Source organism: Syngnathus floridae, chromosome 2, assembly GCF_059516105.1.
Source record: "Syngnathus floridae isolate MCC-2025c chromosome 2, RoL_Sflo_1.0, whole genome shotgun sequence".
NCBI lineage: Eukaryota > Metazoa > Chordata > Actinopteri > Syngnathiformes > Syngnathidae > Syngnathus > Syngnathus floridae.
Window position 1 is genome coordinate 12,353,858 of NC_142414.1, and position 277,553 is coordinate 12,631,410.

General features: G+C 41.1%; 19 protein-coding genes and 1 long non-coding RNA gene across 47 annotated transcripts; 11 read left to right on the forward strand and 9 right to left on the reverse strand.

The window, feature by feature from the left end:
- The first annotated feature begins 2,105 nt into the window (after positions 1–2,105).
- pcbp4 (poly(rC) binding protein 4) lies at positions 2,106–43,274 on the forward strand. Of its 3 annotated transcripts, XM_088363713.1 has the most exons (15): positions 2,106–2,297; positions 4,880–5,093; positions 18,259–18,448; positions 19,752–19,775; positions 21,043–21,075; positions 23,102–23,218; positions 27,677–27,808; positions 29,152–29,280; positions 30,632–30,706; positions 32,535–32,606; positions 34,817–34,858; positions 34,929–35,004; positions 35,641–35,690; positions 40,326–40,495; positions 42,328–43,274. In XM_088363713.1, the coding sequence occupies exons 3-15, from the start codon at positions 18,341–18,343 to the stop codon at positions 42,671–42,673; spliced, it is 1,374 nt and encodes a 457-aa protein (XP_088219839.1). In that variant the 5' UTR covers positions 2,106–2,297; positions 4,880–5,093; positions 18,259–18,340; the 3' UTR covers positions 42,674–43,274. The 3 variants fall into 3 exon arrangements, with proteins under 3 accessions (XP_088219839.1, XP_088219828.1, XP_088219845.1); XM_088363702.1 differs by lacking the exon at positions 4,880–5,093; XM_088363719.1 differs by lacking the exon at positions 4,880–5,093 and having other exon boundaries at positions 18,264–18,448.
- Positions 4,589–43,959, reverse strand: LOC148401796 (uncharacterized). Its single transcript, XR_015854664.1, has 3 exons — positions 43,817–43,959; positions 8,381–8,542; positions 4,589–5,825 (listed from the first exon to the last, which is right to left on the reverse strand). It is a non-coding gene; the product is annotated as an uncharacterized LOC148401796 (long non-coding RNA).
- A 282-nt stretch (positions 43,960–44,241) lies between these two features.
- Positions 44,242–87,606, reverse strand: dock3 (dedicator of cytokinesis 3). 4 transcript variants are annotated; one of them, XM_088363694.1, is made up of 54 exons: positions 86,965–87,605; positions 77,309–77,392; positions 76,808–76,848; positions 74,996–75,051; positions 73,386–73,482; positions 70,309–70,457; positions 68,424–68,508; positions 66,929–66,970; positions 65,918–66,072; positions 65,753–65,834; positions 65,599–65,659; positions 65,162–65,309; positions 64,190–64,278; positions 62,840–62,965; positions 62,183–62,307; positions 61,903–62,065; positions 61,681–61,787; positions 61,361–61,532; positions 61,174–61,271; positions 60,215–60,298; positions 60,011–60,111; positions 59,859–59,940; positions 58,813–58,983; positions 58,095–58,287; positions 57,844–57,971; positions 56,934–57,080; positions 56,743–56,841; positions 56,577–56,671; positions 56,304–56,379; positions 56,127–56,227; positions 55,903–55,961; positions 55,672–55,820; positions 55,509–55,594; positions 55,128–55,154; positions 54,955–55,050; positions 54,510–54,570; positions 54,336–54,429; positions 53,721–53,869; positions 52,992–53,078; positions 52,787–52,891; positions 51,975–52,116; positions 51,550–51,716; positions 50,484–50,570; positions 50,192–50,371; positions 50,043–50,126; positions 49,529–49,645; positions 48,813–48,955; positions 48,078–48,219; positions 47,900–47,981; positions 47,615–47,730; positions 47,434–47,518; positions 47,245–47,367; positions 47,075–47,157; positions 44,242–46,705 (listed from the first exon to the last, which is right to left on the reverse strand). In XM_088363694.1, the coding sequence occupies exons 1-54, from the start codon at positions 86,999–87,001 to the stop codon at positions 46,103–46,105; spliced, it is 6,261 nt and encodes a 2,086-aa protein (XP_088219820.1). In that variant the 5' UTR covers positions 87,002–87,605; the 3' UTR covers positions 44,242–46,102. The 4 variants fall into 4 exon arrangements, with proteins under 4 accessions (XP_088219820.1, XP_088219813.1, XP_088219806.1 ...); XM_088363687.1 differs by lacking the exon at positions 86,965–87,605 and adding an exon at positions 84,472–84,661 and having other exon boundaries at positions 48,813–48,937; XM_088363680.1 differs by having other exon boundaries at positions 47,900–48,219; positions 48,813–48,934; positions 86,965–87,606.
- A 977-nt stretch (positions 87,607–88,583) lies between these two features.
- On the reverse strand, positions 88,584–93,200 carry adrm1 (ADRM1 26S proteasome ubiquitin receptor). 2 transcript variants are annotated; one of them, XM_088368196.1, is made up of 10 exons: positions 93,068–93,200; positions 92,495–92,741; positions 92,188–92,304; positions 92,000–92,123; positions 91,712–91,798; positions 91,531–91,630; positions 91,178–91,437; positions 90,419–90,576; positions 89,002–89,104; positions 88,584–88,779 (listed from the first exon to the last, which is right to left on the reverse strand). In XM_088368196.1, the coding sequence occupies exons 2-10, from the start codon at positions 92,702–92,704 to the stop codon at positions 88,676–88,678; spliced, it is 1,263 nt and encodes a 420-aa protein (XP_088224322.1). In that variant the 5' UTR covers positions 92,705–92,741; positions 93,068–93,200; the 3' UTR covers positions 88,584–88,675. The 2 variants fall into 2 exon arrangements, with proteins under 2 accessions (XP_088224322.1, XP_088224327.1); XM_088368201.1 differs by lacking the exon at positions 93,068–93,200 and adding an exon at positions 92,843–93,022.
- A 308-nt stretch (positions 93,201–93,508) lies between these two features.
- LOC148401799 (oxysterol-binding protein-related protein 2-like) lies at positions 93,509–100,546 on the reverse strand. The gene is made up of 14 exons (XM_088368186.1): positions 100,419–100,546; positions 100,043–100,185; positions 99,352–99,466; positions 99,133–99,208; positions 98,562–98,696; positions 98,023–98,120; positions 97,756–97,938; positions 97,444–97,551; positions 97,270–97,359; positions 97,055–97,181; positions 96,103–96,207; positions 95,910–96,033; positions 95,747–95,837; positions 93,509–95,398 (listed from the first exon to the last, which is right to left on the reverse strand). The coding sequence occupies exons 2-14, from the start codon at positions 100,077–100,079 to the stop codon at positions 95,296–95,298; spliced, it is 1,392 nt and encodes a 463-aa protein (XP_088224312.1). The 5' UTR covers positions 100,080–100,185; positions 100,419–100,546; the 3' UTR covers positions 93,509–95,295.
- On the forward strand, positions 100,062–108,962 carry LOC148401800 (uncharacterized). Of its 2 annotated transcripts, none has more exons than XM_088368177.1 (9): positions 100,062–101,929; positions 102,098–102,322; positions 102,475–102,633; positions 103,949–104,020; positions 104,224–105,309; positions 105,668–105,760; positions 106,439–106,488; positions 106,994–108,137; positions 108,207–108,962. In XM_088368177.1, the coding sequence occupies exons 1-9, from the start codon at positions 101,306–101,308 to the stop codon at positions 108,336–108,338; spliced, it is 3,585 nt and encodes a 1,194-aa protein (XP_088224303.1). In that variant the 5' UTR covers positions 100,062–101,305; the 3' UTR covers positions 108,339–108,962. The 2 variants fall into 2 exon arrangements, with proteins under 2 accessions (XP_088224303.1, XP_088224305.1); XM_088368179.1 differs by having other exon boundaries at positions 102,098–102,295.
- A 394-nt stretch (positions 108,963–109,356) lies between these two features.
- Positions 109,357–111,171, forward strand: gtsf1 (gametocyte specific factor 1). Of its 2 annotated transcripts, XM_088368807.1 has the most exons (7): positions 109,357–109,513; positions 109,837–109,933; positions 110,009–110,115; positions 110,337–110,463; positions 110,524–110,598; positions 110,818–110,881; positions 110,955–111,171. In XM_088368807.1, the coding sequence occupies exons 2-7, from the start codon at positions 109,852–109,854 to the stop codon at positions 111,013–111,015; spliced, it is 516 nt and encodes a 171-aa protein (XP_088224933.1). In that variant the 5' UTR covers positions 109,357–109,513; positions 109,837–109,851; the 3' UTR covers positions 111,016–111,171. The 2 variants fall into 2 exon arrangements, with proteins under 2 accessions (XP_088224933.1, XP_088224932.1); XM_088368806.1 differs by having other exon boundaries at positions 110,337–110,598.
- Positions 111,172–111,901: 730 nt separating this feature from the next.
- Positions 111,902–115,688, reverse strand: LOC148401802 (protein phosphatase 1 regulatory subunit 3A). The gene is made up of 3 exons (XM_088368805.1): positions 114,605–115,688; positions 113,116–113,150; positions 111,902–113,029 (listed from the first exon to the last, which is right to left on the reverse strand). Exons 1-3 carry the CDS (start codon positions 115,456–115,458, stop codon positions 112,887–112,889), a joined length of 1,032 nt encoding a protein of 343 aa, XP_088224931.1. The 5' UTR covers positions 115,459–115,688; the 3' UTR covers positions 111,902–112,886.
- A 1,011-nt stretch (positions 115,689–116,699) lies between these two features.
- Positions 116,700–123,677, forward strand: tspy (testis specific protein Y-linked). Its single transcript, XM_088368803.1, has 8 exons — positions 116,700–118,091; positions 118,199–118,276; positions 118,736–118,847; positions 119,185–119,339; positions 119,729–119,805; positions 120,144–120,364; positions 121,252–121,296; positions 121,385–123,677. Exons 1-8 carry the CDS (start codon positions 117,162–117,164, stop codon positions 121,420–121,422), a joined length of 1,656 nt encoding a protein of 551 aa, XP_088224929.1. The 5' UTR covers positions 116,700–117,161; the 3' UTR covers positions 121,423–123,677.
- Positions 123,678–129,403: 5,726 nt separating this feature from the next.
- On the forward strand, positions 129,404–143,236 carry sema3ga (sema domain, immunoglobulin domain (Ig), short basic domain, secreted, (semaphorin) 3Ga). Its single transcript, XM_088360314.1, has 19 exons — positions 129,404–129,884; positions 132,143–132,245; positions 132,318–132,454; positions 136,879–137,039; positions 138,045–138,107; positions 138,187–138,306; positions 138,485–138,578; positions 138,654–138,773; positions 138,909–139,054; positions 139,307–139,421; positions 139,496–139,565; positions 139,674–139,818; positions 139,889–140,111; positions 140,248–140,336; positions 140,415–140,456; positions 140,539–140,696; positions 140,763–140,830; positions 140,988–141,115; positions 141,400–143,236. The coding sequence occupies exons 3-19, from the start codon at positions 132,343–132,345 to the stop codon at positions 141,775–141,777; spliced, it is 2,232 nt and encodes a 743-aa protein (XP_088216440.1). The 5' UTR covers positions 129,404–129,884; positions 132,143–132,245; positions 132,318–132,342; the 3' UTR covers positions 141,778–143,236.
- A 56-nt stretch (positions 143,237–143,292) lies between these two features.
- Positions 143,293–148,747, reverse strand: wasb (WASP actin nucleation promoting factor b). Its single transcript, XM_088360323.1, has 10 exons — positions 148,534–148,747; positions 147,150–147,290; positions 145,440–145,529; positions 145,209–145,305; positions 145,028–145,063; positions 144,760–144,943; positions 144,429–144,607; positions 143,788–144,314; positions 143,541–143,652; positions 143,293–143,469 (listed from the first exon to the last, which is right to left on the reverse strand). Exons 1-10 carry the CDS (start codon positions 148,633–148,635, stop codon positions 143,408–143,410), a joined length of 1,530 nt encoding a protein of 509 aa, XP_088216449.1. The 5' UTR covers positions 148,636–148,747; the 3' UTR covers positions 143,293–143,407.
- Positions 148,748–148,887: 140 nt separating this feature from the next.
- LOC148401806 (sodium-coupled neutral amino acid transporter 3-like) lies at positions 148,888–159,392 on the reverse strand. Its single transcript, XM_088360331.1, has 16 exons — positions 159,218–159,392; positions 156,076–156,157; positions 154,681–154,765; positions 154,468–154,583; positions 153,442–153,515; positions 152,848–152,940; positions 152,688–152,769; positions 152,526–152,608; positions 152,335–152,393; positions 152,123–152,260; positions 151,928–152,007; positions 151,513–151,613; positions 151,262–151,386; positions 150,818–150,962; positions 150,640–150,743; positions 148,888–150,571 (listed from the first exon to the last, which is right to left on the reverse strand). Exons 2-16 carry the CDS (start codon positions 156,114–156,116, stop codon positions 150,467–150,469), a joined length of 1,431 nt encoding a protein of 476 aa, XP_088216457.1. The 5' UTR covers positions 156,117–156,157; positions 159,218–159,392; the 3' UTR covers positions 148,888–150,466.
- Positions 159,393–161,534: 2,142 nt separating this feature from the next.
- apex2 (apurinic/apyrimidinic endodeoxyribonuclease 2) lies at positions 161,535–164,415 on the reverse strand. Its single transcript, XM_088369873.1, has 6 exons — positions 164,206–164,415; positions 164,042–164,125; positions 163,674–163,854; positions 163,438–163,581; positions 163,289–163,358; positions 161,535–162,573 (listed from the first exon to the last, which is right to left on the reverse strand). Exons 1-6 carry the CDS (start codon positions 164,318–164,320, stop codon positions 161,620–161,622), a joined length of 1,548 nt encoding a protein of 515 aa, XP_088225999.1. The 5' UTR covers positions 164,321–164,415; the 3' UTR covers positions 161,535–161,619.
- A 966-nt stretch (positions 164,416–165,381) lies between these two features.
- Positions 165,382–179,631, forward strand: LOC148401808 (protein bicaudal D homolog 2). Its single transcript, XM_088364232.1, has 10 exons — positions 165,382–165,601; positions 166,785–167,114; positions 168,996–169,208; positions 169,293–169,445; positions 170,210–170,707; positions 171,936–172,805; positions 173,676–173,855; positions 173,938–174,089; positions 175,426–175,786; positions 177,232–179,631. Exons 2-10 carry the CDS (start codon positions 166,857–166,859, stop codon positions 177,235–177,237), a joined length of 2,691 nt encoding a protein of 896 aa, XP_088220358.1. The 5' UTR covers positions 165,382–165,601; positions 166,785–166,856; the 3' UTR covers positions 177,238–179,631.
- Positions 179,632–180,201: 570 nt separating this feature from the next.
- Positions 180,202–190,586, forward strand: nt5dc2 (5'-nucleotidase domain containing 2). The gene is made up of 14 exons (XM_088364237.1): positions 180,202–180,668; positions 182,996–183,180; positions 183,266–183,340; positions 183,403–183,458; positions 183,776–183,869; positions 185,062–185,190; positions 186,853–186,913; positions 186,975–187,077; positions 187,141–187,242; positions 187,670–187,751; positions 187,854–187,940; positions 188,315–188,455; positions 188,540–188,604; positions 189,018–190,586. Exons 1-14 carry the CDS (start codon positions 180,302–180,304, stop codon positions 189,277–189,279), a joined length of 1,809 nt encoding a protein of 602 aa, XP_088220363.1. The 5' UTR covers positions 180,202–180,301; the 3' UTR covers positions 189,280–190,586.
- Positions 190,587–190,920: 334 nt separating this feature from the next.
- Positions 190,921–232,463, forward strand: LOC148401810 (rap1 GTPase-activating protein 1-like). Of its 13 annotated transcripts, none has more exons than XM_088366013.1 (28): positions 190,922–191,069; positions 191,328–191,410; positions 203,681–203,713; positions 213,751–213,844; positions 218,328–218,363; positions 219,942–219,989; positions 220,259–220,297; positions 220,575–220,769; positions 221,749–221,852; positions 222,177–222,255; positions 222,509–222,562; positions 223,056–223,139; positions 223,634–223,734; positions 223,956–224,085; positions 224,416–224,571; positions 224,743–224,814; positions 224,892–224,978; positions 225,068–225,208; positions 227,647–227,781; positions 228,635–228,712; positions 229,335–229,444; positions 229,520–229,639; positions 229,936–230,047; positions 230,444–230,555; positions 230,853–230,932; positions 231,981–232,022; positions 232,135–232,182; positions 232,260–232,463. In XM_088366013.1, exons 5-26 carry the CDS (start codon positions 218,346–218,348, stop codon positions 231,987–231,989), a joined length of 2,064 nt encoding a protein of 687 aa, XP_088222139.1. In that variant the 5' UTR covers positions 190,922–191,069; positions 191,328–191,410; positions 203,681–203,713; positions 213,751–213,844; positions 218,328–218,345; the 3' UTR covers positions 231,990–232,022; positions 232,135–232,182; positions 232,260–232,463. The 13 variants fall into 13 exon arrangements, with proteins under 13 accessions (XP_088222174.1, XP_088222139.1, XP_088222149.1 ...); XM_088366023.1 differs by having other exon boundaries at positions 190,942–191,069; positions 191,336–191,410; XM_088366048.1 differs by lacking the exon at positions 218,328–218,363 and having other exon boundaries at positions 190,921–191,069.
- A 2,534-nt stretch (positions 232,464–234,997) lies between these two features.
- On the forward strand, positions 234,998–238,245 carry fitm2 (fat storage inducing transmembrane protein 2). The gene is made up of 2 exons (XM_088369086.1): positions 234,998–235,213; positions 236,094–238,245. Exons 1-2 carry the CDS (start codon positions 235,041–235,043, stop codon positions 236,701–236,703), a joined length of 783 nt encoding a protein of 260 aa, XP_088225212.1. The 5' UTR covers positions 234,998–235,040; the 3' UTR covers positions 236,704–238,245.
- Positions 238,246–238,615: 370 nt separating this feature from the next.
- gdap1l1 (ganglioside induced differentiation associated protein 1-like 1) lies at positions 238,616–247,341 on the reverse strand. Its single transcript, XM_088369085.1, has 6 exons — positions 247,101–247,341; positions 244,947–245,139; positions 243,393–243,566; positions 242,950–243,044; positions 242,057–242,171; positions 238,616–241,981 (listed from the first exon to the last, which is right to left on the reverse strand). The coding sequence occupies exons 1-6, from the start codon at positions 247,281–247,283 to the stop codon at positions 241,638–241,640; spliced, it is 1,104 nt and encodes a 367-aa protein (XP_088225211.1). The 5' UTR covers positions 247,284–247,341; the 3' UTR covers positions 238,616–241,637.
- Positions 247,342–247,871: 530 nt separating this feature from the next.
- jph2 (junctophilin 2) lies at positions 247,872–260,086 on the forward strand. Its single transcript, XM_088368816.1, has 6 exons — positions 247,872–248,636; positions 250,716–251,532; positions 255,927–256,045; positions 257,041–257,879; positions 258,005–258,105; positions 258,180–260,086. Exons 1-5 carry the CDS (start codon positions 248,258–248,260, stop codon positions 258,083–258,085), a joined length of 2,235 nt encoding a protein of 744 aa, XP_088224942.1. The 5' UTR covers positions 247,872–248,257; the 3' UTR covers positions 258,086–258,105; positions 258,180–260,086.
- A 752-nt stretch (positions 260,087–260,838) lies between these two features.
- Positions 260,839–269,660, forward strand: LOC148401814 (putative nuclear hormone receptor HR38). Of its 8 annotated transcripts, XM_088368824.1 has the most exons (9): positions 261,743–261,818; positions 264,712–264,883; positions 264,959–265,061; positions 265,167–265,420; positions 266,116–266,245; positions 266,737–266,900; positions 266,978–267,180; positions 268,062–268,240; positions 269,111–269,660. In XM_088368824.1, exons 1-9 carry the CDS (start codon positions 261,763–261,765, stop codon positions 269,359–269,361), a joined length of 1,512 nt encoding a protein of 503 aa, XP_088224950.1. In that variant the 5' UTR covers positions 261,743–261,762; the 3' UTR covers positions 269,362–269,660. The 8 variants fall into 8 exon arrangements, with proteins under 8 accessions (XP_088224944.1, XP_088224946.1, XP_088224951.1 ...); XM_088368825.1 differs by lacking the exon at positions 264,959–265,061 and having other exon boundaries at positions 261,742–261,810; XM_088368822.1 differs by having other exon boundaries at positions 264,712–265,061.
- Positions 269,661–277,553: the final 7,893 nt, after the last annotated feature.

Here is a 277,553-nt window from a genome sequence, read left to right on the forward strand (position 1 = left end):
TTGTAATTTCACCGGTTCACTTTTTGTGTTAATGGAGAAAGCTTGACAGTAAATGCGTGCAGCCTCTCTTCATTTAAGGTAGCATTAAAAATACCTTTAATTGCTTGTAGTAAAGTGGTGCCTTGAGATATGAGTTTAATTTATTCCATTACTTGTAATTCAAAGCACTTGTATCTGAAATGCTATGCAAATGCCATTAATCTGTTCCAGGACTTCACAGGGGAATAAAAGGTTGTACTGTGTAATTTAATAAAAAAAAAAATATATATATATATTAGACTTTATCTATATCTTTGATATATTATTTTGCTATTTTAAATATATACACATACAAGTTTGCTTTCATAGAGGACTACAAAAATCGAATCTTATTTACTGGTAATAGGTTGAAATGTTTATAAAATTTCCAAATAAAAGGCAAAAATTATTTTTTTGTTTTTCTTTCTATGTCATTCAATATTATTCCACTCAAGACTTCAAATCATTCGACTAAGTTTTTCAGTTAGTCACCCTTCACATCAATTTCTCTTGAATTTCGGGTTTGTTATGTTTTGGGTAGCTTTTCCATGCTTGAATATTTATGCTAAGTACGTTGCTAGAATCAAACACAATTAACATCCATCAATTCGCTCCTCTGCATGCCTTTGCCTTAGATGTCCCTGCAGAAAGGCTATGAAAGCACACAGCGCCCTCTGCTGATTATAAACAACAACTACAGTGTATCTCTCAAAGGAACATTTGGTAGGTATTGCAGGAAATATACATGTATAGTAGGAGATGTATTGCCCTTTTCATCCAGATGATGCAAATTGTACATCATCTTCATGTAGCTTTAAACTGTTACGGTAACTTCATCTGTAGATGTGGAATATGGGTGGATTGCTGAGAGAAAACACACATGCAAACTCCACACAGGAAGCCCGGATTCAAAGAGTATATACTTGAGAATAAATCAATACAGTATCGTGGAAAGTGTACTTGCACTTTGGATATGAGTGAGTTATATGAGTTGCTTTTTTTTTTTTTGCTTTATCTTAAAGCAAAAACTTGGAGTACAAATGCAATATGGTCCCAAGTGACTCAAATCAATTTAGAATAAGTTGCAGTTTTGCAGATATTATTGGTCAATATGCCTAAATGAGGCTTCAAGCATTTTATTGCAGATTGTGTATGCCAAGCACCCACGTAACCACCGTGACCTGAATGCTTGCTAAAAGTGACAGCTATGAAGCCGAGAAGGGAGCTGACCCCACAGTATAGTGTATACATGTCTCTAATAGACATCTGTAAAGATGGCCAAGGCGCGAGCACCAAAATGAGCAATACAATTGAAGGAGAAGTGTGACAAAAGCTGTTTAAAAGACATACTTTGCAATAATATATTTCATCTTTTTATTCTAGACAGGACAGAGGGCAATGTTGAATAAAATGGCTGTGCCCTGAGATGATTGAAAACAGATGGATTAATTTTATTCCATTATTCGCAATATCCTATTTAGACTAGTGGGGGCAGTGGGCACTCAGAATATATTCAATGAAACGTTTTGCCTTTAGTTCCTCTTTAAAAATGTAACTGCAACAATAGCACATCACACTATAATATACAGTAGATTGCTGTTTTTCTCATTAAAAAAACCCATTACAATATTCTGTTGGGAATGTTTTTGCAATGTAGCACAGCAGTTGCGATGCTAAAAAAATCCAACAGATGGCACAAGTTCACCTGTTTCCGAATTGTCAAAACTTCAAAGGTGCTCGTGGTCCATATTTCTTTGTACTGTATAAAGAATCCATCCATCCATGAAATATATATTTGTGATTATTATTATTATCATTATTATTATTTTATAAATATGCAAGTTTATTTAATGTAAGCTGTCCTATAGCCTCTGAGCAATCAATCAATGTGTCACAACACCAACCGATCTTGAAAGTTAATAGGAATATGGACCCCGGAAAAAAATGTTTATAATGGTTGCAATATTATCAAGATAGCTGGTGCTCCAGCAGAGGTCCTGTGAGGATAGGAGGAGCAGTGTGCAAGCCAGCGTGGTGGGGGTGGGTGGGAAGGGCATGGTGCGCCCCCCAGCCCCCCCTCACCCGCGGACCGCCTGCCTCAGTCTCTCTCCATCACTGTGAACGGACTGGTCGCGTCCTCGCTGCTCCTTCTGTGCACTCCTCGTCCACACAGTCGTACAGCTCCGCGGTCGTGGAATCTAATGTGGATACAAACACCGAGGAATTCCAACCAATGGCGATTCTTTAACTGGAGCCCTCGGCCGATTGCATCCGAACAGGTACAACGGAGATGACGCGTTTTGTGTTGTACAACTTGACACCTTGCGATGCATTTCACGCGGCAATCGGGGATTTTCAACTGGAGTATTCCAACGCGCATTATTATGCATGCTTGCTGAATTCATGCAGACGTGAAGTCTCAGAGCACACATGCACCGCGCAAAATAGTCTTCTCGTGAGTGAGTGAGTGAGTGAGTGAGTGAGTGAGTGAGTGAGTGAGTGAGTGAGTGAGTGAGTGAGTGAGTGAGTGAGTGAGTGAGTGAGTGAGTGAGTGAGTGAGTGAGTGAGTGACGGACACACACAGGCCGGACACAATCGGTGTGTTGTGCGAGGACAATTTGATGATAATGAAAGCGGGGGGGGGGCTACCGGTTCCAAACACAAAGATCTTTCTGCTCAAGTCTGCTCGTGTGGGCGCCCGCCCGCCCGCCTGGTGCTGAGGCAGCGACTTGTGTGACAGCACCATTATTCACCAAGATGCCCAATTGCATTAGTGCTGCATCTGGTTGGGAAAGCTGCCTTGATCAGAAGAAAAACACTAAAGCATACCAAAAGTCACTTTAGATGACAATCCTGTAGTTGTAGTTTTAAAGAGGGCTGCATGGTGTTGTATTAAGTGCTTTTAAATATTTTTGGCTTCCATTTCCTCTTGTGTATATGATGTCAAGTGAAAAATTCTCTGACGGGTATAATTTAGTGTAAGTAAAGTGAGAATTTTGCTTTTGATTGTTTAAAGTAAGGGTGTAAACTCAGTTCTCAGGCCACATTCACCCTAATTTGTTCTCAAGTCGCCAATCATTAAAATGCTGTTAAAATTAATTGATTAACTGACAGGTAATTGATTATCAAATTAATCAACTATTTTAATAATCAAGTACTTTTTTAGAGCCTTTTTTTACATCAGAATTGTCCAAACCCTGTATTGTCAGCTTCTCAACAGTAATTCATTAATTTCCAATAATTCATGAAAAGAGACAGATCAGAAATAAATCCAATGCATTATTACTATTATTATTATTATTATTACTATTATTATTATTATTACTACAATACACTTTATGCAACATAAAATGTTCAAACGATGTACTAATCAATAGAATAAATCGATTCTAAAAATATTACATGGTAACAGCGATAACCATTATATGTGTGACTTTATAGTATAAGCTATAATAAACGACAATTGAAAAAAATTGTTTTGGTAATAATACACACATCAAGAAAATATTCACATTATTGATTGTCTTGTTGCAAATCATGAGCAATTTAAAATTTCAACCTTGTGTATGCAATTGCTATTTATAAATGAACTTGCCAGGAGCTAGAAATGATTTCACAAATTGACACATCCATCTGCAAATCTTAACATTCTCAACTAATTAACAGTGCCATACAAACTAAAGAGGGAACTATTAAGAAAGAGGCTGCAATTGTCCCCTTCCTTGGAAATGTATTCATAAAAATACATACGAGTTATTGAAAAATAGAGGGGTTCCATCCGAGCAACCTCTTGTGAACTGAAGTTGTCGACAGACATTTTGCAATTTTCAGTCTCTTAAAATATTTCGTCAAGAGATTTTCACAGAATTGCATTCTTCACAGGACAAATGTGGCTCAGCATTTTGTATGAAGTAAGCTTGAGACTTGGCATCTCTGAGCCTTCACAAATGCATCAATATCATGTGTCAAGTGCTGAGTAGCAGTCAATTTCATTTAAGTAGCTATCAATGTGCCCTCTGGTGGACAGAATTAGAAATATTAGTTACTTTTATTGAAAAATAGCAATTACTATAATGTGTTATTTATCTTGTTTATCTAATTGGCAGCATTCTGCATTAACCGATACCCAAGAAGTTCTCAGTTCCAAAAAGGCCGGTGACCCCTGGTCTACATGTATATTGTAGCATTTTTTTAAAGGGAGACTATTCCCAAAATGTTAAACCTTGCTTATATTTTAAATATTATATTGTTTTGTTTTTCTAGTGCTTTGCTACATAGCATTTAGTCCCCCAAAAAACAACAACATTTAAAACAGCATGTCTATGCACTTATGCGAGTAGCCATTTTTAGGACCAAATAATCCATGAGGCTCACTGCATTGTTACGCTCCAATTTTGAAGATGGGCTTCGCAGCACATCGGCAGCATGTTGCTGTTATTCATTGTTTGAACAATTGTTGTGGTAGATGGCTTGACTTTGACTTTTCATCAAGAGGCTGGCCTGACCAAAATTCATATACTGTTGCCATATAGTTAGCACTTTGGTTTAACCGTTCAAATCCAGGCTCAGGCCTTCCTGTAGAGTTTGCATGTTCTCCTTGTGCATGGGTAGGTTTTCTCCTGGTGGTCCAGTTTAAAAAACATGCATGATAGATTAGTTAAAGACTCTAAATTGGCCAGAACTGTGAGTGCGAATGGTTATTTTTCAATTTTTGCCCTGTGATTGGCTGGCGATCAATTTAGGGTGTAACCCTGCGCCTGCCCAAAGTCAACAGGAACAGCCAAAATATACTGTACACTATTATTTTCACTCGCTAAAATCTGACGTTGCATACTAAGTTGATACTTTGTGTTTTTTTTAGATTAAGCGCAGCACTGCTCTTGAGTCTGTAATACAGAATCAATAAACAGCTGGGAGTGCACCATTTGATTAATGCAGAGAATCATCGTCCTCACAGCCTGGAGATGCTTCATGAATCTTGCACATGCCCCACCAGCCTGCAGCAAGTGCACTCAAACAAAAGTGGAAAGAAGTAGGACACAACTGAAGAATTGTGCATCACTTAGTCTGGCACTGTAAGCATTTTATGGCTTTAACATTTGGGTTGAGTATGATTTTTTTTAACACACATCTTCACATCCACACTTGGTAAATATATGTTTGATTTTAAATACACACATATGTTTGCCTGAAAACATTTTTTTTTTTTAAAGTCTGTTGGCTTATGGTGCGCACACGTCATTAGGATCCATTCCAGGGCTACAAAGACAGACCCCGGTGCAATGCCCACTCTCCGTCCAAATGTAATTCCGTAATGCACTCTGAGAGAGGGAGATCTAATAAGAAGTGGAAGAGCATCTTCAATAATGAAACCCCACCTGCATCTGTGCCGCAGAGTGAGGGCAGGGACTGACAGGCTTCATAAATAACACAAGCCAGATCTGTCACGTGACGCTCCAGCAGCTGGAAGCTGCCTATAATCCCCCTCATCTTCCAAAAACGGTGATTCTCTAATCTCTTCCCCGGGTGCCGTGAGAGATCATTAGGAGTGCTGCGAGAAACTGTGCAATTTGACTTCTTTAGTCTGAAAATTATTGTTGGTTCAAATCAAATACAGTGGTGCCTTGAGTGACCCGGTTTAAACGTTTTTCGAGGTACAGGCTGTCGTTTGACATATCACAGACTTGAAATACGAGCACTGTGTGGGGGAAGATGGAAGTGATTTCAAGTTCTGCCAAAAAGAGCCTTCAAGCTGTTTAATTTCATCATATTTTTCTGGTACTGCAGCGCTTTTCCATTAAGGAATTCTGCAGAGAGAAAGAGAGAGAGAAAGAGAGAGAGAGAGAGAGAGAGAGAGAGAGAGAGAGAGAGAGATTGCACTTCACTGATGAGTGTGCAGGCAAACATTATTTAGTCCTAAATACATAGACTGTAGCTTCAGTCATACAATTGGCGTCTTAGATTTAATCAATATCAACTGATTGCTAAATTGCTTGAGCCATATGGTCACATCCATAAATAATAGAGCATGGGTACGATCCCAATTGTTTGGACTCTTAACATCACCACAATGGATTTGAAAAGATACAAAGATGATGTCATTTTCATTTCATTTCAGCTTTTCATTTGAGGCTATTTACATCCAAATCAGGTGGACATTGTTGGAAGTATTTACTTGTGCCTCCCACTTTTTAAAGGAGCAAAAGTAATATTGGCTGCTGAGCTGTTCCAAGGGAAGGTGGGCATGTACTGTTGCCAATGAAACTGGTTGTCTTCTGGTTAGGAATGTTGCGACAAACACAGCAGGATAATTATTTGAAGCCATTTGGCCAATCTGATCAGAAATCAGAAATTATTGGATGGTGCTTCACAGCCCAAATGCAAAATGACCTGAAGCATACTGTAAAAGCAACTAAAGAGTTTTTGATGGCAAAAAGTGGCGTGTTTTGCATTGGCCAAGTTAATCACCGGACCTGACTCCAATTGAGCATGCATTTCACTTGCTGAAAAAAAAGAAGGGAAAACGCCCCACAAGCAACAAACGAGCGGAAATGGAAGACAAATTCAATAGAGGCCTTGGCTAAGCATCATGAGAGATGAATTTCAGCATCTGCTATTGTCATTGATACGTTGCAGACTTTTAGGCTTTGAATGACTGTGAATGATTTGCAACTCAGGCCCTCACTATCGAATATATTTAGAATCGTTTGCTCTATTGATCTTCACATCGATAAATCGAATAATTGGATACAATTTCATTTCATATAAGAGTGTATTACAAAACCATCTTCCCAACTCCTATTTATTAAGCAACTGATGTTTTGGTATTGTTTGGTGCTCAAAAAAAAAAAAAAAACAACTAAATAATAATTAAGGCATATGACACGAAAGGGATTGATGTGGTCACCAACTGCTTTGAAATCGATTCAGTGACACGTTTGCTCATTGTTTTCCAAATAAAAGCAGATGTTTTCAAAGGTCTTATTTTGTTAAAAGACAAAAAAAAAAAGATCCATTCTACTGAAGCACTATGGAATTCAATCAAATTATAATTACTGTTGAAAGGCTGAAATCACATTAAAATGGTTGTGGATTAATTTAATGATCACACTAATTGTGAATTCATCTATTATTCCTGACACCTTTATCTCCAACTAAGCATTCAAAAGTGAAAGTTTGATTTATAATTTTTTTGTTAGTCCCATTTATTTTGGTCCCTTAAAAATCCGGTGGCCAATCTATCAACTGTTGTCATTCCTACATTGATCAGTTGACCTGATTTGGACGTACGTACCCTCAAAATAGTGCTGAAAAGCGTTTGTCTATGAAATGTGATTGGGAGGGTTTAATGAAAATCTTTGGAGCTTTGTAACCGTACAAATTAATTTCCTCTAATATCGCTGTGATAAATCGCATGTAGCAATTAACCTGCCTTGCAGCAATTAACCTGTGCTTGTTGCTATCTAATAACGTTTGACTCTAGATGCTCCAGGTCCGCTTGAAACTGATCTTTCTCCTGCGCTCCTTATCTCTATGTCACAGCATGAAATGGGCTTTGTTGTACAAGAAGGGCGTGCACGGAATTTGGTCACATGAACGCTGGTTTGTCATCTGGCAGCGCTGGCGAACAGTGCGGATCATTTTGTGACGGTGCGAGTTGTTTAGCAATGAAGGGAGTCTTTATTTGAAAGGCATCGTGACCCCTCGCTGCTGTTCTTAAGCCTGACCCGGTGGCTGACAGCGCTGCGAGCCAACCTCACCATCAAAGGATGATGCTGTTTTAAGAGCTACTGTTTTGACCCAGCAGCCCGCATGACACTCCTTGTCTCTTTTTTTTTTTTTGCCTCACGAGATTCACGATTTGATTTCCTCCCCTCGAGGAGTTACTTTTATGGAGTCGGTAGTATACAGAAAGTGGATAAAATAAAGCGTCAAGCCAAAAGATGACCTTTATGACAGTATTTCCCGTTTGCCTTCATTACAAAGCCTCTATTCTAGCGGCCATCTGCATCAGTGGCTCTTTGTGTAAGGGGCCAATGACGATAGAAGCTTTTTATCACCCCCTTCAGCTGCTGAGTGCTTGAAATATTTAGCGGGGACCACACTATTTTTGGGTTTGTGCTCAGTTTGTTTTGGAGCTTATGCAATACCAAAGTGCACGCTACTGCTCAAGTCCAGATGATACGCCGACAACCTGCGATGCTGTAAACATGATAATTAAGCGCCTTTGTAGAAAGAATGTCTTCACCTATGATTTATGGTGCAGTCAGAGCAATGACTGGGAGCACCATTTGAGCGTGGATTCATTTAATTGCCATTTTTATACAGCGCTGCAGGAAGAAGCAGCAATGTCTCAGGTTACCTCTCAGTGACATATTGATCCACTCCTCGCTCCCTGCTTGCAGCCGTCCCGATTGCCCGTCTATCGTTCTCAATTTGCTTCCCTTCTCCCTTCGCGACCTCCTCCCATCTCCTCTCTCCTCCTGTGCCCTGCGAGGTGTCAGATTCTCTGACTCATGTTCTGCTGTGGAGGATGGGAGGGAAGCAGGGATGAAAGCGAGCTATAGCGAGGAAAGTCATTTTGCAGATACGGTGTGACCTTCATCTAGTGAAAGCCATGGGCTAAAAGCCCCTAAGTCAATATCCTGATAAAGTGTATTCTACTCTTGCCAAATTACTACAACCATTCAGAAGGATATACAGTATAAGAGAAGCCTTCAAATAAGAAGGATCATGCTGTATTTAGTCAAAGAAAAGCCAAATGACCAGCAAAGGCTCTATCTATCTATCTATCTATCTATCTATCTATCTATCTATCTATCTATCTATCTATCTATCTATCTATCTATCTATCTATCTATCTATCTATCTATCTATCTATCTATCTATCTATCTATCTATCTATCTATCTATCTATCTATCTATCTATCTATCTATCCATCGATAAATATATATATTGGCTACATGCACAGTTCACGGAGTCAATTGAATCCACTGCAGTTGGTTTTCCCCACACGTGAAGATTTTTGGTTGTAAATATTGAACATCTTTAATCGGGATATTTACAGTCTTGACACACCTCAGACAGAAGGATAACCTCTGAGGACAATCACTGGAGTCGGGCATTTGATGTCCTTGGTTGGAAAGGGACAAAAACAATCTGTCTTTATGTGTGTACCAGGTCTAAGGCTCAGAGCATGCCACCGACTGTGGGTCTGGAAATACTCAAGAGATAACGAATGACATCCCAGAATAACCCATAAGGTTTGTTATCTGCACATTTGTGTCATTTCACCAGGACAGGCGAAGGAAGAAACAGATTTAACTAATGAGAAGACATTTGAAAGTGACTGCATGAACTCTTGATGAATGAGGGATTCATGCAGAGTGGCCACTCAAGGATATTCACATCAAAATATTGCTGCAGCCTGACAGGGGCAGAAACCGATGGCTCAGGATTGACTGCCATTTAGCGTGTCCATTATCGTGCTGTTCATTAGCCATATTGGATCCACTCACTCCTAAATATGCAGATTGAGCCCAAGTAGAGGTCGGGCCGCGTCGAAGACAGCCTGACGCGACTACGAGGTGTAATGACAGGAAGGAAGTATTGATCCGCCCAACGTGGAGATAAAGCAGTCTTTGCAAATTCAGTCATTTGCAGATTCTGTAGCTTCTGGGCTGTCAACACGCTGCTAAAAAAAGGAACGACAGTCGCAACAACGGTGAGAAATCTTTTCTTGTCTAGATAAGAGAGTTGAGGGCATGAAGGCGAAATTGAGGAGCTTATCTAACTTGACAGTGCTCTATATTTATAAGATCCAGCACAGTTTTACTATAGGGGATGTGATCAGATGCATAAATTCACACCATCTGAAAGAACATTGTTTTAAATAGATGGTCAATGTGGGATACGAGTACCACTATTGGTACGTGGGTTCCCTCTAGTGGTACACAAATGAATCACTGAATTAAAAACTCAAACGGTGCACAGTCATACTATGTTCTAAATGTTTTTTTTTTTTTTTTTAATCAAATAGATTTGCTGAATGTAGTTTTCTTGAAGTTAATTAAAGTACAATACATTAGTTGAGTTTTTATTATTTTAGTCTTTTTAAATATTTGGTGATTTGTCAAGTGGAAGATAAAATAAAGGTCACCAATTGTTGCGTAATTAATTAAGCTGCAATTCTCAAAGAACTGTTTGACCTTCCTTCTTTTGTACGGACATACAGTAATACCAAAATAAATACCGTACATTGAAAATAAACCCTGAAAGTGACAACAAAGGACATTTTTGCCATACTCTTTCCTCTTGTTTTTATTTCATTTTGTCAATGAAACTGTCTCAATTTTAGATTTAGCTAGTGTGTTTGTGTTTGTTCATTATAATAACCTCGCTTGTACAAATTGGCCTTTTCATTCATTCAAACATAAGGAGCTCATTTAGTTGAATAAGATCAAATCAGCGACAAGATTTTATATATCAAGATCCCCTGCTGTTGCTGCAGGTAATATTACACAGAGTGTGTTTCAAAAGGCATCAGGCGCAGGGAGCAGCAAGCAGTCACAGGGTCTCCGGAGGGCCTTGTGGCTGACAAGCCGTTGGCTGTGACATGGTTATGCTTCAACTCTAAATGAAGCCAAGGTCTGATCGGGAGGACGGGGCCCTGCTCGCCAAGGACTGACCCCTCCCATTACATGTGACACAGCTAAGACAGACACGCTGAGAGATGAAGCACTGCTCATTTCATTTCAAGCGTCTCTCGTTTCACAGCTCCACTCTTTGCCTCCCGGCGCGTTGGAGAGATTATAGAACTTATCCCTTTAGAAAACTGGCAAGATTTGACATATAATGATTGCACATGTATTATTAGGATAGATATGTGAACATTTTACAAATTAATAGTGTGCATATGGCTATGAGACCAAATATATACTATTTTAAAATGTTCTCCACCATCGTGCTCTATAAACTTGACATTGATTCATTGTACAGTAACATGGTTTTCCAAATATGTTGAGGAGGTTTTTGCAGTTTCTGCACCAGACCTACAATAAAGCATTGTGGTGGCAACATCATGTTTTCCTTTAGTGGAACTGGCTCCTTACGCAATGAACAATTATGAACAATTGCAAATAGCACTAAGGGTTAGCAGAAAACCTTCAGGATTCGATAGAAAGAAAAAAGAAGCCAGCCAAAGCTTAATAGAATTTCTGAACTTTGTTTAGAAATGAAAGGCACTTCAAATGCGATTGGTTAAATCTGAACACAGAAAAAATCCCCAGTTACAAGAGGGTGTGCACACTTTTGCAACGTCACTATATCAGTGGTTTAGTTTTATTTCCACACTTTAAAAAAAAAAAAAACGATTGTATGTGACATACGTAAGAAAAAAAGGAAATTATTTATTTTGGTCTCATTTTTCAAATCACAAAAAGTTAGCATTCAATATGTGTGTGTAGACTATGTATTTAGGATCGCACTTGTTGATGGAGAACCCATCTTAAGTAATAGAGAAGCAGTAGATAGGAGAGAAGTTCTTCACATCGCTTTTCCGACCCACGGTACATGATTGTGATTCAGAATGGGATATTCATATTGCAGATTTTTCATTTCTTTTCTGTTTTGTATTGCATGTTCAAATTGAGTTCAGTCACGTATATAGTATGCATGTATGAATCTTGGGAGATTTAGCATATAACGGCTATACATTGATATTCCTTTTCTGTTTTGAATTGCAAGTTCCAAATAAAATTAATGAATATACTGAAGTTCAATCTAAAGCCAAATATATATGTTCATGTTTTTTCTATAAGTATATTAAATTTCAACGAGAGACATATCCTGCAGGCCATTTAATACCAGGCAGGTATAAAATAAGAGTTTTGAGATACATCTCATAAAAATGCTGCACGCTCATCTTCAACCTTGTGGATGAATCGAAGCTCACTTTGTAGCCGCCACGTGATTCCAGCATTTCCAAGAATGTTCATCAAAAGAAGATCTTGCTCATTTAATCAAGTAGCGTCTGTATGAAGTCGGACCTGTCAGCATTTCAGACAAGTCTGCCATGAGCGGCATGTGGGACTTGCAAATGCCAGTCAAGTTTGTTTACGTGTGTGTATCTTTGTGTGTTGAGGGGTGTGTGTGCGTGTTTGCACCCGGAGGATCTCATTTAAATTTGAGCAAGACAACAGCGAATAACTGTCCGCCAGTGAATATGAGCATAAAGTACTAATGGGATACTCATTTTTGTCCCCCTTTTGTGGTTGTTTGTGTCTTCATCACTGTTGATGTCTCAGGGGAAGATGCTCTCATTGTGTCATTTTACGTACACAAATATAGTTTTAGACTGCAGCAACACAAAAGTTTTCAGAAAACTTTATCATGGCAAAACGTAGGCATAATTCTGAAGTCTGTGTGTCAAACCAGCAGAAAATTTGTTCATCTCAAATGCACCCAAAAAATCTATTTACACAACTTTTTTTCAAGTGGCCCTTTTTATGTTATTTCCCTCGCATGTTTGTATTAACATCAAAACCCCTTAAACGGAAAAAAATTAAAAATTACCACTGATTTACATCTTACCATCATGATGGAAGTACGTTTCATTTTCATTTTGTGTTTGTCACACACACAAAATAGGTCCTAACTTTCAAACAAAATAAATAAACCAAAGTAAATTATCTATTTATTTCAACCATTATCATATAGCATGTGTTAACTAAATTAAATGCCCGCTGCACTCAACAGCAAGTAATTACATGACAAGGGGGTTAAAAATAACATAAAATAAAAAAAAAAAAAATGGTACAAGCAAAGTAACATCTGCACGACAACTGCAAATTAGCTCAACACCCAAAAAGTTTCTTCATTTGCAAGATGTCACCTTAAAGGTGAAACGGATTGCAGTTTGGCCTCAAAACAATTAACAAAACCTTTTATCAGCACAAAACGAACAGGAAACCAACACTTAATTATCAGCTGTTCTGACCCGTCAAAGAAACACACTGCGTGCGGAGGGGCGTGAGCGACGGGGCTTGTAAAACTCAGATCGGTGTTTGAGAAGTTCACCGCCCTTTTTGCAGAGCATAATTTGCAGGTGCCTTAAAGCACGTATAAAGTGTCGGAGAATATTTTTGAGCTCCGATACCGATACCGACACAATACCTCTGTTGTACAGTGTTGGCGTCAGACATTTGTTATTTTATCTTTAACTCCAGAGTACAAACTTGAGATATGGGCGGCATATGGTATGGTGGCAGTGAACTCAAATCAACTTACTTCACAGCCAATAGCAGTTTGTAGAATGATCATTTGTGTATTTAAAACAATCACATAGCTTCAGAAAGTCTCCTTACCTTAATGCTAACAAGCAATGCAAATTTTCATATTTAAAGACAAATATTGGAAGAACACATGCAGACAGATAATACTCCACGACATTTATTTTTTATCCTCGAGGGGAAAGAATACTTATCGTGCTACGTAGATATGAAACTATTCTTCATTTGAGTCTGCGTGAATTATACTATCAGCCAAAAGAGAGGCACCATAAGGAGCAGCAAATTCAACTGAATTGTTTAATTCCTTACATTCAGTTTAATTACATTTTTATTCGATTACTTTACAACGTAGTTCAGCAATTTTAACTCGTACATATTGGACATGTAGCACTTGAAAGCAGAAGTAAAAAGACAGTAATCAGATACCCGATTTTAGATGAGATAGATACAGCAAGTCTCAATGAAACAACAGCTTGACCATGAAAATATCTCAAAAATACAGATTGTCAGCGCAGAGAGAATAAACATAGCCTGCTGTCTGCTATGGTGACTGCGTGTCCTATTTTTACATGACTATTTGGGTAATAGACATGTGCTAAGTTTGGTCCACCGGTTTTTTGCTTACCAGTGGACTAATAAAAGCGTTGCAGCTAGCCACATCAAAAGAAATCAATAAAAAAAGAATTTATGCCATCGTACACAATCGGAGGTATCTGAAATGATATTGACCCACGCTGCTAGGGAATACATCTCTGAAGGTTTGTGTTTTGATTACAAAAAAGAGAGATAAATAATGTCAAAATTTAGGCCAGTGGTGTCCAGCTCCGGACGTCGAGGGCCGCTGTGTTCACACGTGGCCAACGCACTTGATTCAAATAATCAGGGCTCCTTTAGAGCTTACTGATGAGTCGATCATTTGAATCAGGCGTGGTGGACGAGGGAGGAATGTAAAATAGGCAAGACAGAGGCGCTCCAGGACCAGAGCTGGTCATGCCCGCTATAAACAAAATACAGCCGACAAGCACGACTTTCTAAAGGATCAAAGGTTCTCCCCTTTTGTATTTCAACTAGCCGCTTCCTGTGTGCGTCGTAGTGTGTGAATTGTTGGCTTCTTTCATCTCAACAGCTGAACGTGTGCACTTTGTTTGTGTGTGCGAGGTTTCGGGATTTATGCGGGGCATGTGTGCGAACGGTGTCCCACCTCGTGCCGTCGCCATTGCACGTGTATTCAGCTTGACACCCTGTCACGTAATGCTCTTTATGGGCCCACACCCTTGGGACACCCCGTTTGTTTAGCGAGCAAACACTGTATACCCAAGCTCCTTTATGTTCTATATGCAGAGGGAAACCCTAAGCGCGTCTTTCACAATACGTGTCAGGAGTGCACAAGTGGTATAAGCCTGCCCGCTCGGTCGCCTCTGTGACGCCAGGGACGTGTTTATCTCGGAACAGGTGTGGGCTGTGGACTCCCCAGACAAGCCAGTTGTAAAAGTTCCTTTTTATCTCGTCAGTTTCTCTGGTGTTGATGTTTTGGAAAGAAAATGTAATGGTTGGGGCGGCGAGCGGGGGAAACATCTTTCCTCCGGTCTTAGAGATGCGTGCTCTAGATGCTTTGAGCCGGGATAACTTTGATGTGGCCGATTGTCTGTGTTTACTCCTTAAGCGAAATCAAATTCTGCACTTTTTGGAGTATAAATGCTTTAGCATCACTAGCAATCCGAGTTATTTCTCATGTTAATTCTAACAAACAAACAACATGCCTCAGGTAACACGCGCCGAGTGATGAAAGCTAGTATGAATAAAAGACGTGTTAAAATCAAATCCATAACACACACTGTAGCTAGTTCTTTTTTTATGTAAATATGTGTTTTCAGTCTTCAGACCAGTCCAAAAAACGTACACAGTTTTGTCTTTTCCCCCAAAAGAGCAATGTTGATGTTTTAAGAAATTATTTATTAGACACAAAATCTCTTTATGGGTTTATTATTAACACTTATTCCTACTACACTATTGTTTTTTTAATTGGGCTATTTGGACCGCGACTGTGCCACTTGGTGAGAAAATATTCTGAGTCACTGTCCTAAAATTATTGTTAAACATAGGACGCTTATTCATAATTCAAATTCAAATCTTTGCTGTTATGCTGCCCTAAAAGTAACTCACATGACATGCACAACAAATGGAGGCCGACAGGCTATGCGTCATCTTCATTGCTGATATGAAGAGATGTTATTTTCCGGAAGCTGCATTTGGTTTCTCCTCAGGTCTGGAATATGTCAGGGCGCATTGGTAGTGACTTGTGACAGTCGCGCTACAGTCTCGGTTTTGCTAATTCTCTTTTCTAATTGAGAAGAAAAAGGCTCTGTTCATCCTGGAATGCTGCTGCCACTGCTGCTTCTGCTGCTTGAGATTCTGTAAATGAGGAGTTCAGATGCTCGCCGCCCTCGCCCGGACACAAAGCACATGCCTTGTTATCAACCCCCGGAATTGTGCATTCTGATTCCTGCAACCATTAGTCTTAGTGTCAGTTATGCATTCGCCTTTTGGTGCCTCGGCATCATGAAGTTTCAGCACGTATTGCAAAAAATACGCTTGGTGGTAACACGTGTGTTGAACACATATAACCCAAAATTAAATTCATGCTCTCCGACTTTCCTATTTGTAGCTGACAGCCGGCAAATATTCCCATCAAACTCTTGACCTTAGTTTGAAATAAATTGAAATTACACGGGGATGGACAAGTCCGAGCATCTCCCTCAAAAGAAAAAGCACAGCGCGATTGATTTGCTGCAATTTAATCCGTCCAAACGACTCTTTGCTGCATTTACTGCTTACTGATAAATTAGGATGCCACGCTGTCCCGTGAAGGAATAAACACACAGAGGCAGAGGAGCTTTATGACATCTTAAGAGGGATGTGCGCGGGCATCTGAGCATGTCTTCGCAAGCTTCTAGTGCATAAATAAACCAACGAAGCAGTAATGGCCTTGTGCACTAAGCAAAAGCAATAAAGCGGCCTACAACACATCTCCCGGGAGTTGGATCTCATCTAAAATAATACCCATTTATTAAACATGATCTCCTCACATAGCTCACTGCCTCTACTGACGGCAATGCAGATTTATGAAAAGCACACACAGATGAGCATGTCCAGCAAAGTCAGCAGAGAAGCATTTCGTTAGGCGAACAAGTGACCTTGATTAGTCCAAGAAGACAGCTTACTGTTACAGAGTGTCATTAAATCGCCAATAAAATCCAGTGCTTCTCATTTTAGTGCTATTGAATGGATTGCCTTGAAATGGAGTACAGACATACTATATTCCCAAAGGACAAAACCTTCTTTAAATTTCTTCCCGCGAGCTACCAGTGGCCGTTAGAATACGGCTGAACTGACAGAATAAAGAAACAATGTCACCGACAGTTGTTACAAACAAGTCTGTATTGTGCACATTTTGTATGCTTTTTATTAAAGGGGCAGTTTTCACTGACGTGTTGACCTTAGCAAAGAACCGTATTCAAGGCACAAGATGAGGCCAGACAGTTTTAACAAACGTGCTCTTTAACAACTTTTCAGGTTCATGAAAAAATCTTCAAATGCATAATTAATGTAGCTGATAAATTTTACGTGTTGAAAAAATGTTCGAGATAAAAGGGAAAATTAAAATTAAGAAAATAGTAAAAAGTCAATTGTATAAAAATGTCCTCTTGATCCTCTTAAATAAAGTTATGGAAAAAGCAGTAGACAGCCTTCATATCAAGTGGCGTCTTTAAAAATATTAGCCACATTTTTTAAAGAGTTACTACTGGGTAGTGATTAAAGCGAACAGACACACATCTCTAAAATGAACTAGCTCAAATTCCCTTAAATTATGTGGTGCAATTATCTTTTTCTTCTAATTCAGTGGATAACGATTAAGGCACTTGTGTAATTTTATTCTCTCTTGTTGGACTTATTTTGTCACCTTATGTTTATATGTGTGAATGTTTCCCATGTTAAAAAGGCCTTGCCAAAAGTCCTATTGAAAAATTAATGAATGTTTTTGAATTTCAGGTCTTAAAAATAAAGACAAATAAGAGATGAATACACTATTTCATCTAAACAACAATATTCTATATGGAAATCATGTGTGAATAAACAATCTACAATATGGAACACTATTTCGAAAATTCTGTTCTAGGGTTTCCATGTCCAAATCCTACAATGTTCCTAGGAAATCACAATGTCCCATCACTGGTGAGCTATTCCCAGAACAAGCCTGTGTACATATATGTATGATTGCAATGAAAAGACAAATGCTGATTGCATGTGTGTTAAAATAGTCCATTGGTGGTTTCTTAGCCTCAAACAACACACGCAACATTCTGAACACTACCAATCCTGCAGCTCAATATCCTGTACACACCAGAGTCTTCATTATGACTCTGTTACGGATCACCATCTGTATCGGTCAAACTAATGAACGGGGATAGGAAGGAAGACAGATTTTGAGACCCACGATGCCGGTGTGCGTGTGCCGGTGTGCGTGTGTCTGTGTGTGTGTGAGCAATGCAGCTATATTGTGCAACTTACATGGTTACGATGGAGCTAAGGGTATATGTTTAACGTTACACTTCGCCAGAACTGTTTTTGATACACCACCATTTTATATTGTATTGAAAAGCTATTTTTTTCCATATATATATGAAACCGTACTTTTCAGAAGACATTGGACTGTCTCAAAATCACTGTACTATCTCTCAGTTGTCTATTTTGGTCTAAAATTTAAATCATCACTACCTGTCGAATTCGATTCTCTTTTTAAACAAATGTCAAAATAATGAATTAATTCATTGATACATGAAAAATAGATTTTCTATCTTTTCAAATGAAGTGGATACATGCGAATATTTTTTGCGTGCTTGCCAGCATTCTGATTGGACGAATGTTGAATGAATTTTCCTTCTCTTTCAGAGCAGCACCGAAGGACCTCGGAGAGCCAGCGAACCAACGCCGGCCTTGGTTTGAGTGCGTGACCAGCGGATGAGCCTTGTTCATGCGTCTCCCTGCGTGCCACTCCCACATCACTATGAACTGTGAGCAGGACTTTGGAGACGGGGGCTTGGGAGTGACCCTCACATTACGACTGCTCATGCATGGAAAGGTAAAAAGGCCTTCGCTGCACAATTTGCATCTGCCTCATGAATTATTCACACCGGTGCAAGAAATGATGTGTAACTAAATTGTTGTACTGTCTTGAGTCTTTATGAGGGAAATCAGGCCACAGAGCACCCAAAGATGCTCAAAATCATTTCACAGTCGTTACAAAACATCAAAAGCGGAGTTATGATATTTTGGGATTTCTCATTATAGTTTCATTTTCTTTTTCAATTTCCGTGAGTCTCAATTTTCTACTAGAGCAGGTGTGCTCGTTTTTATTAGTTTATATCTTTTCAAAAATGCTCTGTTTTAGATTAGTTATTAATTTTAGGGGATTTATGGTGTATATACAGTTTGTCAAATGCAAGATGAAAAAATTGTCACAGTGCTACGCACTAAAGTAAACTATTAATTCGCAAATGACTATTCAACCGTCCTTCTTCCTTACAGACGTATAGTAATACTGAAATAAATACATTTCGAATCAACTCTAATACCTCATGTATAAAATTATTTGACAAAGGCGAAAAGAACATGTTCACTATAAGTTTTTTTAAACTTAAAAGATATACAATAGTTTCAGTTACTAAAAAAACAACAACAACAAAAACTCATTTTTACTGAACTCTGTTTACAAAATTATGTTTCAATTTTTGTTTGTATTCATTAACTTTAATTATTTTGCTCCCAAATGGGATAGAATTGCAGCTGCAGGGCATATCCAGTAGTGCACAACAACATGCTTGTTGGATTATATCCATTTTGCATGGTGCTTGAGTTGCTAGGCAGAGTTCATCTGCTTCAGTCATAACTGATTCATAGACCAATGAAAAATAGATGCCACACCCACTCGGCTGTTTGAAACGTGCCTTGTGCCCGAGTACAGCCAATGTGACAAGTACGGAAACCGTTAACAAGTAAAGTACACGTGACATTGCATCTGATTTACTGATATGTACTGAATGTACGTACACTGCCATTCAAAATTTTGGGGTCATTTGGAAATGCCCTCATTTTTAAAATAAAATTGGTATTTTTAAACAATGACTTTTTAATGCAATATCTACATATAAAGGCCCATTTCCAGCAACCACCCCTCCAGTGTTCATTCTGTTTGATAATTGTGTTAGAAGGCTAATAGATGATTAGAAAAGCCTTGTGTGTTTTCATGGAACACACTAAATTGTCTGGGTGACCACAAACTTTTACTTGGTAGTGTCAATGACAATGCACGCAACTGCCACATACAGCAGGGATGTTTTTGCTTTGCTTGATGTGCTGAATTTATATTTATGTTTGTATTACAGGAGGTTGGCAGCATCATAGGAAAGGTGAGCTTCCGTTTTGTCTTTTTTTAAAAAAAAAAAAAAAAAAAGCATGAGTTTAATTTCGTAGCATTCATTTCAGTTTTGGGCAATTTGCGTTTTGATATGCGGCTATTAATCTCAGTCATATCCCGCATTGATACATTTTATGATTCACAAACCTTTCTAGCAGCGTACCGCATTCCCTTCTTGCCTACTTTTATTGGAAGTCAGCAGAAAGCTTGATGGTTGGAATCCCCTCAGCCTAAATGTAATTGCCTCAAACCATCCCCATTACCCCTAATGCAACACAGCAATCAATCAAAACACAGAGAGAGAGAAAAAAAACATTAGTGTATTGACTGCAAGACTACGATTGAAACTAAACTCCACAGATGCTTTCCCGTTGGCCCCTGGTGGGCACTCGTGGTGTCAGTTTGCTGGGGCACAGCTGCCTTGTAATAAAACACCTGCATCAATAGAAGGTGGAGGGACAAAAAATAGATTTGCACCAATATTAAGGGTGCCCGAAGGAATGACAAATGCTGCAATATGCTACAAGTTCGCTTAAAAACGTGTTCAGTGTTGCATTGAGATACGAATGATGTGACTTAAGACAACAATCAACATTTTTGCCCATTTTCTGTCATGTTACAAGCAAAACTAAAGTGTCATTCAATTTGAAATATTGTCCTTAATTTGTATACAAGGGTGAAATGAAAAAATGATTTGATCTTATTCATATTGCGGGGAAGGGAAGAGGAATTAAGAGACGGATTTAGCGTGAAGAGGCACTTGCTCTCCGCCACTTGAACTCAAACCAGCTCTCCACGAGACAAGCCTTCTCGCTCTTCTCCATCAATAGCAAGCATGATGGCAGCATCACAAAGAACCGCGTGTCATTCCAAGAAATGAGAGCCCATCATTTTTAAGATGTAAGAAGGAGATGCTTAGGTGGTGCACAAAAATACAAACAGACACGAGTGAGAAGAAAATGGAGGCTTGTATGACTCGACCGATGAACAATTTTGAACTTGTAGAAGGTCCTCAGTCCCCACTTTCATTAGACAGACATCAATTACTGCAATTAAACATCCTCCTCTCGCACAAATGTGTCTGATACAGCTCTGTGTGACACACTATTGCATCAGAACAGTGCAATACGACATCATGCTGAATTCCAATAAGACTTGATTTTAATTGCTTCTGAATAGTGAGACTGAATAGTTGTTGCTTTTTGAAACACGTATAAAACTGCTTTAAAGCTGTCCTTCGTTTTTTTTTTTCCTTCCAGAAAGGAGAGACTGTGAAACGAATACGTGAGGAGGTACGGTATGCACCACTTACAGCTGCAATCACCACATTTCATCAGCGGCGCCAATGACGACAGATTAACTCTATCCTTAACTCAGTATCTGTTGTCATGTTTCTCATGTGTGCAATCAATGATTTTTATAACGACATCAATTAAATTGAAACTTTGTTACTTTAGCTAAATACAATGCATGAACAGGCATGGTTGAAAAGAGAATTTTTTCACAATTGTCATATCTTTTTAGTAAAAAATCCCTGTTTATCACAACAAAATGTCTAAAGTAGCTACTCATCAGTGCCTGTTCATAGTTTCTTACATGCATGGTTCAACAAATAAGACAAAGGGCTTTATCTGTCACTCACAGTTAAATTCAGGATAAAACTGGCAGGTACTGTAACACAACTTAAAAGTGGTGGCCCGCCTATGTGTACATGTGTCCACAAAGTAATGAGCCCAGTGGAATTTTCAAAATGTTCAAAATATTTCCCCGTTTCTATCATAAATACGTATTAAAAGGATAATTTAAAAAAATAATAGTAATAATAATAAATCCTGTTCTATCCTTTTGGCCATTTTGAAAATGTCATCATTGTTGGATTCCGCTCGGAAGTACAAAGCTGTGACTAAATCTCTTGCTTCTTCTTCCAGCCCTTTGACCAGATTTTGCTGAAGATATGAACATTGAAAATATTATGGAACGTTGGGGTATATTGGGTTCTATTCCCCTTTAATTACCCTGCATCGCTTTCAGTGGAGCTGGCATGTTATGACACAATGCGATACTATACGCTAATGCAACTCTGAATTCAGAATTGCCTGTATTCTGTGAAAGTCCATTAAAAAAAAAAAAATGAAAATTGTCATATAGGGACAAAGAACCACGATAAAGTGAGGGAACACTTGCAGTATTCAGGAATAATCCCTCCCCAGGATTTGTTTCAATGTCTCTCAGTTTGCCTCTCAGGTCAGGAAATGGCCTATAAATTATGAAATAGATTGACATACAGCAACTACAAACACCAATCTCAGTACTTATGTGCTTTTCACTTCAAACTATCTTTATGCGTCTCTCATCAATGTGCTCACTCACCATATCACCAATCAGTCGTTTCATGTTTAACAACAGCATCTTTCCATTTGAATCGCTTTTCACCAATCTCAAGGGCGCAAGTTTATCGAATGTGCTGTATCGACTCGTATTACAACGTAATTAGTCCGACGCTGCAGAGGTACATTTGATTTTCTCTTTAGTTGCAAAGGTTTTATGTTGTCTTCTTAACAAGGCGCATGAATAAACCGGAGAACTGCTTGTGAGGTCATGCGATAAAGCCGCTGGACTGAACAGTCGCCCGAGGTCGTCATCCAACTATGCCATCATCCAGCCAGCCAGCCATCCACTTTCGGCTTGCGTTACTAACTGTATGAATATCATGCCGTCATCCTCCTCCCCGCCCCCAAGTGGGTCGCACTGTCACAGTGGAATCATGACTCACTGGAGTGACTGGAAAAAATGGCCCAGAGGATACAGCACTGTGCTGTCACTGCTCATGTGACTGAAACCTTGAAATCAAGGACGCTGAATGGGAGCAGATGAAGGCAGAAGATTTATAATGCAGTAACCATTCCCAGAGCAGAGGCCACGTTAGATGGCCTGTCTTTCAGTCGTCTCTTTGGTTCTTTATCAACCGTTATGCTTCACTAGGATAATGAGGAAGATAGCATTGCAAAATGTGAAATTGAACCCCTTTATGGTAGCTAATCGTATACAGAATACTCTATATGGCAATACAAACAGAAGTGTAAAAACTGAAAATTAAAACTCAGCTCTCTGAACTACAAGCTTTTCATGCTGAGGCAGATATAATGACGTCATCTTTCCATGGTCAATTCCACATTCTCCCACTATATCTTTTGAGTTACACCACGAACCAAACCAACTCCAAACAATGCATTTATAAACACGATTTTCCTCATCATACAAAGTCACCATTCAAAGGCAAATTTTAAGCATCATATCTGTTGACTTCTGTCCTTACAGAGCAGCGCTCGAGTTAACATCTCAGAAGGTTCCTGTCCAGAGAGGATCATCACCATCACTGGATCCACAGAAAGCGTCTTCAGAGCCTTCACCATGATCACATACAAACTAGAAGAGGTAGCGCAACATTTTGCTGAAAATCTAATGAGTCTCCTCAATTGATTAACTGAGATGAATAATCATCTAGCCATCATATATGTATTGAGACTCACATCTTAATATGTTTATTTGAATTATTAGTCAATCAGGGTTAAGATGTCTTCTTAGTTTCCTTTACTTTTTTTGTTGTATTTACCACTTTGCAATGCCGATTATTGCTTGCGGTCAATTAATGGCTAATCACGGGTTTGGCAACAACTTGCCTGCCCGAAAAAAACAGATGGTGTTTTGCAGCGGTGCCTCATGAGACTGGTAGCACGGTCACTACGCCAAAATATTAAAGTCTATCCTCAAAAAATACCAAAGCACAAGGCACTATGCACAGCCAACTGAAAAGGCAATCGCGAACGCTAACTGCCGAGCAGGGTGAAATCATATCAGCCACCTTCCTGTAAGACACACAATAATGTATGTCCTCCCAGAAAAAGAAAATGAAGGCATGTCTTCAGTCATTAACCTCTTTTATGTAATGTCGCCAGAGAAAATATCAAGGTTGCATTTTTTTTTTTTTTCTCCAACAGATACACTCATAGTCCTTGTCCTTTTCCTACACCCTCTGACTCACTCATCCATGTACGAATCACAAACACCTTCAGGGTGTCACAGATAATCAGATCTTTTAAAACTCTCGCAACAATCCACATAACATAACTGCAGGTTTTCTATGTAACATTTCAAAGCATTTCCACTTTTCTGTATTTTTGTAGGTCGACTTGCGCGTTGTCCAAACCAAAATAATTTAAAAAGTGTATTATATTGTTTGTTTTTACCATTTCTTCTGGATGCAAGTGTTAAAACGGGCTTGTAAAGTTGTCAAGCAACGGGCTGGATCAAATGAAATCATTTGCCTGTAATGGATGGAGGGGGGGGAAAACAGAACTGAAAGCTGTTTCTCCGCATGATACAAAAATCATTTCCCAAGCATCATCTCAACAGCGTCACTAATGTGCTCTCAGCATGTTCGATTAGCCTCCCAACACAAGTAATACAGGGTGAATATTATTTTCTCCACAATTGAATGTGCTTTCAAATAGGTGAAACGCACTCGTTGAATAGATGTAAAGAAGCGACTCAAGACGAGGATACGTTTTTAAATCACATTAGTGACATGAAATATCATTTAATGTTATTTGCAAGAGTTTGCCCTTTAAAAGTAATAAGTCAATTAATTGATGTGTTTTGCGTACATGGCCAATGTAGCAATACGGTGAATTCAAAGAACGTCCAGACTTTTTTTAACCACTTTGCTGTGATGAATTTACCAGCGCCTCTGCTGCTTGTATTCAAATTGTGCAATCCATCTAGCCACAATTACTTCGAGATGTATCGACACTCAGTTTCCATATAAATTCTTAAAGTTGGCTAAATCAATCAGTCCTAACAAGCCGTGTATACAACCTAATGCATCTTGTTGTTTATCAATGACTAATAGAATGGGAATTGTCTCCATGGTGATCAAGCACCGGCCTCCACCTCTAATTAAAACGATGTCACAGTAGAAAATGATGACAAAACAGGAGCGGTAGTCTACTCAAAGATTTTTCCTCTCCTCTATTCAAAGTTGTGTTCCGGAGATATACTTCAGTTTCCATGGCAACATATGAACTGACACACTGTGCGCCACCACGCTCGACCTTAACACAAATAAAACAAAGGGAATAATGTGTTTGCTGGTCACCAAGCGTTCCAATCGTCTGGAGTCTCATCTGCACACTTTCATTAAGCAAAGGAGCACAGCTGCCTCTTTTGTGCATTGTAAAAATACACAAGAGGGCTTGTATGGCGTGCTCATGCAATCTCAAACTACAATTGCACTAATAACGCCAGAGTAGCACATGTTTGTTTTTTCTCAGGTGTCATGGAAGCAATTGAATCTTTTGTTATCGGAGCTACTTAGCTGCCCGCAAGCCAACACATTGCAGGGATTAAACCCCGCAACAGTTGTGTGTGAGTGCGCGTTGTTTGTTGTTGTGTGAAAAGTAATGAAGAGGTGGCAAATATACTCACACACTACTTGGGTACAAGTAAAGATACTTGTGGAAGAGACAGTTGGAAGAAATAGAAGTAATAATTCATTGTCTTTATTTCGACTTGTGTTCTTTCTTTAAACCTGCCTAAACAGTGAGCTTGCTGGCAAGACACTATGAGCTCTAGTTTGAAATGCTGTGCGGCAAAAATACTTGATGTTGGCCAATTTGTAGATGAGTGCAGGCCAGCAGATCTGGATTTTGAGGGAAGGCTGCGCCGCTGTGGGGGTGGTCAAATCAATCATGGCCAATAAGAGTGTTGCATTAGATTTTCGACATGGTGAAAGTGCTGTCCTGCCTAGCTTGGTGGAATCTGGTTTGCCAAATTGAAAAACAAAAACAGCAAGCATTGCTTTACCAAATAAATCCAAATTATGAATCGTCTCAGCTTCCCATGGCCTCTCCCACCGCTTCATCTGATCCAATTCTGTCTTTTTAACTTTTGTTGCCAACTGGAGAAATCTCCCAAGGCCCAACAAAACAAGTCGTGGCAGTAGGTTTCACAGAAAATAAATGACACCTCGTCAGTCACGTCTTTTATCTGTTACTGGTTGTTTTTCCCCGATGCGTGTTCCTGAAGACTGTAATGACAGGTACATGTTCTCCACAGATTAATTTAATGTCCTTCAGTCAGGTTCACTAGCAATTCATACAAATATGGAAAATCTATTTTATTTTTCAAACATTGCGACCTCCCTCTTTAGGTTTGAGGTTTAATGAAATTGGAAAATACTCATAGTGAGAAGAAAATAGATGTTTTACTCAAGTAAAGCTCTGCTACCAGAAAAAAAACGACATAAGTACAGAAAGAAAATATTTGTACTTGGTTACGTTCTCCGCAGGAGTGAAGGGAAATTGTTGAATGTTCAAAGTTATTATGTGCCTCCTATTTTTAGAACAAATCAAGAAAGTGTTTTGACTCCACAGACAAGCCGAGTGCTCTTCTTCTAACGAGAGTCGACGTCAGAACGCCCTGTCGGAGAGGCTGCAAATAGATGCAAAGAAACACATCATGAAGTGCTACTTTAAAGTTCAGTGGTTGGGAAATGATTTTCAAGTTGCTTTTAGGAGATGTGAATACACACGTCGCAAGACACACTAGTTTTATTGCCAGATGGTCCTCGCACATTTAGCGTTGTCGCACATTAGCTAGGCGTTGATGAGCGGAAGTGAAACAGCAGAAAATGTTGACATTTTAAATTCTTCTATTAAAAGCTGCCTTTCCTCCCACTTACAATGTTTGCTGGTTTTGCTGAAAAAAAAAAATCTACCAAATCGAATGCATTGTTTCATGAATGATTCAATGTGAATAGGGATATCGGCTCTCAAAATTATACAGTCATTAGGAATCCCTGAAAATATATTCTCTGAGAAATACAAACTATATGCATATGCAGATAGGCTTTATTTAGGAAGATGATGTTTGGGGATTTGATTTTGACTGGTTGTGTTCCTTTTGCATCGCTGTAGTATAAAAATCGCAGTTGAGAGCTTGATTGCTCTCGACCGGCATCAGATGGAGTGTGACATCACAAATGAAGGCACGCTCATTAAACACTGATTTTTCATTCAAATTTCCAAAGATAATTTCAACTTGGATGCTGATGAAGTGGTAAAACTCCCTTCGCGTTGACACTTTTTGGATGATGTGGCATTTTGTCACTTGGGGTTCTGTGGGAAAGGTTTTGTTTGAAAGATCATTTATGGAACTGCTTTTTGCTTGAATGACAAGTTGGCAATCTGATAAATGTCACAGTCATATTTCTTTCCTTAGAGACTCTAGCCAATTTTTAAGATATCCTTTATGTTTGGATTAATATAAAGTAGAGAAGATGTTCACAAGTGCAAATGTTGACTCATGAGTTCTTTTTTGAACTCTCTTATAGAAAGGGTCTCAAATGACTTTCCGACCTGACTTAAAGTTTTTCGAAAGAGAGTGGCCATTGGGCTGATTGTTTTTTTTTTTTTTTTTTAATTCGCCTTGTGAGCTCTACATTTGACTGCTGCTCTAAGTTGAAGATTACTGTCGAACTAAAACTCAACACGAGTTTACCTTAATGCAAGCATATTTGCTATATACATTTGTGGCTAACATGCCAAATTTAGCATTGCTACTTTATAAACCTTTTAGTAAGTTATAGTTGAACATAAACGGTGGGGCAACACACGACACATCTAACATAAAATAAAATGCTCAACAAGCAAAGCCCAACATAACCAATAAAAAAAGTCCCGTTCAAGTTCAAAGTCCCGTATTAACCTTGAGTGGTTTCATCCCTCCCCCTGCATGCTCCTCCTTGGATGGCCAAGTGTCTTTTATTTTTCCCCTGGGCTGTCTCTCTTGTGCGTTCTCTTTATCCTGTTGACAGTTACTGTGTGTCTCTGACAGGACCTGACAGCGCTGGTGGCCAATGGCACCATCAGCTCCAAGCCACCAGTCACCCTGCGGCTGGTCATCCCTGCCAGCCAGTGTGGCTCTCTTATCGGGAAAGGAGGGGCAAAGATAAAGGAGATCAGAGAGGTAAGCATCCTCCCAGTCGATGGAATGATTAAGCCAAGGAATACAAATGGAGATCCTATCCAAGTCCCAAATCCACTGCGTTACAGTAAGGAGAACTAATTCAATACAAGAGAGGTAAAAAAAAAATTGTCAAAGATGTATTATTGAACACTGTTTATCATTGTGGTTTTAGCGACTCTAAATTTAAGCTCAACACTACTGTGTCCAAAAAGGCAGACATTTTAAAACAGCTCTCATTCGACTGTGCAATGCGACACAATGTTGTGGTTGGTCGGTGTGTTGCTGTAATGAGATTGCACCAAACCTGCAGTGTGAGATGATCAAGATAAATTACTCTACATTGATATGGAATTACTATTCATATTTCATTTTAAGCAAATGTAGCAAATGACGATGATGCATGTGGGTCATGGTCAATATAGTAAATATGACCTCATTCATGAAAATGTAGCACACTGAGATCTTCATTCACGTTCTTGCTTAGTGTGTTTTTTCTGCGGGAATTCCAGCACTTCAAAAAGTTTCTGAGGTTAACTAAAGCACTCATAATGTCATGATCCAAATACCCGCTCTCCTGTGCCTGCTTGGCAGGTATCGCCGTGTTCACAATAGCATTCTAACATTCTTTAATTAAGTACAACTGTGCCTGATGGGAAGCTCATTAGTTTTCAAGGTATTAATCAACAGAACATTTTGAACTGCCGATGACACTGGATGAGTCAAGTTTTTATCCTCGGGTGGGTATGGAATGTTTCAAGGTTTGCCCGTCCAACTGTGAAACAAGCCAGCACGGTTGGGGACCAAGTCATGGGAGTTTATAAATAGCACAGCAAAAAAATCAAAAGGCTAGATTGTCGATAAAGTACAAGCAAATGTAACCATCATGGAAGAATTAGCCTTTGAGCTCGTCTTTGGAGAGCGCCTCATTAGAGCCTCTGATAATTACAACCAGAATCTCTATTCAATGAAGCGCATTAGGCGGCAGGAGGTTAAACATGACAACATTTTCGGCCCGTATAAAACTTTTGAATCGAATTAACATCTATTGTCAAGGATAATTAAGATCGTGGCAGCGCCTTGCAAAATTTTCTGCAGTTCTCTGCAGTGTCTTCATTGTGCCTTTTAAATAACCCACAGTAAGATCGTGACATCAGCTGCATGATAAATTTATATTTTTTGCCTCAGTCATTGAGAGCAATGCGCTTCATTTCCCCAAACATTCTGCAACCTGGTCCCTTTATCAGCAATGTGGAAGGTCATCTGGCATAGAGAAGCTGGCCTTGTGTAATTACAACTTGTCTCATCAGCCTAATCTTTCTTTGAAACACCCCTATCGTTTGCAGACCACCGGAGCGCAGATACAAGTGGCGGGGGATTTGCTGCCCAACTCCACTGAGCGAGGAGTGACGATATCTGGTAATCAGGACTCTGTAATCCAGTGCGTCAAACTCATCTGTGCAGTGATCCTGGAGGTAGGAAACACCTCTTATCTCATATGCTTTACTCGTCTGATGAGAAGGGGGTGCATCTATCAATCAAACTGAATTTATAAAGCGCTCTTTATATAAAAATATGGAGGCACGGGGAAGGAACATGGCGTAACCGTGACCATGACCTATCACAGTGAAGACGACTGTCTGAGAAAACTCAGTTAAAAACAAAAAAAATCCTTAAAAAATGTATCAAACCCGTGGTATGACGTCAGTGAGAGAAAGGCCTTCTAGCACGATCCAAAGCGCTGACCTCCATTTCCAATTTACATGAAATTGTGTTCATTTATTTTTAACAGTTCATTTCCTAATGTGTCTCTTGGCTGCCCAGTTTCCAGTTGTAATGTAGATTAGATTCACATTTGGGGATTTTATTTTATTTTTTTCTCTATCAATCTTGATTTGCTCTCCGACTTATCGATCTCTTTCAAAGGCCACGGACACTGTTGTTCAAGTATGCTATATCACACGACTGAATCCTTTGCACATTAGGGAAATGTGGTGAGTCACAAGGAGTCAAAAGGTTTTTGTCTCGTGTCCGAGCTGGGAGTTGTGACTCTGCAGAAGACAACAAAGAAAGTGGCCCACAGCAAAGTCTGTCCACCTTTAGACGCCAGCTCAACAGCTCTCTTGAGGAAGCGGCAGAGGAGATAAGGAAAAAAAAAAAAAAAAACAACCCCGAGCACAATTTCCCTCCTGTGCCTTCATGGGAGCGCACAAGTCCTTTTTGTTCCGGTGTTACAGCTGGACCCGACTGACTAATTGCTAGTTTGATCCAGTTTGCAGTGGCTTTCTTCAAAGCAAGCTGCATTGGGATTCAGTACTAGAGACTCCCTGCTTTGGGCTCCGAGATTTAAATTATGCAAAAATTATACAAAGAATTGGCTGTGGTTGCTCCAGCAGAAAAGACGCTCCAAATTTTGAAGGCCCCTCCCCCTCTAAAACAGCACCATCAACACTGTGGTTAACTCGATAAGATATCTAAATTAAACCGTGTCTCACACAATGTATAAACTCCTTTTCTCGCCGGCCTTTGAAGAGTTTTATCTCAAAACGTCTCCCCGTGAGGGGATGCTAGATTTCCCCACAAAGACGAAGGAAAGCTCCAAGCTATCATCCTCTGCAGAGCTCCTGTTATTCAATGAATGACCAATTTGAACAGAATAAAAACAAGAACCCGGGAAAAAGCTCATTAGCAGTTTAGAACATCATTAATTGTTATTGTGCTTTAATGTGGCGCAGCACGTAACTTCGGCTCTCGAAGCCTCTTTGCTCGGCAGCATGTAGCTTCGCCTTAAAGGTTTACACTTTGCCCTCTCTTTTGGCTCCTCAGTCCCCCCCGAAGGGCGCCACCATCCCCTATCGGCCGAGCCCGTCGCCGGCCGCCCTTCTCATCGCAGGCAACCAGGTAAGTAGGAACATTGACATTGACCTGCAGTCACACTTGAGCAGATTTATTTCAGCAGCCAACCCGAATGTTAATGAACACAATGACGGGATGTGATGCTCAATAGGGAAGCTATGAGATATTCCTCTTGAATTTTGCCTGAATACTGAGGGCAAGAATGAATTGAAGACACTGCTAGATATGGCTCATATAATCCCATTCAGGCATTTTACATTGAAATTTGAGTCAGGCTGTAAATCATGGAACAGTTTTCTTAAAACTTGTGAATATTTTAAGTTATTTTTTTAAGTACCCTTTAAATATGGCCTTACGTGTTGCTGAAGAAGTCAAAAAATGACTCCCATACCAGCAAATAAAAGCAAATGATTAAAGATCAATCCCCACCACTGTAATTGTTGTGGTAGAGGGGGCCCTGCATTAAAAAATATATATATATATATGTATAATACTGGTAAATGTCGGCGGTAACACCTAAATGTTGGGGTTGTTCCATCCAGAGTTTTGTCTGGCCTGAGGGTGTGTAGAAATGACAGATTTGAGTAGACAAGAGAATGCGCACAGGCAGAAAAGTGCGCAGCAGGATGCTTTTTCTGATTTACGCCCACGAGAGATTATAACCCAAACTGACTGGCTGCTTAGTAAGTGTGATGAGAACTGAGGTGATGTCATAGCATTGTTGCTTTACACCTTCCAGATTTGCATTTTATCTTTGGTTAATTGATTAGAACGAATAAATAAAATGAGTTGGGTATCCAAGTGAGGATAAGCAGGGCAGAAAAGGAATACATGGACTGAATGACAATAGAAATATTTTTTTAAACATTAAGGCAATGAAATCTAAACGGCTTGCCTTCCTGCTATTGTTCCTCATGCGGTCTAAATACTGTTTTTGATCCAAGACTTATCTTCTGTTCTGAAATGTTGAATTCGTGAGAAAGACACTATAATTTATTTCAACAATAATAGACACTTGGCAGGCTACACGATTCTTAATCAACTGTGTAGACTGTTGTCTTACCCTCAAAATTCCTACAACATGAAAATGAATATGCCTTTTGTGCAATTACAAGAAAATTCAGTTTGATTCAATTCAATTTGATTCGATTGAGTTGTGTTCGGTTTTGTTATGTTCTGATTTGTTCTGTTATATTCTGTTCTAATAACAGTTTTTATACTTTTGATATAATCAAGCACTAATGGTTTTACATTTTGAACAATTTACAAGAGTTTCATTGTGTTTTCAGTAGAAATACAACACACACATAGCCTAAGTGCGTGCGTCCATGCGTGTGTGTGTGTGTACATGCTCAAATGCAGCTCTTGCAGAAGGCTGATACAACCACCCTGCCATTACATAGGGTGAGTCACAAGATTAGCAAGGGAGACCGGAGACCTGCCATCTCCTTGGGCCGCAGCGGAGTCCAGATACTCGGCATAGCTGTCAGCAATTCTGACACGGTTCTTCGCTTTCCGGAATGGTGTTATGTTTGCGCTATCCCGCATAATGGGCTTTCAAATTAAACCCGGGAGGTCAGTGAGAGATGGCTTTAATAACAGCCGCACAGTGATAATTGATGTTTGTATTACTTGTCGGGGGGAGAATGGAGAGGAGATGGGAAGGAAGGCTCCGTGGATGAGTCATTTCTTATAAGCCTGTTAGGTGTGTTAAAAACTCAGAACTGTAGCTTCAGGAGCCCACCAAATTTGATACACGCATTGCACCCGGCCAGCAGGTATCTATTTGGAGTAACACTTTTTGGTAATGCACAATCAGAAGAATTATTATTAGTGGTAATGAATTTTCTTGCTTTCCTTCATGTATTTCAAGGTGTTTGAAGCATCCGATTTCACACCCCACCCTCTGTACTCAGTCGCCCAGGGTGGGCTTGACCTGCAGCAGGTACGTCAAGTCTAAGAATAATTCTTGTTGTTTCAGTATCAAACAATCTCGCCACAAGCAAGCCCGCGTCTCCTAAAGTTGGGGGGCTGCGGAGGAGCTCGGGTGGCGGGTCCAAATTTAAACGGTCCATCCTCTGGCATGTGGCATTAAAAACAACAGCTGAGTGGAAGCTGCAGCTATTGTTCCAGCCTGTCATAAGAGCTATAAAGCCTCCTGAAACGTGATGCCGCCACTTTTATTTTAGTCCAGCCTTCCTGCTCATGCAGCTTACTGAGAAATATGCCTCTTCTATGACAGTAGGAAACCGCGGGTGTCCTTGTACCTCCACAATCATCACTTTGCATAAGGACCCTAAAATAGCATGTTTGGTTAACCATTAACACTTTGAAATGGGCAATAATTGGGAAAATTAAGACATGTGGACGACTGGACTGACCATTTTATAGAGTTGTGAAAAAATACAAAATTGACCATATTTGGACATGGGAGGTTTTGTGAAATAAAGATCTGATGCAGATGCTGAAAAAAATAAGTTCTGAATAAAAATAAAAATGTCAAAAGATTTGAGTTTAGTGATAGAGTTGGATAGAGTAGCAAAAAATATACTCAAGAAAGAGTCTTGTTTTGAGAACAATGATTGAAAATGCGGTACTATCACTAGTGGTACTCAGGCTCTCTCTAGTGGTACACCAAAGAATCACTCAATGAAATGTTCAAACTGTGCATAACGGTTGAGCGTTTTTTAACCAGTCCAGTGCACATCACTTTGTCAGCCGTAATTCCATCATTGTCTTAGACCAGCCCAGTCAGTCCAAGTCATTGGCAACAACCAATCGGCGCTAAAAACCTAACCGGTACTAACCGGTGCTACAGCCACTTGACGTGGTAAGTACATTCTAGTAGCCAATTGGCTATCGTTGACAACCCTAACCCACCAAAAGTTACAAAAGTTTTGGGAGTAGATATAGCGCGTTAAAGAGCAAGATTATTGCGGTACTTATTGTTTCGTACTTGAGAGTTTAAAGGCGGTATGAATGATGCATTTGAAGGGCAAGCTCTTATCTCCACTTTATGGCCATGGATGGACTCTTGATAGCAAGCAGACTGCTGGCGTCAGGCAGAATTGAGTTAAGCTGAGTGCTGTCTGCTCTGACCAGAAATATATTGATGCAGGCCTGCATAGACACCAACCTCACTAATTACACGGCGAGGTAGGGAGGGGCCGGCATGGGGGCTGATGGATGGACTGGGACAACATGGGGTTCTCTTTTGTGGCTTTACATTTCATGGCTTATCATGGCATGCATTCAAGTCAGCTTTGCTCATCAAAATGAATGGAAATGCCAAAAATCCATTCTAGGCTTCCCCAAAAACAGTTTGAAAGGTTTTTGGACACACACACGCACATAATATAGTTGTTCTTTCCCTTTGAGAAGTTGGAATGGATTCAGAGAGTAATTTCCATTCATTTCAATGGGAAAGATGATTTCAGATTCTGGTTTTGGGAGTTCTGAAAATGGTCCAGGAACAAATGAAATGCAATGCTATAATTAAAGGACCGTCAACAGTGTCAATCAAAAGGAACCATTCCCTTTGCAAATCCTGTACAGGATATTTGAAGCATCTCGGATTTCTTCGTTTCTAAACTCTTGCGAAAGGCATGCAAACTCCTTTCATGTTTTTCTGATTGATTGATCGATTGAGTGATTAATGAATAAATACGAATTGCTTCATTATGACCATCCTTTTTCTGACCGTCAATGTATCCCAACGGTAGAATTTTACCACACAATGAGCTAAAAAGGTTCTATCATTTTGACTTTCCTTTCATCCAACAACAAAATAAATCATGCAAGGAAAATACCAACATTCCACATGACTGCACCTTTTCATATGTACAGCTTTGACTAACTGGCAAGAGACCTCTGGCACCACAAGCAAAATCTTTCAAAGACAAGTGTGCTAAATAAAGCTAGACTCAAATGTGTGAAGCGCAGTACGCCGGTGGATGAGATAATAAATATATTTTGTGGTTTGAAATGTCTCACAGTAATGTAATGAAAAGATTGCAAAATCTCAGGAAGGAATAAAGACAAGTTTGGTGTGTTTTGAGCAGCGAGGCTCTTCCAGTAAGAGAGTGCGCAGTCATTGCCCGCCTGCTGCCTTTTATTGCTGCAATCTATTTAATGCAGGATGATGCTCTCTTGCAGGCCTACACTTTGCAAAACCAATACGGCATTCCACACTCGGAGGTGAGTGGATGCAAAACGCTGAGTAGAAACTAGTGCGCACGTGACAATGCTCTTTGTGTTCAATTTGCAGTTGGCCAAACTCCATCAACTCTCCATGCAGCAAAGTCTCAATCAGGTGGCCCAGCCCGCTTCGACTATCATCCCTGGTATGGACTACAGCATCGCTTAGCAATTGGAGCTTTAAGTTTTCAAAACTGCCTTCAAATGGCTGAATTTAAGCTTTTCATATTAGATATTTTTATGATTAAGTTTAGCCTATACAAGCTTGGGCAATACAGATTTTACTATGATACAATTTTTCCACATGATTATTATTATTATTATTATTATTTTGTTGTTTTTATCAGCTTTAGTCTATAAATTGTCAGGGAAAAGACATGTTGAGCATCGTTTTTCAAGGTAAAAGCAGTTTGTAAACGTTTTATTTTGATTCGACAAATATAAATCAGTTTGCTTTCACGAAGGTCTACAGAAATCAGAATATTTACTGTTGAGAGGCTAAAATCAGTTTGAGGCTGAACAATGACTCTGGACAACTCATCAATTATTGAAACAGCTTGAATTGTACAATCGATCTATGAATTGTTGCGCAGAAGCTGGACAGAGGATTTAGACAATTTTAAGATGAACAATAGCCCTAAGTGATTAATTGAATATCAGAATGTTGCCGATGAATTTGAGGATTGAGTAATTGTCTAATTTTGGCACCTCTAATATGAAAGGAATAATTATTTAATTTCTGCATTTATTGTTGAGTTAATTCTTGTGCATTCTCTCATCAGGGATGGAAGCAAGCGCTCAGACATCTCAGGAGCTGCTTATTCCCAATGATGTAAGCAACCTTTTTTTTTTTCTTATTCTTCTTATTATGATTCTTTCACATTTGACCGTAAAAAACTACTTCCACTCCCTGCTGACTGGTGCGACTTTAAAACACACGCAAGGCTCCTTGCTAATTATGATCATTATTTTAACCTCAGCCTAACCCAAGGTTAAAGGGATTAGAGTTGATACGGATCCTTTTGCGTGATTGTCTGGGCTGCATTGCAGTGTCTTCCAGTGGCTCCTGCGAGTGCCGTGTAAATCCTCTCATGTTCCCTGACCTACTTAGAAACTGTCTGCTATCAAAACAGCCAATAAGAAAGCAGACAAACATCCTTTCCCTCTTTAGTTAGCCAATCTGAGCGCACAAATTACAGACCTTTGATTCACATCATAATTTATTCAGAATAATAAATGTTGAAAAAAAGATCTCAGTTTGTAAATTTAATCCTAACCTGCCTCATTATCCCACGTGAGAAGAAGACTATGATCTTGGTCACAATTTTTGGGGATTAAAGATTAAAGAAGGAGTCTTCTTGGTTTCTTTACATTTACAATCCCATGAAAGGATCAAACCTAACATTGTGCTGCCGCATCACTCGTTCTCCGACTATCCTCTGCTGCAAGCTCCCTCCATCTCATCTGAGGAAATAAATCTTTGGAAATTGGGTCACAAATAAGTAGCTTCAAAGGGTAAGAGTTTACTTTTTGGCAGATGCAAACTGGGAGGTCACTGGGGATATTTTTAAGTGAAGAATTAGGGATTATTTGCACTTGGATCTAAATTACAGCTCACCTGTATATATATATATATATATATATATATATATATATATATATATATATATATATATATATATATATATATATATATATATATATATATATATATATATGCTGACACATACCTAAAACAAATGTTTAAAACCCACTAACAGAAACAATGTAGCATCTATGTTGTCGTGCTTTAACCCTTCAAGCGACAGACTGAACACAAACGGTAAAGCAAGAACACATAGACAGACAATAACAGTAATCTCCTTTATGCAGTGTACTCTTTACGCTTGTGTAGAAGCGTGACTATGAAAGGCACTCTCCGCTGCAATATGATTGGTTGCCACATCCAGGCAGGATTGCTTGGAACTCAAATTGGATTTATACCGTAAATGTCTCAGTGGAGGTCATGTACATCCGTCTGTCTTATACTGCCCCCAGATGGCCAAGGCAAGCACACCAGATGTAGCCCCATTCAACTGATGCGGTGTGACAAAAACTGTTTCATGCTTTTTGATACTATTTAAAAGTGCTGTTTGGCCTCATTACAATTTGGTTTTTTTTGGAAAGGGTGAGGCCTGCAAAGAATGAATGTTATTTTCATCCATTTCAAAAGGGAAATCTCATTTGAGATAGAGTTTTAAATAATTCAATTTGTATCTCAATGCGTCTCTGTTTAGCTACCCAAAGTTTCCCCTTGAAAAGCTCTGTAAATTCTAGCCTGCATCAATTTAACCTTCCATGTGTTTCTAGGAAAAAAAAAGATCATTTTGCTCACTGTCCAAAGCAGAAGAGGAAAAACAATCGCAAGATTGATGACTCCTGGTTGCACTGTTTTGCAGAGTACAGTTGCAAACCTTTAGACCTTCAGCGACATTTCTAAAATAGTCTGAAGGTTTTTTTTTGTTTTAGTTTTTTGGAGTAAATCCCCACAGTGAGCGAAACAATGCATCGGTGGAATGAGGGATACTAGTTCTCTATGTGACAGGGACAGCTGTAAGCTCCCATTGTTCCAGAAGAGAGGACTTATAGGGAGGATGGCGCCCCCGTGCACCCCCGCCCCCATCACGCACAATTTGCTCCGTGCAATGAACACTGATGCACTGAGAAAGTGCTTACACATGGTGAACAGGATAGCGTACTTAAGCACTACAAAGAGTTTGCCAGAAGAGAAACGGCTGCGCACACCACCATTGCATCCTTCTTCCTGCATCCTCTCCGATGACTAGCTCAGCAGGAAGTGGATGACACACTGTATACGACAGCAATACGCTTACGGCAAGCATATTGTACACTCTCGAGCATGACTGGGAAAGTTAAATGCCCGAATGGGCCACAGTTTTTCCATCAGTGCCTGTGGTGGGGATTACAACGGACTCCACACTTCCAAACCAGATGTGTGAGAAAAATTAAATAGGGACAAAATACTGCATGTCAGTTTATTTTTATGCATATTTACACATAAAATCAAGTCAAAGATCTTAACAGAATTTAATATCATACTGAATGTCCTTCATGTCATCCTGGAATTAATAAACCGGCTGTATGAACACGTTGCAGTATAGGGCAGTAAAGTTTGTCCCCAAAGCGTCCTTCTACATGGTGAGTCAGTCGGCCATCTGTCACAACAGCCGCATCTCCAACCCATCATGTGCGTTTGCAACACTGTCAAGCGTTGAATAATATATCCGGGTTTCTGGAGGATACAAATTTATTAAATTGTCCTCATGTACTTCTAACAAGTTCTCAATGGTTATTGGGTGGGGGCTGTTGTTTGTGCTTTGTTCTTGCCAGATTTGGGTTGGAGGGGCTGGTGTGCGATGCCTGCCATCTAGTTGTGAACACTGGTATTACAACTTAAACTACTCTGCTACAGTAAAAAAAAGTATATATTTTCAAAAATTAATCTAGAACCACTCGGAGTGTGGGTTGCCAGTTGCCCATCGCTGCTCTTGAGCTTTTCCAAAGAATGCCACCGTCATTTGCACCAAACCTGATGACAGCTGGCGTCTATTGACAGCTGTAGTGAAAGGCCAGAGAAGATTGCGAGTCTCAGTGGGTGGAGGTGTTAGCTGTGATTTGGACTTTGTGCTGGCCATTGTCTCCAGAGTGACTCTTTTTAGGCAGCCTATGGTCTGTGTGCCCCCCCAACCACCCCAGAGCCCAAAATAGCCAGATAGACAGAGCAAGCTGGCCTCTATGTGACAAATCAGACTTTGCCCGACAGGCCGCTTACCTCTCTCGAAAGGAATGCCAAACGCAGGAACAAGAGCGGCATGGGCGGCGCGTGTGTTTGTGTATTTCAGCCCCTGCGTCAGCCGCCGCTAAGCTGCCAACACACACACATACTACAAGTACTCCATCACTGTCTATCCCATAGCCAGCCGCACACACACACTCTATGCTCCCCCCACCCGGCTGTATATCTGCCACTGAGCTCTGAGACCCTGCACTTGAGCTGATACACACCCTCTGTTGAATTTCTATTGTTAGTCGTAAGCCGGGCCCCGCTTTGGGTGAAACGCAGCACATGCGTACTTGTATTTTGGAGGTCACCGCAATTTCAGTCTCCAGTTGCCTTCTCCGGCTGAGGGGAAACATCTAATAGATATTTGAGTTGTTTTTCCATCATGTTTTCCATTAGTGTGGAGATGCGTCTCTCTGGCATTTGTTTGGGAAGTCGCCGCCACTCGGAGAAATCAATAACCTTTTAGCTACTCAGATTAATGAGAGGCAAATGTGCCTTCTGTCTTCTCTTTCGCCCATGCACACTCAGAGGCAATTAAGCCAAGTCCCGGAAGAGTAAAAAAAATGCTTTTGACATGAATGATTGATGGATGGATGAGCAACTCACTTGAGGAAAAACAATGTTATTGCAATACTTGAAGTGGTTTTTCTTTTGTCTGCCAATTTGATTTATCATCATAGGTTTCAATTGGGATTTGTTGGATTTACAATCTTTGTCCACCTGATCATTGTGGACCTAGAATCAGTAGAGTGGCGCCTTCATATGACCCAATTTACATTTCTAACAATACGAGCCGTTGTTCTGTAGATTTGAGACACAAGCGCTGTATGGTGGCAGTGAGCTCGACTCCATAGACTTCACAACGAGCAGCAGTCTGGCAGATATAAAAAAATAATAATAATAATAATAAATTGACTTCAAGATCTTTAATCCTACTTCTGGTTGAAGTCTACTGTCAAACTAAACATCAAACAAAAAGAAGTACATGTGCATTTAAAGCAACCTAACCAATTAAATGGACTATTTGGGAAAAAATTACAATGAATAAAATAACTTCTTTCTGGTCCCTGATCGCTTACAACTATAAAGTTACAAATTACAGGCATAGTATTTGACTATTATAGCAAAGATTAACATCTTATTTCAACTTAGCTCCAACATCAAAATAGTAAATCAATTAAAATGGCTGGCCGATTAATCGGTCAAGTAGTTATAACCCTTTGATCAATGCAAATAGTTGAACAAGCAATTTATCAATACACACATTCTTCCCCCTTTGTGAAAGGAACTAATATTACTTTTTACAGGGTCACATTAAAGCAATTGTAAAACTCTGGGTTTGTGTTTGCATGACTTTATTGTACTGCACCCTGGTGGCCAAGTAGAAGAAGCTGCAATGAAATAATCATGCTGCACCAACTGTTTAATTCTTTACTTTCTATTTTATTCTTATTACTAGATGTTTTTATAAAGTACAACATTAGAGAGTGACATTTTACTCCTATTTATTCTTTTTCTACACTTGTTGCCATCCTTGTCATTAGGCCAATGAACAAAGAATTAATTTATGATTGTACTAATGTCCTCCATGTCAATCTTCCCTTTTTTTTTCTTCTCTCTTAGCTGATCGGCTCCATCATCGGCCGTCAGGGCACTAAGATCAACGAGATCAGGCAGGTGTCAGGGGCCCAGATCAAGATCGGCAGCCAACTGGACGGGACAAGTGACCGCCATGTCACTATCACAGGAACCCCAGTCAGCATCAACTTGGCCCAGTACCTCATAACGTCCTGGTAAGGGCTAGCACGTAATTGAATGAATCGCAGGGAAAGCCTGGGGGGAAATGCATCCCTTTAAAAGGGTCAAAGGTCATTCTGTAGTCATAAGTGATAATGAGCTACGTCCTGGTTTGGCCGGTAATTAACCCCCAGGGGAAGAGCAAACGTATTGCGGTTTTTGATGGAAAGAAATTTTAGAATGTAGCTCACATCTTGTATGACTCAGTCAACCATGACTTGAGATCACGAAGCCCTGTAAGATGTGAGACTAAAAAAAAAAGAAATGAAAAAACAGAACTTTACAAAAAGGTATGGATTCGTATTGTTGCCACATCATAAAAAAAGTTCGATATCATATTTTACTAGGGAAGGTTGGCTAGTAAAGTAACTATGTACATAACGTAACTGTGCTGTTCTGTAAAAAATGAAAAATGAAAAGGTCAAACGTTTAAAAAGATTGTAAAAATACCTAGATAGTAGCTGTGACCTGAACCAAAAGATACTGCTTTGTTTTGTTTGGCCAAATGCAGAAATCAAACTTATTATTAATCATATTAACACATTAAAATGTGAAGGTATTATGTGAAAAGTAACACTTATCACAAACATGACATTCATCATGTCACAATAATGTGAAGATTTTTTGTGGGTGTAATAGAAATGCGCTTCTGCACAGAACAATACCTATTTGATCAAATACCGTAATAATAATGATATTGTTTCCCCTGATAAAACATGTGCGACTCCAGACTACTGTACTAAAAATATGTTGCTTTGTATCTGGTAGGAAATGAAAAAAAAAATGTTTGGCACTTTAATGAAAGCCTTGAAGACAAGGCATGGTGTGTGTGTGCGTGTAGCAGGATTATAAATGCATTTTCTCGCAATTTCCTGACTAATGAACACTGATGGGGAGATGCTGGCACTCTCGCGTGCCTCTCTACCACTTTGATAGGGCGAGCGAAAAAATCTAGAGCATTCCCTCAGCTTGAGATGCACGCAGCATGTGAAATCTGCCAAGATCATCAGCCTGCCCACCCATATGTCTGGTGATAATTCAAAGCCTAAAAAAAAATTGGATAAATCATCTCTGATCTTGCTTTGTCTTTTGTTTTTCCAGTACAAATTTTCTTGTTAGGACTCAAATAATTTTCTCTTCCATTTCAAGTACCCACCTAGCAACATACAATGGGAAACTCCATAGGCACATGGGCTATCAGTTAGCATCTATTTGGGGGCCATGCTGTTTAAGCAACACAGTGCTGAAACATGTTGACACACCATGTAACAATATCAACAGGCATATATTCTTTATCCTCTGAGAAGAACAACCAATTTTACTGCCATACTGAGAAGCAGAGACAGGAGATTGTTAGTACAATCAGTCTGTCTGTCTTATACTGCCCGCAAGTGGCCAAGGCTCGAACACCAGAATGAGCAGCAGAACTAAACAAGAGAGTATGACTGACTTTTTATTTGTATTCAATTATGCAAGCTTTTAAAAAGGAGTTTCTGTGAAAAACCACATTAACATCACACTATTTTTAGTTTTTAGAGAGGCCGGAACAGATTCGAGGGATTTCATTGCAATGAGAAAACAATGGGGAAGAATTTGAGTGTGGTGAAAGACCAAATTATACACTCAAGGCGCCACTTTTTCAGTTTTACTTTTGGAGCCTTCACATATTTTTCCATTCGATCAACTAGGGCTGCAGAATGAATCAATTTCTTCTCATGATGGCAATGGGGTCCGCCATGATTAACTTAACACGATCGTCAATGATGTATACATTCCAAATGCAGACTCTGCCGCATGTCTTCATTTTTCCTCCCGTCTGCCCTCGCAGTTTAGAAACGGCCAAATCCACAGCCCAGGCTTCCACCATGTCGTCTCCCGTCGACCTCAACATGGCCTTCACTCAGCCAGCGTCCCCGGCCGCCTCACCCGCGCCCACCCTGGCCACCGTGGGCGCCTTGACCCCGGCTCACATGATGGGCGCCCCTTACGGCGCCGTGCCCCTCTCGGGCCTGCTGGGGATGAAGTCCATCCCTTTTCTGACTCTGTCCGGCCCCGCCCCGGCCGTGGCGGTTACGGCGGCGCCGTCCCACACCACTCTGGCGGCCTACACGGCCAAAATCTCCTCAGCCAACTGCATCAAAAAGCCAGAGAGACAGAAGTTTGCACCCTACTGATGACGCCTCTGCGCCTCCGCAACCGTGGGGCCGACGGAAGGACGGAAGTTGAGTGTTCTTTCCGCAAACGCCTGATGTAGCCATATCCTTGGGCAGACACGCCCTTGACTTTGATTCTGCGATGCACCAACAGAGAAGAGACCAACAGAGTAAAGCTTTTCAAAATCATTTACAGATATATAAGTCAAATGTGAGTTTCACGTCAATTGGTGGGCCGCCGTCATCGTCACTTCACTGTTATCGATCTTTTCAAACGTGTACAAGGGCTTGAAGCTCATCTGAGAGACACATGTGGAAACACCTTTTCACATGTGCGTCTCATGTTGGAGGTCAGCCATAAGTATTTATCCTTCAATAATTTGTAAAGTACTATAATCAAATGACAAAATGCTCTACTGTAAGATGCTTTTATACAATGTCTATGTTTGCCTCTGGAAGTTTTTAAGAAAATTTGTAAATGTCTGGGGGGATTTTCTTTTTGAGGTACCGTACTTGACCGTTCAGTATTTTGTTCATTTGGTTGGATTTTATTTTGATTGTGCACTCGTTTAATCTTTATTTATTAGCATTGTTACATGTATTAAAAGTCTCTTTTTCCTGATGTGTTTTTTGTCCTTTTTTTTGTCCTTGATGCATAGGATGCATTCAACAGTGGAATACATTTTCTTCATCTCTTAGGTTGACAGCATCACAAAGACTGTGAAATGAACAGTTCTGAAACTTTCTGAAATTCACCTCCCAGAAATGCCACTTGTTTGGGAAACAAGTTGATGAAAGTAGCAATGCACAACATAAAACCTTTTTGGTCTGTCAAGCCATTGATGTAAATATCTACATAAGTAATTTTACTCACTATGTTGACAGTTCATTCATTGGCTTCACCATCCTGACCAAATCCATTTTGGATGGCAAGCATTGAGGCGACCAGGAAAATATGAAGCATAAGTAAAAGTAAATAAGCAACTTACCTGAGGGTTTAAACATAAGCATACATATGCCAAACATAAACATCCACTTTGCCTTAGTGAATACTTCAAATTGATTGAGCCACTCAAAGTTCAGATAAACACAGCTTGTAACTCAAACCAAACATTTCAAACAAACAAACTAAGCATCAACCAAACTTAAAACAATATTTCCTACCAGTTGCGTGTGACCAGGAACTGAGGAGTCTCTTTGGGTTGTTTGTCTTTGCTTTTGCTGTGGACCTTTTTCTTTCTTTCACTAGCAGGCTTTCCCTGGTTTGTTCCCCCAGCTCACATGCTGGTCTGTAGGCAATATGGCCGTCCCTGGCATCTGACAAGAAGTTTGGTGGTTAGTGATGTGCCTCTTTTATCTCTGCCCCCTGCAGCTCTGGAGAGGGACTAGTGGATATTTTGACTGAATGATCTCTACCTGTTAGTTGATGTGACAATGAGTGGATTCTAGACTTTCAGATTTAATTATTCGAACGGATAGAAATTACAGCCCATTTTCAGGAACTCAAAAGTATTTGAACAGTACCCCCCCTACTCGTGAGGCCAGGCTACTTCTCTTAGCCATGCAAAGACAAAGTGGGTGCCAGTTGGTGATGCTGATAAAAGATTGTCTTTATTGTTTGGTATTGTGAATGAATTCCATACCACAGCAGTTATGGGAGTAGGAAAACCACTTTTACAACCAAACACTGTCCGATCATGCTAACACCATATGTACAGGAAAGCACATTGAAAAGTGTATAAATTATTTATATGAGACTCATAGTCAAGAACGGTGGAGACACCCACAGTCTAATGGATTCTTCCTTTTTCAAACACTGATTATAGATATTTATCAATTACATTGATCTCTGGAGTACATGTATATACACGGAAACAACAATAAATCTTTTTCGGGGGTGTCTGCAATAATTCTCAAAAATATCTCACAATACCGCTGTATGTACAGTAACAGAATTTACATTGGAAAATCGGAATTGTTCCTATGGTTTGAGTATCGACTCATTCCGTAGTTCTCCTCCTCCGTCGATACTCGCACGGTGTCTATATCTAACCTCAGGCTCATTTCCATACAAAGTACAGCAAGGCGAGCAGTACGAGGGCCCTTTGTAAAGAAGCTCACACCACTGATGATCTCACATACAAAAATAGATGTTGTCTAGTCAGCTGGAGATGCAATGTACAGTAACACGAAGCCTCCACCTGCCCAATAAAACACCAAGGGAAAAAAAAGGAAAAAGTTCAACATCACTTTCCTTAGCCATTGCATTGAAACAAATGCTTGTTCTCTGTCTGATACGCTATTGGTTTGTACGTAACAGGCCGTGACCGAGAAGAGCAGAACCGCAGGTAGGATAAGAAATATCAGCACTACGAACAAAACCACAACGCAAAACCAAAGCAAAAAAAAAAAAACCATCACTAAGCGGATTTATTTTTTTCCGTCAAAGGAGTGAACACAGAGAAGAGCTTAGAGTCCAGATGAAAGGTCAAACTGTATGTGACTGCGCTTAAGGCAAGTAGGCGATTGCAACACTTTCTGAGTGGATCAGGGGCTTGACAGTGTCATCATCCAGGTTTAGCCCTCACTGTTTAACAGGATCTGATAGAGGAAAGGAGAGGGGAGCAGAAAGCGTGACAGACAAGAGGTGTGAAGTGGAGAGTCCTTCCAGCCTTCATTCACTGAGAACAAGTCACATTGACAGTTTTGGGAGTGATTCATTCCAGGCAGCCTGTCAGCCTATAGCCGTTCCTCGCCACGTATTATTTTAGGTCCACAACAAAGATTCAAATCAAAGCACTTCGACAAAAAAGAAAAATCTGAATCATCAGGTCTGCAACTTGTACAAGTTGATCATCGGGAATTACATTCACGTGGGTTTCCATACGCACGGTACGGATGGAGAGTAGTCAGTCCCTTGAGATGGCGGTCCGATCTTCGCAACCTGCTCGACGTCTTATCGGAAAAGAGAGCGTCATTCCAGTCATGAGTCACTATTAAGGAGCACTTAACAGTGTAATGGATGTACAATATGAAGCCTTTGAAAACACTATCATGTAGCAAATTTATCAAAATAAGAATTCCTGGATGTGAAGCATTAAAAGCAGAAGTCACTTCACTGTGAATAGCCAACCACCTAACGCTGCGTTGTGAGTTCGTCCTGCACTTGCATGATCATGGTCGCTAGACTTCACAAAACGCTTGTCGAATTATTCTCAGATGGAAAACATGCTCACAGACAAGTTGTACAACTGTGTACAATCAAGATGTTTTCGCTGGCTCGTTAGTCAGCGGCTCCTGTTCTTTTTTTTTTTTTTTTTTTTTAAACGAGCCACTCGGCCCCGCCCTCGCCCCCATGCGCACTGAATTAAAAACACAGCGAGGAACATGCTTTCATGTCGGACGTTTCCCCACTACTTTCACGCAATGCGCACGAAGGGAAGATGGGGATCACTGCGCCTCCTCGTGCTCCTCACTGATGCATTGCTCCCAGGGATGCTTTCCCTGCTCGTCCCTGTGCCCGTGGGGGGAGTGGAAGATCCTGCGGGGCAGCGGAATGGGCTGAGGCTGCAGATCCTCTTCCGGGATGCAGCCCTCCCGCAGGTAGGGTTTGGGCGGGATGGCAGGGGGCTGGGGCCTGCGATAGGGGATGTGATGGGGCCCGTGGACGGGTGGGTGATGATGAGGCGCCGGCCCGTGGGAGTGGCCGTCAAGCCCCGAGTGAGCGTGCGTGTGAGGATGGGAGTGAGGGTGCGAGGCGGGGCTGCGGTAGTGGAAAGGGCGGACCGGGTCCACCGACTCCATTTCTGGGGTGCCGTAGTGAATGTGCAGGTAGGAAGAGGCCAGGTACTCATCAGGGGGTGACCACAGGTGGCTGGGGAGGGGCTCCAAGGCGTCATTCCTGATGGGGCCCGGATCAGGATACTGGCCGCTGAAGTTACTCTCGCTCAGGGAGGAAACGCCGCTGCTAGCGCTGCCAGACAGGGTGGAGTTACTGCCCCCCAAAGCTGACTGAGGGCTGGTGGGGGAACCGGGAATTGGGTGGAGGGGCGACTGGAGGGAGAGAGACAAACAGGCACGTGTTAAGAACAACTCAACCCTGGAGCGCCACCACGACTTCATTATTGTGACTGACGTCAAAGGTGTATTGATTAGGATGAAGATAGCATTTTGTGATCCAAATATGACACCAAGGTAAATCATGTCAGAACTTTTACCTTGTTTAATGTAAAAAAAACCAACTAAATAATATGTACATCATAAAAATCAGAATGTAGTGTTCAGAATTAATTCATTCCAAAAATGCTAAAACCAATCATATGAAATAACTTAAATCCAAATAACGTGTTCAAGACACACAGAAATATTTTTATAATTTTGTAGAGAATGAATATATGCATAATGCCCATCCCGGGTTTGTACCTTTCGAAGTGAACGCACAGGCAGGGCAGGGGGAGGGTCGCTGTTTTGGGGGTTAAATGTGTCACATTGCATCAGGAAGTGTCCTAGAAGAAGAAAAAAAAAAAAATCCGACATGACGAAGCATCTTTTTCAAGATTGAGCATGATCGCTGCTGTAAATGGGACACGTACCTGGTGGGAAAGATCTTGGAGGGATGGGCGGCATAATTACACCTCCAGTCGAAGTTGGCATGTAGGACACCTGGTCCCTGTTCTCCCCATCCAGGTTCCAGCTGCCGGGAGCATTGGGAAACACTGTAGGCAGTAGAAAGGCGTCATCTTGCTTGCAAATAACACATTGTACAAATGTTTCGCAAGCACCTTTCTCCGGCAGAGTCATGTGAGGATCTGTACACGGCTTGCAGGGGCTGACTTGTTGCAGTAAGGCACGCTGCATGTGGTTATTCTATCCAAGATGACAAATATTGTGTCAGAGGCTGTGCTATTTTCTCAAATAGTCTGCTGTTTGTCCCTCATGTGATCTGGACTCATTGCATCCTACCTGTCCATTTTCCGCCAAGTTGTAGTACAGAGAGTTGTTGACCCGCTCACGATGAGATGGCAGCAGGATCATCACTTCCCGGTTGTGTTTGGCCTTGTCAGGCAAGGACGGCGAGCCTGCAAAATAGAAAAATCCGTACATGTGAAATGTAAAGGCTACCAAAGCAGCCAGACCAGAAAAGTTCCGCTTTTAAGTTTATTTGCTCCCATTGTGAAATGTCATACAATAGACTCCTATATCATGCAAAGCTATCATGAAGCCACAATCGGTTACAACCATACATACCTCTGGCACTCGAGGGAGCAGAGTTTATAATTTGGGAGGAGTTAGAACGTATCGAGCTCAGGCTTGAGGACGAAGGGCTCGGCTGTGAAGCATGGATGAGAATAACGCAGGATAATTTTTTCAAAATTAAATTGTAGAAAGTGCAGTCAGAGTCATTTTGTTGCATTTCAAGCATTACCTGCATGTGTATGGACTCCTCGGGGTGCTCCCCCATGAGACCCTCTGTCATTATGGCGAGGTTTACCGGTCCTGTCTCGCTCGAAGTGTGAGAGGACAGAGAGGAGGACGAGTGACGAATCAAACCCTGCAGGTTCAGAGGGCTGCAGGAGACAGATGGATAAAGAGCAAATCTGGGACTTAAATTCTGTTCTATAGACAGCTGTCCTGTAAATACATTGGATTTTATTGATGGTTAATTGAATTGATTTTGTCTTAATTAGTATATTTGCAAAATATAATTAAAACTAAACAAAATGCATTACATTACTTGAATATTATGGTACTTGGATTACATTGCGTTCTGACAATATTTAATAGTGACTGTATCCAAATTCAAAAATGTTTAAAGTAAGCTGCCCAACCGTGAAATTAAGCCACTTTTCCTTTGCAAAAGTTACATTGCACTTGAGCTTCTTTTATCAAGTGTGAAATGATCCTAAACTTTGGACGTTCTCTGCCTTTTACACACTCTTTCCCCCTTGCTTGCACTTATTGCTTACATGATTCAGCGGCAACAGCGCGTGTGGAAAAAATAATCACAGCAAAATCCCACGATGCACGAAATCAGAAAAACGTGAACCGTGATATAGCAAGGGACGACTGTATTCCATTTTAAGGGTCAATGAAATTTTCTGAAACCCTTCATCCGAATACCAGGAGAGACTTGATTGTGAATGTGTGTTAGGTAACTGACCTGTGTCTGTGTATGAGCCGCAGACTCTCGGGGCTCATGTGGCTGTGGGAGGACAGGACGCCTCTGGGAGAATTGACCCCGGAGCAGACAGCAGGGCCAAATCGATCCACGCCGGGCACACCCTGCTGTGTCCCAAAAATATACTACTCTGAATATTTACACTGCTCACGTGCTAATGTCAACATGCTAATTAGAGAGTTTTTCTTTTTTAATTCGTTAATCCACTTCACAATTATGGCCAAAATGATAGCCGTAATAAGTTTTTTTTGTTTAATATTGTAATCAAGATTATTATTCAAAATTATCCATGTTAAGGAAAACATCCACAGTTTTACTGAACAATTTTTCAAAAATAAAACGAATACAGTTTTCAGGTAAAATTTAACTTTAAAATAAACGGGTTATCATATTAGAATAAACACTATAAAAAAAAGGGCTAATTGAACAAATATGCAGTTATCGTATGTAATGTCATTTCTGAATCTGAAACAAGTCCAGACAATGGATAATGATCCTTTTTGAAACACTAACTCCTGTCCTTTATGATCGTGAGCTCCAATTTTTTTGCAGTTATTTTCTTCTTTTGACATGACTGGCTTGGCAGCTAAAATCGTGATTACGATTTAAAACAAATCAATTGCACAGCCCTATGGGAAGCCAATATTGTATGACCGCAAGAAAAGGCAAGGTGTCAATTTGTCCCAGCTGTAACTCACATGGTGCAATCCAGTCCTCATCATGTGGAACTGGTCCACCAGCTTTTTGTGCAGTGGACGCATCTCCGGGTGGACCAGCTTCTCATGAACAGCCAGACCCACTCCAAGAATGTGCACCTGCAGTAAGAAAGGTATTTAAAGGGATACTTCATGATTGCTGATTGGTCGCTACCTGAGCTTTGGGCAACAGTGATGTCATTTTCAGTCGACAGCAAGTAACAAAATGCGTGTTTAAAGTTATTAATTGTACATGAAAATAACAATTATCAAATTCATTTTAGACAAAAGATTAGCATTCTATGATTGAAAATTCTGTTAAATGTTTGGCACTTGAAAAACTATATATATTTTTTTCTGCACCTGTTATTGAAGCAGAATTTGGAAAAAAATGACCCTGTAACAAAAGTGACTCTCCTACATCACTCATTTTCTTGCAGGCTGATCAATAAAAAAGAAGACATTTCGAAAACTAGGAAATTTAGATTGGGCATTATTTGACATTAGAAATTCTGACCTGCTCCTGCATCAGGTCCTTGAGGTGGGTGATCCTCTCCGTGTCCTCAGGGTGACTGCTGATGTAGTCCTTGTCGAAGAATGCCTGTTGAAGAGGCAGGTGTCGCTGGTCAGGACAATTCCACGCATGAGCCAGTGCTTCGTGTCTACCTCTTGGTATCTGGCGATGCCTCCGTTCACCGCGGCGTCTATGACCCCGTTGAGGCACATGCTGAGTGGGTTGATGTTGCCGTGATGCTGTCTGTGCTGATACTGGCTGATCAGAGTGCGCAACTCCTGGGTTTTATTTTCCACCACGTAGATGGCATTCTCCAAAGGGCTCACCTCCACCTGCAAGTACAGGTATAGTTTTTTTTTTCCATTTATATGAGTTGAGGAGCAGAAGAATAATGATTATTGATCCTCAAGAAAAGTTCAAGTAAACACGACACGTGTTGCTCACCACTTCTCTCCTTTCCACCTCGGCCCAGCGAGAGATGCCCGGGAGAGGGCGGGAGAGGATTAGAGTTGTTCTCTCAATCCACAGGCTCTGTTGGAATAAGCAGACACCATGCATTAAAATAGTAAAAATTTTAATAGTGGAGAAATGGGCTAGCAGTCCTGTTGAGCACCCCACATTAGTTGGCCAGCATGCGCTCTTGGATTCATATTTAGGTCACTGTGCCATGTGTTCTCCAAAAAACATGCCGTTTCTGAACTTCAAGGTAGGAAGCACGAGCAACCCAAAGTAAAAAAATAAAATGAAATTATTGTAAATTCTTATCCAAATTGAATAAAGTCTGAATGATCATTTATCAATTGTGCTTTCTTTTCTTGAAAATGAATGCTGATAAAAATGCTATTTACATTATAGCCTACTGACTGTAGTTCTTTTTTTGTATTTTAAATTTTGTCCAAAACTACAGCTGTCTTAATTTCCCAGCTAAAACAATTTTCTTGCTACATTGCATCACTGCAGTTGATGCCAAAAGTGACCGCATCTGCACTCAACATGGTTAAAATAAATATTAATATTGGTCATAATTGACTTTAATTTTGTAATTTCATCACTAATCTCAAATATACACTATTTAAATATGTATTTTGCTTTATTTTAGATCCGCATTGCGAATGAAAATGTGTTCTCACAATCTGTTGTCTCTCTCAAATCAAAATAGATAAAATCGATATGTTATCTAATTCGTAGCCGTGCTGTTGTGGCTCACATTCTTCTTTTATGTGAGTTTAATCATCATCAAAATTTCCAAATCGATTGTGTTTGTCTTCTCTGACAAATGGATTTAAGCCTTCTTGCATATCAAAGGAGATGATGTACTGTGCGGTAGTCATTTTTGCTGAGCACAGCACTTCTTCACGGTCAGGCACTGCCGCTGCAGTTTGCATTGCTGACCACAGAGAGGTGTCACTTCCTCCTTTTGAAGCAACTGGGCCTCACTCAAAAGAGCGAGAGCATTCTCTGTTTCAAGTAGTGCTACATCTAAATTCTGAGCACGACAACCTCACCGTACCCTGAACTCATTTTCGCGGTCCTTGGGGCCCTTGTGGAAAGGCCTGTCATAGTGGAAACGGCTGACATTGTTTATGCGGTAAAAGCTCTTGATCCTCTCGGGCACACGTTCCAGTTGAGGCACATCTGAGATATCTGACACTGGTGTCACCGCATAGATCTGCAAATCTACAAGCTGAGTGTCAAGGAACACGCTGACAGGCAGGAAGTACATTACACTATTACTTGTATTGATATACTTTCCTCTTTAGACAGTCAGATCCATAAATGTTGCAACATGGAAACCGTTCTCATCATTCAACTTCCAGTTTTAGAAGAAATAGCAAAGGGGTTATATCATCTTATATATTGGAATTCTTATTATGACATTACTTCTATGAGTCACTGTCTGACAAACACAAGGCCACAGTACAGTGAGTGGGATACACTGTGCATCGCTCTGCAGAATGGTGTCGTCGGGTTGGTTGGGATGCTGCATGGCGATGGCTTGCGGAAATTCTCCCAGCATCCTTTGCTGGAAGTCCTCCAGCCGTTCGTAGTCATAGCCACGACAGACAAACTCTTTGTTCTGTAAAGAGGGAAACCAATTGTCGCATTTGCAAGAGTGACACACGGCTCAACTTGAGGAAGAAGAGGAACATCTTTAACAGCACCCATGAGCTCATAAATATTAAACAAAATATTTTAAAATACAAATGCAAAATGTTCTTTTCGTTTCAAGCGGGGAAGAGGGGCCATGTCACTTGGTGCTATAAATATTTGAATAGGGTGCACGTCAACATGTGGGAAGCAGGTAAACATATTTTATTTAAAAAAAATACTTAGTGTCAGAGTCATATCTAATTGTGTTAAATGAAAGAAATCATGAAAATAATATAAAAATCATTAAAAAATTGCATTTAAAAATGGTATAATTAATATTTTATCTAATCATAAAAATGTTATACTGTAACTTGTACCATTCAACTACAAATCTTTTTTACATTAATTTAATCATAAATATAAATAAAAAAACAATCTGATGATTTTTATTAAACTGTTTTTCTACATTTAAAAACAAAAAGGGTAATATTTTGACACATTCTACTTGACTGTTTTAGTTCTAATTTCTGTACAAGAAGATGACACACACACACACATATAAAAAAATTGTGAGAAAATATTTCATTAAAGCTGTCGCTATATGTCTTCCCTTCCTTCACCTTTTGTGACATTCTCTCGTCGTCAGAAAGACTTACCCTGAGGAAGAAGGGAAACTTCCTGCCATAGAATCCCATTCGGAAAAACTCTGGTTCAATGCGTTGCTGCTCAATAATGTTGTCATAGTAGGCCGCCTCCATTTTCTGACACGGGATGAAAATGGCAAGTCACATGTGGTCATCAGAGGCCAAATGCTTCTTTGGCAATGAGAGCACAAGCAGGAAGCACACAGACTTGACTTACCCGTATCCAGCTGAGGCTCTGGTAATCATACAACGTCTCATATTGGAAAGCCAGCTCCCGACACAGAGAGATGCCGTATTCCCAACACTGCGGGACCACAAACAAGGAAATTCCAATACTTCTACAAATGGTATCGCTGAGCACAAAAAGCTGTAAAAGCTATGAAGGCAATTTCTTCGAAACCATATAACTAACTTAGCCTACTGATAGTAGGAAATGGACTTGATCTAGTTTATCCAGATGGCAGCACAGTGGTTGGTTAGGTCTTGCCATAATTTTCTTCTAAGTTGCTCCTGAGAGATTTAGTTTAGTGCAGAGCCCTTGAAAATAATTATATTTTGTGGATGAATACTGGCTAGGAAGGAGAGATTGAAGGGAACAACAGCTCCATCATGATGGTGATGTTTCAGATGTTATTAGATTTTACAATATGTTAGCAGTCAGCATGGCTTCTCCGTGTTTTCCTGTTTATTACTCCTCGTCATTCACCTCATGATGAGATAGATACTTGGCAGAAACTTTTCTTATTCACGTAAGTAGCACCGAGCTCTCACCCAAACAGCGGAAAGCAATGATGATGGATGACTGTTGTACTTGAGGGCCACCATGTTTTGTTTGTTGTCGAATTTTCTTCAGATTCAGATTCAGATTAATCTCTTAAGGTCGATACATGTCAGAAAGGAATTCCAAGTTCCATTGTCTGCGTGCTAAAGCTCAAGGTTGCCTTACCTTGCCCTTGTTGAAGTAGTGAAGAATTTTTCGACTCAGGTTCTCCTTGCGTTGCCACTCGCTCTGGCAAGGGTAGTGGAGAAAATCCCTCAGAGGCCGGTCCTCCCAATGGAGCAGCTCCCAGTAGAGTAACAGCGTGAACGCGGCCTCTGTCAGCAATGATACGCAGTTCAGGGTGAGAAAATGGGCACTGTTGTCACATCTGTTGGGCCGCAATACCAACACATGTCAGAGAGTTTGCACAGACTGGCCACCAGAGCGTGTCGGAACCTGGTAGACATACTGGCCCATATTTTTGTGAACAGATGTCAGAAGCCGCCTGGAACGTAGCAACTGTCTTTGGCTGAATTAATAACCAGAGGAGCAAAGTTCAGCTTCACAAATGAAATTATATCTATCCGCTCGATAGCCAACAGCTTCTGTACTTTGTCACACGTAGTACACTGCACTTTTTTAAATGAACTGCATTTAACATTATGGTCAAGTTAGGATTTGTGTTTCACTTTTTCAAATTTAGATTCCTAGTAAAATATGTTTCTCAGAGGTTTTCTATGGCAATAAATTCAAACTAGAATTCCACAAATGTGACATGAATTAAGGAAGTATTTCCGATACCTGTGAAGTCTTCTGCTTGGAGGTGCAGGTCACACAGCTTATGGATGTAACGGATGTACATGTCCTCCTTGTTGACTTCCGATTTGTAGAAATTCTTAATTCGAGTTCAGAAAGTTCCTTTGAAAACGTCCATTGACACGGAGGCACTGTAACGCTATTAAAATGATGTCTTACCGTAAAGTTGACGGAGCCGGCCATTTTTTTGTTCTCTGCTTCATCTCCTTTCATGCAGTCCCTAAAGAAACAAAACGAATAGTGTTATTAATTAATTACAGTATTCGAAGCAGACTGAAACCATCAAACACAGCTAAGCTTCCCAATTGAAATAAACGATCTTCTGGATTAATGAACAAAAGGTCCCAAAGACACCCACCATTTTTTGCGAGCTGATTTAAAAACCCTCAAGTGGGAATTCAGTTAACAAAGTGCTGTGTAGGTTTCTATTGCACACTGCACACATTCAGGCACGCAAGGGGAGATAGATGTCTAACCCGTTCAAACAAAAGTGAAAACTCCTAAAAACGCAACACTGTTGTTTCATCTATTGTTACTGCTGTTTTTTCCAACCATGTGTCCCAATACTTTTGCCCATGTAGTCACCGTGACTCTTTTAGTTTACCTGTAGTCCAGCAGTCGTTCTACAAGTCTTGTGACCGATGTGACAAATGAGATGCCCGTCTCTCTCCAGGTCTCCTGCTCTATCTTCTCCAGTAGACTGAACACAAACGAAGGTCACATGGTCTTAGTGAGGATGCAAGCAGATCTTTTAATTGTGGTAGTTGTGTAACTTACCTTGGGTAAGGTCCGAAAAGCTGGGTCCTAGGGTAAAAGAAAAAAGACAAATTTTATTCAGCTGAGCAGATCAAAAAGCACAGTCTTCGCTAATTAAAAGACCAACTGAACCCCACATGAGAAAGCGCTAGGTGACAGAAGTAAAATAAAACTTTTTGATATGCACTTGTGTTGGCAGTGCATAGGAGGTAACGTTCACATCATCAACTCTCCAGCTTTTCAACTAGGAACCAAGCTGAGGTGGAAGGCAACCAACTAATCAGCCAGGGCAAATATAGACGGTAGACAAAACGTAAAAGGAAAAAAAAACATGGATGGTTTTTGGATGACCTTTTAAACATCACAACATCTTGAATGTCATCAAGCAATTTTGACACTCACAAAAGGCTGAAGAGCTCCCTGTGGTTATCGTCACCTTTGCCATCTGACACCATACTGTCCAGCTTATCCATCAGTTCTGCTTCCACCTACCAACAACACAGCCACAATCAGGCGAATTGTTTCTTTGCTATGAGTAGACAACTGCAACAAATGTCAAGGTGACCTGTTTGAAGTTTCCATTTTTCCTCTGCTCCCAATCCATCATGTCATGGAAAATTGGAATCATTATGTTTCGAACTTCAATCTGAGGGACCAGGGTGACTCCCAGAAAGGGGCCCATCATTCCAGGGATGAAGTGGGGTTTGTTGTCACCTAAATGAAAAACACAAAGCCATCATATAGTATCATATGCTGTGATTTTGAGCTTCGTCATGTTATACAGTATGAGTCCAACCTAATTTTTGCCACATGCTGAAGAGCTCATACGCCATCAGTACTCTCATATCTCCATACCTACAGAAAGAGACAAATAGAACATTGTTAACCTATGTGTGCCATCAGCAAATATCATCAAAAGGTCGATTGGCTTTGATTCTGATGAGGACATCAAAATTATTTAATAGTTATAGTCATCCATACGCAATAGGAAATGCCGCAAACTACATGCGAGTTGCTTACTTGTCCAGAACTTTCTTTCTCTTGGTGAGCCCAAGCGCCTCGAGCTGCAGACTGGGTTGATTGATGTAGAGCACGGTCAGGCTAAAAAAGGAGTTCCACACCTAACAAAAGAAAACAAAGACCATGCGAGTCATGGACATGTATTGTCAGAGGTTTCGCGCAGTTACACAGACACACCTTGAAATCGAAATCGGCCTCGGAAAAGTTCTTGTGCAGCGCCGGGGAAAGAAGTTGCGTTGTCACGACGATGATGCTGCGGAAAATAAAACGTGTGTCACTGTCATCACCGAAACAAAGGTAGCAACCAAAAATAGATGACGAGGATCGTAGCATAAGTGTAATCTTCAGAGCAAAGTCATTTGAAGAAAGTCTTGATCAAATGGCAGCTCATGTTTCTGAACTATCAATGGCACAAGGACTGCACATCACGAAGAAAGACGTTTGACTCACTGACTGGTTAGAAGTCTCATGACACTCCAATCTCGAGGGAAGATTGTCAGTTTCATCAGGTTGCGGAATACACAGAAGATCTTTAACAGGAACTCCTTGAGACGATACATAATGTCATTTAGGGATGAAGCAAGCAAATTTCAAATTGTTCGTCAGGTTTTCCCACTTTGAGTTCTTCCTTGCTATGGAAGTTGTTAAGTAGATGGTGAAAGTGGATCTCTGTCATCTGTCGGAGCAGAGAAAGAAGACAGGACACGTACTCCCCCTAGAGGAGACCAAATTACACGTCTAAGTTTGCTAACGCAATTCACAAATAAATGGTTTTGTTCACGCATGAGAAGGGTTGATTTGACCTACCGTGATCTCAGCGGTACACTGGGGGCAGCGTTGTCCTCTGGACGTCTCCACAGAGTGAGACTTGCTCATGATTGACAAGAGAGTCTGGAGCAACACGTCCAAGAGGCTCTCCACCATCATCTCTACTTCCTCCTGAACAGACGACTCCTGAGGGTAGGTGAGTTAAAGCGTCACTTTAATGCATTTTGAATATAGACCGCTAACATCCGAGACAAAGTGATTCTCAAAGTGTGTTACGAGTACCACCGGAGATATGAGGGCTCCCTCTAGTGGTACAGGAAGAAGTTACTTAATTAAATGACAGACTGTCTTCCACATTGATTTAAAATCTAGTCCAGTTATATTTAATGTTGAAGTAGAATACATTTGCAGTTCATCACTTCGAATTGTTTGCGTTCAAACATTTATTCAGGCATAACCTGTATCTGTAATTTGTATACATTTTGAATAAGTATTTAAATACAGTTGTTATTTTGTTATATTTAAATGTATTTTGTAAACTTAATTTTCTAGTATTTTGTAGAGTTGAGAGTACTTTGAATATATTTGGATACACTGAACCCGCTCCCAAATTAATCCTGATCCTGTGTCATCTGTGTCATCAAGTTGATTGTGCAATATTTAGATGAGTTTTAGAAATGTTTCGATACATTTAAGAGTATTTGTGTAATTTTTCAGGAGTATTCGAATATATCCAGCATTGTTTAGATCACATTGTGCATGAGCTCTTGGGCCTACTACACATCTGTATTTTAATTTTCGTCATTATGATGATACTTGGAGATAAGGTATTGTTTGAGTTTGTACTTGGCACAGAGAACAACCGTCTAGACAACTCAATTGGAGGACAACTGCCTGCTCAATTTGATTAAAAGAGTAGCCCTATTGTTTGCGTGACAATGCACCATACCATAGAACTGCTTTTGATGATGGAAAAAATGCTGCTAAGGATCCCAGAACAGATAAGCAGCTCTCTCTGCTGGCGCAAGTGCAAGTGAATGTGGTGCAGAACAACTGGAAGTAAAATGCTTCGAGACTCTGAGGGAAACACAAGAAAATGGGGAGGAATGCACTTTAAATGCTCTGTACAGTACAAATCTCAAATACACGGATATTGTACATTAATCTCATCATCTGTAATTTTCACAGAAAAGTTCTCACCGGGAAAGAAGAACAGACGGCTTTCAACGGTGCGTGCAATTGACTGCAGTTTGACAACATCCATTGACTGGCCAATGTCAACGGTGCTGGGCATACTTCCGAGGGTGCCGCGGACATATTCGGCCACCTCCTGAACCGTGAACATCTGCAGCAGCTCATCAAAGATATCAGGGAAGCTGTTCAACAGAGCCGCCTGTGAAGTGAACAAAAAAAGGAGAATGTTTAAACACAATACAGAAAATTCAGCAATGGCAAACATTGTGGTGTTAGAAAATAGCTAGTTATTCGAATTCCGGTTGACAAAGTTGCGAAAGCAAGCCGTCACTTTAGGTTTACAGTAGTCCGGTCAGTGTCAAAACAGGAGAAAGGGTGTTGAGGATAAACCTCAACGTCAGTTCATGTCTAACAGTTGTGGGACCAGCGCATAATGTTGTGACTTACTGAGAGTGACGACAGACCTGGAGCGTTACCACAGAGACATGCAGCCGATCACACCCCTCCAAGATCAAGCCAAGAAAGGTGCAAAATAGGACGATGGACAAAATGAAACAGAAAACAATTTTTTTTTTTTTTTTAAAAAAAGAAACAACAGAAAAATGAATACATGAAACAAATGTAAACTGTGAGTGAGTGAACAAATGTAAACAATGAGAAATAAAACTTCCAAAGAAAAGGTAACGTGTGCACACAGACAGCGAATGGCGGTCTCTATTCAAACCTGCGTGAAGACCAGATTTTCTGAGCTGCGACTGTCCAGGCTCAGCACAAAGCGGATGGACTGAAAGAGCTCCTGGATGCTTGCTCGAAACTGCTCTTCCTCCATCCCGCAAGTGGCCCGCGCATACAGAATTCTGGACTGGACGATGAACTTGAACAGGTACTCCAGAGCCTGAGGGAAGAAGTGAACAAAAGAATTTTAACAAACATCATGACATAATCTGAAAGCCTGAGGAGGCGTCAATTATTTGGTATTCACTCGCTACGAGAGTTTTGCGAGCTAGTATGGTGGAATATGCACCTCTGGAAAATTTAAAAAAAGATGCCAGCCGTTTATCATCAAAAGACAAGCAAACAGAAACAGAGAAACAACAACATAGAATTGATTTTACAGGTGGAGTCACATAAGGCAACTGAGAGCATTCAGAAGCAAGAATTACTGTTCAATATTTCATCTTATCACCTTGTTTTGTCATTTTGATTTGTAAATAAATACATATTCTAATATTCTCATAAATGCCCTCTTGAATTAAAAATAGCAAGCCTATGGAAATGCTGTACTGGGCCCAAGACAATATTTTGCAAACTCACTTCCTGAGGCATCATATTGCATCTTATAAAGCCATTACTTTTGACCATTTCCTGCTTCCATACTAATCAATTGATTAATTGATTGAATCATGAAAAACTCTCTGGGCTCTTATTTTCATGGCTTGCTTAGAGTGCAGTCTAAATCTTCGCGGAGGCAGGTTAAAATAGGTGTTGGTAAGTGCAGATGCATGAAAGCTACATTTGCGCCGTTGTGGGTGTGAGCACATCCCACTCCATTTGCTTCCAATCAAAGCAGCTCCTCTCATTCCCTTTAAATGTGGCACACAAGTCAAGATGATTTTTTGGCACCAAATTGTCAGAAGTGCCAGATGCATGTCAAAGGTACATTCACGCAAATCAGAACACATCAGCCTTTCTGCGAGCTACCAAAATCGAGCCCTCGTTCTTTCTTGAAAATGAACCACATCGAGTAGTGGAGGATACAGTAATCTTTACCCTCATGGCCTCTTGGATGTGGTCTTGTCGGACGACCTCAGCCGAACGGTCCATGTACCACTTCAGGCATCGAATAAGCTCCCTGCAAGCATTTTGTTATAAATCATGTTTATGAAGACTTAGCAAAGAGAAGGAATCAAATGTTTCCGTACTTGTATGCCAAAGCTCCAGCAAAGTGGTTTTGGATGTAAGAATCCATGACAGGGCGGAAGTGGTAGAAACGACTGTCCCTGAGCAAGTTGATAATAAATACCTGAAACATACATGGCAGAAGATGAGGGATTTGTCTTTTATCTATCATTCATATGCTAAATATGAACAATTGTAAAATGATAACATTGTTGTAATTGTCCTACCAGAGACTGGAAAACCAGAGGTCCATATTTATCAGTGTTGTCATCTAAAAGACAGAAGAGGGTGTCCAGGACATCTCGTAGGAACTGTGGGAATGAAAAGGATAAAAGAAATTTTTAATTTTCCAGAAATTAACATTTTTCTTCACTTTTAACCAAAGCTGTCAACGTCGACAACTATTTTATTAATCACATAATCGCTGAGAAACATTTTTTACCTTAGAATTACATTTTTGTAGTAATTCATGAAAAAACAGATTAATTCTGTATTTAATCAAAATAACACATTCTAATATCTACAATATCTGCTTTTACTTCGGAAAACAATAACCGCACAACTAAATGAATCAGTTTTAAACAGTTTGGTGAGTACAACATTTATCTTTCTTCTGTGATATTTGTCATTTAGTTGCTTTTATTTCCAAACAATACCAAACAATGGAGTAAATGTTTTTTTTTTATTTTGATGCATGAATGAAGTGGGCTGTGTTACAATTTGGCCTTCCACCAAAGTTATTTTGTAATGTTTGTCAAATCAATACAATTGTCAGCATATTGCGCAACTCACATATTGCAAGGTCACTGATTGGATATATGCTGTAGGAGACAAATCTATTAAAGAAGGCCACTTGAGAATCAAGCTTTGACTTTATTCATCTTAAGGCATATCTCCTTTAATATCAAAAACACTCCTGCTTTGACAAAAAAAAAAAAAAAAAAAATTAATAATGCAGCCGAGGCCAATTGGTCAACTGTGTCTAATTCTCTCGCTGTTTAATCATAAGGTGTACAATTAGTGAAGTCATACTTTAATATTGGCCGAATAAGATGAAATGCCACATCTGCTGAAGGTTAATATCTCAGAAAATGTGTGTCAGACGCAATTAATACACCCTGCAGCTTTACATGGGCCAAATTACTTATGACTTTAGTAGGTAATGAATATATTTGACAGCACTGACCTTGACAATCTCTTCCCCACTGATCTGACGCAATCGACCAAGGATGTCCAGAACCCTGTCTGGGTGGGTCTTCCAATTCAGAAGGGCCAATAGGTCCACTAAAAGCAGTACGCAACCAAATCAAACTGTCAAACGTATGAAATACCAGGTCATAAATTATATTCTAATAAAACCAAGCAATCTTTACCATTCTGTGTGAGTTTGGTGGAGCAGAGTATGGTGGAGACCCAAAAGGTCTCTTTTGGGCTTCTCTGGAACGGCAGATTAGCCGGCAGGTTGGGACAACTGTTGAAGTCCTCCTTGCAGCAGGGCAGGCTGAGGTACAGGCCCTGGTTACTGAAGGTGGCGCTCTCGTCACACTGCAGACAAACAGACAGACGGACTTTCAAAAAGTGTCAAAGAGAAGCCTAGGTTTCTTTAACGTGACGGGAAAACAGGACAGCTGAAATGATGCACAACTGTCTACGACCCTTTCTTATGGCTGCTTTTCATGGAACTGGATCTCACCTTGTAGACGTACAGCTCATGGCTCTCGTCCGACAGCGTGGTCCCATCCTCTCTCATCAGGGGAGTGAAAGCAAAGCCGAAAAGTTTTTTCTCCCCTTTGTCTTTAGCTGAAATGACATAGATGTCAGCGACATGCTTCATAAACCACTCTGACCTAATCAGACTCATGAAATGAGAGACTGGCCAGGCCGGGCCGCCTCTGGCCTACAGAGACTGACTCACTGGAGCAGTGTCTGAACTCGAAGCGGAGGTGAGACCCTCGGAAGCGATCTATGGGAATGGGAAGTTTGACCATCTCACTCCAGCGAGGGCTGTTGTTGTGGTAGAGGACGAAGGAGCGATAGTCAGTCATGTTTGGTTCCCCGCTGCCCAAACTGATGCAGTCCTGCAAAGGAAAGAGGCAGAGCAACCAATGAGCGGAAGCAGAGGGAGAACTAATGCACTTATCATGACTAATGAAATGGAAATCTGCTGAATGAATCACATTTAACACGTGTCATACTTTGAGAGTATCCCCGTCGGCGTAAAGGACATAGAGCGTCACTTCGATGTTCTTCTGGACGCTCTTGCCACCCCGCTCAAACTCGCCTCGTTCCAGGGTCAAGTACAAGTCGTTGCGAATGTCACCTATGAGAATCCAAACAGAGAGAGAAAAATTATACATTGAGCTAAAGGTGCATTGCATTACAGGTGATTTTTGAAGAGCCGGGCGGACAGCAAAGCTCACTTGAATAGTTATTCATTTATATTTAAGTGGCTTCTATTGGAGCATGAGTTACAAAAAGTGTGGGTAGTGTTTCGGGTCTCCTTCCACAATCCCAAGACATCCATGGTTGGCCAATTGACCACTCTAAATTGTCCGTCGGTGTCATTATGAGTGTGAGTTGTTTGCGTGCCCTGCAACTGACTTCTCTGCCTACTGCACGAAAGTAAGCTCTAGCGTGCTCACGACCATCGATAATGGGCGGATGTTCATATTGACATCATGCTGTATGCTCCTCTCCTATTTCCACTTCCTGCCCCCTCTTCATCCTTTCCACATCCTTCTCCTCTATCATCAGCATCCTGTGTAAACTGATCGCTGACCTTCCACTGCCCTCCTCTTCTGGTCCCAAGCCCGCTCGATGCCCAATACAGCCACTGCTCTTTGCCTCCTTACCTGGCATGATAACATCTGGAAAACCCAGTTTGCGTGTGAGTGCCAGGGCTCGGTTGAACACAGCCTGGTTCTCCCGTCTGATCTGCTCCAACTCGCCCCTCAACAGCTGCAGAGAAATGATGAGGCCTGAAAGCAAAGTGGGTTGCGAGAAGAAGTGGAAGGAGGGAGGGAGGCAGAGGGATACGAGATAAAGGGAGGGGGGGGTAGAGGAAGGGAGGACAGAGGGTTATTTAAAGGACATTAGTCAGAGTGTGAGGGAGGACATGACAGACAGAAGGGCGGTATAGACAAATGAGATGTGAACAACCAGATGAGATGAAGCGGGCTGAGAAATATCTTGCAATAAGGCAAGGGGAAAATGTTGGCAGTGCCACACAATTGTTTGAGTGAATCGGACGTTACGGTGAGAACTAGGCAAGTTAGCTATGGAGGGCACTGATGAGCTTATCTGTTTGTTGCAGCCTTATTATCAAATGGGCATTGCGAGCACAGTAAGAGATCTGTGTGACTAAATTATTCTATTAATAACTAGAACACAACTTCATTTTGTCTGATTAAGGATCTCTTCTCGATGCCTGGGGGCAGAGCTAAGTAGCGTAGCCATTAATTGTACTCAACTAAAAGTGCTGTTATACTTTAGAATTATAGAAGTCAATTAAAAATAAAAAGAGGCATCCAAACAATTACTTCAGTATTCAGTGGGAAAAATATTCAAGTACTGAGTAAATTATGAGTAACTTCTGAATTAATATTCTATCAAATTGACAAGACAAAAATATAAAATGGGACCATGAAAATTCAGCAATAATAATAGTTCAATAATATCACTGACAGAAACAAAACATTTAATCTTTATGAAATAAAATGAAGTCCAATCTGGCCACATGATGTGAAAAAGAGTCTCAAGGCAGAAGTCTCTTTGACAAACCAAAAAGTTTAGATTGTGAAAGAAGTAATAGATGAGAAGATAAAACTAGCAAGTGGAATGTAGCTCAATGAAATGTGTAAAACAACAATATTTTTGTAAAAAAATTCCTCAAGACAAAGTCAAACATTTGCTGCACTGAAACTAAACTAATTTTAAAAAATGACCTAATTAAAGTAGAATTTCCCAATGTGGCACAAAAAAAGGAATCACTGATATTATCTTAAACATAGCACGTTCATTTGAGCCACAGTTGCAAAACTTTGTGGGTATTGTCATGTATCTGTACCACTACTAAATTGTATGTGAAAAGACTCATGATTGTGGTTTAAAATAAAACATGACGACAATTTAACCATATGATGCAAAAACAGAGTGATGACATCCCCTCCTCTGTAAGCGAGACTGACATTAAATCCGTTTACCATAATTGGTGCTGGGAGCGGAGTATTTGGTGTTGGACTTGCGGATGATGTTTTCGTGGACCTGGTACCACTCGTTCTCGTTGTTACATCTGGAGAGAAAAACAGGCAGGTAGGGCGGTCGGCAGCGAAGCCATTAGCGGAACAGATGGGCGAGGAGGAATCGTACACATGGGGACTGCGCGAACAGCATGTGTCCCTAAACTGATTTCCTCCTGGAGAAAAGGTAGCAGCATGGGGGAGTTGCTATCAAGTAGCACGTCAGCACCGGCGCTCTGTGCGCTAAACAAAGCTGACAGCCGGCTCTCGACCAGTCTTTTTCATTACTGTGGGTCTGTAGGCCCCTGGGAAAGGCATGGGGGAAACACATAGCCTTATAGGAGCCGACAGTTTGGAGGCAGCACAGCATTGAATCACGGCTTGCCTCTTTCCAAGCGAGGACTCTTTGCCTTAACGGAAGGGCCCATAAAAGCGCTCTTTGTTCTGGAGCGAGCAAAATCCCTGAAAACGCAACCACGTCCCTGATGCCTCTGTGACCTCTGCCTGAAAGAGGCCAACACTGTCACAGTTGATGAACTAGAAAAAAAATGCTGAGCTGTTTTTATCATGTTTGATTGGCACTCTAGCTTTGTACAGCAATCTGTATAAGGTGCCTCGCCTTAGTCTTTCTTGCCTCTGTCAAGGAGGACTTTCCATCACACTGCTCAATACATTTTTACTTTTTTTTTAAATGAAACCTTCAAGCAGATTTCTTTTGTTTGTTTTGGGTTCATTCCAAAGTTGCCCTCCTTGCTTTTTTCCTCTAGTGCATCAAGTTTTCATAATAATAATAATAATCAAATAAGAATAAGAAGTAATATGTAACATAATATATTTAGTAATATTTAGGAATCAAGGGTCAAATTCAGCAACAGGTGGACATTATATCAGTGTGTTTGTGTGTGTGCGTGCGTGTGCGTGTGCTGTAAGACTCACGTATAAACTTTGAGCACAAAGTCCTTCTCCTCTTTGAGATCAGTGATGGTATGGAAAACATCACTCATTGCAAGAACGGCGCAGCCATACGGTCGTCGATACATCACGTGAGGTGGGCCTTTCTTTGAGTCATTCAGAAGCATGCGTCCTGGACAGACAAACAAAAGAGACAAGTTCACTGAAAGGACACTAATATTTGCACGCACATCACGGCATGAGCATGATCACGGTCAAAATGAAAATAATTGACAAATGTTCACAATTATTTTGCTCAATACTGGTATCAGGATTATTAATCAATATTATTCATCATGTAAGTCAAAACAACTTTTAACAAATAATATGTTGCCAGGTTTATTTTATTGTGGCAGTCAAAAATATGATTATGATTAAAATTGGTTTATTCGTGCAGCCCTAACACACAGTGAGTACCGTACCAGTTCTCATGACATGTGCAACAATGTACAGGTCTCTCTTCAAGTCTTTACTGCTTAGGTCCTGCAGAGCAACATGGAAAAGTTAGAAAGAAAAAAAAAAAAACATGTCTCCTTCTAAACCTCTCAATTTAATTAAACGGGTGGAATGTGTTACCGTGAAGAGAGCACAAAGACGATCAACCTTCTCCGGATTCTTTGGTCCTCCATTTTTGTTGAGTTTCACCATGAACTTTTCACTGCAAAGCAAGCACGTTTATCGATACGTATGCGCTGCACGAGCGCTTGGTCTCGGCTGGTAACACGCGAGATGTTTGTGTACCTGATCTGCTTGGCCTCTCGAGTGTCATACAGGGAGAAGAAGACGTCAGCGTCCTCGCTGATGCTGTTGTAAGTGAAGCTCTTCAGATTGATGAAGAGGTGGTGTGACACTGGGACACGGCAACTGTCGCCATGGCGTGGTCTCACGTTGTCAGCCTAACACCCAAGGGATAAATTGAGGGAACCACAATTGCCGGCAAATTCAAACTCACTATTCAGCGCTGCAGTCGATCGATAGAGGGGCCCATTAAATTTTGATGCAGAGGTGAATGAAGTGGCAGAAGTGGGTTTTTCTGTTTTGGTTTTGTTTGTTTGAGTATTACAAGGTCATTTTGGGAAACATCACTGAATTTGATCAATGACAAATTCATCTGTCAAAAAAAGGAGAGTTGACTTGTTGTTGCTGTCCACTTCATTCCACACTCCACTGCACTGTCCTTTGTGTAGCTGTTTGGACAACTAGTGATCCCAATCTAGTATGTAAATGAGATATACATGAAGCTGGGGGCTCCAAGAAAAAAATGGAACGATGCCAGGGCTGCTTTGACACTTTTCAACATTCATTTACTAAAAAAAACTAAAGAAGCAACGTGACAAGAATGTCCAAAAATGACGATAGTCTGTCAAAAGGGTAAGTCTGGTTGCCATTGGTTTTGAGAATCACATGAGGGGTTCCGGAGAGATTTATATTTTGTGGAAGAAAAATGCACTGTTGAGGCAATGCTTTTGTGTGGCTATTGTCTTTTTAATCTGGTTAAAAACACCTTCAAATTAGAGTAAAACGATGATTAACTTGATTATTAGAATTAAAATTACTGAAATATTGTGGCGTGGTTTGCTTGAATAAGGGGACCTGAATATTGCAAATGGGCCCGAGGCCTTAGTTTGACCACCCCTGACAGAAAGACTAAATCAAAATCACAACAACATCCATATATTATGCAATCAGCTATATTTTACATCTATCTGAATCCTGGACAACAAATTAAAAAAAAAGTTGAGTCGAGTGTACCTGGGTTGTGCTTTGCTGACCACAGTGTCTGCTGGAAACATGCTAAAAGAAAAGAAAAAAACATGAAGGTCACAAGCGAGACCAGTCAAGTCATTGCTGCCTCCTCCCACAAAAGCTTTGAACCTATTTACCTCCGCGTAGCTTCAGACAAGCACTAGCCCATGCCTTTGCCTATACTTGAAGTGGGACAAGGTTTCACTTTCACCTACGTATGGTGCAGAGCGGCTGCAAGCACTAAAAGGAGCGACGCGTGGGAAGGACGAGGACAAAGCCGCTACCGCCCACACGCATCACAGCAGCCCAAAAGAGCGCCTCTCCTCAACCTACCTGAAAAGGTGCCAGAGCCGGAGCCCTGCCAAAAACAAGCTTGTGCTCATGAAGTACATTTTTTACAGGGACAAACCGCAAACCTCCTTGACGACGCACGCGATTCATAAATAGTTTGTGAGGTGGAAAAAAATCTAAGCAACATCATGGAGGTTTTTTTGTTACATTATTATTCCATTGTTTAATCTGATACTGTAAATCTAACATAATGTACACAATCGAGGATAAACCCATGCACTTTGATCCTTTTGGTTAGTGTGTAATTTTTATTTGCGTATACAGTATATGTATATTTCAAGTATTTATTTCTATAGTGTCAAGATAAATTGAGTGCTTAAGTAGTGCAGTCCACAGGATTACATATAAAGCCACAGATTTACGAGCATTATTGTTGTAATCCGATTTATGCCTTATTGACTTGTGTTTATGCCATCCTTGTTTGATGGAAATTTGTGACGTTGTCATAGTGAATGTAAGAAGTGTTTAGTTAGCAACTCAAATTAAAGTAGATAACTAAACTATCTCCGATATTAATTTCTAAAACCACAACATTTTTGCATAGTAAATCTGCTATTGTTTATCCTTGAATGTATTGTATATGTTTGTTAAAGAAACAATATAGGAAAAGGACCTTGGGGGGGAAAAAAAGGCTTATTAAATAGCAATGGCAATAATGGATGTTGGGGCGGTATGACAAATGTTCGCATTTCCAAATGGTTCAGCTCTAGTCTTTTCCCATCACCTGTCAGTTTACATTACATCTGCATTGCTGGCTTGCAAGGGACACGTGCCTGCAAGTGAAAGGACACGCTCAATATGGCGGTGGAAGGAGCATGCAGGACAGATCACAGCAGGCTGATCCAACAGCAGAATGTGCTCCGTCTCGCGAGTCACCTTCTTACGGATGATTTGATAATTGGTACACCTATTTACACAGCCAACAACACATACAGTAAAATCTGGCTTCGCATACACAGAGTTCCAAGTGTGCCAAAAATCCCTTTTATTGCTGCAGATGTAGTACTACATACATTCCACAGACAAGGCACACAGCATACTTTATAATTTAGAGACCACTAATTCACATATTTAATTTATTGCATTGACTAATTCATGGGGTGGGTTTGTGGAGAATGCAATGGCTCAAGAATAATTGCAGGCAACATACCAATTTGTAAAGCTCAGATATGCTGATCTGGTCCGGGTCCACCATTTCAAACTCTTTCCTGGGTACAAGGTCTATGCCAAGGTGCCTGGTGAGAGAAAAATGATTGAAGTTAAGCTGTGCTGTACAAGAAACCACCACGTCTGACAAACGTTTTGAAGTTTTATTCTTTGTAAGCCAGTGTGTGTGTGTGTGTGTATGTGTGTGGGTCTGCCCACGAGTATGCAACAAATGATGACACCTTGCAAGCCTTCTGTCACTGATTGCTTGGTTTTCTGGTCACTGCATATAAATATAATCAAATTAGACGACTGTTTTTGTATTTTTACAAAAATGCACTATGGTAAAGTGTTCAACCTTCCTTCTACAGTACGTCCTAGCAGTAACACCAAAAGAAATGCATTTAAAATAAATCACAAATGCTTTTGTAATAAATTAAATTACAAAGATGAAAACAAAAGACATTTTTGCTATAATTGTAGTTAGGTTTAGTTTGATTTATTAACATAAATTGTATTTTCTGTTATTTCGTTTTTATTTTATTTCATTACCTTTTCTTCAATTTTAGTTTGACTTATTTAGTTAGTTTTTGCTATTTCCAACATTTGACAAAAAGTGATGATTTATTTCAATTGCAAACTGCCGCCTTTAAATGCTACACACCAGTGGCGCATGCAGCATTATTGACTAACACAACCCTTTTCTGTACATAATGTACAGCCTCAAAGAACAGCTGTGATATGTTGACCATGAAATGCTAAGTGTGCCCTGCAGTGCACTGACCTCAACAACCAGTTTGCTCATTTTATTACCGAGTTTATGTTTCCAAATCCATACTAACAATTCAAATTGTCGCTATTTTACGACGTGGCGAATCGTAATGCCACCATTGCCAAATCAAGCTCCGCCTCAATCGAGCTGCACTTTGTCTTTATCTACGCTACGGATGTCTGTCACTGCTCTGTTAGATTTGAGAAGTGGCAGCAGAGGGAATATGGCCTTACAGTTCCTCCAGGGAGGAGTACAGTGACTTGAATCCGCTTGACACACACTCATCAACAAGCACAACTTGAAAACATGCTTGGACAGACAGTAAGGAAAATGCTAAATCAGTGTAAACGCACTCTGACTAATGCTTCATCACAGAGTGTGAGAATAACTTCTTTGTCAGTTTTAAGATAATGAATATAATTACAGTGGAGAAGAAATCATCTATGATGCATATATATCATCTCCACTTTTTCATATTTTTGGTTCCCTAAATAACCTAAAACTTAATATAGATCTGTAAAAGATTGGGACAACAACAAATTGTCAGTTAAGGCTGGGCAACAATATAAGAAAATAATAATCATGATTATTTTTTATTGATACTGAAACCACAATTAGTAATTTTTTAAAAAACCTTAGTACTTATGCAAATACCGAAACTCAAATCTAACTTGAAAGAACCACCCGAAAATAAATTAGTAACAAGTAAAATAATATATTAAAACAATAGCAAAGAAAAAAACCCAATAAATAAATACTTGCTGTAGCTGCCATGCTATAAACTGTAAAATATATATAAATTGTGTGTAAATCTTTTTGTTTTTGTGTTTAGGTGTAAAGTCAGCTCTAATTGAGTTGATAAACAATTTAAAGCAGACTCGCAGAGGGCATACACATTTGTGATTTTTCTTTGATTATAATGTTTTATGAATGTGATTTAGGATTCCAGCCCTACGGTCAGCCTGCTGTGGTATGTTTTTTTTCTCCCTCTCGCTTCTATGATGGCTGCTTTTATAATTGGTCTAATTGTGGCTATTGCTGCTTTGACAATTTCATTTCTCTTACGAGATGATTAAAGTATCCATTGATTTAAGCCATATGATAATGAGAAACTCACTCATTGCCCCAGTCAAGGCGTACAGTGATGTGCCGCTTGATCTCACGGGTCTGGTCCTGAGCGAGGTGACCTTGGATGAGCTGCCGACGTAAGTCGATGAGCTCGTTCATCACATGACGCAGCTTGTGGAACAGATCCACCTTATGCTTCTGTAAAATCAGCCACAAATCCTTGATTAGCACACATTACAAGAATCGTTGACATGTTGCCTGTAGATATTAAATGTTCAAAAGCCAGGTTTTGTCTTGAAAAAAAAACAAGTCATGATAAATCATTTAGACATTTTTGCACCATGTGGCCTATAACTTCAACTTTTTTCCCATCTTTTCAAGTGGGAAAGTAAAAATATCCAACCAAGACAACATTGTTGCACACATTTAGCCAATCACATTCAAAGCTATGGTTGCTTTTCCTGCTTTTTTTACTTTCCAGCAGAAAACTAAAACGTTAAATGGCGGACTGCTATTTCAAACAGTTCTTAATTCTCTCCAGAGTGCCTTAGGCACCAGTTCCAAGTGAAGAAAAACAACCCCAATGCATGATGCATGCATTCATTATCCATTGGGGAACCATGTCCTAAAGTAGGTCACAAACCAAAACAAGTTTTCATTAGCAGAATTTGGACCGCTTATCGATTCAGCATAAAACTTCACATGTGAGGCACAATTGATAGCAACAAACTTGCCCAACTTCTTTTTCCAGCTTGCTTGGCCACTTGTTGCTAAGCAGAATTCAAAAGCCAAAGAAATAAAAATAAAAAAAGTCTACTGGGAAAATGTGAGGCAGAGGGCTCCCCTGCTCCCACAAGAACTTCAGAACGAAATTAAAAAGAGAAAATTAATGATTTGCAACATTATTTATTTATACTCTCTATAATAAAATTCCAATACATAGCATAAGTGGAAAAATGCTGATGTTTTTTTACTACAGAACTATCTGCTGCATCTTTTAAATAAATGCAATAAATAATTGCCAATACAATTAATCAAAAGGATTTGGCAGGCATGTGTCAAGTTTACCCTCCTTTTTGACTCAAATGGTTTATGAGGGGGCCATCTAACATTTTTACACTGTTCATTGTACACAGTTCGATTCCCCATCATCATCCTATGAATGATCTGATTACCGTACTTTCCCCTTCCATGTAAGCATCATACCTAATCCTCATCATGTGAAGAGGAAGTGCAAATGGTTTGAGAAGCCTGAATGTAGAAAAGCACCACATTAACGCTCTTGCCATGTGTTCCCATTAAGATTCCAGCCTGGAGGTGTAAACACAAATACTTCTCTACTCCTTGTGGTAATTTCTTGCAGACCAAGGACAACACAAAAAATAAAAGCAGTCACTGTTGTCCCTAATGATTTGAAACAGCCGCAGTACTTCTTTGGTTTGTTTACATAAATGCAAAGATTAAGTCGAGCCACAATACCCCTGCAGGGTTCTACGTTAACAATGTCCCGGACTATGTGATTGTGTCAGGCACACCCGAAGTCACGGCCAGTCAATAAATACAATGAAATCAACACATTCTTGTTTTTTTATGGATATGTTATTCAATATTTTATACCCTTCAATTGATCAATCATTAGTGACTTTTTTACCATGCTGTGCAGAATAAGTTGAACAAGATATAAAGCCAAGAAAGCCAGGAAAATGTTCAATGTTATATAAATATTGAGTTACATTTTATACTGCAAAAAAGCACACAAAAAAAGTGATTACACAAAAGTAATATTTTCTTATAGGCGCAAATGATACACTCCTTGTTCTCCAAGGATCGAGGATTTCGTTCGGGCTTGATGAGCCTTTGCAGGCATTTATTCTGCAGATCTAATTATGTCCATTCTCCAAAGTTATCTTTAGCCCATTGCTGAAGCTAATGTAGCGAATTCAAACTTGCAACAGTGGGATAAAGTCTATCAACATTCAGTCTGTGCTACGTCCTATTCTTATCTCGGCAAGTTATTGCCTCACGGGAGGTGAGCGCCCAAACAAGCGCCTTTAAACCACTGCTTTACATTAGTCGAGCATCACGGGAAGTTAGGTCACTGCAGTGATGCCTTAAATTGGGCCCCTTAGTTGTTCAGTGTATGAGAAGTCCTCGGTGAAAGGTTATGTAAAAATAAATAAATAAATAAATACATAAATAAATAAGAACGTAAGTAAGTAAATAACAAGAATCAACGACAGCCCAGCAACATATCCACTCATCCTCAACCCATTTTGCCTGCCCTGGAGCTGGATTAAGAATGCTTTTGGCTTTCCAGTAATCACTTTTGCCCAGCAAGTGAAGATGATACAGAAAGAGAGGCAGGTCAAAATCAATCAAGGGCTGAAAGACAGAGCATGAAATTGGCTGTGACAGGTCTGTGGGCCATTATCTGTGTCCAGCACCCATTTCTGCTCCCACATAGATAGCCTAAGAAAAAAGTAGGGCAACAGTCATGACTGATCTAAATGAGGTTTACTGTACTTTCAGGCTATATCTCTTTAACAGGAGTTTGGATAATGTGTGTTGAATTTAGTGCACGGGGAAAACCGTGTTGGGAAAGCGTTAAATCATTCGGGAGGATGTGAATGAAACATACGTTTTGCTTTCAAGTCACCTCAGAAAAGCTCAGCAATGTTAGAGTCGCTCTGGTGATTATCGCTAAGACCACACGTAAAGATTTTTCAGAATTTAAAAGATTATCTGTGATAGATCCTACACATAAAGATAATAAATCAAGCATCTGACAGTTATGTGTGGTCTGCTCCGATTACTTTAAGGGAGAGCACCACACACTTTAAGATTGTTTTGCACCACCCATGTCGAAAAAGGTCCTCTGAGGCAGACATTGGGTTTTATTTTGTTTTTTTTACCGCCGCTTCTCTGATTGGCTACATCCCAGTCCACAGAGTCGAACAAATTGAGACGAGTCGGCTTTTTGGTCCTAACCGCTGAAAACGTTTAATATTTCAGATTGTCGGCCTGACCAGTTTTGGATTGTATTTCTGGGACAAATTCACCCTGACACACTTCAGACAGAAGGATATTTGTTGTCCTATTTGTGACAATGTGTAGAGAGTTACTCACCACATAAAGCTGCTTCCACAAGACACCCCACTCCTGTAGTGTCGAGGTGGTCTCGGTGATGATGGGGTCCTCAAGGGGCACCACCGTCTCGCACAGCCTGACACAAAGATTTGCATGAACACGAGGGTGCAGTGCACATCACCGGAAAACACATTTATGAATGAGTGTGATTTAAAATCAAATACAGGAGTATTGGGATTCTTCCACTCTCACAAAATCTTCCTTTTGTTTTCTATTTCACTTGTGCTGTTTGGGGTCATAAGAAGTTGTGTTGGGAATTTTGGTTGTTGTTTTTTGTGCTCGACTTGCTGACTAATTGCCTGTCTATAAAGTGTTGCGCCACCTTTGCAATGTAAAGAATACTTTTCTGTTAAGATGAGTTTCTAGTGCATAAAATATTACCTAACATATATGTTATTGTAATTCTGGAGTAACTCAGAGTCTCGACTACAACAAGAAAGCAAGGCTTGAGATTTGGACTTGAAACTTTTTTGCAGTGCTCCCCTGTAACAGTACCAAAAGCAAAATGTATGGAGCTTGCCAGTGCATCAACTACTGTCATGACAAGGAGGAATTGTGCCACTCGCTCCATGAATCTAAGTTGTTGTCAATGCAAGGAACACTTTGGGAAAATGCAATAGATGCATCACATCATTAACTCCACAAGAGAGCAAAAGAGAGTGCCCAGATTGCAGCTCCTGGAGCGAGGAAGTAGAATCATGTTGATTTCAAAGTTAGAACTTTTTAATTGTTTGAGTGGAAACATGAGGAAACTCAGCTGGTGGGTGAAGTCCTGGTAAGTTCCACGAGTTTTTGCAGCTAAAGCCTTCCACTGCTCATTATTCTCGTGTCACAGTGATTTTCATATTATGTGAAAGAATCTGTACAGTACAGTTCAGCTGTACACTAAGTCCTCAATCACAGGATTATGTTTCACCCATGCAATAAGTGAAATTCATGATACAGAAACACCATATTTAAATACTCTCTCTTTTTTAAAGCGCACACACGGCATTTTGAAGATCTTTACACAGTACACATTTTATAAATAATCCAAATACATTTAAACTAAGAATGACCAGTTTTTTCAGACCGATATCAGTGCGAGTATAGAAATCTTGAGTAGTCACCGATACCAAGCGCCAATACCACTACAATTTCCTTAAAAATCATCATGTTTTGGCATTTTCATATTTTAAATTGAAATAATTCAATTACTAAATATAAGTTTTATATTTTAAACTCAGTGACATGTTAACGTCCTATTCAATTTATTTTGTAGAAATACATATAGCATGTAACTTGAAAATGGAGGGGGGAGCAAAATCTTCCCTGGGGCAGCACAGTGGGTCGGGCCAGTTCTCATCATAACTTGCATGCCAGCAGCTGTGTCCTGCTTGTTTTGCTGTTGTTGTTTTGAGTTCCTGTCCAGTTGTTGATGTAATAATATATTTTGGGCAGATTTCATTATCACCAAATTCAAGCACGGCACAGGTCAGCTAAATTTATGAACCTGAGCAAAACTTCAACTAATTCTCAACTAGGTACCGCGTGTGTGTAGAATTTTGCTGCTCGTGTTAAAAAAATATATAATAATATATACAGCTTACCCTCTGTTGGTCACTGTAGATTTCTTCAAGTGAACGTAGCTGACTGGGAAAATACCCTGAGGACAGACACAGGTACAGAGATGTTACACACTGACAGGATTGGGTTAATGACCTCTCCCATATGCTTTAAACGCATTAAAATTTACAATATATTATACAGTATGATATAAGTTTCCAAGCATAAAATCTATAGGGAACGTATAGTGACAATCAGGATCGGACTAAAAAAAAAAGATAAGAAGTTAAATAACTTTTTTTTTGGTCTCTTAACGTTTGCACCAATAAAGACATGATTACATGGAGAACATTTGACCTTTGGTATTTGTTTGACCTTACAAGAGGAAAAAAATCTGCTGCTTTTTATCGCTGGGGGGGAGTGAGGGGGGTTAAGAATGTTTAAATGTCAGAATTTTGGACTTTGTTAAGTTGCGTTTGAAAAAATTAAGAATTAAACAATCTGCCAAAACTCCCCGATTTTTTTTGTTAATGTTAATAGCGCTAATATCAACCGGTTAAATTGTACGGCTGATTAATCGGTCTGGCCCTAATAATTGTGAATACTATACAGAGTACACTGCAATCACATCAAAACTTAAACACACTTTCTTTCCATACAGAAAAAAGTGATATGTTTAACATAAAAATCTAGCGGGGATTTTTTAATTTATCAAAACCATATAGCTACTCATCAAATTGCTTTTAAACAAAAGTAAACTCTTATAAATTACACAACAGTTTAAAAGAGAGTGGTATTCTTGTTAAATCTCAGTTCCTATGATCGCTATAAATTTATAATAGAGAAAGGAAGAATTACTGTTAAATGTAAAACATGTCATTATTTATTAAATAGGTAAAAGTACAAATAATAGCATGCAACACAGCTACATGTCAATCAGGGGATCCCTCTCGCTCTTATGTCATGCGTTGTAGCAGTTTATTACGTCACAGCAAACTGTTAATCAACCATTTAGAAACCTTTCATAAGGCTCCCTGTCAATTTCAAGTGGTAATAAAGCAGAAGATAAACATGCAGAAGCATAGCACAGAGAGCTTGGGACGGTAAAAGCCGGTGCCAAATGTCACTTGTGCAGCTCGTCTTTCCAATCTGCCAGATGTGAACAATTAGCCACCACGAGTGAAATTAAGTCTGTGAGCACTCAGAGAGTATATGGGGGCGAACCAGTGTGGGCAGCGGAGCGCAAAACAAAATGGTGGGTTGTTGTTAAGAACTGTAAATAGCTGATGGGACTGACTGGAGAAGGGACAACATGCAGTCACGAACACCTACAGCACAGGAAATGGATAGCTCTTGTGCTGGCTTTCAAAAAAAAGCTCAGTTGCATCCCATAATACTTTAGACCATGTTAAAAGCAGTGTGGATATGCCTGAGAAGCACCCAACTCTCTTTTCCAAGACAACCGTCAACTTGTTATTCATGTTTCCATTCTATTGTGCTGTATTATATTTGTCGAAAACACTGTCGTATAGTTTGGGCATTTTCTGCAGTGCAGTATAGTGATTTCGGTCCACTCTATTGGTCCGCTTCATTGGTTCTCAGTTTTAATAATGATGTTCCATAAAAAGGAGCTTCTATGGGGAAATAAAATATGATGTCGGAATTGAGTTCCCTGTATAAAATCTTTCGGATTTGGCTGTGATCAAAGCTAAGACATTGCACAAAAGTCACTGCAGAAAATGATGAATTCAGCAAAATTTGGGCTTCATAATTTAGGTTTAAATGGCTATGAAATGGCTTATATATAAAGAGGTTTTTGCAAGAAGACTAACTGCACCATCAAAACACTACATTACCTTGATTGAAGGCTTCTTGGTCGAAAAGCCTCTGTACCAACCTAAAGGACATCAAAAGCAATAATTGTATCTTTCACATGTTATTAAATCACAGCAAATGTTTATCCAATTACTTGATTAATTGATGGAATAATTGATTCTAAAGATATAGGATAGCAATACCCCTAAAAACACTCCAGCCATCATCATTTGATGTGATATTGATTAAGTTTAGCTGTTCAAATAGGACTTGGTGAGAAGAAAAGCAGGGAAAGAGGCTGTGAAGATGACAACAGCAACAATACAGCTGCAGGAATTCCTGGCGACTACTGCTTGTGCCCTTTATGTAAAGAATCTACCATACCCGCACTTGTCTAGACTACAGGGTGACAAAAGGTACACAAAGTCTTTGTGTGTTGATTTTTTTTTCAGTATCTTAGGATACACACTATGATTAAATTCATTACTATTTACAGTATAATCAAAAACAATAGTTTAGCCATTGTTTGGGAAAGACCATACCTTCACTCTTCTCCAGAATCTGGACCGTCTCCCCAATCTCCAGGACCAGGGCCTGACATATCGGTGACCGGAAGTTGCAGATAACTGTACACAAATAAAGAAAACAAAACAACAGTTGAGACAAGAGGAATGAGCCCGCAACGCTGCGTTCAGGTCAGGTGACAGAGCTCAGTACGAGGGTGCTTGAGCTGATCTGAGAAGGGGGATTGAAAAAGACATAATGAACCATTAGAGGAGCATCGAGTCCCACCTGACCTGTCCTCCACTCAGTGGCGATGACTGGTTTGCCTAAGCAATAAAAACCTTTCGAAGTTATTGATTGTGAATTGTGACATTTGTTTTTTTTTTTTTAGACTCAGGTTTCATAATCGAAAGGGGACACCCAAAAAATAAATAAAATTGAGCAAAATTAAAATAGTGTTTTACGTTTCACCACAACTGAGTACAACCGAGTGTCATCTTTTCAGCATTTATCTTCAAACATGTTTAGTGTATTTAGAAATAAATCTTTGATTTGACTTTACAGGGTCTAAATAAATAAATACTTTTAAGAGTTTAGGCAAGCATTACCCCCCACTCCACACACACACCTCACCTCCTATGTGGGTTGTCATTTTAATAACTAATTAATCTTTAAGCAGCCTGTAATGTGAGCAATATTTAGCTAATTCGAGCTGGCGGATTGGAGCCCACACAGGGAGGGTTGCCAAACGGCTTTATCCACTTTTTTCTGAGGGCTCTGATGCAGAAACAGTTGGGCCCAAATTCCTGAAAAATACCGAAAGTAGCAGCTAGCTGTTTGTTACAACGGCTTTCGTTTCCTACAGATGTTTCATTTGTTGAGTTGATATTTATTCCCATAAAAGAAACTCCCGGTTAACAACACTGAAAGTCACACCCATAATTCACGCAATGGCTCATGGGACTGAAGAAAAAGGTGAATGGACCGATTATGTCTGAGCCGATTATCTGGGCCGATATTTGGCATTTTGCTGATTATCGGAATCAGCCTTTTTTACTAATCCAACGGCCGATAAGTGATCAATTTAAAACTGGGTCAGGGATTACATTAATAGTTTCCCCTATGGCTTTTGTGCTTTTTTCAACTGTAGTTATATTAAGTATATAAGTAATGCTGCATGTTAGTTTTGAATGACAGAATCCTTGCTATCACAAGTTGTTAAAATATAGTATGTAAATATATATTTACATTCAGATACTTTCACTTTCAGTTAACTTTGTAAGCGATGCCAGACTTAGTTTTCAAACTTTAAGCAAGGGCAGTTTTTTTGTAGTTTGGCCCGCCAAGACAAATCCTGATTTTTTTATATTATAGGATGTTATATCTTATTTATTTTTTATAAATATGTCATTTGTTTTGGTTTTGTTTTTTTTAAACAAAAGAAGAAAGAAAGAAAGAAAAAAATTAGATTTGAAAAACTTTTGTTTAATAAACATACGCCTCTTTGGCATTTAAATGAATTCAAATTTAAAAAATGGTGCCAAAATGTTCTTTTTTACTGCAAACGAATATTGGCTTAAAATATTGGCCTACTCAACCACTAATAATCGGTACAGGTATCGGCCTTGAAAAAATATCGGTCTATCGCTAATAGGCATTTGCATAAGTCTTCTGTGTCACCTGATTGTAATGTGGAACATTATACAGTATTTGACCGTACACACAATTTACTCAAGCCGAATTAAGGACATGTTTTTTCTTTAGGGAACGAGTGTCAGATTAAAGAAGCAAAACGCACGCTAAATACAGAAGCCAGGCTTCAGTGAAAACAAACTTGTTTAATAATGACAGCACTCCGTTGACAATGTTAAAAACCCACAAATGGTGGCCCTTGAAGGTCCGCTTGCTGTGAATCATTATGCTAATGAACTAGCCATGGGACCCAGTGAGGGGGAGGAAAATAAGGAGGGGCTCTGGCTCGGATCTGCTGCTTGTTTCAGAGTAACGGGTGCTCAGTTCCTCTGTGAGGGTTACTATGGCAACAGACCAGCGACAAACTGCAGCACTCTTTTCACTGTAACTGCTTCGAGGATGAGGGCACTGTATTTTAAAATGGCAAGCAAACAGCTGCTTTGCACCACTATGGAGCCGAAATCAACATACCAGTACAGCATGTGATGTTTTCAAAGAAATAAGAATAAAACCTTAAGAATGCCCAAATTATAGGTTTGTTTGATTTAAAAAGATGAAAATCAATGGGGGCAAAGTTGTCATGTTAGAGAAGGATAAAAAAATCATGTTTTCTGAGTCCTACCTCAGAAAACTCACACGCTGTGCAAACACGCTTTCACTGTGTCTAAGGCTCCGGTGCATTAGCATATCCTCTAAACATGACCACTAAAGGTCCCATGCAAAACATGCTGAATAAAGGATGCCGGGAGTGTAGAATGTTAGCAAATCCACATTGCTTTTAATACATGACACAATGTTAGTGCAGGCTGTGTTGGGTTGAGTTGCATGGTCACTTGTATGTGAGTAGCATTGAAATATTTAGTTCAGACCATCCTGTTGCATTTAACCAGCATTCAATCACTAAACCAGAAATTTGGTCCAATAATAGGAATTCTATTGCATTATGTTTAAATGTTGATTATCAGATACAGTAATTAGTAATTCTCTATGTATTTCAGGGGTTACGTTCCAGTGTTATATCGACCCCTCTGTTCACAGTAGACAAATCCAGTTTTTTTCCAATCTAACATGGGCAATCATAGGCAAACATCATAAGATTTCTTTTGCCTGAAAAAGCAGGATTGAACAAGATATGACATTCTATCTATCACCCTCAGCACAAAACATGTTGCGTTTGAAATACTTTCTGTATTAGGTATAGGTATTAGCTATTAAGGTATTAAACCCTCGAAAAATATTTACAATTATATGCTGTATATGCCCACACTAGGCTTGATATTCCATTTGTGGAATGTGAGTTAAGCAGCCGTTTTTATCCACCTCAAGGCGGCTGCCATTTTCCCACTTGCTGTCAACGGAATATGACATCACAGCTGCCAGGTCTCAGGTCACAACCAGTCACGGCTCAGCTTCAGAAAACTGGCCACCAGTCTACCAAAATAGGTCCCAATCGATTGAACCTTCATGATTTGAAACCTCGTATACAGTACCTGCAGATATTTTTCTCTGTGGTTTGTCAAATGTAGAAGACATTCATTTTCATTTTACAGGGATGTGTATCCAAGTAAATGTAGTATTCTTGACCTGCTCAATGTGTAGAGCAGGGGTCACCAACACGTTGCCCGCGGGCACCAGGTCGCCCGTGAGGACCGCACGAGTCGCCCGCAGGACTGTTCTAAAATTAGCTCAAATAGCGGCACTTGTCACTGAGCTGCATCTATTTATTTTGCAGTCAAACCTCGGTTTTTGAACGTCCCTGTTCTCGAAATAATCGGAATTCGAACAAAAAATTCGAGATTTTTTTGCTTCGGTTGTAGAACAAAATTCGGAGGTCGAACCTCGCGAGATGAGCCGGGAGGACCCGAGAAAACCCGACCGCGCGGCCCGGATGCCGACTGACTCCGTTGTTATTGTATTTTCGTTACTTTGAGGATTGTATTAACCCCTAATCATGCCTCCAAAGACAGCAAGTGGGAGCAGTAAAGAAATTCTGAAACACAAAGACGCTCTTAAAGCAATGTGACAGTGAGCGCCCGGCGCGCTGCGGATGCGTGATCGGACAAAATTAAGATTCCTGCGCACTGAGGTCCACTTAAATTTTGGAAAGTACATCAAATTTTTTAAAATATTTTCCAAATTTTAGCGACGGCTCTGTCACAGTAACGCGCCCAGCGCGGTGTAGTTGCGGGGTGGGCGACGTTGCGCGTTCGGCGGTGCGCTGCGGTTAAGCGATCGGACCAAATTAAGCTCCCTGCGCACTGAGGTCCACTTAGATTTTTTAAAGTACATCAGGACTTTAAAAATATTTTCTAAATTTTAGCGACCGCTCTGTCACAATAATGCGACCAGCACGGTGCAGTTGCGCGGTCGGCGACGCGCTACGGTTGCGTGTTCGGCGGTGCGCTGCTGTTGCGCGATCGGACAAAATTAAGCTCCCTGCGCACTTAGGTCCACTTAAATTTTGGAAAGTACCTCAGGACTTTAGAAATATTTTCTAAATTTCAGCGACGGCTCTGTGACAATAATGCGACCGGCGCGGTGCAGTTGCGCGGTGGGCGACGCGCTACGGTTTACGCGTTCGGCGGTGCGCTGATGTTGCGCGATCGGACAAATATGCGCAAATGAAAAAATGCTTAAGAAAGGCGGGGTTTTTTGTCTTGAAACGGATTATATTTTTTCCCATTATTTGTAAAAATAGATTCGGAATTCGACCGATTTGCTTCTCGAACCGCCTTCTGGAACGGATTGTGGTCAAAAACCAAGGTTTGACTGTATTTTTGCTATTCTTGTTAAAATCACACTTACATGTGAACTGGAAATGACAATAATAACACATAGTGAAAGCCAAATTGAGCAAATTGACTATTTCAGAAGTATGTGTCAAACTGGTAGCCCTTGGCTTTAATCAGTACCCAGGAAGTAGCTCTCCGTTTAAGAAAGGTTGGTGACCCCTGGTGTAGAGGGATGTAGAGTTATGAATTGGTCCGATGGAAATTAAATTGGTTTCACTGTCTCAATTGCCAAGAGACGAAAAAGTGTAATTTGAACGCCAGTCTTTGACATTGCATTGATACATTGATTCAAAGTCTGATTCTATTGCTATTTCCTCTTTTAGCAGCAAGAAAATGGTGCATAATAAAATAGAGCCCTCTCAGTAGGTGATGACATTCAGCTAATCAGAGACTAAATCAGGTATGCAATTCCTGTCAGGCAAATAAATAAGAAAGATACATTTGAAAGATACAAGTGAATGTTATTCAGGATTTTGCAGGGAGACGATCACTGTCAAGTCTCCGAGGTCCCAAAATATGGCTGATAACAGCACGGTATGATAATCGAGGGCACCTCCTGCAGCTCTTCGCTTTGAATTGGACATCCACTTTTTGTTTGATTATTTTTTTTTTACATTGTGTTTTATGTGCCCTCTCTGCATCCATTACAGCCTGGTGATCCTGAAAGGGGGATCCTCCCATCTGTGGTCCCTTCTCAAGGTTTCTCATTTTTCGCCTAGTAGGTTTTTTTTTGAGTTTTTCCTTGCCCTCTTGGGAGCTTAAGATTAGGGGATGCTTTGAGAACAATTGTCAATTTGTTTTGTATATGTGAAGCCCTTTGAGACTGCTTGTGATTTAGGGCTATATAAATAAACTTGACTTGGCTTGATAAAGAATGAGACACGCATCCCCGGCCACCCCTCACTGAGGTGTTGTGTCACATTGGCCACCCCAAGAAAACAATTCTGGCTACTGTTAGAGTGGTGCTCACTCTAACTTATTTTTGCAAGAACCACACGGGAGACAGTATGACCTTTTTAAGCACTTGCAAATGGAGAGTCATTCGTCGCTGTGCGTATAGCGATGATCGAATGAGGTCTGACTCAGGCCTCTTGCAAGAGCATTTTTATTGAGAGAAACAGGGTGGGGGTGAGAGTGGGGGTGAGAGTGGACAGGATGGGGTTGAAGCCCCTGGCCTGCTGATCAAAGCATAGCAGGGGGTCTTTTACGACGTTGTGTAAACAAAACAACTTTGATTGCTTCCTCTGCAGCTGGTCAGTTCAAAAGATCTTAGCACTTTGTTCTACTACTTTTGTTCAGACAGGACAAGCTAGATTGATTATTACAGGTTACATTCCAACACAAGCATAGGATCGAACTAATCTATCAACCCTAACAGCTACATCCCTGCTAAATGTTTCAATTTTAGCCATTGAATGTCGAGCAACAAGAAAAAAACTGTAAAAATAAAGTCTTACGAAAATGAACGACGTGTAATTCTGAAACTTGCTTGGATGCAAGAAAGAGGCTTAATTCAATAGAATCACAGTAGTGTGTACGCAAGCGTGTGTTTAGTTTGCTTTTGGGTATACAAATCCATTAGTGACGAAAACACCCCAGTGTTGTAGTGGGCCTTTTATGAGATGATTGCAGGTAATTGAGGCGAATATTGCACCAGGTGCGTCATAGTTTTAAGCAAGCGTGCAACTGAGACGCATTAGCAAACAACAACATTAATGGAAGTTTGAAATCTCTTCGTGTCACATTTAGTATGCATTCGAACTCACGGGACCCGAATGGGTGCATGTTGGCCTTCTCTGAGAACACATTTCAGTTTTGTGCTCCACAGTACTGCCTAAAGAAACCATGCGCTGTATTGATACACTAAATATTGTTTTACTTCTAAATACTCTTAAATATTTATCCATAGCCTGTAAATGAACAGACAAATCAGTCAATTAACAAAAACAACAGATAACTAATTTCCTGTTGATCTTCATCCCCTCTTGTAAATTAATGTTAATGCTTGAGTAAGAAAAATAATGAAATGTTATTTTCTGTCAAGCAGTGAAGCTAGGCATCACATTTCCATCTTCACTGCTTAACAGTAAATACATACAAATACCCTTTCTTAATAAATCGCCTTGCATTAAAATTAACCACAGGGATCATGAGTGCGCTGTTTTGGCGAGACAGTCTAAACCTAAAGATGGAAAAAACAGATCAATCCCTATCAATACCTCAAAAAGGGCCATTTTAACCAAACATTTATTTACAGTTTGACAGGCACGTTGTGGATGGGCTTGTAAAAAAGTGTGTGCTGTTCGAATCCCGGCATGTCCGAGTCGTGAATGTGCAGCTACTTGAATATCGAAATGGCGTCTCCGCTGCCATTAATTTACTGTTATTTTACGCCTAAATTCTTTACAGTGTATGTATGCCACTTCATCCATGAATCGAGCAAGTTTACCATTTGTTTTCTATTGCGTATATCAGAGGCGAGAGCCATGAAACTGCTTTCCAGCTCTTACTCGAGAAAATATAACACGTGTGGCTGAACGACCTTGTTTGAGGGACCGATGAGGCACATTCCTACCTGAATGTACAAAAGCCCTCGAGGGAGGAATACAGAGAAAGGTGAGATATCATCAAAAAGTTACACGAACAACATTGAACACTTTTCGAGCTTAGAAATGGGACGTTGTGGTTTGAGAACATTTGATTTGACAAGACATTACCTACAACGTTTTCATCCAAAGTGCAGTTTTGAAACCAGCTGATTTCTTTCTTGGTTCCTTTCATTCCACTGTCCTCGTCTGCTCCGTTTGTATTCAAGCAATGCCAGAAATGTGAAAGTCTGTTTAACTTAAGAATGACTTTACATACAGTTCAAATTTTCAGATTGGACTAAACCAGGGGTAGGCAAGTCCGGTCCAAGGGAGCTGGGTCCTAGGACCTGATTCAAATGATCAGGGTCATTAGCAAGTTTCTACAGAGCTGTTCATTTGAATCAGGTGTGTTGAGGCGGGATACTTTTAAAACAGGCAGGACAGCAGCTCCCAAGGACCGGACTTGCCTACCCCTGCAATTGCACTAAACGAATTATTTACATCAATCAAAGCGGAAAATTTTAGTCGTGAGTAGTGTTGGCGAGATGAAGCTTCTTAACACACTTGAAGCATTTCAGCCAAATGTGTTGAGGAGTGATTCATTTCTCAAGGCATCATATGCTCGTGCACCTACAGGTCAAGGCAAAAAAAGTAAAAATCACAATCGTTCGGTCTGAACAAAAGAAACAAGTCAGTCTCGGCTGTGTCACCCAAACATTTGCTATCTTCGCATACGTGGGTATTTCGTGATCGTCAGCAATATTTTGCCCACACATTCGGATGTTTTGTATTTCAGAAATGCAAAACAAAGCGCAAGACCCAGTTGTTAAATTTCAGGGGTGACAGCTTGCCACTTTTAGAAGTGTGTAGTGGAAATATGGTCGTGCAAATATGGAATAAAATTGACAGTTTATGAACCACCCTGAATAAATACAAGTTTCTAACATCACAACGAGCGAATCCTCGAACCCACGTTTAGCGACGCATCACTCTACCAACTGAAGCAACTGCACTCTTAACAAATAGATAATAAATAAAATAGAAGAAAGTATTCTTTTCTAACTTGCCAACTAACTTTAAGATTGCTACGAACGCCGACAACACCTGCAAAGTGGCGCGAGGTTTCCAGTGTTATGCGGCATCATGGATTGAACCAATGACATATTCCACAAAAACCGTGGCCTCATTTGTCATCGGTCACGTGATGTTTTGAGTTTCCCCTCAATTGAATCAACATCAGCTGACATTGGATCACATCAGATCCTAGAAATGTCCATTACGAATAGTGGTGACCTAGCACCATTAGTCGACTTGATTACTTAATGTGCAATGACATAACCGGGCACGTGAACCACGTGCAAAGAGCCACGAACTGTATGCAAGCCATCTGATTCACGACCTTGTTTCGGTGAAAAAAGTTCAACGTAAAAAGTCTGTGCGGGCGCAATTCAAGGCTGTTATGTTAAGTTTAGGTTTGAAAGATTTTGAAAAATAATCAAATTGCTATTTTTTTTCCCTCAATATTGCAATTTAGATTTAATGTGCAAATGGTTTTTAAAGGTCCCCTTTCCATGCATTTTTTTTTTAAAAACACAAGCAATATGTTTATCTCTTTTACAATAATAAAATCGGATTTATTATGCATAAGTGTTTTGGTCTTTGCAGGTGAGGGTTCCACTAAAATAAAAGGAAATGAAGCACGAAAAAATATGAAAGACGATTTATTTATGTACTTCAACTGTAGTTATAATTGAGCTCAAACAAAGTGAGCATGCGTTGGTGGGTGTGGGTGGAGGTATATCCATCCATCCATCCGTCCATCCATCCATCCATCCATCCATCCATCCATCCATCCATCCATCCATCCATCCATCCATCCATCCATCCATCTATCCATCCATCCATCCATCCATCCATCTATCTATCTATCTATCTATCTATCTATCTATCTATCTATCTATCTATCTATCTATCTATCTATCTATCTATCTATCTATCTATCTATCTATCTATCTATCTCTCGCTATATACGTGTGCGTGTGTGTGTGTGTGTGTGTGTGTGTGTGTGTGTGTGTGTGCGTGCGTGCGTGCGTGCGTGTGCACGTGCGTGTAGCAGTCCTTATTTTCTCTCACACACGTGTATGTGCGCCAAGCCCCCCCATGCAGACAAGTCCACAGGTGGACCCCGCTTACACCTGTTGGGGTCAGAGTGCCCCCTGGTGGTTGTTGCAACGCCAATCCACCCCCCCACCCCCCTAGCTCCATCACCCTCCACTTAGAACACTGTAGAAAATGCCAAATTGACGCATTTCCAACAAACCACGCGGCGGGTATAGGTGTGATTCATTCCATCAACACCTGAGCACACTGAGATCCCATCTCTGAGGTGGTGGTTCGGGCTGGAGGCTGCATCAGCCCACGCAATCTCATCAACCCGGCCGCCCTCCCCTCCTCCCTGCTATGCAGCCATTAGAAGTGGATGTTGTTTTTCATTGGGTGTAATGTGTTTCTTGATCAGAATAGATTAAAATGGACTGAGTGACTTGGGTTTACCTTATTCCGACGCTAATAGAGAACAACAAACGTTGCTATAATGAACAATAAAAGATGCAGTTGACTCACCAACTCCGATTTTTTCCTCTTCGGTAGGGATCCACATATTTGGTTATTTGTGCCACATTGTTTCGATGAAATCAGATGATGTCGGCTTGAAAAAAAAATGAGATGAAGTAGACGAGAGGGATGTTGTTCGTACTACATGACTCCACTGGAATTCTGACGTTGGTGTGCGCAGTAATGGTGGCCGGGAGGAAGGAGCATCAAAAATCACTGCTTTTGGTCTTTAAATATTATTATTATTATTATTTCCCGGCATGTATCGCCAATCTGATGCAGTCTCCGTGACCAGCTGGGGGACGCGCACACGTGCACGCGCTTCGCAGTCTCCACAAAGGTGTTATTCCAGCCGCATTTCAAGTCAAGCGCAGGTATCTTTCAAAATCTACTCATCCGGTAGCCTTTTTCTAAAAGAAAGAAAAGCAGTCTTATGCAGTCCACGGATGAGACGAGAAGGGATAAAAATGAGATGTTAATTTGCGTCGAGGTCGCAGCGTAGATAGGTCCGATTTGGCGCAAGAGGAATCGAGAGGAGGCTGCAATGTAGCGTAAGATGCGCCATCTTCGTGCGCGTCACGTGACTCGTTTTGTCAACACCGATGTGTCAAGCGGAGGCGAATGTGCTGTCTCTCCCTCCTTCCTCTCTCACAAACTGCAGTTCCTCCTCCCGCTTGCCTGCCCTGCCTCCCCGCTGCCAGTGTGCGTAGGCCAAGATGCACCGCCCATTCCACGGCCCCCTGGGGTGCTACATGCCAGGCTCATGTGTGTATGGGGGGTGGGGGGGGGTTACCTCCCAGTTGAGTCATTGCAACGTGCCATCATCAGTACAATGCTTTGTCATGCTGTAATGTGATTTGGACATTGGTGCAAGCCACCTCCACTCCTATCTCTGAATAGCATATACATGCGCAAAGAGAGAGACAGATAAAGGGAGTGATATATATGTAAATATATGGCAGAACCGCACACTAGGCACCCCCCCAGGCATCCTGATGAAATTGCCTGAGCCACCTCATATGGCTCCTCTTGATGCAGAGGAACAGTGACCAAGCTTCAGTGCCCTACGACAGAAACTCATTTAAATTGTGACGGAATCTTGTTTTGGTCACTACCATAGCTGTTGTAGTTTTTTTGAGTAAACGAGCATTGAACAAACATTACAGAATAAACAATGTAATATTTATGGATAGGATAATCATTTCTAAAAATATTTGTGACAGCCCTAGTGGGAATATACTGTAGATTAACTGGTAAATTCACAAGGATATAGGAACTTTTTTTTTTTTTTTGTTGCAGACTATGACTAAACCATCACATTGGTCACAGGTAATAGGAAAGTGCCAACTTACAGGAAAATTCTGCCTGTATCCATTACATCTGTTCATTAATCACACTAGCACACAAAGCACTTGAGGAAACAGCGAGGCTTCATAAGTCATTACAGACACCATTGGGTTACAGCAAATAACACTTCAATAAAGGCTTCATAAAATACTTTGTGGATGTCTTAGCACATGCCACCAAAAGAATTTGTAGGTTGATTCGTTCACTACCTCCAACACCGCCCCCCTGTGCTGCTGGTCAGGTTTTTATGCTTTGTGGGTAGGATACAAGTAGAACGCTGATTGTAGTCCTTGTAAGTATCTTTATTGAATGTATTGAAGAAGCTCATACTCTAATACCATCAGCTAAATAAATACATAGGTATCATTTTTTTTTAATCCAAGCTCATGTCCTCGTCGTCATCCTTTTTGTCTTTGGAGTCTCCGTCCTGCTCGGACTTTGTTTCTGTCTCCATTGCTTTTGCAAATGCTTCCAGATCTGCAGACAAGGTAGAAGACAACATTTTTATAAAAAATGCTGTTTAAATTGCTATAGTTCCTTTTGGTTGACACTGTCAAGGCCGTATTATTTTAAAGTCAGGACAAAAAAAGAAATCTTTCTTCAAGTTGCCTAACTACACTCTGTTAATACTGCTGACGGAAGCGTGTTACTACTATTCCCTAGCAGTGATCAAGTGTGATGTGTGTGAAAGTCACTGACCTCCATTGTTGGCAGCATCCACAGCCTCTGTGGGTAACCCAAACTGGTTCATCAGTGGCCCCAACTGCCCTGATGCCAGAGCACTGCTAAACATGCTCATGGCCTGAAGGGAACAAATACATAGAGGACATGATCATTTAACTTGGTTTTCATTCTGATATTTCATATTTTTATTATTTTCTTAAAAGTATTTCTTTATTAATAAAGGAGGGGGGGGGACACTACATTCAGACTGAATGTGAAGGTCAACCCGGGCGTGGATGTGAATAGTAAATTAGGCAGCTAGTTCGCTTTAAATGTTTATCATTATGAATTATGAAAACTCTGCCGTTAGCCTCTCATTCATGACGCGGCAAGAAAATGAAAGAAGTTTTCCCCAGAGAGAACGTCTGCTCATCTTTAGGATGCCCCCAGACAATTATCGTATTTTCCACACCATAAGGTGCACTTAGAAGTCTTTTGTTTTATCAAAAACCGAAGGTGCGGCTTTTAATAAAGGTACATCTTTCGTGTGGACCGAACACCAAAAACTGTAAACGTTGTCGTGTGGCTGCCTCCACAGGACAAGGACGCAATATGTTGACCCAACGAACCAATCAGAGGACATTAAAATACGTAGACCGGGGCGGTACACCAATCACAGAATTGTACGTAATACGTAGAGTACGTACCTCTGCTACCATTGATAAATACCACCAGTTTAGGAAAAGCAAACAGCATTAGGACCCTCTAAAACGGCATTTCCAAAGAGTCATGCTTATGAGGCACAATTCAAGCTTTCCGGACAGCCAGAATCATTGCTGACAAGCGTAACAAACTGAAGCACCTTATGATGCGGAAAATACGGTACTATTTTGTACTAGAACTGCAATAACCAACTGATCAATAGTTGGGCTGCACAGAAAATGTTTACGTTGACTTCCTCTTTAGGCCAAATTTGTCAGGGATATAACTGGACTGTAAACATTTCAGTTTGGAAAGTTTCAACATAATGCCATAGTATGTGACAGTTTGCAAACAAGAACCTCAGAGTATTCCCAGCAAATGTAGGTCTTTTTGGGACACTGAGTCGACCAACTGAAAAGTGATACACTGCCCTCTGCTGTCAATTTTGTGCAAATTAATCTGGGACTTTTCTGTTTTCAAGTTTTGTGATTGCACAAGCCAAGTTGGTGGGCCTTAAAATGTGAAACCCCCCACCCCCCTTCCACCAACCACCATCTACAACCAACCTGTTCAATTATAGTTATATTTCTTTAGTTACAATTTGAAAGACACATTATCAATAAAAGTTTGATTGCAAGTTGTTACACTGGATGCTTGCATTATCCCCAAATTAAAAAGATTAAAATTACTCAGCTGTAAGTTAAAAAGCCTATAAGAGGGTCTGAACTGCTTAAATATAAAGTGAACTTGCCTGCTGAAACTGCGGTGAGCTGAGCGTGTTGTGGAGCTCATCTGTACTCTGGAGCAGTGACTCCCCACTGGGGAGGAAAGGAAGAAGCCTCTGCTGCACCTCAGGGTTGGCCAGGATAGGAGCCATCACCTCTGGAGTCAGGGCAGTAGCTAGGTCCACTGTGGGAAACAAACTGGGCTTACGATCGCATTGGCTTTTCTTTCCCACCACCTGCATTTCTTCTATCTTAGTTGAATGCTTGTATGATTGCCAATGTTTTATGAGATGTGTTTTGTTGTATTGTTACTTTACATATTCTGTAGAGCGCTTTGTTACGGCGACAGCTGTTGTGAAAGCACGATCTAAATAACATTGTATTGTCTCTGCTTGTTTGCTAAGCAACTGCTGTTTTTGCTGAAACCAATTCATGTTCTACAGCAGATTACAAAAGAGAAGAAAATACTTGTAACAATATTTCAAGTGAAAGAAGAGAGTCTTCTTTCTTTTGGTAGGTTGTGCTTATATTGTCACAGAAGAAAAAATATTGACTCTCTAAAAACCTGTCAAAACAATGTAAAACAACAAGGGGACCTCTGCTCTGAAAAGGGATGCCAGTCAAAGAGTTAAACAATCAAACATATATAATTGTTGTCCCAACTGGGGCAATAAAGTTTATCTCTTATTTCATAAAAAAAAATTTGGGTTTGATTAGTGGGGGTTGCAGCATACGCACACGCCCTTTGCCGTGATGCAATTCAGGTACTACGTTGACCTTCTTACCTCCTGTGCCACCGGCAGGCACATTCATGGTCGCCAGGATGCTCTGCAGGTCTCTCAGCTGGATGGGCTGCGTGGGGTTACTTGCTGCAGCCCCCGCTGCTGCAGCCAAGGACGACGCAGCAGGTGTGGGCGTGGGCGGGGTGCTCGCAGGCGGGGAGGCTGCAGTGGCGGCGGATGGGTTGACAGGCACGGTAGATGTCTGAGAGGAGCTGAGGCGACTGGCGGCGGAGGTCGAGGTGGGCGTGACCACAGTAGATTGGCTGCCAGATGATGGAGGACAAAAAGGTCTTTCAGCATCCTTTTATCCACATAATCCCATTCTAAAAAAATATTTGGATATGAAGTTTGGACACCTCGTGGAGGAGTTGCTGGCAGCTGGAACGCTACTGCTGCTGCTGCTACTGCTGCCCAAGAGGTTGGCTAACCCTGGGCCGGCAAGTGCGCCAAGACCGCCTGCGATTGGGACCGACAGCGCTGTTTGTCAATCAACATCACAAAATACTCCCGGGATCACTCAAGCGCCATCATACGTACCGATGCCGCCGAGTCCGGCTGGTCCGATCAGTTGCATGAGCTGGTTGTGGCTCATATTACCCAGAAGGCTCTGCAGACCACCCTCGCCTTTACACAAGAGCAGAGAATGTCACAAATGTTTTTAAACTGCCAAAGTAGATGAGGACCAGACGATATTAAATGCATTTTTTTCCCCCCTTTTTTGCCATAACACCCACTGCTAACTTTATATGAGTATTGTTTAATTGGACATTGCGCAACAATAAAGATGACGTTAACTTTGCGCATGTGCTAATGCATGTGTGCTACCTCCAAGAGCGGACAGATCATGTCCTCCACTGCTGCCGCTACCCAGTGCGCCAGGCATGGGCGGGTTGTTGAGATACTCGTTCACTTTGCGACAGTACTCCTCATCCTTGTCAGTCTTAGCCTCCTGAAATCCAAACAGAATTGTATGTAATGCGTTTGGGGGGGTTTCAAACCACCAGGCAGTATACCTGCATCCAGAAGAAAAGTCTCTTGGAGCCAGCTTTGAACTTAAGCACATAGACACGTCCGGTGGTGCACTGGCTGACCCGTTTGAATTCGCAGTCATCGGGGAAGATGATCAGGTCCTGCATTTGAACACCAAAATGAAAATCTTTTCGTGCATTAGCTACAACCGAAGACAGATGTTCAAAAGCGGTGTTTGGTATACGTGAGTCTTTCCGTTGGTCACTACAGTGGATGATCAGGTACCAGTAAAAATAAATGTCTATCAAAAGATACATCTTGAAAACATGTTCCCAAAGAGCACCCACGTACATCGTCCACATTGCCGGTGGTGCGATCCTTCCAGCAGAAATGGATGAGGGAGTCGTCCGTCTGCTGGATGTAGACTTGACCTTTGCGCTTGTCGGGCGTCACCGTGCTGCCCTTCATGGTCATCTTACCAGCTCGAAACTCCACCAGGTACTTGCTGGAGGAGCCACGAGTGCCAGACACCATGCTGGGGAACAAAGCTCCAGAAGCCATAATGATGATGGTGATGTTGAAGACAAGACGACGACTTCTGCGGGGTACAGAAGACGGAAAAACGCTCTTACGTGTTTACCAGAAAAGACATTTAAAATAATTGATAATAAAAATGAATGTAATTTTCCCTTTCTTTACCCCGTATTGTACTGATAGCCCGTTTGCTTTCCAATATTCTGGCTAATTGTCGTCTACTCTCACAGGATGACGATGCATCTTTGAAGCCAGACGACTGTTCTCGGCTCAGTGTTTACAACGTAAAGTATCATATTCGTGTCACATTCTAAAAAGTGTAACAAACGACATTGTGGTGTTGTGGGAAAATGACAAAAGAATGTTAAAAAGTAAGAGACTTGTACTTACGGTTCTTGTGCGTTATCAAAATCGGAAGTGTGGCAGTTGTGAACAAGCTCGATTATGATTGGTTTTAGACGGTCACTTGCTTCAGTGTGAATGGTGGAGACGCCAGTTGAGTAAGAAAGATTGCGATTGGAGAATATGGTCACGTGCCTAACTGTGATTGGCTTTGCTCATCTCATTTCATGTTAGGCGGACAGTTTGGTGTTTTTCAGTGGTCGCCACAATCAATGCACCTTAATCAAAATTATAATGGTTTTATTGTAAGGTATTCCACAAATACAATAATACACCACTGAGATAAACAAAGTGCAGATATATAATGTCTTATATATGCCAAGTCAAATTATGTGGACCTGAAAACATTAAGTGGTTCATAAAAGTATCTCATTTTCATCTAAGGATTTTCTATGGTACTAGAGTAATCAAATAACGTGACAAGACCAGTAGGTTCTCATAGTCCATATTTTAATGTATACTAGGTTCGTGTGTGGATGTGTCTCATGTCACAGGGATGATCACTGAACAGACTATCACGACTCAACTAGACCGACATCATAAACAGAAAGCATAATGAATCCTGCAACTTTAATGCCTGCAAGGTTGAAGATGCTTGGAACTCAAGTAAGCATTGTTCACCCAACCAACAGTATGTGCACAGGACAGTGAGCCTACTGTGCAGTTTGATGCAATGTTAGTGCTCAGAATTAAAAAAAAAGCCGTATCACATTCCATACACATTCACTCAGTTGGGTGCAAAGCTCAAGAGGAAATAAATGTTTAAATTTTTCACATTTCAGAAGGGTTGACTGTATGGATCAGCTTGCATAGGTTCAGGCCCTGTTCTGACACAGGACTTTGGTTGCTGGAAGAAAATGATAAAGTCTTCACGCTCAAATCGGAATTAACAGCGCTTGTGTGTACATAAGTTTAGAATATCGTCACAGCTTTCGGTTAAATGGAAAATGCTCAGAATCCTTTGCTTTGAATGTCAATCTGAATACATATACAGTATTTCCCCTCAGCGCAGAAGACAATTTATGGCTTTAATGCGTGTAAAAGAGCAGCTTTGAATGCCTGCCAAAAATTGTGCCCATTCGCAACTACATCAGGGCCCAACAATAGCATTTTATTGTGCAAGTAAATTTGTTGGCGAGCAGCTCTTTTTTTTTTTTTGCATGTTTGCTGCTCGTAGGAGAAAACACAATGCCTTCAGAGCGGATTAGTCGGCTTATATGCATTAGAAAAAAAGCATTTAAATAAACCCTGATATTTGAACACAATTTGGCAGGGTTCTAAATTTCTACCCACAAAAACACCAAAATGGGTTGAAATTCATTTTGACAGGTGCGGACAATAAAAAACTGACTAGCCAGTTTGGCCAGTGATACATGTAGCAATTCGCAATTTTGTTGGCGTTTCCCCCTGATGAATGTTGTTGTGAACGTGCATCATTCTGGCATCTGTGAAGGGTTTTTGAAAGGCAGTTCATTTTTGTTCAAGAGGGTGCCAGGTTTTGTTAGACTTCGAGGAGAAAACCCAGCTAAACACACTGGAAATTAGCTTTTATATGTAGGAGGATAATGACCTTGCGCCGCCCAATACGCTCGCGTCAGAGATTGTCAGGGTTCAAGCAAGGTCCTATGATCGCAAAACGTTCACCAACACTTTTAGGGATGTTTCTTTTGTCAAGGAAATTTTGAACATGTTGGCCACTCAGTGGAATAGGGGCTTAAAGCGAATTGCGAATACGTTCGAAGGCAGCAAATGTTGCGTTCTCATCAGGATTCAATCAAGGTCGCAAATATTCGCTTAAGTCTAAAAAGAGCTAAAGTTTTCTAAAAAAATGGCTAGTGGAAATTATTTCTTTAGAAAGTAGCTTGTGGTTGGTGATCAAACTAAGGTAGTTTAGAATCCTGTCTACGTGTAACATTGGAGGTTAGCACCTGAACTTAAACAGAGCCCAGACTGTGCTCTCATGGGTGATCTAAATCGTTTTCCAGCTTTGTAACATTGACCATATGTGTAGACTGTGAATATTAGTAAAGCACATCAAAGGTGAGGATAGGGCATATTAGGATCAACATCTAGAGTAAGTAAACGGAGTAGAACCTTTCCCATGGGCAGCATTTATCATTTGACATGATCAGTTCAAACGCTACTACAGACGTGTTCAATACGTCACACTATTCTTTAAGATACCGCGAGGAATCAAGAGCGAACCTCTTTTATTGTCAATAAATGTCGGGACAGTCAGTAAATTTCCTGTCAAAGTATCCACCCTTGTACAGCCAATCCTCTGCACCAGTGTGAGGGTTGGCTCCGAGCTGGAACCACCTGACGGGGCATGAGCAAAAAGTTTTGGAATTATTTTTGTTGAGGGGCTAGTGACACAATTTACTGCTATTTGGGAGGAGACATTTACAGGTAACGGCATGATGACAATGGAGGAAGTCTTGATAAAGCTGGCGCATTTATCAATAATGAAAGGTACATCTTGTCTTCTCCCTTTTCTTAAAATAAGCAAAGCCAGCGTTTCGAAGGATATGATTAAGAAAAACTGTTGTGCAGTGGCGGCCCTCCAAGTTTGTTCCCAAAATAGCAGGGACAAGTGCAAAATTAGCATATTTTAAATGAACGCCAAATAATTAATCGATTGTCAACAATCTGCACACGGTTTTATACCTGGTGGACCATTCCTCCTCATCCTTGGATCGCTCTCTGCGTGCGGTCCTCTGTTTCTCCTCGAGGCGCTCTTTCTCTGCACTTGCCATGTCTGTGTAAGTAGACCACATCAGGAGAGTAGAAGAAAAGTCGCAACCGTGCCAACGTTGTAGACCGTCGCTACCTATGTCTCCTCTCTCCATGGCTCGGATGTCGGGCCTCTGTCGGCAGTCGGTCGGCGCCAATAGTCGCTCCATGCCGGGCTCCAGCTCGTTCAGCGTCACGGCAAAGTTGGTAAAGTTGTACATCTGAACAAGATGATGAGGTTAGCACGAGCCACGAACTCTACGCAGTGTAGGCAAGTGCGTGACACCAACCTGTGCCGAGTGAGCAGGCCGTGGCGATATCCTCCAGAGTAAGGCACTTCCTGGTATCACAGTCACAGTCTCTTGAACTGCATTCTTATCTTCACTACTATGTTCCTACACAAACACACACACATCACTATCGTACGTGGGAGGACTGAATTTGCTGCAAACAGGAGAGTCACAGACTTGCCACAAATTATACACATCTCTCAAGCAACAATGCATGTCACTGCAAGGCATTGTAGATTAGTGCTGGCAATGAGCACAATACACTTTGGACATAACAGCTGGAGCAGCACACTACAGATACCAAATACAAATGTTTAACCTTACCTGCTACGCATGCCACTGCATGTTATTGTGAAAGAAAAGAAAAATGAACAAGTCATAGTAGAAAGACTGAAAAACATGTCAAAGAAGGGAACAGTTTTGGTAATGCTATCACTTGAAGGGCAAAGCGACAGCCATTGGCTCCCAAAGTTCTACACCACACGAGTGATACGGCCAGTCACTGTAGCTATAGTATAATAATACAAAAAGAGGAAGCTGGTGAGAAAAACAGGAAAGGTGTGGTTATTTGCGATGCACACCGCTGGCACATTTTGACCTAAAAATGTATTTTTTCAACATTTATTTTATTTTACTTTGATTTAACTGACAAGTTTGTTTCTGGTGTGGCGATGAAACAGGTGTCAATGTGCAAGATTCTTGCTCAAGATGAAGGAGTTCAGTGAGGACCTGCGACTCCGCATTGTGTCTTCTCACAACTCAGGATGGTCACAAGGCCTGATGTAAATCTTTTCTAGTCCCAGTGACAGTGTAAAGTATTATTTAAAAATACAAGTCTGGAAAATCTCACAAGAAAATCCTGTGCTGGCCAGAAGGATGATGAAAGAGGTCCTCAAATATTAGAGTTGGCGTTCATCGCGAAAGATGAATGTATAAAACATCATGATCTCACCTGCTTCAGCTTTTTTGAGTCTGCTCCCGCCTTTTTATCAGACTTCTTGTATGCCTCATAAACCTTGGGCTCCACGCTGTACATACACTCGGTCCATTTGCCATAAATCACGCGGCGTTTCTTCTTCCTGGTTCAACAGCAGAGACGCAAGCTTGTTTCCGTAAAAGATTTACCCCTTCTATGGATTTCTGATGATCACGTTGCACTGCTCTTACCTGCTGTCTTGTATATGTCCCTCCACTTTGTGCAGCTCTTTCCCAAACATTCCACCTGGTTTGAAGTTCAACACACACTTTTCTCCTGTGCTGAATTATCACCGTGAGCACAATGTCAGACGTCTGTCATTTAAAATGCTTCCACTCCGACAAGAAAAACATCTGTCACGGTACCTGTGGTTTACAATCTCCACTGTTCCATACTGCTCGATCCAAATCTTTCCTATGATAACGTTATGCACGCAGCACATTGGATTGGTCCATGTGTATGCTTCTTTATGTCTGAAAGAAGATTACTTTGTTAGTTTGACTAACCAGTCTAAGACAAACACTATATGTAGTATTTTATAAAAATGTCCATCATGTTGTATAACCCTCTAATTTTCAGATTATTTTAATGTGTTGTGCTGATTAAAATCTTAATGGTGACCATCCTTACATCTAACATTCTGAAAGCAGTATGACCAAATATTAACAAGGGCTCACTTCAATAACTCCAGCGTCATGGTGCCTTTTGGTACGGCCTCCACACTTTTACCCCAAAACGTGAGTTTGGGGTAGACTGATCCATGGAATGCAAATTCTTGCTTCAGGGACTCTGCATGGAAGGCACTGACGGGAGGGTGGTGGCTCACCTGCTCTGAGATCAATCGGTAGCCATCTTCCTCTCTTTAAAAAAAAAGAAAGAAAAATGATTTCAAAAATCAAATTAACACAAATTTGTTTTTGGACTTCACCAACATTCTTCAATACCTTGTGAGTTCAAAAGTCTCCCCCAGTAACGGATTAAATGGCTTTCCAGTCCGTTCCCATTGAGATGCTACAGCTGAAACAGCAAAAGCAGCAACAACCTGTTAAGAAAAAAGCAAAGATCATTTTCAGTTCATTTTAAAGAATAACTCATCCCTACCAGACATCCCTCACTAGAATGTGAAATTTACAGCCAGTGGCACAATGGACTTCCAAGGGCCTCTGTTTACATATTTGTGCCTAACACCAGAAATCCCAAGTGAAAGCAGCATATTTTTTATTGCCTCACTCGGGCGATTTGTCAATCTAAAAAAAGAGCAAATCAACAACAATAATAAAATGTCTGTCCATCAAGATTAATGTCACAACTGTCCTCGGGCTTGCATTGTCACCAAACGCAGACGCCTCACCTCAACGACGCCCATCACAAAAAAGTCGTGGCACTCGTATTTGAAGGCATATTTAATAATTCAGGTGGGGTTTGTTTTTTTCCTACCACTGTTGACATACGAAAAGTCCCAAGAGTCATTAGTTGATCATACCTGCATGCGCTCTATGGAGTCAGGCAATGTGCAGGCTCTGTGGATAAGATGAGTATGTTCCATGTACTCCGAGAGTCTCTGGAGGAAGCTCAGTGGCTCATTAAACACAATTGGCATGGCTATTTTGGACAGCTCCTATAGAAACACAACATTGACATTACAGTGTTTTGAAATGATGCCTACATTATTGCGTGTACAATGAAAAAGAAAAAAAAAAAACACAAACAAGAAAAGAGCAGTTGGATCCAGAGAAATTATACTCGAGTTATTTTGGGCCTTGTGATGATCCAAAAATGTAATAGCCAAACCAAATATAGCTAAGTGAGCAGAGAAGAGGACCAAGAGCATTTGCAACAATACAAACAAGAGCAAAGAAATCAGAAAAAGTTGCAGGGTCACTGGAGGACATAAAATTTAATTATGTATCAACAATGTGTTTGGACATGTTGGGTTGTGAGACAGCTTTTCGCGAAATGAATGAACTGCTTGTCAAATCGTGATACCCTAAACATACATGTTCCGTTCTACTGTAGGTCTTGTTGAAAATTCAAAACATGACGTTATGACTCACCATCCCGATGCATTTCTTCAGTATGCTTGTCACACTGAAATTGCTTCTGGTGATCATTTCAGCAGGCAGGGTTTTTCTGGTAAAAAGAACAACAGAAAAAAGGTTTAGCTTTGTTTTCTTTTAATTGGAAATCACATATATAACAAATGGCTCCATCACATCTGCCAAATGACCTCTTACATTTTAGGAATATAAGGAAGCGGATGTGAGATTCCTCACCTACGCTGCCACACTCCATTGTACTCTGCAGCGGAGCCATCTGTGACCTGGTTGCTGCTTTCGAACACCAGAGCGTCCTGGAAACTAACTTCCAAGGAATCATCCGACTCGAGCCCTGAGTCAAAAGAATCCTTTTCATTTGAGCACATCAAGAAACATCGTGTACACTCACAAGATTTGATTCAGGAAGATTGCACAAAAACAAATTAGCTGGCACGTTGGGAGAAATATTAAGTAAAATGATGCCAGTGGAGGAGATGCCAGTATTAATACAGTATACAGTAATATATACATACATAATGCAGTATTTTTTTTCTATAATTTTAGATTTGAAAATAATTTAAATTTCTTAAATTCCAGTGCTCATCCCACAATTTAGTTTCTTTTAATGAAATACAGTAAAAGAATAGTTGTTGTTTTTTTATTTGAAGGCATTGCTGATTATCTGGCATTTCATCGTTTTAAAAAATCTATTTAAAAAGATCTTTTCAGTTTCACAACATGTAGAAAATTTAAAAGTCTCAAGTTATTAAATGAGGATTCTCCTACAAATATTCCGATTGCCTTCTTTTGAACTGTAATTATTTTGTGCAAACTGACATGAAATGTGCCACCTCAAATTTACGAACATTACAACGTGCAGAATGCAGACGTCCCGACACTTGACAGCTGTCCGTTCAGCCTCCCTCACCTGTCTCGGCGTCGTAAAACTCCTCCTCGCTGTTCATCGTGAGTCGTGTGGACAGTCAGTCAAGAGTCATGTTGAAAGCAGCGAGCGAGCGAACCCCCAAGTCTGGATCCCCTCCAACCATCGCAAGGAGCCAAAACACGGCACTGTAAACACACGCAAGGATGAGGACACTTTTGTTACCGACTGCTTGCGGGCGACAGCTGGCTGCCACTTGCATGTTGCGCGGACTGGCTAGCGAACATTACTTAGCGAAGCTAGCTGGTGAGTTAAAACGAACTCAGGAGACATAAACTAACGTTAGCAGCGCACTACCAAACAGGTAAAGGGCAATCGAGATGCTGTCATCTGATTGTAAAACGAGTTTACTGAAATGTACCTGTGAAGCCAATCAGTGTGCGCCGAACGTAAACAATCGAGGACAGTTCAATTCAGCGTTTACTGACAGGAGGAAGTGGGTGGCAAGGGCACCATGATTGACGTGTGCAATGGCCAATCACAGCGCAGTGTGCAGATTGAGCGCTCGTAAACGTGAGTTATTTTTATACAGGTAAATGTACGTCCCAATAAATTTGGTGACATCAATTATTTGATTCGAAAGTCAAAATTTATATATTACATTCTCTACACAGTGTCGAAATTCCATGATATCATTAATAATTACAGTTAAGAAAAACCCTAAATATATTGATAATAGATGGAGCAATTATCTACAAATTGACCTCCGTTTTATATTTTTATTCAATCACTCTGTGTCATATTTGAGTTGCACCAGAATATGAAACTGTATGAAACTATTTGTACTTGAGTAATTGTAGCGCCATCAAGTTTGTAGTCGAAATCAGTGTAAGACAAAACCGGAAACAAAACGATAAAACAAATGACTCTCCTTGCCAGGGCGCTAAACACACATTGTCATGGGGGCAAAGGTCAGTCGTCAATCGATATAAAGTTATATCATACATTATGTTAAAAGCTGTAATTATGTTTCACAAATCTCCCTAGTCTTCGCTAAAATTCGTTGGGGTTTTATTTTGAAGCAATAACCGGAAACGAATCTGACCAATACTGTTCACGTGCAATGGCATGTCTTATGGGTTCCAATTTTGGGTGTTAAAAATCCAGTGCTATCTGTTTGCAGAACAGTAGTAAAAGATTTTGGCCAACTGATGTTTATAAACAAGTCATGGTCAGCCTGGAGTGAAGAAGCCAAATTGTTTGCTCTTGTTGATATAAAACAAAACAAAAAAGGAAAACGGTCGCACAATGAACAGAGAAGGAGACAGATGCGTAAAGAGTGCGCCTCGGAGCCAGAAGCCACCCATGGTGTCCCAACAGGGTACTGTTCAGAGGAGGAAAAAGGAGTCTACATCTAAAGAGAGCCAAAACGGCAGCCAGGCAAGAGGAACATCGGCAGGTCATCGTGGCTCCGGGAAAGAGGCGAAAACAACGGGGAAACGCACGATGAGCGCCGTGACAGAATGCCAGAGGCGACCCGATGCCCAGAGGAAACTCTCCGACGCCAGCAACACGTCCGAGGACCTGAGCAAAGACTCCGGCTGCTTTTCAGGGAAACCCTCCTCTGACAGCAGCTCAGAAATATCCGATTGTACGTGGGAGGGCAACAAGCGCGACTCTCCCATTAGCGACAATGAATTAAGATGGACAGACGGGAGAGCTTACAAGGGACCCGTCGGTGGAGGCAAAGACGACGGCAAAGAGCGCGTGAAAGCAGCGCACACCGCTTGCTCTCCCCCCCTGGATGCTGTTGAACGAGCCATCACTTTGGTCAACTCCTCCGGGACATTTATGGATCTCATGATGGCAGAGACTACTGATGACCTGGTCAGGGAGGTTGAAGATTTGAGGTCGGAGAATGAGTATTTGAGGGTAAGGCTCTTCAGTTGCGCTTAATTGAATGACAGCCAATTGACTTGAATCAACTTCAGTATTTTCAAGGGCTCCAAGTTACTTGTTGATATTTTTTATTATTGATTGATGAGTCAAATAATACCACTTTTTTTTTTAAATGTCTGTCTTTATTCAAAAACATCCCAGGATGAGGTAGAGGAGCTGCGCTGTGAGATGTTGGAGATGCGTGACATGTTCCAGGAGGAGGAGATGCGTCAGCTGCAGGATCTACGGCAGCAGCTGGAGCAGGCCAACAAGACCTGCCGCATCCTTCAGTATCGTCTCCGCAAGGCCGAGCGACGTAGCATCAGAGTGGCCCAGACCGGGCAGGTGGACGGGGAGCTGGTCAGGACACTTGAGCATGATATTAAGGTTATTTTTGTGTGTGTGCTGGGGGGGAATCACTCAACAAGCAGTGGTGCCCCGGGGTACCTGAGACCCCGATCTACCTGCGCTTCATTTTTTCCTTATACTGTATCTATTTGATGGAGCACCAAATCTTTCTTCATTGGTTTTCCACACAGGTTGCAAAGAGTGTGTCTCTGCGATTGTACAATGAGCTGGAGGTGGTGCAGAAGAAGAACAGCCAGTTGGACTGGGAGAATGAGATGCTTCGTGAGAAGACACAAGAGCTGGAGGTGGCCAAGCACGTCTTGCAGGCTGAGTTGGAGAAAGCCCGAGAGGTGAGAGCTTTTTGCCTTTCTCACAACAAAACCAATGCGTTGGATGGACGTGTGCAGTCCAAGTCCAAAAGTGTCACCACCACAAACCCATGGTGACCCCTCACAGCTGCACCCATCCCAGCCAGCTGCACCCCTCCCCATTCAAAGCACATGAAACGACACCCTGATATGAGCTCAAGGGCCGGGCCGGCAGCTGCCTGGGTGCCGCCTCCCGGTATGCCGGAGTCTGACCTCCCTGGGCAGCTGACATCCTCAAACCAGAAGACAGAGAAAAACGAGCAGAGGGTGCGAGCAAGTGAGAGATTACTAAAATAGACCCAAGCTTTTCTGATTCTATTAAGCCTGGCTAAATCGGGATCAGCATGTATTATGGCATCCAGCAAGGCGGGAGTTGGCATGCCGTGCCGACACAGTGACCTACAGCCATCAAAGAATGTTCCAAAACTGATGGGGTACACCCTTAAAGTGTCACACTTTTGACTCTGACGTTATCCTTGAGACTAGCAGACATGATTCACTTGTGCCACATGTCTTCTTTAATCCAGGATTCTGTACTTTAGCCTGAGCTCAGTCTGGGGCAGATGCTTACAGGGAGAATCCACTTAGATTAGCTCACCCAGAAACCTAAAACACGGTTTGAGCATTGGCAACCTTCGCATTTCACCTGGATGGATGGTGTGTGACCATTTTTGTCACATCATAATGAGCATCAAAATGAAAAGTCTTGAAAGAGACAAATGTGTTAAAAATTCAGGTTTTTTTTTTTTTGTAAATTGAAATATACACCAACATTCATCTCATCAGTTAATTGTAGATACAAAAGTAGCACAGGCATAATGAGACAATTCAGCTGTTGTCTAACAATAAACATTTATATCTATTTTTATGCAAACGCCGTTAATAGAATACAGTTATTGATGATTTGTTCATTTCTCGTGTCTGATTTTGTGGCTGATTTCCGATCTGGGGGGAGAGAAATCGCTCGCAAATAATTTAACGTGCGCAGTTGCTCTTCCGCCATGTAATAGATAGGACCAGGGTGGGGAGTTTCATTCCAGCAACCGGAGCTGGCTAACTTGTCAACCCACGACAGTTGGATGTGACGTAAACTGTCATTGATAAGTCAAACTTTGGTAGTTGAGACCTCTGGAAAGAACAAGACATTAAGTATATGGGTGTGACAGGAATTAGGCCACTGAGAAGGTTTTGCATCACCTGGAATGCAGAATTAAAAGTGTGAATTAATGCCTTATTTTCATGTTATCAATCAAATAATCACATTAAAAACACATCCCTGTCTTTTTTTATATCTTAGAGCTTTTTAAAGAAGCGAAGTGCCAGATCAACATCCAGTAAAACTGAGCGGAGGCTGTCTCAACAGCTTGAGGTTGGTTTTTGTTATTCTGATGTTTAAATACATACAGGAAATACAATTACACTTTAGGCCACATCTCAATGTCTTTTTATGTTATTTTATCCTCTTCCTCACATCTACAGTATATTATTATTTTAAAAATGTTGCCCACTTATAGTATGTACTGACCCACAGTAGATTTCGCTAACCCTCCATCATGGTCTTTGCCTTTACAGCAGGATGACAGCGATCTCAAGTGCCAACTCCACTTTGCCAAAGAAGAGTTGGCCCTCATGTGCAAGAAGCTCGCCAAGATGGTGTCCGAGAGTGAAGTCATGCACGAGCAGCTGGCCGGGTACCATTCGGCTTACGGCGACCTCGACGCCTCCCAATTGCCTGATCGTAAACAAAAGTCCGCCTTCGCCAGAGAGGCGGAGGTCAAAGTTCACTTGAAACTGGTGGAAGAGGAGGCCATGCTCCTGAGCCGCCGCATCGTGGAGCTGGAGGTGGAGAATCGCGGGCTGCGAACGGAAATGAACGACTTGAAAGAGAGAGATGGTGGACGGGGAAACGAGGAGGAGGAGGAGAATCGGAATGTTCTGGACGAGCGCTTGTCGCCTTCCACTGTGAGGAAGAACAGAAAGGAAAGAGGTTTCAAAATGTCAAGCGCCTCGCATGACGAAAAGGCGGCAGTGGATACCGAAGGGCAGCTTCCCTCTTGTCACATCACTAGAGAAGGTCCCATAGGGGGTGAGTGGGACCCATCAGAGAGCCTTGGCAAGAGCTCACCTGACAGCAGCCCGAAACAAATGACTCAGACGGATTATGCAAGTCTCGCCGCCCTCCGAGATCATTCCTGCATTTTGAGTTCTGCCATCCAGCTTGTGAAAACTCCACCCAAAAACGGCCATTGCTCTTCTCCTTCCAGTGGTGTGCTCACCTCGCCAACAGATGGCATAACAAAGTCATTCTTCTTGCCGGGGCCTTTGAACGAGACACTGGAGCTTCTACAGGCCATGCTGCAGGCTTTTATCATGAGGATAGAGGTCCTTCTCAGTGGCAACAATTCCCCTCACCAGGAAGGTCATGTGTTTTCCTCTCTCAGTGGGGAATATGTCGATCAAGATACTATCAGTCAAGGTTTCATAGAATCGGCAAAAAAGCAGGAATGCATTCAAGCTCTCGACGTCGATGTGGATGAGAGAACAAAACAAACAACACAAGGGCTTTTGTCCAAATGGGACCTGAGAGTGCAGCTGTCCATGCAAATTCTGTGGATCCTTCATTTGTGGTGTCAAGAATCTGTACAGGACGCAAAAGAGGTTGGTTCTTTGCATGCTTTTTCAATATGGCGTTCACCATCAAAATGTTCACACTTTTAGATTACCCGCCGTTGACATGAATCTACCAAGTCCATCCATCAATCAATTCTCGGAATCGAATATCCTCACCAAGGTCGCGAGCATGCTGACATTGGGCGAGAGCCGGTGCACACCCAAATAATTTCACCCAGCATCATGTCCCCTTTTAATTAAAGATTCTATTGAATTCTTATTCTACAAACGCAATATTAATTAGAGGATTATGTTTTGATTCGTGCTAGCACATACCTTGTAGTCTTGCTTTATCCCTTTTTAAACATGTCCAGCATAAGCTAAAGCTCTGCTACATTTGATTCAGGCCAAGGACAAATACATGACCATGTTGCGAGGTTTGCTGCAAAGCATGGATGGCGAAATCCAGGAGGAAACACCCGATAGCCAAGCAAGTGAGGTGAGAACGTGTCCTCCGTTTATGGGATGCAGCGGGAAACCCTGGTGATGATCCATGGCTCTGGCTGCACGCCCCCTTGACAGACAGTACAGCAGGAACCATGAGCAAACTGGTGCCAGAGTATTGGGGCTAAGCTGCCGTGGCTGAAGCCAAAAAGGCCAGCAGAGTTCGAACACAATTTGCTCTGTGGAAAAACACTCCTGAGGTTGTAACCTACATTTTGACATATCCTGTCATTCTGGTTGTGCACTTGTAATCCAAACCTTTGAGTTTCAACAGTATGCAGCATGCACAAAAAACACAGCAAATCTCCCCTTCTTGGTGCCAATAAAGCTGATCTTTCATCAACTTTAAAAAAAAAAAAAAATTAAGGTCATATCGCAAGGCCGCATGGTTGTTAGAATAAAGAAAAATGAACAAAGAAGATACCTCATTGTTCTGTCAATCAAGGCATTGATACAAATGCTTAATTTTGCCATTTTTTCAGGTATTGCATATTATGACCCCTTTTGGTGTCCTCTACTGCTTGAATGCTACATGCAATGAAAAATGAGAACAAAATGATTTGTAATCTGACAGTATGTGGCAAGACTGTCATCTGTGGAAATCAAATTGTCTTAGATAAAAACATTGTGTCAATGTTCATTCATGTGGATGTATTTTTCTCTTCAACGTCAGTGTGCTGTCAGTGGTGTCGCCGCTGATGAGGGACGTGCTGACGCTGACAGGTTGGTGATGTTTGATTTGTACATTTACATCAGGGGCGTCCAAACCTTTTTTTCCTCTACGTGTGGCGAACAGAAAAAGGGCCATTTGGCATTTGTGTTTTCAATTACTGTTAATAAAACAAAACCAGCACATCAGTGTTAGTTAAGATATACAAAGGAATTGTAATATGTATTGATTTTTGTTTTTACTGTATTTTACAGCATCACTTTCTGTGAAACTCAGTGTGAAGAGAAAATAAAAATGTTTTATAAATTTGACACACCACAGAGAAGACACATTATGAACCTGGAAAAAATCCTCGACACATAAAGCCACATAATAAGAGATATTTACGACAAAGTATGCTGCGTGCATATCGATAACAGCAGATGTAAATAAAGCCGCTTAAGTTCTTCCATATAAGCGGAAGGGTGACTCCGAATGCCAGAACGAGGCTGGGCCCCGTTTTATCCACGGCCCAAAAACAGTTGAACAGTTCTTCATATCTGCCGACTGTATTTGCAGAATACGCAGCTCCATAAGGCAGAAACTTCAGCACCAACTTTCTCCACACGCCTACAAGAGGAAGAACTGGTGTTATCTGAGCCAGCAGGCTGCCCTACTGGACCAGGAGCCACTGATTAAGACATGGGACCATCAAATCATGCCATTTAGCTTCCCCGAACTTGACTTTGAGCAGATGTTCATGGAGAGAAGCCACACCGCTCCAGAGAAGTCATCTCTGCGCATTTACTACAGCCCCCCGTCCAAGCGCAGAGTCCGACTGGCTCAGCTGAAGCAAAGTCCCGAAAGTGACAGAGAATCTGTGGACACGCAGTCTCCGTGGTGGACGCCGCCGACCTCCTTTTCAATGCTCTGCGTCGGCTCTTCGGCCAACCTGAGCGATGATATGAAGGAGATGGCCGCCGGCTGGAGGCAGGCGGGTCACGGTGGCTCGCAGGCGAACAGAAGAAGATTAGCGGGCTGCGGAGTGGATGTGGCCTGCTCTGGTACGCAGACTCATATCAGGCCACTGATGGTGAGTGTTGGCGTGCAGACAGAAGGCCCTCAAGGCCTCGTGGCAGTGAAGAACAGCCCCTCTCGGGCAGTCAACTCCTGTCTGGTCTCTTCCCGCTCTCGCTGCATCTCCACCTCACTAGACAGACTAACAACTAGAACAGAGAGGTCCAGACTCACAGCCTCCTCCCCGAAACTTTATAGAAGTCAATCTGCATCTGCTGCATCATCCAATTTGAGCTCCTCATCTACAGCCAACACTCGCGATCGAACGACGTGGACTCACCAAAGCCCCTCTCGCCAAATGACTCACAGATCTGCTGCAAGACATAATCTCAGCCCTCATCGAGAGCCTCCGGGTCCGAATCTCAAGCCCCCAAACAAATCTGCAGGTGGTTTGGTCACTGAGTTTCTACGCCGAGTGAGCGGTCGGGCAGAAAGACCGGGATCGGCCCAGAAGCCGAAAAGCGGTCTGGAGCGCCTTCCCGTGAGGACTCCTGCGGCCTCGTTGCCGAGGAACGACAGCGTGACCGGGATCGTCAACCACAGGTTCATGAGGCAGAGAGAGGAGCTCAGCCGAGCCGAAAGGGAGGAGAAACGGAAGAACGGGAGTAATGGTGCGACATACAGCCTGAGAACTCCCATAGCAGAGGTGAGTTGAGCACAATAGTCTCAAAAATGATTGCATTCCTTCAATGCTTTCATTCGTGTCTCGAACCAGGATGGAAATTACGACTGCAGCTCCAGCGGCACCCTGACCTTCTGCTTTGCTCGTTCGTTTCGATCCAACCAGAAGGAAACGTCCAGCCGGAAAGTCACAAGATGCCAAACTACGGAGCCCAATTGTGAGTGAAGAACAATTAGCTGCTGCTGGTTTTACCGCACAACTAAGAGGACAGAATAGTGAAGTGGTGGAATTGATGTGAGTGTGTGTAGGTGGATTTGGTTTGTGGTTCAAATCTTTCTACTGTGTCCTTTGATTCACAATGATCCTCATTCACGACTAAATGCGTAAAGCCAATGAGGTCCAAAATGGAGATGGCTACCATCAGACACCATTTCGCTTCCATCAAACATGGCGAAAACTAAATACAAATGAAGACAATATCAGTGAGCGAGACAAATTACTGTTTTCTTAAATAAGCGGAAAGAAAGCTCATCCTACTTTCTGAGAGCTTTGTTTCTTTTTTCTGTAGCAAGGAGTGTACATGAATCATTTACAAATATATTTGTTTTTGTCGCAATGCAGCCACCACACTTGCAATGATTTCTTACTTTTTTTTTCTACCTCTGGCAGTTTTCTGCTGAACTCATTCAAGCACGCTATTAAATACCAATTCAAATGAGTCAATCGCTTTTGAAAACTTATATTTGGATTCACAAAAACTGTAATGTACATACACACTGTGATTTTTGTTATGTTTTTTTTGTAGAGATGAAACAACTTGTTCTATTTAATAAACACAAGAGAAAATGTGTCTGTGCTTCACAATCATCAGCCCACGGGAATCTCCAATTTGTTGTGTCATGTTAAAAAAAGAAAAAGTAAATGCTAAGTAGTTAATGAGATATGACCTGCTTAACACTAAATCGCTTTAACCTCTTATGGCTGCCTGACAACTTCATCTGTCACATAAACATGCAGCACAAGGTTTTTTAATGATCAAATAGACTGAAATACCTGAAAATAATTGAGTCCATAAGATCCTATATACAATGCAATAAAGATGATTGTTTATTTTACAGTACACTGGGAACATATTCAATTTCACTGAATTGTCTGAAAAATTATCCTGCAATTTTCATCTCTCTATCGATGCAAGTGGTGACGTGTAGTGAGAGACAGAACTCAGGCGTTGATCTCAAATGACGTCACGTTTGCTCATAAATATTCAGCAGATGCGTCCGTCGAACCTTCTTCCCTGTTCAAAGAATAGTTGCTTAGAGGTCATTGTGACAATCTCTTATTAGACCACGTTGCTTTTGTTCAAATAACTTTTTCAAGGATAAACGAAGGACGTTCGTTGGGTAAGGCCTCTTTGTCCTCCGGCTGCATTTACCTGTCTTCAGCCAAATTGCCCGTAAACGACTTCAGGAGTTTAAAATGGTTAGCTTCGGAAAAGTAGCTACGCCATGTGCCGTGTTCGTACGATATAGCGGTCTTCATAATCTGGTGAAACTTTGCTCACTAATTAATTGCGTGAATGACGAAATAAATTAAATGATGAGCCTAAAAGTATTAAGATACATTTAACACTTTATTCGAAGTAATTGATTTCATTAGTAACGATTTTGTTGTACTACCTCGGTTGTTCAAATACTTGACATGCACGAGGTTTTACAATTCCAAGGTCATCTGAAAAAAAATGACAACCATCAAGTTTGGGAGCAGCATCAACTCATCTCCGCGTGCCCGCTCTGCAATCAAAACTTTGGACATAGACAATGGTAAATAACACAACACATCTTCGACTACGCCATTCACAGCGAACGGTGACTTTATGTTGTCATCTTGTTTTAAAGATGAGAAAAGCGACATTGATCCTGATAAACTTTGCCAGTGCCCATTTGATATAAGTCACCTGATCCGAGCTTGTCGGCTCTCGTATCACCTTTTGAAATGCAAAAAGGTGAGTGTTGCTTAATTTTTATTTTTAATACTGAAGCTCAACTAATTTTCATCGATAAATCAACATTGAAAAGTTGGCCGCATCACTCGATCTGTGTTGAGCCTAAGAAAATAACTTTACAATTGAAAGGAGCTTTGTAAATCCAGTTTCAACAAACTAGAAAATTTTACCCCATCAACCTGAATGCATCGATAAGTACAAGTCATCTTTTACTGATGCAGAACCATCCGCAACTGGCCAAGACGCTTAAAACCTGCCCCTTCAACGCCTGCCACCTGGTCCCGAGAGATGAACTGGCCAGGCACACTGAAACGTGTCCCAACAGGGTTTCAGTGGGTGTAAAGGATGGTAAGATGACAAGTGTGTCTTTTGAGCTGTGGCTTGAGTTGATGTCCTTTCTGCTTGCAGCTGGATCTGAAGAGAAATTGAAGGTTCCCGTCAGGCCCCAGTTCACCACTGCTACGACTGAAGACTGGGAAGAGGGTGAGATTGAAACCAGTTCCAATAACCTTTGTAAACTAGTTGTACTGTGACTGGCATACAGAGAGCTCCGAGTGGTGCCTCGAGGTAAGAGTGACCAGACTTGGAATTATTTTTCTCAAGTAATTGGCTTTTACAACAAGGATAAATGCCCGTCTTTGCTTTTCTGCATATGCTCTGCGACTCAACTCAGACTTTCACTTTATCCTGTTTGTTATGCAGAGGTGGATGAAGCACCCATTCCATTTGTTTGGGGTGTGACTCCAATGGCCAGTTACCTCAAGGAGTAAGTCATTTGCACGACTGGTTGTGGGAAAATTGTGCTTTCTATTTGTCAGTCATTCGTCTCTCTCCAACAGATCCCAAGCCTTCAATGCTATTGGAGCCCAGTTCCGTGGACCCAGTTCCCTTCCGTGGTAGTTTGAAATGTTTTATCGGTTTCTGTTGAGACCAGTTGGTGGACTTTTCACCTTGAAGTGTTTGCTTTTAAAGTTTTGTTTTGTTGTTCTCATGCACAAGTGCTGTGCCTTTGTTTTTCTAAGTTCGGTTTCCACAAAATAAATATCTTGCATGGCATTTGTTGCTCAATGCTCAATGACTACATGAGATGTTTATGTACAGAATAAAGGAAAATGTGTTTTTGGGAGTTTGCAAACATATTTTTTAAGGTTGTGTTAAACTTATAATCATATTAATATCTAGTATTGAAGTGCTCGTGTGGATTGGTGGGGGCCGAGGAATGTGCAGGCAAACTGCATGAACTTGTTTTCTTGGAAGTGTTGTGTATAGGCCCAGACAGGGAGTACCGGACGAGATAATCTCAAGGTCGGTGAGAAACGAGAACAACAGCACATCTATGGGACTGGGCATCGAGGGGAAAACCCAACCGCCTGACCTCAGCGACACCTGGACGGGGAGGAGATGGCCATCCACCAATCATCTCACAATATTTTGCATGCTTTAATATTCATATTGTGTTTCTTTAAAACTGGGCAACCCGGAAGAATGTGTCGTCTTTTGGTGGTCACAAAAACGCACGAGTTTTAGTGTGAGGGACCCGGGACCCAGGCCTGTATTAGTGCGCTTTGTCAGGAATAAATAATTGGTAAATTTGGTCTAATTGATCTACTGGTCTTCTCTTTGACAGAACGAACTCGCAAAATTGTTAGGTGCGCCAGTGTGTGGATTAGGACATAGCAATTTATGAGTTAAGTGTTGATCACAATTTGGAGTCAGATCAATAACTAGAATCCGTAACCTAACAAGATGATAATTGCTGCCATAACAGGAGGGCCAAAACAATAAATACTGTAAGGCAAGGCAAGTTTATTTGTATAGCACATTTCAACAACAAGGTAGTTCAAAGTGCTTTAAACAAAACATGAAATGCATCAAAGAAAAAGAAAACATTAAAAGCATCAGAGTTACAGTGCAGTGTAAAATAAAATCAGCAATAGGCAGCAGCAAACAGAAAAGTCTTCAGCTCTGACTTAAAAACATTGAGGCTTGCAGCAGACCTGCATGTCTCTGGGAGTTTGTTCCAGATATTTGGAGCGTACTAGAAGCTGAACGCTCCTTCTCCCTGCTTAGTTCTAACTCTGGGAGCAGAGAGCAGACCTGTGCCAGACGATCTGAGAGGTTCATAAGGGATCAGCAAATCAGAAATATACTTAGACCATTCAGAGCTTTCTAAGACTTTAACATCACTGATTGAAGCTGAGCCCTGACTTTTAATTGTTCCTCTTTGGCTCCAAAAACAATCACTTCAGTTTTATCTTTGTTTAATTGGAGAAAGTTCTGGCACATCCAGTCACTAATTTGTTCAATGCATTTACTCAGTGTTTGTATGGGATAATATTCTCCTGGTGATATACATGATTATCAGTTATGCATCTGTATTAATGCAACCTTTTGTTCCTTGTCGACGATTCAATGGTTGTCTCCGGCTTGCCACAACGGGAAATCAAATCACATATACTTAATGCATAACTGAATAAATTGTGTTCACCCATAGGCACAGGTTTGTTGAGAAATAAGAAGCTTGTCTTGAATTAGTGTAATGTAAATTGGGTGCAAAATTAGTTGATAAAATTCATGAGAAAATGTACCTCAAGAGTACACAAAAATAATGAGCCAGATGCTAATTAAAACACAAACTGCTTTTACTGTACACTTGAATGCCTTTTTCGACACGTAGATGAAATTTGAAATTATTTCAACAGAATTCAAACACTGATTGTGGTGGACTATTTGACCCGAATGAAGGCATGGCAGTTTTGCTAGTTTAGGATTTATTGTGTTAACTGCGGAATCTGCTGCTTGCTCTCCAGTTCTTCCAAGATTGAGCTTTCCTCCTTGTCACTCTCCGGCAATATGACGACTGGACACCATCCTTCACAACTTCCACTTGCTGACCCTGAGGTCTCTGTTTCACCTGCATGACAAAGAAAAAACCCACAATGCAACATGGTTTCCCACAGATCCATCAGTCTTATTAAACAAAAACAGTCAGACTTTTACCTTCATCGCTGGATGAGTGTAAATCGATGCACGTACTGAAAGAAAAGAGGAATTGAATAAATAACAATCAGCAAAAAAGCGCTTTATAATTTTCAGTAGGATACACAAGGCTTGATTAGGTTGAATGTTTTCAGGATTTTTGTAAAATAAAAACAGGCCAGGACCATTGTATAGTTATAGGCTCTGCTTGCATTCATATCCTTGAATGACAGCTGGCAGATGGAAAAGTTCAGAGGTGTATTTTTGCGAAGGCGAACCTAAAGGCTGAAAATGACACCTGCCCTTTGGCTGTTTTGACTGTCCTGTCACACCACCGGATAACTTGCATTTTCAGCGGCGTGCCCTCTGGCTCCATAAATTGCTTAGCCCTTTCACAAATCGCTTAACCCAGTTTCATTCTTTGTCATTCTGTTCAGTTATTCCTTGACTGTATGTTTTTAGAAAGTGTAGTATTATCCAGTATTTTTTTTTGAACGGATTAATAGCACTTCCATTCATTTCAATGCGGAAAAATGATTTGAGAGATGAGTTTTTTAAAGTCATGGGCATGCTCAACAAATGAATTCAATTCAACATGCATTTTTTGCTATACTTTTATACAGAACAACGTTCAAAATGAGTCTGTGATCTGGTAATGTCAGTTTGTCAGTTACATGCAAAAGGAAAAGTCTTGCAAAAATGAGATTTGTTCCCGACATTGTCGTGACGTAGGTGTGTCACTCGTAATTGAAGTACCCATTTAAGTACCCATCAATTCAAGTCTTAGTTAAAACGAGTTTGCTCTTCAATTTCTTTTCAGGGGAAATTCCTAAGCATTTTGGAATCAGAACTGTTATTGTATGTGTTTGTGCACATTTTGTAGTCGATGGCTTTGTCAACACACACTCGATGGCCAGTCCCCTCTGGAGGATGTGAGGTCGAGCACTCTCCTCTCATTACGTAACCTTCATTAGTCGACTGGCGTCCTGTGACTTGAAGCCTTGCTGTTCTTACGATTGTAAAAGCAGTCTCTAGGTAGCAACAGTCGACATGCTAGGACTGCTTATTTTACATTAACAGTCAACTACTAGATGTTCCCTGTTGTTACACATTTACTGGCTTGCGGGAAGAAGCTTGATACTTTTCAATTATAGTTTTGTTTATGAAAAACATCCCTATCATCAAACGCCTGTGTGATTGTTTTTCTGCCATAGCTCCCTTCTTTTTCTTTGCTATGTTGAACCCTTTGCCCTAAGTTGGACGTAAGACAAGAACTCAAAATTGAGAAACACACCAATAGGAGCAGCACAGACTATTGAATTGAAGCATTAAATAACAATGGCGGACATGATTATTTCTTCAAATTATTTTTCATCATGTCATGTTTCGATAAAGTACAATTTTATAAAGTGCTATTTTACTAATTTAAAAAAAAAAAATTCAAAATTGTCTTTATTAACTGTGAGACCGGAACACTTAAGTAGTTTCTCGGGTCTGCATAGTGGCTTACCTGTAGTCTTTGGGGGATTTTATGATCCCCTTCAATTGTTGCTGTCCACCGTCAGTCTCCAGTGATTTGTCTTCTTCATAGGACAGAAGCAGAGTCACCGTGTAGTTCATATGGGAGTTATTGTCCCAGTGATCCCCCTCAGTGGTTTCATAGCGGACAACGAACTCAATGCGAGAGCCGTGGGTGACGTAAGGGGGCGCAAAAGACAGCTTGAAGGAGAACGTATCTGTCTCCCCTTCATTGGATCCGTGGAGATACTCTGCGGGGTGATCGAAGTATGTCTCCCAGTTGTCCATGGTGGACCTGATGTAAACTGCCTTGTGGAAGGACACGTTGAGCACCCGCACAAGGCCACTAAAGGCGAGGGGCTCATCCTCTACGGGACCGACGCGTTCGACGCACACTTTATGACCGCGCACGGCCTCCAGCAACGCGCCTTCATCGGGGGGCTCAAAGTCCGGGTGCACAAGGAACACCGGTTCTCGGTCAGGTGGGCGATACTTCGCTCGCTCTTCATCCCACTTTGCAGCGTCCTCTTCGTCCTCCGACTCGAAGGTGACGAACTCGCGGACATCCACGAGGTCTCCGCCTGTCGTGTCTGCGAACGACACTCGCTTTCCGGGGGACAGCGATGCTTGGATGCGCATGTACTCGGCAGTCTCGTCGTGGATGGACGCGCCTCGTCTCCTGGGCACCGGGGAGCATCTTGGGATCAGGCGCACGTTCTCGCTTCCCTCATCGTCGTCTTCGTCGTCGTCATCATCTGCCAAGTGTACCTCTGCCTGGTCAGATGACCTGCCAGTTTTGATGGGAACGAAAAGACTCTCTTGACCTGGTATGGTTAAAAAAGACATTTTTGCTCATATGCGGACCCCCGAGGAGTAAATCGACTTGCAGCGACAGCACTGGCGGTGCATTATGCACAGCTCGTCTCCTAGGTTAACGTGCGCTGTTAAATGTCACGCATGGGAAACTTGTTCTGCCAGGCCTTGTGATCGTGTATCCCCTGCTAAAACATCACACTTTGGCCGCTGTCGAGGTCTAATTTTAGTCTTGACCTACCGGGATCTCCATGTGTCTCGATGTGTCTTCGAGTTGGTATGATCTCCCCTCCCCGCCCCCTTGCAGAGTAGCGTTTGGTTTGGGCTGGCTCGACGCCGGCAAATGGAAATGTGATATTACGGCCTACATTCCCAGGAGGAATAAAGTCAATTCCAAATACCATTACAGCTAATTAAAAACGGCAATGTTTTATGAGAATGTGTTAATGTTTTACGTGATTGTTTTTTCCTGCAGCCTGTCTGCACAGCTAGGGGAAGCGGGCCATTTAAATTTGCTTCTAGTACCGATACCAATATTGATCACACATTGATGACACAATTGCACTTGAGTATAATTCTCATGTATGTGTATTTTACCTGGTAATTTATGTTTCTGACAACATTTGATTTTTCCTTCCTGTTTTTCTAAATTACAGGCTTGTTACTCATTTTCAAGGCCAGTGAATTGACAATGATCAAATAGCCTAAATAAACAGAGGCAAAGTAAATTAGAGTTAAGATCCTAATTGTTTAAAATTTTTAGGTGTTGCGAGGCAGAAAAAAAGGAACAGCAGCACTAAAGGACCATTTCCATGAACTATAGTAGCAGAGAATGGCAACAGATGGCGGATGAATGAATGAATGAATGAATGAATGAATGAATGAATGGATGGATGGATGGATGGATGGATGGATGGATGGATGGATGGATGGATGGATGGATGGATGGATGGATGGACGAAGGGAGAGAGAGATAATTGATAATTCAAATAATAAAATATTTGAAAAAAAATAGAAAAAAAATAATTCTTTATTTTACACCGAAGTGAAAAATTGGCTCACCAACAAAGACAGACAGCTCTGAAATACAATTCCATACATAAACCCGTATTTTGAATTTTGTAAAGTAAAAAAAATATATATTAAAAAAAAATACAAAACTGAGGAAAATGTATTCGGTCTTAATGAAGCGTCCATGGTACGCAACTTGGTCGCAGTTATTACTCAGTAAACACACCGTTGAATCCTATTGGTCGAGAGCTTTAACCGCGACGTTCTACAGCCAATCGGAACATTGTTATTCCTTTGGATAACGCGGATCGTAACATAAAGGATTTAGCTAACATAAACTAACACAAAGGACGCTCTTTTCACGTTGCAACTATAGGATAGCGACACGATGCAGTTTGTTTGATCGTCTTTTGTCTTGCTCGACTTGCCTTTTTGCGGAAATGAGTCGCCCCGACTGCGAGGATACACGACATGGGTAACGTCGCGCTAACTAGCGTTAGCATCTAACGGCTACTTCCTGTCGTTCCCTGGAGGCCACGACCAAGCTGCATCCTGCCCAGTCGTCATAAAGGATGTGAATTCCGTCTAGAGCTGTTTCATACAATCGGACTACCAACGAAGCTTATCCAGCGTGTTGAATCAAGTGTGAGTGGGTACGTTGAAATTTCTCGTCATTGTGTTCGCGGGCTACCTAGCCTGGTAGCTCTTTTGGCTAGCTCGCCAGCATGAGTGAATTGACGGATAGCAAGCAGAGCGCCAACTCCGAATCGAGGAAAAGGTGTCCGTCACCAGACCGGGATGAGGGAGGCTCTATTCCCAACAAGTCCTCGAAAGCGGATGACGTGTGTAATGAAGTGCGGGATGCCTCGGAGACATTCAAAAACGGGGAAAGCACCGAAGCCGCTGGGCAAGAGAGACATTCTAAGCATGAAGAGGAAGCAGAAACTTCGCAAACTGCACACAGTCCCGCTTCTGCACTTGTCAACAACTCCAATTCTGATGAGCACCAATCCAAGGAAACCCAGTCACCCAAGGCGCACAGATATGCTGAGGCGAAGAATGATGCAGATGCATGCACAGGAGTCGATCCTTGCAATCCTATGGACCAGTCTGATTCTGACCCGGCAGCCATAGCAGCTGCCGAAGCACTCGCCAGCCTCACAGGTGGAGACGGCGAAAACAGCCGAGAGACTCCGTGCTCGTCTAAAAGAGCCAAACACGCCAAGCAGGGGAGCAAAGTCAATCACCGTGGGGACCATCAGATCCTCAGAGCTCATTCTAAAACACGGGCAGCTGCTGCAGACAGCTCCACGTGCCTGCGCAGCACAGACAAAGAAGATGCGGATGATACCGCAAACGCGGGTGAAGGTGACGAATCCATGTCTGGATCTTCTTCCGCACCAAGTTCCTCTTTCCCGTCTGAGAACGAGGACAATGAGGATGGTGAGTGCGCCATTGTGTCTGTTAAGATGGCTCCCAAGATGAGACAGTCAGTAGCTCTCCTGGCGCAGGTACAGATGAAACTGGAAGCTATCGAGAAGAAAAGCACCTGGTTCCACCAGCGCCTGGAGCTGAAGATTGGCCGCATGCGCCGGCCTCACCTCGATCAACGTCGCGCCATCACAAAAACTATCCCCGGCTTCTGGGTGACGGCTGTATCCTTCCATTCGAGATCTCCCCCATCTCCTTGCATGCTCAACTCTGAGTGAATGCCTAATCCAAGTAAACATGTTTATGCTTTACCTTGACTCTGAGGCGCCAGCTACTGAACCACCCGCACCTCTCGTCTCACATTGACGAGACAGATGAGGATGCTCTCAGCTACATGACTGATCTAGAAGTAAGCGATACACTCGCGACAGTTTCGCTATGACAACCTTATTTTGCTGTAATGGGCCTAAGATATTTGTTGAGAAAGAGTCAAAATTCTGTTTTACTTTTTTTTTTTTTTTTTCCTGACACAAAGAAATGAATTTCCCCAGAACCCATCACTAGAATTTCATCATTCTTGCTACGTTGTACTCAGCTTGCATTGGCTATTCCAACCAGCCCCAAAATTTTGTCAGGTTGTCATCTTTTTTTTTTTTTTTTTTTTTGGGACAGTTGACATGTTTTTAACTGTTAATTGACGTACAGTACATTTTCATTCAATTCTTATTATGTAGTAAACTGCAGTCTCCAGCCTATTTAGGTGTAATTAGGCTATTTAGGTGTAATTAGGTCGTTTCCCAAGTGGCAAAGTGGTTGGGACTAACTGGTGTACTGTTTTAACGACTTTCAAACACGTCACCTCCATCAGATTGACACGTTGAAGAACCACAAAGTGGGTTTCCAGATTCGCTTCCACTTCAGACGGAACCCGTACTTCCAGAACACCATCATCATGAAGGAGCTGCACATCGGACTGGGAGGTACAAATAAACACAGGGCTGTTTTTGCTTTCACTGGGCACTTAATGAGGGAGCCACAAAATTAGGTACGCCAGCATGCTGGAACATGATGCAATACAGAATGGAGGATGTTCAGTGACAATGTCAGAGAGGTATTGATTAAGCTTGACGCTGACAACGCAATCATGAGTTTTGGACCCAATCAGGTAATTTAAAAAAAAACCTAACCAATCATTGATCCAATCATTAGATGGAGAAATATGTTTATTTAAATAACATATATAGGGTTGTGTCCCTTCTCCTTGATGCTTTTGTTGTTAGTTTTATGTCCTCTAACAAAAAAATGTCCTCTTTGCAGCAACTGCCACGTCCATGTCCAACACCATCATGTGGAATCACGGTCACAAATTGACAGCCCATAGCGAACCCAGGAAGATGTCACACGGTGTCTACCAGACCTTTTTCAGCTGGTTTGATGACCACAGCAACCCTGCGCAAGATGATGTTGCCCAGGTACGTACAGCTGATGGCGAACGACCCCGTAACATTTGTAAGGTTGGGCGTGCAAACTCTACCACTGTCAAACTAAAGAAAACACAAAAATAAGTTTGCTACATAATGCTAATGCTCAGGCATAATGTAATTGGAAATGCCATAGATGGACAGGTAAACAAATCGCTTCTGTGTGGCGGTATTTTAACTTTTAAAAGTATTGATTGGCACGATATCAGAGAGGGCGAAAAAACATTGTACCCAAACATTGTTCCAATGACCTCATCTCAATTTTATCTTATTTAGATTTCATCGAGGTATCAATGTGGAAAGATACATGGCATTGAAATTGTATCTAACTCAGGAGGTTCCCTTGTCTTAACCTTTTCACTGATCTGTTTGTTGTCCAGATCCTGAAGGACGACCTTTACAGGGACCCTTTGAGGTACTACCTCACGCCACTCTGGCAGCCCAGAGAGAACGGCAGGTAGGTTGCATTCACAGTGTTTATTGTAAACGACCTGAATACACGGGAGTATGGGTCTTTTTAAAAGACATAGTATGCGTTCACAATACTTCGGGTGGTCGTGGATCAATAAGTAGAGCATACATATTCATTTTAGTAAATAAAATAAGTGAAACTACGGCCAACCAATCTTTCAAGGCACCCTGGTTTGGAATTCTCGGTATTGTGGATATACACACGCCGCGCTTTATGGTTTGGAAATCCTGGCTCATCCACTTATGCCATTCAGTGTTTTTTTTTTTGGTGTCTTTTTCTTTTGGGCCTGGTGCATCAACCTGACCACTTTGTCCATCCTCTAGTGATGGCGACGGCACCACAGCAGATCGCAGTGGCAATGACAATGGCTACGACTGTGTGGTAATCTCCGACTCAGACGAAGAAACTGCTGAGGCGGAACCTGTCCGCAGTGCTGGAGAGGAAGGGGAGGAGGAAAAACAAGTAGGAGAAGAAGAACAAGAAGGAGGAGGAGAGGAGGAAGAGGAGGAGGAGGAGGAGGAGGAGGAAGGACTGCTGAGTGCAGGTTGGTTACTTATTGATTTATGATGTACTCACGCTAGAGCAGCAAACTTAAGAGCTCAAGGGCCTCGTTTGATTTTTTACATTGGACCGATGGGCTGGGTCATTTATAGATGAGGTTCAAAAATAATATTTCAAAATAAAAAAATTATCTTGTGTTTTAACTGTAACAATCAAATAAGAGGATTTGAGCTGTTAAATGCCACCCCCAGTTGAATTTGACTGTCAATCTAAACATAAAGAAAATGTTGTGTATTCAAAACAACCACATAGCTCAGCCTTTAAATCCACGAGCTTAATGCTAATGCAAAACCTTAACGAGAAACTTATTCATGTTGACTTGTTATAATATAACCCTTTAAACACTGGGTATTTAAATACAAACAGTGGATCAAGACCGGTAGACAGATAGTACATGGAATCAAGATAGCGGAACTAACAAAATCGCGACGTGAGGTCAGTGCAAGGGCTTTATCGATTATTTTAATGATCTATTTACCTGTTAATTATTATTATGTCAATGAACGGTATTTTCAAACACAAAGTTCATTGGTCTGCTTTGAATGAGGATGACAGAACTCAGAGAATATTTACTGGTGAGAGACTGAAATTATGAGGATTTGGCTCAAGGTCTCAAAGTAATGAATCGATTATCAAAATGAGTGTCAATTAATTTGGTAATTGATTATTTGTCAATTTGTTGTAGAGGCATGTCATTTATAGACTTGAGCAACGTTGAACAACATGGGACACTGAGAAAACCAGGAAGTTAAATTTAATCTAAAATGGAATTAAAAAAAGTCTTCAATCAAACTTACCTTAAGCTGTGGGAACCCTGAATAAATGCTCTCTGTTTTTGATCATCAACACTAAGAACTGTCTTCTCCTCAGATGAGAGCCAGGAAGAAGGTGAAAGTGGAGAAATTGTGATTGACGGTAAGTCAGGTGATCTGTCGTCTGAATATTTGAGGCTTTCATATGCAAAGTGCAGTAAAACACTGACAGTATGTCTTTTACGCGGCAGGCTCAGATGACAGCGAGCAGGAGGATGAGGCGGCCTGAAAAAGGAAGTTAGGAAGGACAGCGGGTATGCCCCAGCATCTTTTGGATGTTAGTTATGTTATGCACAAAATGTCATATTTTTGTAATGTACAAAAATATGATCTATAGATGCTTTTTAAATCAGGGTTAACTTAATAAAGCCAAGGGAAGGTTACTTATAATTTTCTAGAAAAGTACACTGTACAAAAAGATTGCTTTTGGAAAACATTTTCGGCTGCCGACTTTTAGCAAAGCAAACAAATGACGAGAATCTCGCAGTCATGGGAAGTAGTGTTTTACCTTTGGCTGTTCTTCCTCTTGTGATGCATTTGACTATATTGACCACATTTCAGGAGCGCTTAGAACTCAACCAAAATGTGTTCTCAGGGATGGGCCCACACTCGATTACTCAATTTGGGGCTGTGAGGACAAAAATGTCTACTCTTCTGTAGTCAAAAGATGCATATATTGTTTTCATAAGCTTAAAGACCCCACCCCAACTACTCCTCGACAGGGCAATGCAGCAAACATGGCACATACTGCCACAGTTGTTGTGTAGTTTGATCAGTGTATGTGAAAATTTGTCTTTAGTAGATTGACATCAGCTTTAGCATATCGTGTAAAGGGTTTTTTGTTTTTTTTTGTGGAATTTGACATTTTTGGAAATTGCTGCACACTTATGAGGATGATAGCATCCGCATTCAGATATTTGGATGGCACAATGATGTATTTTTGTTTATGTTCTTCCCCTGTCATTGTGCAGCCCTTTGTCACCCAAGTTGTGCTGCATTTGAAATCTCTTCTCTTGTACTGTTTTATTGATTTGAAATGCTTATCCATAGAACAATTCTCAATGTGTGTCAATGTAAACAAAAAATGGCGAGATGCTTCCAGGCGACAGGAATTGAGTGATACCGCTGACTTGGAGAGATCAGCGTTTTTTTTTTTTTCCTTTTATTTCCCTCTCCTAAATTAATTAGCCAGTCCCTCAATCATCATCATCTGTATTTCAACTGCATCTATTATTGAATTGATTAACTTGTTGAAATGTAAATGATAGCTGGCATCAGGTATCCCCAACAGCGGTTTGCCTCATGTAAAGTTTTTCTTTTTTGATTGACACCACATGATGGCAGTAGAGAAGGTGGCCAAAATCATTCAAGCCTTTTACCTTGTTTTCGCAATGGCTCTGCCTTGGTCAAATTCCACGGGAGTGTTTGACCACCTCCGGCCGCTGGAGAACGCTTGAGATTACTCGAAAGATTGTGTGATTTCATGGTGAATTAGTATATTTTAAAAGACTCAGATTACCCAGAAGATAGTGTGATTTAATGGTGAATTGGTATATTTGAAAAGACTCAGACCAAGTTAATGCGCCCCAAATTTTACAGCCAGGAACTGTCAACTGTATATAAACCTGAAAAAGAAGCACAGTGTGGCAAGTGAACAGTAATGGCGTTTCTTGACCTTAATTGTGCCAAAGCACATATTTGACATTAGAAAAATCCCACACATTTATGTAGTTTTTTTTTTTTTTTTTCTCAAATCTATTCTAATGCTCTGTCATCATGTGCATGGGTTACTTTCACAAATGATTTACACAACCAATAGATTTGGCTCTTTTTGCCAATGCAATGTTAATGGCCCAACAAATTTGAATTTTCAGGAGGTTTCCTGAACAGTGATGGTTTGGGGTATGAGGATTCTGCTCGATGCCGGCGGTGCCTTGTGGTACGAGCTTAATTCATGCCGTTACCATGCGTGTAACTGGAAATGCTCATTTTCCCTTTGAAATGAATAGAAAAACCATTGGACTATTTTAGCCTCCCCTAATTCATTGCAGCTACTTATGTGTATGACTTTTCAACCGAGGCCAGTATAATACTATTACATTAAAATAAAAAAAAGAACTCGGTAATATTAGTTGTTCTTTGCAGAGGAGAAAGACTCCCAAATTAGATCACTTGTATCTGAAGGCACCACTGAAATAATGATCTTGTCTCAATATAAATAACTGGCACTTCAGAATGGCGACAATGTTGTGCAACACTGACAGCAGTAGTTCGCCAATAGGCATTTAATCATGAGCATCTTGAATTCACTAACATCGCATCAGTTTGTGTTAAATTCACATCACTATTTTTGAACCCCCCCCCTTGCGGTGTACCTTGTGTGCTTTTGTAGAACATTATATCCTTTTGTTGCTTTGGTTATTTTTCATTTCGTTTGGGATGAGATGTCCACCATTTAACCTAATAAAGTAGGAAGTTGTTTCACTTTGCAGTTGGCTGTGTTCTTGATCTGTATATACTTCCACTTGCAACCTTACCGTTTTTTTTACTTGTCGCCACAAGATGGCAGTATGCTATTGTTGGTCACCTCTCTGTTGAATTTATTGGAATAAATGCGTTCCATAGCACGTCTGACTTTGATAAAAGTCTTTCAGGTTTAAATTCTTCATGATAATCTAGTAACCCCATAATACAGTTGTGATTTTTTTGGAGCACTTGAAATAAATGACTTCCTACCTGACTTTGACATTTAAGTCACCCTTACAACTCTTGAAAAGAGATCAAACAAGAGCAACAGAGTGACACTTTAATGGATTTCACTGCCAGTGCATGTGATATCACTCCCATTTTCGAGCTGCCACTGTAAATAGCTCCCAGCGAGGCATTTTTGGACAGGCCCAGACAAAGGAACGGCAGCAGTGTTGCAATGGTACACTTAAACCCTTGATTCCACTTTTAATGCACAGCTATAAATATTCCACTCGCAAAAACCTGTCCTGCTGGAGCCCCGGCAGCACTCCGGGTATGCGGCCTACGATGGGCACATACTATTAATACTAATGTTGCAAACGCATTACGCTATGCGAAATGATCCCATGTGGAATGAGGTATTTTGCTTCCACTTTGATCAACTCTCCACCACAAAGCAACCACGTTTCATGATTATAAATTAATAACAGGCTTAGTTCTTTCACAAGATCAATTTGGACAAAATTTGTCCAGATGTGCTTTTTGTTCTGTTTGGAGCAATGACAACATCTTAAATCGGTGGTGTCCAAAGTACGGCCAGAGGACCATTTGCGACCCACCATTTCTTTGTTAGAAACCTGGTGCATCAGTGTTGAGTAAAGTACCTGAGACAGAAGAAGCAACTGATGGACTGTCAATCACTCATGGGTGCACCCATAGCAGGCACACTCTTGCTCTGACCTGTTAATTGGGGTTCAGTAGCTTTGCTGAGACTATGATGGGGAAAAAAAAAAGTTGACCTTTTCCCTAAATTGATTCCTGAGTAGAACCATTCCTGTTAGTGCTACTCCTGCACACAAATCCTCTTGTCCCCCCTCGAGCTCGAATTGCCGACATCACAGCTCCCCTGTTTTCTCACAGGTTGATCTCGTGAAGTTCGCAATGCGAGCCGACTAAGCTCTGACGTCAGTTTCTGTTTATAGCAGAGTGTTGGATGAATTAGTCTTTTCAGTTATTTTGCTTTTCTGTATGGTCTGACTTGTGACGCACTTCTCACCTGAGATGCATACAATGTACTTTACCCACCGACTCATTTGAAGATAGACATGCACAGTAGCTCCTCTTCGATGCCTTAGATAAGGCCGAGGTGAGGTACCACATTCCAGCGATTGAGATCGCCGACATAAGTTCTATGTCTCATCTAACTTTGAAGATAAGTTTGCTAACACAAGCGTCCATCTTACGCTCATGCAGATTGTGTCATTGATATCGACCCAGAGTGTATGAGCCGTCTCCGGAGGCCCTTTCTACAGCCACCAGCCGGTAACAGCGATAAGGGGCCCCTATACGTGGCTTTCACGATAAATTGTAATAGTGTCGCTGTTTTGTCGTTGATACTGTACAAGCAGGAGTTTCTTGGGGGCCCCTTCGGCCTGGTGGTATTTTTTTTCTAGATGTATTTACAGATTTGCAGCACGGATTGTAAGTTTACTCGATTGTGTGCTTGTCATGTAATCAACCTAAAAAGAAGCATTGCAGGCTAGGTGATGAAAGAGGTGGGTGGAGGGTGGGAATAGGAGAGGGAAATGGATGAGTGCAATGATAAGAGGAGCCGTCTGGACCCCGTCGCTTACACACAGCAGATGGATGACTCTTATCTGGGAGATCGCCGAGTGCATGCTCGCGCCTGGGCCCAGTTACCGACGATCACACCAGACAGATGAATGCTACCCCACGCACACACACCCCTGCCCAGCCCCTCCACGAATCACACGTGAGTGCACACAGAATGGAACAGATTGCAGCATTTTTGTTACCTTTTACCCTTCCCCCATGCATCCAACAATGAATTCTACATCGACATTGTCCAAATATACACAGGTGTATTTTAATTTTTTTTTCTTTTTTTTTTGGCAGGGTGCATTTTGGCTTTTCCATGAATCATTTTCTTTGCTTAATTCCTTCCAATTGTTCCAATTCAACACAGGTAATTTCAAGAGTAGACACATTTTGTCTTTTGTTGTTTGGTCAGTTGGATTGAACTGCAAACAATTCTAAATAATAGTGCTCATGAAATGTTCAGGTTTTTTTCTGGGAATACAAAATGTTTGGAAAAGCTGACTATATTTACCTTCCATTTAACGTGCCCCATTCAACACGTCATAATGTGATTCGTTGATTCTAAAAACAGCCACAACCCAGTGTGTGCACAGGTTGCATTATTTATTTATTTATCTATTTATCTATTTATTTATTTATTTATTTATTTATTTATTTATTTATCGAACTATTTATTTATTTATTTATTCATTTATGTATTTATTTGTGTATTTATTTATGTATTTATTTATTAAGAAGAGCTTTTTTCGTCTCTGTTGGCGTGGTGCAAATGAAGCAGAGGCATTCATATTAGCTAAGTATAGTTAAGAAACGAGAGGCGAAGCATCGTTTCACCATCAGTGTGAACGTACATTGGCGTGGCTCAATTTTGCAAGCATGCTGACAGATTTACTTTGCTTTGGGCCAGCGAGCATCCTCCCAATCATCCTTTTCATGTACAGTAAGCAGCTTCTTCTAACCTATCATTATTCGTATGGTGCACCTCTTCAACAGCTGTCGCTTCTCCTAGAATCATTTTACATTTTACAGTCTAGTGTCGAAGGCAGATGGCAGCGGGCCCCGTGGACATATGGAGCCTTGAACACAGCTCCATCTCGGGAGGGTGGGGGGGGGGGATATGCATACTTTTTCTGCAAAACGAATCAGCTCGGCTTCGGCATGCGACTTGAGGATAGCGGCCGAGAATGTGTGTCGCGTGTGCGCCCCTCATCCACATGTTAAAAACCTTGCCCTACTTTTGTAATTGCTGGTGTGCTAAGTCCGGGCACACGGGCAAACACCTGCTCTTGTATTTTTCATGATGATGTTTTGTTTCACGTTGGATAATAATTAGAGGCAAGGGGATAGCTCTGTCATGTTTGTTGTGATAGAAAACAGGCCAGCACATTTTTTCAACACAGTGATTTTCTCTCAGGGTCACCGCGCTTTCCCAACATGCATTTGTGTACTTGTTGCCTCTCTGCTGCGTTGGGCATGTGCAGACACTTGGCAATTTGTCAATTCAAAATTGAGTGTCAGCAGGTCAAATATATTTTTGTTGTCTTCGCTTAAGGGGACAAAAATGCGCTTCTGGTGATTGATGGGTCGGGTGGTGCGGGATCCAGCTGCAGCTTGCACTCGGCCTATAGGGATAAATAACAAGAAGGCAAAGTCCATTCATCATATGGGACATCTTAGGTCAATTTTCATTTTTCACCAACGCAAACATTTTGAGTCCCCCAAAAGTGAAAGAAAGATTTGACATGTGAGGCTTTCTCATGCGGCTATGCCAGCCTGAACCCTTTTTCACTGTAGCGTGCCAGCCAAAAAGTCTGGCTGTCCAGTCTGACCCTAAATGGCTACGCCAGCACAAGGTCACACTCTGTCTGGCAAGTTGCATTTTTTTTTTTTTTTTTCAATTCCAACCCATGTCCCTCCTCACATTTACGCTGTTTCTCCATGATGCGTGAGCACTTGTGGCTTACAATGAGGCACTCTAAAGAGGCCAGGCCAGACCACTTGAGGGTGTAGGCTGATCCGCACACAGACTATGCAAGCCGTGGCCTTGTCTCCTGTTGACTTCCAGCCACTCGTGACGTGGACATGCAGTTAAGTCGCATCTGCGCCAGATAACCACTGATCCCGATAAAGGAGCTCAAATTCTTACTTAGTTGGGGTGTGAGTACTTATGCCATGTACTCATGCTCTGTTTTAGCCATGCCTAAAGAAAATTAAAAAACTGATAGGGTGGAAAAATATTTTAACACTATACTACATGAGTATTTTCACATTTTAAGTAACTTCAAATAAATCTCTAAATTCACTTTACAGGATCTTTGACCGTCAAAGCCTGGCACAATCACACAAGAAGTATTGGGAGCTAAAGTTGAGAGGAAACCTGAAGTCAGCACACATCCGTGACTCATTTCCTTAGCTGGAAAAGGACTGAAGCAAAGATCCTGGCCTGGACCCATCTTAACTGCATGTCCACGTCACGAGTGGCTGGAAGTCAACAGGAGACAAGGCCACGGCTTGCATAGTCTGTGTGCGGATCAGTCAAAATCATCAGGAGGTGTGGATTTCAAAAGTTAAAACTTTTTTTCCTCTTTTTTTATGGTTTGCCTGCAAGAACTGCCCCTTGCCTTATTGACCTTTTCCAACCTGACACACCTCATTACCTCATGTGTTTATTCTATTTTCTCCGTGTGCTACACTGTGCCACAGCCCCCTGCAGAAAAACCATACTGAGCACAGTGGAATAGCAGTCTGACAACACAATTGCATTTAATCATAGTTTTCAAATATTTATTTAGTTAAATTTTGCGTTTAACTTTCCATATGTTCTTACTGTCAAAACCACTACTCTTCAGAAAATGCCCCCAAATTTTTTAACTTATACATCCTAACCCTGTGTTACACAATTCAACGCATATGATATATTTTTACCCATTTCTCCGTTCAATACAATAAATAACAATGCCAGACTGTATCTGGTATTGCAAAAAAATGTATAACCATAACCTTAAAACAACTTTCTCATCTCTAAACCCTTCAAATAATAGATTTTATTTGTGTAATTTATTAATTGACCAATAATTGTGCCTTTTAAATCAATTGCACAACAGTTCCAAGTATTTATGTATATTTTCTGGTACTTGTGTCTACTTTCTGGTTAATAGTGTATAAAGATTATAAAATAACTTTAGTTATTGTTCTTAAATCATTGAATATCTTTGTAAAGAAGATTTTATACATCGTATGGTAGCAATAAACTCAATTCAACTCAATTTAAAATAAGTGGCAGTTTGGCAAACATTGGTCAATTCATCCAAAACAAAAACATAATTAACTAGACAATTACATGTTTTATATTTCAACCAACCACACCCCTTTGCCTTAAAAAGATCTTTTTAGCTTTATGCTAACAACAAATGCAAACCACTATTGACATATTGTATATGTGCACTATTATTATGATTATCACTATTAATGATGATAATAATAATAATTATTATTATTATTCAAACTGCTAATGTGCATAATGTTGCAGTGGCTATCACAAAAGGATTGACTTGGTCATACCCTCAGTATTTGTTTTAGTTTAGACGTTTCAGAATGTATAACGCCTGCTTTTCAATCAAGCTCTTTTAACAAAGATGGACATCCAGCCTTCACCCTTATCCAGGCTTCTTTTGTCACTGTTGTCATGCACGCAGGGGCCAGCCACTGTGGAATCCTGGGAATTCTTTTTATATTTTTTCTTTCTTTCTTTTTTGTTCCCCCCGACCCAGCTAGAACACGTAATGGTGACCATGACGTGCGTCAGTCAAAGAACAGCCATGCATGAATATAAAACAGCAGCGCCCACTATAAATTATTAACTTTTCCAATAGAGTGTTGAAGCGACATTTTTTTGCAGGAGGCATAACCAGTGGTGCGTTCAAGTGCAGCTGCAGCAGGGACGTACGGGGTTAATCCGACCCATATGCTGCACCGGGAGGGAGGTTGGGTCCACCACGAAAGGGAAGGCTGAGGCTGGCTGGCTGGCAGGCACAACAGAAGGGAGAAGACAGCGGGACTCACCATACACTCACACACACTTTCAATACCAACACCTGCACTTGTTCGCCCTATTTCCACTCACACAAGTCTTTCTCGTCCACAAGCGTGACGTGGAGTCACATCATCACGCGGAAGGCTTCCTAAAGTTTGCCAAAAGGATTTTATTCCGCCAATATGGACCAAGTCGGCTCGCTTTTCTACTTAATTGTTTGTTTTTGTTAGAGGTTTTTTTTTTTTTTTGCCAAGAATATACAAACGGATTATTTCCTCACGTGCTGTGATTTTTTTTTCCTGCTCCCTGGAATGTGGCTGTGACAAACTTTTGGATCGTGGAGATCAAAGGTAGGAGTTTTTTGGGTTCAACTTTTAACCAGCGTTTGGTTACTGCGTGCGTGCGTGCGCGCGCGTTTGTGTGGTGAGCGACTTAACATTTTTGCTGGATGGGTTTCCTATTTCTAGACTTGACAGGTAGACTGCGCCCATGTGTGGCCAGAGCTCGTCCTCTAATGATTAGATGGATCTCCAAACCTCACTATGGTATATTATTACTAGAGATGGCCCCAATCTGTCCTGTAGTTAACACCCAGCTGTCAAAACCACAGCCCCCCCAACACCCCCACTATGGAGGCCCCCCATAAGCAACCATCTATATGTTTTTTCTTCATGAGATGTTCCAAAACCTGTTTGTGCATGCATTTCCGTGGAAATACAGATGGATAAGTCGTGAGACATTTTTATTTATAGTTTGTTTCTTGAAGGTCCTTTTGAAATGGTGATTACACTGTGTTTTTGACGTCACATCATTGCCTGGAATATTATTATTAGCTTCATGAGACATAGGCATGGTAGCAGGAGTTCATTCAGTCATGACTTTTACCCATAGTGGATCAATCAGTCGAGTCAATAGCAGAATCCTAACCAAAGTTGTACCTTTCTGAATGTACCGCCCCTAAGTCATTACTGTGGAGGTGTCACAGTTAATTGATTTCAATTGAAAGCAATCATCAAATCAATCCACAACTGTTTAGACACAGGCTTTGAGCCATATGTGTGATGTTACCCATTTTTAGCAGAACTGACCATTTTAATGTGAAGAAATATCTTGGCAGGCCAACATAGAACATAGCTTTACAAAATGGTCCGGTGTTGGAAGAAAAATGTCATAATATATCTAAATGGAAAGTAATTGGTATTTTTACATTTTGTGAAGTGGTAGCATACAGCAAAATCCTAAAACTTCTGGTACATTGTTTTTCCATAGTCAAATCACCTGTGTTCTTGCATCAGAAGGTATCATTTACTGTTTAAACTATCAATATTGTCAATTACTCTACACTATTCGCATCTGGGCTTAGTGCCTAACCATTGTCATGCTCGTGTGGGTGGTCTAAATTTTATTTGTATGATTATAATTGTCGTTAAACGTTTGCCAAAAGCTTTTGTCTCGGGCCCCACGGATTTCACGAGAGCCAGAGATGCCCGCGGGATGGCTTATCGGCCCAGCAAACAGGGAGACAATTTAATGGACTCAGCTTTTAGTATTCATAATTTAGATGGGATACTCTCCGGCAAAGTGCAGCTGCATAATGAATGCCTGAGTTAAGGTCTTGGTTTCAACACCCCAAAAGTGTCAGAAATAGTCGGTGCGGGGGCTCCCTGTGTCTTTGAACTGTCACCTCTTTGCCACGTCAGCTCGTAGCCTTCTGCGCTGATGAGTCGGAACGGCGATGACTCAAAGGGAAGAGCACAAGGACGACTTAGTTTCAGTTGAAGGTCACTGGTTAGCAAACTGAATATTAAAGAAAGAAAATTACATGTGTATTGAGAACAACTTTACCTTTAAATTGCTAGCTTCATGCAAATACATAGAGGAAAATGCCAACTTGCATCAATAGTAGTAGTGTTATGAAGAAATAGATCTTTGAACGTAAACCTTGGAGCAGACGATCAAACAATAGCAGATATTCTTTATTCTCTGTGAAAAATAACGTATCTTACTGAAGCTTGTAGAGTTTATTTTATGTGTCTCTATTATACTGCCCCTGGTGGTTAAGGAGGGCACACCAGAAGGAGCGGAACAATGTCAATGGACACTGAAGTATTTATTTATTTATTTATTTGAGCGAAACCCGGACTATACCTTAAATTAGTCTTAATATATTTTTTGCATCGTGAATTTGTAATTGTGTTTTTTTAATAATGGAATGGAAATCAAATCTAATTTAATCTATTTATGATATTAAATTAAAATAATTGACAGATCATTCAAACAATTATTAGTTGCAGCTCTAGATATTATTTTATAACATTGCAGGATTATTCATTGCTATTTTTTTTTTTAATTAAAGGACACATTACAAATAATTTTGCTGTTCCTAAAGAGTGTGGAATAGATGAATGTCATTTCCATTCAATGGGAAAAGATGGTCAGAGATGCGAGCGAGGTGTCAAGGCAAATTCAGTCCGTATCTCAAGTGTATGCTGCAGAACTTGCGTTTCCCACCAATCCGTCCGTGCTTGTAGCCACAATTATGCAGTCTTGACACGCACCTCACTGCATTTACTCTTTAAATAAATAATGGAGCTGTCATATTTTCCAGCGCAGGTGTGAAGATTTGGACTGCGCTCTGCATCTCGCCTTATTGGAAAGCTGCGGGCCAAACTTCTGATCAGAGACTTCAAAGTGAGCGCAAGAGAGAGCCTGTGCGTCTTTTTCTGTCTCTCATTCCTCATGGGGCACTCTATAATAATCAGTCCTTTTTTTTTTTTGTCCAGATTTAGATCTGTGTGGGCTACCTGTATGCCTGTTACCATGACAACATCTGGAGCCCAACTCCTCCTGGTGGCCTTGTGTGTTTACAAAGGCCTGAGCCTGCAGCAGTCGGCGCCGAGGGTTCGCCTCTCCTTCAAAGGTGAGCCGGAACGCTTGGCCATCTTTTTTTTGCACTTGCATAGACCTGTGCGAGTCAGGCTTGGCTTCCTCTTTATGCGTACAGTATATAAAGAGCGTGTTTCCTGCCACATGTCAAAACGGTGCACAAGTGGAAACAAAAGGTGGATATTACGTGTGTTTTTCTACTGGCAGCCAGTCCACACCCTGAAACTCACACGCACAGAAGGTCACATTTGTCTTTTTTTTTTGATCCGGCACGATAACACCCATTCAACAATATTGGATATGAGCACATGAGGATTTTTCAAATCTTAAAAGATTTTGTTCATCTGTGACGGACCACACTCATGAAGATAAAAAAATATCTGGCATTTAACTGTTTTGATTGTATTCTGTGTGGTCTTTTCCAACAACACCTTAAGATTCTATTCCACCACCGACCGCAAAACAAGTTCTCTGAGGTAGAACAGACATGGATATGACCCGTATATGCACTGGTGTTACCTTAATGATTCCAAATGGTAAAATTGTAAAATGCTGGAAAATAAATACCCTCATGCAACCTGGGAAACTCAAAAACATCATTGGGAAGGGTATGTTTGTTTTTGTTTATGGTAATTTTCCCGTTTCTCAACCAGTGCATTTAAGATTTTTGTTTGGAAATAATGAACATGTTTAGTATTTAAAATTGCTGCCATGACCTGTTTCGGACCCTATTATTGGAACAAATCCACTCTAAACACCTCAGACCACAGGATTCATCGGGTAGGATAATTTTATAAGCAATTGGTTAGTTTACTTTGCTTATGTTGGATATAAATTACTTGGGTCATAGTAGACCAGGGTTAGCGTTAGAAATTAGTGTCTCAAGCCTGAGTTAGGGCGTCAAGGTTATCATTTAAAATTATGGTTAAAGTGAAAGTTTTGCTTTCAAATCAGGGTTCCAAGACAGAATTTGAATTTCAAATTAGGGCTTCATGTAAAGGTTAGGATATCAAATTTGGGTTATCCCCACAAAACCAAGTTGGGGTTTTAAGTCAGGGTTTCGTAGAAATCGAGGGTTTCAAATGAGGGTTTCAAGCAAATGTTGGGGCATCAAATCAGGTTGTCAACGCCAAATTAAGGTTTCAGATTAAGGTTTCAAATCAGGTGTAGCGTTTCAAGGCATGGTTAGTGTTTTGACATTTGGCTTCAATTCTTTGCATGATTAAGGTCTCAAATAAAGGTTTCAAGACATGTTAGGGTTTTACGCCTGGTCTTGGTGTTTAGTATTGGGTGCCCTTGTGAGTTACTCTGTGATTCCCACCACTAGTACTAACTTGACATTTGACACGAAATGTCTTGGCTGGTCAACTAAGATTATTAATCACAAAAGGGGTGATATGGTGTCGCCATGGCAACAACGAGAACTGCAGACCAGTGTGCCTACCACGGGATTTCTGACTCTTCCAATATGAACACTGCAGGCATCAAAGCAGTGTAGGAGCTTTTTTGTCCTTTAACTAACATGTTTTCACTTCATCTGACTCAGTCACACGCGTCACGTCACCTCGTAAAGATAAATAAGAATTACAGGAATGAGATTTATGACATTCTTAACTCTGGTGCTTTAACAGTGAGTCATGCTTAAATGCAGAATTTATTAGCTGATTTGACAAACAGCTGGAGGCTTGTTTTGAGTTCAACTGCTTTGATAAAAAATCTGCGTGCTTATGTGTTTTGTTTTGACCTCCAAGGCTAATTCCTTCTTGGTAAACAGCTTATATGTGTGTGCTTGTGTGTTTGTTCAATCGAACTTTGCAATTCCTCAAGTGTGGGCTTAAGTGTGTTTCTCATAACATCAAGTATGGAATAAAAAAATCAGCGAATTCTGCAGGTGCCAAATCGCGAGTATATAGGGGTTCGCTCTAAAGTATTTAGAAAGAAGTCTCTTAATTCACTTTACAGTCTTGAAGCATTTTGATGTTTTCAAGCTCGTAAATTGAGACTCCAACAACTGTAGTTGCCTTAAATGGAAGAAAACTTCAGTCATCAGTTCTTAGGAGGCTTGCAGGCAGTAGCTAACTCGCGTTGTAAAGCTAAGATCGCCCCCACCTAGCACACACGAGGGCATGTCCACAACAGCTGAGAGGTGTTCATTTATTAGCTTCGGTAGCCACACTCCCAAACCGCATTGACCCTTCCCCCTAATACCAAACAAGAAAGGCGAAAAGTTGGATGTAGACCAAATATTTTCTGCGACTCCGAGGATGTATTGTTCATTGTTTGCCATAGCAAGCCTCTTTGTTCACGCAGGCGCCTGCGGAGGAGGTTGCGGTGCCTACAAGGGCCCATGTGACTCTTGGACTGGCACCCTGAGGGCCTAAAGGCCCGAGATCTATGTCTTGTTCCCTCTATTATGTCTGTTGAACAATTGGCATGCGGGGCGGAATTAGTCTGCGTTGCTCGAGAGCAAAACGTGCCGTGTAATGGAAGTCGGAGAGCTGTGTCCGAACGCATCATTAGCGGCTCGCTTTTGTAATCCGAGAGCTCGGCATGACCCGGTTGTAGCGTCATACTTGAATCGTGTGTCCTTCCCAGTGTTTCCCTATCGGTGTCAGAATGCTGTCAGGGCTTCTCTGGATGTTTACCCGATGATGGCAGGACATTGTTGGCTATTTTCAGAGACGTGTATAGGGGTGTGGCGTTCCCACATTCAAGCCCTTGAATGAATCCACGTCGTTCATCCTGTGTTTACCTCGTCCTACCTCAAAAACGGCATCCCGGAGATCCGATTGCATGGTCTATTTTGGTCGCACCTTGCCTACATCCTGTTTAATTTTGACCCCCGCAAAGGAAGGCGGCGGATACTTTGATGTAAATAAAGATATGCGCGCAGTCCTCAATCCCCGTAAGCCAGCTTCGGAGGCTCGTTTGCGACCATTTGTCGTGACATAAGCCGGCTGTCTTGAACGGGGGCCGATATGCTGCAAGTATATGGTGCTGATATTAAACTCGGACCACAGATGTGCGTTAAAGAGACTTATTTAAGACAGTGTTGTTTCCCTTCTTAAGTAATGGACAACATTGAAATATCGTAACGTAGTGTACCTGAGTGGTCAATAAAAGTAACCCTTGCAACTCTGCCTGTACTGCATTCAGCAGGAAAATAGACCTACTTACATAGTTTAGCACCACCACAGTATGAATGGGTGAGTGTATGAATAATTCACGATTCGTCCACTGTGAGCGCTTTGTGTAGAGGCTTTTATAGAAAAGCGTGATATGAATCCAATTCAGGTTTAGAAGTGTCATTGTCTTCGTGCTGCAGAGACCCAAAGGAGACAAACTTAATGGATCACTTACTGGTAATCTAAAACAACAATCAATAAAATAAAATAGCAATTTCAGCCCCCCCAAACTGTCTTTTACTATTTTTTTAAATGTACTATTTCACCCCCAAACAACATCTGAGTCACCAGACAGTGATTACACAAGACTACAAAAGTCTACACACCCCTGTTCATAGGCTGGATTTTTGTTGTATAAAAAATATAAACTAAGGTAAATCATTTCAAAACCTTTTCCGGTGTTAATGTTATATAGAAGAAGATTTACGAAATATAAACAACTGAAATAATGGGGTTGCACAAGTGTGCACACCCTATTAAAAGTGGGGATGTGGCTATGTTTAGAATGACTCATTCACACTCAAACTCAGCTCGTACCTGCTAGCATTTAAAGTGGAATTAGTGAATATTAGTGTGAGACATAAACTCCTGTACATTTTCTGTGTTCCTTTTTAAATTGTGCATTTTAGGTGCATTTCTCACGCAGCAAATGAAAATTGTTCAATGAGTGCGTTCAGGAGAAGAAAGAAAAATGCTGAATCCATTTTCCAGCAGCGTGTCTTAACAGGTTCTGCTCGGCTGAGCACAATCCTGATCTTAAGAATTTGCCACGCTGACCGGTGTTCCTTAAGGGAATTGCTTTTTTCGCATCACTCCAATGGGCATGTGGTGCCTTCAGCTCAATCACACAGTCAGGAAACACATGAAATATTCACATCCTAAAAGCAAATATGTTTCTTAAAACGCTCTGAGTTGAGTTATATTTAATCACCTGCTGTATGCATTTCCCAGAGAACAAGTGAGAAGACTGTTGTTGCAGCGACTTTGTGTTCATTCAAGCCTGTCATAGAACATGTTGGAGGCATTAGGACTATACTGAGCAACCTTTGCTCAGTTATTAAAATAAATCTTTGAAAATCATGCTGATCCTGCTTGGGATAAACAGTAGCACTTATGTTACATTTCATTATTCATAGTAAGTGTCGCCACGTGCGATTGCCTCAAAAAGTAGTCTGAGTTTGTATTACACCCTTTAAAAAAATAACTTTATTTTTAAAGTAATTAAATTCTGCTGAGCTCTAATTATTGAGTAACAGCAACACTTCTTTCACAGAACTGATGGACACTCGGGCAGCGCGACCATTCAGTTTCTCCTTCAACACCAGCGACTACCGAATCCTCTTGATGGACCAGGACCAGGGCCGCCTGTACCTGGGCAGCAGGGAGTACCTGGTGGCTCTGGATATGCACAATGTCAACAAAGAGCCGCTCATAGTACGCACACACACACACATTGATTGATTTGTGTATGTTTAGCTTTGCTTTTAGAATGAATGTTTTTGGGAAAACATTTAAAATACAACAAATTAGAAGAGTCCACTTCCGTTCAAGCGATGCAGACTACCATCACTTAAGTGACTGAGAATCTACACAGATGGGAAAATGACATTACAATTGTCCTATTAAGAGGCTAATGAGCTGTAAAATCTGCTTTCAACTGACTAATATGAAACAGGTAAACTCCATTTCTTTTTTTGACAGAAGTCAGTGAAGTGTGTGATAGCTTGAGGCACTTCACATTCGAGATCTTAATTGGATAATGTCGAAAGATCCTACAATGTACTGTTCAAGATTAAAAGTAATTGCTGCCTGTAGTCATGGGTTCATGGCAGCATTAAAGTCCTAAATTGCTCCTCATTGTTATTCAAGCACAAACTGCATTCCTTTCCTCACAAGTGTTTTTGCCCCAATGGCACACTTTTCATTTTTTGTTTTGTTTTTTAAGCGTTGCCTGTGAGTGACCCAAACTGATGTAACTAATTTATATCTAAGCGTTGAATTATGTGCGGTCGTAATTACTACAGAATGAGATCATAGCAGTTACACAACATAAGCCCCCCTCCCCAAAAAATAAGTCAAATATAGGTACATAAAATGAATGAACAATTAAGTCAGCAATGTGGGAAAAAGTGAAACCAGATGTTGCAATCAAAAGCACATTTTCTTTCTTTTTTTTTTGATTCTCTTTTGTTCCCATGACTCAATAACACTTTCACATGAATGTGGTGTTGCTAAAACTGAAAAATAATCTTGCGAACTTTAACATTATTTCCCATCCCTGTGAAAATAATTAACTTAATTTTTTGACTCTCCATATTGTCACTGCAGAACGTCGATGCAATTTTATTTTGGCTATATTTTTTTTCATCACTATATATGTAATGAATGACCTTATTGGATTATTATACCTGCTGATAAGTTATTGTGTGTTCAATCCAGATTCACTGGCCAGCATCTGCAAAGAGGAAAGGTGAATGCCAGATGACAGGAAAAGGAAGACAGGTGTGATCATGTTATTTACATTCCTTGCTTTCAAAATCAAGAACAAGTAAAAAGCATGTTGAAATTCCTGCTTGTACAGGGCGAATGCGCCAACTTTGTGCGCTTGATCGAGCCGTGGAACCGCACCCACCTCTACACCTGTGGAACGGGGGCTTACCAACCCATTTGCACCTTCATCAACAGAGGCTGGAGGGCAGAGGTGAACATTCACACATACCCCCGAGCGGCATATGTCGATAAAATCTCCGTGCGGCAGACCTGGAAACTTTTGTCCTGATAAATATTTCAGGAGTCCAAACTGGGACGCTGATTTGTTTATGATTTTCCTGTGCTCCCTTGTGACGTTCAAGCCATCTATTTTTATGCCGTCTTCGCAGGACTACCTGTTTCGACTAGTCCCCGGGTACGTGGACTCCGGGAAGGGAAAATGTTCCTACGATCCCAAAGAGGAGAACGTTGCAGTTCTTATTCGTAAGAGCCTTTCATGATCAACAGGCTAAAACACATACAACTTGTTTGATTGATTGTTTTCTCCTCCCATTTTAGATGGTAACCTGTATGCAGGTGTCCATATTGACTTCATGAGCACAGATGCGGCTCTTTTTAGGACCATGGGAGGGAGAAGTGTCATCCGGACGGAACAGTACGATTCCAGATGGCTCAACGGTGAGTAATGAAGGGTGTGAGCGGGTAAAAGTAGTGGATTACAGGTTATGCTTCCTGTCTCGTTCATGCCTCAATCGTCTTCCTGCTTATTTGATGGATTGATCGATTGATTGATTGATTGATTTTGTCCTCCAGAGCCCGTGTTTGTTCAGATCCAGCAGATCCCTGACAGCGCAGAGAGCAACGATGACAAGCTCTATTTCTTTTTCCGCGAGAAGAGCTTAGACTCGAGCGGAGGGGCGAGTCCCAACGTCTTGGCCAGGGTGGGCAGAGTGTGTCTGGTGAGTAATGAATAAAAATACAATTGCGCTTGGTTGAGACACGAGCTGTGGCTTGTCTTGACTTGTGAGCAAAAATTCCACTTAACAGTGCTAGATGGTGGCAGAAAATTTCAGCTTCTCTATTTCTTCCTTCAGTTGATTCATTCCGTGACTAAGCTCTTAAGGAAAGGCACCACTTTACGCCATTAATCTTATAAAATGAAGTGCTGAACTGGACACAATGAACCATGACCTCATTTCATCTGTGTCCAGAATGATGAAGGTGGCCAGAAATCCCTAGTGAACCGCTGGACAACGTTTCTCAAAGCTCGTCTTATCTGCTCGGTGATTGGCGATGATGGAGTGGAGACGCGATTTGATGAACTACGTGAGGCGGCCGTGACAAATTGCATTTCAACAGCAGCTTCTCTCTTATTGATTTGCGCACGCTCGGCCTTGCAGGTGATGTATTCATTCAGCCGACGCAGGATGAAAGGAACCCGATGGTGTTTGCACTCTTCACTACCGCGGGGTGAGAAGCCGCAACCTTCTAATGGCATTGGGCTTGATTTGGGTTTTTATTTCTGATTCAAATATATAATCCATGTGTTTACTTCTTTCCATTCCCAATTTGTTCCAGCTCTGTGTTCAAGGGCTCTGCTGTCTGCGTCTACTCCATGGCCGATATCCGCAATGTCTTCAATGGGCCTTTTGCCCATAAGCACGGCCACAATTACCAGTGGACGGAATACAACGGGAAGATTCCGTACCCACGACCGGGAACGGTGCGTCGCAGCACTCTTGGCTCCGCTCGAGTACACAAAGACTCACGTGCACGTCTTTTTTGTCACCCAGTGCCCGGGCGGAACCTTCACCCCTGGGATCCGCTCCTCCAAGAGCTTCTCTGATGAGGCTGTCAATTTCATCCGGGCTCACCCCCTCATGTACCAGCCCGTCTATCCCATCCACCGCCGCCCCCTGGTGGTGAGGACCGGTGTGGACTACCGCTTCACGGCCCTGGTGGTGGATCAGGTGGACGCCGTGGACGGCCGCTACGAGGTGCTCTTTCTGGGCACGGGTGAGGAAAATGCATCATTATCAACTTTGACACTACGTTTATTTCATATGTACCTGTGAAGGAAATAGCACTTTTGACACTCTGCAAATAGACATATTTTTGTTTGTTTTATGTTATGTACCTTCACTTCCTTTAGATCGTGGTACCATCCAGAAGGTCATTGTGTTGCCCAAAGACCCCACCAGCATGGAGGAGCTAACGCTAGAGGAAGTGGAAGTTTTCCGGGTATGTCTCCTCTTCATCATTTTATCATGAGTGCATTTACATCTTATTCAATTTTCTTTTTTCGTCATTTCTTCACAGAGCAGAGCTCCTGTCAAAACGATGAAGATCTCTTCTAAGCGAGTAAGCAAGCGTCGTGGCGTTTTCACACGTGCGTTAGGACACCGCTACTCACCTCTGACATGTTTTGTCTCGCGTCTTGCAGCAACAACTGTACGTGTCGTCGGACGCGGGCTTGACACAGGTGTCGCTGCACCGCTGCGACGTCTACGGCAGGGCCTGCTCCGACTGCTGTCTGGCCCGGGACCCTTACTGCGCTTGGGACGGGGAGAGCTGCTCGGCTTTTACTCCTTCCACCAAGAGGTGCAGAGTAGAATGCTGACGAAATCGCCATGGCACAACTTACGGGGGTTTTGTCATCTGTTGCAGGAGGAGCAGAAGACAGGATGTCAAACACGGCGATCCTCTGAGGCAGTGCCGAGGCTTTAACGCCAAAGGTTGGCTGCCTTTCGTTTTGTTGTTCATTGAGTTGAAATTTCAATAGTGTTGAACAGAATTTTTAATACGTCCAACCATCGGCTTCCAACTAATCCAGGGTTCAGGTCAGGTTGGAAAGTCCTAAATGTTCGCGATGCCGTTTGTGTGTGCCTCCAGTGGAGAAACGTCTGCTTGAAACGGTGCAGTTTGGTGTGAAAGGGAGCAGCACCTTTTTGGAGTGTCAGCCTCGCTCTCCTCAGGCAACCGTCAAGTGGCTTTTCCAGAGAGATGGCAAAAGGAAATTGGTAAGGAACATCACTCGAAGGGGTTGCTCGCTACTTGCAAGGGGTCCTCCTCCAATTAGGGAAAATTGTGAGTCATTGAATCCATCCCCCTGATTTTTTTTTTTTTATAATTACCTACAGTATATGAAGTCATTGCCTGGATTTTCCAGGCCGGTGGAATATTGTGCAATATTAGTCAAGCAAACAAAAAATTGAAGAAAACACGGCTTTCTAATATTTCTATCTATGTATTTGAGTGAATTGGGAAAAAAACGTGAACACTCTTTCTTTCTTGGTATCTTCAGCTGAACCGCGTGGGCAGTGTCCTGAAGACCAACCACGGCATCCTTCTCAAGTCCCTCAATGGATCGGACGCTGGGCTTTATCACTGCCTGGCCACTGAAAACAACTTCAAACACACGGTGGCCCGCGTGGCGCTGCGTATCCTCGATCGGGACATCGTTTTGGCTCTCAGCGCCCGAGACGACGACGAGGACGACCCCGAGACTCGCGACCCGCGACCTTACCCTCGATCGTCCCCCGCCTCCACACCTTTCCCACCTGAAATCAGACTGATCAACCAGTATTGCCAGTCCTACTGGGAGCAGTCCAGTCTGAAACAGCAACAGCGCAAGCGCACCAGCCGGCGGCACACGGAGGGCCAGGAGCAAGGACTTGGTTAGGGCGCACCGGCCGTCTGAGGTGGCCTGGTCGGACTTTTATCGGTGTTGTTCATGCATGTTGTTTGTGCATCTCCTTCATTGGTTTGACGGCCGACGCCGTCGAATACCATATTGGTGGTTTTTGTCTTGTGCCAAGCGGGCATTTTGTGGATAGCACACCTCACCCACCAATGAGCGCATTCCAATGGTTCCAGTGTAGCTTTTGAACGCTCCTGTTTGTCCGGCTCTCATTTTCAGGACATAGTCACAATGGAGTGTTTTTTTTTTTTTTTTTGTAATTAAGTTACCTTCCAGACCAACCACAATATATTCCTTATGTGAAAAAGCTTTTCGTCACACAACCACATGACTACTATGACATACACAATCCGGCTTTTGGATGAAGTTTCAGGGTGAACATAAATTGCACTACAGTCACTCCTCACTATATTGTAGTTCACATTTTGCAGTTTCAGTGCATCACATACTTGTTTATTGGACTCACATCATAGCATAAATACCCGTATCTTACTGAGCACCAAAGGTTTGCACCTGGCTTGAATGTTGATTTTTGTTTTTGTTAGGGTTCATTCAAGGTTGCAAGCGGTCGCAAAAATGTTTTTGTCGTTTTTGTCATCAACAGGTTTTTCTTCTTGCAAAGAAATCTTCAGACAATGTGACAAAAAACAGTTTGCAACCTTTTAGGAACCTTGACAAAATATCAACATTGCGTAAACACTTGCGGCTCAGTTCGATACAGACTCAACGAAGCGTAGAAAAAACATTAGCGTCACACGTTAACGTGATAGGGGAGCTATCTACAACATTTTAGGTTCATCCTGAAATTAAACCTGAAAACTGAATACTTTTTAGGAGTAGTGGATAGTAACCAAGTGCACCATTGTTTCATATTCCCACTGCATGACACTGAAAGCTGGCGGTGCAAGCAAAATCCCAAATTTTGAAACATGTTTTACTGTCATATAACCCGAGTGCCACAAGAAGGTGTCAAGTGGCAGAACCACAAGTGTGCTACTTTTGAGTATATTGAGAATAAATGTAATATATTGATTGTGAATATATATATACATATATATATATAATATATACGACCAGTGGATTACTGTTGTTTGAGGAAACAAAGACACTTCATCAGTGTTTGCATGCTTCTGTATGTTGTTTGTTGCTCTTCTTGGGCCTGGGCGTGTAACAATGTCAAATATGTGTCAAATATGAAAATTGTGTTAAGCCATGTGGATGTCACCCCCCCTCTGTCCTGTGCTGTCGTGACCCCCCCCCCCCAGTATGTGAGTGGTGAAGACACACTTCACGGTGGTCTTCCAATCATGCACTTTGTCAGTGGTGGTGGTGGTGGTGGGAAATTTGGGATGTTTGCACAAATGTTATCAATAAGTTAAATCTTTTTTTAAATGTACAGTGTCTTGTTATAAAAAGTAGAATGATGTTGACTATTTCTTAAGGTTTAGATGTGGTTCTCTTCTTTTAAGAATATGAGTAGAAACGGTACAAATTGACTTGACTTCCTCAAAGAGACAAATGAGTTTATTGTAGAGAAACTCTTTTGAGTTGAGAAGTATGCAATTCTCAACTGCCTGTAAACAACAGATGCATGAGTGTACTTGACTTGGCTTCAGTCATCCCATTCGTCGTCGTCATCCTCATCATCTCCTCCGCCCTCTTCTTCGCTTTCATCTGCACGACATTGCAAACACACGTCCGTCGGTTTTGTTTTCCTTTCGACCCGGGACGAGAGACGTTTTTACCTGATGAGTGGATGGCTTTACTCCGCTTCTGCATAACCATCTTGAGCGCGCCGACGATACCTTCGCCCGACTCGGCCGGCAGGCACGCGCCCACGTCAGGACACTCGCTCACCTGTGGCACGTAATGCAAGAGCAATGTTTCAAGAGTTAAGTTTCAAACTAGGGTCAGGGTTTCAAATGAGAGTTTCTAAGTGGGGTTAAGATTTCCAATTAGGCTTTCACACTATGGTTTCTAAAATGTGGTTACATTTCTGAGCTTCTTCCCCAGTCGTATCTGATCCAGCAGAGCGCCTCTGCTGTCTGCTCTCCCCACAGATGAAAGGGTGGGTGAAGGCAGGCTGCTAGACGGGGGAGGAGGAGGAAGGGGAGACGAGTGAGTGTCCGAGGAAAGCTGGAGAGGCGGAGGTGGCGGAGGTGGCGGAGGCGGCGCCGGATCTCCGCTAATTCCCCTGCTAGGCGGAGATGGGGCGGCTGGAGGTGTGAAAGCTGCAGTGCGCTGATGTTGCACGGTTGGCACCGGGGGCAACGCGTTATGAGAGAAGCCTGCGTGCGAGGACTTGGAGGATGATGGCGGAGGGCCGTGCGTCGGCGGCAGAGGCGGTGGGCAGCCTCGGTTGGACGCTCCCTGCGGCGCTTGCTGCAAGTGCGCCGGGATGGGAGGCGGGGGGCCGGAACGCCCGCGTGGAGGCGGCGGCGTCGGGGCTGAAATGGTCGAGACGGGAACAGGAGGAAGGGGCCCCAGCCTGCCCGGAGGAGGTGCTGGAGGCCCAGCGGCTGCAACACACACAAACACACACACACACACAAACTTGTTAGGCCGGTCACTTGTCTCACCAGGCGTACCTGTATTTGTATTCAAGCAATTAAGTGTAAGTAGTCTGTTCTGACCTCCTCTTTTGGCCTCCCTTTTGACAGCCTCCATGCCGCCCGAGCGCTCGATGATGTTGTAGACCTGCTGGGACGTCTGCTCATCTCTCAAATCATCCTTTCCGATGCCTGCCTGGGAGAGGAGGTTCCACAGGTCGGGGTCCAGATTGTTGGGGTCAAACCCAACATGGCTAACATGCCTAAAAGAAAGGACAAAAGAAAGAAAGAATTATTAATCCTTCCATTTTCTGTACAAATAACAAATTAAGTTGTGTTGCACGAGGTGTACATTTACTACAATATAAAAATATTTGATGAAATGTCAAATCCAAGCATTCTAAAGCTGACTTACTTAAATCCACTGGGCGCACCGATGTCTGCTTTAGAAAGGCCTTTTTTCTTGTTTTTCTTGTCCTTCTTATTCCAATTGCCACTCCGCAATGAAGAAGCCGAGGGCATCAAGTGGTAACGTTGGGAGTTATCAGGGCTCGGGATGTCCACAGAGGCTTTGTGAAAGGAACCACGGCTAACGGAAGCTGTTTTTACGGGACAGTACAGAAAGACTTGTCATGTATTTTGTGCCATCAGGGAAAATCTGTATAGAGAAGTGAGGAAGTTACATTTTTCTGGTGGGACAGGAGGAAGGGAACCTCTTTCTAGAAATGGAAACGTTAAAATGAGTAAAGCCACACAAAAACAACATCAATAATATACATTGTGTAAAAGTTTGAGGTATTCAGCGTTCAGGTAAACTTTCAAAAATCACTTTGACCTTTTCAGGTAATCAGAGTACTGTCGTACCTTGCCGATTATTTCTTTGGCTGATTTTTCCCACTACAGCTTCCCTGAAGGCTTCTGCTTCTTGCTGCTCGGCAAAATTCAGTCCAACTTGACAGTCCTGCATGTCAGGTGGAGGAGCATTAGACAAATAGGCTCCCCAAAAAGCAGTCAGAGGATGATCCAGCAAACATTTTGAAGGCACTATATTACCATACAGAGACTGGTGAAATGTCAAATGAAATAGTTGCTTACATCAGCAGCAAAGGTGTGAAAGTACAACTGTGGAGAAGCAGAGTAAACAATTTGGTTGTAGAGTTCTTGCTCCCATAACATCCTCCCAGCCTGTGGGGTGTAAGACAATATGTAGAAGCCAGTAGGATAGAGCGCATAAAACATCATAGATACATTTGAAAATGATTGACCTCAAATGACACTGTCACACAACATGCAATGTGAGTAATGGTTTAGTGGCTAAACCAAATGTCCATTGTTTTAATTGGATAATAGCCTACAGGTAAACACCCCCTTTAGAATTAATTTGTTCCGGCAGCTCTTCGCTTTGACTTGGACATCCACTTTTTCATTGATTTTCATAATATGTATCATTTTTGCCCTCTCTGCATCCATTGCAGCCTGGTGATCCTGAAAGGGGGATCCTTCCATCTGTGGTCCCCTCTCAAGGTTTCTCATTTTCCCCTGGTAGTTTTTTTTTTCTAGTTTTTCCTTGCCCTTTTGGGAGCTTAAGATCAGGGGATGCTTTGAGAATAATTGTCAATTTTTGTCTATGTGAAGCCCTTTGAGACTGCTTGTGATTTAGGGCTATACAAATAAACTTGACATGACTTGACTTGGTCATTGGCTCAGGAGCTGAGGAGCAACTGTCCATTGCAGGTAAACGCCCCCTTTTGAGTCAGTCTGCTCGGTCATTAGCTCAAAGCTAACCTTTCGACAAGGAAGATGACGAAAAGAAAAAAAGATGACGAGTATCGTACATTTCAGATTGAATGGACCGAAGAATTCACCTCTGCGGTGTGTCTAATTTGCAATGACAAAATTGCATCCACAGATGGCGAGTATGCTAAAACGCTCATGAAAAAACTGCAACCCCAAGACCAGCTGATTGTCAAAATTTGGAACGCGCTTCCTATCACATACCACACACTGCAGCGTGAGTACTACACACTGCAGCGTGAGTATTGGTGTACTGACCATGTTTGGATCTACGTATGCATGTGAGCATTCTCACATCTTAAAAACATCAAGAACAATCTACGATCACATGATGAAAGTCTCAACGCTTGCATGAAGCTCAACCAAGTACCAAGACAAAGACATCAGCAAATCCATGCAGCACCAGAAGTCGCATTAATGGTGAGTATTACAGTGATTCCTCGCTACTTCGCGTTTCGTTTATCGCGGCTTCACTACATCGCGGATTTTCTTTTCTAAATTAAAAAAACATTTAAAAGTCAAAATAAAACTTCTCAATTGAGGAAACGTGTGTCAAATCTTTAGGACAATGTAGCCAGTACTTGCTGCCCAGTACTTCTTGTTGGTGACTGGACTTTGCGGATTTCACTTATCGCGGGTGGTTTTTGGAACCAATTATCCCGATAAACGAGGGATTACTGTATAACATTATTTAAAAAAAATAAATAAATTCAGAGGCTTATTATACTGACATTTACTTGAATTTACTTTTAAAACATATTGTATGGATCTCACTGAAACAAATTTTCAAATATTTTGCTTTTATGGCTTTTAGTCAAAAAGGTTCCCGACCCCTTGTTTAGCCATTTAACAATATCCAACTTTCCAGCTCTCATTTGTTGACTTTCATGCAACATGACAGGTACATACATTCAATGTGAAATGAAGGATTGCTGTAATCAAATTTCCTGGTAATGTGGTGTGAGGCAGCTTGTGCGGCTTCAGTGCGACATTCTTTATTGCCGCCGTTACCTTCAAATCGTACATGCGAAAGAAGTACGAACGCTGGGGGTTGTCCTTAATGAGGCAGACAACTCCAGTGTGCTGCAGGCTCCATGTGGACGGCTGGTGAGGGAGGGCCATGAACAACTGTGCCACTGCAGTTGCCATAGACTGTATATACACACACACACACACACACACACACACACACACACACACATACACACACACACATATATCAACATAAGAGGCCGCGTCAAATTCTGACACCAGAGGAAGAAATGCTTCAGGCGCCATTTCCTCTTTTCCGATGACTTCATGCAAGCAGTTTGTTTGCAATATGCATTGTGTCTTTATATTTAGTTCAGAAAGAAGTGATGAGGGTTTCAGACAAGAGCTAGGGTTTCAAGAGAGGGTTAGGGTTTGGAATAGGGGTAGAGATTTTAAATTAAGGCTTTACAAGCCAGGATTAGTTTAAAAGACAATTTTGATGCAGGGTTAGGTTTTAAAATCAAATGATAGGGTTTTAATTTAGGTTTTTTTCAAGGATGTGGTTACAATTACGGGTTTTAAACCAAGGCCTTCAAACGAAGGCTTCAAGGCAGGGTTAGAGCTTCACTTTAGGGTTTCAAATTCCGACTTCAGGGTTAGGTTTTCAAGTCAGAGGTAAGGTTTGATCAAATTTGGTTTTGAATGAGGGGTAGGATTTCAAATTAGGACTTAAAAGTTGGGGTTTTAAAAAAGATTTAGGGTTCAAGCAGGGGCTAATATTTCAAAGTATGTTTTGAAGACAGAATTGTTAAGGATTCTAGTTACAGTTTTAAGCTTGTGTTAAGGTGTTAAACCTGGGTATGGCATTCAAGTGGAGTTTAGCGTTAGGGTAGGGTTTCAGATGAGTGGTTTTCAAGCCAGGCTGGGGATTTCATATTATGGTTTCAACCAAGGGTTTTGCTTTCTTCTTGTAGTTAGGTTCTTTTAGTTAGGTTTTAAACATTGAGTTGTGAAGCCCAGGTTAAGGAGAGTTTGAATGCAGAGTCAAGGGTTAGGTCTTCAAGTTAGGGTTTCAAGCAAGGGTTATGGCTTGATTGTAGGGATTTAAGTCTGAAGTCAAGGAGAGGTTTCAAGGCAGTATTACATTTTCAAACTATATGTTTTCACACCAAGGTTAGGAGTTCAAAGAAGGGTTACTGTGTTTGGGTTTTAGGTTGTGGTTAGAAATCCAATATGTATTTTCCCCCAAATATTACAAGTGCACACCTGGCAAAATAATGAATTTATTTTTAGTTTGCTCGTCAAGTCAGATGAGAGAGATCTTAGTGGATGAAAATATTTAAAAATTTCAAATTTCAACTTGAAAAATGAGCTATAATTTGGACACAGATATACGCCTACATAGATTGAAGTGGTAACTTACAGCACATCTTCTGCCAAGCAGGTTGTCCAGGGCCTGACTCTCTTGGGGGCTGAGCAGGGAGCTCCTCGCATTCTCCGTCTTGGTTTTGGCCGCTCGGCTCATGGTGTGGTTGAGGTGAGCGAGCGAACGAACGAACGCTTGCTGGTTTGCAACGGCGTTTTCTCAGCACAGGCTTGACACGCTACCGCAATGGAGGAAGTTGAGTCTCTTCTCTGTTACTTCAACTCATAGCAGGAAATGCACATACGTACTTCTCCAACCCCCCACTTGTTTTCTTGAAAACAAGCAGCACTGATAATATGCTACTTCCATTTGCTTGACTTCATGCTTTCTATTCGCAGAGCTTAGAAGGGGTACAAATGAGATATACTTTATTGACAGACAGTTCAAATTAAATTAAAACTGTACAAGAAAAACAAACAAATTCAACATTGCTTTTAGTTAACATTTACAAACATGAAAAGGTTTAATTTAATATTCACATACCATTGATTGACATGATGAATGATTTCTAGTAAAACATGAACACAAATAGGATGAGCTTTACAGCTAAGTGTTACACTCTGTGGCAGTGGTGTCAAACTTATGGCCTGCGGACCAGAAACTGCACTCATTTTTCATAAGGTATTTAAGATAACCCATATTATTATCTTATAAATATATCTTATCATATTATATTATCTTGCTGGAAATCGCAAGATAATAATCAGTAAATGTGAATTTTCAGAATATATTTGAAGCTGTTTTCACCAAAACAATGGGGTAGGCACAAAAAAAAATCCGGCCCACTTGAGCTTATTCCAAATAGTTTGACACCCCTGCTCTTTGGTTTAACATGATACAGTAACTGCATTTATTCTTTGGTTTGTAATAACAGATAAAATTGAGCTTCGTTTCTAGCAGCAAAAGCCCACAAATTGTATATATTTTTTTCTTTTCTACCCAACATCCTCACCTCCACGAACTGTCGTAGTAGGGCACTAACATTTCAAATAACTTACTGTTGAATTCAACAAATCGTGCATTTGTGTAAAAAATTCAGCGTGACACTACCCTCCATTATTACTTATTTCATGTGAAAGGAAAACTACGCAAAACTTCATTGAGGAACCAAACTAAAATGAAACGACGTGTGTGCCAAATGAAATGTTGAATTAATTTTGATGACAGGGAAACGATTTGCTGTGTTGCTGATTTTACAGTGGTGCCTTGAGATTCATTTGAGTTTAATTCATTCTGTGACCACTCTGTGTGTGCCTACCTTGGCCACCCGGAGTAAATAGACATAAGACACAAACAAAGAAGCTCACGTCATCTAAGTGACTCAATTTGATGCAGTGATGTTAGTCACTTTTTGTAGAGGATAAAGAATGTATGCCTGGAACGATTGCTATCTTGTCTATAAACATAGCTAGCATAGCTCAACAGGTGCTATTAGTCAGCATGTCAATAGTGTTTTACATTGTATGTTAGCATTATGCTAGCAGTTGTTTGACAGTAAACTTGAAGTGTGAGTGGCATAAAACTGCCGTGACACGTAAGTCAGGTCATTCGTATCTCAAGGCACCACTGTGTACTGCAAACATAAGATGGGAAATATTTTGAGAGAACTCTGGCAGTGACTTGTTTATTTTCCCAGAACTTTTGAATCCATACCCTCGATGGGATTCGCATATGAGTCACGCTGTTGCTGTTTTTTTTTAACTCAACATTAAAAAAGGAATATATCCCGGGTTGTAGCAAATCCAGTCACAAAACGTGTCCATGTTCTCTCTCGTCTCTCTTTTGGAGAGTCTTTTGGTTGTCACATTCTTTTTTATCAGTTTCTGCTGTCAAGGCCAGCATGTACTGAGTGGCTGCTGGCGAACAATATATTTAGTGACAGGGAGGGGGCTTCAGTTCACATTGTTATTGCTGGGCCCTCGGCGAGCAACTAGTGTCCACCGCCGCTTCGATTCTCACCGCTCGCCCAGTCGATGCAGATAAACGACAAACTCACAATCATGAAGATGAATCCCAATGCGGCAAAGCATGCAGCCTGCAGGAGAAAACCGTGCTGCATGAAAATGGCAATACAACATTGTGTACAACGGCGATGAGCGCTACCTGAATTTTGGGTCTGGACAGAAAAGGTTCTTGCTCTGCAGGAACGATTCGTATGTAGAAGATTCCAGGCAGGATGAAGATGAGGCTGGGGGCCGATGTGGCTCCTGTGAAGAAATTAGGAGAGGGCATTCGGTGAGACCGCCAGAAGTCGAGGCGATAATAGCGCGCAAACACGCACCGATGAGTCCGAAAATGTCACGGATGGAGGGCACGAAGATGACGAGCAGGTTGACCAAAATGAGGAGGAACAGCGCAATGCCAATGTGTCTGCCCCAGTGGAAAGGCTTGTCGGGGCACAAGATCTGAAGTATGGCCCTGCGGATCTACGGTGGGAAGAAAGGAAAGACACACTTCACTGGGAAGAACGAGTCACTTTGCATTCAACCTAGCAACGGCCATCAGTGCAAAGCCTAACATTCAGGTGGCTGGGCTTTTGCTAAGACTATTGCTAAAATCCCCATGTCCGCTCTTTTTTGGCTCAAATTGGAAACTGGCTGTGTTGGACAAGTCCTGGTGCCCCACAGACCGCAGTGATTATTTTGTACTACAATGTTGGTCCGCTTTTCAAAGATATTTGACTGATTAATCGTTTGAATTAAAAAAAATATGATGCAACTCTCACTGGGAAGAGAACCACAGGCACAGTCAGTGTGACAGCCACGAGCACGGCCAGGCGCACGCAAAGCATCAGCACGTCCAGGGGGTCCACACGGATGTAAGTGTGCAACAGTTCAGACTCCACAGCACCTAAAGAGAGAAACGAGTTTTGACACCCTGCTCAGTTTTGCCCCTCCTTCATCACACTGCAAAATGTGAATGCAATTTGAAGGAGAACAACAATTCATTTAAACTTGTGCAATCTTTGAGTCTTACCATAGAAGGTGAGGTACCCAAAAAGTGCCGTCAGGAGATACATGAGGAACATGGCCAAGATGGAAATGTTGGCAACATTCTGCATACGCTTCTTGGTGGCACTAGAGACAAGACGACAACAGTCAGTTGTGTTTTTCACCATTAATTTTGGTCATTTTATTTGGGCAAATAGATAATTAGTGATGTGATAAACATGATGTTGCTGTTTAACTTAAGTCATGTAGGTGTTGCTATCACAGTCAAAAATATTGGCAACTGTCAAAAAAGAAATCAAGACCAGCTGATTCCAGCCATGTCTCACAAGAAAATTAAATTGAAGGGGGGGTCTAAAAACCAAACGGAGGAACAAAAAGTGGAATAAAACAAAACTGGGGCAAACAAAAACTAGGGTTCCATTATATAAAGCATTACTTACTCTCGTAGCTCTGTGTAGATGGGCAGCACTTCGGGGTGGCAGACAAATGCAAAAGCCAAAATTGGGATGGTGTATGCTGTCTAAAAGCCAATCATGCCAAAGATTAGTGACCTAGTCTGGTCATCTGACCGGAAAATAAAAAATTTACAGTGACAACTGAAGAAGAGAGAGATGAGAAACGCAAGGTGCTCTCACCTGTGAGTTGATGGTGAAAGGCTTGGCATCACAAAAGTCTTCCGCAACTTCTGTAATTGTGAAATTGTCAGCAATGAGGCTTGTGTTGTGCAGATTGTCCTCCAGCGGACAAGGAATGTTGAATTTCTTATAGATCACCTGGAGGGGTATCAAATATAGGTCAAATGTGTCACACTTGGGTTGCAAAGTCAATTGTTTTTCAATAGACTTACCGAAATGAGGAAAAACACCATGCAAGAAAGAGAGAAGCCGCTAGTATATCCCAGATAACCTAAAGTGGAACAACATGATGAAGATAAAATCTACATGTTTCATACTATTGCAAGTGTTGACCACAATTGTAGAGGTGAGAAAGTTAACAAGGCGGGGGGTGGAAATGAGATGACAGGATGTAAAATCATACCAAGTTGTTTCATGAGTGCAAGAGGAAGGATGATGGCAGCGCTAACAATGATGATCAAGTAGTTTCCATTCAAGAACCACTCTCTGAGACCATACAAACAAAAATCAGTGCACTAAATTATAAAGCTGTCATTGAAGTCAAGAAGCAATATTTGACACTCACCCTGTGTTTTCATGTTTGCCAAGAAAAGCCTGAATAACCAACGGGAGCTCTGACTTGACAATGAAGAGATAGCTGGACATTGCTAAGAAAAAATAACAAAAATATTGTCAGGACAAGCTTCACTTTTCATAGCAAACGACTACAAATGATCACATTTTACCTCCGATGTTGTGTACTGTGATGACGCTCCCTGCCAGAATTTTTCCCGGTGGGCCAAAAGCTCTGTTCCCAAGCTGCTCATATGCTCGGATTCCTAAAATGATCCAAACCTTAGCAATGCAGCCACAATACTTTTCTTCCAAGGGTGGCATACAGAGAGACACTAACCTCCAAAACATTTGCAACATATTTAAAAAATCCCCCCAAAATCAACAGTATTGCGCATTAATAATAACAAAAACACACATTCATCATATAATTACAATGTAAACAGTCTGTGCAACATGATTGATACTTTAATGCCCGTTAACATTGTGCTCTTTCTGCTGTGTGCGCTTTGACCGCTAGAGGGTAGTATAATTCAGACATAAAGATTCTTTTTAGTGACGTATAAATATTGGAAAACGAGGAAGTGAGACATGAGAGGGTCACTCAGTGTTGAAAGTAAATAAATTGTAAATGGAGTGGGATTCAGTTTTATCCATGATGACCAGTGCAATGCTCGCAAATCACACGGTCCTGATTAATTCTTAAATTCTGCCCCCTACAGTCCAGCATAGTGTTGTACAATTGATATGATCATAACTCTTCTTACCAACAACTCCAGCACTTCTCAGCAGTAAGTGGATTGAATACGCAGACAGAATAGCAATGAACACCAACAGAATTCTGAAAAATTAAAAAAAAAGCAAATAGTTTAGTTTTTGTTAACATTCCATGCAATATTCAGGTCAGACTAAACCTATTCATAACCTGGACTAAGATAAATAATTTCAAAATTATTCCCATCGTTAATGTGACCTATATAAATTGTACCACTCAATTGAAAAAAAATCAGAGAGGGTTACCTAAATCTGAGTGGTTACCTAAATGTGAACATCCTCTTGGAACTGGGGAAGGTTTCAGTTTTCAGAATTAACCAATTACACTCAAGATCATGCTAAATGGGGGTCAGCATATATCTACCACCATCTAAAAAGCCTATAATTAAGCTCAAATAAAGTTCAGATGTTTTCCTAAGATTTTCCTGGCGGTTTTTTGTTTGTTTAATTTTTTTTAGCAGAAACATTTTGTGCTCCCAAGCCCCTTCACCTTGACTAAGGCTCCAGAACCAGCTGCAGGAAAACAGCCCCAAAGCATGATGCCTTACATTCTTACGTTCAACGGACTGTGGCAAAATCTCTTAAACACGTGTGAAAATGTGTTATGGTAGTTAAAATCTTGACACTTAAATAGGAAAAAAGAAAAAATAGTACTTAACATCAAGCGTCCAGTGCATCCCCACTAGATAAGTCCCCTTCCTTCCCTCCCTCCCTCCTCGACACAGGGATAGAACACGACTGCTCCACGCAAGCCTGTCTTGGATTTGATCACTGCAGGCTATATTTAACTTCTTAAATCTGGTTTAAGAAAGCGGTGTGCGTATGTGCGTGTGTGTCAATTATAGCTCATTGTTCAGTAAAATTGCTCATGTGAGCACGCTCAAAGCTTCGTGTCATTGCTAATGTAAACATGGACCCATCACATACAAATTACACTTAAATTTCGATTAATTGCCCACTAATGGCCAATGTGCAGACTAACAAATAATCAGGAGAGATCAAATTGCTCATTTACTCACATAAAAAGGAGGATTCCAGTGTTGGACATGGCAAAGGCCAATCCCAGAATTCCGCTGCCCATTATGGCGTTACTGAGGTTGAAAATGGACATTCCGAATGAAGTCTTCCCTTCAAACTGCACCAGAAAAAAAGATGAGTGAATGGGCAACTTGTTAGGTGAACAGGATAAACAAGTGGGTGTAAAAAAAAAAAAAAAAAAAAAAAAACCTCACATCTGTGAAGTGTGTTTCTTTTTTAACACCGGCATTATGTGGGAGAAATTCCTCATGTTCAGCCATGGCATCCAGCCCATCAAAGCTACAATGCAAATAAAGCACATGTTAAAAACTACAGGTTGTAAGCAGACCCAAAAGCTTTTACGACCGTTATCAATGGGCTTGTTTGACCATTTGCTTTGTTTGCAACTTCCTCTCTATGTCTTAAGTAAACTCTCAGTCATCCGGGTCATGCTAATCTAATGCATACAAAGCAGTGGCATCCGGTTGCCTTGATTCAATCTCTCTTCTCCATTTTATTATTTTTCAACCAGGATTTTTAAAAATGTTATTAAGCGTATTAAAATTATTATAAAAATTACAACTTAATTTTTCACGCTTGTGGTGTCGCACTGTATTATTGGATTATTACACACATATGTAGATTTTAATTTTAGATATAATTGGTCTCAATATGGTGGACTCATTTCTGTTCTGTTAAGGAATGATAAAATATGGAACTATTGCTGCAATAACAACAATGTTATGATTCACATATGTTTTTGGAAGTCAAAATGTATTGAATGTGTGTTTTACTCAACGGCTAGATAATTCGACATAGGTCAAAAGAATCTCTGTTGTCCTTGTGCGACACATTCGCACCACAATAATCTTGACTATACTGTAAAAATTAAATTATTTGAATGGATCAGATTGTTGAACGTTCGGTTGTGCAATTGTAGAAAAAGAAGAATTGGGCGGGTTGTTCAGATTTGTAAATCAACTTGACTGGCAAGTTCACTTTGCTAATATTACCAAAGGTGTCGAGTGGAGATAGCTAATTAGCGAGCTAATATTGCTTTTTTTTTGCGGAGTTGGAACACCTGAACTGCAAAACAAGCTGAACGAGATAATTTTAATGGTTAATTTAGCTGGATAACTTTGCTTGTTGGCTTTTTTCACTTTTTTCCCAGTTAATGTGCCTTGCCTCAGGTACGGTTGGGAAACACCGGGGTACAAACAAAATGAAGAGTTAATTGACTTCACTATGACTTCCTGTATTTTGCGCATTTGTGTCTAGCCTATATAACTATATGTATTTGTCTACAGTATATAAAATGTCGGTACAATTATTCCGATAACCAATCATAGCGTCTTTTTAGGATATAAATAGTCTTTTAGAAATAGGACCGTCCAGCATGCACGCATCATGTGACCAGAAATGCCAGAAACGCTTCATTATCCAGACTGGTGTGGTCACATTTGGTCGAGGCCTTGCCCACCCGTGTCCGCAAATGTTTTTCTTCTCCTTAGTAGCAAGTAAATATTGTGGTTTGATTTTATTTAATGCTGTAAAAGCTCAGGGTTTTTTGACAATAGAATTTTGTAGTATCATTCATTTCTAAATCTCACCTGTCTTCTCGACCGTGTCCGTTCATTTTCTGAAGCTCCATTCTGATACAGTGTAAAGGTGACTGATTCACTCCTCTTCAAGCTGTAATTGGAAGACATCTAATTTAGAACGCTTCCTGTCAACCCGTAGCCCTTATACTCTTAAAAGCTGTAACGAAGCACGAATTTCACTTCAACATACCTCATGATTTGTATAATTAGTGAGAAAAACATTAGGTTAAGCTTAAAATGCTGCCTTTTCTAAATAGCCTGGAGATAGATTTTATGTAAACACGTACAGAAGAAGTTGCAAACGTACATATCTGCAGAAAATCCAGCACAATTTTGCTCAGAGCTGTAAAATGTGAATACCCCGAGAAGGATATGGCGTTCCATAGGTGATTTTGTTGAGTTGACACTTTTGTTTTGGTGTCAGTACAACAGCTCTGTTTTTCCCAAAGCACATCCAGGAGATGCAGTAGGCTTTCCCCCGTATTTAGTTGTTTGTTTTCTAGCAGAAGCATAAAGGTTTTGTGCTTACACAATTTCAAACTGTTCATAACTCCTTCCGCCCTGTTTAATTAATTACCAGCTAAAGAAATACAGCCCAAAATGCACTATGCTGCCTACTGTAGGTCTCTACTAGAAAGAAGAAAAAAATGTCAAGAAAAGACTAATTTGGGCTTATTTAGGGGGATTTTGGCAGCAAGTGTGTGCTGACACCCAAATGAGTTTGAATGTGATCGGTTAAATGTGGACACAGCCACACGTCCACTTATGAGGTGTGCACACTTGTGAAACGACATTACTTCAGTTATTTTTACTTCTCCTTTCAAAAAGACCTTTTCTCACTTGAATTATCCAAGTAAAAAGTATAGAAATAATTTAGCTGGGTCTGACTATATAAAGTGAACCTGGCATTTGAATAGAGGTGTAGTGAAATGTTTCGAAATTATTTAGCTTGGTCTCACTTTTTATCTCAGGAAAACTTGCCATTTGAACAGAGGCGTGCCGACTTTTTCTCAGCAAATCAATACCGACAGAGTTAAACAAATGGCATCTAATGCACACGAGAAACACCAAAAACAATGTGACTTGAATTGAGCAGTCTCGAGACAAACATGCTGCCAACGAAGTGACACGGGGTCAAATGAAAAACGTGGTGCGAGGACCAAAGAGACTAGTTCTGCTTTGCGCTCGTGCCACCGGGTCATGAGATACTACCCCTTTCCCACAGGTCACCCACACACCCTTGGGATTCTCGCATGTGACCCCAAAAGAGGCACTGATACAACACTGTGACATTCCACAGACTTTTTTCTCCTCCAGTCCCACACTGGTCATACAGGACTGCTGACGTAGAAGGAGCCTTGAAGCGGGCCAGAAAATTGAAAGGCTTCTTGTGTGAATGCTGGTATTTTAGCTTTTCAGTTGTGTTACAGCCTCTTTGTTTGACAAGTGCTATTACACAATTTTTGAGAACGCACTGATGAGTGAAATGTATCCAGGCTTCGGCTAAGCGGAATCTTGGAAAGTCTGGTTGATTTTAAACTTCTTTTTCCATGTTAGGTTTCTAAGCTTCTGGTACATTTTAATTTACAAACATCTATTATCTTTATGTTTTTTAGGCTACATGACGTCATTTCCAGAGAGCATGTCACGTGACCCACGAATGCAGCCTTAAAACTGGCTTTTGTTTCTAATGCGACAGGCTTGTTTCTTATTATTACTTTTCAAAATGTATATTTCGGAACTCGGGAGATGTAAACACACTGTCAGTAGGTGTCAAATATAGAGAGGATATGAATTAGGTTTCTGGTTAATGTATTGACATTTGTAAACATGCCATTGAGCCGGCGGTATTGTAGAAATGTATATTTGTTCAAATTTGTTGCATGGGCAATTCATTTGTGCAGGGATAGTCTGTCTGTCTATATTCGCCACGGTTTATCCGGTCCACGGAGGCGGAGCTTCAAGGACTGCAAAGGACTCATTTGAATTTGGACTGACTTGAACTAGTAGGGTCCCGCCTTTAAAAGTTACACTCATTCAGTCACAGTCACAGATACACTACTGTACAACGTGGGAATGTCAAACCCAAGAGGACAAAAATAATACATGCAGCTCATGTGCATATTTTATTGGGATTACATGTAAAGCGTGAGGAAAATATACATGGTTGGTAATTTGCAGATTTATTCTATCACAAGTTACTTTTCAGATGTCTTCTCCAGTCAATGTTTTGTCAATTAGTGGTGTTATGAAGAGCTCAAATGCTGAGTTCAAGTTTTGGACAAAGCTGAACGCATATCTGGAACCGTTTTGATGGCATCAATCTACCCTGCAGTTCAAGTTGGATGACATATAATCACGATTTTTGGAAAGGCTAACTCTTGATCAAGAGACAAACCGAAGTGTGTGTGTATGTCTGTGTGTGTGTTTGTGGGGAGGGGTTCAACAATGAGGGTATCATTGTCATCTGAGGAGGATGCCTTATCATCAGATGCATGTGTTCCTTCCGTGGTCAAATAAACGTGACAGCAGCGCCGTTCTCAGAAGTAATTTTCAGCAGAAAGCGAGCAAGCAGCAAGATTGAGAATTGGTCAGGTGACATGCGGATGATCAGTATTTCTCACACGACTACAGTTATGATTGAGTTGGTGAATTGTTATACTGACCTCAATTTAGTCCCCCAAAACACAGCCCAAAAGTGTGTAAGGTAACAACACTCATATGAACAAGGACATTAAAAACATTGGCAATTTTACCCAGCTGTCCTTATCAATTTAGGAAAAGTTGTGTAACATAACACCCCCAAAAAATGGACGTAAGGCATTCATTTAAAGCTGTTACATCGTTGAATAGCATCAAATTCACCTCAGAGATAAGATTAACAAGGTTAAAAAGTGGAAAATATCTCATTTCAAAAGGCTTAGGTAATAAGTTAATGTATAATGAAGTTACATATTTAAAATTTTCCAATTCAATGATGCATCAAATTGGCTACAATTGGAAGAGTGAAATCAATTTTTCTGTGTCCAGCATCGCTTATAGTACCACATGGTGCTGTCTGATGCAAGAGCGGCTCACTATTGACAGTTACTGCCTCCACTCCCTTCTTTAAAATGTACAACACACACTTTTCTCGCAGGAAGTCACTCACCTACGTGTCAAACAGCACGGCTGGCCTTCTTTCCACACAAAAATAATGTCCTGGTAGTGCGCTAAAAAGAATCAGTATGCTCCTTCTCTCTGTTCTCACAGTTTTGGTGGGTATAATTACAACTGCTTCACTCCCTCCAGAGCTCCTCAGTAGTGGTGGGAGGAGAAAGTAGAGAGATTATCGGCTGGGGAGGGAACGAGGGGGAAGGGGAACACCCAGAGTTAACCCTTTGCTCAACCACAGGTAGTGTGAGATCCAAGACGGTGCTTTCACTGGGAAGCAGCCACAACAGTCTGAAATGCAAAAAAGCAATTAGCTGAAGTTTGCAGAGGGTTGGTTGCAGCGTCAGTCAAGAGTTGGCTGAGACACATTCCTAGTAAGTCATTAATGCTTATGCAAGCCGAGAGGAGTGGCAAAGCGGGTGTCACCTGAGGTGGGCTTTGTCGCAGCATGAGTGGATCCTCACGGAGGCTGGAAGTGATGCTATATTGGTTAAGTAGATAAGGTAGATAAGTGCTTTCTTAAGGCTACCAGCATGTGATTGCGCTTACGAGTGGAAACAGTGTGCGAGTTATCATGTAAGTCCCTGGCAAGACACGGAAGGAGGGATGGTAGAATTTATAGACCCAGTGATTGTAAACCATTGTTTAGGGGGAAGTCAGAGATCATCGGGTGTAACTATTCAATTTCATTGGTCCCCAGAATTGTTCGTTGAATACAAATAATGTATTTTTGTCCGTCTATCTATGCCAGCAACGTATAGTGACAAGCAGAATAATAAAATGCTCTGAAAGGTGAATTTAGAGATTCGACCAGGGCGTTGCACTAAGTGTGTCCGGGTTAGAGCGTCTCGTTGTCTGCACAAATCAGGCAGAGAAAGGCAGGAGGAGGCGGATTTTTTTTCCTTTCTAAGTCTAACTTGACAGCCACTATGCGGTCTGAGGCTTTGGGCAGGCTTGGCCACTTCACAGCACCTCAGTCAATGCACATTACAGATAGTGGTGGAAATGTGAGAAGGGCAGACATTTTTTGAAAAGTCAGACGTGACAGCCAGTGGGTGACCACTTCAGGGCACCTCATTGATACAGTGTAGAAAAGGTCTACAACAAATTCTCAATTTCAATCAATTCTTTTAGCGCATATGGAATTTTTTGAGAGTTGAGCTGGCTGTGGTTTTGGAGTATTCAGTAAAGAAAACAGCTTGATTTTTCATCATTTTGAAGCCTGTTTGAAATACTTGGCATTTTTTTATTATTATTATCCGAATTCTCCGTGGTGTGCCAAATGCTCGATTGTTTATAATTTACTATATATGGGTACTTAAAAACTGGGCCTCCAACTGTCGACATTCAACTTACAGAGCAAGTCACGGCATGCAAAAAATATTTCCAAGTAAATTGAAACAAGCTACTCATGTTTGTGTGTGTACTCTGTGACATTTGTATGTCCTGTGGCATTTCTCCAAGGCCACCAGTACATTAGGAAAAATCATCCAGACACGAGAACCATGACGACTATTCATTTGATGTCTTGGCGGTGAGATTTCAGTTGACTGATAAGGTTTCACATGGGAGATCTGTGTGCACACCCAGGAACCGCCTTTCTTTATCTTAGCGTGCCACTAATCCTTCAGTGGAACTTGCTCTTCCACAATATTCAAATCGTTCATATAATTACGCTTAAATTGCCTCCATGAAGCCCGTTTTGCCTTGTATAGTCCAAATAGTTGGTAACAATCTCAAATTTGCTGCAGCATATAAAAGTCTCATCTTGTGTGACGGCACATTGGACATCAGCTACTAACTAAATAACTTAACAGAGAGTCAGATGACTAGTATTTTTCTCGGCGAGACAGTTGTTAAACTGACAACTGGGATGTCATTATTTTCAAGTGGCAATAGCCCGCTAAGATGGCTAAAAACAGGTGGATTCTGCGTTTGTTTAATTCATATTCCACAAATGAAATTTTTATCAGAACATTGTGTTTTGACTAGTTGGGCTGCACAGAACATTTTAGTATTTAAGGAATATTTGGGATTGACTTGATGACAGCACATATTTGACTTTTGTCCAAATATTGAGTTAAGGCCCATAGGCCTTTTACTAGATTTGGCCTCTGGGCAAACTGAAATACAAGTATAGTTCGCTGTTACTGTGACATATGAAAATACACAAGGTAGCAAGAATGTTTTTATATGTACATTTTAAAGCTGTATGAGTGTGTTTGGTGAGTGCTATTGGCGTCAGCAAATCAAAGTGTTGATCAAGGTTATTAGTTAACGGAAATGAAATAACTACAATTAAAATTGAACCTGAATTGTTATAAAACACAATTTTATTCAAACGATTAAACAAAATTTCACAGTAGACACATGGTGAAACATTAGGAACATTTTGGAGGGTCACTTGCCCCTGTCAACCCATGCAAAGAAATTGCAGCGTGCTTCTGGGTTGGAAACATGCCCTTGAGGGCGGGCGCATACAAAGAACTGGCGGCCTACGTTGGGCCCCTCCTTCCTGACAGTGCGCAACACGCAGGGCTCACCGTGAACCTTGCAGGTAGGCGCCGGGGGCGGGCCGTGAAGGACGGACTTCCAAAATCCCAAAGATGCTTCTTTGTTATCGCGTGGGGTGTCTGTCTGTTCACCTTGTGTCATCTTGTCTTGCGTGGCACTGTGAAGCTGTGGCGTGTTCTCAACTGGGCACGCTTTGAGGGAATTGTGTGAAGAACCAAGTGCTTTTCCGTTTTGGGGTTTAAAAAAGTCAAGAAGGCTGCCCTGTGGTTTTGAAGAAGTCTTAGCTGTTTTGACCTTTTTACTCGTCTGACAGGCAGACTCTGTCCTCAGGATTCTCTTGGTGCCCGTGACGTTTATATTCTCCCTCCTTTCGGCTTCTTCCTGTGATCCGGGCAGCGCCTCCTTCGAGTCAGTCTGACATGGATTTTGGTCCATCTTTACCAGAAAGCGTGAGAGTTTCTGCTGCTTGCCGGCGAACTCTGGGAGGTAGCAGGTAGCGAGAGGGGGCGGCTTGGAGTTGGACAGCAGAGAGCACCGGAGACCCCCCCACACGGGACAATGATCCGAGCCCTCGACCTCCGGCATGATGTCAGCTGCCACAAACTGCTCCTTGGCAAGCTGATTGTCAGCAAAGATGTAGTCGATGCGCGTGCCGTAGTTGGTGCGGCGAGCCCCCGTGAGAGTGGACCAGCACGTGAAAGCGCCGGCACGAGTGGGGTGGAAATGGCGAAACGTGTCGACAAACTTGCCATCATGGGAGAAATCTGCTGACGGCGACGCTTTGTTGTCCCTCAAAAAGCCGTTCAGCCATTTCCTGCCAGGATTGTCCTCAAAGTCATCCTGAGGAATGAGAGGAACAGTGAATTCAACGCAACTAATTTCACTAAAAGCAGTAGTTTGGAAGATACTAAACAATACATTTTAAATAAGAGGCTGCAACCTGTTTATTGCCTCTTGTGGTTTAAGTTTACCATTAAATTAAACAAAACACAATTACATGTTGTGTATTTAAAATTAGCACGCAGCTTAGCCTTAGCAATTAAAAAATTAGCTTAAGGCACTCAAACGATGGAAAACACAATGGACATCAATGTGATGGTGTTATAACAATGTGAAGCAACTGATATTTGAAGACGAAATGTATAACAATACACCCAGGCATATATTCTTCATCCTCTACAAAATACGACCACTATTACTGCGGCTTGCCGAGTGACTTAGTCAGTTGCTCCAAGTATTATACTGACCCCCAATGGCCAACTCGTGCATGCCAAAAGGAGCCGCAACAAAGTGATCATGATGCACAAATGGGTGAATATTTTACATTATGTTATGTCATTATTGTGTTTATAATTTACAACACTATTACAGTGCTATTGAAGTAAAACATTATAATTTGTTGGATTTTTTGAGAGGGTGGAACGGATTAATGTAATTTACATTCATTTCAATTGGGAAAATTAATTTGAGATGCAAGTGTTTTGCGTGACAAGTGTAGTCACGGATCATAGTGATTGAGAACTCTGGTCCTGGTCCTCAAGGGTACAGTACTTACAATTTCATTTGGGTCACAGTGGTCTATTGGTCGATGTGAGGTATTTATATCTCCTAAAACGATTACGGAACTAGGAAAGAAAAACAACTGAAATGAGAATTGTGTAGTTAGTGCCCATCTAAGCCAATGAATGCAAGAAGCCCTCTCACCTCCCGTTCTTCAGTATAGCCTCAGCTCGAGCCTGAAGCAGCTTGTAAAACTGCAGTTTGAACTCTTTTCGCTCTGGCTTTTCTGGGTCAGCTCGTGGACAGTAAACATTTATCACAGTAACAGTTTGGATTTTGTCCGAATGTCTGTCGGGATAAACAAAAACAGTGAATAGACAAACAACAGTAAATAGTGCAGCCATACTTAAAACACTTTGTCGGTACAATCGAATTCTTACTGGACTCTGTGTTGCGTGATGACGGCTCGACCTTCGTTGTCCAAAAGCTGCAGCTCTTCATCTGTAAACTCGGACTGGTTACCATAACAACCAACAGCTCCTGCATGATTGGTCAAAAGACCAGTGAGGCCCTCCTCAGCAGCAAATGGTGTGGCACTGTCCTTACAATAAGTGGCGACACCTATACACGGTGAGTGACATCACCGTGTCATCAATGTGACATCAAGAAAGACTGGCAGACCTTCTCCGTGACATTGCAGGGGTTGTCCATCATATAAGGCAGGTATTACTGAGTATTCAGTTACTCAAATTGCTGGCAAGAATGAAAGACACAAAAATAAAAACAAGACAACGTAAGGATAACAAACCTGAGTAGCCGCTGCGTCCTCGGCTGAAGCTGAAATAGGAATTATACCCATCAACGATGGCAGTCCTTGCATCGAGCAGGTCTCCTGTGAGCAATTCAAGTGAGAGTTAAAATCACACAAAGTTTATTGTGTTATTTTAATAAGGCCGCGTGTTCTCCAAGTACTTGTCACTTTGGTCTCCTGCACGCATATGATATCCGCGTCCAGTGCATCAAGCGCCTTTTTGATTCCACATCCGAATGTCCGTATACCATTAATATTCCAAGTGACTAACTTCATTTTGAAAAAAAAAAAAAAAAGTAAATATGCACCACACAGGTACTGGAAGTGATGGTTGTAATAGTTCACTGTTTTCGTGCAGACCCGGAAGTACAGAAAAATCCGGGTGCACAAACGGAAGTGTATTTGGACGCTGTCACGTGTTTTTAAATAAAAAAGTTTAATTATTCCTTAATTTTATCTGTATGAAATAAACCCTGTACATCTATATAAAGTGAGAGAGATATCGTCACTACAGACCTATACTAGGCAGACTATATTTAGATTTCGCCTTGGCCGTGTTCATACGTAAATGCCGTCGCCATATTACATGTGGTAAAGTGACGCGAGTTTTCTGCCTGCAGGCAGGGGCGGTCGAATCTTAAAACACGTGAGACTACTAAAATCAGAAAAGACCAACTATATATGTACATCTCATACAACAAAAAATACATGCATGTTAATATGTGAATATGCATACATGCACATGAATAATCAGCTCAATTCCCTCTTTCCGAACTTTATGGAAAAAGGATGGATGGATGGATGGATGGATGGATGGATGGATGGATGGATGGATGGATGGATGGATGGATAAAAAAACATTACAGATGTCTGAAGTTCAGTTCCAGAGATTTGCCAGTGAATTACGGAATTCTACATCAGGATTGTGCATCTCCAGTTTGACACCGGAGCAATTTTTATTCCGATTGTTTCCAGATACCTACAAGAACAAGACGTCTGGGGGTGAATTTAAAGACTGGATTTCTGGTATGACTCGTGAGAATCCAATTGGAGATGTTGCTTATCCATAATTCTCACGGCGAAATTTTGCAGAATGGCGGATTGCAAATACGTATCTGTAATGAATAATTCCATACAGATGAATGACAAAAATATCTTCTTTCTTCCCAAGCGAGATAACTGAATTATAATTGCGGATCGGATTACAAATGTCTGCAAGACTGCAAGACAGCCAGCAATAAGATGTTGAAGAACGAGGGCTTGGCATGGAGAACGTCACACGCAAGGTGCACTTCCCCAATTGTTCATTAGAGAGCGCAGTTGCGCTTTGACGTTTCGGCGCGCATTTGACGCGACAGTGGAACACTTTACAGCACACTGAGCGCACTCGGTTCGACCTCGCCGGGAGACTCTAGCGCAACCTGGCCATACGAGGGAGGCGAGCGGACCCACTGCATCTCCGGGCCTCCGCGGAGGATACGATCCCACTGACAGCTTCAGCGCGGTTACCGACTCAAACCGAGTCACATATTGGGAATACGAAAGGGTGGTCTTAAGGTTTGTACAATTCCGGTCGATCTTGTCTCCTTTGCTGAATTAGCTTGTCGGATCATCATGACGTAAAGATGACTCCCTCACTGAATCGGCTTTTTCTACACTGAGAAACAGCAGAAAGCAATGGCGCCCGCAGATCCACTTCGCATTTCCATCCACGCCGCGCATTCTCTGCTGGAAGGCTCAAGTCATGTAGTCGCGTAATGGCTAACTTCGACTTGCTAGCTGTCCAACCCGCACGCTTGTCGTGCTTTTTACCCGGCCAAATAGTTCAGACAGACAGCATGGCTTAGTGTTTAAAAAAAGGTCTGTCGCTCGAAACAGAAGCTATTTGAGAAGCTGAGAAGTGGTGGAGGGGAAACAGATGCTACCGGATACACGATCGGGTATCGACCGCGGGACAACGGGCTGGCTGGCAGCTGGCGTTTCCATGTTCGCTGAATCCACTCGAGAGGATGTGAGCAAATGGGGATCGTCTGCCCCACCCAAACAGCATGCAAACGTTCATGCGTGGCTTATTATTTTGTCATGCCATGTAAACTCGTCTTATAATTGAAGCGTTGGTGGTCGATGCCCTGGTGAGGTGACTGGCTGTGTTAAATGTACATTATTTGCAAGGTGCACGCTTCCCAGCGATGGGAGTAACCAAGTATAAATACGTTACTGTATTGTAAGTATTGACCAAAGGTGGAAAAGTAAAAGACAAACAAAAGTAAAGTCAACTGTGGTTTTGAGATTTTGGGGTTGCTCCCATGAATGACAGTCTGTCAAAATGCTGAGTGTGGTTTCAATAGGCACTTTCACTTGAGTACAATTCATCACCTACTTCAGGAAATGGCTGATATGTTGGGGGGGGGGTGATCATTTTTGGAACTGTGGCTCAACCGTAACCCTTATGAGTTACAGAAAATTGATGAAATAATAAGTGTGATCCTTTAATGTGCTCATTTTTTACATTTAGTATTGACATCCTTCACTAGTACCTGATACATTGAACAATGGAGATTCTGTTCCGATACCAATACTATTTCATATTGTAGTTAGTTAATATCAACATGATTGGCATGATTAATCTTTCGCGCTAAGAAAATATAATTCATGTCAAGATATTTCCTTTGTGCCTGGAGTTTCTTTCAATATTCAATGGCCAAGTCATTTCCTTAATGTGTGTTTTCTGCTTTTTTAGGGCGGAGTAATGAGAGTGAGTCTGTAAAGCTCACAGGAGCAGGCTGGAAGAAAAGAGGGAAGCCAGACAATCATGCTGGAGGCAGAGGCAGATGCGGATGCAGCAGGTGCAGCACTGGCGGGGGGTGCCGTTGCCTCCATGGATAGTGAAGACCTGAGAGCCGAGGTGGTGCGTTTGACTCTCGAGCTCCAGGAAGCCACAGAGGAGAAGCTGCAGGCCGCCCGCTACGGCTTGGTGGTGCTGGAGGAGAGTTCAGCTCTCAAGAGCAAAAATCAACAACTGGAAGAAGAGCATGAAGCCCTCAAAGTGGAACTGCAGCAGTTGAAAGAGGTCAGAACGCTCAAGGCCTATTGGTAGATTTATCCCACAAACACAATTGATTTGTTTTGAGGGTGTGTTATTTGATTTACTGCTTTAAATGGGGAAATCAAACAGAAAGCTTTGTAAAAAAAAAAAAAAAATGTATTATAAGCTTCATTTTGAGCAACAGTATTGTGGTCTTTTCATATTCACATTTTTCAGATTCATTTTCTACAGATGAGATGCTGAGGAAATTAAAAAGACAGGTTTGCTACAGATTATGATGAGAAAATTATTTACTACAATTCTTCTGCCCATTTTAACACAAACAATAAACATATCGTAACTAGTTTCATCTGTACAGTCAAAATAAAAGAAAAAGACCACATTTATATTCTACATGGCACATAAGCAGAGGTCTTTATGTTATATTGTAAAATACGCCATGCTGAAGCATTCCATCAATTTTTAAATCTGCCTGAACCTTATTACGTGTCGGATTCGGCGGGGCTTAAATAAAGTAGTGCAGGCTAATATGTAGCCAATTAGCATCTTCATACAATGACCATAGCTCAATCTTCAGTTAAGCGCACAATAACTATTTCATGCAGCGCCATTGTTCATTCAGCCTCAGTAATTGATACTGTAGGTATTGTTTTAGGTTTCACTGATTGTAGCAAAATAGCCTAGTGCTATTGATATGGTATTTAATATTATCTATCATAGCTAAGCTCTGGATGATTTTTAGTCCTCAGGGTGTTTGCACATGTTTAAGAAGTATTATGAGTTCCCAACTCGAAGGCCTTAATTAAAGTATCAGACGCCAGAGTAAGTTTGTTTTAACTAGGAGCTTGAGGTGCAACGATGAATTGATAATTATTTTTTGATAATCGGTCAATCATTTTGGTAACAACTTTTGTCTACTTTTCTGGGTGATCTTTCAAAGTGAGCAACTCGTGCTTGCCAAGTTGAAGTATGGAGTGCTGCTGAAATTCTTCATTCACGTGAACGGCTTGCCATTACATTCAGAAAAAAAAAGTGTTCTAGCGACAGCTGTATTTTATTTGTATTTTTTTTTTTGCTAAGCATTTTTCACTCTCATTTTGAGAGCAAGTTTAGTAGTCATTTGCATTAAAGCGCATGCGGATAAGATGCACGTACCTCGTACTCTGCTTGTCAAATAGTCTGTTTCATCGCCGCGTTCAAACAGGCCCTCGTCACACTACACATGCTCAGTGTTAAAGGTCTGCAAAACAGCATGCCCATATTTGGAAGTTTTAACAACCTCGCAGGAAGTTGACAGCGAGGCTTTTCCGACTGGAGGAGGAGCCAAAATGTATTTTTCATTGTTTATAAATCCACTGTCGTATTTGTCAAGGCTTTCTCCATTGTTCTGTAAATAAGTCTGTCAAAATAGCAACAAATTGCTCCCTCTCCTGTTGGAAACACTGTCTGTCATCATGACAATACCAATCTGGAGATCGGAATAGATCATTTTCTAATTTGAGGTGAATCGCTGTCATTTCTGTTACATTTCACGCCCCCAACCTCTCTGCCATGACTAAAATAGTATGTTTATAAAATTCTTAAGTACACTTTGACTAACATTGTATCCTTATTAACATAAAGGGGGAAAAAAGTTAATTAAAGATTTAAGTGCATCAATCAGCTTGCTCTGCTCCACCAAGATTCATTCTTTAATTGGAAAAAATGAATCAATGGGTTAATAGCTTGTTGCAGCCCGAACCCAATCGTCCCACTCTGAATTGTCACATAGTGAATGACAGGTCTTGTATTTTACTGACGAGGTCTTAAATATAGCTTTTTAAGCCTTCAACGTGAGCCTGATGAAGTATGTTTGACTTGCTTTGTTGAATGTTAAGCTCTGCAACTCTTATTGTTTGTCTAAAGGCGTTTGCAGATTCTGTGAGCAGTCAGAAGCGCGCAGCCGCTGATGGAGAATGCCGGGAGGAGAACTTGCTGCAGGAGACGGCATCGAAGGAGGCCGCCATGGCAACCCGCTTGGAAGAAGTCCAGGGAGAACTCAAGCAAGCACGACTCGCTCTTAGCAATGCTCACGCGGAGATTGACAGACTTGGCGTTGTCTCAACTCAACTTAAGAAGGTGCCGTTTCCAAATCAGAATAATACTCTTGTCCTAAGTTGTCATACTTGGAAGTGATTTGAGCATGGCTTTTGTGTTACACAGGACTGTGAGTGCTTGGAAGCAGAGAAAGGCCACCTCAGGGATGAGATGAAGGAATTTAAAGTGCGTGAGCTGCGCCAATTACAGGACAATGGCGAGCTGGAAGAAGAGAACACATCTCTTCAAAAGCAAGTGTCTGTGCTCAAGGAAAACCAGGTCACTTAAATGTACATTTTATACAGTGTGATTTTGACTTTTCCTGATTGTAAAAACATTATAATCAAACAAAAATTGGCTGTCAATGTAAAAAAAAAAAATCACAAACAAATGCTATTAGCACACAAACAGGATGATACATTCTTCCTAATCTGTTTAACTAGCGCAATCACAACGTTGCTCCTATCATGTTTTACAATCGTCGCCACACATTGTTTGTTGACACAACCTCACAACTAGCCGAAAGCTCGTCTTGCGTTAAGGACACCGGGCAGACCAGTTATTGACTTGCAGGCGAGAACAAAAGGAGTGAATAATTAGCCTTCACTGCTAGCACTTTAACAACCACAATGCTATTGTTATATCCAATGTGACGCAAACAGAAAATCCAACTGAACTGCTGCTAAGGGTGTAGCAATGTTAGAAACCACAATTTGCTACACAGCCTATGATGCTTTAAGGTCACTCTTGATTTGTGGTAGAGAAAAGGAAGAGAACTCAAAAACTACTTGTCTTTCGTGTAACAAGGAACACCTTGACATATTAAACGAGAGCTAAACTCATTATTGAGTAAATGAAATGAAAGATTCTCAAATATTTATTTGTGTGTGTGCATTTTCTGCACTGCCAATCTCAAATAATGTCCAGTATATATAGGGATGGAAATAAAAAAAATATTAAAAATATTGAAAAAAATAACCCCTCATCAGATTGATTGATTCTTAAAATAATTGTCAATTACAACCCCATCATTTTAATTTCAGGTAGAGTTTGAATCATTAAAGCTTGAGCTGAACCAAAAGAACGAGGAGCAAGAGGAGCTGCGAGCTCAGATGGAGGAGGCCGCGAGGCTGCGGGAGATTGCAGAGCGTCAGTTGGACGAGGTCCTGGAATCCTTGAAGGAAGAGAGGGAGCAGAAAAACAGTCTTCGCCGAGAACTCTCTGCTTTGACCCTGAACCCCTTTGATTCCGTGGGCAACCTGGAGCTCCACTTGGACCAGCTGGATGACAGCCAGGAAGAGGGTCGGACGGGAGAGGATGACGCTCGGGAAACGGGCCAGGACGGCAGCGTTAACAACGCCCCCAATTCGGCTCACACCCCTCACGTGGGGGGCTCCAAAACGAATGGCGTCATGCAACGTTACTCCGCTCCACGCAACAGTGACATATTTCTGCGTGCACCAGCTTCTGGGCTTGTGTCTGACCTCTTGAGTGAGCTCCACTTCTCAGACAGCCAAAAACTTAAACAGCAACTCCTTCAGGTACGGACATAATATTTACATCAACAATATGAGTAACTTTTTTTCCCTATTTGTATGCCTACAACATAATTATTTAAACATCTAGCTTCTTCATTCAAACTGATCCCTCTACGAGTTAGATGAGTTTCACTAAAGCTTGTACCTCACTGAACCGTGAGTATTTGCGCACGTAGCAAATGTTGGTCGTCAGGGTTCCTAAAAGGTTGCAAACAGTTGCAAATGGTTGCAAAGAGCTTTTCTTGTCGCAAAGACAAGAAAAACAGTTGATGACTATCAAAACTGTTGGCAAATGTAATGCAAACATCTTTGCGACCATTTGTAACCTTGAACGGATTCTGACAAAAAAAATCAACATTCAAGCCGTTCGCAAACTCTCACTAAACACAGTTTAGTCAGCTCATATGGGCAAGCATGTGCTCATAATCTCTTAACCACATGCAAACACTAAACCTCCCAATGCGTGAAAGATTTATTTCAGCAGAATAATAACGGAAAAGTGCAGTTTAGTTTTAGTAACATATAAAAGACATTGCTTGCCTCGCTAAATATTAGCTTTAAAGTGGCAATCATCTCGTGCTTCCTTATTTAGACCACATCCGCTGTGGGTTAATGTAAAAAAGAGCAAAAGACACTGTTTGGAAATGGCACAGCGTACAGTACAGTATTGTCAGTTTTGGACAGATATATAATAATTTGCAACCTAATTCCAATTTATTTACCAAATAAAAGGATGCTAGAGGATGTGTAATGTCTGGAGTTAGCCCTGCCTGCTTGAAGGAAACCTCTCATTAATGGGGAATGAAATTGGGGGTTGGGTGAAAAAGCGGCAACCGAGCAGATGTTTAGAGTGAAGACCCGAATGGGGTCAGCCACTGTTTCACATTAAAAATGCATGCAAGTGGAAAGGTGGTTGGGGGTAATGTGTGTCACACAGACTCCATATCTTTTGACCCATTGAAAAAAAATCCCGGCCAATTCTGGATTCCGCTTAGAACTGATTATTTGAATGAATTGCTAGACTGCAAATTTGGTCCATTTGTTATCAAAAAAAGTGTTTTGTATTCATGTATAATTTTTTTCTTTTTGACTTCCACTTCATTATTCTGATCAATTTGGACAGTCTGATTTGAATTGCACGCATTAGTAGTACACCAGTCAAACCTAAAATGTGCATACCATACATTTTCACTAACATTCATGCTTGCCTTGTTTTGTTCTGTGCACGCAGACGGAAAGAGAGAAGTCGAGTCTCGTCAGCAAAGTGGAGGAATTGCAGATGCAGCTGGTTATGTCCAAGCAAGCACTGAGTCAGCATGAGGACAAAGTCGGCTCTCTCACCCAACAGCTCGAGGCTGTGCAGAGCAACCAGGAGCACAACCGCGAGGCAGGCGAGAAAGAGGCCAAGAATGCCAACGCCACTGACGTGGTCTTTGATTACGAGGTGGACACAAAGAGCAAAGAAGTGCTAGAGGCACGTATGCGTTCAGCCAGTGAAGAGCTTCTGAAGCTACGGGATGAACTGTCTCAAGCGGGCACTCGTTATAACGCCTTGGAGCAACGATACAAACTAGAGAAGGACAGGTGGCGATCAGAGGCCCAGGAGCTGGCGGATAAGATTCGCCAGTGCATCAAGTCCAGCAGAGAGGACCAGGAGCGGATCAGTGAACTGGAGGTTGAGATCGGAGCCACACGCAAAGTGGCCAGCGATTCCGAAGGCCATTTGAGTGTGGCTCAGGAAGAGCTGCTGGCCTTTTCTGAGGAGCTGTCCAACCTCTATCATCACATCTGTGTGTGTAACAACCTGACCCCCAAACGGGTCACCCTGGACTATTACCGCGAAAGCGCCAGGGCACACGGCGGAGCTGGTTCAAGAAGGCCATTCCATATCTCCACCCCGCCAAACTCCCAGAAGAAGCCACGGCCCAATGACACCTTCATCTCCAAAGCTGCCGCTTTGCAGTTTATGGGGGAGGTCGACAGTTCAGGCTCCTCTGTAGACTCTCCGAGTTGCCCCGGTTCCCCCAATCTGGACTTCAGGGACCCCTCCAATGTCCGCAACTTGGTTGCTGTCATCAGATGCCAGATCAAACACCTCCGGGTAAGAAGGCCCTCATCACAACAGGCTAGGAGCGGGTAGAAATAATGGCGTCAATGAACCATTACTGTGAAACCTGATGTTACAAACTTAATTGTTTTCTTGAGCCCATTTCAGAACTAAAATGTTCATAAATCAAGTAATGTTTTACATTGAAAACAAATGGGAATACAATTAATCGGTTCCAGCTCCCCAATATATTTAGCTTTTTTTTTTTTACATCGTCTAGTTAAAAATAAATATAATGCAATGTAGAAAATAAGCGATGACACACTATTATAAAGAGATAAACAAACATTTTATTTGTTCATTGCTTCTTAACTTAAAGAGCATTCAAATCAATTGAATAAATAAAAATAAAATAACTGAATCACAATATAAAGAATTGATTGGTGAGGTCTTTAAGAATACGCAGTCCTTTGACACGCACAATTTCAATGGTTTCCTTATGCTTTGCTGATACTTGACTGTTGAAATGTATTCTCGGTGAAAGCAGGGCTTTTGTTCTGAGTGAAAGTGTTTGCGCCTTGACAAGCACCCTCCCGCTAATGCCCAGCTCAGACTGTTAAATGGCGCTGAGTAGCTCGTGTCTGCACAAATCCAATTCCTTGTTGACACGTGGCTCTGTGTGGGGTTGAATGGAATGGATTACCCAGGTTAATCGTTGATGCGGCTTTGACCCTGGATATTGGACAATACTCGAAACACAAGTACACTGCTGTTTAGCGCAATTAAACCTGTAGTAGTGATTTGAGGTCTTCTCACTTTGACATAACGTTTGGAATTTGTTCGTCCAATTGTCCGACATTCATTTTCATGCTCTCTGAATCCTCCTGTATGACTTATGATGTGAACCTGACCTTATTCCATCAGGTGGCAGTGGACCTCTGTCGTCAGCGGGGTGCTATGCCTTACTCGGGCCTGAGTAGCAGTGTGGAGATGGAGAGGGATGCTGAAAGCCTGCTGGAGGAAGTTCTTAAACTCAAGTCCCTTCTTAGCACCAAGAGAGAACAGATTGCAACTCTCAGGACTGTGCTCAAGGCCAACAAACAGGTAAAAAAAATTATAGCAAAAACAATCAATGTATATTCTTTGTTTTTTGCCTCCTGCAATTGTATTTATTTATTTATTTTAGACTGCTGAATTGGCTTTGTCCAATTTAAAAACCAAATATGAGACAGAAAAGAGCATGGTGTCTGAAACCATGATGAAACTACGCAATGAACTCAAAGCATTGAAAGAAGATGCAGCTACCTTCTCTTCACTCCGAGTCATGTTTGCTAGTCGGTAAGACACTTCTTTTTTCTTATTTTTTTAAAGACTGAATTACTTTAGGCTTTAATAATAATAACTGTACCTCTGCCGTGACGGCTCATCGAGTATTTTTCTTGCTCAGTAATGGTCGGATCATTGTGGTACAGCATTTTCTACCACTTAATAAGATTACAATGCCTATTACGCCCGAGTGTGTACAATCCACTGGTTCACGTGAAGATTACAAACCACATGCTCTGCCTTGTGCAGATTTGTTCTTCCAAGCCAGGTCACCTTAGCGAGGGAGCAGCCTCATGTGAGAGGCACAGTGTTATCACAATGAAGGCAAAATTTATTAACGGTTATTATCTTAAACATCTTGTCTGTTTGTGTCGTTGAATACACCTGAAAGGGATTGGAACTCAAGCAGGAGTCAATGTCTCTGTACACATAACATTTTAACACAAGCGGCGCCCTCTTGTGGTTGAGTTGCGTTATTGCTGTAATGCAATTTAACTGAGAATACTTGTGCCAATGTTGGTGCAAGGGAGTGTTGACAAACCACGTGTCATTTGTTCTTTCCGTTTTCAAATGGCAATCAAACAATATATATTTTGAATAGGTGGCTTATACTGTTCTTTGTAATTCAATACAAACAAATGCATTATTTTTGTGATTATTTATGCATTCTTTCCAAAAACATTTTTGCTCAAATCTAGGACAGGATTTGAGTTTAATGTTTAACTGATTAGTTAGTTTAGTGGGTTACTATTTCTGGTTAAAGGGATATTTTTTTGGGTGGAAGAAAAAAAAACCTGGAAAATTGTGCTTATCGCATGTTTTGTTCCCTTAAATCAGGGGTCACTGGCATGGCGCCACCTGAGTAGCCAGTGGTTGTGGTCTAGTTTACCAGTAATTGGGCATTGAGAATTCCCAGAAGTGTTGTACAAGTGACCATTTGGAAATCGAAGCACTTGCGGACCGTTAAAGGAAATGAGTGTGTCCGCACACATATAAATATGATTAATTATTAAAAGTAACAACTAAAGGTGATTTGAGCAGATCTTATTTCAGATGGTGTGTGTGTCTGCGAGTGTGTGTGCATGTGTCACATGTGTGTCAAATTGGTATCCCTTCACATCATCAAATTTTAAACAAATGGTACACATGTTGTTGACAACTTTTAGTTCCTTGTTAACCCATTAACATTGAAGCAGTTTTTCATTATTAACTATTGATAACTGCAAGATTTATTGCTACTCTAAAAAGGTTTGAAATGCAGCGATTGACTGTGCAGTGGTTGAGGTTGTTTAACAGCTTTGTATTGCTTGTGCATGTTGGGTCTTTTCATGGTGTGTGCATCTCTCAGGTGTGACCAGTACGTCACCCAGCTGGATGAAATGCAGAGGCAGCTGGCAGCTGCAGAGGATGAGAAGAAGACACTGAATTCCCTACTGCGCATGGCCATCCAGCAGAAACTGGCACTTACTCAGCGCTTGGAGGATCTGGAGGCCCCGCTGTCTCCTCACAGCTTGAACAGCAGCCCTCGCCGCTCCAGAGCCAAAGAGCTGGCCGCCAAGTCGGGACGAGCGCCACGGAGTCCGAGAAACAGTCCGGCGCGTGCCTCCATGAGGAGCAGCCCTCGTGCTAGTCCCGTTCTGGGTAGCAGCGTTCCAGCCATGGCCACGCACCACTTGCGAGCTCTCACGCGAAGCCTCCACACAAGCCCCGTAAGAACCCCGTTCAGTCCTTGCAACCAGACAAGCAAGGGTCCTCCTCCCCGAGGCGCTACGTTCGTTCGAAGTCAGAGCGTCAGTGATGTTTCGCAGTCAGAGTTAAGTGCCGCTTCCTCCAGCACACGTAAGAGCTCCATCAGCTCTGAGAGCAGCGGGTCGGTGGTCCTAAACAACTCGAGAAAAGCCGCATCTGGCCGAAAAGGTTCCGTCCCACGCCAGGAAACCTTCATCACAACTCGCGTCATACCCGCGTCCTCCTCCAGGCCTAAATCGTCATTGCTTGGCGTCGGGAAGCTAACCTCGTCTAAAGCTTTGCATGCTTACCCTAACGCGCATGAAGCATGGAGTGAACCTAGAGAAAAGCCCATCCTTGATAATTCTGTGCGAAGAAAGCAACCATTGGCCCACAGGTCTAAATCTGCACACCCATCAGGAGCGTCTCAGTCCGACTTGCTCCTGGCTCATTTAAATGCAAAATATCCAGAAACACGGACAGGTGCACCTCTCCATGCTAGCGATCCAGCAGGCAGGAGCAGGATTTCTGGTGTCTGTAGAGAGTCCAGGCGTTCGTCAGACTTGCACGTGAATGCCGGTAGGCGCTCCAGTAGCAAAGCAGAGGCGCCACCCTCCGCTAGAGCCCACAGCTCGCAATCGAGGTCGGCTCGCAGGCGATGACGCACAGGAGCAAGTGATATTTGTGCTCAAGCAGTTATTTGTTCTTTCTTCATTCGTAAGGTCTAAACGTTCCTCAAAAAGGATGTTTGTTTTTCCACACAAAAAAAATCTATCCAGAACCCATCATCAAATTTTCAAAATTCTTGTTGGGGCGTACATACTCATTTTGAAGCGGCCATCCTAACTAGACTGAGCAATTTGTCAGGTCATCGGGGTTTTTTTTATTCTTTTTTTTACGTTGGCATGTTAGTCAGACAAGCTGGGCGAGACCCACTCGCATGACTACCCGATGAAAATATAGATAAGAATTAAATCTTAAAGGGGAAGTGAACCCTCAAAATTTCTTTGTCGTAACTAGTCAAAACACTTTTCTGATTATTGTTTCATTTAAAGAATATGATTTAACAGGCAAAAGCCACCTGTTTTTGTCCATCTGGGGTCAGCTATTTTGCTGTCGACTGAAAACGACATCACAGTTTCGAGGTCTCAGGTCACAACCAATCATAGCTCAGCTTCAGAAAACCAGTGAGCCGTGATTGGTTGTGACTTGGCAACTGCGATGTCATTTTCCATTGACAGCAAGTGACAACATGTTAATGTAAAGAAAATATTTTGGTTGACTTCCTCTTTAACTTTAGCGTAGGATTACAGCCTTATGCTTTAGACTCCTGTATGTGAATTAATCACATGAGTATTTTATTCTAACCATGTTTTTTTTTTGTTTGTTTTGTTTTGTTTTTGTGTGTTTCATCCTGTCTCTATAGCGCTGAAACACTTCATTACTCCAAACCCTCTCTTCACCACAAGGACCCGTCTTCATGTTGACTCCCCTGGTTCCCTCCTCCCTTCCTGCCTCAAGACATCCTGTTCATCCCAGATGCGCTGCTGCATTCCCCACAAAGATGGAGTTTAAAAAGTAAAAATACAGCTCTCATCCCACTCGCTTGCATGCAGCCTGGAGGAGGATGAAGAGAAAAATGTGCTGCTTATTATTCTTATTGCTATGAGAAGTCATTGACTGTGGCTTGTCCTATGTGGTTCCCAACTTCCATCTGGTCTTGTTTATTAAGGCGGTGTTGTGAGTTACCATCAGCAGTATTTATTCCATTAATATATTTTGTTTACTGTCCTTCCATCCAAGCCAAAACCTCCTTTTGTGAGACACGTATGTCTTTGCATTCTTGCCTTTAGCTCATTCATGTGACCCCGCCGCCCCCACGATCATGTGTTTTACACGCTAATGCAGCCTTACTGACACAGTTGTTCTCCTATAAGTCCTTTAACATACAAGCGTTAATTACAGTCACATCTTAAAATTGTGTTTGGTCACGTGACCGCGACCTGACCTACAAACCTTTAACCTAGTTGGAAGGAAACACTTTCTTTTCATGAATAGTGAGCCATATTTTCCCCACCTCAGGGCAAAACAAAAACATCAAAATGATATTTCAGATAAGGAAATGCGTAGATGCATGCTGTATTTTGCAGACAGACTGCAATTTAAAATGTGCCATTGCTGGTAAAATCTCCCTTCTCACAGTCATGAAGTTTCCCCCCCACAAGTAACTTGTCCAAAGTTGAAGAAGAATTGCCAAGTGCAAGGTTCTTCTTCACTGACTCTATTCATACATCTCCATTAAGCAAATATTGCTCATTCCTCTGCTTCTGTTTTCACTGCAGTCTCGCTTCTATTTGCCTTTTCTCCTGCCTCTACCCAGCTAAGATGTCTCTTGTTGTGAATTCAGAGTAGATGATGTCAGCATCTCAGTCAGGAAACGGAACTTTAGTTCCGTCCGTCCACGACAACAACTAACTAAGTAGGCTCTAATTCAGTTTGCGATAGGCTTAAGTTGGCATACTATGTATGACATGCCTCATTTTCTCTTCAAAATGCTCAGCGAACTGTGGATTGTTTTGCTCTCAAGTTTTGTGCTTCACATTAACCCAACATATCTGACTTAAAGTAAATGCATCGAAAAAAACGACAAGCATGGGCCTCATAGTGCAGAGAAAAGACAGCATCATGCAGTACAACTCACCCGGTAGACTCGTCTCAATAATTCACTTGGAAATGACTGTTAAGAGCTAAAAGCGAGTGCAAGGCCTGTTGAGGCCATCTCCTGTTGTGTTGCAAAATCGTTTTTTGTGCCTTTTGTTTTGATCTCGTCTGCTGTTTTAGACTACTGTTCTTGTTTTTTTTTTTTTTTCAGCGAGTCACTGGAGCTTATTACTTGTTTTTCCTCATTTCTTTCTGTAAAATGAATACCACGCTATGCGAATGGTGCAATGGGTGCTGCATATCAGAACTTTCACAAATAGGATTTTATTTATTTTATCTCCAGCTACTGTACATTCATTATTGCACTCAGTCTGAATGATGTGGGAGAGTAATCACATTGAAATTCTGGGAGCTTTTAGCTGAAGCTATTATCCAGAGTGTTACAGAATATGTTAAATTGCTTCTGAAGCACCAAAACAAACTTGCAGTTCACCACAGTTGTTGTCAGTAAATGATTCATTTTGCCCATAGCAGCAAAGTAGTTTTTAGCTTGTCCCACATGTGAACCAACACTTCTTGGTTTTGTTGCACTTAAAAAGTTGACGATTAATACATTTAATCGCTGGAATTTGAAGTCTATTTTTCCCCCCATGATGTGGAAACTGAGAAGCACTGAATATTGTGGATTTGAATATTTTCACTTTTCACCACTTGGGTGTGTTTTTACTGACAAAGCAATGACTGATAATATGAACGATCTCTATTTGTATATTTTGAATCCGGTGTGGTCGTGATTGTACACAATTCAGAACAAAAGGCATTGGAAGCGTATTAAGTAAACTATGTAAAGATAATTGCTTCCAGGAGGGACTCAGTTGCATCAATCTGTACAACTCGTAGCTAAAAAGTGAAAATATTTGACAAGAATGTTCTTACTTTTGAAGGTAACGTATGGATTTGTTAATCTATTTAATTCAATCAATGTAATTTAATTTCAATTGTGGACTTTTTGAAAGTGTATTTATGTGCTCTGGTTTCTGTATAAATAGCTCAAATTCATAATGTGCACACAGCTGCAAACGTTTTGATTTGTACATCTATTCCCGTCATTCTCCTGCAACCCAGAATAAAGCAAACCAACACTGTACAGTGTAAACCAACTGAATTATTTGTCAAGATTGTCAAGTTTGTCATATGCGCACAGTAAAAATATAACAGTACCATAAAACAATTTTTTTTCTACAATAAAAGACAAACAGCAATTTTAAACAATGAAAAATGAATACTCAAATAAAGTACGAGACCTAGGAAATTTACTAAAAATATATATAATGAAAACTTAGTCCGATCATCAATCCCAGATCTTTTAAAAAGCCTGATCTGCCGATCTGTATTTTTTTTTTTCAATGTTTCAATCTTGTTTTGTTGTAAAGCATTGAACAATACCTGTGAAACAATACAAATGGTTAACTGGACAAAGTAATTCTCGAAAAATAAAAATTAAAACCCTGTTAATCATCTCACAGCAAATTAGGACAGTAGCTGATTTTTTTTGTTTTGTTTTTTGTGCTTTGTTAGCGTAGTGATGTAGACTTTACCAACATAAACTTTATATACTTTATGACTTGCCATGCAAAGTAACGAATACTGAAGTAGACTTTCTGCAAAGTAATGAAGTAAAAGTACTTTGGGTTGATGATTGGCTGCTCCAACAGTTGTCCCGCCCTCTTTTGCATTTGTTAGGCGTGCTTGTACTAGAAGCAAGGTGGCTTGTGGCTTAGCCCGTTGTTGACATTAACGTTCAATCGGCTTAAGCTGCAAATTACACGCCTGCAATGTCGCTGAAAATCGCGACCGCTTCGCTGACCCGGGCCCTATGGAGCGGAGGAAGCCGACAACAATCTCCCAAAGTAAACCGCGCGTGCTGCGTCACGTTACGCGGCCACGACGGGACAAAAGAGAGAAGCGGTTGCTCCTCTGGTGGCTCCAGGGGGTCGTGTGGCGACGCGCAGCCATGCAGCGAGCTGCACCCTGGGGCTCCAGCGGCGGCGTCCGGTGGACAGCGAGCCGAGGAGCCAGCGGGCGCGCCCGGTGTGACTGGCGCGAAGAGGCGGGCGTCTACGTCCACCTCCACGACCGCTCCCTTGGACCAGAAATCCTACATGTGGGCTCGTTACGCTGACCTAAGACGGATGGTTCATGGTCAGTAGAACATGAGGAACGAATTCATAATCATGCATCATTTCTTGAAATAACTCGTCTCTTGCAGTCTTGCCACTTGAACTTCTCACGTGGCGTTTTATTTAGTGTTGTTGTTGCACCAGCCCTCATGGGAAAAAATAAATCCAAAACTGCAGCTCTTCTCAGATTCATGTTTCCGAAACAGACGCGAGCAAGCCAAGAAGAAGATTACAAGCATTTCTTTTGTTTGACAGCCTTGATATCTAGTTTATGATCCTCATAAACGAGACAATGCATTGGACAAGAACGCAACTTCATGTTGAAGCAAAATTTTGCACTGGTACAGTATGTGCTCGTTGGTGCTACTAATAACACAATACTACTGTATATACATTCCAGCTGTTCTCGCTTAAGTCCTTTTAACTACTCCACCCACCTCTGCATACCAGTAAATACATTTCCCCCTCCTCTTAGAAGGAGAAATAAACTGTATAACTAGTACGTGACTAATGCAACTAGTAAAATGAAACATTTGACAGTACTGCACATGGGTGAGGCAAAACTGCAGCAATTGATATTTGTGTGCTACTAGTGAATAGATGTTAATCTCTTGCAGAATTTGAATGTCACTAGTTGTACTCGCAGCATGCAGTTAACTATAGTGCAGTTTTGCTTCACTAGTAAAATGCAGTTGTTCTACTAGTACATTGAAGTGTGATGCATGGCAGTGTATGGCAGAAATATCCAACTTGTTGCGTGCAGTCGTGCACCAGTAACGTGTTGTTGTTTCTAATGAGGGTGACCTGAAAGTATCATGCCAAAAAAAAAAAAAAAAAAACAGCAGAGAGCAGCATGGTTTGTTGTGTTTTTGTGCTCTTAAAACCAGCAAGACCAGCAGCAAAAGCAAAACAAAACAGCCAGGATTGGAACAGTTGAACCTTTGGTCACTGGGCAACCTGTTCTATCAAGTGAGCCACAACCACCCAGCATGAGCAACATGCTGTTGTTGTCCTTCTGGTCTTGCTTTTTTTAAATTTTTAATTAAAAAAAAACACTTTTAAATCATACAGGTGGGCCAGGTCCGAATGGTTATTTTGATAATAATATAATTTTTAATTTTCTGCAATTATAATTGATTTTTATAGTAATTTGCTAATTATTTTAATACATACAAAATGTTAAGTGTATTTAAATATATACATTTGATTAGATTAATGAATAAAAATGGGGAGAAAAATGTAATTACTCCAATTTTAATGACAAAAGCTGCAAAATCAGGCATGTCCAACTTTGGTCCAAGGGCCACTGTCCTGCCTGTTTTCCATGTCTCCCTGCCGCAACACGCCTGATTCAACTCATCAGCAAACTTTGAAGAAGCTTGATAACAATCCTGATGTGTTACAGTAGGGAGACGTGGAAAACAGGCAGGATAGTGACTCATGAGGATCGAGTTTCGACACCCCTGGATGAATGCAACAGATAGAGGTTTTTTTAGTATGCTTGGTGGCATTTTGTCTCTGGCTTTTTGACTCTAGTATTGAAGCCAAATGTGGTGGGAGCGTGTCCAGCTGCATTCCCCTCTGCCTCGCTCCCCCCATCTTCCCAAATCCCCAGCCATGCTATCATATCACTCAGGGGCACTTTAACTCCACATGCGATCTGTTTTCCTGTGCTCCTGTGTAAATACACAATTGCGAATGCTGAGTTTGCTGATTGCCTTTCTATAGGATATTGCGTCTATTTTCTGTGATAAACAAAATAGAATCAAGAAGACTGTTGCTGATACTCTGTTATTGATGAAATCAGTGGAGAAGTACACATTTTGCAACTTCCTGACATTTTGTCCGGCTGTCCAAACTGACGTCACCTGGGTCTTCCGCTGAGTTATGTTCGTTTCCAATTTTCTTCGCAAGTTTCATCATTTTGGGGTGATTAAAACTGTTTATATTTTCAGACCGCTCAAGCTTTTCTCCTTGTGTTAGTTCAGGCTTGGTCTTGAAATGATGATGAAACCGAGAGGAAACGTTACAATATTTAAACAAAATTCTAAACCATTATTAGGAGTGTTCTAATATCGATCAGGTGATTGGAACTCAGGCCTGATCACCAATTGCAATGTGTGCAAATTGATCTCCAAAATCAAAGTTGATTGTTGATTTTCCAAAGTCAAAGCAAAAGATAGTCTGCTTTCATAGAGGACTCTGAAAATGGGAGGATATTGACTGCTGATAGGCTTAAATTCCAAGGATTTAGATAATTCACAAGTTAACTCTATTAAACGATTAATAGATCAAAATATCAAAATGAATAAATTATTCCAACTCAATATATTTCCTTTTCATGGTCAGAGCTAATTCCACCCGGCGCGTGCAAATCCCTCAACTCGTCGGCCATCTACGCCAACAATGAAGTCAACTTGGACGAAGTGGACATCTATGGCTTTGACTACGACTACACGCTGGCTCTGTATTCCAATGCGCTCAACTCGATGATTTTCAACACAGCCAGGACCTTTCTCGTTGAGCACTTCAAGGTTTGTGCAATTTGCAGATGCGATTTTAGATTTAGAAATCTCACAGATGCACGCAAGTTTCCTGTTTTGTCCTGCTGCTCCACAGTACCCTGAGGCAATCCTCAACTATGATTACATTCCCAACTTTGCAGTTCGAGGTCTTCACTACGATATCCAAAAGGTAAATGATCTTACATTTTCCTGAAGCAGCATCTTTAAGTAAAACTACTTTTTCCATTTTAGGGTCTACTGATGAAGATCGACGCCTTCCATTACATTCAACCAGGAACAGTTTACAGGTGGAAAAATGATTTGCTAACATGTACCAAAAGTACTATACACTTCGAAATTTGAGGTATTATTTGGGAAGACAGGGTCATTTTCGAGAATCTTGTTAAAAATAAACTGTTCTATGTGTGACTGTGAAGGCCAGAAAACTTGGCCAACTGGCAGAGAACTGTTGGCAGGAACAGCAAAACCTCTTGTCAACACTGATCCAGTGTCAATTGGCTGGCCAAGTGGAACAAAGTGATCTGCACAGAAAGTCTAAGCTGTCAGATCCTGATGGTGTTTGTCCCTAGAATTGCACAGTGACTCATACTGTATTTGATTTTAGGGGTCTGAGGCCAGTGCCAGACGAGGAGGTCCTTGAGCTCTACGGGGGAACTTTCCACGTCCCTCTGCAGCTGGATAGTGGCTTCTACGGAAAAGTGAGTAGACGTCATATTTTAATGCAGTACAGTGGTGCCTTGAGAGGCAAGAGACCCTATTTGTGTGTTTTTCAAGGTGCGAGCTCTGCTTTGGCTGATTTATGCTTTGACTAGTGAGCAAAGAGACACGAGCGCTGTATGGTGGCTGTAAACTCAAAACATTTTACAACAAGCAGCAGTTTGGCAGAGTGAACAATTCAGGCCTCAAACTGTTTATTGATACTCGCAAAGTTTACTGTCAAACAAATGACAGCATTATGTAATTCAAGTAACCCCTTCTATTTGCTTGACAAAAGTCTGTTTACTGTAATGCTGCCAAACAATGCAAAACACCGTAGATGGACAATTTGCTGATCATTTTCATTCGTGTTATGACGTTACAACCCATGAAACAATTTCAACACAAACGGTGGGGAAACACATGTAGACAGATAATACAACAATACTCCAGGCATACATTGTTGGGTGTGTTCCGAGTTACTCTCAACAAACACATGAAGAAAAGAAAAAAAACCAGCATTTGTCCCAGACTCTGGTCTATCTGCATTGTACGCTTGCACAAGCAATCATAGTTGTGTTTTAAAATCTCATTTGGGGCTTTGTCGTCACTTTCATCAAGCAGAAAGAATGGATTTTTCCACAAAATAATTCCTTTTTTGATCAGATGAGTCTCCCCTGCGTCCAGTCATTTGGATGTCAAGTCAAATCAAGTCAAATTTATTTATATAGCCCTTAATCACAAAAATGTCTCAAAGGGCTTCACATGCCCACAGTTGATAATTATTCTCCACGACCCCTGATCTTAACTCCCAGGAGTGCAAGGAAAAACAAAACCCCTACTAGGAAAAATGAGAAACCTTCAGAAGGGACCGCAAATGGGAGAATCGGGACGACCAGACTGCAATGGATGCAGAGTGGGCATTATTTAACACACAATATGCAACATTATGATATACGGTAATGTAGATGTCTCAATTGCTCATTTGTGAACACTTAAACCTATTTTTGGAATGCAGCTATGCTTTCGCGTTTAATCTTCTAATCCCTTCCAAAACCACCTCGCTCAAATGGGTCTCAGCCCAACCTTCCTGTGTTTGCCCTGGCATGATGAGTGATTGGGAAAAAAAAATGCCGCAGTTAAATCTGGCTGGCGATGGCAAGCACTTTTCCTCAATGTTGTACTTTGCAACAGGGCCCAAAGGTGAAACAGTTCATGGACATCTTCTCCATCCCAGAAATGACCCTCTTGGCTGTGGCCAACGATTTCTTCATCAGCAACGACATTGATTACGATCCAGTTCACCTCTCCAAAGATGTCTCAGTAAGTATCAAATTCCGTCTGTAAAATCCACAAATTTTTATGGTCTGGGTTAATGGAAATGAAAACACCCTACATTACATCGCACCTCCTGGTCTGCGATGGTGAAATATGTAATAAAATCTATCGCCATTTGACACCAAATATAAAACAAAATGTGCATTTACTTTTAGCTTGATCGGCAATACATGTTTTGTAAAATCCTTATTGATCAGAAAGTGTACATATGCCCCAAGGTACTCATGAGAGATGATAGGCCGTATCGATTATTTTGTCAGTGTGCCATCACTTGCACTTTTCAAAGATTAGTTCTTGTTGCTACTCAATAATCATTGAGCAGTTTTTTCTTTGCTTATTAACATGGGGTGAGGGCTCTTTTCTATTGTTGGGCCTCAAATACTGCATGTATTTTTATTATATCTCACAAAAGGAATTCTTATATTTGCAAACATACTATATTTTTTTATGGGCCAACACTGAAGAATTGACACTTTGCTACAATGTAAACTCATCAGCTTGTATTATAGTGTAAATTAACTCTCAAAATAACTCCCTACTGGAGTTTTAGTGAGTGGAAACTGCTTATTCATTACTAGCTGCAACATAGACTGGTTAGAAAATTTGAACACGGTGGGGCAACACACGTAGACAGACAAAAAAAAAACATTCACAAGCATATTTCTTTATGCTTGGTGAAAAAATGACAACTATTAGTGCATCTTATTGCGTCATTACTGACTGGAATGGATTAATGGTATTTCTGTTCATTTATCGTGGGAACATGATGTTCATGGATTTTGAGTTACGGAGCAAATTAAGACGAAAAGATTTATGATTCCAAAGATTTAATTGCGTCTCATGGTCATATGGTCTGAGCCTGCTGCACCACATTTTTGTTGGTTTTTGTCTCATACTGAGAGGTTTGGACAAACAGTGCTTTGGCACTCCTCAGCTGGAAGTACAGGAATCTGCTGAGGGGAAAAAAAGCAATAACACTTGTCCTTGACTGACTAGGCTTTCCTTTCACAGAGAAAACATTTAAGGCCTGGTATGCACAGCAAGAAAATTGGGCTGTTTTTGTCCAGATATTGGCCCTTCTCGAGCAAAGACGTCAAAGACCTGACTGTCTTTTGTCTTATCAGATTATTCTTAAATCTGAGTTGTATTAAAAAGAGTGGGTTTTTTTTTTCTTCCCCTGAAACGGGAAGGGTTGGTAACCTTGAATATTAAATGTGTTTGGTTTTTACAACCAAAATTGTTGTATATGTGTGGGAAATGCCGACATTTACATTTGACTCTGAACTGTGACCTGAATGGAATGGAGGCAATCAAACAAGTGCCTTGACTGACGAACAAGGAAACGGGGGTAAACAAAACAAAATAGATCCTACCTGACGTATTTTATTTTAATTTTTAATAAATGTGAGTTTCCCAGACAGAAGAAAGTATTTTCCAAAGCAAGAATTTTAGTGGTGTGGTCTGTGTTGAGATGAGCGGAGCACACCACACCACAAGCAAAACTATTCAATGCCTGATTTGTTATCTTTATGTGCTGGGTTTGTTACAGATGAAAAAGATTTGAAAGGTGTTTAGCAGGTCCAAGTGTAAGCAGGTTTTTCAAAACTCATTTCACCTAAAGAACATTTTCCCTTGTGCCACTTCCAGGAAGCCATTGGTATGGTCCACTTGAAAGGCTTCATGTACAAGTGGATTGAGCAAGACCTTGGTAAGATTTTCAAGTCAGCACAATGCAGCATTTGTCTGTGAGTTGTTCTCTTTGTTTCTAGACAAGTTCATTATGAGGGGGGAAGAGACGGATGCCGTTTTGCACCGACTCGTCAGTCATGGAAAAAAACTTTTCCTCATGACCAACAGTCCCTTCAGTTTTGTGTAAGTGTTGTCGTGGTCACGGTTTTGGACTCGCAAGTGTTTAAGTGACGCTTTGGTGTTTAGGGACAAAGGCATGACGCACATGGTGGGCAAAGAGTGGAGAGACTTCTTCGACGTCATCATCGTGCAGGCGGACAAACCTCACTTCTTCACCGATTGCGTCAAGTATGTCGCACAGACAAATTGAACAAAGAATATCAGAGTCTGAAAGATATTTTATTTTGAAAATCAGCTGTGCTCGCCTCTGCCTCTATACATGTCAAACCATTAATTCAGGTCATACATGATATTTAAAAAAAAATAAAAATAAATCCTTAAAATCAGGAAATAATTAGAAAAAGAAAATAAGCGCTTTCAACTCCCTATAAAAATAATTAAACAGCCTCCTGAAACATGATTAAAATCAAAACACTTTTAAATTGTTTGATATAATGGCACTTAAATTCTCTTTATCAAGTATTAAAGAGCTTAATTTCTATTTCTTAATAAGAATACAGTGTTAAAGACGAGAGAGGCCGCATAGAACATATTACTGTAATTTATATTTTCATGTATTGGAGGGCACTGTTAATGTTCAAAGTGTGTATTGCAGACCCTTCCGGCGTCTCGATGGAAACGGAGACCTTCGTTGGGAAAAAATCAGCAGTTTAGACAAAGGCCACATCTATAAACAGGTTAGTGCATTCTGGGTGATTTTCATTAACTGGACAGAGAGCATCAATTTGCCGTTTCTGCATCCGTCACAGACCCACTGACATGTTTTTCTCGTCTCCCAGGGAAACCTGTTTGACTTTCTCAGGTTGACAGGTTGGCGAGGATCGAAGGTTCTTTACTTTGGAGACCATCTTTATAGCGACTTGGCAGTGAGTGTCAAAGCTTGACGGGCATCTTGTGATAGGTTCATGCTGTTGTTGCCGTGTTCGCGATTAGCATTTTAATTGCCAACATCAGTAAGTGTACGTTCAGTCAGTATTTGTTGAGGCACAGCTTTAACATTAGAAAAATCACCATCAAACAAAAATGTCACAAAAATAATACATAAAAAACTGATGACCCAAAACAATGTCTATATAAATAGCATTCCTAGTGGTCAGTGCTTGCTGCACAATTTGTTATCCGTGGAGAAAGTTTTGGTTGCCATTGTTGTTCCGCATTCAGCTTTTGTTTTGTTCCAACTTGGACTGATGTAGTGTGATGATTCAATCCACTGTGAGAAAGTATATTTTCTTCTCGACAGGACCTGACGCTACGACACGGCTGGCGCACTGGAGCCATCGTACCGGAACTGGAGCATGAAACCAAAGTTGTGAGCACAGACCGTTACGCTGTCAGCCTCACTTGGCTCCAAGCCCTCACCGGCCTGATGGAACGATTACAGGTGAGACTTTCACATCGACCCGAAAGCCGAGTCCTCGGAAAGATGTGCTCAGCTATCTTATTTTATGCTTTCCTGATTCCCCAGACGCACCGTGACCCAGGCTCCAAACAAGTGCTTGACGAGTGGCAGAAGGAGCGAGAAGAACTCAGGTGAGTGACATCTCTTGTACGCCCTCAAGGAACTCATTCAATTCTGTCACTAGAAAATTCACTCTGACTCTCACATTCTTTGGTTTATAGTATACACAAAGGATCAAGAATTTCATGTTCACTTGTGGACTGGTTGAACTGAATCCGTGTTGACGTGTTAGTTGGATGTGGATATTGAATTGCTTGAATAACTTTTATGGGAAGCCAGTTGTGTGCCTTGACTTATCAGTTTAATTGACCATACTTGTTACTCAAATCATTTGTATCTCAAATCGTCTTTCACCAGTGAATTTAATGGAATCGCTATATATCTACTGTCTGCTATACATCTAATATAGGTATATATCATTGTGCTGCTCCTTCTGGCAGGTGCACCCCATTTGCTTAACCTTAAGCTTTTTTTTTTTCACCAGGCTGATGACGAAGAACTTTTTCAACCCTCAGTTCGGCAGCATCTTCCGAACTTGCCACAACCCCACGTATTTCTCCCGCCGCCTGTCTCGCTTCTCCGACCTCTACATGGCCTCCCTCAGCTGTCTTCTCAACTACGACCTCTCACAAACCTTTTACCCACGCCGTACTCCTCTGCAGCATGAGGCGCCGCTGTGGATGGACCAGCTGTGCACCGGCTGCATGAAAACACCTTTTCTGGAGGAAATGGCTCAAATTCGATGAGCAAGTACGTTTTTAGGACACTCTGTTTGTTGCCTTTTTCGACACCCGTATGTTTGGGTGCAGAAAGGCAGCATAAAATTGTACATAGTGACCAGTTTAGCCAAAGAAATAGATTAAAAAAACTGCCTGCAGAAAGTAAGCTGCTTGGGTTGCTTCAACTCAGCAAAAGAAAAACTAAACACGCACAATTAGCTTTTTTTTTTTTTATTTAGTTGTGGCAATAACCCACTGTGTGCATAAATAGTGCGGTTGCAGTCGACTTTTTCACCTCAACTTGGTGTTTACTGTTTTCTTTTTTTGTCATTTTTGCATAGAGGAAACCACATAGGGGAATTCCAAAGTGTATTATGACCACACTTTAAAGAGAAAAAAAAATGAATGCGGTGTTGCTTTTTGGTGCAAGTGCCTTGACCTGAAAGATATACTTCTTGTCACTTGGACAATTTTTTTTTTTTTTGTCTTGATATACTAGCAAAATATAAATTAAAATAATAGTTGGTTCCAGACCTCCTCTGCTAGATGGCGCCAGCAAACATTCAATGAATTTTCATGTTTTTAGGTGCGGCTGGAACAGATTAACTATAATTCTATTCATTTCAATGGTAAAGTTGATTTGAGACATGAGTGTTTTGAGATACGAGCGAGGTCGCTGAATGAATTAAACTCGTATCTCAAGGCACCACTGTACAAGAGTAAAATTGTAATATTACAAAGCAGTTTTTTTTAAGGAAAAAAGTGGGTGTTTTTCATAATTTCGTTGACTTTTTTTTAAGTAAAATATTTTTCAGGTAAAATGTCATAATAAAGAATAAAGTCCATGGATATAACTTTATTGTAACACTGCTAAAGGTTGTACTGAGTGATGTTAAATGTTTCCCCTCTACTATGTCATGCAATGTTTTTCTCATACATATTTTTCTTTTCAGTGTGGCCTTAATAGTTCTTTGTGGTAAATGAATTTTATTGACGGTCAATGGCAATGGGCAATCATGTCAGTATGGTTTTGTGGTCAAACCAGTTTGGTTTGTTCACAACAAAGTCCTACTGGCTCTTTATCACGACATTCAGTAGTTGTGTGTTGTAGTGTAATGCAATTCCAAACAGCAAACTGGAGAAAAAAAAGTAGATTCCTGTAGATGCCCCTATACTTGAAGGTTTCCCCATGTCGAAACAGTCTCAAATAACCAAATGGTTTGCTGTTGTGTTCACGTTTACTTACATTGTATTATCTTATGAGAATATGACTGAATTCAGTGGCAATGCATCTCATGAATGTACGATTCAATAAAATGTCTCAGCAGACTTTATGAATATGTGTGCATCATTTTAAGGAGAGTTGGTTTGTCTTCCTGGGTTGGCATAAAATAATTGAGAAGCATGACTATAAATCAAGGAAAATGATGGGAATCTTACACTAAAATACAACTTTTTAAAGTGCATTTCACAACAACGAGCTGTAACGTGGTGAATGAGTGTTTCCTGGGTACCAAGTGGGTGTGGGTTTCATCTGATTTTACTCCTGGGTTCCACTAGGGGCACACCTGTGTTAGCCCAAGTTGTCTGGGTTCCACACAAGCGCCATCTTGGATTTGTGGGCGTGGGCAACGCACCTGTCACCTTTTCCCAATCAGCAGCTATTGCAGGGCAGTTTCAGCAATGTGCTGGTGCAGAATGTTTGCATTGCTTGTTTCCATGTGTCTTGTCCTTTTCCAGCTCAGTTTTCTCATGTGCTAAGCAGTGACTTTTGTATGTTCCATGTGCTTATGGATTTTCCTTTTCTTCTTGCTACCGTAAGTACATGTGATTCTTTTGAATTGTCTTGCAGTAATTCCTTAAGTTATCCTTTATTGCTCTTTCTCAATATTACCAGTGTATATAATTGAAATATTTTTGTATTTTGATGGAGGTGAATTATTGCATACCATTTACATGACTTGCATGAGTCTCTAAGCTACATCGAGGTGATCTTAACTTTGCATGTGAGTTTTGCGTGTGGGTTTGATACGCACTTTTCCTTTCTGTATCTCATTGGTCGCGCGGTTGCTAAGCAACGCAGCATCCATCGCCGCTCTACTCTGCACAACAAACTCATTCACTTCACCACCCGCCTGCAAGCAGCCAGCAGATAAAGGTAATGTTCTTTGCATGCTGCTCTACTTCATGTCATGTTGATCTGCTCGCTTTTGGTTTTGGTAGCAAAGTATATTAGCGGTTCCGAAAGTTGTCATACAGTGGAGGTATCTTGCTGTCATTTGAGAAGCTATTTTTCACAAATGACTTAGGCGCATATTAATAATGAATGCAAATCTCTCCGCATGAAGTAACTAATTAGTTGCGTGACCTGTTTCTGCCACCAAGCGCTTACATCACTGCTGCATACTTTTCAGTCTGCTATAGGTGTTTATTGGTGATGTGCTTATGATGACCTGTATCGCATGTGCCTGGCAGGGGCGGTCCTGGGGCTTGTTGTTTTGTGTTGTTCAATAAGCAGCAGTTAGCTAGTTCTCTTCAAATATTTTTTCTAAAGAGAGAGTTCAACCTGTTTATTGCCACTTTGAGTCGTGTCGAAAAAGCAAAGAGAAATACACTTTGTAGTATGTTTAAAACAACCACACAATGTCTTGGAAAAAAAATGTGTAGCTTCATCCTGATTTCCGTGTGCATGTATAAGACAACAGTCAAATATTTTCTGCCTTTTTACACTGGCAAGCATTCCTCCTTCTGTGCCACCATTCTGATTGTCCCTAGCTGCAGAACTTCATTCTTCTTTCTTTCCCTTTCAAGATGCTTCTGTCCCCCTCCTGTCCCATTGTGCACTCCCTACCAAATCTCTTCAATCCATTTCTGCCTCCTGCTTTTTATTTCTCTTAGGACTCACTTGAGTGCCTCCTGTGATGCTATGCTGGCATCACGGAGAATTGTTAGTCCCTCCTCCTTCCAGCAGTCTCTTGTATTATTAAATGTAACGGGGCCTTTACTTTTACAGTCCCGGTCTGATGGAAGTATTCCCTGCGGCAAGATGATGTGCAAGGGAAGGAAGCCATAAAGTGCGTTGTTTGTGTAGCTGTGTGGTGTCAAACAGGCCACGTAGTTCGGGTTCTCCACGGAGGGTTGTGATGACTGTGAAAATCACTCCCGGGTCTTCTCTGCTGGCCTAATCTCCATCACAAACACTGACCTACCTCTGCATTAGCAATTGAAATTCAAATATTCCTTCCATGACGTGTCTGATCCACATTAAACAACAGTCACACAGTCATTACTTGGATTTTCTTCAATTGTTTTTTCTAGATAAGGTTAACAAATGTCTTCACTTAACTGCCTATGTCTTCAATATAATAGCACAAGCCTGACCACATCAAATCAGTATATAAGAGTAAGCTAGCAGTCAATCTTCGAATCAGCTGGGAAAATATATCATGATACCCATGTGTGTATAATGTTTTCCATCCATCCATCCATTTTGAGACAAGATACGCATGATGGTGAAGGGCCCTGCAGTCAGTAACTAATTGGCTCTCCCAGTGTGCGGGGCAGTTGTGCACTCATTAATCAGATGTCACAGGATGTCTTAAAGACCTTTTTTGTCTAACAGCCAAGTCCATTGTGAGCATGTTCAACCCGATTAGGTCAGTCATTTTGTGAGGAAATGATATGAAGAATAATATTTATGGTATACCGTAGTGATTGCTATCACATTTCAGAACTGTGCAATATGTAAGGACGAAAGCAAGCATTTGCAGCCTGAGGACGTTGGCAAGCGGCGTTGCACTCATGCAATGGCAGCTTTGCCATGGATTATTTATCGGCTGGTTTATGTGAGGCCAGTGGGCCGCGTCGCTCTTTCATTACCAAACATGAGGCCAACCCCTTCGGCTTAGATGCTACGAGGATGTGGCGCTGTAATTCGCTGCACTCTTTTAACCTCATGCTCCACTTTGACGTCCGTTGCGATGAGAAAGGCCGTTTTGACCTTACTAACCATGTCCGTTTCTTTACTCTATACTATAAGAATAACCTTTTAAAATCTTAAACATGGCATCCCGTCCCCTTGTTAATGTTTGACTTCCGTATCATTATTAGAGTTGCAATATTGATTCACCTTTTTAGTTATTATCACATTAATTGACTGAATTGATTCATTGTTGAACTTCGTAGAGTTCAAATCCTCGGAATTTTAGTCTCTCAACAGTAAATATTTCTGTAATTCTCCAAGAATGGAGATTGACAGACAAACAGACTGACTTTTGAATCTAAAGAAGACATTTGCAATTATTTGATTTTAGTTTGGAAAACAATTATCAACAATTTAGCTGACTTTTTGGGGGATTTTAAGACAGAAGCCAGTGGCTGAATCATAAGCTTTTTATGTTTTTTTCTACAATGTCAATTTGAAATAATGTGCCATTTCTGAAGAGGATTTTGGGGTTTTTTTTGATTAATAAAAAAAAAAACCCAATCAGCATATTAATTAATTATTAAAACAATAACAGTCTACCTATGTAAATAAAAAAATAATAGCTAAAGCCCTCATCATAATCTTGTAAAAATGACTTTATTCTCACATAATTGATTTTGTAAAGATTACAGTGTTTGTTTTTTAGACTCATTCTATACTTTGATGGCTTCAACAAAAATTATACTGTGAGGCAAATTTGCTAAACCACACAAAAAAATGTCTTTGCTTTTGTTCTGTTGGCTTGTTACAGTGATAATATCTCACAGTGAAATTTTTCCTCCTCTAGTACAGACTGTTATTCATAGTCTCCCTCTCTGTTGAATTATTCATATTTTCCTCAGAAAAGGAGGACTGCTGCAAGCAGATTATTAGAGCCAAAGTGTAGCTTCTCTTTGATTCTTTTTGAATGAGTCACCCTGCTTCGAAATGTATTCTCTTTCTCTTAACCGCCTTTGTACCGTCACCCATTGAGTAGTTCTGCCTGTAGGTACTTGTTTAATGTGACGCTTATTAACATGCGTGTTAGTGTGTCTTGTGTCGTCACACGGCAAACCCAATGCAATATCACTCAGTAGATGAATGACGTAAAAATTAATACTTGCTTACAGGACTATTTCAAACAAATACGTAAGTCTGCCTTTGCCGGCTTAATTACAAAACACCATAGACAGGTTGGAGATAAAAACAATCACTATGGTGTTCTAACCCTTTAAGCGACAGATGTTTACACAGTGGAGCAACACATGTAGGAAAAAATAGCACAAAATTATAAGAAAAATATTCTTTGTCCTCTGCGAAGAATGACATTTGGGTCTTGTGCATTGTACTGGCCCCCGTGGCCATTGGAGGGCACAGCAGAAGGATCAGTACATTGATTTGAACTGAGGCATTAAATCATAATGTACAAAACTGGAAACTGTTAACATTCTGTTTGTAAGACTGATACTGAAATGCGAGGGCCTCATAAATGGAAAATAATTCAGATTATGTAAAGTTTAGAGTATCAGCTTCATGCAGTACCTTTCAAATGATAGACTACCATGCAAACAAGAGTCTTCTTATCCGCGTACACTTCAGCTACTGTCTGTATCCAGAGGAGGGCGCTATTACACTGCATCAATCTGCCTGCCGTATGACAAATAATATGGCAAAAATGCTTTATATTCTATTAGAGAGTTAGTTCTTTTTAATCATGTAGTATATGCTCCAGGTTTTTATATAACACATCTTCGAGAGTGCCATTTTCCATATTCAGACAGATTGCAAAAATCTTTCATTCTTTTGAGAGGCTGGAACAGATGAATGACATTTGCAATCATTTCAGCAGAAAATGATGATTTGCATTACAAGTGATGTGCTTCACAAGCATAGTCACAGAATGAATTGAATTTTTTTCTCAAGGCATCACTCTCAAGTAAAGTTGCAATACCTGAAAAATCTGAAGTGGTCCATCGTATGCGGACCCTGGAATGAAAGTCCGTGAAAGGCAGTAGTGTGTGTGCCACTAGGTGCATTTGCTTCAGCAACAAGCCATCTCTTCAACAACCTTATTTTCGTCACTGGGCCAGAGGAGTCAAAATATCGAGATTGTCCACAAGATGTGAAAGTGGGGTCATTTCCACACACAAATTAGTAAGCAGCACTATTTGAGTAAGCTTTATTCAGTTATCCTAAGCCTTACAATATCATTTTTTTAAATAGTGATGTAGAATGAAAGCGAAAGGTGAGATAAGGCTTATTTTTTTTCCACTGACTTCAAAGCACAATTGCCCTTTGAATTCATGCATGTTTGGACAGCAGCCTTCCCTCTGCAAACTCTCCCAATATCCGCTTCTATGTGGGCTCTTGTTCATGCAAGTATCTGGAAAATATTTAGAAAGTATACAGCGGCAATAGGTAGTGTGTTCATTGCCATACAGGATAAATATTGAGGGAGAAAAGACCCTCCTTTCTTAATTGGCTCTTCTTGTGCTTTTCACGTTTTTACAGTTCAGGTCCTCGGTTCATGGCCAGTGCCGAAAAAGCACAAAATTGTCACAAAAATAGGTAGGCAGTACTATCTTACACTATTTTACACTCGAACATACATGTTAGATTAATTGAAAAAAAATGAAAACATTACTTTTGTTTGGGGTCCCTTAAAGGAGACGTAGCATGCAAAATCCACTTTTTTTTATTAGCTTTTACGTACATTTTATTGTGCAGTTGGAGTCTCCAGGATTATAGAAATTTTTAATCTAATCCCTTCAGGAACTGCAGAGATACTTTTATAATCCGTTCGGAGGGTATCTTTTTTAATCCATTTAATTTTATCCATTCCCTAACGTCACAGTCTTCAGGTATATTTATTTAAATTTATAATTCATGGAGGGATCTTTTGTAAAAGAGTTATATTGTGGTATATCAAGCTCAATTGCAATTACAGGGCTCTTTTAAGTAATTTTGAAGCATACGTATATGTTCTCATAAAAACGTCTGTATGAAATGAAATGTGTTTTTGAGGGGGGGGGGCTCAGAAGTAGTCTTGCGCCTGGAGTAATTCACTTTAGAAGCGCCACTGCGCATGGCCATAGCGGCGTTCTGTTGTATGGCCTGTTCTTAAAAGTAAATCACACTTTATAACTGTAGGGAGAGCCCAGGAGCAGGAAAACATAGATGTGCTTTTGGACTTCTTGGATTTTAAGGTGTGACAGTGACACAGGTAACTCAATGAGTCACGAATCATTCTTTTGAATGCATTCCATTGCTCTTACAAAAGAAAACAATGTGAGGCAGATGAATGAAGAGATTAGCACATAGTTCCAGGCACTTCCGAACCAGATGTGCCGTGTTGAGTACGGACAAAATGGGCATTTCTACAATCTTAACATATTTCATGATCGAGTATGTATGATCAAGCATATATAAAGGCTCTAGCCTTCAACAACAAAAGGTTTGACCCCCCCCCACACACACACACATTTTGTGATTATTCCCCCCTGACCTGTGCCAAGAGCTCACAAAATGACCATTAAAAGGACATATCAAACCAGCATTAAGTGCCACAAAAATCAACTCAAAATTGCCCAAATTTTTAAAGATATTGATGTTTGTCCTGCATGTTATTCTACGTCTGCAAAAAAATATTAGGAATGCCCATGTTGTAGTCAGAGTGGTATCAGAACTCAGCTAAGGTTTGGTTTATTCCGCAGGTCAATGCTCATTTTTTATTCTTTTGTGTGCATTTGTGTGTGTGTGTGTGTGTGTAAAGTTCACATCACATATTAAATGTGACCTCAATCTAGTGTATGTAAATATGGTCCAGTTTGTAGAACGCTTTTCTTTCATTCAGAAACATATTGCAATTTTTTTAATGGATAAAAAAAAAATCAACATGATGAAATAAACCTGATTTACTGCAGTGAATAAATGAATTCCTTTTCATAGGGAACGCCCACCACTGAGTTCCCATGAAATAGCCTGCCACTACACTTTTTGGTTCCCAGGAGACTGGTGTTGTCAGCAACTCCCATCCCATGTTCCTCATCCTCCCTCCCAGTTTGTGATGAAGGCGTGTAAGCAAGGAAGAGGCAGTGCATGCCCCCCCCCCCCCCCCCCCCACACACACACACACACACACACACAAACAAACACTCCGTCAGGCAGAGTGAGTCCAGCTCTCAGTGAACTCAGTCCGTGCTGTGTGTCAGCAGGTATGCCGCAAAGAAAAAGGAGTTTCACTTTTGGAGCCTATGGAGGGTAAGAGCTGTTCAATCTCCTGAGCACATGATGATGATGTGTACATGTGATAGATAGATAGAACGTATTTGGGTTTGTGGCTTGGACTGACCCTGGCTTTGATGACTTTGCACATTCCCGTCTGTTTGGATTGCCATCGTGCTTTATCACTGCAACTTTGTGATTTGAGTTTTAATATGCTTCAGCCCAGATGAAATAATAGGCAACTTTTGATTTGGAGACATGTCTTGCAAGTTTTACTTTGACCATTTTCCTGCTTATCTGCTTGTACTGTGTTAGGGTTAGCTTAGAAACAAGGTGTGTGAAACAGGCTTCTACTACCACTGGCCACTCATGGGTCACTTTTTACAGAAAGTGAGCAGGTGCACGAATACTTGTGTGCTTATTTGCTGCATATGAAAATGTCAATATGGCCAGTGTATGATTGTATATGAAGTCTTCCTAGGAACACAACCATAATGCATTTGTAAAGGCATGCATTTTTTTCGTCATACTGCATAAATCAAATGACCATACCCCTTCTTGTGTGCTGCCCCCCTCTGCCACCTGTGGGCAGTATTAGTTAAACCGATGGCTAGTCTGTACTCTCTCTCAATTTATCAGTGCGGCACTAATTCGTTCTACGCAGAGGATAAAGAATATGACACGAGGCACTGTTGTCTTTCTACATGTGCTGCTGCACTCCTTGTGTTCAACTGGTTGCTTAAAGGGTTAAAACACCGCAACGTAGATGCTTTTTAGGATTAGCAGTAAGTTAGCATACTAAAAGATGTGTTGAGGCGCATGATGAGTCTGTTGTTTTCATTTGTAAAATTGGTAAATAAAACAAACAACAAAGTAGTATTAGGCCCCCACTTTTTATTATTATGGAAAGCACGATTAATACACTGATTAAACAATACACTCTTTCAACAAAATTTCATTTTTTCCTTGCTGTTGCTCACAAATTGCCACCTGCAACAACAGTGTTTGATTCGAGTCCCTGCTTGGGATGATTTCAAGCAAATTTCAATGCAATGTAAAATTGTGCCGGTTCAGTCACATAATAGCGTACAGTGTTTTCTAGCGCTGTCTTCAGCAGAGCTCAATGCTCAATCTGTAGCCTCGGGGAGGGGAACAATGTCAGGTGACAACAGTGTGATGCTTGGCGTCATGACGACACACTGCAAGAATTCTGCCTCACTGAGATGCCCTAAACAAAATGCACAATTTTTAACCCTTACAGTGTTTTGGTCAAATTTGATTGTACCTGTCAAAGATATCCTTAAATGTACCCTGAATATTTAAGGTACTTTTAAGGATGACTTTTCCTAATTAGGGCGCACTTAAAATATGTTAATTTTGGTCAAAAATCGACAGGGCCTTATTTATGGATTAATGTTGGCTTTTCATCATGATTCCTTAAATTTAACCATATTTCATCTCTAGAAACACATTCTCATTCCCATCCACATCTAACTGCAAGCTGGCGTCCATGTTTTCGTCATACCTGAACTTGATCTATTTCCTGCTTCTGTGTCTTTGCAGTCCTACTATTTCCTAAGGCTGCCGTTCTATGGAATGTGATATCCAGGCAAGCTTAGTTTCCAGACAAAAGAAATGGGTCTGAACTGACCTCTTTTGCAACTAAATAGATTTTCTTGCTGATTTATTCTTCGTGAGCAACATCACTCTTCAGCGGACTATTCCTCACAACATTCCAAACTATGCGTTTGAATGACGACGATACAACAGTGATAATAATAGCGATAGATTGCCTTCTTTGCAGCTATTGTAACTGTAAACCAAGAGAGCATTTAGCCAAAGTAAGACTTAGTGCCGCAGCTATCAATATTTTAGTATTTGAATATCCCACTGAAAATTCTAAAAATAAGTTTCCACTTAATAATAAACATTTTTCCATTCTTAGGTAACCAGCATTTTATACGTAAATGTAAACTGGATAGCAGGACACTGGATTTAATCTCTTGAAAGATTTGTAGATTCCTCTGTTACGATTCAACTCAAACGCGGTTGCTTCGGAATAAACCTCGATTCACATTCAAGAGCCACAAAGTTTGTATGAGCCTTCTGTACGAAAGCAAAGACAAGGCTTCTGTCATTGAGAGCGATTTGGCGTTTTCCTGCCTGATACTTATTGTACCGAAAATGGAAGTGTGAATCAGTTTAGGGGGGCATTTTTTGTTCGCATGACAAAAGATGATTAGACTACTCGAGGACAGGAGGCCATTCAAGTGCCCTTCCAAGGGCAGAGGCAAAACAAACAGGAGACGGAGGCCAAGCAGAGGGCTCTTCAGTGCCTACTCAGGCAGTCCACCTTGCATATATACATTCTTCGATGCTTTTCAAGCCATCTACCGATGAACAACCGAGCCAGATGCAGATCTTTTTCATGCTGCTAATTAGGTGGCATTTGATTAAATAGTAATCCTTTGTGTAATATGCCAGGATAGCACGAGACAAAAACGGCCTGAGTTGCTAAGTGGCACAATTGACTAGAACTTTCATGGCACACTTGTTTTGTACCCCAACTCGCTATATTTTTCACTGGTTGCTAGGTGACCAAACAGGAAGTGGCCCTGTGCCTCTTTTGCTTTGTTTGGATGTGAGGTAGGCTCCAGCGCGGCAATACTGATATGTCATTATTGACCCAAAAATGTGGCTTTGTGAGGAGGTGGAGAAGACGACAGGCATCAACAAGGAATAAGGGCAACTGATAATGGCTTTACAGGATCTCTGGAAGTTCACGCTCCTCCTTGAGTTGGAGAACGTGTCGTGGTGTACTTGGGCTTTTTCAAGTTTCACAGAGGTTTTTTTCACTGTTGCCTACATGCACAAGACTTATTTCATGCCAAAGTCACTCTCTTGTCTGACGTTATGCCCAAATTGAATTCAGACACCTCCAGTAGCATCTGAGCCACAATTTGAAATTTGAATATAGACAAGATTACCTTTAACTGTCTCCATTTATGTCATCATCCAAGAAGTTTGAGAAAAAAAAATTATGAGGCTATTTGACAACATAAGAAAATGTCTGTTCAAACAAAAGCTGAAAATTACTGTATAGATACAACAAATAAATAAAATACAGAAAGTACAATAACAAAGTGTATGTACTTAGTTACTTACCACTACTTATGTTCATGCTTAACTAATGAAATATACTTGCATGGGTAAAATATCCATGAAAGGAATTATATTAATTTGAAACTACTAGTGTTTTTTTTTTTTTTTTTTAATAATGACAGCTGCTGTTTAAATGTTTTCTGATGCATTGCAAAATGAATGAACGCACCATATCAATATTGAAGATCACATCTGATACCTGTTGCCTGAATGGTGGCATAATGAGTTTGTTTGTTGTGATTTTTCTTATGGATGGTTCTTTGTGTGTGTGTGTGCGTGCATTATATGTGTGCACATTTGTATACTGTAATAGAACTTGTAGTGGAGCTAAATGATGATGATAGATTTTTGGATGTTCTCACAGTTGTGAGAAATGTGAAGCAGTGTATTGAGTTGCTTTTGAAAATGATTTACTAAAGGATTTGTTGACTGGACTACTTCTTGAATTTCACATATAGAATGTTGCCTCAGTGCAGCTCATTGCGAGATGAACAACAAACTTGTTTGCTTTAAGATGGATTTATTCAAGAGCCTGCTGACCTACTTGTAAGAATCCATCTTGCTGACTTGATAACATAACACAGCTCACTGAAGATGTAAAGCTGATTTGACGTGATTTGATTTACATTACTTTACATTGTTAAAACTGCACTACACTCATGCTATTATTATAGCCCAATTTGCGTTGTTTGTTAGCGTGAAATTAAATGGACTTACTGGACACCCCAGTTTGAGAAGCACTGAACTTTTCTGAGTTTTCCAATCTGTGTCCATGGTAACTGTCTCATGTTTGATCACTAGACGAGAGGTCAGAGAGATTGAGAAGCAATATTTCTTCCCACCTTTGACACAAATGAACCAGTTGATCAAGTTGCTCTACTTTTTTTTTCCAGGCAAAATGCAAGCAACGCACACTGTTTGCACTGTGCAAATATAACACATGAACCACAAGCACATTTGTTATAACCTACTTTTGTCCATCGTAACAGACTGGAACAGACTCGTCTTTGTTTGTGTACAACAGACAGAGCAAGGAAGCAAGAATAATGCTGCCAACTTACTTCCACAATGCATTTCAAGTTCCCTGCATTTAAAAGTACTTAGTAATATTCCATTATTGCTTTGTCTGAATCAAGGAAAAAAATTGTCCAATAAAGTATTCTAGCGTTCTCAAACAACAGTGCCAAAACTATATGTGTTTATGAAAATATTTGACACATTTAGCAATGTTTTTCAATTCAGCTTTCAGGCCTATCTTACCTGACATCGGGCGAAAGGCTGAACTCGTCACCAGCCAGTCGCAGGGCACATATAGAGACGAACGACCACACCCATATGTACACCACCACTGAGTGGCCATCAATCCCACGCTGATCGCACACAAGTCAGGCAAGTCTCCCCCTACACCATCAGACTTAGGTTACTGATAAAGTTTTGCTTGGAGTGCTTAAATAGCAAAATGTGATGAAACGGCTTATTAAGCACATGTCACACATTCCATGATGTCAGAGCAAGAAACAATCAGATTCTTTATGACCTTGTGACACGTTGGAGCCTTGTACGTTTTACTGTTTGGACAGGAGGTCTTATGTGCTTTGAGTATTTGACCATGGGGCTCGCTGTAATGAAAATGTCCTGGATTTGGTCATGTAGTAAAGTCGACGCCTCCTGGCTGACTCAAATGGCAGGAATGCAGAGAACTTGAGCAGCAAATGAGATTTTGATGTTATTCTGTAAAAAAAGTTGGACAGAAATTGCTTTCACACTCTTGGGTATTTCTGAATAATCAGGAAGCATCAAGTTGTATCTGTTTGTGTGTGTTGTTTATTTTTACTTTTTAACTTATATAGCTTTTTTTCAAAAATGTATTTCTTTATATATTTCTTATAGATTCATTTTAAAATCCTTGACAATTAAAAAAAAAAAAAATCCCCTCCATGTATCTGTAGCTTTGTATCTTTGGACATAGCCGTGAACGTTAAATGCCAATTAAACTCCAAACCAAAGCAACCTATTTTCCATTGTTGCATTTTTTCTGGCCACATCATTGGTAAAGGTAGAATGAGCCAGTTTGAACTCCTGATGACCTGCATGGTAGAAAGCAGTCATGCATTTTCATCAGCAGGTTGGGCAGCAAAACAATGTTAATTCAATTGTACATGTGGAATATTTGCGTATGAGTCCTGACATACTAAACATTCTGTGTTCAAATCAAATATTCTCATTTTAGTCGGACAAATGCACTGTCAGAGATGTCGAAAATACAAATCTTTTGTTCTTTTTTCATTGTTTCAGCGAGTCATTGTCTTTGCTTCCCTTCAGTTATCAGGCTGATGAAAGCCAGTTTTAAATAGTTGGTTTGGGCTTTGGTACTTTATTTATTCATATATTGTCACCCTAAATGGATTCATATTTTCCCTTGTTCCTAGTTCAACAGATTCACTGACAACTGAGAGCTGATGTCTGTGGAATGATTGATTGTTGTTGTGCTTGAACAGCTTGACTTGAATTTCTTTTTTAATGGGTATAAAAAGGGCTGTTCTAAACCTTATGACCAATATTTACTATTGGATTGCTTTTACTGTGTTAATTTAAAGAATGCCAAATTTGCCCTTGAAACCTGGGATAACAAAATTGCACTGTCGCCAATTCAGCTGTGTGCACAGCGCCCTCTACTGTCTGCGAGAAGTTACTTCTGCTGTCATTTCTGTGAGTGAATGTTTTAATCAGGATGCATTGTGGACAGTGTCAGTGATTAACAGTGTGGATCAAAACTTACACAAGCAGCAGTCCTGTCGTATTTGGTGGCAGGAACACGGCTTTAACAGATGGCCGCATTTATTTCAGGGTGTATCCCGGCCCACTGCATGCACAGCACAGGCGCCCCCACTCAGGTCAGGCTAGTGTTACGTTACGTGCAAAGGACAGATCCCAAATATTTTCTTCCACACTTACAGTACAGCAGGCAATGCAGGAAAATGTATGACTTTGAGGCAATGGCATCTTTTGCCCCTGTGCTTATTTTTCATCACGTATGAGCTGGCAGTTATGCTTGTTGTATGCTTGTTTCATTTCCAGGGTGGACAGGACCTTCTGCAAGGCAAGGACCGGGTGAGTTATTCGTTTTTTTGGCACAGTGTTTCCCAAATGTTTATTGAGCCCAAGGCATGTTTTACATTTGAAAATCTCACTGAAAAGTGCTCAACAGCAAACAAAAATGTCAATAAAGTTGTGATACGCACATGGAAGCATTTGGATTATTCTGATTGTCAATATTTAAAAATATTTTGCAGCTCATAAAAAATAACCAAGTTAAATTAGTTGATTTCTGGTTGGGTCATGCAAAAGAAAATCAGGTCACAGAAATGCTCATAAAGGAAGAAAGGCCACAGTGTGGAAAGGTGAAGGTTTCAAATTTCACATGATGGGAGAATACAGAAGGAGAGCACTTCAACCATTCCTAATCATCCAGCAACCTGGGTCCTCTCCTCTGCACTCAGCTCTGTCATTCATTATATGATTCAAAAGCACTTCAATGGCTCATCTCCACATCCCAAAAGATTACTGTCTGCTCCAGCAATATATGATAAATCTGAATTTATTCTAAAGCTTTTAATCTATTTTATTGGCACCAGGGGTGCCAATGAAATGGAGGTCACTGTCAGTTAAATCCCTGCTAAATTTACTTTTACAAATCAGGCTTACAGACTACTCATACTTGTGGCTCTTCATGCATTATTTTTCTTTACTTAAAATAGCTTCTATTGTTCTTTTCTGACTTGGTGTGACTTTTTTTTTTAAAGCTTGGCAGAGTGAGGAGCAGATCCTGCCATCATAAACTTGATGAGTTGGAAGGATTTTAGGGTTTTAAACCAGCATTAGGCTTTCAAAATAGCGTTTGAACCCAAGGTTAACGTTTCAAGGTTTAGGGGTTTTGAGGTTTTAGTTATCAAACTCAGATCAGGACCTTCTATTAGTTGTTTAAGGTTACACAATTGATGTTGTTGTTGTTGCGCCACAATGTAATGTCACGCCTCGCCGCATCCAAAAAGCCTACGTTGTGTCAACATTCTAAAATTCATCGACCTGTGTGTTTTGAACGTGTTGGGGTTGACTTCCCTTTTTAAGTACTGTATAACTGCACAACCGAATCCAATACAATGGTTACAACAAGTCAAAGACTTTACTTCTGATTGACCCCATTAAAAAGCTATTAATATCACAATAGTTTATGAGAACTGTTGTTTGTAAATATCCTGAATTCGGCTGGTGACCAGTCCAGGGTATACCCCACCTCTCACCTAGAGTCAAATGGGAAAGGCGCCAATTTAATGGGCCTGTCTCACTGTCCTGGAGACTAGTTGATAACTTGATGGCGACACAAATCTCAGCGAGATCCCCTGGGGATTAGCTGGGTTGCCAGGGAGTCGCAGTAAATTAGGCTTCAGCAGCTTCCTGGCAGCATTTTAGAAGACAAGAACTTTTATTGTGGTTGTCCATGGTAAAAGCTGTTGGCCTTACTAGTTCTCCATATATACATTGGAGAAGTCCAATCACGTTGCCCCGAGCTTCAGGCTAAGTGGTTCCCATGATATATCCCTTGTGAGACTGTGAGAGTGCAAGCAATATTTTGGTCTCCAGTGATATAGGCCCTTAACCTTGTGAGGATAAGCACGATATGAAATGGATGGATGGATGGTTCACACCTTTTTACTGTCAGTCATCAGTTTGGGACAATTTCTCATCAGACTCTGGATGTAGTTAATGTTGTGTCCTCTGAGTGTACATTGCCTTGTCTCGTTTCCCGTCATCGCGCAGCGCTAATACGTTTTCATGAGCTCAGGGACTCTAATCTGTATTTAATGTCAGAAGCTCCTCGGCTTTCAACAATATGCACTTGATTAAAATGTTAATGGTCGTTGCGGGCCAACACGATTCTCCACTCTCCGTGGGAGGCTCCTAATTAGTTGTAATCCTGTTTAGCTAAGTTTCCCGGATGGGAGGATAGAGCAGAAAATGGTTTGTGTGGATGACATGTTTTATAAGAGACCCCCCCCCCCCCCCCCTCCCCCCCCCCCCCCCACCAAACACACATAAACAGTGTACTGTGCCTCGCTGTGCCTGGAGCATGATAGATTATTGTGGCCGGCTGTCCATTGTGTAACTCCCTACTTATTTTTTCAAACAAGATGGCCTATGGTGTCACCATACTATTTCCAAGTGACCTTCATGTTGGGCAGGACACACGCATCCACGGGGGGGTTGCTCTGTTAGCAAGGAAGAAGTCACGACCTATGCTCTCTTGACATCTGTCAGGAAAGAAAAACAAACAAGCAGAGAATCTATTCTCTTAGCTATTGTTATTTGTTTCTTAAAATGGCAGGTGTCGTATACCATGGCTAGCCAAAAGGCATTGCATTTGCATTTTATGATTTTATTTTACAAATGTTACAGAGTACTTTTTAGACCTTTTGACCATTATGTCACATTTACTTCTGAGTAGGAAAAGTTGAGGCATTCTCATAGTAAATAAATGATAACATGTTATTTGAACGATTGAAGTGATTGAACGATGATTTATTAATCTACTCTACCGTTTTGATAGCAGTGCAATTGCTACTACGATCATAGAGTGATGAGCAAATTATTTTAACTTTTGTCTTCCTTGGATTAATATCACAGATGCGCTCCTTTGCTTCTGAATAACTAGCTGTCTACTAGCAACCTATCATTAACTTTCCCAAAGCATTTGCTACATACCTGCGAGAAAACATCTTCCACAAAATAGATGATGGATGTTTCCCTCGCAGTCTGATCGATTTCTAGTCAGTGCCCAAATACTCAGCAACAGCTGGTCCCTTGGCCAAATGAAAAAAATAAATGGGTGAGTTTCATCAGGTGGAAAAAGCTGTCAAAACCAATCATGTGCCTGATTTTCTGTGTCAACCCCTAAAGGGCCAGGCCAAAACTCCCAACAACTCTATTTATCCTTATCACCGAGAGGGTCAGGGTTTCATTTCATTTTTAAGGATATTGAGAAAAAAACGTGTTGAACCCCTATTTTGAGTGTCATTGGAAGTGTCTCATCGCATGAATGTATCTCTGTAACAGATGATGTCATGTTGTTTTTCCTCTTGATCTCAAACTATTTCAGAATCAAATCATCAGTTTTTTTCTTAACAATCAATCAATTAATGACTAATTCAAATATGACCAAATTATGCCCATTAACAACTAATAAGATAGCACAAGCTGTCACGCCATGTTGACAGTTGACCAGGGCAAATGTTTATATTTCCGTTGGCTTGTTGTAGCTGGGCCAGGGCTTTCCAAAACCAGACTATTTTAAGACTGTTGCTATTTTTTTCTGAAAAGCGTGACGTGGTTCTATGTTTAGGGGGCTCTTCACTCCTTCACTTTACTTTGTGTTCTGTCCACGTTCTGTCCATCAGGAGGAATATGAATAGGAATGTCTTTTTTTTTTTATCACTGTTATACGTACAACATAATGAAAGGTGAATTCTTGTGAGGTGACAAAATTTGCAGGTCAGTTTCTTAGTCTGTTGCTTCTGGCTTTTTGTGTCCCAAACACTTAACAATATAAGATGTAAGTAGTTTAGGAGACATTGAGATCTACTCTCAACTTTTAACGGAAGTTTGTTTGGAAAACCTTGATCCAGATACAGATAGAGTCTATTATTCCAAAACCGTACTCCATTGAAAAGAATTTGCATGCAAACGGGAAAATATGGCCGATGACAGTACTTGAGTGGGATGATGGTTAAATTCAAGTAGGAGGCGACAAGGGCCTCACTCAGCGACTGATTTAAAAGCATTGGTGAAGACCCCAGCCAGCTGAGATGCAGCTTTCCTTGGGTTGACCCTGTGCACGTCATCTGGTGCTTCTCCACTGTGCTGCGTTCCTTGCTGTGGTTGGGCGGGTGGCTGTTAACGAGGCAGCCTCTGGCGACTTAAGCAACACTGCAGACTCTCCTGCTCACTAAAATCCAGTGAGATGTCACTCAGTATACTGGGTGTCACCTTGCGTGTATGTGTGTCAAAGTGGGAGAGCCAAGTGTCGCTCGGAGCAAAACGTCTGGTGTGTGCGTCTCCTGCCGACTGACCAAATATAGAAGCAAAATGACAGGCGTGCTCCCGATCCACCTGCCATCCAGCTATAGAGTTCAAGATGTCTTAAACAATCCTAAATCCCACAGCTTGTTGGGAGGATGACGCAGCTTGGAAACATTTTCAGGTTATTTTTGTCAGACAGTTGAGCTTTTTATTCCCCCCCCCCCCCCGTCATTGCATGTCAACTGTCAATTGAAGGATACAATTAAGTGCTAAGGTCTTACAATAAAATAGAAAAAAAGCTACTATTTGAAAAAAAGGGTATCCTTCAATGTTAAATTTGTTTATCTTTGAAGTGATGGACCTTTTCAGAAAGGAGTCGGAATCAAGTTAGCGACATACTGAATATTGGTTGTGCTGACAGTGTACGACATCACGAACTCAAGTGTGATATTGTAGTGCAACTTTGAATAGCAATTCCAGACACCTTGTGATTTTTTTTTTAAATTTATAAGATTCAGCACCTTATTTTAAACTTCTCCTCAAAAGCTGTGCTGATTTCCATTCCAGTGATGCAAGGCTGCCATCTGCAGGCAAGTTATTACAGTGCTTTACAAAAGCTGAATTTCACAGGAAAGCCTTTTCTTTGCCTTTTTGTTGAATACTGATCTATTCGTTGTTGGCAGGAAACACCTAAATTGAGAGCGTTGACTTCAACTTTATTCTTGTCCTTGTGTCCGTTGAGGCGCATGTGCGTGGCTGTGATTTCCCCAGAGTGATGATGAGGGTGGTGGAGGATTTGTTTCCAAGGAAAACATTGTATATTGTTAGAGATGAGTGGGCTGATATTATAGGTCACCCGAAAAAAATCTAAATGAACAAGAATAATCCTTGTTTTTGCTGTCCTTTCAATGGAGCAGAGATTTTGATTGTCTCTTTGCACTTCAGAGCCCCCATGTTAAATTATTCATTCTTTTGTAAAATCAGACTGACTTTTTTTTTCTTGCGCCATCTGTTAAGCAGAAGCATTACAAACAGTTTCAGTTCATTAAAGACCCTGAGTTGTGAATTCAGATTTGTTTTAAAATACAATATATATGTTTGAAGAGAATTGCTGAAAACTTGCATGTTGTATTCAGTGTTCGAGACACTATGGATTTTTTTTTTATCCTTGAAATCTGTTAACAACACCCTTCACCTTTTTTCTTTTAACTTATGTGGGACTTCATAGGTACAATATCTGTGCCGTGTCAAATGAGACCTTATCACCGCCTTTATCATAGAGCGTAACTGTCAGATCACAGGCAATTATGTTTGCCTTTGTTCGCATGCTTCAGGGCTTAGAGTTGATGCATTGGGGCAGTCTGAGAAAAGGTCAATTTCTGGCTGTCTATTCGTGTGCTGTTTGATTCTATCTGTGGGGGACAGCAGGTGTTGTGACTTGAGCAGGACACAATCCACTGTGAGACATATTACAAATCACTCGAGGTGAAAGAAACTAGTGATTGTTGAAAGCTGAATGTCATGTGTGGGGGGAAATGCTCTTTCAGGGCTGTATTAATTCAATTAGCTGGCTTGTCTGCGATGTAAGACCAAAATCTGAACAGGCTGCTCATTAAACAAGACGTGGTGATGTCATTTCACATTTGAGGCCTAGATATATGTAAGAAAACAATTCAAAAATTCAAAGTTATTAGGTCAATTTGCTGCTCCTTATTCAAACACATTTTGTAGCAAATCTGTAATATAAAAAAAAATAAAACTTTTAAAAAAAAAACATGATGCGGTATTAAGTCCTATTCATTTCTCACAGTTGTATTTGTGGTATTTGATTGATAGTTGAAGAAGACATGAAGCAGCAAGGACAGCATGTTCTTTAATTATTTAGAAGCCTCATTTTATAATGGTGATTTTTTTTTTCCCGTTCACGAGACATTTATATTGTCACTACAGAGACTTTAAAATAGGGAGGTCGCAGCAGCATTAGTCAATTTGTCTTTGTCTAGTGAATTCATCGCTGTTGGGTAAAATCTGTGCCTGATTTTAGCACTCATGGTTCCTGGTTGCAGTTGTATCATGTGACTTTGTCATTGGGTGATTGATTTCCTTGCATCTAATTTGACAGGCTTTCCTAATGGCTTGACACAGTAGTGAAAGAGAAAGCGAGGCAGCCTGCCTTCAAAGGATGAAGGGTGTCGGGCAGGCCAGGGGAGTGACCACAGCCCAACTTGAGTAGGCTAATGTGGTGTGGAATTTGCGCCAGAGGGGCCAGCTGGAGGGGATTTATTGAGAGCGGATGCTCTTAATTCCTGTCCTAGTATCTCCCCCGACCACAACAAATTCAAAAAGAGCTTTCTGTTGCTCTTTCTGATTCGTACTTGCCATCATGTCTGAGCCCACAGAGCTCTCATTTTAAATGCACGCGACATTGATTTGATAGAGCCCGTGGCAATGATCCATGTTTGAATGCCACTCTATGCTAATCAGAATTTAAACAGGGCATCTCAAAATCTGTCATTTGACGTGCTTTTCACGTCTAAACACAGGTGTAAAAGCAGCGGAAACCTTTGCCGTGAGCATTACGAGCCCAAAGTCACTCTGTGAATGTTTGTGAATGAGGGATTAGCATCCAAAGCCTTAATCCAAAATACAATCTCCAAAACACATTACAGCTAATGTGGCTGTTGGACTTTGTCTAGTGATATAATACTATTTGCTTCAAAGATTTGGTGAGTGAGCAGATTATTGTGTTGTTTTCACTGGAGCACGTGTTGTTGTAATCCCCAGTTAGGACTCTTCAAATATTCACACATACGCAAATACATGTGGCATTTTACAAAGAAAGACACGTTGTGTCCTGGGTCTGTTGATGTAGTGGGGGAATATATGTTCAAAGAAAGATTAATACCTCCACACAAACTGAAAGAAAAATATGAGTATTAAACACCTTTGCATAATTTATTAGTGAATAAGACATGATAGATAGTGCTGTCCTTTCCTTTGAGGGAAAGAATGGACCTTTTCATTTCTACTTGACTTGATGACTGATTCCAAAAAAGATGAAGGAAAGGTGACACAAAGTTATGAGATTGGACTTTCCGAAGAGGCCCATGGTCTATGCTTTTTAAAGACTCTGACTCCAATTGTTTCCTAACTGCACGCTTTCACGGGCCACATAAAATGATGTGATGGGCCGGAATCGACCCCCGGGCCTTGACTTTGACACCATTTTCTTTAGAGCGATGAAACCGCTTAAACATGTTTCCTCTTATGAACATATTGAACAAGTCGCAGCATTAGACACGTGGGCGTTTTTCACTCATCATCATTTGGCTGATGCGGTTGCCACGGCAACTGCCTGAGCTGACTGGCAGCGGCAAGCCCTGCTCGCTTTTCCCACTATGAGCGGCAGAGTTCTGTCAACACTTAAAAGCCCAGTTGGGGAAGGTTTTCTGCTTTTCAAGGATGATCAGACTTGTGCTGGTTGCTCAGGCGGACCACGTGATTAAGGGAGCAGACAAAGAGGGAGGAAGTGACAAGCACAGAGTGCATATGTGCATGTGAGAGACAGAGTGGGAGGACACAGAGAAACAGAGAGAGGGAGGAACAGGGAAGAGTCAGTGGATGCCTCGCACCACTTGCAACGAGTATCAGTGTGACAAGCTGGGTGAAACCGGCAGGTGGACGTCGGAAGTGAGCTGAAGGTGTGGATGGAGCACGGATGCGACGCCTTCAGGGAGGAGAGACAAGTGCCAACATAAGGGGACGAGAGCTTCTGTCAAGAGCTTAACCGCAGGGAGGGAGACGTAGACTGTGAGTCATCTGCTCACTGCGCACACTTCCCAGGGAGCTTTCCACGCCGCCAGTAAGTTTGGCTGCCCCACTTCACTCGCACACACGCGCAGAGGACGTCAACGCATCCAGACGCCATGCTGGGACTTCTTAGCGCGGCTGCTTACCAGCTGGGCTGTGTTATGTAATTTGTTGTGTTGTCGGGATGAAGCTGTGGCTTAGTGCTGCTGAGCTGTAGGACGTTGGACAGTACGTGCTAACTACGCAGGTGTGTAAGTGTGTGTGTGTGTGTGTGTGGGGGGGGGGGGGGGGTCTGTGTGCTGCGCAACAGTGGACATTTCGTCCCTCACTTTTTATGTGATGGGTGTCTTTACAGACTGACAGAAGCAGACTCAGTGTCCTGTGAGTATTTGTTATCATCAAATGTGTTTATTTTTCTTTGCATGATATGCACAGGTCCTTCCTTGAACAGTACATTCAGCCTTGGGGTGTGCCTTGAGATATGACTGATTGGTTCAGTGACTCAAATCATCGTAACCCATTCAAATGAATGGCTATTTCATGAATCCGTTCAGGCTTCCCCTAAAGGAACACAATTTTTGATGAATAAAAGAGATATTAAAAAAAAGACCATGCATTTAAAAACATTGACAAATCAATATGCCATTGGGTTCTTGGGTTCTGAGAAGTTCAACAATGCTGTGAAGAGTTCAGCTTGCAAGTAGTTCCAAATAAAATTCAATTATAAATATAAATGACGAATGAATAGAATTAAATAACTAAGCGTAGAGGGCAGCTTATTCCAATTACAAAGTGCAAAGTGTTTTTGCTTAGATTTTGGAACAATTAGCAAACATTGATCTGTTGGGAACCACAATTTAATTGGCACCAGGGTGGCTTATTTAGCAGAGCACTGAAACAGAAAACAAAATTGCCACAACCGAATCAAATACAAAAACAGAGGTTGCAGTGTATTTAGTTTTTAATTAAGTGTTTCTCCAAGTTTTTACGTTTTCAGTTCCGTTAATGTTGTGATTCTTCACAGATGTACAGTTTCAGGATTGTCAACCTGAATCATAATGTTATTGCCCTTGGGTGCGTTTTCTTCAAGACAACCGATGCCTCTTTGCATCCTGCTCGTATCAGCTCTACAAGTTTATATGAATGAAGAACCTCCACGTGTAAAAGCCTGCTGCAATTAAACCTTCATTCACCTTCATCACCTTAATTCTGAGGAGCAGCGTTTTCTATTTACATTCTCCGTAGCACCGCAGAGATTCTCTAATGGGACTAAATTCCTTCCGCCTGCTGACAATGGTGTGTTGCAAAGTATGGCTCATTGACTGGTTGATTGGGCAAAGGAGTGTTCTTTAATCCATGGAGCGTTGCTCCACTTTTGTTTGTCCATAGAGGTTACGAGCATTCGCGTGTATTAGTGACTACTGGGATCCGCACGAGCAACAATTTGACTTCTCACTTTGCGTGAGCTCAACAGGATGGGTCCGTGCTGATTGGATGTGTTGCGTGTTCGAGACGGACTGAATTATCGATCGAGGGTTCAGTGGGGACAGAGCTTTCATGATAGATGGGGAAATGTGCATGCGGCCCTCTCAGCTTCGAGATGAGAGATGTTCCACGAGGTGTTTGAAAACATCCCTGTATCCGTATCTATTGTACTATTGCGACTCGTGTTTTTTAGAGCAAGCAATGAATAAGCCATACATGAAGAGATTGCAATACATCAGGCTCAACTGAAAACATGCATTATGGATTTTATTCATGAATGGATTGTTTCACCTCTTTGCTCATTCGTGTTTGTCATCATACATTTTTCGTGTGATTGTATTTTTGGAGGAATAAATCAATGGATGTTGGGTGGTTTGATATTCATAAATTGTATGCATACGTGAAGGAACAAATACCGTTTTTTTTTATTACACAAGATACAAAATTCATTCGAGAATGCAAAATTTGAATGAAAAGACGCAGAGAGGAAGAATTCTTATATTTTCGCCCCCTTTTTTACAACAAAATTGTATCTTTAGTTTTCCCTTTTAACCCCTTCTTAATATTTTAGTCTATTTTATAGGCGGCTATTTTCTATTAACAATTTAAAAATGATCACTTTCAAGATTTATTTCAATTTCTTCAATGTCGTACTAAATCGAAACAAATACTAGTTGTTGATTGGAATCTGTTGCTAAACGAGAGCGATCTCCTCCAAGTTGACCTGATTGTGAGGGCCCCTTTGCTGACTGATCCTTTGTGTCTGATTCTCGTTACAGGAAACATGATGGGGGTGAGCCCAGAATTTGTGGCGCACTAGAGCCTCTGTCGTTCCAGCCAAAACTCACACACAGCACCGTGACAACCCAGAAGGTTGGTGACCATGACAAGGACATATTATTATTATTTTTTTGCGGGGTGTTGAAATGGGTTCCATTCTCATAAAAATTTGAGATAGAAGTGTTTTATGAGTATAGCCACGTAAAAAAATTAACTCGTGTCTCAAGGCACCACGATGTCGCCAAACTTAAAACTCTGTATATTGGTGTTATAAAATATTTATATGCAGTTCTGAACAGTAAGCTTGTTAATTTTAGTCTCAGCATGAGGTTGTTAATCATTTGTCACATTTTTTAATTAGGATGAGATTATGTTGAAGCTATTATTAATGAATATGAATATAATTTTGGCTCGTCAGTATGTTTATTATTTCAAACGTCACACTTCATGTCAGATCCATTTCCTCATCGTTGTGCTGCCAGATCGTACGTCTTATCATTAATAACCAGAGACTGGCGTGGGAAAAGTGCCAGGGATATTTTGGGAACGCTGCGAATGAAAGAGCTGAGCTCCGTGGTGATTAAAAGAGGATACGATCTCATTTACGTTGGATTGGTTTTGTAAGGTCCTTCCGAGTTTGGAAAGGGGCTTACGCGACTTTACTTGATCTAAGGAAAGTGCTGGGAAGAGAGAGAGAGAGAGACAGATTAAAAGAGACTTTGGATCCAGTTGTTCCACATTCCTTATGATGTGGACGGACTTGGTACCAACTGTAGGCTCATCTGACAGTTAATCTGATTTGTGGGTGAGAAATTTAGGCAACTTTTGTGTCTCTATATTTATCATTTAGATCACATTTTCTAAAGCGGTCACTTGTGAGAGTTAAGATTAATTTATATTGTACGAAATTGTGCCGCTCGATAATGTGGAAAACAAAAAAGAAAATGAAACATTACATACAGTTGGGAGGACTACATTAACCCTTTTTTACTGTATGTTCTACTCATATATACATTTGCCCGTGTCATTCTATTTGCTAGTTACAGCAAAATGTGTGCCCTTGCTTGCTCAGTGGCCATCCAAAAAGAGATCAAATTCCCTTTGACGCCTGTCGTAACGGCGTGACAGTCTCATTGTCCTCCTCACTGCATTAGTAGGAAGTAGGAAACAAGTTTTCACCTCAACTGTCATTGCCCCTTCAAGTTGGTCTGTAACTGTCAGAGGACTGCACTGACAGTTGTAAACAAAACAGCAGCAAGTATAGAAACTGAAAACTGCTTTCATTTTCCTGATTAAAAATACATAAACTGAGTTTGGTAGTGAAAAATGGACCATCACGGCTGGATGATCCCTTTAATTGATGTTTTGCCTAACTTAGAAACGTATCGGATGATCAAAGATAGCGCCACTGTCACTGTACATGTTTTTAGCAATTAGCGTATGTTTTTAGAAACAAATCTCTGACTTCACTTTTAAACAATCGCTGATACTTAACACACATAGAGCATACAACATGGTACAACACTGAAAAATATGCAAATCTAAAATCAGCCTGGCCTGCATAACCCATTTAAAATGATTCATTTGTATATTGTGTCAGACTCTTCCTACGCCACAAACATCACTAAATTATTATGTCCAAAATGTTTTGGGAGTTTGCCACTTCAAAATGGATAATACTTCTTGCAACCTTCCAGGTCAAGTTTCATTTAATCGAGGCTACAAATGAACCATTTAATTGATACATTTTAAGATTGGACCACACATATACATATTGTCCACATATTCGTATTTGATGAGGATACAGAAGGACAGTGTAATAATCAGTACATTGATTGTAACCACTTTAATCAGAGCCTTCAGCAAACAAGGTCAATCTGCAATTAACCCCCAGTGGGTCTTACGGTTGCCGCTTCATCCAAGAGAAACTACAGCGAGGTCCTCGTTATGCACAATTTCTGGTAATAAACTCATTAAAGCAATGTGTGTGGCATGTCAAGACAAGATGATTGCCATCATCTCGGTGCAGATGAGAAAGGGTATAAAACACGCAATTAGTGTGATGACAAAGATGAGCCTCGCTACAGTTCTGCTCGGAATAGAGTTATCAAAAATAAGCCTGCTGGAATCACATGGCACAAACAGCTGAACCTAAAATAGCGGCTCACATTGAATGAAGACATGCACAGCTGAACGACAATGCACAGCTGAACGACGTGAAGTGTCTTTTTACAAACTACGTCATGCAGCACTCTTTTAGCTACACTTGAAAGAAACAAACGGGAAAATTAAAAAAAGTGAAAAGCAGTTTCCCCTGTTATGAACGGGTATACAAAACATAGACCCCAAAATATCTGAGCCAATTTAAAATAGAGCACACAAACAACTTCATCAAATTCATCAACACTCCAATTGTCATTTGATTGAGATTTCTAGAATTTTAATTTCCTGAACCACCCTGTCGTTTTCTCAAAACCTTAAACACAAATCCAAAGATTCAAACTGCGTTCACAGATCGTCGGACTCTTCCAGCAAAACAGAAGTGTTGCTTCAAAACAGACTATTAAAATGGGGGGGAAACGCATGAATAGTCATTACATAGAAAAAGTAATGACCATAAAGCTGTAGAAATTATTTTATCGTTCACAACATAAATGCATTGAGTAATTGTTATAAAAAAAAAAGTATTGGGCCTCCTAAGTATAATAGCAAATTGATGTATTTAACCGGTCATACTGTAAATTTACAGTATGTTAACATACAAACAAAAGTGATTTCCTGTTAAGATCTGAAACTCTGGATTTTGGTGGACACTGTGCTGTACTTATTGCATTTCTGCTTCCCTAATCGGCCAACATGGGATAATAACACAATCTATAAAAGTCACCTGTAGTTCATTTGAAATACACGTTCTTTCCTCACAAGATACAGTTGAAGCAGTACGAAGAGAAAGACGCTTACTCCCTTGGGGTGCAGAAACAGAAAAGTGTGATGCAATGCCTCATTTGTTCTGTAAATATTCAAAATTTAGGTCCCAACTGTTGTATTTACTTCACTGATGTTTAAACAGGAACTGATGGCATTGGAGCTGAGCAGGTGATCATTTGAAGGTTTTACAAGGTGAGAAGCTCCACCTTTGGAGTAGACGTAGGTGTGAGTGCTGACTTCAGTTCAGGGGAGTGGCCGCCTGTGCCAAAAGCACTTTGGATGGCGTCTTTGTACGCAACCTGAGATCATCTTTTAACTGCTTCAAGTGTGGAGCTACAAATCTGACAAGTAGGGAGCCCGGAATGGTCGCCGTCTTAAAAAAAAGTGTGGTTGCATTGTGGCATCGTTGATGCATCATAGCTTGTTTGAAGAAGTATGGCGAAAAATCCCAGTATCTCTTCCCCAAAGGTGACTCGGGCTCACTGGAACAAACCCAGACACGTAAGTCTTTTTATTTACAAAGTCTGACTAGGAGAGATAGCGGCAGTTGGAATTTAGCGACAGTATCAAACTGCAAACTCATTTGAATGAAAGCTGATTTGATCTCAGGCTGAAGTTGTGTAAGTGTTGAAATCAGGTGTCTATTTTTTAAGGCAAATCGTAATGACACACACTTTAGCGCTCATGCTTCAGTCCACAGATGAGATGCATCCACTGTAACTTTAATCTCTGATTTAAGTCAGCTTCTGTTTACCTTCAGGGTTTGTGGCACACTATTATTTGCACATGGTGGAGGACTTTAGGTGTACTCACACTGAAAACTAGCACACAATCACTCTGTACACAAAGGTTTTTATTGGCTGAATTCACCTGCCTTCACTCCACATGGAGTTGACAATTTGGACAGAGAGTCTTGCTGGTTCTGCCTTGTTTTTAAGTCCACCTCTGCTGAAGACATTGGTGGTAGGGTTGCAAAGTGTGGTCTCTCGGAAGCATCGTAATGCGCCTGCCTTAAAATGCAAAATGCAGTTGAATTTACCTTTTTGCATTCTAGTGGTTCACCACATCAAAACAACCGTACACACTGTCCCTTTAATTGTATTTGTATTCATTTCAATGGAGAAAGATCATTTGAGATTGAAATGCTATGAAATGCTGTAATTTTTTGTGTTGTTTTTATTTCACCACTTGAACTATCTGAGATGGACCAAATGGTAGAGCACATGGTGCAGCTCCAGCCCGGTGGCTTTGTCAAAAGACAGGCAGTGGGAAACCAGATTAGATAAGAGTGGTTGTATTTGCTCAACAGGGGATGGTGTACATGAATGAACATTTCCATAGTGACAGAAAAAGGAAATCCACTTCAGTACGATTAAAGTCACAAGGCAGATTTTCATAGTTAGTCTCCCTGCTTGAAAGTAGCCAACAGGCTGTCCTGGTGGAAAAGAAGACTTTATTTAGACGTACAATAAATCTCAATACCAGATACAAAAGTATACATAATTAATTTTTCCACACCATGTTAATCGTCCAACATTTTTCACTTTGTTTCCCAAATGGAGCTCACACTAAAAGAGTTGACACGTTGGAAGAGAGAGAAATAGATTAAGAAGCAGACAACCTAAAATATTTTCTCTCCTCTCTCCAGACTGCTGAGTTATTTGAAATGATTGAAAAGATGCAGGTAAGGCGACGAGCCCGTCGCTGCATTTTGCTAATTGTCTAAGCAACTCACACGGCATCGGCTGCCTCCTCTCTATCCCGTCTTGAGTTTCGCTTGTTCCCGAGCTATTTGACGTTGCTTTATTAACATTGTTTGTCCCTGCACAGTAAGCTTTTTATCTCACCTCAAAATCCCTCAGACTGGTCTCCGAAGGCTTTTCGAGGCGACATTTGTTTTAATCAGACAATCTGGCTCTCGACAAATGAAGAGTTTGAAAATAGACCTCATTTTTCTCTGCGTGTCATCAATTCGTATTTTGGCAATCAGTTCATCATCAAATAATTAAATGAACTATTTGTGTGGTAATCTTTGATGTCTGGCACAAGAGAATGGGCCCTCTTTATAAAGGGTACTTAGACCATTTAATGTAATGAGATTCTAAATAAAGAAAGATAATCAGCTTCGCTTTAGTTAAAGTCTGTCCAAGCAATATTTTGTTTTCTACCCCAATTCTCTCCTGCGTTGATTAGCTTCCCAACTCAACTTTATTTCCAGAGAAAGAAATAAAATATCCTTGTCTAATTAAAATTTAGAAGAGCTTCCTTTATCTTAGCAACACTGAAATCTACAATGGACAGTATGAAGGCACCAGGATGTTTGAATGCGTGATGTCACAAACTGAAGTTTCAACGTAAACAAACAGATTAAAATCTCCTGTCACGGTCTTTCTCACTTAACTCTACTTCGTTTCGCCGCCAGCTCTCGTCCCGCTCCATTTGCAATGACGAAGCATATTTGACAAAGGGCTCAAGTTCAACAGACCCTGTATTTTTCAGTCACTAAACTTCTACGGCCAAAGAGCTGCGATTTTTCAAAATGGCCTAGCATAATGCAAAAAAAAAAAAAAAAGGCTGGAACGTGCCTAATAAGGGAGAAAGGTTACCAGTGAATGTGATGCCTAAAAATGCGGAAACCAGTCTAAACCAGTTTAGCTCAACGTGCAACAAACATTAAATGACAACAAAAAAGAGTGGAAAAGTACAAATTAAGGAGAAAATTACCAGGGCTTTTGCCAATTCACAAGCACTTCTTTCATCTGCCTTTTTTATTTTCTGTAACAATTTCATCGTAATCAACTGTTTCTGTAGGCCACTGTTTGCGTCGAGAATTATGATGATTATGATCATTAGCACTTGTTCTAATATTGTCATTCCCAATGTTGCCGTTGGTTATGTGACCTTCCTTATTTGTCTGCAGAATTCCTGCCTTTTTTTTTTTCTTCTCTTTGCCACTTCCAACAGATGCTCCAGCGTGGAGGCGTCACTTATCGCCGCATCTTTATAATCCTCTCCCCAGCCTCACTCTTTGCACTTTGCTCTACGGCGCTCTAACAGACTCTTTTGCGTCCTTAACTGCTCCCTGGCTGTCAGGATGCTTCCATCTGTCTCTCCCTGACTTTTTGTTTTTTTTGCCAAGTTGCCCGCTGTGCATCCTTCGAGTACACCGCCTTGTCATTTTGTTCCCTGTGTCGCTTTTGTGTTTGAATTGAGTTTGATAAATGACTTGTCGCTCGCCTGTTTTTGTTTCTTCATCTCGCAGGGGAACAGGATGGATGAGCAGAGATGCACCTTTCCACCCACACTCAAGGTACGATTTTTCATGCAGACGGCACTCTATAAATCATACCCTGAGTTGTTCATCCTTTACATTATATTACATTCATAGTGCATTGGAGTCATTTTTCAGTCAGTTGTCTGACTTCATGATCCTCTGGTCTGGTGCAAACATTATTAGAACTACAAGTTTACAAGCTTCTCAGTCTAAAACAAATGAGGGGGGGAAAAAATGCAATGAATACTGTTAATTTGCTGTTTTTTCTTGTTTGTCTTCACTATGAATTTTTGATGACAAACCAGACCGAGGAGGACTACATTCCCTATCCAAGTGTCCACGAGGTACGGTGCAGCACGTCCATCCCTGGTGCTAGTGTAGGATTTGTTAAAGAGCCTTAGAAGTATGGCGTGTCATAAAATACATGGGCACGTTACTGTATTTTGTGTTGTGTGTGTGTTTGTGGATCCCTGCATGAGAGACACATGACAAAGTTAACAGTTTATTAAACAGAGCTGACTTGTTAGCAAAGTTCATTTCTGTCCACACTTCACTCAAATTTACAAGATATTGGTTTTGTCCCTTTATTGGCCCTTTAACTTTGTTGACATGTTGTGACAGGTTTTGGGAAGGAAGAGCCCCTTTCCTCTCATCCTTCTGCCACAGTTTGGCGGTTACTGGATTGAGGGAACAAATCACGAGCTGGGTAATAATGTGGACCCATTGGAGCCGCGGCAGACTTTGTCCCCGGACACCCGCACGAAGCTGGAATGTAATACAACGGCCACATTCTACCGCAAACACTTTCTGGCAAAGGTTTGTCACTAGTACTGCATATGTTTGGAAATTCAATCTGAGGCTAAGGAATAGCATTGATGTTGCGGTGCTATTAAATAAGGGATATTTAAAAACAAACGGTGCAGCAACACATGTCGACAGACAACCTAACAATACTCAGGTATATTTTCATCCTGATTAGAATGACGGTTTTGTTGCGTACTGATGAGCTGAGTGAGGAGTTGCAGCATAAAAAATCACACTTGAGATCTAGGCAGCTTGTCTGCAAAAATTATTTAACATTACTGTGGATTACTGGACCGATTACTCTAGCTGAGCCAAGCTCTTCTTTGTTTCTATTATACTGCTGCTTGGTGGCCAAGCTGCGCACACCACAAAGAGCCATCATGAATTAATCATGATGTACACGCTATTTAATTATTTAGTTGCTATATGTTTTCATAACATGCAATATTAGCGAATATTTAGTATTTTATGCAATCATTATACTCTATTATATAAGCATATGTTGTGTACAGTATGATATACTTATATATATGATGCGTTATTTTACAACAAATTAAACACATTCCAATTTTTTTTTAGGAGGGACTGATTTATGGTATTTCCATTCATTTCAATGAGGAAAGATGATTTCAGTCCCCACTACTCCAAAACTGCTCAATATACGCATTACAATTGCACTTCCAGCACAAATGAGCAAAATCATCCTCATGGAGGACTCCGCAATCAATTTCACTTTGTGCTCATTACAATAAGCTAATGAATAAGCAACTGTCTGGCATCAAACAGCCTCAATGTGCATTTTTCTGTACTTGTAGAAGTGGATTTACATTAAGCCTCACCACCTGCTCGTCAATATGAACAAATTTGATCAGGGTTTGAATGCTGTGCAAAGTGTGTGGGTGTGTGTGCGTGTGTGTGCGTGTGCTTGTGTGTGCTTGTGTTTCAGGTAATGATATTTACTAATGGCCGTAACCTTGCACTGTGCCCTCAGGAACACTTTAATTACTATTCAGTGGACGGCGCCCTGGGACATCTGGTGTTCTCTTTAAAATACGACGTGATCGGTGACCAGGAGCATCTCCGACTAATGCTTAGGTAACACATACACGCTGCACTGCAGAGTTCAATTGGTCAGAAAAAGTCCAATCATCTGCCCTAAAATGTTCAGTATTGAGTGCATCGACGCATCCCCCCTAGCAATGTTATCACAAAAGTCATAAAGCATGAGAGAGTGTCAACAGAAGTGTCATTTCCACAGTAGGGCAACAGATGGACTATTTAGGCCAGTGAGTGGGTGGGGATGAGCAAGAGGGGAAGGGTGGGGAAGTTTGATAATGGCCTGTCCCGGATCCTCCATTACATTTGAGAGATGTTATATGACTTGTTATTTATGTGAGGTTTATTTTATGACTTGACCAGGACCAAACAAAAAACATACCACGATGTCATCCCCATCTCCTGCCTGACTGAGTTTCCCAATGTGGTCCAAATGGCCAAGGTGAGTCTTTGAGTTAAAGGGACAGCGTGTGGAATTTATTTTTTGCCATCTAGTGGTGAAATAATAAAGTTTAATGATCTAAGTGTAGCAAACACTAGACATATGATTATATATAGTATATTTTTAAAATGTATGCTGATGTTTTTTTAATGAATGAACATTGAAAAATCAAAACATTCTATGCACTGTTCCTTTAAGAATGCATGCCGCAACAGTACCGCAAATTTGACATTTCCTGCTTATTTTTCCCCAGCTCGTCTGTGAGGAAGTCAACGTGGACCGCTTCTTCCCAGTGCTTTATCCAAAAGTAAGTGAACTACTTATGAATACTTAAAATTCCCATAAAGATCAAATAAATGATGATATAAAATGAGGCCGCAAATCTCAGTGTGGCCGCTGCCAACTATCAATCAAATAGCATTTCTATGACCTGGAAAACAGATACGACTTCATCAGGCATCTTTATGATGCCTTTACAGACCTACCGCTGTCAAGTCAGACTTGAAAAATAAAAATCACCATCATATTGCTCTTCGACCTTCCTCTGCATGACCTTTGCTCAATCACAGCTAGGGATGGGTTCTGAGTTCTGTACTTTTATTGGTACAGACCGATTGGGGTCGGTACTACAAGATGCCCAAGTGATTCACTGGTTGCTATTTTTACCCTGCCCAAAAACAACTGTAAAACTAAAATGATGAAAAAGAATTCAATACGATAGCTCCGCAATTGAGTCCTATAGTTGTCAGTCTTTGCACAGTTTCAGAAAGCATGTATAATGTAGAATTTACTTTTCACAGGCCTCGCGACTTATTGTGACATTTGATGAGCACGTCATAAGCAACAACTTCAAGTTTGGGGTCATTTATCAAAAGTTTGGCCAGGTAAGAGATTCATCTTAAATTTAAGTTGTCATTGCTGCTCGGCAGTTTTACAAATATATTTAATATATTTTTTAGCAAGAAAATATTGTTTTCCATTCAACCCCTAGGCCATCCACTCCATAATATTTGAATGTTGGTAATGATGGTGGTACATGAAAGCGCTAAGTCCTTTTTTTAGGTGGTACTCTGTATTAAAATATGAACAAACCATTTCCCATGCAAAGTAAGAATAATGAAGCTCGTGTTGTAAATTCAAATTCCATTTCCTCGAGCAATGCTCAGTGCTTCCGTCTTAATGATGGCGTTCAGCACAACTGCTTTCAGTAATCCTTTACGCCCTCTCGTCTAATCTGTTGGGTGCGGAAGATTACTCGTAACTTCTCATGACGAATCATGACATGACATCAAACTGTGAGATTTTTTTTACAACAGCATTCTAGTTTCATACATATTTACACTAAACATTACTTTAAATTTCCCATTTTTTGACGCAGACTTCAGAGGAGGAGTTATTTGGCAATAACCAAGAGAGTCCTGCCTTTGTGGAATTTCTGGAGTTTCTTGGGGAGAAAATTGAGCTTCACCACTTTAAAGGGTAACCATGACTTGAAATCATTTAATGACACCTACTGTATTACAAAAAAAAATATTTGTCAGCTCTACCACTCTGCAATGATGATTTGAGCTTGCAGTCGACTAATATCTTTTGGCATTAAAAACAAGACACTTATGTGCAATACATTTTAATTGAGTCGTTATTGAAGTATTTTTCTCTATATTTAAGTGCAGTGTTCATGTTCAAATTGTGTGTGTTAGATTCCGTGGAGGCTTGGACGTGACTCATGGCCAGACTGGCACTGAATCCATCTACTGCAACTATGGCAATAAAGAGGTCATGTTCCACGTGTCCACAAAGCTGCCTTACACCGAGGGGGACACGCAGCAGGTACTGTAATACAATACTGACACACCTTTGTGTGGTCAAACTGTGAGTTCCCGGTGCAGTCATTTGTTTAATGGTGTCAGCGAGAGAAGCACTCTTCAGAGAAGTCGAACACAGCCATTGGCAGCAGTGCTCAATCATTTTTGATTTAAAGCAGTGGCCGCTGCTTTAAATCACAATGAGTTTTTTTATTCTCTGGCACAGACTGGTTTGAGATGACGCAATATTTTGACTGCCATAGAAACCACTCACCATTATGCTGCATGTAGTCGTCCGCAACGTGAAATTGTGATACATGGGCGATCCATTTGCTATGTGTCTCTCTTGTTACAGTTACAGCGAAAGCGGCATATAGGCAACGACATTGTGGCAATTGTATTCCAAGAAGAAAACACTCCCTTTGTGCCAGATATGATCGCCTCCAACTTCCTCCATGGCTACGTTGTGGTCCAAGTGGTCAATCCGTGTTCAGACAATGTTCTTTACAAGGTAAATAACCTTCTTTATCTTATACTTAACTATAATTATGGTTGTATATGTACTTATGGCTTTAAAAGCGAAGCATGGAGAGTCTCTGTCACAACAACGCATGAGTGCTGTCAATGAAAAGGGTGACCATTGCAAAAAAATGTTCGTGATTTTTCACCTTAAAACTCACAGGTGTCCGTGACAGCACGGGATGACGTACCTTTCTTCGGTCCCGCACTCCCAAACCCTGCTGTCTTCAAAAAAGTAAGAAAGTAACAACTTGTAAATGAGGACTGTCACATTACCATATACGTTTTGTCAGATCTAGCATTTTCGTACAGGGCCCTGAATTCCATGAATTCCTTTTCACAAAACTCATCAATGCTGAATACGCCTGCTATAAAGCTGAAAAGTTTGCAAAGTTAGAGGTGGGTCTTACTTCCTCATTGTTTGATGTTCTTTTGTGCTAAAAATGACAAGCGTGTGCTTTGCGCGTCTTTGCACACGCCTGAGTTAGGAGCGAACGAGGTCAGCCTTGTTGGAAACGCTTTACGAGGAGCTGCACGTGAACAGCCAGGCCATGATGGGTGTCGGGGGAGATGATGACAAGCTGGAGAATGGTGGCGGCGGAGGAGGAGGCTTCTTTGAGTCATTCAAGGTAACTGTCGAGGCGGGAGCAGTGGCTTCCAACAAATAATCTCGCTTCCTATTCAAATGATGCTGCTTTCGTGAAAAAAATATACATCAAGGAAAGGAATAGTTTGGCATTCTTGGAAATGTGTTGAAATTGACAAAATGCTTTTCTCGGTATGTGGAACAAACCTGTAGTTGTGCCTTGAGATATGAGTTGAAACTATGAAAGAAATATAAAAGCTTCGTTGATCATTTTATTTGCTGTCATTTGGCTCTCTCTGTACCCATGTTCTGTTTATTCATCAGAATTAGTACGGAGAAAAAAGTGCAATAGAAATTAATCCTCTCGAACCTTCCTCAAAATTTCTGAAATATTTTGGTTTAGGAAAAAGTTCGCCACACAATATTGTACTTTATACAATGTTACAGTAATGAGATAATTCAATGGAAAATCATTTTTGCCAGATTTTTTGTTTCAATTAAGTATAGACAGTAAACAATGTTCTTATAATAATGAATATTTGTTTTCAATAATAATTTATTATTGATAATATTACTGTTATCAACAATTGTTATTGATAATATTAAATAATGATTTTTTAAAATGAAAATTACAACACTGACATTATGCTGTTCCTTCTGTATATCACTTGAGGGAAATATAAAACAGACATAACCATACATACATGAAAAAAAAGTCACATTTCTCAGCCCGACATACACATGACATTCATTAACCTATTTATGGCATTTTCTCTTTGTTCAAATTAATATGGCATCATCTAAAGCAAAGCTATGTGGTTATTTTGAATCCCATCTTTCTTCAGCAAATGACAGCCCACGTCACTTGTATATCTCAAGGCACCACTATACTTTGACGAACTGGCATAGAAAAAAAAGTTTAAAACTACAACTGAAAATGACACTAAATGTTGTTGTTGCCCAGTGTTTGATGCGGGGTGACACATGAAACTTGCATTTGTCTTCTGTCCGCCTCCTCTGTGGCTGTTAAACTGTTCTTTAATGACTATGACGACTTTAGCAGGAAGACGCTCTGTTCCTCTGCGTCACGCCACTCTCGCCTTCCCATGCTTCCTTGCTTTCTACGTGCTTTTCACCTCCAGATGTGTCTGCTTCTCCATGCTACGCCTGCATATCAACACACTTGGCTTTTTTCCCGCAGAGTGCCACTTTCCCCTCGCTTCCTTTTTGAGCTCACTAAACATCTTGTGAGCCACCTGCGAGCACTGAGACGTAACAGTTGCTTCTTTTTTGTCAGGGCGAATTAACAACCAGGCAAGGATTAAACAATATCAACAATTTTGAAACTGATTCAGTTACTGGTGCGGTTATTGTTTTCCGAAGTAGAGGTAGAAGTTTACAAATGTCTTGTTAAAATCGGTCTGTTGTCATGAATACTGCTGAGACCTGGCATTAGAGGATATTAAGTTAAAAAGTTATTCAACAATTTCAGGGGTTCAAAACATTATTAAAACTTGAATAAAGCACGGGTGGCACTGTGCCGCACTGGTTAGCAGGTCCGCCTCAAAGTTCAGCGGTGCAAGATTTGATTCCAGCTCCAGCCTCCCTTTGTGGCGTCTGCATGTTCTCCCCGTGCTTGCGTGGGTTTCCACCGAGTGCTCCTCTTTCCCCCACATTCCAAAAATATGCATGGTAGGTCGATTGACCACTCCAAATTGTCCTTAGGTGTGATTGTAAGCGTGAAAGGTTCTTTGTCTATGTGTGCCCTGGCGACCAGTTCAAGGTGTCCCCCGCCTTCTGCCCAAAGTCTGCTAGGATAGGCTCCAGCATGCCCGAGACTCTCGCAAGGAGAAACGGTTTGGAAGATGAATGAATTTGCTCCTTATTTTGAGAGCTGGGAAGCAAGTTTTTCTTTTCATCTTATCAAAGTCACGATATACATACGACAGTCTCGCGTTTCTTGGTAGCAAATATCTACAAGGTTTGTTTATAGTTGCCTATAGATGTCATTTCAGCATACTTTGTAGTTCCCTGGCACCCAGAAGGAACAACAGCAAAGCTTTTTATTAGACATGGTTTCTCTCTGAGCACAATAGTAGTCCGTTTTTGGTGCTTTTTCTATACATTTCTAATGTGCATCAATTATGATAATTTATTATAAATCACCTATATAATAGGGAACGGACCAGCCACTGAATGGTGAAAATCTGTGTATTATATTTGTAATTTTCGTGTCGCACTAAAAACCGTTTACATGCCATTTGTTGAAAAGTAGTGATATAAAAATATTTTTTTTCTCCCCCTAACATAATGATGAATATTCGTGATTGCAAAATTGGTCAAAATAACAGTGATTATATTATTTGGGCCTGAATGGTGCATCAGGCTTTCTAGTGGTGAGGGTCACTCTCTCATCTAGCAGCAATGCCGAGGGGTTGTCGCCATTTCAATGCATGTCCCCCTCCTCGTCTCTCTCCCTAGCGGGTGATACGCAGCAGGAGCCAGTCTATGGACGCCATGGGTTTTACTTTCAAGAAGCCGCACACAGTGCCGGCTAGCCTCAGCGGAAGCTTTAACCACTGCACACCCGCAGAGAGCCCCAAATTCCCAGGGATAGTAAGTACAGCCCTGCTCCTCCTGGTCTTTGGAGAGCCGCGCCTCGGGCCTCCTTTTGTCCCGTAGAACTATGAGAGCTTGTGCCTTCCCTTCTTCTCACTTGCCTGCTGCACTAACATCTCACAGAGAAGCGCTTGACTGAAGCCATGTGCCTCGTGGGGCTCGGTTCTCACTTCACAAGGCTTGCACGTTTGTCCGACAACAATAGCCCGTGCCACTCGACTCACAGCAGCGGCAGACTTGCATCAGCATGAGGTGATATCGTGCACCTCCTTAAAGGTGCACCTGAGCGTTTTGTTATGTTGAACAAGTTGTTTTAGGAATCCATGCATAGCTGAACCAAATATATTTTGTCATTTTTGTCATTTCAGGGTTCGAATCGAGTGATCCTGTTTAACTAAGAATTTAGGCGATTTTAGATTGTGAGATGTTTAAGAATTTTTTTTTTTTGGGCCACAAGCAAGTTATTTTACGAAGGTGGCGAAAATGTATTTGGTATTTCAAAACAGGTGCATCGCTGTGTTTCACTTCCAGGTTGCCAAACTAACAATAACACTGCTTTGGTGTGAACCCCAATGTATAACTGCTACTTTGTGTCATCTGCAGCTTTATTTTGTTTTTGTATCTTCTTGTCCTCACAGGCTCACTTATCCGGCTCACCTTTTCTTTCTCTCATCCAGTCGCTTGTGTCACACCACGCGGAAGAAAAATGATGCCCGCTTTGTATTTTGTTTGAACGACACAACTTGCATGGAATCTCATGTATTTGTATATGATCTCATGTTGACCCTTCTTGTCCACTGTCACCCCCCCTCTTTGTCTCTCTCCATCTCTCTCCTCCTGCCTGGCTCAGTCATTGCTTGTCCCAGGCAAAAGTCCCAGTAAATATGGACGTCGAGGCAGTGCCATAGGAATAGGATCAGTAGAAGAGGTTCATGTTTAATTCTCACTATTTTTCAAACAACGCTTGTTCTCTATGTTGTCTGTCTGCTCGGCACCACTGCACCATGGCCAAGTCCTTGTTCATGCCATCTTTTTAAATAACTTGAAAGAGATCTTATGTACTAAGTTAAGGATAAATATGATTTTAAGACACCACTGCAACAGTTTTGATATTTTTATGTACACTTCTGTATAAATGATTTTTTATCTTTATTCCATGCTTGACTTATAAATTAAGTCCCAAATTTTAAATGTTAATACAGTGGTTCATTTTGAAGCTTAAAAGCTGAGGTTGCTGATTGGGCATCTTTGGTAAATACAGCTTATTTCATATTTTTATTTATTCACATTGCAAATGTAATTGCAGCAATACAATAGAAAACACTCACTGGCCACAACATTAGGTAGAGCTACAACATTTAATAATATTCAATATGAGTTGTTCCAAAAAGAAAATGTTTTAAGTGTTGACTGATGCTGTCTAATATTTTGGTTGTCTTAATTAGCTGCATGAGAGAGAGTCATTTTATGAAGAAGCAGATATTTATAATAATAATGTAAAATAATGCGTACTCTAAGTTTGTGATTTCTGTTTCTCTCTTCCCTGGCAGTCTTTGATTATTCCAGGGAAAAGCCCCACCAGGAAAAAGTCTGGTCCCTTCAGCTCCAGGCGAAGTAGTGCCATCGGGATTGAAAATATTCAGGAAGTGCAGGAGAAAAGGTGCAATTTGAAGACATAATCTTGGCTCAAACAGTATCACAGAAGTATTCATATTCCTTGTGTCTGACGGAGCAGCAGAGAGAATTCCCCGAACACCCAAAAGACCCCCGACAGCGGCCACGTCTCTCAGGACCAGAAATCGGACAACTCATCTAATCAGAGCTCACCTGAGGCGCTCACTACCACCAAAAACAGGTATGACCTCTGATCTTGGTGAGGTCAGGTATCATTTTTTTGGCCCATGTAGTGAAAAAGACTTGCTTTGGAAATAGTAATGATAATGAAAATATTTTAATTTGCCAATTAAGTCTTAACATAGTCATTTTTGAAAAAAAAAATTAATGATAGACTAAAAAACAAAAAGACAAAGAAATCTCACATAAGCATCATTTGGATTTTTCCATTTTGGATTTCCACCATAAAATGGAAAAATCAAATGATGATGTGGCAGTTTTGTGGTTGAACGCAACATGTAGTTTTTTGTGCGGCAGGGCCCCATCCATCCCCGAGGCCAATGACCTTTCGCGCTCCTCGTCAAACGCTAGCAGCTTTGCCAGCGTGGTGGAGGAAAACGAGGTGGTGGAGGATTATGACACGGGCATGGTGAGTTCTGTGTTCCTTATGCAGCAAAAGGATGGAAGGTGCTAGTAAAAAAGTCTTAAGAAACCACATTTTAGAAAGGTACGCCATTCAAACATAAACATTTGGTTCATACCCTTAATTAGACACCTATGAACAATAATGAATCCGTTTCATCTTACCTCCCTAAAAAAACATAACATTTTAGCTCTAATGTACTTTCTAATAGGGAAAAGAGCTCTCTGTAATATTATTCTTTATATGCTGTGAACATAAAATAAATAATACAATGTACACAACTAAATTGGTTTTGCATCATTAATACAATATTGTAATTTGGCAGCTTGAAGCCTCTTTTTGAAGAATTGTTCTGTGCATTTCACCTGATGTGCGTGTTTCTTGTGGCCTGCGATCGGTTAGGAGAGTTTGTCATCTGCCGGGACACCACACAAGCGGGACTCTCTCACATACAGCACGTGGCTGGACGACAGTGCGAGCAGCGCCAGTACCAACAGCCGCGGCAGCTCGCCAGGTTTGAACATTAAATGTATTGGCATTTTATTATTGGCATTTTCAAGGGCAAATTTGACCCATGTTTTTTTTTTTTCATTAATTTTACACACAACACTTCATATTGGAAATGTCTTAAAAAATGTGTTTTGCAAATGAATTAAAAAATAAAAAATGACATGTATCAATTTTCGTTTGTCCCAATTTGCTTGCACCATCACAAAATGTGCAAAAGATCGAGTGCTGTGATTACTTTCCGGGTACATTGTACTGCGCAGGAGGAGAAATAATGCTATGTGTGTGCTAATCAATTGCTCAGGTCCTGCTAAAAGTGAGCGGGGAAAAGGAACAGACATCCGCATCAAACTCGAGCGACCTCACGATCATCAGTCGTCATCGGTGAGTCTACCCGGTCTTATTCTTTGCTAATACCCAAATTAATCTGGCAAAAGATGTGAGTGAGGGGAATCCTGATTGAATTCCACCAACAGAAATCCCAGTTAATTAATCTGTCCCTAAATTATTATGTTAATTATATCAGATTTTTTTATTTTAACAACTCAAGTCATTTGAAATGTAAACTATTAACCTCATTTCGTTCCTTCTCCCATGGAAACAATTTAGTTTTTGTAAAATCTTCTTTCCGATTGACATTTCACGCATTCAAACTACAAAAAGACCAAAATCATCATCCAGTCCATTTCGTATGTTTCATCAATGGTCCTGCCTTGTTGAAATGACATGACACGGATTTGTTTACAAGGAAGAATCTTGAGCTTTTTCCACCCGGAAATGCTGCATGTGCAACGTCATGATGAAAATGTTCACAGTATGCAGTGGTACCTTGAGATATGATTTAATCTGTTTTGTCACTATATTTGTAATTCAAAGCAACTGTATCTCAGATCCTCTTTCTTTATTGAAATGAATGGAAATGGCATTAGTCTGTTGACTAAAATGCTTGGAGGGCTATTTTTGATGAGGAAAGTCACACTCCATTATACTCTTCCTCAAATAAAAAAGTGTAATAACATAATTAAAAAGAATGGAAAATATTTGTGCATCATAATTACATGCTTTTATTATTTTTTTTCTGTACTGCTTCATTTAGTGTGCCTGCCTTGGGCACCAGGGGCAGTATAAGACGTCGTTCAGATGCAAATATTTAAGAATAGTGTCACAACTAATGTGACTTCATAAACTGCTCCTTGCAGAAGATAAATAATCTATGCTTTTGGGTATTGTCATATTTTCTGTCTACATGTGTTGCTGCACTGTTGATGTTCAAATATCCATTGCCTTAAGGGGTATTGCATGCTGACTGTCCATGCTAAATTTTAGCCAGTCAATGGCATTTCCCATTGTGTGGCAGCATTAAACTAGAGGACTTAAATCTGTATGGTTGGTTGATATATGCAACATGTAATTCTCTTTGTTTTTTGTTTAGTTGAGTTGAGTTCACTGCCATCGTACAGCGCTCGTATCTCAGGTTTGTGCTCGCAAGCCACGGCAAAAACAAATCAGAAAAAGTCACTTGTATCTCAAGGCACCGCTGTCTGTCGAGTCTTGCTCTCATTGTGCTTTAATTACTTTTTGTGCAGAACTGTTAGCTCGTCCCACCTGCTCGCATTGCGGATTTCCATCTTCAGGTTGGATCGTCATTCAATGTTATTTATTTTTCTGTGCAACTCTTGGCTTACGATTGTGTTTTTCTCCTGTTCCAAAGCATTCCCATCAATCACAGTCCCTCCGGGAGATGAGCCAGTGCAGGCGTTGGCTATGACCGATGTGCCGAACACTGGAGAAAAGCAACGAGTATCGGGCACGGTTCCTCACCTGACAGCTGCTTGGAGAAGGTTGCAGCATGCCACATTCACATATGGCGAGAGACGCGCCAGCAGGGCCAAACTTTGGCACAGTGTGATTTCGTGGCACTCGTTTCTTTGTCACTGAGGTGTGAATGTGCACTCATGGTTCCCGCAACCTGTTCTGTCTTGATGTGTAACACGTTTGACTTTGTGTTCTTGAATGTTCCAACTCCACAGGGTATGAAGGGGGCTGTGAAAATTCTGTGTCAAAATGATCGTGCGGGTTTTAATCTGGTTTAATTCAAATTCATATTCTTTAATTTTCAAAAGGGACAGTGTACGCAATTAACACTGTAATAAATGTGAAGTCACTCGTTAGCTGAAAGGCTAGTTTTTGTCTGCAGTCTCTTTGCCTTATGTTACTGGACATCCTAGAATAAATAAAATAAGAGTATATTATCAATAAAAGCAATTATTGACATCTGTAGACAAATACCCAAACTGGTTTTCCAGCATTATAGCTGTGGTTTATACATTTTATTATACAGTGGTGCCTTGAGACAAGTTACCCTACTTATTTCAAGATACAGTTTTCATTTGGGTGATTTTTCTTTTCTTTTGGCAAATAGTTGAGGCCCACTGTAATATTAAAGCGGCTTATTATATGTACCGAGGTTAGCTTTGACTCTTTATTTGTCTGTATTGTGCTGCCCCCTGGCGGCCAAGGTGGTCACTTCAGCGAGAGCAGTCGCGCGTATTGAATTGAAGCATTAAGTTATGATGCGCTGAACTGTTTACCTATTTATATTCCTTGTTATTACGCTACTGCTCTTTTGGTTTATGATATTATATAGTGCCATTTTTCTGATAAGAAAACATTTTAGGGGGTTCGGGAGGCCGTTCGTTTCAACGGGGAGAGATAATTATGGAGTGGTCACGGAAGTAATTAAACTTGTATTTTAAGGCACCACTGTATTTCTTTTAATGGAATCAAACCTCCTGCAGCCAATGATGAAAGGCAGTACAAGATCCCAACGAGTCGGTGCAGTACAGCCAATATATGCTGTTTGGAATTTGGAAGCATGCACCATTGACTTGTTTTAATGCTTTGTGTTTCTTGACCACTTTTTATTTAATTTTCCAGTTTGGTTTTCTTTGAATGTTTTATTTATTGATTAAGTTGATTCTGAAGTGACGTCCATCTAGATGGCGATGTTCTTTTTCCTTGGCATGAATTTGAATGTTTTGAACTGTGAAACACTTCAGGGGTCAACTCCTTACTCAGTATAAGAAATTTAAAACAAGGAATTTTTATTGGCTTTGAAGTTGGAAAAAAATGCTCCAAATTCAAGTGCTGATTGTGCAAATAAAATAAAAAAATGGGGGGTGGAAAATTGAAAAAGGCTTGACCAAATCAACAGTGCATTATTGTTCAGCTCTGTACATTTAAAATTGTATTTTTGAGAGCTTTTGGATATTGATTCTAAATAATTTTCTGGCTATTGTGTAAAAGGGAGGATCTGTACATTATCTGGATTATTTCAGTTGCCTTACCACAAACAAGTATAGTTCATGAAGCAAATGTTTGTTGTTGTTTTTATTGTAAATAAATCCCATGCTACGTTGGTTTGCGTTGGTCAGCGTATTCTCATTGACACATTTAATATCAGCTGTCAAAAATGCCTCCATATTGGAAAGAAAAGTGCAGCTTACTCAGTTGTACGACTGTGCCACATGGAAGATGGCATGCAGTTTAAATGAGAGAATGAAAAAAAGCAGACTTTTCATGAAACATTTTCAGCATGTATTCAAACTCACTGTGGCCCGTAACCCATAATACAACTTCCGTTTGCAAGTCATCTCAGTTCCGTTTTTTTAATTCTGGCAACCAAAAAAGGCCATCACACTTGGAGATAACAGCTTCCTACATACAACCCTAACTTTCAAACGTAATAGTAAATCCTACATCTATTTGGATTGAAAATGTTATTGCTATGTCAAAAAAAGTCCCAGGTGTTAAACCCTTAACTTCGTTTGAAACATAAATGTAAAAATATTTGAGTAAGTAGATTTGGGTGAAAATATGCACAAAATGAGTTCTTGCATTAAATGTTGTTTTTCTGTTCAGCAGTTTAGTGGCAACTTTGAATGATATATATTTTTTTTAATGCAAGTTAGCCATTTAAACCTGGGTGGGGGTTGGTGATTCACTGTACCATATGTGGTTAATTTTGTAGTTGAGCAGTGGATCTTTTCTATAAGCATTTGAAAATTAAAATAAATGTCGATACGCTTGTGCACATTGGTTCAATAAAAAAAATATGTGCGCATAATGTCTATCTTAAAATTGGCATTTTAAGATAGTTAGGAAGTGCACAATCATTGTTGGGGAAAAAAAAAGTATAGAGCACAGTAAATTTTACCCCCAAATAAAAAAAAAAATCCAGTGACATGGGAGGAGAATTGGGGGGCACCTTACAACAAAAGAAAAAACAAAAGAAAACAAAGCATTCCCCCCCCAAAAAAATGAAAACGCGAATCCGTGGGTGCCGAACCGCGAGCATTCAGGCGTCCAGTGTCCTGTACCTGTGAATGCGTGCCATTCAAATTGTCACCACCAGACGGCAGTAATGCGCCATGTACGCGTTATCACGTCAAGCAAAACGCAGAATAAGTCCATCCCGGGCGAAGTTGTCAACATGGCGGCGGTGGACGTCGTCGTGTGTAACTTGGTGACTCTTTGGAGGATACCAGCCGTCAGACACAAATTCCCGTGGATGTTTTTGCTAATTGCAGTCGTGGGTTCCATTCTCAAAGAGCTCCAGCTCGTGCCGGAGACGTATTTCAGCAGCAGAAGAAATTTCCTGAACGTGTGAGTAGAGCTAAAGATGGCTAATTTGTTGTTTAGCCTGCTGAGGTCAGGGCAGTCCCTGCTAGAAATCATTCAACTTTTATTGACTTGTATTGCGTGTATTGTTTCTATAATTGGTGTATATTTAGATATATCTATTTTATATACATACACTACTTCTCAAAAGTTGGGGGTCACTTAGTACCTTCGTTGGTGTGCTCCAACGAAACGTTAAATTTACCTGCGAGAGGTCATCATGCATGAACGGAAAGCAAATTGTGTGGAAGTGAATCACCTTTCTGCTTTATGCAGCTTGATTTGGGGCTGTTTTTTATTTTTTAGCTTGAACCAGGTAAGGTCGAGGGAATAATAATAATCATCTTTACTAGTCACGTACACACCTGTACATAAAATGTACATAAAGTTTGACATCTGCATTTGACTCCTCTCATTCGTGGACACAGCAAAACACTCACTGATACTTCAGCCCTGGAGAAGCAGTATTTGGGATTTACACTTGCAGATATACTTTAAAATGGTGGCAGGTGTGTGCTGATTCCCATCAAAATGAATTTAATTATACCGATCACAGCTACGTCTGCAGTTTTTCAAGGTTGTCCAAAGTTACAGCCACATTATTTCTGTTGGTTTGTTTTAACCTTGCCTCTTGAAAACATTTTCCTGTTAAGTGTTTCTGGTTCTAGGTAACATTAATGGTAGAATAGCATCGCCAAATTATTGTTGAATAACAAAATCTGCCATTTGATTTCTGACCTCAAACCTTGCTGTTTGTGACTTTTGAGATTAGCAGTTATATTTGCATAAGAACATGCGTGCAAAGCTTTTACTTCCCATATAGGAAGGCTGAATGAGTACAAGCATCCTCTTATTCATCTTACAGCTATTTTGTCAAAGTGTCATGGGGATGGACGCTGCTGCTGCTCACTCCCTTCATCCTCCTCTCCAACACGGCCTTTAGCCGGAACGCTGTCTACCTGGGCAGACGGCTCCTCTCTCTGGTGGTGGCCACGGCCGTGTGGTACGTGTGCACCGAGACCTTTTTCTACATCGAGGACGTGACTGGCTCTTGTTATCAAACCGACTCCATGGACGTGAAGAACAGCCAATTTTCGTCCAAAGCCGAATGCCGGCGCGCCGGGCTCCACTGGCACGGCTTTGACATCTCGGGGCATTCCTTCATCTTGACGTACTCCGCCCTCTTAATCGTGGAGGAAACGGCGCCCATGGCCTCTCTGAAGACAGCGAGTATGTCTGCGCTACCGAGGGGTGTCCTTAACCTTCTGTACGTAGCGCTTAACCTCATAGTCATCATCTGGATGTGGATGTTCCTCTGCACCTCGGTTTACTTCCACGACGTGTCTCACAAGGTGCTGGGCACTGCGAGCGGGCTGCTGGCGTGGTTCTTGACATATCGCTTTTGGTACCTTACAGCGCTGTCACCGGGTCTCCCGCCACAGTCCCAGCTCAAAGGACAGAAACAACATGCCTAGCTGTGCCTGCGCTCTTGTATCGATACACTACACTCTTATTTAAGTTATTCAGTGGTCGATGCGTGCAGACCAACGTTGGTGTGATGTAAGAGCAAAGCACTGTAGTTTTTATTAAAGACATATGTGTGGTAATCCTGTTGAAGCAGTATTACTTAGCTTTTGATTGTAATTGTATATGACACTACAATAATCCCCATTACTGAAAATTGTAATGTAATTGACCCTCCAAATATTTTTTAATAAAAAAAATACTGCCTATTTTGATAGTTTAAACTGTAAATAGACCACGAACTCTGATCCTAAAATACTCCAATAGTGGTCTTACAATATTGTCCTACAAATAAATGGCTTACTGATTTGATTTTGAGCAACTGTAACCCAGTGTCAAACTCGGCTCCTGATGTGTCACATAAACATAGTTCCTTGGCAACAAGCTGCCTGCCACACGATGGTGCCAAAGCCCTCTTTGAGTACAGAAAAGTTTTGTTAGACCTAATCTATGGAAAACTAAACGCTAAAGATTGCTTAGTAATCAATGAAACAGTGAATCATATATGTGGAGGGGGGAATTCCATCCCTATACTATGTTTCAATGTGACAATGTAGGAGATGCGCAAATTGATTTGGATTATTTTCTGGTTTGAGCTAACATGTTCAGAAATGAACAAAAATGTGGCTGAGTGTTTCTGAAAGGGAAATTGTTGATGGCAGATGTTAACACAAAAGATGCTTTTGTGAAACACTAATGAAATTGGGGAATATTTACTCTTGAGAGGCTGAAATCATGAGTATTTAGACAAATTTAAGTTGAATAAAGTCTCGACTCTACACAATTAATCGATTGTCACAATGATTGTTAATTAATTTGATAATTGATTAGTTTTTTATATATTAACTGTTGCATGTCTATTGTGATACGAAACCACTTCTAAGTCATTTTACAACATTGCCCTTACAAATGATTTGATTAAAAATGCAAATGATATGCTGAGCTTGGCTGCTGATGTGTAACTTTAACATTTGCACCAACATGCCAAAAGATGATGCTAAAGGCCAGGAACGTTCTGTTAGACCTGTGGCAAATTGGTGCAAAGGGTTTGTTGTGTGGCTGTAGGCTGGCCCACTGTCTCACACAAGACTTGCATCCCAATGCATTGTCTTTGTTGCCTTTTTCTTTCATTTTTGACTGGCTGGCCTCGGGTATCATCGCAGATGAACATCAAATATTAATATTGGGAGTTTTCCGTATCAGTTTGAGAAATAATTTGTGTTGTGCTGCTTTGCATGATGAAATTTATGTCAAGCTGGGTGAAAAGACGACGCTTGCGCTTGTCCACGGTCTGTGTTTTCGGCTTTGGGACCATCTTGGGTTTTTTTCATAGAAAGAGCAAAAAATATATATGTATGCAATTACTAGTACAAGTCAAGTAGTACTTTCATTTGTATTACATACTTTGAGCTTCATCAAACTGTCAAGAAAATATTTTCTTGTTACACACCTGCAGGTGCCAAAAACTTGTATTAAAGGTTTAAATGAATTGATATTGTTCAATCTTTTGCAGTTTTATTCCATTTTAATGACGGTGGTTGTGCTGCATGCCTTTGCCATTTTTAATAAGATCACATTTAAAGATTATGCTAAACAGATATTAAATTACACCCAAAACCTTAACTCTAGAAATAATAAATACATATATGTAACATTGAAAAGACAAAAAAGGTCCATTTGCCACTGAATATTATTTGTTATACTAGTACATGAAGCTGATTGCTCAATGACATGACTCAAGCCCCAACAATGTTACTAATAGGTTGATCAACGCTGAAGTGAATTAAAAAGTCAAATTTGATCGTTAATGTGACAGCACTCTTAGCATTTCATCACAATGAAGAATCTATGAAGACTACCAAAGTGAAAACACTTTTTCTGTACTTTTTTAAAGTATTTATTTTTCATTGATGGCAACAGAATAAATTAAGGCTTATGAACAAACATCATAAAAAGCACCATAAATAAATGCATATATATAAATATAAAAAAATAAAAGGTAGAAAATAAACATATATTATTGTGAGATTGAACGGCCACAATCACAAGTATAATCTCTCGATTGTGTGTGTGTGACGCACGAGGTTCCTGGCCTTGTCAAGAGGCGGAGTCAAAACCAAACCAGGAAATAAAATGAATGTACGCGCGCTTTGTCAGTGGAGTGTTGCAATTATCGAAATTGTGTTCAGAATAATAGTTGCGGTGCCTTTTAAAAAGTGACTCAATATCCTAACAATTGCTTTTATTTCCATTCTTGCAAACACTTTTCAAATGCTGCACATTCGATTCCAAATCGAAACCTGAACGATATCAAATCCAAGTCCACGAATGAGCATAGAAGTGAAGCTCAAATACAACTAGATATTTGCTCAGTGATTCGCAGGAAAGCAAAATCTTAACAGATTTTGATGTGATACTTTTTTCTATGCTTGGATTCAGAATCGAAAGTTTTAAACGCGCCGCTATTATTCTGATCGCAGCTGTGATTCCAAAACTAAAGTCACACTGTCAAGCCAAAACTACCTTGCCACATTGTGCCATAATTTTGCTGCTCCTTGTGCAGGAGCAACGCTCCACCATACACAAGTTGAACAATGTGTCGATGCAAATGTCTGAGCTGTAAGTGTAGCAGAGGTCATGTGATTAGTCTTGCATTAACATACCAGTGACAGGGACAGCAATGAAATGCGTCCATTTAAGTAACCGGTTTGTCCACCCGTTGCCAGAAGAATGCAGCAAAGTGTTCAGACTTTTACACCAAATAAGTTAGTGCGTGAATTGAGATGGGATCATTATTTTGGTGCTTTGAGACACTGGCGTAATCGACTTCATAACTCAAGATACGCATTTCAAATCGTCTTTTCTCTATGGGACGAATAGAAATGATACTAATCTATTCCAAAAGTAATTCTTAAAACAGAAATTCAATATTGTTCTTTATAGAAAAATAGGGCAGCAACTAATTATTTTAATAATTAATCAGTTTGATTACTTTTTTTTTAGATTAATCGATGGATCAGATACAAAAAAAGAATAATTTAAGAAATAACTGCCATCCCAAAAACAGACCTTGTTTCATTTAAAAAGTGTCAAAATCTTTAGAATTTCTCCCTGTCAACAATAAATGTCTATAGTCAATTTAAAATAATGTCCTTTTTTTTAGGGGATGGGGGTTAAAATATTAAATCCAGTTCATCATTTAATTATTAAAACAATCGTTAGTTGCAGGCCTATCTGTAAGTCAAAACAGCATATCAGCCAAAACGTTTTTATCTCCAAAAAGTCAATGTAGTGTCTCAAAGCAACACTATGTATTTTTTGTGCCAATTTTTGCATGATGGTGTGCCTTGAGTCATTTTCAGAAGTGGCATACGGTATAACTCAATCAAGGTCAGAAATTACAGTCACCAAACTCTTCATCATTGCCGCTATATTGACATTACAACTGCAAATAAAAACCCAGAGACAAACAAACAGCAGCGGACGGAATTCATTCATTTTTTCCTGCTCATTATTGCTGGGGATCCAGACATTTACACACGCGTGGAAGAGGACGTGCCCTTTTGTGTTTTTTCCCCCTCCACGCAGCACAAAATTAGCGAGGAAACGCAAACTCCCAAGCTTGGTGGCTGCAGAGAGTGTACGGTGTGATTTCATCTCTAGTGCTCACATCAACCAAGAGGACGTGAGTGTGTGTGCGTGTGTTGCCCATGTACAGCTGGTATGTTAGGAAACGGCGCTTAGTCATGTTCTTGTATATAGTTACACGCCACTTTCTATCTTTAGAGTAAGTACGAGGGCCCGTATCCATAACAATGATGAGTTCTTTCAGATTTGAGTTTAAAATAAATATGAAAATTAAGTGGGAGTCTTATAAGAATAAATTCATGCTTTTTTGAGGGGAAAAATGTATTGTACAATAATAAATTATTTCAAGAGTTGGACTCTTACATGAACAAAGTTTTTTTCATGCAATAACGCGTATTCAAAAGGTGAAAAAGTCTTACAACTGTTTAAGATAATTTAGTTCACCATTGTTTATTAAAGTGGCGCTCTTTCAAGAATGTTTTTTTTTTTTTAGGGTAAAGTCAGTTTTTCAAGAATAAAGGCCAAAACGTTTTAGGGAAATTTTTTATGTGATGAAAAACAATTATAGAGCATTAACTGGGCAATACAATAACTTAAGATAAAATGGTGTCATTTTTTTGCATCGTGATATTTTTTTCATGGAAAAATGTGCTCTTCAATTTAGTCACAATTTACCAGTTATCTATGACATTTAATTCTTATTATAGCCATTTAAAATGTTCAGAATGAATTTTCCTTTTGTGAAACACTGAAAACAACTTGTACTGTAAGCTTTTGAAAAGCTCTCCTTTCCCCCCGAGCACTTTTAAGTTTCTAAGAACTTTCAAGGCTTAAGATGTTTTATAAATACATTTCTGTCATACGTTTTTGTTTTGGACACGGGCCCAGATTCGAAAGTGATACAGTTTTCCTGTGGCTTAATGCTTTTAGCAGCTATGAGTAATGACGATGGATCGCGGCATGCCAAGGTCACTTAACCCTTGTGTGTGTGTGTGTGTGTGTGTGTGTGTGTGTGCGTGCGTGAGACCAGTTTGATTGGAGTGTAGTATTAAGAGAACCGTTTGCATGACTTCAACAGAGGTCAAACACAAGAGCAAATGAGCTCGACGAAGGCCGCGAGTGCCCGAAAATGTGCAGTCAAGAAATGTCTTATTATGGAATGTTTTCATACACTGTCTCTTTACTCGCCCCGGTAAATATTGTTTTCTATATTCAGTACGGTTTTCCTGCCGTTGTCAAATGTTACGGAAAATGTCACACGTATACACAGACATTGAACACACCGAGAGAACATTCACTACATGTATTTCTTTTTTAAAAACCAATAGGCAAAGTAGCCCATCCCGCCGAGGGATCCCATTAGAAAGGAGGCCCCGAAGAAGGAGGGCGGCTTCTTTTTGACCATTCGGAAGGCGTTGGGCAGGACGGCCGACAGGAGCGTCGTGTGGATGTCGCCCAGGACCTTTCGGAAAGCGTAGCGTTTTTGCACGCGCAGAAAAAAGGACTGCAGGTTGGGTCGACTGCCGTCCTCCCAGTACTTCTTAGAAAGTCCCAAGAACTTGAGCCTGTGCAGCAAGGCTCCCAGGCAGATATCGGCTAGTGTAAAGTCAGGTCCGCATAGCCACAACTCACACTTTTGACCTGCGAGGGGAAACGACAGTGCTGCGCTGTTGCCGACGTTTGTCATCGGGACGGAGAGGCGTCGTGCCTGCCTACCTTGGTACTCCAGTTTCCTTTTCTCCAGTTCGGCTTCCACTTGATCTAAAACCATGGCTAACTCTCCCAGGATTTTCTTCAGGTAGTTGACATTGTCATGGTCCAAAATCTTCGCCTGTCGATTGTCATATAGAAAGTTAAAAAAAACATCCACGCATCAATCAGAGGAACGATAATGTCGAGTAATTAGCCAGTCCCTCAATGATCACGCTTAGTATATGAATTTCCATTATTGAATCAATTTACCTATCAGATTAATTTTCTGTTTGAATCACTATACCTCTTTGAAACATCTTGTTTTTGACTAACATTTCACGCATTCAAACTACAGCGGTGGAGAAGAAATTATTTAAGCTATTGGGCCTGCTTACTCTCACGCTGTGCCTTCGTGAAATGACACAGAAGTGTTTGTTTACTTGTGGCCGCAGTCAAAGCACGGCTTTTTCCACCTGGAAGAACGTGTTACGTCATGGCGAATGAACAAGTACAAAAAGTGACAGGCTAAGCATGAGCTTGGTTAAGAGACAAAAAGATGTAGGTTAAATGAATTACAATGGTAAAGTAACAAAAAATGAAGTCAATTTGAAGGTATTGTGTCAAAAATGAAACAGGCAGGTAGTGATGGGAAAATGAAGCTTCATGAACCAGTTGTTGTATTCTTTGGCTCCTCTAGATGGCAATGTTGGTTTAAAGTGAAGGTTTTAAGAAATGGCAAGTCAGTGGGCTTTCAGCTCTTTGGTGAACAGACAGTGCCATCTAGATGTCTAAGTAAACACAACAACGGGTTCATGAATCGTCTTGAAGCTTCATTTGCCCATCATTGGAGGGAGGTATTTTATTGACAAAACCAAAAACGTACATGAAAAAATGAAGCATTCATGCACTGAACTGACCATGAGCTTCTTCTGCTTGGACAGATAGGGTTCCGTAAGTTGGGGCTCCTCGTGGTCTAACTTCATTAGTTCCGTTGCTGCGTTGACCAAATGTCCTGCAGTCGTAAACACACGACATACAAATACTGGAGTGGATGGATCCCGTTAAGCCTAATGATGCGCAAGGCTCCAGTACCGGTCTGTGGGCCATTTGCTTTACATGGCGAAACTAAACAAAAATTATTTGATTTATTTTGAAAATTAGATGCTGTGGACTGTGTCAAGCGCATGGCTCCTAGTAATTCTAAGAAGTACATTTAGCAGAACAGTGAGCTGTAATTTTAATTACCCCATATTCCCCAGCTTAATTTCACACGGACATTTAGTGCAAACCTAACAGAAATTCAGCCGGACGTTTCCATCCTAAAAAGGACATATCATCCCTGCAAGTTGGCTTCACTTACGACGTATTTCAGCAGTGGCGTACTTTGGGATCATAGAGTCGGTGGTGAGCTCCGGATGGAGGATGCAGCCGTGCGTGTAAGCGTCCATGGGGAGGCCATCCAGCAACTGCCGGTACTGGTGCACGCGCTCGTGAATTGGTGAGTCTGCCGCCGGAATCAGCTGAGCCACCGAGTCTGCAGGTGAGAAATTAATACAACACAAAAGTCAATGATCTGGCCTGGCATCCGGCCAGGAATATTCCAAGGAGGAGGTTGGGGGGGGGGGGGGGGGCAGTGACCTCCATGGCCCTGCCTCTAGCTCTGCAAGTGGGACTGACAGATGCTTGTGAATGTTCTCATTCATCTAGGTCATTTCATTCTTAGGACATTGAATCGATCGCAACTTCACTGTTGTGGTTGACTTTTCACCTCTTCATCAGTTTATGCAACAAGCCTTGGTTCGAACTACACCAAGCTTCGTAGGTGTGGAAAAGCCAAGTATTTAAACTTCCAACCAAGAATGATACCATTTGTGGTTTGGGGCATGCCTTCAACTTGGAGCTTTAATAGTTGGGATAGTTTCCAGATCGGTTCAGACTGGTGCAGTCATATAACCAAGCCTTGCTGCATGAACAGATGAAGTTTGAGTCACTAAGAGTAGAGGTGACTGTTTTGTGTTTGTATGACTGTATACTACTGCCCCTCAGTGGCCAATGCAGGTACAGCAGAAAAAGCAACACTGAATTGAACAAGCAAAGGGAAGATGAAGTCGTTTTTCATCTTTTTCTTTTTAAATAAATAAGCAGCCATCCGATTACCCGAACACAAATGTAAAGTAGCCGCTGCTGCTGATATTAAAATTCACACAAGTGCTTGAGATTGTCTTCCTTGATGAGAAAACGTTGAGCCATCTGACGTCACGTGACATTTAGAGGAAAGAAATATTTATGAATCTCTTAAAATAATCTCTGGTCAGTGTTTAGGTTATGGACTAAGGGACTTTTCATGCATGGCTGCAAACTAAATGAAGACAAGGGACTTGTGCGGTTAACGGCCAGCTTTTCTGGTCTAAGGCTCTTGGAAGATTACGTAACAGCATAATGGCTGAATGGACAATAATATAAGACGGGCCACCCAAGCTTTACAGTCGTGTGTGCAAGCAAACAATGTATACACAGTTATCTATCCATCTATTTTCTATACCGCTTGTTCTCATTCGGGTCTCGAGTGAGCCTATAGCAACAGAATTTGAGATAACGGGAGGCTACACCCTGAGCAGGCTTTTATGAACTGTATCCATTATTGATTTTTTTTTAATTGATTATTCTATCGATTAATCCATCGATTAATTAGATACAATTTTAGTTGCATTAAAAAAATATTTGGAAAAAAGAAAATCCTTGATTACTGTTTATTAAACAATTATTTTTATTTGATATTATTTAGTGAAAAACAACAGCTAAGCCATGTCACACAAGTAGGATTGATGGGCATCTTTTTACAAAGTAAAAAAAAGTTGTTTGCAAATGTCTTATTTTGATCAATTTGACTTGCAAAATCCGCATGAAATCTTACCTCCTACAAAGTTGGTCTCCAAGTAGTCTATAATCTGGTTGTAGTCACTGATGATGTTGTCGCCATGGAGGAAGACGGGTACCTCCTCCCCCAGGTTGAGTCTCATGAACCACGGCTCCTTGTGCTCCTGTAGCGGCAGGCTGACGTCTCTCTCCTCGCACACCAGACCCTTCTCGTTGATCACTAGGCGGACCTGTAAACATCGAGCATTGTGCGGTTGAAAAGACACTGCTGCCATTTTATCAAAGCGAGAAAAGTTGCATTTCAAAAGCATCTGTGATGTTTGGAAAATGGCAACAAAAAAGTATAAAACTTGTATCACATTGCACCGCTGCATTTTGTCACCACTTTGGTGACAAAAGTAGTGTCAACAAAGTGTATTGATACAGCATGAAACCCGAAAAGTAAAGATGCACGCTTGTTAGCCATTGAAACAAATAACAAAAAAAATCTGTTATTTTTTTAATTTTCTTTTTGTTTCAATTGAAAATGAACTGATTGGTCGGAATGAGGATTTTGTGTGATTCCTAACAAAGCTGCAACGACACTTTGTTATGTAATCGTGTTAGTCACTCGTGCCAAGTGGTTCAGATGCTCAGGAGTCACAGAATAAAGCTTACGAACGAGTACAAGTACTTACATTAGTACTGGCCAATACTGAGTACTGATGTGTGATAATGCCATTACTTCTTATAATTCGAATTTTAGTCAAATATTGTTAAAAATTCTAAATTTGTTCTGCTTGGTGTATTAGATGTAACTGTTTGGTGCATTAGATGAGTTATTTTCTTTTTCTGTGTACTTTTTAGATGTCCTTCGTTGTGAGCAGTCATTGAACCCACCACGAGACTAACGATGTGTGTGAGTACAGTGTCTTACTCCCATGTTAGAAAACAAAAGCCACCAAAATAACTCCTAAGGAATTAGATCACCATTGTGCCAAAGGTAATATACATATAATCGTATATAATTAATTTGATGACCCCTGGCCTATTCAATATCCTGTTTGTCCACAGACACCCACGTACTTACTTTTTAAAACTTTTTACCAGAGGTTGTATTGTAGTATTTAACATTATTGCTACTGGATTGTGAGTCAAGGCATCATTCATGCACTGTTTTCAATGTGCTTACTATAAACACAACTCGAGTGCAAAAAAAAAAGCCAAAATTGTTTTTATCTAAGAAAGGTTATTCCGAATTTTGAGTAGGGCAGGGCATGCAACCGAATTAATCATGGTTGTGAAAAATGCCTTGAGACTAAATTTGCACCTCTGATTAATGTATTGATTAAATGGTGCGCCTTAAGAGTGTTAAATAAATTCAAGTTTGAATGAACACGAGTAGCGATGGAGACTGCAGGGATTATTAACAACACTACACTTGATTCTAGCCAAAATGTATTTTACAACCCCAACAAGATGTGTGTGGCATTGTAACGTGGCACAATTTACAATAAGAAAAGGATGCACTTTGTGATTGAGGCTTTGGTATGACATTTCAAATTTCCCCGATACCTGGTTTCAAATGAAGAAAGTACAGTGCTGCAAAACTAGAGCACATAGAACATAAATTAATATGGTAATCTTCAGGTATCTGAAAATGTTGAAGCCAAGCATCTGTCACTTCTCACCACAACGATTTTCAATATGCATTGCACGCAATTTTACAACGCAGACTTGCCAAAACACAACTGTTTGCATTCGGCACTCACGTGTGAGCCAGTACTCCGCAACACACAACACATAAGTGCAAATCAAGGCCTATGCTCTCGTGTAGTGTGTATTTGTGGACATGTGTGAGGAGGGTACAGCTGCAGAGGAGGGGGGGGGGGGGGTGCTTTTGCGCGTCATGTGAATAAATTATTCAGCCTGTCATTTGTCAGTCACACGGAATGGAAAGGTGGAGGAGGAGGATGCGCGCGTCTCTACACGTTCAATACTGACCACGCGTCGAGGAAATGAGCGCCTTGCTGCAGCGCCGAAAAAATAGCAACCAAAGAAATAAACCAAAAAAAATCTGTCGAACGGAAGATGCGCACAGCTGCAGTCATATTTTTCCGTGCATATGGACGAGCACACGCCGTAAAAAAACAAAACAGACACACATACGGTAGCATAGCACCAAGGTGCCTCCATTTTTCTGCTACCTTACCTTCTGGGAGGCGAAAGATTGCGTCCAGTGGTACAAAACCAGCCTGTCTTTGTTGTGCGCTTTAGGCTCAGCCGTGCAAGGGTCGTCACACTCATCCCCGTCTGTCATTTTGCCGTCCCCGTCCATCGCCGAGATGGGCCACCAGCCACATTTGGTGGGGGTAACATGGTTGGAAGACGCCATGACAGAGCGTTTTGAGCGTGCGGAGGAGAGGAGCGACCGGAGGAGGGAGCGATGGGTGGGGTGGGGTAGTGGGAGGGGAGGGGGGGGGGGGGGGGTCATCGCGAGAGGATGCCGCACGGTTGGGGGGTAGGGGAGGTGTGCATGAGCAGAGCATCTCTGGCTGTGCGGCATGCGGACTGACATCTCCGGTGCTGAAACAAGAGAAAATGAAAAGAATCATTTACAAGAGGGAGTTTAACTGAATTGTCTGTTCATGGAGTTGTCTAGTTTTGCCATTAAATGGCAGATTATTTTTATTATTAATATATGTATATACACACATATGTATATAGTAATTAATTTTTCTAATTGAATGAAAAATGAAGTTGTATGGTTTTCCAAACTCTTCATGTTTACCAGGCAGTGGGAAAACAAGTGTTCTCAAAGTAGAGCTGGCAAAGGCATGCGCGCCTCCGTCCCAAAGAGGAAGACTCTGGCATTGCTCCTTGCAGGCAGCACACTGAGGATTGGGTCATATTTTTGGAATGATGTGTGCGTGTGTGCGAGGGGAGGGTGTGGGGGGGTCAGTGTGGCCTTGTTAGGTGTGCTCAAATGCTTCCCCTTGCAGGGCGAGTCAGGAGACACACTACTGGGTGGCAGGGACAGGGGAACAGGGGCTTCTCTCCGTGGCCACCTGGAAAGCCATGAAAGACCTCCGGCTTATCGGGAAACAACCTCAGAACTCACTCAATACAATTCCAGATCAGATCTAAACTTAAAACAGTTGAAGTGGAGAAGACATTTCTTTCCGGATTTTCATGGACACGCTGAGAAATCCACAAAGACCAAGAGGAGGCCCGCTCAAGTTGAAAACTCAGGATATCTCCAAGCGGTTTTGATGTCAGGGGAAGGCGGAGTGTATCCAAAGTGGGTTTTAATCTTTAGCCAGGCCACAGGCTCCAAAGCGTCACTCTCGTGCGCGTGCTCAGGCCGACATGAGTGGAGGTCGCTTTGAGTTCGATGACGGCGGCGCGTACTGCGGCGGCTGGGAGGGAGGCAAGGCACACGGCCACGGCATCTGCACCGGCCCTAAAGGCCAGGGAGAGTTCTCGGGATCCTGGAACTACGGCTTCGAGGTGGTGGGGGTCTACACCTGGCCCAGCGGGAACACCTACGAGGGCTACTGGTCGCAGGGCAAGCGTCACGGTCTGGGGGTCGAAACCAAAGGCCACTGGATTTACAGAGGGGAATGGACACACGGCTTCAAGGGGAGGTATGGCATCCGCATCAGTGTCAGCAGCGGGGCCAAATATGAGGGAACTTGGAACAATGGACTACAGGACGGCTACGGAACTGAAACCTACGCTGATGGAGGTAAGGGCCGCAGATTGATCGCAATGTTTCATTTGTTCTTGTGCAGCTGAAAAATCTAGATCAGGGTTGTCCAAACTATGCCACGGGGGGGCTCTGGCGGCTGTTTTATTATTTTACGAGACATATTCTGAAATAACAACAAACTTGATCCGTGGTGGACACAATAATTATTTGCCATAATTGCCTTAGTCTTTTTTCCAAAAAGACATTGTATTCTTTAATTTTTCTGTATGTGGCTCCTGTAAGAAAAAATATGGACTCCCAGACCTTGAGCATCAATTAACACAACAAAATACAAGGTATGTGGATTCAGTTCATTCTCTGCCTCCGGTGTTCTGGTATGCAAGCTGGCGCTAGTACTCACTATCAGGTCTATCACTACATTACATTGCATGTCCTCATTCTCCTGCCTATAAATCTATCCATAAACAAACACGGGCTTTGACCGTGTGCCGGTGTCCAAGTCGACGCAGCCCTCGAGTCCAGCCTACAAGTCTGGCCTACGTTTGCTTCTTCGGACTGACAGAAGTCGACTCAAAATGTTTTTTCACAGTAATATATTCTATGCAGCCTCAATCGTCTAAACAAGTTATTGTGATTATTGCGTTTGTGGAATATGAATTAAGCAGCAAAATACATCAGTTTTTATCCATTTCAGGGGGCGGCCTTTTTGCCACTTACGGTCGCATGACAATGACATCACAGTTGCTCAGGTAACGACCAATCATGGCTCAGATTGCCAGCAACAGCGAGTGGTAGAATGGCCTCCCATTCAAATGGAGAAAAATAGGTGGATTATTATTAATTATTATTTAATTCGAATTCATTATAATGTTAGATGTTACATGCAACATAAAGATTTTTTTTAGCTGACTTCCCTTTTAAATCAAAAGTACCATGGCATTGAGATTGTCTACATTACAAATTTATCTGCCCACAAACCTAGTCACAATTCATTCAGAGGCTGAATAAATGGACAAGTTTATTTGATTTGTATTCTGTTGTGTAGCTACTGCACATCTTGCAGTAATGACCTCTCAGAAAGCTAAAATGCCCATGACTTTATTTGAAATGCACATATACTGTACGTACTATGTCTATGGGAAATATGTAACAGACAACAATAATGCAGCAGTGTTCCCCCCCTCCACAGCTGACTCATCAGCTGTGAAGCGATGGCGGGGGGGGCACCAAATGTGTGCATGTAATAATAGCCCAAAGCCCCCCTGCGTGCCCTGCTGGCCTCTCGGCCGCCTTGCTATCAGTATAATCCACACGTGTCCATTTTAGCATGAGAGCGAACAACCAGTTGACTTCTCATGGGATTGTATGAATGAGTAAATCATTACACACTTCCATACTGTATTTCTGATTGTTGACACAACGTCAGATGGTAAAAATGGTGTTCTTACTTGCCATAATCTCAAGATTCATATATTTATACAATAATATATGAGGATATTTGGGAATAATTTGGGGTGGACCATTGCACAATGATCTTCACTGGTTCAGGAGTTGCAGTCCAAAATACGTATATCAAAAAATGCATAGTCTTGTGAATAGTGGGAACACATATGTATTGGCAATATAAATTTACGAACGCTATAGGCTATCAAAGTAAAAAAAAAAAATTAAAAAAAAACTAAACCAAGTAAGTTTAGCCCAATGCTGGAACACACTTTTAAAATGATAAACTGATAAATGATTAAACACATTATGAAGAGCAGGAGGGAAAAGAGAATTATCACCTCATAACATATTCATGCCAAAAAAATGTCAAGCTGTCATATTTGTTTGAGTTGTCAATCAAACCTTTTTGAAAATTGCAAACTCCATCTTCAACTTTGGAAAAAACCCACTGACATAGAATAAGATAAAATATTCTTTTATTTGTCTCGCATGAGGATAATAATTTAAAATAGTAATTAAAAAGAACAAACAGGATAGCTTTTTATGTAAAAAAATGTATATATAAATACAATATTCTTTAATCTCATTTACGGTTAATTAATCTCAATAAACAAACTTTTCATTTCATAGATGAGTTTATAATGAACAGTTCCATTGGTATGTTTTCAGGCACTTTCCAGGGTCAGTTCACGGGCGGCATGCGGCATGGCTACGGGGTCCGTCAGAGCGTCCCCTATGGCATGGCAGCTGTCGTCCGTTCTCCTCTCCGGACTTCCCTGACCTCCCTACGCAGCGAGCAAAGCAATGGCACAGTTCTGCAGCAAGACCTCCCCATCATCACCACCACAAGTGCCTCCGGTGAGGAGACTCCTGTTTCCAACCCTGGCCAACTGGGACCATCGCGGGGAGGCTTCGCCCTCACGCTCCAGGTGGACCCAGAGGCAACAAAACCCAAGAAGAAAGGTCTGTTTCGCAGGAGCTCTCTGCTGGGCAAACTGAAGAAATCCGACTCCAGCACTTCACTGTCCAGCCAGAAGAGCAAGATCAGTTTCCTGAGGACGGAATCGGCTTTGAGCTCCAACGCCAGCGACACCAACTCCACCATCAGCATGGGGGACGAGAGCCTGGCTGGCGCAGAAGACTTCCCCCCTGTAGAGGCAGACATCGACGCCACCACCACAGAAGTCTACATGGGCGAATGGAAGAACGACAAGCGCTCAGGATATGGAATAAGCGAAAGGTCCAGTGGCCTCAAGTATGAAGGCGAGTGGCTAAACAACCAAAGACACGGCTACGGTTGCACCACCTTCGCCGAAGGCGGGAGAGAAGAGGGCAAGTACATGAACAACATGCTGGTGAAGGCTGTGAAGAAGAGAGTGATTCAACTGAAAGGAACCAAGATCAAGCAGAAGGTGGAGCGGGCCGTGGAGGGCGCTCAGCGAGCCGCTGCCATCGGCAAGCAGAAGGCGGAGATTGCCGCTTCCAGGTAAGAACAACCCTCTTAGATGCTTGCTGATCATCTCATGTAGAAAACGCACATACAAGTGTAAGGATCTTGGAGTCTCACCTTTTCAATAGCCACTGAGTATAACAAAGTTGTGTCAGAAAGGGTCCAGGACTGGTATCAGCTGCTTTCCAAAAGGAGGCAAAGCTTCTTCTAGGACTAAATGAGCCTTTGTGAAGTGGCAAAATGACAATTCATTTATTGAGACAAGGGAGTAATACTAAAACATTTGCATAAAAGAAAACTTTAGAATTTGGGCAAACTACTTTGTTACACTTATTGAATATACCTTATTATTGTCCATTATCCATCTGTGACCGTACAAGGTGTTTTTATCTTCTGCACCTGAGATCATCCTGTTGTTTACGTGAGCACTGATGGACTGCAGACTACCGTCCCAGCACCTAGAAATCCAAATATTTCTCTTCAAGTGTAAGCACTACATTTGAGTTATGGAAGAGTGTGGATTGGATTGTTGCTTTTAAAAAACACCGACAATGTCTGGACACTGCTGACTTACACACGGACCTCACAGAGTATATATTAATGAGCTGGTGGTGCCAGTGCTTCTTTGGTTTTGGTGTTGGTGCCAATGCTCAGTTTGGTTGTACGCCACTTTGTCTTCACACTGGCAAAGGACCAACCAAATGCTACATCATCATGTCACCAACGTTGTGCCTATGCGTCAGCATATACGCTTCTGTGCACAAAGAGCACACAACTAAAGTTCCGTGGCTTCTGCTCAGAAAAACAGGCCCTTGAATGTTGGCACCTGTATACATGGAGTTGATGTTTTACTGAAATATCCAACTTTTTTATAGTAAAAATGAGATTATAAATTTTCCCATATGAGGGAAACATCTGAGTGAATACAACATTTCTGTTGATAGTGCCTGGCTCTCCTCCCTAATGCGGTTTGCAATTGCACCTCCGAATTGACTTCTATTGTGTGAACCTACAAAGTTTTAGCATTGAAATATGTTGTTATATAAATGGGGGGCCGGGCATGACACATCTGTTCCAGGTCTCCTCATTCTTTCCTCTAATCTGGTGTCAGTGGAGACGGGTTAAAAATACATGTCCAGCATGCTCTCTGCACGGAGAGTCGGCCAACTTGTCCTCCCCAACCGTGTCATAGTCTCACTAACGTTCAGACGCTTGGCGGACATTGTTCTGTCGTATACGCCGGCAGACGGGAAGTCTGGAGGGTCTTGTGTGTCAGGACAGGGTGTAAATGACGCACGCTCGAGGGCCCTGTTGTCACGGAGGAACCCTGACTAAATAAGGACAAGCGCATTCGTGCTGTCTCACAATCACTGGGGAATGCAACAGCTGATTATCCTCCACCCTCCCGCCATTTTCCTGCCTCATCACAGATACACGCCCAAAGTGTTTTCTTAAGCTCAAGTGTGGTGGGCCCTTTCTCTTTTAGCAGACACCTAAAGCTTCTTTTTGTCCCGGTGGGAAACTCAACTGGCATTTATTGTAGGCACATAACTTTCCAGCTGATTTCATCACCCGCTTTGTCTGTTGCGAACAATTACAGCTCGCAGATGTAGGGCCCATCTTGCGTCAGTTGTGGTGTCAAATGGTTCCATGGATATAAATATGACACACCTCATAAGCAAGTGCTCAGGTGACAAATGAGTCGAGTATAAACGTAGCCCACACAGCCTTACTAGTGCAGCCTGGCTTACAGCGTAACGCTGATCTATGCACTTTATGCTGGCCAAACTTTTACTGGTTGTAACATTCGCCGACAAAACGGACCTGTGATCTTATGTGCAATTGTCAAGGGAATGTCGATTTTGGAAAGTTTGAATTGAGGATGCTGATTTGGGGTAATTAGAGATTAACCTCAAAGCAATACTGGAATAATGAGGGTTAAATTCACAATGGAAATGTGAAATATTCGATTTGGCAAAGACATTTTATGATGTTCTCGAACATGTAGTCATCTTTTTATAGAAACTAAGTCACTCTTTCACATTGACTCTGCCTGCTAACACTCTACACACCGTTAAATAGAACCCTTTGCACAGATCCAGTGGCACATGCCACAATGACAGAATACCTCACCATCAACAGGCAGCAGGTCAAAATACAGATCAGCCATGACATTTGCGTACAATGCCCAAAGGTGTACATTTTAAAATGAAGCAACAGCCGTCACAATATGCTAATTTGTATGAATGAAATTGAAGTGAGTTGAATTGACTTGAAAGACGTTGCACGATGGAAGATTTTTTTAGCCCAAAGATAGGCCATTGTAGATAAGTGTAAGATTAAGATATCTTCTATTTTACTCTGATTGGTCCGAATTCTAGTTTAGCATAACTTCAATTATCAAAATGTCCCTCTTCAGATAGCTTACACTTGCACAAGATGAAATGAAACTGTTACAATCTGTCGAAATTAAATTGTACACCTCAAACCAAAGTTGCAGACAGCTACAATTCTGTTGCAGATATATCTGTCATTTACTAGCAGATATTGGTGTGATATCTTGTGTGAAACATTCCATTGATATCCATTCGATACTTGTGCAACAAACTACAATGTCACTACTGTATTGTTGTGTGCATTACCTGCTCACTTTCACGCATTCATTTTTCCCTGTGCCATAAAACAAGGCACAGCAGAGTATGCAAGAGCTTGAAAATGTGGCATGGATAGCAACAAAATGTAGCATCCCTACTATTTGCTGTTTAACTTCTGAAGAAGCAGTTTGTTTGTCCCAACGCAGACACTCCTGCATTTTAACAGCTTGACAGTCCATTAAAGAAACGTGTGTGTTTTTCTTGACAACGCCTCACACAACTGCATGTGCTCACACTGTGGCCGCAAGACTATGTGTTGCTTTGTTGGTATTCGTGCAACAGTCGGCGGGAAGACTTTGATGGTGACCGGGTTCTCTTTGGAGGATGTGAAAGAGGTGCAGTGGGCCTCAGATGCATTTTGCTGCAGAAAGAAAGTAACCCAAAGGGATCTTAACGTCATTCATGGGAAGCAGAGCAAAAGTCATTCAAAATAATGTATGGATGTGTCGCTCCCACTGAGGTATACTTATATTTGTCATTGGCCTTATATTATGAATTGCTGAATGTCGAAGGCTGCGCAGGATGAGGCCATCTGTCGCCACCCTCTCTTGGCCGTCATGAAACTGGCAAGGCACCAGCAGATGCCATTTGGTCCGCTCTTGAACACAATCTTCTGGTTGGAGGAAATCACGAACGATATACAGTTGATACATAGGAGTCAATAAAATCTGTGTTGAGTCTTGCTGGCTGGAGCTCCAAGATTTCCTAAAATGTGAAACATGAAAGTGGATGTGGTTCGCGGTCAGTTTGAAACCTGATTCAGCAATGAGAGATGAGGGCAGTTTTTACTCAAGTACATATACATAAAACACAAATCATCATTCAGTTTTATGTCATATGTTTGCCTCTAATTTGAAAAATAATTTTTGTTTAAATTCATTGAAAAAAGAAAATTCGAAATGACCTCTAAAAAATATTTTTGACATGGATGTCCGAAAAACAAGTTTGCCTCTGAAACAAGACAAAATGCTTTTTCTAAATACATTAAAATGTAAAAATTTGACAAAATTGAGGTTCGCATGTTGGCTTTCATTGAATAGTTTTCAAGTCATTTTCAAGTCTCAACATGGCTGAAGCAAATCTCTGCCTTGAAGGGGGCATGTGTCGTCGAACATGATTGGGATGGTTAAAAAACAAAATACAATGATTCATAGGATTTGATGCCCACCTTTCACATACGGTATTTATGAATGGAGAGCTGTCTACCTTCTCCCGTCACTTAGACGTGGTCCAAGAATGCATCTTCGCAGCTTGGCAGAGACCCGTCTGCTAAATCTGCAAACGAGCAGTGAGCCTTGCGCTGTTACTAAAATCAGGGTCAGCCTGCATTTACAGCAATAGCTGGTTACTGTATTGGAAAAACTCAGTATGTTACATGGGTGTTTGATTTATTGTACCACTGGCTTGAAAGAACTGATGATAGTTTGAGGTATCTATAGAGTGACAGCGTTTTCAACAGTAAGTGAAGAGAAGACATGTGGACAGGTGGAACGTTTTCGTCTCGCACGGAACATCAGGAGTGTCTAATTGTTCCAGTGGGACGCACCAAGCAACCCACAGCCCAGGAGGCTATTTTCAGCTCAGTGTGAGGTTACACTTTGCAATCTGAGTCAATCATAACAAATCACTAGAAGCTTCCAATCTTTGCTATCCAGCTGTCAAGCGTAAGTTATGTGGCATCTTCCTTTTTGTCCGTTGTGGTTCTCAGCAATGAGGAACACTAAATGTCTCTGATGTGTCCACACTGCAAAAGTCTGCTTAATGTGTCTCTTTCAGGTCCACCCACGCCAAGGCCAAGTCAGACGGAGCCGACCAGGCTGCTCAAGCATCCAACAGCGAATCCAGCATCGCCAGGCTGGTGGCCAAAGAACTTTCACCTACTTTCTATCAGCCAGGTCAGCTGAAGCCTTCCTTTAAAATTTAAAGAAGCGCTCCTCAATTTGTCTACTAATGCTGTCCACATGCCCTGTTCATTATTTGGACATTTAAGTGCATGTTTGTTGAAAGCTTTGATTTGGGGCAATAGCCGTTTGTATTCAGTGCCCTTTCTTCTGCACTGCATGTGATTTTGGCTTTGTGTCATCTGATTGGACTTGTAGTTATTCATGGCGTCACTTACGGAATCTTGACTTAGTCACTCAGCCACCATGGGATACATTGATACAATACTCGATAGTTTAAGGTGGAGTCGGCAGTGTCGTCACTGGTTGGCCATCTTAGGACAGAGAGCAATGAAGTTCTCAGTGCTTTAGCAGCACATCGATGTACTGCAGCCTGACTCGGCGGATCCTCTGCTGTGGCGCGCTGCCGAGGTCATCACATTTGAATGTCTAAAAAAAGGAACATCTTATTTGGACTGAAGGATCATATCACTTTCACTGCCCGTCTGAAAATGCATGCAAATCTATCCATACAAAAGCAGCAGTGTCCTTTTTTCAGGTCTTATTTTTTCCTCCTGTATTAATTATCAGTGTGGAAAAAAAATACATACGAAAATAAGCAAAAAATGTTTCAGTCCAATTGCACAAATTCCTCGCAAAGTCAGTCTGTACATTTTTAGGAGAGGACAACACATGCAGACTGTTTGAATTTGACAGTCTTTTATACAGGAAAAAAAAATAACAAACATGAACAAGAATATGAATATGTGTAATTTGAAATTCCTGTACTTTTTTATTGTATCCACCAGCAGAAACGCTAACTGCCGCTGCAGTTGTTTTAAATGTTTTTCGTTTGAAGATTGGTTTGACTGTTAAAATCAACTGGCTGTTAAACAGATGCAGATTTAAACAGATGGCTGCAGATTTCTAGAGCTGTTAACACATAGAGTGACCTGGTAATATACACTATTGAGGTTCTTTAACGCGTTTATTCAACTGATCCTGCACAGGTCCAGAGTATCTGAAGAAGCGAGTGATGCCGGAAGTTGGGGAGGGAAGTGAGAACACGGATATCGTCACGCACGAGCCGCTGTTAGCCAAGGAGGAGCCGGCGTCGACGCCGCCTGAAAGCCCGATCGTGAACGAACTAGACCGCCTCATGCCTGGCTCCTCCCCAGCCCGCACTCCCTCACCCAGTCCAGGCATCTTCATTAAGGAAGACCCCAAACTTCTAGGTCCTGGCAACTGGGCCGACGAAAAAGGTAGTAAAAGCAGCAGTAAGCCCAACAGCAGGCCCACCACACCTTCAGTCCCTCCTCCTGTTCCCACTGGATCAGAGGGCGCCATTGCTCGCAGTCTCTCTCGCACCCCAAGCCGCCACAGTACCAAGAATGAGCAGGGTTCCGATTTAGAGATCAAGCCCTTGCAAAAATTTGATCCAGTGGTGAATACCGTAGACGCCGCGTCGGCACAAAAACCTGCACGAAACAGCTTTACTGCCGTAAATGACGAGGAAAAAACGCGTCCAAAAGCTGCTACTCCAAATTTGAAAGCCAATGACCTGAAACTCGAAAGAGTCCCGACAGTCCAAGATCGAGAACAGTCATGGGATTCGAGTCGGCCTTCTGTCAAAGCAGAAACCAAATCGCTACCAAAACGACAACCCAGCCCTGCTCCGTCTCCAAAGCCTGCAGCCAACCATGAACCTAAGACATTAGCCAAACCTGCCGAAGCCAAAACCAACAGCGTCAAACCTGCCTTGAAAGCGGATCCCAAAGCAGAAGCTCGACTGAAAGCGCCAATGTTGAATTCAAGTCACAAAGTAACTGCAGAGTCTTTGGAACAGGAGGTAAGACAGCCGATGCACACATAGTTGTATCCGGACTTGAGCTCGTGTCACACTGGTTGACTTTTGTCATTTTGTTAATTACATCATTTTGATGGACAAATCAATCATGTTCTTCCTTTCTCAAGAGTCCCAACACCATCATGATCTGCATGGTTATCCTGCTCAACATCGGTTTGGCCATTCTCTTTGTGCACATTTTGTCATGAGGCGTTTAACGCCACCTCAGGTACGCCAAGCACATTTACATTTGTGAATATAACAGCGAGAAGGGAACAGAAAGTCGTTTTTTCTTTGTCACAGGTCACCATCGGCGTTGTAGCGAGACGGCCCGCCTCCACCGCAGTTTGGACAAGAGCGAGAAGGAAATCAGAAGCCTCGCGAACAGCAGCGGCTCTTCTTCTCGGAGTGTCTGTTGGTGTGACTGTGTGAGCTTGCGTCGGGCTGCAGACAAACTAAAAGATGAAGGACACTGAATGACTTAAATGGCTCAGTATGAAGTTTCTGTGCGAGAGTGGGGGAAGGCAAGATGAGCGAGTATGGCGGTGTCCAATGCACTGAAGAAGTCTATATTCAACTTGGAATGTATCAGTGAGTTAACATCAATTAAGAAAAAAAGCTTTTCATTAATATGCAACTACCACCCAAGCTCTCACATCAAATTTTACCCATTGATTTCATCGCAATGTCTTTGTTTTGCTTTGTTTTACATTTTCTCATTTCCAGCTCGTCTGAAACTGTAGGTGGACCTTTGACCTAACACTTCAGATTGTGATATTTTGTCAAGTAGGTAGTACGTGTTTCAATTCCTGGATGCCGCCTTGGCCAACGCGAAGAAATCAGTCTTAATGTTGAGAAAATTTCAATATTTCATAAGGTTGGACAGCGGCTTCACCGTAAGAAAAAGAATACTCACAGTACTAGCAGGATCAGTTTAGGTGCATGGATTTTTATTATTACATCAAAATGACATTTAACCCTAACCCTCAGCACTCGACCGCTTGTTCTGTTGACAGGAAGATTAAACAATGGATCTAAAAACGGTTATCAAAATAGTTCCCAATTTGATGATCAATTAGATGACGTTTAATCTATTAATTGTGACACCTGTACAATATTGATCATGCGAGATGCGGCCCTCTATTTTGTGTCAACTGTTTCTGCTGTAGTGATGCTTCTGTCTCTTTGACTCACCCCCCTAACCCTAACAACACCCCGGGAAAATAGACTCTTCATCGTTGCATTTCAGCAATGGTAATCTGGAAAATCTGCATTTTTGGCTGTGGTGTTGAACACTGTGAAGTGTGATGTTTTCACTGTGCATTTATTGTCATTCTGCCACATAGAAAGAAGCCTATAAGGCACACGGAGAATGCCAAGCTTGTCAATGTTTATGTTCAGTATGTGCTTGTGGCGTAACGGAGGAGGTTGAAATGGAGTTTTTGTGTAGAGAGACAAGAAAGCAGAAAATGGATACTGCGAGCTACCACTGCATCATGTTCGCTTGGGAGCGTTTATCAGTAATTTTCTCATATAAAATTTAAAAAAAAAAGTGCTTACACTGTTTTCCGCAGTATCCAAGTGCCTGATGTGCCATTTGAAGCCAAATGAGTTCATCTTTTGTAAGCATGAAAGCACTGTGTGCATGTCCCAGTTTGACACGTAGCATTCAGAACCGATTTGTGCAAAACTAAATGAAGACTTGGATTACCTCGTTATTGGGAGTTTGAGAATATTTTTCTCAACTCCATGTCTTACATTGAGAGTACGCCCTGTTATTTAAATCATTATTTTACCCATGTATACACCCTTAAAAATGGTGGGTTGAAAACAAACCAATTATAATTGTATTTTTTGTACAAAACAACCCAAAATTGGGTCAGATTGAGATTTTTAACCCAGTAGTTTTAAGGTTGTCTGTGGAATAGCAATGATTTTTATTTGATTGTAAAAGGCCAAACAAAAGTTCTCTGTGATCTTTCAATTGGCATGAAAACATGTCTTTAAATTGACAAGTCCTAGAGGAAGAGATTCAACGTGTAACACTAATCAAGCCCCGTAAATCATTGTACTGTATGTACAAGTAGGAGCCAAGTTGATAGGCCCATTGCCCAAAGCACGGCTGAATTTAAAGATGTGCAATTTGTGGTTGTGTATTTAAACCCGGCGCAAAAAAATTGAATTCAATAATTAAAAAAGTTACACGATCAGTTGTCATTTTCTGTGCATTCTCACATATAGTTTATTTACCAATAGCTCTCAAAGTAGATCTTAACATTGAATACGTATCTTTTATTGAGGTGACCAGAGTGACGACAATTAACTGAACAGACAGTACAGAAACATTGACACGTTTGGAAGTTTTACATGAACATTAATGCTTCTCGTAAAGTACTATACACCTTACCTTCGATTTGTGGGTTTGTGCTTTGCGTGACACCCTCATATTTTCTGGATTAAGTATACAGGATTAAGCATCAGGCAATTTATTGAAGAATCCATCAATTCTTCGTACCACCTATTCTAATGAGCTGACTCAAGGCAAAAGGCATGTAGACAAACAACTATTCACATAAATAGTTCAATAATATAAGAATTCTGCATCCATGTGAAAATAACTGGAAGGTCACAGGTATCAAATTTATTCACGGGGTGGCCATAGTCACGTAACCCCGCCCCTGTTTTTTTATAATACCCAAAAGAAAGTCAGTACAGCTGAGTGTCAGTGGAAGTATTTTTAAACAGCACCTGTCTGTGAGGCAGCCTCTACAAACGCACCTTAGGGCCACTCAAAGCCATATCCACTTTTAAACCTGATCACTCAATTTTCATTTCTTCTATTTTTTTTTTTTTAAGCGCGCATGTCAACTACATTTCCATGGGTGGGTGACTAGCCTACTTCTGTTTATTAAGTGGCTCAGCTCTTGGAAATTTAAAGCTGGCAGGTCGACACTGCCCTCGTGTGGCCAAAGTCAATTGCGTGGCCTTCAACTCCCAGTTACAGCAAGTGCAAGTACACAGTTGGCAAACGTATTCAAAATCTGTACAGAATATGTACATAGGGTGAGTACTTGTGCCTTTTTGTGTCTGTAGCATAGGTACTTGTGTTTTAAAACGAGGTAAAAGTAGAACTATTGGCACTAAATTCTAGAGATAGACAGCTCTGTAAAGAAGTAAAGAGTAAAGAACTGCAAACAAAAACAAAGGTCAAACCCAACTGCAAATCAAAAATCGCAAACAAAAAAGCAAGCAAAAATGTAAAAGCAACTGCAAACAAAAAAGGAAAAAACAAGAAAATGAAATCGCAAACAAAAAAAGCAAGCAAACAAGGAAAAACAATTGCAAACAAGAAAACAAACAAAAAATGCAACCAAAAAGCAAGCAAACAAGAAAAAGGAATCTCAAACGAAAAAGTAAGCAAACAAGAAAAATCAAATTCAAATTGAAAAAAAGCAAGAAAGAAGTGACAAGTGAGCACTTTCTCACCGGAGGTGGGTAGAGGGGGAGGGGGGGAGGGGGGGGGGGGGGACGAGACTCAAGATGTTAAGATAGCATGACCACACAATTTATATCTACAAATGAGTCTCGTTTGAAAACTGGAAATGTGTAGCCTGGCAAGCCACGCCCACTATGAAAGTCATTCAATGCATAGAAGGGACGATGGTTTAAGATCATTTAGAATTAAATCACTTTTAAATAACCATAAATACATAATCATTAAAACCTCAGCAGCCAATAGCACTGGAAGAATTTATTTAAAAAAAAAAAAAAAAAAAAAAAAACGTCTGCAACCCATTCACTGAGCGAAGACGCTGGATTCATAACTGTTGAAAACATTGCCACCTATAGGCGAAAATCGCAAGTGCGGTCTTTTAAGGTGAATGAAATGATGGAACGCTCCTCCTGCCCGCCCCCTCACCGTCAACCACTTCCGGTAGGAAAGTACGTTCCTATTTGTCACCATTTTTCTTGTTTGCATGTGATGCAACCTAGAAATCTTGAAGAAAGAATATTGTATTATATGTGAAAAGATATGGTTTTAGTTAGAGGAACATTATTATTTGGTCATATATTTTAAATGTTTGTAATTATAGTAGCTTGGGTTAGGACCCAGAGGTTAGATTTGGAGTGTTGACGTCGCTTTTGATGTAATATGAAGGGGACAGGGGGAATAAATGGGATAAAGCTACTGAGTGGACGTGTGCACGGTGGGAAAAAAGATTCATGTAACCTCCAACAACCTAAGAAAGTAAAGTTGCCGAAACAAAAAACGCAAGTGTGATGCGTCGTTCTATTTGTGGCTGCAACGCTTGCTCTTTGTCTTTGCGTTTGTTCTATCTTGTTTGCTTGCTCTTTTTTGCATTTATTTTCTCTTTTTTGCTTGGTTTTTGTTCGCTTGATTTTTATGCCATTCTTTTCGTTGTTTGCTTGTATTTGTGTTTATTTAGAGTACAAGAGAAAATATTGGCATAAAAAGTTTGACAAATACAAACGTCAACACTTAGCATACATTGTTTGTTAAACAGCATTTTGCTCTCTTTCTATTGATTGATTGATTGATTGATTGATTGATTGATTGATTGATTACTATGATGCAACAAATTCTGAGTAGTGTGCTATACGTATTCCCCATCCATAGTCTTATTTAAGAAACATTCTGTATGCTGTTGGCTGCAAGAATGATGTGTGGAATCATCCCACTAGCAGGAGACCCCAGGGAGAACCCAGGACACGGTGTTATGTCTTATGGATGGATGGATGGATGGATGGATGGATGGATGGATGGATGGATGGATGGATGGATGGATGGATGGATGGATGGATGGATGGATAGAATGAGGTAATGATTATTCAAAATAGTGTCGGCCAGTTTAGCTTTCTGATTGATGGATGTAAACTATAAGTTTACTAAAGTAAAGCCACTGCAAAATGGCATTATCTATTAAATTAAACTTGGCAAAAAGTTTGCTTTTTACCTTCATTATGAGATTGACGGGCGTACATGTGAACATATTTCACAGGTCAAATTAATTTGACCTCTTTATTCACAGTGGACTGTCCTCACTCCTTGAGTAAGTAGTGGAGAGTTGGGGCCACAATTACGCCCGATTAGCAAAAATCTGCTTATATTTGACATCAATTATAAATTGACCCCCCAAAAAAATCTACCAATCATCATCCGCGAAAAACAATCCCTTCTGCCAAAAAAAAAAATTTTAAAAATATTGAATATTTTTTTGTCATCTGTTTAATTTTGTACAGTGTAAATCCTGTGGGAAAATCGGCACCTCTGATAATGTGCTATACTCATACTGCTTTTCTTCTTCTGCTTTTGAGATAGACAACTAAATATAGGCCTTCGGAGAAAAACAAACATGCTTAAATGACTTCCCGTTTTTTGTCATCTGTGGCGTCAAGAGGCACGCGTGTGTCTGCCTACTCTTAATATAGAATCTTTTTATCGCTATCACGTTTTTATCATCGCTGTGGGAGAGTGTGTGTCTGTGTGTGGTGCGTGTGGGTAGGATAATGCTGCGGTTGTTTAATGCGCACGTCAACGGAATCCCGTAGTGCGTCATTTTTACGTCCATCCTCTGAAAGACGCGCTGTGATTGGCCTGAGGCCGGAGGTGTTCACGCCTACCGCCCTGCCTTGTATGGAAACATGCCCCTGACGTCACGGTTACTCCCGAGTCCCCTGTGATAAAACGTGTAAGGGCGAGTCGGGGTTTTGTTCTTCAGCGGGAGACGCAGACGATTACAAAGTGTTGCTGCTGTTGCAGTTCCGGTAAGAGATCATTTATCAATTATTTATCAGCATAGGTGGCAAATGTACGTGCACTGTAGTGTCTAATATGAAGTAAATGCACATATGACATAGACAGAATGTGATGAAAGTAGTGATTCAACCGTTTTACTCAAATAAAAATGCCAATTCTGTAATGTACTTCAAAGTTAAAGGTATAAATTAATTTTACCATTAATGACAAAAAATCTAGTTATTATTGTTATTAATAATAATTTTGCCAGAACTGACCCCAGGCATAAGCAAGTTAAGCACCTGCTAAGGGCACGGTCACGAAGGGGGTCCCCAAAAAGTCTAACTAGCCTGCTTTGGATTTTTTTTTTTTTTTTTGCTTGCATTTTTAACCAAAGTTTGTTCTTATTAGTTTTCAATGGTTTTTGGGGAGGAAAACAACCCAATGTTGGATCAACGTGATCCAACTGTCTGTCCAACTTTTTAGCCCAACAGTTTTAAGGGTGTAGTCGACTATATTTTTATAGTTTTATTTATGATGCTTGTCAAATTAGTGGGGTTTTGTCATGGTGGAGTTAGTGGTGTTTTACTGGTGGGACTTGGGGAAAGTACCGATTCTGTTCGAGAGGTGCGCATGCATGCAATTTGTATTATCTTGTTTTTTTTTTAAAATTGGATTTAGTACATTCTTTCATTGCATTTCAAAGCCTGATCAGATAGATGCTTAGACCGCAAATTAGATGAAGCTAGACATCTTCAGTGCATCACAAATTCCCGTTTTTAAAAGGTAACCAAGAGCAATGGTGAGAAATACACAACTTTTCATCAACTTGGTATCGGAATAACAATAATTATAATAGACTACTGTTGCAGGATTGCTTGGTTTTGTGTTAAGGTGAACCAACATTCGCTGGCAACATGCACCGAACTTAAGTTGATATAATTAAGTAAATGATGTTGTCCAACAACAATTTTGGACCCCAAGTCTTACCTTTCTTGCCCGTAGTTGCCTCTCACGACATTGATTAGTTCTGCCTGTTGCACACCAAGGGTCTAAGTTTTTGCTGTCCTTTGTCAGATTTGTAGCCATGACTTGCATCCACCCAATGCAGCACGGTTCCCAGCCCTACGACAACAACCTCGGCAGCTCAGAACCTCACAGCCCGGATTTGTTCTCCAGGCTGTCGGTGGATGTGGGCGTCCTGCGGGACCACCCATGCGCCCCATCCATGCCCAGCGCCGGCACGCAGGTGGGCACCTTTGACGCCTACTCGTGCCAGATGAGCGGAGGGCAGGAGAGCTCGTTCAGGCTGGATGAACTCCAGGTTTACGGCTGCTACCCTGGCGCCTTCATGTTCACTTACCCGGAGGAGGCCGTCTCGCCTTGTGGCTCCAAACATTTTGCCGGCTCCACCCCAGGCTTCCAAAGTCAGCACACACCCGCTTGGAACTCTTATTCACCCAGTCCAGGATACTGGGCGGCCGAGGACATCTCTGTACCGCATGTGCCGTCATTCTTCACGTTTTCTTCAGGAACCATGGACGATGTGTCTTCACTGGGACAATCTCACCCCGACGCTCTCACCGACACATCTTCACTCACCTTCTCCACGCGGGCCATGGAGCCAGCTTATGGCCTGGATGGAACTGATCACTCAGAGGGGCGTTTGCCACTCAAAGCAAAAAGCCCGCGAGGGAACGAGGGTTGCTGCGCCGTCTGTGGAGACAGTGCCTCCTGCCAGCACTACGGCGTTCGTACCTGTGAGGGATGTAAAGGCTTTTTCAAGGTAATCACCTGTGAAAAATAAGGGATCGCTGTATTTGAAACATCCAAACAACTTTACCTTACGGATGCCGCCACTAGCATAATGCTAAAAATAAAAAAGTGAAATATCAGAGACAACCAATAGTATTGATAGTTGCAATGTTGTAAGCCTTTACGCAACAGCTGTTTGAAGACAGACAGTGGGGCAACACATGTAGGAAAATGATATATCAATTTGCAGGAATATATTCTTTATCCTCTGCAAAAAGCACTAATATTACTGAAGCTTATCGTGACAATGGGGGCCAATTTCACAAAAGGATTGCATGACTTTTTTGGGGCTAACCAGTAAATGGATATTTTAAATTATGATACAAAATTATTATTTTATTTTTGCCCTAAACATCTCAGGATGCTGGACACCTCTGCTAAAACCTGCTGCATCCTTAATTGAAACAGAATATTCAATCGTACCCCAGTAATGAAATTATTAACAAATATAATATCAATATCTGGTTCAGTTTTAACGTTTTCTGAAAAAAATGGGGGGGAAAATACTTTTGCCATTATTTAAGGAAGTGGTGATATTATAGAGTGCTTGTTTCTTGATTTTCTATGAGGAAAGATGCTTTGCGATGTGAAGTGTTTTTACTTATAAGCCTGTTCACGGAACGAATCAAAGGTTTAATGAGCCAAATGTTTGTTTTGATTGGCTAGCGGACGGTGCAGAAGAATTCCAAGTATGTTTGCCTCACCAACAAGGATTGTCCCGTGGACAAGAGGAGGAGGAATCGCTGCCAGTTCTGCCGTTTCCAGAAGTGTCTGGCTGTAGGAATGGTTAAGGAAGGTGAGTTCAGATCTCAAGATTATTAAACTCCAAACAAAACATGTTCAACACAATAAGTTTGTGAAACAAAATAAGACATCTAATCTGATCCGATTTGATTAAGGGTTAGGTTGCACCACAGATACAGGGTCGCCCTGGGGTCTCCTGCTGGTGGGATGATGACACAAATCATTCTTGCAGTCAACAGCATCCAAAATGTTTCTTAAAAGGACTATGGATGGGGATAATGTAGCTTACTACTCAGAATTTGTTGCATCATAGTAATCAATCAATCAATAGAAAGTGAGAGCGAGCACACTTCACACTTTCAGACGACGGCATCAGAGAAGACGACTAAAAATCATCATTTTAGCAATTCAGCCTTATTTTCAATGAATCTTCTTGAGTCAAATGAGATGCCAACAGGAAGTACATGTGACATAATGTTTGATCGAGATTAGATCGTGGTGGTGGTGTTCCTAATGTTTTGACATTTAACGTTTTCCCCCTAGTTGTGAGGACAGACAGCCTGAAGGGTCGCAGAGGTCGCCTGCCCTCCAAGCCTAAATTAGTGCAGGAAGTGTTACCCTCTGTGTCTCCAGTCAGTATGATCGCGTCACTGGTGAGGGCTCAGATCGACTCCAACCCGACTGAAAAGCAGCTGAATTATTCCAATGTAAGTCAACATTTGTTTTCTTACACTCACGTGAGGCATCCATCTTTTTGAACCTGTCCATCATGTTGTGATTCTAGTACAAAGAAACAGATGTGGGCGCATACCAGAAAGAGGACGCTCGTGATGTGAAAGAGTTCTACGACCTGCTCACTGCCTCCATGGAGGTCATCAGAAAGTGGGCCAAGAGCGTCCCGGGTTTTTCGGATTTCTGCTCATCGGATCAAGAGCTGCTCCTGGAGTCAGCTTTTGTCGAACTCTTCATCCTCCGTCTTGCATACCGGTGAGCCCTGAGTGAATTCAGAGAATTGTTTCTAAATACATCACGATTGCTGAAAAACAATTGTCAGATATATTGGTAAACTCTTTTTGACCATTTCAATATTTGGGTTGTGGCTAAAATGGCACGCAGTCACATCAGCTGTTCTTCACATCAGTTATCTGGCGTAGTTGTGATGTGCTAGTAGCTCGCTAGCTACCTATGCCTATATCACTAAATATCCCTTTGGACAATTTGTTAGTGTGACTTCTCTGGAGTGCCTTGTCAGCTGTGAGTAAGTACACACCATGCAGAAAGAGTGCAATGATCTGGTGGGATATTTTTCCATCTACCCAATGCTTCAAGTGTGTTTTCATGTCTCTCAAGTGTGTAAGCGTAAGAAAGATGCTGGACAAAGTAGCATCAAGTTTTCCAGGTTGTCAAAGTGGGAAGTGGGGCAAGCATTCAGCACGTTCAGTGGACACGACAAAAACGGGTCAAGATCAGAAACAATAGCTTGATTTGTCGCAATTATGAAGCCTCATTTTATAGTCTTAGCTATTTATCCTATTCATTTATCAAATTTGGCAGGGCTGTTTGACACTCAAATTCTGAAGACATTCATTTTCATGGGATTTTCGGCGGGACTTTAATGTCATCATTTAGCGTGTTGACTTTTGAAGGGGATGCATAATCTTAGTCGTTTGTAATGATTGGCTCTCTCTAGTGGTATGTAAGAGTCACTGAATTAGGCAGCATCTTAAATTTGGTATTTACTGCTACGCTAGTAATACTTTATTGTTGGTCATTATGGTGATCATACAGTCAATTATATTTTCAGGTGGTACTTGGTGTAAAAAGTTTGGGAACCACTGCTTCACTTAATGAAATGTTGTTTTTCCAAGGTCAAACCCCGAAACAAACAAGCTGGTCTTCTGCAATGGCAAAGTGCTTCACAAGACCCAGTGCATCAGAGGCTTCGGGGACTGGATCGAGTCCATCTTGGAGTTTTCCCAAAGCCTCCATCGCATGAAACTTGACATCTCCTCCTTCTCCTGCCTCACGGCTCTGGTCATTATCACTGGTAGGCACCTATAATGCACTGACACCTCCAAAAGGGAAGGTCGGTATGGGGCACGGCAGTGTTCCAGACCTTCATTGTGCCAAGGGAATGGTCTTTATGAGGGCTCTGGTTTCACTGCTGGGCACAGAACAAGACAGTTATGCAACACGAGGATTGACACAACAGATGTATGGCAAAACTGAACACGAGCTCCAGACATGCATATAATCGTAAATGACACCAGAGTAAAACGGAATGGAGGTTAACTTGTCAAACCTTTTGGGAGGCTTATATTCAATTTTTTTCCAATTCTGATTACAATCAAATTATCAGTTGAACTATTTCATGCAGGAATTATGACAGCCTCCCACACGGTTGTTTACGCTTCATGTGGGAAAACCCAAATTCCACTAGGCTGGACAAATTAAATTGAACTAATACAACATTTTCACAATGCAATAAATACAATCAGTCACTGCAAGGAAACTTGCCATCCATTGTAAGTGCAATAAAGTCTCAACCAAGATGCACATCTCATTTCATTCCTGTTGTTAAATTCTGATAACATCATTTGATTACTGCTGAAAACATATTTCCCCAAAAATTGCAGGAAAAATAATGAGTCATAATTTCCTCCATTCACTACAAAAATAATGAGTCATAATTTCCTCCATTCACTACACTTATACTTGGAAATATTAAAAATCAAGACTTCTTATAAAAACTTGAGCACCTTTTGCAATACATTAGCACAAGCAATGCTCTCAACCCCAAAATACAGCCTTTATTTGGATAGTCCGCTATTAAGAAAAATTTTCTGTTGTGCGTCAAAAAAACATTTATGTTGACTTTACAGGGACTCATGTCAATGATCTTTTTTTTTTCTTTCAGAGCGACATGGTCTCCAAGAACCAAAACGCGTGGAGGACTTGCAGAATCAGCTGATCAACAGTCTTAAAGATCACGTGTCGGGCTGCCCGTCGTCACGTCCCAACTATTTGTCAAAACTGCTCGGCAAGCTACCTGAACTCAGGACACTATGCACTCAAGGCCTCCAGCGCATTTTCTACCTTAAATTAGAAGGCCTGGTCCCGCCGCCGCCCATTGTGGACACCATTCTGATGGATTCGTTCCCGTTTTAAATGGAAGATGTGAGACAGCACACATGGAGTCAGAGACACAGATAAAAGTGTTCTTTCATATTCAATTGATGAGGGAGGATAATCAAAATAGCTCACGGACCAAAGTGCTCACACTTTTACGCTCATCATGCTATGAATGGAGGCAAGATGGAAGGGTTGCCCAAACTCTGACAAACCACATCCATAATTCTTACAATTCATGTATCATGAATGGACTTGGACTGCTTTACAAATATCCTGTCTTTTTACTAAAGGCTATTTTCTGCACTTCAGTTTGGAATAAAATGCTCTGTTTTATAGTCAAGCTTCTTTTTTAATGTCATATATAAAAAGTAAGGAAAAGTTGGCTTTCAGGGGAAATTTGAAGATTAACCTAAATACTAGCAAATGATTTTGAACTTGCGGGTCAGGACCCAAAAGTGGGTCACAGACCCGTTTTGGGCGGGTCGCGAATAGCAAGTGAAATATTATATACAGTATACACACACACACACACACACACACACACACACACAATTATTAATGTGGGATTTTTTTCCCCATCTGTACTACAAAATAAAGGCTGTATTTTCCTCTATGTTTTATTTTGGGTCCTTTATTATTAATTAACTTGTTCATTTGCTTTCTTTTATACAAGGTCAGGTTGCTGTAGCAGCAGCCTAAGCAGTAAAGCCCAGACTTTGTTCAGATCCTTCAGAGGAATCCCGAGGCTTCTCACCCTATCTCTAAGGTAGGACCCAAACTCCCTGCGGAGGAAATGCATTTTAGCTACTTGTATTCGAGAACTTATTCCTTCAGTTTCAACCCTCAGATCATGACTATCGGTGAGCGTGGGAGCATAGATCGACCAGTAAATCAAGAGCTTCGGCTTTCGGCTCAGCTCCTTCACCACAACAGATCGATACAGCGTCTGCATCACTGCATACACTGTTCCAATCTGCCTGTTGATTGACCACAAAGTAGGATCTCACCCCTGACCCAGAGAGGGCACTCCACCCTTATCCCCATGTTCTCATATTTAGAGGAGTTGATTCTCATCCAAATCGCCTTTGAACCCCTCCATTGAGATTTGAAAATTGCAGTTTGATGAGGCCAGTAAAACCACATCATGTGCAAAAAACAGACATGTAGTACTGTTGTCACCAAACTGGACCCCCTCAACACCTTGATTGCACCTTCTGTCCATAAAGTTTATAAACAGAATCGCTGACTCCAGCCTTGGCGAAGTCCAATCCTTACTGGAAACGAATCCGTATTACTGCCGGTAATGCAGACCATACTCTGACACCGGTCATGCAAGGATCAGAGAGCCCATAGATGGGTGTCCAGTACAACATACTCCTGGAGCACTCTTACAAGATAGCCCTGTGTAGTACATGGTCGAACACCTTCTTAAAGTCCACAAACCAGAGACTGGCGATCTTCCATGCATCCTTGAGTACCCTGTCGAGCATAGGTGTCAAACCCAAGGCCCGGTGGCCCAGATACGGCCCACCACATCATTTTATGTGGCCCTCAAAGACAAATTGTGCATCGACTACATGTGTCAATATTGAAATTACAATTTGTCTTCACTTTTAAAAAGTAGAGGTATTGCCCGCGATTTTTATTACCATTCATCGTTTTAAAATAATATAACAGTTTTTACTCATCTTTTATTTCAAAACTTGTTAGCCATCAGTTTGTTGTGTAGCCTATACTAAATCATCATTGCATTGACAGTCATAATGGCCCCCCGAAGAAAACTGATTACGATGCGGCCCACCACAAAAATGAGTTTGATACCCCTTCTGTTCCTGACCAGGATGAAAACCACATTGCTTCTGCTGTATATGAGATTCAAATGCCTGATGGACACTCTTCTCCAGCACCCCTGAATAGATCTTAGCAGGGAGGCTGAGGAATGTAATCCCCTTGTAGTTGAGATACACCCTTCGGTCCCCCGTCTTCAAAAGGAGTATCACCACCCTGCATTTAGTGAGGATCTTTTTGCCATGGATGACTTTGCCAAGGGGATAAAGCTCCAGACAACTTAGCTCCTAGGATCAGTGGCACTCACAAACCCCTGCTCAGATAGCTGGTCCTATTAATCCATCCATCCATCCATCCCAAAAAAATTACTACAAGCTAAAGAACATGTCTTAATCAGGGGTGTCAGTGCAGATTTCTTTTTTGTGTATATACATATTTAGAAAATCTGCACTGACATCATTTAAATTTATACCATTTCAAAATGACAACCAGGGTATAAAAAAAAATACATTACTTTTTACAATTGTACATTTGAAAAAGTATTATAGTGCATTTATTCTGTGGTGTGCGTGTCTTATATTCTCCTGAATAAGCGAGTTGAATCTTTTCTCTGGTTGCTTGGATACACCGAATCTCACTATGCACCCAGCCTGTAAATTCTCCTTTCAGCACATCAAAAAACAAGGTTGAAAAAAATGGATCTCTGTCTGCCTCTCTGCCAGTTATGTACGCTTCTCTTTTTAGAAGCAGATGAAATTACCTGCAGGGTATCAAGTGACCCACAATATCAGACTGTCATGCAGCTGTGTGTCCATGTGTGCACAAGACAAACACCATGAACGTTCTGCTGTATATGGGGTCTAGAAGAGACATGGATGAGCTGATTGTCATCCTAGCATCGTGCTTTTTCCATTCATGCCGAGTGTTGGGGGGCATTTTTTAAGCGTGGATAGGCGCTCAAAAAATCATCCCAATGTACGAGTCTTGTGGCGTACTGTATATTCATCGCTAACACGCTAGTAAATACTGAGATGTGACAAATTAACTCACACCGTGCAGAAGTACAAAAAAGACTGTTGAATTAGAATATACGGATTTCCTTCTGCACTTAAATCATAGGTGTCAAAATCAAGGCCCAGGGGCCAGATACGGCCCACCACATCATTTTATGTGGCCCGCAAAGACAAATTGTGCATCGCCTTCATGTGTTAATACTATATTAAATTGTCTTCAAAAAAAGAAATATTGCCACCTCTCCGTTATCTTTAATCCTCAAATGTAAGGGCTGAATGCATCCCTGCAGTGGAACAAGCCCGTGCAAACTGCATGTCTTGCGTCAGGAATAGCATCGGTCTTAGAATTTTGCCAAACAATTAAGCGCCTTCATCCGAACAATTTCATATACCAGATCGGTTGCAGCCCGGGTTAATTATCGGTGGTATTTACGCTACTGTGTGTTGGAGATGTGAAAAGCAGATTAAGTATGTTAGATTGGCACATGACATTTATCAGGGATCAACTCGAAGTCCCTTCCTTTTTGCAACAGCGGTGTTCTGTTGATGGTGACAAATGAGCTTAGACAGGAATGAAGATGTTGAATGTTTTCTTTAGGAGACAGAGGATGCAGAAGATAGACTTTGATGGAAAAAGATGATGCGCCATGGCGACCACGAGACAAGCCCAAAGGAAAAGAAGATGGAATGTCAGGTCCCGTTCCTTGGATGGGTTGATTGTCTACTCACTTGACAAACACCTCGAGCTCCAACTGCAAACATTGTAACACAGACTTTGTCACAGCTCATTAGTTACTGTCATGGACATTCTTGTTCTTTGCCCTCACCTCACCCGTCCTGATTCCGATCCGAGGTCATTTTGGAACAGACTTGCTATTACGTCTCAATTATCCAAAGCAGCAACAGTTGATCTGCTGCCTCGCTTGAGTTTCACATGTTGGTGTTGTATGGCGACCTAATAAGTCTGAGAACTTGATAACCCAGCCAATATTGGACTCGTCCAACAAGATCAAGTGGATAAAGTTGATTCTCGGGAACAGAAATGACATTATAAATCTGTCATAACGTGCCCATGATAAGGCTTTGAATTGAAGCCATCTGCAAATGTTCACTTGAGGAATGGAGCGCTTTCATAAGCCTGGCACGTATACGCCAAACTTGTTTGTGATGAATTTCATCAAGGTCACATTTGGCCAGCCATACAATTCGACGAATGACGATTTAAGATTTCAATACGATACAAGGTAGCAAGGCTCCGAGTAACTGATGACTACAATGTGAGCATGGACGTATGAATTATTTCTTATCAGCTGAACAGAATATAAAATATTTCCATTTATTTAACTGCAATCCATCCAATCATATCATATCATATACTGTGCAGTACATTCTAGCATTTTTTCAGGTTCATGCTTTTGTGGGGTGGATAGGGGCTTGCCAGTGCCACATTTATAGCAATAGATGGGGAAATGTTTCTCTTTGAATTTCTTTACCAGCTGCTTTGGATAAAAGCTTGAACATGCCCACTCAGTTTAGAACTAAATCTATTGACGCTATTTTGTTACATTTTATATTGCTGCTGGCGGGCAACGATGCAAATATGAACAGTGGTGCCTCCTCAGTTGAACAATGAATAAATAAGAAAGTGTAGCGAACGATTCGGTGAACGATTCTTTTGAACAAATCTTTTGAGTGAACCGATTTTAAAGATTCCGTTCACTTGAGAACGGGAATGCTCATAACGAGTACAAAAGAGTGCAGACGGCCACGGGCTCCCAGGTCAAAATAGCCGACTGGTTAGTGACATGGGCTCTGGATTGGTAACGCCGTGGTTCAATCCTAGGTGTAAGCATTTGCCTACATGTCCTTTCAGATCTTTTGAATGAACCGATTCTAAAGATTCACTTCAAACTGGAATGCACATGACTAGTACAAAAGAGTACAGGCGGCCAAGGGCTGCCAGGTCGAAATAGCCGACTGGTTAGTGACATGGGCTCTGGATTGGTAACGCCCTGGTTCGATCCTGGGTGTAAGCATTTACCTACATGTGCTTTCAGATCTTTTGAATGAACCGATTCTAAAGATTCACTTAATTGGAATGCACATGACTAGTACAAAAGAGTACAGGCGGCCAAGGGCTGCCAGGTCGAAATAGCCGACTGGTTAGTGACATGGGCTCTGGATTGGTAACGCCCTGGTTCGATCCTGGGTGTAAGCATTTACCTACATGTGCTTTCAGATCTTTTGAATGAACCGATTCTAAAGATTCACTTAATTGGAATGCACATGATTAGTACAAAAGAGTGCAGACGGCCAAGGGTTACCATGTCAAAATAGCCGACTGGTTAGTGGCATGGGCTCTGGATTGGTAACGCTCTGGTTCGATCCCAGGTGTAAGCATGTACCCAAATGTGCTTTCAGATCTTTTGAATGAACCGATTCTAAAGATTCACTTAATTGGAATGCACATGATTAGTACAAAAGAGTGCAGACGGCCAAGGGTTACCATGTCAAAATAGCTGACTGGTTAGTGGCATGGGCTCTGGATTGGTAAGAGCCTGGTTCGATCCCAGGTGTAAGCATGTACCCAAATGTGCTTTTAGAATTGGAACCTCGCTTTGCATGTGTCCGCATATGCAAACAACTGAAAGTATTTATGTGTAAATACATAAGGTTGGCCGAGCAAACCAATGTAACACGCCAACTACCTAGAAGGCGGGGCGAAGAGAGTTATGATTTCAAAGTAGGGTAGGCGAAGGGTTAGGGTTTCAAAGTGGGGTTAGGGTTTAAAGTCAGGTTAGGGTTTAGGGTTTGGGGTTAGGGTTAGGGTTTCAAAGTAGGGTGAAGGTTAGGGTTTAGGGTTAGGTTTTGAGGTTAGGGTTAGGGTTTCTGGTTAGTGAGACAGGGTGAAGGGTTGCCAGGTAGAAATGGGTTAGGGTTAGGGTTAGGTTTTCTGGTTAGTGAGACAGGGTGAAGGGTTGCCAGGTAGAAATGGGTTAGGGTTAGTGTTAGGGTTTCAGAGTAAGGTTACGGTTTAGGATTAGGGTTTAGGGTTAGGGTTAGGGTTTGGGTTTAGGGTTTAGGGTTAGGGTTTAGGGTTAGTACAAAGGAGTGCAGAGGGTGAAGGGTTGCCAGGTACAAATGGGTTAGGGTTAGGGTTTGGGGTTAGGGTTTAGGGTTAGTACAAAGGAGTGCAGAGAGTGAAGGGTTGCCAGGTAGAAATGGGTTAGGGTTAGGGTTTCTGGTTAGTGAGACAGGGTGAAGGGTTGCCAGGTAGAAATGGGTTAGGGTTAGGGTTAGGGTTTCAAAGTAAGGTTACGGTTTAGGATTAGGGTTTAGGGTTAGGGTTAGGGTTTGGGGTTAGGGTTTAGGGTTAGGGTTTAGGGTTAGTACAAAGGAGTGCAGAGGGTGAAGGGTTGCCAGGTAGAAATGGGTTAGGGTTAGGGTTAGGGTTTCTGGTTAGTGAGACAGGGTGAAGGGTTGCCAGGTAGAAATGGGTTAGGGTTAGGGTTAGGGTTTCAAAGTAAGGTTACGGTTTAGGATTAGGGTTTAGGGTTAGGGTTTGGGGTTAGGGTTTAGGGTTAGGGTTTAGGGTTAGTACAAAGGAGTGCAGAGGGTGAAGGGTTGCCAGGTAGAAATGGGTTAGGGTTAGGGTTAGGGTTTCTGGTTAGTGAGACAGGGTGAAGGGTTGCCAGGTAGAAATGGGTTAGGGTTAGGGTTAGGGTTTCAAAGTAAGGTTACGGTTTAGGATTAGGGTTTAGGGTTAGGGTTTGGGGTTAGGGTTAGGGTTTAGGGTTACTACAAAGGAGTGCAGAGGGTGAAGGGTTGCCAGGTAGAAATGGGTTAGGGTTAGGGTTTCTGGTTAGTGAGCCAGGGTGAAGGGTTGCCAGGTAGAAATGGGTTAGGGTTAGGGTTTCTGGTTAGTGAGACAGGGTGAAGCGTTGCCAGGTAGAAATGGGTTAGGGTTAGGGTTTCAAAGTAAGGTTACGGTTTAGGATTAGGGTTTAGGGTTAGGGTTAGGGTTTGGGGTTAGGGTTTAGGGTTTAGGGTTAGGGTTTAGGGTTAGTACAAAGGAGTGCAGAGGGTGAAGGGTTGTCAGGTAGAAATGGGTTAGGGTTAGGGTTAGGGTTTCTGGTTAGTGAGACAGGGTGAAGGGTTGCCAGGTAGAAATGGGTTAGGGTTAGGGTTAGGGTTTCAAAGTAAGGTTACGGTTTAGGATTAGGGTTTAGGGTTAGGGTTTGGGGTTAGGGTTAGGGTTTAGGGTTACTACAAAGGAGTGCAGAGGGTGAAGGGTTGCCAGGTAGAAATGGGTTAGGGTTAGGGTTAGGGTTTCTGGTTAGTGAGCCAGGGTGAAGGGTTGCCAGGTAGAAATGGGTTAGGGTTAGGGTTTCTGGTTAGTGAGACAGGCTGTTGATTGGTAAGAAACTGGTTCGATCCCAGGTGTGAGCGTATACCTAAAGGTGCGTTTAGATCTTTTGAGTGAACCGATTCTAAAGATTCACTTTTTAAGAACTGGAATGCACATGACTAGTACAAAAGAGTGCAGATGGCCGAGGGCTGCCAGGTTGAAATAGCCCCCTGGTTATTGACATGGGCTCTTGATCGGTAAGAACCTGGTTCGATCCCAGGTGGGAGTAACTACTACAATATGCTTTTAGATCTTTTGAGTGAACCGATTCTAAAGATTTAATGCAACTGGAATGCACATGACTAGTACAAAAGAGTGCAGACGGCCAAGGGTAGACAGGTCGAAATAGCCAACTGGTTAATGATACGGGCTCTTGATTGGTAAGAAACTAGTTCGATCCCAGGTGTGAGCGTATACCTAAACGTGCGTGTAGATCTTTTGAGTGAACCGATTCTAAAGATTCACTTTTTAAGGACTGGAATGCACATGACTAGTACAAAAGAGTGCAGACCGCCAAGGGCTGCCAGGTAGAAATATTCCCCTGGTTATTGACACGGGCTCTTGATCGGTTAGAGCCTGGTTCGATCCCAGGTGTGAGCATATACCTAAATGTGCGTTTAGATCTTTTGAGTGACTTCAATTTTTAAGGACTGGAATGCACATGACTAGTACAAAGGGGTGCAGCAAGCGATGGGTTGCTAGGTAGAAATAGCCGACTGGTTAGTGACACAGGCAAGTACTTGGCAAGTATTTGGTAAGTGCTGAGTTCGATCCCAGGTGTGAGTAACTAATTCAATGTGCTTTTAGATCTTTTGAGTGAACCGATTCTAAAGATTCAATTCAATTAACTGGAATGCACATGACTAGTACAAAGGAGTGCAGACGGCCAAGGATTGCCAGGTAGAAATAGCCGACTGGTTAGTAACAAAGGCTATTGATTGGTAAGGGCTGGGTTCGATCCCAGGTGAGAGCATTTACTTAAATGTGGTTTTAGATCTTTTGAGTGAACTGATTCTAAA

What these genes read in the sequence shown, in the direction of transcription:
- jph2 (XM_088368816.1), top strand. Translation starts at nt 248,258, where the DNA reads ATGAGTGGAGGTCGCTTTGAGTTCGATGACGGCGGCGCGTACTGCGGC. An exon ending in TGAAACCTACGCTGATGGAG is followed by an intron (nt 248,637 to 250,715) that starts GTAAGGGCCGCA and finishes GTATGTTTTCAG; the next exon opens with GCACTTTCCAGGGTCAGTTC. An exon ending in GCGGAGATTGCCGCTTCCAG is followed by an intron (nt 251,533 to 255,926) that starts GTAAGAACAACC and finishes TGTCTCTTTCAG; the next exon opens with GTCCACCCACGCCAAGGCCA.
- dock3 (XM_088363673.1), bottom strand. Translation starts at nt 87,001, where the DNA reads ATGTGGATCCCTACCGAAGAGGAAAAAATCGGAGTTG. An exon ending in TGTGGAAGCAGCTTTATGTG is followed by an intron (nt 70,458 to 73,385) that starts GTGAGTAACTCT and finishes CTGATTTTACAG; the next exon opens with AAGCATAAGGTGGATCTGTT. An exon ending in ACCGCGAAAATGAGTTCAGG is followed by an intron (nt 50,571 to 51,549) that starts GTACGGTGAGGT and finishes TTATTCCAACAG; the next exon opens with AGCCTGTGGATTGAGAGAAC.
- LOC148401800 (XM_088368177.1), top strand. Translation starts at nt 101,306, where the DNA reads ATGAACAGAGAAGGAGACAGATGCGTAAAGAGTGCGCCTCGGAGCCAG. An exon ending in CCGATAGCCAAGCAAGTGAG is followed by an intron (nt 105,761 to 106,438) that starts GTGAGAACGTGT and finishes CTTCAACGTCAG; the next exon opens with TGTGCTGTCAGTGGTGTCGC. An exon ending in GGACGTGCTGACGCTGACAG is followed by an intron (nt 106,489 to 106,993) that starts GTTGGTGATGTT and finishes CTGTATTTGCAG; the next exon opens with AATACGCAGCTCCATAAGGC.
- LOC148401810 (XM_088365977.1), top strand. Translation starts at nt 197,433, where the DNA reads ATGCCGCAAAGAAAAAGGAGTTTCACTTTTGGAGCCTATGGAGG. An exon ending in ACTTTTGGAGCCTATGGAGG is followed by an intron (nt 197,477 to 203,680) that starts GTAAGAGCTGTT and finishes TTTCATTTCCAG; the next exon opens with GGTGGACAGGACCTTCTGCA. An exon ending in TTTATCAAAAGTTTGGCCAG is followed by an intron (nt 223,140 to 223,633) that starts GTAAGAGATTCA and finishes TTTTTGACGCAG; the next exon opens with ACTTCAGAGGAGGAGTTATT.
- LOC148401799 (XM_088368186.1), bottom strand. Translation starts at nt 100,079, where the DNA reads ATGAACAGCGAGGAGGAGTTTTACGACGCCGAGACAG. An exon ending in GTGGAGATTGTAAACCACAG is followed by an intron (nt 97,360 to 97,443) that starts GTACCGTGACAG and finishes GTGATAATTCAG; the next exon opens with CACAGGAGAAAAGTGTGTGT. An exon ending in CATGGAGAGAGGAGACATAG is followed by an intron (nt 95,838 to 95,909) that starts GTAGCGACGGTC and finishes CTACTTACACAG; the next exon opens with ACATGGCAAGTGCAGAGAAA.
- LOC148401802 (XM_088368805.1), bottom strand. Translation starts at nt 115,458, where the DNA reads ATGTCTTTTTTAACCATACCAGGTCAAGAGAGTCTTTTCGTTCCCATC. An exon ending in AAATCCCCCAAAGACTACAG is followed by an intron (nt 113,151 to 114,604) that starts GTAAGCCACTAT and finishes CTTTTCTTTCAG; the next exon opens with TACGTGCATCGATTTACACT. An exon ending in ACACTCATCCAGCGATGAAG is followed by an intron (nt 113,030 to 113,115) that starts GTAAAAGTCTGA and finishes TTTGTCATGCAG; the next exon opens with GTGAAACAGAGACCTCAGGG.
- tspy (XM_088368803.1), top strand. Translation starts at nt 117,162, where the DNA reads ATGAGTGAATTGACGGATAGCAAGCAGAGCGCCAACTCCGAATCGAGG. An exon ending in CCGGCTTCTGGGTGACGGCT is followed by an intron (nt 118,092 to 118,198) that starts GTATCCTTCCAT and finishes CTGAGGCGCCAG; the next exon opens with CTACTGAACCACCCGCACCT. An exon ending in CGCAAGATGATGTTGCCCAG is followed by an intron (nt 119,340 to 119,728) that starts GTACGTACAGCT and finishes TTTGTTGTCCAG; the next exon opens with ATCCTGAAGGACGACCTTTA.
- wasb (XM_088360323.1), bottom strand. Translation starts at nt 148,635, where the DNA reads ATGAGCCGAGCGGCCAAAACCAAGACGGAGAATGCGAGGAGCTCCCTG. An exon ending in TCCTGTCCCACCAGAAAAAT is followed by an intron (nt 144,944 to 145,027) that starts GTAACTTCCTCA and finishes CCGTAAAAACAG; the next exon opens with CTTCCGTTAGCCGTGGTTCC. An exon ending in AAGGGAGGCCAAAAGAGGAG is followed by an intron (nt 144,315 to 144,428) that starts GTCAGAACAGAC and finishes TGTGTGTTGCAG; the next exon opens with CCGCTGGGCCTCCAGCACCT.
- LOC148401814 (XM_088368817.1), top strand. Translation starts at nt 261,763, where the DNA reads ATGATGGAACGCTCCTCCTGCCCGCCCCCTCACCGTCAACCACTTCCG. An exon ending in TGTAGGAATGGTTAAGGAAG is followed by an intron (nt 266,246 to 266,736) that starts GTGAGTTCAGAT and finishes TTTTCCCCCTAG; the next exon opens with TTGTGAGGACAGACAGCCTG. An exon ending in AGCAGCTGAATTATTCCAAT is followed by an intron (nt 266,901 to 266,977) that starts GTAAGTCAACAT and finishes TTGTGATTCTAG; the next exon opens with TACAAAGAAACAGATGTGGG.
- adrm1 (XM_088368196.1), bottom strand. Translation starts at nt 92,704, where the DNA reads ATGGCTTCTGGAGCTTTGTTCCCCAGCATGGTGTCTGGCACTCGTGGC. An exon ending in AGCCGGACTCGGCGGCATCG is followed by an intron (nt 91,631 to 91,711) that starts GTACGTATGATG and finishes TCCCAATCGCAG; the next exon opens with GCGGTCTTGGCGCACTTGCC. An exon ending in GGATGCTGCCAACAATGGAG is followed by an intron (nt 88,780 to 89,001) that starts GTCAGTGACTTT and finishes CCTTGTCTGCAG; the next exon opens with ATCTGGAAGCATTTGCAAAA.
- LOC148401806 (XM_088360331.1), bottom strand. Translation starts at nt 156,116, where the DNA reads ATGGAGCTTCAGAAAATGAACGGACACGGTCGAGAAGACAG. An exon ending in TGGGTACCTCACCTTCTATG is followed by an intron (nt 151,387 to 151,512) that starts GTAAGACTCAAA and finishes TTCTCTCTTTAG; the next exon opens with GTGCTGTGGAGTCTGAACTG. An exon ending in TGCCTGTGGTTCTCTTCCCA is followed by an intron (nt 150,963 to 151,261) that starts GTGAGAGTTGCA and finishes TTCCCACCGTAG; the next exon opens with ATCCGCAGGGCCATACTTCA.
- LOC148401808 (XM_088364232.1), top strand. Translation starts at nt 166,857, where the DNA reads ATGCTGGAGGCAGAGGCAGATGCGGATGCAGCAGGTGCAGCACTGGCG. An exon ending in CTGTGCTCAAGGAAAACCAG is followed by an intron (nt 169,446 to 170,209) that starts GTCACTTAAATG and finishes TTTTAATTTCAG; the next exon opens with GTAGAGTTTGAATCATTAAA. An exon ending in TGCTCAAGGCCAACAAACAG is followed by an intron (nt 173,856 to 173,937) that starts GTAAAAAAAATT and finishes TATTTATTTTAG; the next exon opens with ACTGCTGAATTGGCTTTGTC.
- sema3ga (XM_088360314.1), top strand. Translation starts at nt 132,343, where the DNA reads ATGCCTGTTACCATGACAACATCTGGAGCCCAACTCCTCCTGGTGGCC. An exon ending in GAACGTTGCAGTTCTTATTC is followed by an intron (nt 138,579 to 138,653) that starts GTAAGAGCCTTT and finishes CTCCCATTTTAG; the next exon opens with ATGGTAACCTGTATGCAGGT. An exon ending in GGTGCTCTTTCTGGGCACGG is followed by an intron (nt 140,112 to 140,247) that starts GTGAGGAAAATG and finishes CACTTCCTTTAG; the next exon opens with ATCGTGGTACCATCCAGAAG.
- fitm2 (XM_088369086.1), top strand. Translation starts at nt 235,041, where the DNA reads ATGGCGGCGGTGGACGTCGTCGTGTGTAACTTGGTGACTCTTTGGAGG. An exon ending in AGAAGAAATTTCCTGAACGT is followed by an intron (nt 235,214 to 236,093) that starts GTGAGTAGAGCT and finishes TTCATCTTACAG; the next exon opens with CTATTTTGTCAAAGTGTCAT.
- gtsf1 (XM_088368806.1), top strand. Translation starts at nt 109,852, where the DNA reads ATGACAACCATCAAGTTTGGGAGCAGCATCAACTCATCTCCGCGTGCC. An exon ending in ACCTTTTGAAATGCAAAAAG is followed by an intron (nt 110,116 to 110,336) that starts GTGAGTGTTGCT and finishes TTACTGATGCAG; the next exon opens with AACCATCCGCAACTGGCCAA. An exon ending in ATGGCCAGTTACCTCAAGGA is followed by an intron (nt 110,882 to 110,954) that starts GTAAGTCATTTG and finishes TCTCTCCAACAG; the next exon opens with ATCCCAAGCCTTCAATGCTA.
- nt5dc2 (XM_088364237.1), top strand. Translation starts at nt 180,302, where the DNA reads ATGTCGCTGAAAATCGCGACCGCTTCGCTGACCCGGGCCCTATGGAGC. An exon ending in ACCTCTCCAAAGATGTCTCA is followed by an intron (nt 185,191 to 186,852) that starts GTAAGTATCAAA and finishes TGCCACTTCCAG; the next exon opens with GAAGCCATTGGTATGGTCCA. An exon ending in AACAGTCCCTTCAGTTTTGT is followed by an intron (nt 187,078 to 187,140) that starts GTAAGTGTTGTC and finishes TTTGGTGTTTAG; the next exon opens with GGACAAAGGCATGACGCACA.
- pcbp4 (XM_088363713.1), top strand. Translation starts at nt 18,341, where the DNA reads ATGCGTCTCCCTGCGTGCCACTCCCACATCACTATGAACTGTGAGCAG. An exon ending in AGATAAAGGAGATCAGAGAG is followed by an intron (nt 27,809 to 29,151) that starts GTAAGCATCCTC and finishes TATCGTTTGCAG; the next exon opens with ACCACCGGAGCGCAGATACA. An exon ending in TTCTCATCGCAGGCAACCAG is followed by an intron (nt 30,707 to 32,534) that starts GTAAGTAGGAAC and finishes ATGTATTTCAAG; the next exon opens with GTGTTTGAAGCATCCGATTT.
- gdap1l1 (XM_088369085.1), bottom strand. Translation starts at nt 247,283, where the DNA reads ATGGCGTCTTCCAACCATGTTACCCCCACCAAATGTGGCTGGTGGCCC. An exon ending in CGCCACTGCTGAAATACGTC is followed by an intron (nt 243,045 to 243,392) that starts GTAAGTGAAGCC and finishes TTACGACTGCAG; the next exon opens with GACATTTGGTCAACGCAGCA. An exon ending in AAGGAAACTGGAGTACCAAG is followed by an intron (nt 241,982 to 242,056) that starts GTAGGCAGGCAC and finishes TTCCCCTCGCAG; the next exon opens with GTCAAAAGTGTGAGTTGTGG.
- apex2 (XM_088369873.1), bottom strand. Translation starts at nt 164,320, where the DNA reads ATGAAGTTAGTCACTTGGAATATTAATGGTATACGGACATTCGGATGT. An exon ending in GCAGGAGACCAAAGTGACAA is followed by an intron (nt 164,126 to 164,205) that starts GTACTTGGAGAA and finishes AATTGCTCACAG; the next exon opens with GAGACCTGCTCGATGCAAGG. An exon ending in GCTATACTGAAGAACGGGAG is followed by an intron (nt 163,359 to 163,437) that starts GTGAGAGGGCTT and finishes TTTCTTTCCTAG; the next exon opens with TTCCGTAATCGTTTTAGGAG.